This window comes from Rousettus aegyptiacus, unplaced genomic scaffold, assembly GCF_014176215.1.
Source record: "Rousettus aegyptiacus isolate mRouAeg1 unplaced genomic scaffold, mRouAeg1.p scaffold_m13_p_7, whole genome shotgun sequence".
Lineage (NCBI taxonomy): Eukaryota > Metazoa > Chordata > Mammalia > Chiroptera > Pteropodidae > Rousettus > Rousettus aegyptiacus.
Window position 1 is genome coordinate 60,119,074 of NW_023416310.1, and position 288,358 is coordinate 60,407,431.

Sequence of the window (288,358 nt, forward strand, 5' to 3'; positions counted from 1 at the left end):
ATTGAGAGGCAATTTACATTTTGAAACACTTATAAGTGAGAAAAATTAGTGATTAGCACATAAGAATCTAAATAGAAAAATAAAGGGTCAAACAAGAAAGAAACTGTAGTTAATTATAGTACACCACATGGCTAAGCTTTGTAATATTTCCACAGTCATAGCAATATAGATACTGGATACTGATTTATACTGGATACAAAAGTAGGATATATTTATATTAGGAGGAAAAGTGTGATGTATGAGACCTAATTTTTTCTTCTACAGATGGGAGACAAAAGAAAATATAGAAAGAAAATAAATAGCAGCATGAACAAGTTATTTTTTAAAGAAACATGGGGGCAAAAATCAAAATAAACAGTAAATTAATTGAAACTGTGAACTTTTGAAAGTGGGATCAGGCAGTGGAGGCTGGCACGAAGGCCATTGCTTCTACTACAAGCTTAAATGATTTCACTTTTAATGCATACGTATAACTCTACAAACTAGAATTTTCTAAAGAAAAGAAAAAAAAGGTGGGCTTCTGGACATCTTTAGGTGCTTAAGGACTTGAGCACGTTGAGAAATGCACAGGATCCGACTCATTTCGAAACCCCCATCCTACTGGACACTGCCAGCCACAGGTCCCCAAGATGGCCTCTAGCCTCCTCAGGGACGCTGGCCTGCCTCTGGTCCCGATTTTCAAGTTGTTTTGCAGGTTACTAAAAGCAGATTGATTTCTTTTTGGCCGTTTGTATCCAATGACCAGAATTCAGAATGTAGCTACGCTTCGATGTTTTTTAGCATGTGAAAGAAATGCATAGGTTGCCAGGCGAATGAACTAAATGTTATATTTAGCTGGGAAGATAACATATCCGTAATGTTTGGATTTATCAAAACAAATTCCAGATGGCAGGCAAGCCATAGAGAGAGGCACCATCTGGTAAGTCAGAGCAGGGCTCACTTTTTTTTTTAAAGGCGAAAGGTAGTAAATGTCAAAACTTCCTATGGTGACAATATATCTATCTGTCGCCAGTCTCGAAGGAGCGGTCCTGAGCTGCACATCCTGTATGTGCTAATTTAAATATCTGTAGCATTATGCTCTTTCAAATACCCAAGTGATTGACTATGTTTTTAAAAACAGTGACTGTAGTAAGGTTTCGATGTCTACCTGCTAAACAGGTATTGTAAGGAGTCAGCTGTAGGCATTAATAAAACCATTCAACAACTGACTATAATACACAAATTATTTGAGAGTAAAAACCAATAGAAACTGGCACAATTTTTTTTCAAAATGATTTAAGATGTTGCTGCCATTTTTGATTTAGCTCAGCAGTGGTATTTTTAGCGCATTTTCGGTTTGACAGGATGTTTCTTACACATATTTTCTTCTCTCCCCATTCCCACTACTCCCTCTGAAACTAATCATTACATGACTGTATTTATTCACCAATTTCCCACACCCCCTCCCCTGGCCCCTGCTTACACACAACTGCCAGCTTAATCTTCTTTAAATATTGCTCTGTTTATATAACTTCCTGGCTCAAAAGACAGTCCATACCTCTCCAATATCCAGAGGATGATATATAGGCTTCTGCTCACAGACGCCCCCACTTCTTCCCCCATCTCCTCTCATTGCCTCAGGATGCAGCAGGCTATTATCTTTAAGAACTGGGCCCCTGTCTCCAACCTCAACACATTTGGCAGGGACCCTGATGCTCTCTGTTGAGCCTAATAGCCTGTCCCCGAGGAGTTTGGACTGGGATCCCCCTACAACAAGCTGAATCCCACATGCCATGTCTAGCATGAAGGCAAGAACTGCTCCATCAGAGACTTCTTACGGCGGAACCCACCTCCAGGTTAGCATCCAGGGTTGATGGCATGAACCCAGACCTTACGTCATGGAAGATGTCAGTCACCCTCTGTGGCAGGCTCAGTAATGGCCCCCAAAGATGTCTATGTTCTAATTCTTGTAAACCGTAAATGCTATCTTACATGGCAAAAGAAACTTTGGAGATAAGATTAAATTAAGGGATTAAAAGTTTTTTTATCTTTCCATTATAGTTGACATTCAATATTATATTAGTTTTAGGTATACAGTGTAGTAGTTAGACATTTATATAACTTATGAAGTGATCCCCCCAATAAGGCCTGCACCCACCTGGCATCATGTATAATTATTACAATATTATTGACTATATTCCTAAACTCTACTTTACTTCCCCATAATTGTAACTGAAAATTTGTATTTCTTCATCCCTTCATCTTTTTCACCTAGGCCCCAACCTCCCTCCTATCTGGCAACCAGCAATTTGTTTTCTGAATCTATGAGTTCGCTTCTGTCTTATTTGTTCATTTATTTTGTTTTTTATATTCCACATAGAAGTGAGATCATCTGGTTTTTATGTTTGACCTATTTCGCTTAGCACGATACCCTCTAGGTCCATCCATGTTGTTGCAAATGTTAAGACTTTATTCATTTTTATGGGCTGAATAATTTTCATTGTGTACATGTACTACCTCTTCTTTGTCCAGTTGTCTTTTGGCTAGAGTATTTAATCCATTTAAATTTAAAGTAATTATTGATAGGTATATAGTTAGTGCCATTTTATTGTTTTCTGATAGTTTTCGTAGTTCTCTATTCTTATCCTCTTGCACATTTCTGTTGTATGTTGTTGACTCTCTGTAGTGTTTGGATTCCTTTTTCTTTAATTCTTACATATCTCTTGTATATTTTTGGTGTGTGGTTACCATGTGATTCATATGTACTAAGCTATGTTTACAGCAGTCTATTTTAAGTTGATGGTTGCTTAAGTCTGAACACATTCTATAATCACTGCCAGTTTTACTCTCCCCCTTCATGTTTATATTTTTGTCATTATTTTTATTTCTTTTATATGTGTGTTTTTGTGTTTCTCTTGATTTACTGTTGTAATTATACATGACCATCCTACTTTTGCCTTTTGACTTTTATACTTGCTTTAATGTTGGTTGACCTACTGCTTTTATTATGCGTTTGCCTTAGTGAGAATTTTTTCTTTGCAATATTTTCTTATTCAAACTTTTGATGGTTTTTCTACTTCATCTTAAGTCCCTTTAATAGTTCTTGTAATACTGGTTTAGTGGTAATGAGCTCCTTCAACTTTTTCTTATCTGGGAAGCTCTTTATCTCTCTTTTGAGTCTAAATGATAGCTTTGCTGGGTAGAGTAGTCTTGGTTGTAGGTCCTTACTTTTCATCACTGTGAATATTTTATGCTAATCCCTTTAGGCCTGCAAAGTTTCTATTGAGAAATCAGATGACAGTCTTATGGGAGCTTTCTTGTAGGTAACTACTTGCTTTTCTCTTGCTGATTTTAAGATTCTCTCTTTGTCTTTAATCTTTGGCATTTTCATTATGATGTGTCTTGGGCATGGGCCTCTTTCAGTTCATCTTGTTTGGAAATCTCTGTACTTCCAAGTCTTATATGTCTATTTCCTTCACCAGGTTAGAGAAGCTTTCCATCATTATTTCTTCTAATAGGTATTTAATACCTGCCTTTTCTCTTCTCTTTTTGGTAACCCAATGATGCAAATGTTGGTACACTTGATGTTCCACAGGTGCCTTACACTATCTTTGTTTTAAAAAATTTTTATCTTTTTGCTGTTCTAATTGGGTGTTTTCTGCTACCTTGTTTTCAAAATCACTGATTCAGTCCTCTACTTCATCTAACCTGTTTTTGATTCCCTCTAATGTATTCTTCATTTCAGTTATTGTATTCTTAATCTCTGACTGGTTTCTTTTTTGTTTATTTTCTATCTCCTTTTTTGTTTTATATCTCTTTGTTGACGTACTTACTAAGAACATCTATTCTTCCCCTAAGTTAATTGAGCATCCTTATAACCAGTGTTTTGAACTCTGCATCTGGTAGATGACTTGCCTCCATTTTGTTTAGTTTCTTTTTTTTTTTTTCTGAAGTTTTGTCCTTTTCTTTCATTTAGGACATGTTTTTTTGTCTCTTCATTTTGGCTGCATTTTTATGTATTTTGCTTGTTTGTGTTTGTTTCTATGTATTAGGCAGATCTGCTATGTTTGTTTCTATGTATTAGGTAGGTCTTCTATGTCTCTAAATCTTATCAAGGTGGCCTTATGTGGTAGGTGTCCTGTGGGGCCAAGTGGCGCAGTTTCCCTGGTCACCTGAGGCAGGTGCTCCAGGTATGTCCCTTGCATGGATTGTTTGTGCTCTTCTATTGCAGTTGAGCTTGATTGTTGATGTCACTTTAGTAGGTGGGATTGATCTGCAGGCTGACTGGCTGTGAGGACCGGCCATGACTTTAGAGGACAAACTGCTGTATGGGGGTTGACCTCATGGAGCAAGATTTTCTTCAGCAGGGCTCAGGGGCCTGCCAAGTCCACCCTTTGGATGTATGGTTTGTGATGCTAATTGAATGGTACTCTGGTGAGGTCTGAAGCCGGCCACCAGGTGTATTGGTTCTGGCGCCTCTTAGGAAGGGCTCTGTTGCAGGCCAAGGTCAGCTGCTGCCTGTGTCTGGCTTGGGGACACCTGGTAGGCACTACAAAGCGATAGGTGTTTGGTAGCTGCCTGTTCTGGCTGTTTATGCTGTGAACTGAGGCCCATTGCCACTAGTGCTAGGTTTAACAAGAGGCACAAGGCATGCAAGGCCAGCATCTGCTTGTTTGGGGTTTGTGGACCTTTGAGAGATTTTAGGAAAGTCCACAGCTCAGGCTCAGGCTGGCTCCTTGTGTGGGTTAGCCTCTGGGAGAGGTTCTGATCATCTTGTGACTTGGGTGGGGGTGGAGTCTCTGAGAATCATGAGGGTGGGGTGAGAGTGCTGTTAGCTGGGTTGAGAGAGACTCAGACTTGGCACACCTAAGCCAGCATGCTGTATGAGAGGAGGGTTCAACGAAGAAAAAATGGCATCGGGGTTACCCCTCCAGCCTTCGCCCTGAAGCCAGAAAATTCAGTTCCTCCACTTATGTTCCTGGTACTTTTTGAACTGCTGTCCCTTCTCTGGGGTTTAGGGTAAGTGAGTCCATCAGTGAGTAAGTCCATGAAGGGGCCCTTTAAGAGGAGCGCCTGAGGCTCCAGCTGCCCTCCATGTCACCTGGACTGAGACCCTACTGATTTTTACAGCTAGCTGTTGTGGGAACTTCTTTTCCCAGCATTGGTGCTCTGGGCTGGGGAGCCTGATGTGGGACTGGCTCCCCTTGCTCCTCAGGGTGGACTTCTGCAGCTGAGATAGCTCTTGCAATTCTTAACCACCACACGTGTCATTGTAAATCAATTATAAGGCATTTGTGATTGCTAATGCGAAAGAATTTTTTACCCCATGGATTTTTAAATTGCTTAACATTTGTCTATAGAAAACTACTGATTTTTGTGTATGGCTCTCTTCCTGGGCCCTCTTTCTGTTATAATAGTTTTTCATTGATTCTCTGGGATTTTCTAGATAGACTATCATACCGTCTAAAACTAAGACAGTTTTTCCTTTTTTGTTCCCAGTATCTTTATCTCTCATTTATTTTCTTGGCTTAACTCATTGGACTATTGAATTTTACTATTGAATTTTACTGGTAACAGCTACTGTTCCTGTATCTTCCTGACTTTTTAATTGAATATTTCTATTATCACCATTAAGCATAATTTTTAATAAAAGAAATTTCTTTTTCTAATTTGCTGAAAAAGAGATGTTGAAATTTCATCAAAATATTATTTTACATTTGAGATAATTCTATTGTTTTTTCTTCTTTAAATTATAAATGTTGAATTACAATAACAGGTTTCTTAATATTGAATTAGCCTTATATTTCTGGAATAAAACCTACTTGACCAATCATATTAAAATTGGCCTTTAAATACACTCATAAATTTCATTTTCTGGTATTTTATTTGTATTCCATTTTAGAATTTTTGCATCTATACTTTTAGATGACATTCTTTTATGGTTTGTTTATGATTTATTATGAGTTTCATCCAGTTAGATTTTCGTTAGCCTTGATGAATAACTTGGTAAAATTTTCATCTTTTTCTAGCTTCTAGAAATTTTATATGTCCTAAAGGTCTGGGAGAACTTTGCCGTAGCTATGTGGGATAAATATTTTTTAAAAGATCAATCTTGTACTGACTTGAACTTCTGTAGAGATTGATCTATTCTGCTTTCGACCTCTTTAAAAGTCACTTTGGCTCCCATGTTCATTGTAATATAATTCAATATACTCAAATGTGAGAATAACCCAAGTGTCCATCAACAGATGAATGGATAAAGAAAATGTGGTACAGGCATACAATGGGATGTTATTCACCCAGAAAAAGGAATGAAGTCGCAATACATGCTACAACAGGGATGAGCCTTGAAAACATGCTGTGTGAAATAAGACCGTTACATAAAGACAAACATTGTCTGGTTGTACCTATATGAAATGCTTAGAATAGGCAAATTTACAGAGACAAAAGTAGGTTAGAGGTTACCAGAAACTGGGAGAAGAGAGAAATGGGAAGTAATTAATTGCTTAATGGTTTTGGAGTTTTCGTTTGGGGTGATAAAAAGATTTGGGATCAGAGAGTGATGATTGCATAACAATGTGAATGTAATTAATGCCACTGAATTTTATAGTTAAAGTGGTCAAAATGACATTTATGTTATATATGTAGTTTATAACAATAAAAAAATTTTAACCCACATAAAACGATTTTTGTTTTAAAATGCTATTTTTAGTAATTTATGTTTCCCATTTCCTTTAGATTCTTAAATTTATTGATATGACTTTATAGTTTTGTCCCTTTCCTTAATTTTGTTTATTTACATGTCTTTCCTTTTTTGTTGCACAGGCTTGCCAAAAGCCATTTTTTATCATATTATATATTTTACATAATATATATTATATATTTTATATATATTACACATTTTTAAATTTTCAATTAATTCTTCCTAGTATTTTTATACATCTTTTTTTTTTCAGGAGTTATTTCATTGCCTTTTTTAGCTTCCTTTTTTTGTTCTGTAGTCCCCTCTCCCACTGTCCTTTATTTCAAAATAACTCACAGTTTAAGATTTTTTTTTACCCTAGAGAATAAACATTTTTTAAAAAAATTGCAAGCAAATTGATTGTTTTTTGCTGCTCTATTGTTTTTGCTCATTTCTAATTTTATTGCCTTATGGCCAGAGACTGTATCCTATATGTACGATTTGGGTTTTTTGAACTATTCAGAGTTTTTATGTGGTTTTTATGAGTATTCTGAGGTCAGTGGAAAATAATGTAGGTAAATATATATGTTTGTTTTTGTACATATATGCTTATAATGTGTGCATATGTGATTCAGTAGTTGTATTATTCAATTCTTCCACATATATACAGAATCAAGTTTTTGTTTAATCTTTTAATTTCTGAGAGAGGTACGTTAAGATGTCCCATTAAGATTTTTGATTATCAGTTGACTTTTGCATATTTGAATATGTATATTAAAGCTATGTTATTAAGAGGGCAAATGTTCATGACAATATGTTTTCTTGGCAGAGAGTATCTTCATTATTATGAAATATCTTTTCTCATTTTAACACTTTAGCCTTAAGTCCTATATTGTCTGATATTAATATTACCATAGTTACTGTCTTTAAATTATTTTTTTAATCTTCCTAAATTTTAATTTATATAGGTATATGGTTTTAAGAACAATAATTTTGCAAGACATAACAAAATGAACTCCTTGTCTCACTCCTCCCACTGATTTTCCTCTCCCTCAAGGCAACTACTTTTCATTGTTTCTTCCAATAATTGCTTCCACATTTCTAAGTCATAACCTTCTGTCTCTCGATTTTTCAGTTTTGGATCATATCTATTTCCTGTTGTGGAACATTATTATTTATGTCCTTTACGTGATTCTATCACTTTCTCATTTCCCACATCCTCCCCAAAGAGTGATAATTTTTGGTCAGATCAATATTCAATATTCATTATTCTACAAAAATATGATTTGTAGCCAAGTTACTTAGTATATTATGATTAAATATCCTTTTAGGTATAAGTTTCTATTTTCCCTGGAGTTCATAAATTTCCCCCTTTGCTTGGCTGTTTACATACCTAGCACAAATTCATGCACAACTGCCCACCAGAAGTATTAATCTCACATCCACATCACACAGTCTCCTGTCTGCCCTCTTGTGCCATTGGTGGATGTAATGGCCTTGTGCATGGCTGCCCTCCTTAGGCTTCTCTGCACCCTCGTCCAAGCCATCCCCTCGACCATGCTTGTGGCCTTCGTTCCCTATTTAACCCAGTCTTTCTTTCTTGTGTTGGCTGACCAAAGCTTCTTAGAACAAGGTACATGAGGGCGGCCTTTCTGAAACTGTCTTTATTCTGCTCTTGCATTTGATTGATAGTTTGAGGGTATGTGTAGAATTTTAGGTTGGAAATGATTTTCCCTCAAGATTTGGAAAGTTTGCTAGTTTGCGGGCTTGTTGTTGATACAGTTGATGCCCATCTGATTCCCGTTCCTTTATCTGTGGCCTGTTTTGTTTCCTGGAAGCTTGTAGGATCTATCCTTTGTCCTGAGAGCTCTGAAATTTCACAATGTGTTGCCTTACTACGGATCTCTTTTCATCCACTGTGCCTGGCATTGGTTGGTGTTCTCCGCCTAGAAACACGTGTCTTTTATTTCTGGAAGATCTCTTAAATTGATGACTTGATAATTTCTTCTCCTTTTATCTCTGAACTTCCATTTCTCAGGATAACAAGCCTGCTAAACTAATGCACTGATCCTTCATCATTTCCAGTCCATTTTCATCCTCTTTCTTACTCACACTCTTTATGTCTTCCACTTCTTGGGAGACTTTCTCAAATTTACTTTCTTACCTTTTCATGGAATATTTTGTATGTGCTATTTTTAATTTCCAAGACAACTTTTGATCATTCTTTTGTTCATAGTCTGCTGGTCTTTCTTCTCTTTTTTTGTAAGTACAATTAGCTTCTTTTACTTTTCAAAAAATATTGCTTTCTTGTACTTCTCCATTGTTTCTGTCTCCCCTAAATTTTTTTTTCTGATTTTATGAGGAGACTTTCTGAAAAACATCTGGCAATCCCTAGTAATCTCTCATAGTCAGGAGTGAGTCACTTAAAGGCTTACTGGAAACTCTCTATGAGTGGGTATGACTTGTTTCCTAGGGGCTTCACTATAAGGAGATCTGCCTGGGCAGTATGGTTGAGGTATTCCCCAACCATCACTACTTGAAGGTCTTTTCTCCTGGGTGAGTCAGATTCCCAGCAGAGATCCTCTGCAATGCCATGGACTTACAGTGTAGACTACCAGCACTCTTGGAACCTAATTGAGGAAGGAGCCCTGGATCTTGCTCTTCATACTGAGTTGCATTTCCCTTAATTCTACTTTGTTCAGCCTGGCCCCTCATTCCTCACTTAAATCCTGAGTCCAGTCTAGTTCATTCTTTCTGTAGTCAACTATGGAGGTGGGAAGATGGTAGGTGATTTAACTATATCATATATGGACTTCAATCAATAATCCCATCTTTAGTGTCGTATACACCCCACCATTTCTACTCAGAGTGGTACCTCCTGATCGCAAGCCTTTCTAGTGGTTTGCGGTACAAACTTGCATACTTCTGGGTTTCCCCCACTGCCAAACAGGCATTAGTTTTTGTTTTTGTTTTTTAAAATAATTTACCAGTTCTTTGTCTAACTGCTTTCCTTTTCCCAAGATGTTGCATTTTTTGTCATTATGGGTCCATCCCTATTTCTAAAAATCCCCTTATCATATTTTTAGTGGTTTTTTTTTTTTTGGTACAAGTGAGAGCATCTTCAATTCATCATGTTTAACTCAATGCTCCCTGTTTATTTTCATTAGTATTTGTTTGCTCCATCTTTGCATATTCCTGTATTTTTAAACTTTAAACCTGTTGTTTTGTTTCAGGTGTCTCTTATTGCAATAATAAGAGTTAACATTTATTGAACACTATTTGCTAGGTACTTTACATGTATCTTACAGGTATCAGGTACAGGTGCTACACGTATATTATCTCATTTATTACTCATGACAATACTGTTCAAAACACAATGGACTCAAATCTAAAAATTCATGTTTTTCATCAGCTCTAGGAAATTGTTTTTAATAACTTATTTGAATGTCTTCCTTTCTTTTGTCTTTTTTACCTTTAGAACTCCTGTAGAAAAAAAAATGTTCAATTCACTGTCTTTCATGTCTTGTACTTTCTATCTCATAACTAATCATTGCCATTACTTTATCCTTTAATGTTATATTGAGAAGAAATTTCTTAGGTTGATCTTACACTGTCAGCTTCTATTAAGTTCAATTATTTGTTTTTATTTCATAAATCATTAATAGGTATGAAAGCCAGGATTCAAATTCCAAGCCTGTCCTATTAACTGTTACACTACTAGTAAAGAGTATAAAGACTTTTTTCTTTAACCTAATTAGTCTTTATCTTTTAATAAAGAAAATTTAACCCAAATATATTTATTGGGATAATTGATGTGTATGAATGTACTCTTACTATTGTGATATGAGGACATGAAAACTGTTAAATTTTCTCTAAAGTTATCACTTCTAAAATATTTTTTCCTTTTCTTTATTAAGGCTATTTACTCAGAGTTTTTTTTCAATTTGATGATTTTGATGTCTTTCTTTTCTCAATATTGCTTTTCTACAAATACTAGGCTAATCTTGGCTTCTTGTGTTCACATTTGAGATTCCTCTTCAACCATCATTGAATGTTTTGATTAGTCAGCTTCCTTATGATTATAGAGAAGAATCAGGATTTGGGAATAGGTTCATGTGGGAAGCTCATCTTCTGGGTCTCCCTCCCTCCTGGAGCCCCACCCCCACTCCCTATTCTATGTGCCTGCTGTGCTTAAATCTCACTTAGAGGAAGTATTCATATACTTTAGAATCAAATCCCAAATCAGCTCTTTTCACCTCTTTCTTCTGCTGTCTAATGTTCCTGAGAGGGTCTGGAGGCACTTCAGAGTCAACTCAGGATCTTTAACCCCAGCACAGTGAATATTTCTTGTTTTAAAACAGTTCTAAGGTTTTTAACCTGGGGACACATGCCGCTGTCACCATTGGAGATTGACAGTGAAAAAAAAAAAAGAAGAAGGGGAAGGATAGCTCCAAATATCATTATTTAACTAATTGCCCTGGCAATTGCTAAAATTCTAGACCTGTTCTTTGTAGTCATTAACGTCAAGTGTGGAGATTTTTTAGAATTGCCCTTGTGGCCCTGAATTTTAAACAGGTTTTTTTCCTGTTCTCGTTTTGCCATCAATGCAGTCCTATTCATTCTTCATCTTCTAGAAATTTCTAAATTTCTGGACCATGAAAATTTTCTTTCCTGTGTTTTTTTGTGGCATTGTTATGTTTTAGTTATTTCTTTAATGAAGAGAGGCATAAAATGTCTTCGGTTCTGAAATTAGCCCACTTGATTCAGTACCCTCTACTTCATTTCAAAAACACATTCTTTATCTCTAAAACAAGATAGGGAAAAGGGAAGAGGGTACATTTGTGGGTAAGTTACTTCCTCACAGCCACTCCCAGCAGGCTTCACTGAGGGTTCTATGTCATCAATCTCACAGCCCACACCCAATGGAGACTATCACACTTGGCCAAACCAGTTAACTATCTTTTGTTATTTCTTGGTACAGCCTCCCTTTTATTTTGACCTGCTCCAACCCACCTTTCAGTGAATTTGATTGTTTAGAGTTGTCTAGTGGTCTACTTTTTTCCATATAGAAAATCACCTAAATCACTAGTTTGCATTAAAATGTTAAGAATTCACTATACTTTCCCTATCAGTAATGTGCACGTTGAAAGTGATGAATGAAGGAAAGCAATGCTCACCCCAGGGTTTGCTATGGACTGGATGTTTGTGCCTTCCCCACATTCAAATGTCGAAATTCTAACCCATGTGCTGGTATTAGGAGGTGGGGCCTTTGGAAGACACTTAGGTCATGAGGGTGGAGCCTTCATGAAACGGATTAGTGCCCTTATAAAAAAGCGTAAGGGAGTCGGCTTCTGTACTCTCTCTCTTTCTGCTTTGAGAATGCAATGAGAAGTCAGCAGTCTGTAACCTGGAGGAGGCCCTCACCAGAACCTGACCACACTGGCATCTTGATCTGACTTCCAGTCCGCAGAATGTGAGAAAGAAATTTCCATTGTTCACAAGCTGCTCAGTTTATGGTATTTTGTTATAGCAGCCCAAGCTAAGACAGGGGTAAATAGGTAACAGTGGCACCTTAGATATTTCAGAAGGAGAGGTCTTCAGTGAACAGTTTTCAGACCACTGCCACTTTGCTCATCCATAAAGATAGCCATGCCTTTTACAAATGGCAGCTCTGATCAAGTGTGCAACGTGACCTGCTGACGGTCATTTATTTTCTCTCCTTAGTTCTTCATGGTCAAAGATAATAATGCTTACAATTACAATTTTGAGCAAAATTCAGTGTAACCCCTGGATATTTGCTAGGCCTGTTGGGTAGTTATAAATGGGTACCTTTGGGAGGGTGGAGGGCATGGTGGGTGGGTGTGCAAGGGAGGGATTTCACTTTTATTTCAATGTCTTTAGACTTTTCTCTAGAAATGGAATGGTGAACATTTAAGTTTCCAAAAGCTCTACTCCCTGCTTAGTGATGTCATCGTAAAAATTTTTACATTTGTATATAGCCCACCAGCCAGATCAAGCTTAGCTTTGACTGGCTAACCTAACAGTTTTACTACTATTAAGCTCACCATGACCAAAAACTAATTTTAATGTTAATGAAACGTGTTTTATTATATGCAGATTAAAACATAAAATATTAAAGCACCTGCGTTAGCCACTTTATCACTCATCCTCCCACCCAGTCAGAGTCAGCTGCAGGGTTCATTCAATGTGCTAATCTCTTCTCCTTGCAGATCATGCTTACTTCAAATGCACAGAGGAACCAAAACCCCAATACCAGCCAAGTCCCTGCAGAGCTGCAGCTACAGCTCACTTTTTAATTTTTTTTACAAACTGTCTTATGCTTCCTATTCCTGCCTCACTGTAATACTGTGTAACAGAAGCAGGTAGTTAGTAAAGATTAAATTGTGTGTGTGTGTGTGTGTGTATGCGTGACATATTAAATATATCCAAAATGAATAGGCAAATCTGGGAATACCCTCTAAGGCTTTGTTGACTGCTGGCTTTCTTGTTTCAACATTCCAAAATGGCATAAAAACTCATACTTAGGGTTGAGCCTGTTTGCCTTTGTTCAAACCAGCAAACTGGTCATTGGTCTTTGCATCGTCAGTCAGAGCACTAAGTAGTTGTCAACAATGTATAACTAGACATGGAATTACCCAAAGTGCCCTTTTTCAGACTCCATTTTAACTAAGTGAATTCCCCTCATGTCTCCCATTTGCCAGGCTTGTTGGCTCCTCAAGATCATAAGCCCAAAGGCTCAGAACCATCTGCATCTAGGACAGCATCTATTGTGTGTCTGAATTTGGCAAATGTTGAAAAACAACAGTAATTACTTGTGGAGCATCTTTGACATAGATGCAATTTTCTTGAGAGGAGGCACCCTGATGCAGGGGCGGACAAGCCAGATGTGGTCTGGGCTTCTCTGTGTAGAGTAGTGTGATCATAAGTCACTCACCTCCCCTAATTCTGACCATTATTGTCTGCAAAAGGCCGATGGATTGGTGGTAGAACTGCATCATTCCATGGTGGTGATAGGGCTCAGAGGACACAGTGGGCAGGGAAACCCTTGGTAAACTAGTAAATGTCCCACCATCTTTACTACTGCTGTACTCACTGAGAAGCAGTAGTTCCATGCTTCTCAGAGATCATGAACTCACAGCCTTGAGCTAGGAATGCAGTGCATAACCCTAATGGAGCCTCCTCTGTCCCAGCCCTTCTCTGGTGAACCAAGTGTCCTTGGATCCCACAGAAAGATATCAAGTGGCTATCCATTTGTCTCTAGAAGTGACAGGTGATCTACATTCCCCATGATAACTCCCTTGAAAGCTTGCATTAACACTTGAAATATCCACCTTTAAACCTCCCCCTCTCACAACCTGGTGGAGACTTTGCCGGTGGGTGGTTAACAAAATGTACCAAGAACCTTACAGAAGTTCGGAGTCTCTGATTTGGCAATTCTGCTTCTAGAAATTTATCTTAAGGAAATTACTAGCATACGTGGTAATTAAAACAGTGACTGATTAGAAACAACCTAACTACCCAAGACCACAGGATTGGTTAAATCTATTACATTGCAGTTAGCACAGCCATTAAAAATTAGGTCATAACAGTATTCAATGATGTGGAAATGTTCATAACATATGAAGTGAAATGAAGCAGGTCACCAAACAGCACAATTCTGGTTACCGTTGTCTCTCGGTGTCTGTGGAGGATTGATTTCAGACCCCCAGTGAATACCTAAATCCACATATGCTCAAGTATCTTATATAAATTGACTTAGTATTTGCCTATAACCTATGCACATCCTCTTATACATCTCTAGATTACTTATGATACTTAGTACAATGTAAATGCTATGTAAATAGTTACACTGTCTTATTTAGGGAATAATGACAACAAAAAAAAGCCTGTACATGTTCATCACCGACTGAATCATCAACCACTGTATGCCTAACTACATAGTACATGTCAGCAAAAACATAATTTTTAAAAAATATTTTTGATCCTTGGTTGGTTGAATCCATGTATATACAACCCATGGATATGAAGGGCCCACTATACATTAAACACACACACACACACATATGCACATATGCATGCATACTTAGGAAAAAATACAAAGGAAATATATGAACTGTGAATGATATTGGTAAGGATTATTGGTAAATTTTATTTTTTATTTTATACTTCTCTGTATTTTCTTCAATTAATATGTGTTACTTTTATAATTAGAACTTTTTTTTTTAAGTCCCTTTTTGTGTTAGGAAATTGGATCTTCCAAGACTTGGTTAAAATGCGTAAGTCACCCAAAACTTGTTGGTCAAAAACATGGGCCGTGCAAATGACTGTGGTTTTTAATCCTGGATCTGCTACTTTCTAAAGGTGTGATCATGGTAGGTTATTTAGTGCATTGTCTTAGTTCTCCTGCCTATGAAACAGATAACAGAAAGTACTTGCCATACAGGCTTGTGCGTGAGGACTAAATGAAATAATGCAGGTAAAGTGCTGAGTACAGTGTCTGGCACATGGTTAATACCCAGTAAATAGGGCTACTACTCGTGTATGTCTGTTCAACTGCAGCTGCCTTCTTGTAGAGAAGAGGGGTGGGAGTGGACGAGGATGAGTACCCAGAGACGCAGAGCTGGTCGGGCCTGCCCTGTGCATAGTTCTGTGTACCCAGCTAGAGTGGGAAAACGTGATATTCTTTTGTATCTCAAAGAAATTTCTATAAGGAAAAACGGCTCCACTTCAACTTTCCTGATACAATGTTCAGAGTAGCCAGATAGCAGCTGCTGGGAGAATAACACATTCTAATTTCCTGACTTCTATGTGGTGAAGTTCCATTGTACTGACGTAGCTTTGCATTAATTTCCTTAGCTTTTAAAACACAAAGCATTCTAACAAGAAAATGGAAATAAAGGGGAATAACCACACAATGGAACACATACTGATTCAAAGTTGTCACTGGGAGTCTCATAATTACCCGTTAAAATAAACGTGCGCAAGTAATGAGCGAAATATTTTTGCTTCCAAAGGCATGCGGCAGCAATACGATTATATTTAGAGAATACAGAACAAGTCATACTTGCTTTATCCGTATCACACCATATTCCTTGATTTATATTTTTATGTCAAGCAGTTTTGTCATACTTAGCAAAAGACAGCATTCTTTCGAAAAATTAAATAAACATGCTTAAATTTGCATTTAAAAAGTGAAACTATTTCTAGTAATGCAATGAGAGAAAGTCACGAAGAATAGTTCAAAGCTGGTAAGACACTATTTTAAAACATTTCTAGTTCACAAATATTCCAACCAATCAGGAGGTTACTCGGTGCTGAAAAACATTCTTTCTGGCTTTACGACAAGCAAAATTCATTTCTATTTGGACCTATTTCTACTTTAGTTTTCTTCTTTTTTCTCCCTATCATCTGTTTTATATTTATAAAAATGTCTAAGGAGGTTTTTTTTTACAGTCTAACTTAAAGATAACTCTTTACAACAATTTGCAAAGCGAAGTCATTCATTTTAAAGTCATTATTTGAAAATTACAGTGTAAATAAACAAAAACAACTACTAGTTGAAGCTACTGGTGAAAAGAGAGTTTCGTGTGATGTTTTTGATAGATTAACTTAGTGCTACGAACTCAGTACCTGCCTAATAAATATATGTTAGATAATGAGAGGGGTGGCAAGAGAAGTGAGGAAGTCATAGCAAAAATACCCAAAGCCACCACTTTCCTAAACTATCCGTGCACTGAAATGTGGAAACCACTACATTAGAGTAAGAAAAAAGAATGGTCTTCAACTTCTATAAGAAACATCAAAATTGTTAAATTACTATAATAAGTTGAATTATGTCCCCCAAAAATGACATGTCGAATTCTTAACCCCAGGTACTTCTGAATGTTTTTATTTAGAAATAGGGTTGTAGCACATATAGTTAGTTAAGAAATAGTCGTATTGGAGTAGGATGGTCCCTGAATTCAATATGACTGGAGTACTTATAAGACGATGGCATTGTGATGACACAGATACACAGGGTGAATGCCATGTGATTGCAGAAACCACAGAAGCTAGGGAAAGAGAAGCAAGGAAGGACTGACTACTCTACAGATTTCAGAGGGACCATGGTCTGTCAGCACCTTGACTTCAGACTTCCAGCCTCCAGACCTATGAGATGAAATATTTCTGTTTAAGCCGCCCACTTAGTGGTACTTTGTTAGGGCAGCCCAAGGAAACTCACACCATTACTTTATTTCATTTTAAAATTTAAGTTTCATATTTTTATGTCATAAAATAAGACAATGCTCATAGAGAAAATTTGTAGAACCACGTGTCTTGAAGAAAGGAAAAAAAATCACTCACAGTTTTGTCAGCCCAAAACTAAAATTTGATCTACTTCTTCCCAACTTTTCCTATGAATAGTTTTTTTTTTAATTTGATGTAGCTTTTACTAAAATCTCATACCAATTTTGTATGGTGATATTTTCAATTAACATTGCAACATACATTTCTGTATTATTACGAACTTTTTGTAAACATCCTTTAAAAATTTCAATATAAACATTGTTGCCCAGATTATTGTTGGGCAACTCTATAATTCTACTATTTTCATTATTTCAGTCAGTCTTTTGGGTGTGGTTCTGAAGAATTAAAAATGTTTGTGATTATCTCATCAATTCTAAAATATGTTGTGTAAGAAATAGGAGGTATTTAATAAAACCAGCCATCAGGTAGACCCTAATAAACTATGGTCACACTTAAATAGATAGGAGTGGGGACACAATTCATCTTCAAATCCGTGTATGAGGAGGAAGCACTTAATAATGACTCAGCAGTTAGTGAATACTTGGTCCCATGATACCAAGCTGGGTGATCTAACCACTGAAAGTGTCGATTCTGGGAGAGCTGAATCGAGACCCCAGTGTCCTGGTCCCAACTCCTGTGTCATTTCTACTTCCCTACTTAGGTCATGGCAATGATTTTGAAAAGTACCTGTAGTGCTGGTTACTTTTGAACTCAGCAGACCTATATCTATTAGACATCTCTGTCACGTGATCACAGAAACCTTAGTTCTAAGTATAGTTCAGCCTGTGGTTTGCAAACTTTACTTAGCAGTGAAAATCTTGTCTTAATAAACAGTTACTCATATTCTCAATTATAAAACATATAAAAGAAATTGTGTCTAGCTCTCTAGACTTCCCTAGGAAATCCAGGGAACCCTAAGGATCACAAACTATGTGAGACAGAATACATATACTAGTTCTTCATCCACTCTGTGTATAGAACAGGCATGCACAAAGGGACTCTGAAGGTCTGATGTGTATAAAGAATTAATAGCTATGAAAAATACCTTCTCATTTTTTCCTAGGCCTCTCTTCTCTTTTCTGAGTGATTACCTTGTTCCCAGTTCCTGGAAATTTCAAAATGGGTGGTGACATTATAAGTGGGCTCATGTTGAGTCCACACCCAGGTCACCCCCTCTTCAATTCCTCTCGCCACCTACTGGCATCCCACTTCCTCTGAATTTTCTCTCTGTATAACTACAGAACTAAGTTGTAATTTGAAAGATTATGTTCTGTTTAGCACTTCCCCATTAGTACTGTTTTAAATCTCAACACATTTTTATGTAGTTTGTGTAAAGGCAGCTAATAGTCATAAGTTCTAATGCAAAAAAGATGCCAATTTGTGAGTTAGTGGTTTTCCCTTGTGACTCTGAGTTGTGTTCCCAGCACACTTTCTTGTCCTACTCTTCCCCTCCCCCAACATTTGCCTCCCGCCCTTCAACTCCCAGCCAATCTCTAGGGGTTGTATGTAACCAAGAATTAGGATAAATCCAGGTGATCTATGTCAGTCATGCTGGCCCCTTGACCTGGGCCAAGCTATATTTTCTAAATTAGTCAGCTACCGAGTATAGAATATTGATGTGGGCAAAAGGGTGAAGATGCCAATTATGTTTATTCAAAAGAACAGAAAAGTACTCAAATTTTGTAATTCATAAATATGGCATTTACAGTTTATAGTTTATTGTTGCTATGTCACCACTCAATCTTTTATTGTGGAGTTTATTTTAGAAGATTTTGAGAATGGAATCAACATAATTAACCGAGAAGTACAAATCAATAGGACTGGCCAGCTTGCAGTATCACTAATGGAACACTGTGGTTCATTCATTTTTAAAGTGATAAACTTGATTATAATTGAACTGCTCTTCAGTGGGGGTTCCAATGCATATTGGCTGGGATTGGATGCATCTTATTCAAACTCATGATTCCATTTCAGTTGTGACATATTAAATGGCTGAGCATAAGAGAGGCCTACTGGTCTGGTCTCTTCCTGAGGTCACTTCCTGCACAGGCTTTAGGATATAAATATGTGATTAAGTATATCTAAAAGTCTGTTATCTCTTTATCTAGTAGGCCTACCTTGGCCTTCCCTTGGCAGAGTGCCTTATTCCCCTCCTCCAACCAATCACCTATCAGACACATCTGATAATTACTTAACATCCGCATTCATCTACTCTCAACCACTTGGTATGGCCTCAATCTTGATTTCTAAAGCTAGGCCTATTTTTGACCTCATTTTTGAGGTCCCTTGAGGATTTTGCTGGTAAAAGGCTTTTCATAGCTGAAGTTGATTTTGGCCATCCCGATATATAAAATATACATTTGTAAAAAAGGTAAGTTAAGGGACAGTAATTCCCTCATAAAAAATTTCAAATAGGTTTTCTATAAATAGCCAAGTTCCTCTGCATTAAAAATACATTTAAAAAAAAACTTTACAAAAACCTTGTCCATGTACATAGGTCCCCATAAAGTAAGGTAAATCTACATTTTCTCTTTCTCTAGCTAGCTAGGTCCATCCAGCCTAGCTGCCCACAGTGATAACATCCTTGTCAACATGTTCCTCCTGGCTCATCATTCTGTGTTTCACTTTCCTGTCTTCTTCACTCTTGCATCATGGGATCATTTTCCAAATAAACTCCCTGCACCCAATCCTTGTCTCAGGATCTCCTTTTGGTAGATCCGAACTAAGATAACATCCTCATCACAGAAGTGACAACAACTCCAGTAGCTAGGGTAGGATGTCTCTCTTGCCTTTGGTCAGCTTCTTCCTTTGTCGCCCTTAGATCTGCTTCTGTATCCCACACCTTCCACCCTGTAGTTGCTTCCTTTCAATTCAACTGATACACTAGTCTGAGAAGGGTCTGACTCTTTCTATGGCCTTTAAAGGGCTGGGCTCTGCTGCCAAATCTATAGCGTCCCATATTTTCCATCAACTCTCACTCCTCAAGTCAACCCTCTCCCACTCTGGCTAAGAGGAAGGAGCAGTTGCAGGGCTGAGGCCAGGGTTGCATAAATCACAGTCTCTAAAGCTCAAGGGATCTTTTGATCATTTCCACCCAATCCTCTGATCTCACATGTTAGAGAACTGAGGGTTAGAGACAGTAAGCATTTGCCAACACCTTGTCCATCAGAGAATGAGAACTCGGCTCTTTGGCCCCTAAACCTAGGCTTTTCTTTTCTGAACTTTTCTTGTACACAGCCCACCCTTGTTTCCTCTGACTCAATTCTCCTTGCTCACCACTACTTACGTCATTTATTTCCAGTTGACCTAAGCCCTCTAAGACCCCAACCTCTTAAGTTATATTCAGGCTCAGTTTCACAGCTCTGCTGCCCCCCCTTGCTCTGCCCCATTCGGAAGTTGAAAATCAATTTCCACCAAGATTTTAACAAGAAAGAAAAAAAACTAGGAAATATGTAAAGTGATGTACAGGGGCTTATCATTTTTGACCTCTTGCATAGGTAAGGCCTCCCTGGAATTTCAGTGACTGGGTATGAGTTGATTCTACCCCGGGAGGATGCACATTTATATCCCTTGGCCTGCTGACCTCACACCACGGGCTCTTACCTGCCATCAGAGCCCTTGAAAGCCAAGGCTGGACCGTTTCAACCTTGACTTGATTGATAATCTTGGTTCTATTTTAATCCCACATCACCCATGCCTCGGTTTTGTCTTCTAGTTTCACTTAACCTATCATTTAGCTTTATCTCTCAGGGTTCTCTAAACTGAGTCTCCCGGCCCAGAGTGACCAGTTTCCACATTCTTTCAACTTCTTATTCTTTGTCCAAGTTAGCTACTTTTCCTTCAGCCTAAAATGCCAAATCAGTATTTATTTTTCAAATTGTTATTTTGATTATCTTTTCGGATGGATCCATTTTGTGTTTGCAAATAGATTCTTGAGGACAAGGGCCATGACTTCTGTCTACTTCCTGGTATTGCATATTGCATATGGCTTGCTATGAACTGAATGTTTGTGTCCCCCATATGTTGAAGCCCTCAGCCCCAGTGTGGCTGTATTTGGAGATGGAGCCTATAAGTAAACAAAATTAAGTTTAAATTCATAAGGTCATAAGTGTGGGCCCTGATCCAATAGGATAAATGTCCTTATAAGATGAAACACCAGAGAGCTTGTCCTTTCTCTCTGTATATTAGCACTCAGGAAAGCTCATGTGAAGACAGTGAGAAGGTGGCCATCTGCCAGCCAGGAAGAGAGCTCTCATCAGAAACCCAATCATCTGGGACCTTGATCTACTAGCCTCCAGAACTGCGAGAAAATACATTTCTGTTATTTAAGTCACCCAGTCTGTGGTATTTCATGGTGGCAGCCTGAACTAACATGTGCCTGTTGATTGAGCAGAATTGCATGCTGGGCAGGGGATGCTGCTTCTGTATGAAAAGTTAACTCTGCACAGAGTCCAAAACCCAAACTTCCTTTGCCACCGCGACACAGCAACTCCAAGCCTTTCCTCTGTTCATGATCATATCCTCCCCAGTGTGGACAAGGCTCCAACCACAAGCAAATGTTTTACCTCTCTCCATTGCCTCTGGCATCCCATCAGATGCCAATTCTTGAGAGAGTCTACTGGCCTAACACCTCTCATACCTCCTGTCCTCAGATATTACTACCTGCCTGTGCCCTAGAGATGGCCTCTTAACTGTCCTCTTACCTCCAGTCTTCATCTAGGACACAGAATAGGAAATGGAGGCTCAGAAGTTAAGCAACATGTGCAAGGCTGCACAACTGATAAGAGAACTAGGGTTAAATCCAGTTCATTTTTGCATCTGATGCAGCATACTTTCTACTGGAACTCTTTCCATCCAGCCAGAATTTATTATGTTCTGCCATTAACTATAGCTATTTATGAAACTCTTTTACATCCATTATCAGACTGTAAGCTCTGAGGGTAGGCTGTCTTCATCTTCCTTGCATCTTGGGCAATGGCAGGGTTGGTGCCTTGCACTGGGTAGGCACTTCAAGAAAAGGTACTTAATTTGAAAGTGGGAAATATGTCACAGTGGTGATAATGACAAATTGCAGCTTAGGGGAGGGATTTAGAGCAAGCTTGTAGAAGGAAGAGATGGTTTCTGAGTTGAGTTTGAAGTGATGGAGAATTTGACTGGCAGAGAAGAAAGGGGTGCTCTGAGGCAGGCCTCAGGGTCATGAGTTTGGAGCTGAGGCTGTGAGCCTGCAGAGGGAGAGTGTCTTGGGAACCCTTTCCATGTCTGGACACAAAGCCAGTCACTTAACTTCTTTAGACACTGGCTTCCTAATGTGTTAAGTGGGAAAAATAAAAGTACCCACCATTTGGAGTTTATGTGAAGAATAATGAGATAGTATCTGTAAGGGACTCAGCACATTGTCTGGACCCAATACATGTTATCTATTATTGATAATAAACACTAATAACACATTATTATAATAGGATCTGAAAGTTCACATGTGTACCAGTTTAGCTGAGTAAATTATTTAATTTACATTCACAGATAATGCTATTGCTGTTGATAGTTTAAAAAACAAAATCATTGAAAAGCACTACTAAATTTACAAGAACACTTTGGTTACTATCATTTTCCTAATCAATGGATTCCAGGAGTCCTTGAATATATCTTAGCCTTAAAAGGAATTTTCATGATGGAAAATCATGGAAACCAACCTGTTGGGGAAGCAGGACAGTGCTAAACATATTCTGGGTGGAAGACTAACTTAGCTGAGTCAAAGATTGGATTTTGGGGACCAGGCTGACCTAGTGAGAATCCCAGCTCTGCTTTCAGAATATGCTTTAAGGAATTTAGGCACATTCCTTACTTATCTTTTAGTAATTTGGTTTCCTCATCACCCTCCAGCTACAGGAGGGATTAAATTGGGTACCATATGTAAAGTAAGAATGGGTGGATGATGATGGTGCTGTCTGTGAAGCCTAGTTACCAAGGGTCTTGGATTTTTATCATGTGAGGCTCCTGCTCTCAAAGGAGATCGTTGTAACCGAGATGTTAGTATCATCAGAGGACTCCTTAGAAATGCAAGTTTTAGGCCTATCCCAGATCAACTGAATCAGAAACTCTGGAGGTGGTGCTGGTGGTAGTGTTGGTAGGGGAGGGAGAGGAGGGCAATCAGAGCTTTTACTGTCCCTCCTGGTGACTCCCTGCACTTAGGTTTGAGAAACTGCTGTGAGGTTAAGAGGGAGCCATTGAAAGATTTTGTACAGCAGAGTGATGTGGTAGAAATGATGGCTGTGCATAGGCCGTATATTCTTGGTTAACGGGATTAAATTGTCTGACCACTGACAAACATCCAAAGTTGCTGGAAGATGCCTGTCTATTGATCCTTAATGATCTCTAGGCACGGAACTTGGCTGAGTACTTACGACCCCAAACACAGTGTTCATCTGAGTGGCAAACTCAGCACAAGGCAATTAGAGGAGCTGTTTTGGAATCTGTTTCCATCCAAAGACTTGGGACCGGGCAGCCAAGGAATACTCAGCGAGTCCCGCAAGTATAACCGAGTGACAAATTTAGCCTGGAAAAAAAGAGAAAGGGCAAGAAAGCCATGCAGGGAGATCGGGCATGAAGGTCTTGAGGGTCGAGAATCTGGTGGCGGGGGCAGGGGATAGGGATAAGTGGGAGTGAGGGGCAAGGGAGCACCGTCCTCTGCGTGGGTACTGCTCCTTCGCGTCCCTTTAGAGGGACAGGCGGGACACAGTCTCTCTCTGGGCGAAGGGTCCCGCCGCCTCGTGGCCTCTGGGTGCAGGTCAGGGCTCCTCGCTTATTGTTGGCGCGAGGCAGGGGCGTCTCCTTGGCCCCGGCACCCCGCCGGGCCGCCCCCCAGTCTCCTGCCCCCGGGAGAGCAGCGCGCGCGCCGCCGGCCATTGTTGGGCCCCACCCCGATGCACGTTCGCGCCGCGCGGGCGGCTCGCCCCGCGCCCTCCCCGGCGGGGCTTCGGTGGGAATGCGTTTCCGCCCGCTTTTCCTGCCGGAGCAGGAAAGGGGGAGCTGTTTTCTCTCTCCTCGGAATATATTTTCGGTGTCCCGTGTCCCCTCCTCCCTCGCCGCCCGCCTGCCTCCGCCTCCCTCCCGCTCCGCCCCCGCCGCCCGGGCAGCTTTGTCTCGCGGCCTCGCGCTCACTCGCCCGACTCTCGGCGGCGCCGCGGCCCCAGCTCCCGGCCGGTCTGCAGGCGCGCGGCGCGGGCGCGGGGCCTGAGGCGCGGGCGACGCCCGGGGCTGCCGCGGGCCGCGCCATGGACTGAGCGCCGCCGCCGCCCGCGCACGCTCCGTCCGCCCCGCGCGCCCGGCCGCCCAGCCGCCGCCCCGGCCTCGCCAGGCGGAGTCCGGGCCGCCGGCTCCCGTGCCTGCGACGGAAATCATCCAGAAATCGATAGCCCCATCCCTGCTCTTGGTTTGGGTGGCAAAAAGGGAAGATGGCGAACGACTCCCCTGCAAAAAGTCTGGTGGACATCGACCTCTCCTCCCTGCGGGTGAGTGGCCGCACGGGCCGGCCGCGGGGCGCGCGGCGCGGGGAGCCGGGAGCCGGGGCCGCGCCCTGGGCCGCCGGGCGCTCGGGCGCCGCCGCGGGCAGAACCGCGGGCGCGGCAGCCCCTTTGTCTGCCTGTGTTGGCATGTGCGGGGACCCGGCGCGACCCCCTGCCGCCGCCCCCCCCGGCGCCCGGACCTTGCACCCGCGACCCTCGGGCGCTGGGGGACCGCGCTGGGCGAAACCCTCGTCTTTGTCACCGCCCTTTCTCTTCACTGCCCCGCTTTATTGATTCATTGTTGTGCAGCTTTCAAATGATAACCCCTCCCCTCCTCCTTGTCTAGGATCCTGCTGGGATTTTCGAGCTGGTGGAAGTGGTTGGAAATGGCACCTACGGACAAGTCTATAAGGTCGGTGCGCGGCGCCTTCTTTGTTTCCCGTGGCATGCTGAAACTTCTGGTGGGGGAGGACCAGCAGGGTGATGAACATGCTGCTGACCGGCGGCCACGCCACTTGGGCAAAGTTGGGAAAGGGGTTTCTCCTTGCAAGCCCTCTGTTTTTGAACAGAGTTGATATCCAGGCTGGCCTTAACAGACCTCATTTCCTGGCTTTGAGATAAGGAAATAAGCTACACTCTTAGGCATGCACTATAATAAAATGGGAAAGCATTTGTTTCATAAGACAACCTTCATTTTTTTTTTTTTTTTTGCTATTTTGTTTTTCCTCCAAATCTAGCCTTCTGACTTTGTGTGTTAATTAAAATTCAGGATAGGCAGGCCTTGCCTATGATTATCCTAAACCACTGCCGTGGCCTTCTTGAAAATTGTCATCATGTTTCCTCTTTTGAATGCTTGCCAAAGTGCTCAAGGTGAGGAGTTTGGTGTTACTTGGGACACTTTATAATTCAGTCATACACATTCCACTGGTGGAAACATATTTTGGAGAAGCAGGGAGGGACGTGTGTTTGGGCAACAGGAGCAGGAAGAATCGCAGTGTGTGGATTATAAAATCTGAATTCCAGGAATAACCTGTTTGACAGGTGTGTAATTGAAACACACATGAGGGAGAGTTGAGAGGAGTCAAGAGGATGCCCAGCTTTCACACCCACCCCAGGTCTTTCTCTCTTTTTTGACACCCCCCCTCCCCACCCCAGTGGCAGATGAACTAATAAATCTGGAGACTCTGAGTCTGCCCTGAGTAGCTGACACCTGATGGGACTTACAGTGCTGTTTATTTTATCCAGTGCACGTTCTAAGGTTTATGAAAGAGCTGTAGGTAATGGAGGCACAGGCCTTGAACGTTTGAAACAGAATGCCAAATTTTCCCTGCCCCAATTCATTTCCTATACTAAATGTTTTCTGAAAGTTATCTGCATGGGGTATATTTTTAGGTATTATAGTGGGTATAAGGTTGAGAGAAAAAATATCTTATGAAGCAGGGCTTTGCGGCTCCGCATGAAGAATTGTCATTGTCTCATTAAAAAAGAAGGGGGCACTTGGAAGCTGACTGTCAACATTTTCTTAGTGCAAATTAAGTGTGGATCCTATTGTCTCTTCTGCTTTAGGAATAAGGTTTATCTTTCACTTAACGCCTCTCCCCAGCCCCAACATCCCCTGGCCTGGGCTGTGTACTGGCCTGTGGTCTGAACTTGAGTCAGTATTCTTAGGTGATCTCAAGTGAATTAGCCTGTGTTTTGTTGGTTAACTGTTGGGGCCTCGGCCAGATTTTTGAATTTGAAAGGGAGCCCTGTTAACTCAGCCTGCTGGTCTCAACTGAATTTTGAAGCCTTTGGAAAATTTTGGGAAAGATTGTGTTGCAACTTACTGAGTGGCCTGGTAACTGACTTAAAGACATTCACTCTAGCCCCTTTGTTTGTTTTAAGTACCAGTGGGTTTTTTTCTAAGCCTTTCCCCCCTCACCCCCCCAAGTCTAAGTGGTGAGTGTACCCTTCCAAGTGAGTTAGTCAAAACTTTTGACCTGGTTACACAGTAGTTGGATTGTATCTTCTTGGGTCAGCAGGGATGTGAGGGTGGGTGAAATAAACTAGAAGCCAGCAGTCTGTTTTTAAACCATAAGAGAAAACAAAGTGTATTAATTGGTTTTAAGGAGTGGGAGTTCTTTATAGTAGCAGGTTCATTGTTAAGTTTTTGCCCCTTCCTCATTTCCTCTTGGGTTCCATCTCCTCTTTCACCCAAGCTTTTGAAATAGGTTTGCTGAGCTCTACATTTGAGAAATATTTACTACAGAGTCTGTACAGTTGAAGAGAAATTCTGAAATGCAAATCTAAGGAATTAAGAAATCTGTGTAAAAGTGGCATACAGTCACAAACAAAACAGTGTCTGAGATTTTGCTCACCAGTACTATTTTATTGTTTTGGAAAACTTCAGTATATACAAGGAGAAAGAGAAGATCACACAGTTTAACTGTTACCAGAGCACATGACTAATCTGCTATCTGTGGCCTTTGCCTCCCCTCCATTATCTTAACCATTTCACCCATAAATACTTCAGTATGTATCTTTTTTGTTTTTTAGATAATTACAATGCCATCCTCCTAAAAACTTAATTCCTTGGTATCAGACATTCAATGTTAACATTTTCCTGATTGTTTCTTACATGTTTTCTTACTATCACCAGTTTTTAATATTTATGAACTGGTACTACTGGGAAGTTCTTTAGTTTTAGAGATGGTCGAGGTAGCAGAAAACATCTCTGTTCTCCCTTCAGATGTGTAATTTTTAGAACCATTTACATTATGCATAGAAGTTTATTTAGGATTTTTGTTGGCATGATTTACATATGGTTTTTGAATTAGATTATTAACACTAGCAGTTTATTGCTGCTAAACATTCATTAGTGTGAACAGCATCAGAGTTTGGAAAATATTTGTGACTGTTCATAAAGAATTTTTTTTTTAAAGCAACTTCAAGGTAAAATACCTCTAAGCTGAACAACTTGTGGCCCTAATTTATTTCATTGTTATAGTGTCTATTTTTCACTTTTCCTGTGGACTTTTCATTTTTTAGCAATAGTGGTTTGCTTATTTTGAGAATACTGCATGTGAGTGAGTGGAAAGAGGGAGGTTTTTGTCAGTTTTGATATGTTTTGTGGAAATGGCTTGTTTGGAGGATAGTTTATAATCTCTGTATCTGAGAAAAGTAGTAAATGGTATAGTTGAACAGTATATAGCTATATTTTAAAAAAAGTTGAAAAGCAGGATGTATTTCATATAGAGAGATTTATTTTTAGCCTTGGGTTTTTGAGGGATCATAGGGAAGGGTACATATAAATTAAAACTTAAAAAAATATGAATATCTGTTCACAGAGTTTTATTCAGAATACCATATATTTGTAAAAGAAGTGACTATAGGATAATCTGCATGTTGAGTAAATGTAGTGAAATTTAATTATTTTCATCAAAGGGGAAATGTGTAGCGTGAAAACTTAAAACTGGAAATAAATCAAAATTTGTTTTGTATTGAATTTTTTTAGTTTTAGTATTTAACCATTTTTCTTTTTTCTTGGGGTAACTACTCTTATTTAGTATTTCATGAGCATACCGTGTTCCAGAATGACTTGGAGAAGGAAAGTCCTGTGTCTGCAAAGGTGCTGTAGGGAGTGAGAGGGGACTTTGGGGAGTTTAGAATTCAGTGGGTGTGGTGTCTGGAGTCAGGGCTTCCTCCCACGAGGGACTGAGTGGCTTGACTCTGTCTGACCCTGACCTTGGAGGTCGATGAGGAGAGTACTCTAGGCCCAAAGATGGTAAGCAGAACCAGTACTCAGTTTGTGCCCCCCCACCCCCAATCAGGCACTGTGCTAACACTGTTCCCCTCATTTTTTGAAGAAAGATAGGGAGGGAGGGTGTGTGTGTGGCAGAAGGCCCGGGGTGACCTCTGACAATGGCAGGAGGTTTAGAGAACGGCGGGCATCTGGAAGAGAGGTTATTTGCCTAAGATTTGAGGAGGGGCTCATTTTTTGAGAATTGAGGAGCCATTGTAAGTTGTGTTGAGATTGGAAGTAGATTTGATCAGATAATGCTTTGGGAGGGAGCAGGAGTGATGGGTGGCCTTAGGCCACTGTCCAGAAGAGAGTTGGTGAAGAGTGGTAGCAGTGGCAGTGGCAGGAGAGGGCAAGTTTTGGGTGGATTCTTGGGCTCCGCTGAACCTGCTGAATTCACTCATTCTCTGTTGGCTTTGGTGCAGCCTTTAGAATGGGTGCACTGCATGACCACTGGGTTCCGAGGAGCCATGGGATTTGCGAAAGTGCTGAAATTCCTTTCCTTTACTCTCCAATAAAGTGCTGCATAAATTGTGTAGCTTTTAAAATCATCAGTCTTAACGTTTTGAAGCAAGCACTTAAACTGTTATGCGGGATTCTCTAAATCAGGAGTCCCAAGCCCTGGGCCACGCAGCAGGAGGTGAGTGGTGGGTGAGTGAGACAAGCTTCATGTGTATTTGCAGCTATTCCCCAGCGCTAACATCACTGCCATTGTCAGGCAGTAGATTCTCACAGGAGCATCGGTCCCCGGTCCCAGAATGGTTGGGGACTGCTGCTCTAAATGTTATCTTGTGAGTGTAGCATCTCTTGTTCCTAATGAGAGGCAAAGACATCCAGCGAGGCAAAGCAAATTTGGTAGAACCGGAAGTTTCCTTTAGGAGCAAGGGCTGATCTGCCGCTAAGTGGCATGTACGGACTTGTTCTGACACTGAGTTCCTTCGTGCTGGACTGGGGAAGGTGGAAGGAAGCCAGCCCTGTTGAAAACGTGTTAGTGAGTGTGTAGCTCTCTTAAGAAATCAACCCAAACTTCCCAAAAGTGTTTTGGAACTAAACTAAATCAGGACATCAAAAGCCTTACAGAACATCTCATCAACAGATGACACACTGCTGATGATGGCTTTTTAATTACTTAATGCTTCAAATTTTGTAATAAGTAAATGTTAATTTGCATAGCTGCAAACTTGTAGTTTGCTCTTTTAAACCAATTTTGGATATATGAATATTTCTATATATTGACATAATCCAAAAATAATATCTGGGGGCGTTTTTGGTATAGTGTGTGTTTGTGGAGTTTTGTAGACTGATCCTGGAAGAGGAAAGATGTTTTTTGAAATAATACTACTTTTGAAGTAACACATCTGAAGTCGGTGTGCTAAGCCAAGGGATGATCATCTGAGGAGTTTATTCCCAGGGAACTAAAAATATTATAAACTAGGTACGTGTTAACTTGGAGATGGATGCCTTGACACATGAATTTCGTACACAGTCTTTTATTTTTATTCTTTGATTTATTAGTAAATTCTTGGTTATTTGGTGTGAACAGCTGCTTGACCTGAAGGAATTGCCTAAACTAAAGTGTCAGATGGTTCCCATCTCTCAGTTGTGTTAAGTTTATGTCTGTGCTTCTTATCATTAATACCAGTACTTTCATTTTTCTGCATTCCAGTCATTAAAAATATTCGGCAGACAGGTACTGCTTTCAGACCCAGGTCGTCCAGGTTCTGAAGCAGAGCTTTTGCCCAGAGGGTAGCACTAATGTGTGGCGCCCTGGACAGCCTACTCCCCATTACATTTACAGGTCTGTTGTGGACGTTGGAAGTGAAGAGTATAGAAGTACAGAGTGTGTGACAGTTGACTGTATTAAGAGTCAAGGACTTACACCGTAGGAAGTTCTCAAAATCAAAACTACTTATTTAGAATTTGTAATTTAAACAGTTGAAACAATTTTAGGTTACCACCTTACCTTTTAAAATTAGTGTTTTAAAAACTTGTTTGTCTCACAAGTAGATACCTAGTTAGTGGATTGGGGGGTCATTCCATAAAGTACTTGCAAGTAATTGCTTTAAATATTTACTATGAACAGATTTTTCATGAATTGAAGTCAGTTTCTCATACTACTCAAGAATTACCAGTGTTAAAATATTAAGACACATTTAGTTTGGTGCCAATTATTTGATTTTCACGGGGTAGAGATTCCTAAGTACTAATTTAATTTTTGGAGAATTGGTCGGCAGGTGTTTTTTTCTAATTATATAATAACACAAAAATTGAATCAAGATACGTTTTTGGATGTAAGAGGTATCGACTAGGAAGAGAATGGGCAAGGCCAGGGTGATGCTCTACTATCAATGAGTGACCAGCGAGGCAGCCATGCATTCTTAGGTTTTATAATGTTTTGTGACTGTTCACCAAACAATGTGATATTCTGTAATGAGGCTGGCAATAGCATTACCCAGATGGGAAGTGGTGTGCGAGGAGTCACTGACTTGGAAGGCACTTTCTTTTGTAAGAATTTCAAAAGGAAAGACAGAATGATAAGTTTTAGGATGTCCTAAGCTTTTAAAACTAGGTATCTTAGAAACTCTGACAATCTGTAGTGTTATGAAGAACTTAGAGCTAAGTTAAGGAGATGAGAAGCAAAAGGATTAACCACGTGGAGTGGTTTCTTGCCACACTGACAGCCCTCACTGCACTGTTGCCTGGTGGTGTGGATGTTAGGTGTATGTGTGGTGGAGAAGGATGCAGGGATGGACTGGATGCAAAATGCCAAATATATACCATCACCTATACATCATGTGATATCTCTGTTTCCTCAGGTTCCCCACACCGCACACTGCACTCAGACACAACACATGCACCAGTGTGTGGAACCTGCTCAGGCTTCAGTGTGCTTTTTCAGCCTCGGCAGGGCATCTCTGTGCTGTAAAACAGTACAGATAACTAGAAAAGGGAAATGAAAAAGTAGGCATATAAAAATACCAGCCTAAATCTTTTTATTATTAGAATCAAAGGACATAATGTTACCCTGTCAAATAGCTGTAAAAATTTTTACAGTTATTCTCAACTTCTGAAATTGCCCTGCTGTGTGTGTCCCACAGCCTGCAGACTGTCCCTGGAGGGGCACGGAACTGCCAGAACTGATTCTACCCCAGGCTCCTTGTGTACACTCAGGTCGATTTGCTGCATTGGCATGCTGCAGATTGGGGGGCCACCATCCACGCCCAGCAGGTGCCTCCCCCACCCTTGGGACACAGGGAGCCAGAGCTCTTGCCACTTGCAGTTTTGTACCTAATTTGCCTCTGATCCTTGGGACATTGCTGTTTTCTCAAATATGGCAGAATATTGACAGATTATCCTGTTAAATTTAAATAACTTAAAAAAACCACTTTTATGTTATGAATTAAAAACTTCGTTTTTATTATATGATAAGTAAGGCCTTAAAAAACTTATCAAAGTTATGAATGTACAATCAAGTGATTCTAAAATTCTCATATCAAAACTATTCCTAGAAGGCATCTATTTTTAATGCTTTTAGGTGCTACAGCTGAAATTTACTGCCAGATTTCTAAATGACGTGCTTCTGTGGCTGTTTCTTGATTTATCAGTTTTATGCATTTATTGACTTCTATTAACAGTGGTTTCAGTTGTTGGACTACTTCGCGTAGTTCTATAGGAGTTGAAGATTTAGCTCTTGTACTCATCTTCTTAAGTGAGCACATCATAACTTTGGGTTAAAATGAAATCGTATTATCGTGACTATATAAATATCTCTGAGCCAAGCAGTCTAATATGACTGCATATCCTTTTTTAAATACTCCTCTCTTGTGTTGTCTTACTTTTTCATTAGCTTAGTTTTCTATGTACCCGTTATTCCTTTCCTCCTCAGATGCTCTAAAGAAGGATACATGAAATGCTCGACTAACTTAAACCTTTGTCGACAATTTTTTCAAATACGTAAATATGTCAGGTAATTGATTGTTTCAGATAATCCGTTGATGCCACTTTTTTTTTTTCCTCCCTAGAGGTACCTCACAACTGGTCAGGTATGGTTGCCGCTTAACTGTTTACCTGAATGTCTCTGTTTCCTGGGTATCACAGTCTTCTTTTTCAATTTACCTCTATTTTCCTGAGGCACAATCCTCTAGTGGCTTTATAAGAAACGGTGCATGGGGTGTAAAGGTTTCAAGTCCTCAGGTGGCTGAAAATGTCTTTATTCTTCTTTCTGTAGGATTTGTATATTAGCTGGTGGACAACATTCTAGGTTGAGTGTCTTTTTCCTGTGGAACTTTGAATACATTGCTTTGGTGAACTTTTAGGATATTCTCTTTATTTTTGGTATTAGATATTATGAGTGTCTTTTGTTGTTACTCACTGTTCTAAGTATTTGGTTAATTTTTTTTTTTAATCTGGAGATGCCTTTTTTCCCTGGGAAATTTTTTGTCTTTCCCTCCAACTTTGCTGCTTTCTCTTTCTAGAAGTCCTATTAAATTACTTCTTTGATTTTTATTATCTTTTCCTGCTATTGTTATTTTTTTTTTTTAGGTCTTTTTGCTCTATTATGAGATGTCTGTGATTTTACATTTCATTATTTTTATTGAATTTTTAACTATCATTTTTAATTCAGAGCAGCACTCACTTTTTTTTTTTTTTTTTAAATGCATTTGTTCTTTTATGGATCTCTCTCTCATCGCTGAGGATATTGAATATAGGTTTTTTGGGGGTTGGTTTTCTTGTGCTCCTGCATTTTTCCATTTTCCCTAGATTTCATTATTTCTGTTTATTTTGGTCTTTGTCTTTTATGCTGAAGATTTCTTCTTAAATGCTTGGGGGTTCATGACTGTTCATATTTAGGAGTAAAGCACTAGCAATGAACTGGAGCCTCAGTGTACATGGGCAGGAGGTTCTTCAGCATAGGGAGGACAGAGCAGTACATTCTCATGCATGGGGAATCCCATTTCTAAATACTTGTAGATATTTTCTTTGGGGCCAGTTTCTCTAACAAGAACACTTGGAGGCTTTTCTTGCCTACGGGTTCTGGAATTAAGGGCAGAGACCAGAGCCTAGAGATCCCACAGTCTGGTATGTTACTTTTCAACCCTGTGTCCTTCCCCTTTGCTTTGTCCTCTCATCTGAGCGTTTCTCCCTCAGTTCCTTCAGGGACTAAAGCTCTGGTTTCCCACAGGTGTGGAATGGTTGGGTAGCCATCGTACTGCATGAGGTAGAGGTGGGTCTGGGGTACCAGTTCTCCTGATTTTAACCTTATACTTCACGTGGTATCAGTTGCTTCTAAATGGTGGTCTTCTCACGGTTCTGAGGGGCAAAATGCCTCACTCTCGATGTCCTTCTCCGTAGGCACTTAGGTTGTCCTGTTTCCCTCTTAGTGAATTACTGCTCCATCCATTTTTTTAGTTGTCAAAACCTGATAGAAATGATCTCTGCTTCACCTATCTCTTCCCCTTTATTTCTTTATTCTTCTGTATACGTTATTGTCATTTTTATGGGCTTTAACCACTATGTCTGTTGTGATCAGTCCACCAGCCTAGAAGTTAACCAGTAATTTTATCTCTGATTTTAAACTTTTTGGGGTTTGCTCAGGTGTTTGCTACTCTTTATCTAGAACAATAACTAACAAAAACAACAATAGCAACAACAGAAGTGAAAACAGGAATAAAGCAGTGCTGGCGCTTGACCTCTGTGCTGATACTTAGTTTGGGTGCTGCAGGCCCGCGAGATGAGGAGGAGCAGGGGCAGTGCGGCAAGACACAGACCAGTGAGCAGGCTCGCTGTTGCTCTCAACAAGCCTCCAAGAGATTGAGAAGCTTCTTCAGGTTTTTTTAAAAATAGCTCTATGGAGGTATAGTGTATGTATTGCGAGAGTCACCCACTTCAAGCTTAACATTTCAGTGATGTGTAGTAAATTTATGGAGTGACGCAGCCATCACCACAAGTCAGTGTTAGAACTCTTTCGTCACCTTAGCCAGATCCCTCATCCTCGTTTACAGTTAATCCCTGTTTCAGCCTAGAGCTCCAGACAACCACAAATCTATTTCTGTCTCTCTAAATTTGACTTTTTTGAACATTGCACTTAAATGGCATCATATAGTGTGTGGTCTCTGGTTTCTTTCACTTCATATCATGTTTATGAGGTTCATCTACACTCAGTGTGGTAGCTCGTTTCTTTTAATTGTGGAATAGTTTTCCAAAGTGTGGATACGATGCCGTGTTCTGTCTATCTGTTCACCAGTTGGTGGATGTTGCAGTTTTTGGTTTTTGGCTGCTGTGAAAAATGCATTCATCAGGTGGCATGGCCTGGCAGAACAAGAAGTGCTGCCTGATGGGACTGTACTTTGGAGTCTTACAAAGAGGGGAGCAGGAGCGGAAATTTATCTGCCTGAGTCCTCCCGTATCTCATCAGTATAACCAAAGGCTTCCTGGTTTGTGACCCTGCGTGCCTTTCTCTACTTCCCTGAAGTCTTTCCCTTACCCACTCTCATTATTAGTCATCTCTGTGAGTTTAAGTTGTTTTCTTTAAACGTGAATATAGTTTCTTATTGCTGTGCAGACTTGATGGTTCACTGCCAGTGAGGTCATTGGTATCAGGAACTAGGCCAAACATGTAGTACCTTCTCACTTTTGGGGGGATTCCATTGTGTAATAGCCAGCCACTTGCCATGTGATGCTCAAGACTGGAATTTTCCTTTATCACAGGTAGAAGCTGTTGACTCATTGGGATTTAAAAAAACGAAAGAAAACAAAATCTATTCTCTTTGATCAGAAGGATGTATACCAAACTAAATAAATGATTTGTTAGGTTATATGTAGGGAAGACGTTTACTCATTTGATTCTTTTCAAGCATACCTTTCAGAGTATTTTTATCATCTTTTATTCTAAAATACTTTTATGATGGCTTTTATTAGGTATTTACTGCATTCAGATTAAATCCATTTAACTTTAATAATAGTAAACTTTTTGAAAATTCTCATACTTAGAACTTCCGTTCTTACCTCCTATCATAACAACAGAGTACTGTTGGTGAGCAGAGCCCTTGGCCCATTGCTTTTTCTGTGACTCTCTAATTGCTATGTAGTTTTATTACTACTCAGTTTTGAGATCTCAAGTCAAAGACTGATATTACCTGAATTAGGTACATCCAAGGGATATACAGTGTTTTTGGAATCCCAAGGTTGGCACTGAGTATTGCCTGAGGTTGAGGATGTGCATTCAAGTGATGTACACTTCATTGAGTGTAGTCATTCACCTGCTGGGGCACGCTTTAAAATCTGGGGCCTTTCCTGTTTGAACTTGGCGTATTAGAGGATCTCTGTTCTCTGTATGTTGTACATATGTTCTCTCATTCATTCTTGTTGCTCCTTCCATTAGTTACCAGAAAAAACTTTGCAGATGTTCAGCTCTTTACACTTCAGTGAGTTGAGAGCTTAGTATATGTTCTCTGTTCCTCTGTAGACATTTTGATCCTGCTCAGCTAGGCAAGCTTCCTTTCAATCATATTACTTAAGTATTTAATGCGTACTTGATACGTGCCAGGCACCATGTAAGGCTTGCTTGCTGGTGACAATGAATAGCAAGAACAGTCAGCCCATACCCTTGTGGAACTCAGATTTTGAGAGGGTGATACTGAAGGTGGGGAAGAGCAGGGCTTATGGAGTGTATAGCTATGTTGGATCTGATATAGTAGATGAGGTGGCATACACAGTGAAGCTTTGTGATTTAAATTCAAATTCTCTGGATGAGGCATAGATGGGTGAGGAGCAAGGAGCAGTCAGCTTGTAGTTAGAACAAGCCTTGAGCTGATGACTCCTCATCTTGGTTCTTAGAACTTGTAACAAAGATAGGAAAGTGTGTTCATTGATTACGGTAATTGCTGGCCCCTTTCAGTTTGCCTGGAGCCAGCTGTCCTTGGGAGGCCTCCTGTCCTGTATCTGCTGTTTAGGTGTGCATTGCTGTTTTGAATCTCCCGCTTCAGTTAAGAGTTATCAGTTTATCCATTTAGCACCCTCAGCATCCCCAGAGAAGGAGGGTGGCTGTCACAGCTGCGAGTGTCCTCTGAGCAACACCTGGAACCCTATCTGGAGTATTTGGTGGCCGGATGGCCCAGAGTAGGCCACATTGTGCCCTGTTGCACACACAGAGACTGTCTTACTTGTGTCTGCTGCTCCCCTTGACCTTAGGGCTGAACGCAGTCTCTGTAAAACGGGAACAGTGGGACCGTGTTGTGGTATTCATATAGTTTTTAATAAGTTTCTGGAGTTCAGGCTATACAAGGAAGTGATTTAAAAGGTGAAGTTTTGCATTTATATTCAGGTGCTGTATATTTGCTTTTTGATACTATAGGATTTTCTTAAGCCTACTGAGTAAAATGGTTTTGTGGATTTATTTGAAAAAAATTTAATATCATGTGAAATATTTCTCACCTTTCTCTGATCATGCTAGGAAAAAGGCCTTTACTAGCCATCAAAGTGTGAAATTCTTTTTGTTTTATTTTGTTTAAACAAGGCCTCTGTCAGTCATCAACCCCAAGGCAAATTAGACATTTCATTTGTTTGCTACTCAATTAGCTGAAAAAATATATATTCTTTTTACTTATTATATGTAAAAAAGTGATTGAAATATTAAATGTAGGATGTCGATTTTTTTCCCCTTGACCTTTAATACTGTTTTATTTCGTTTTGGCTATTTCTGCTGTGGACTTGGTCTCATTGATAGTTTGTCTTCCCCACCCTTTTCTGCTTTCTTTTGGATTAATTAAGTGGTTTTATGATTCCATTTTCTACCTTATTAGCCATAACTTCTGCTTGTATTGTTTTACAGGTTGCTTTAGGGTTTATAAGACACACTTTTAACTGATCACAGTTTACTTTCAAACGATATATACCTCATGTACAATATAAGAATGTTACAACAGTATCACTTTCATCCCTATTCGCCCTTACAGTATTTTATTTTTATATGTTATAAATTTCAAAATATATTGGTGTTATTTGTGTTTAAACGGTCTTTTTTTTTTTTTTCCCCTCAAAGCTATTTTTTAAAAAGATATAAATAGTAAGGGGAGAGCCCTAATATATACATGCATGTGGCCAGCATCTTTGGTGCTTTAGTCCTTGCATAGATCTGTATTTCTGTCTGATACCATCTTCCTTTTGCCTAAAGGACTTACTTTATTATTTTTTTGTAATACAGGTCTGCTGGTGATGAATTCTTTCAGTTTATATTATGTCTGAAAACTTTTTTTGTATGCTTTCACTTTTGACAGATAGTTTTGGTGAGTATAGTATTCTAGGTTGCTGGTTTTTTCTTCCAGTATTTTAGAGATGTTATAACACTCCACTGTCTTCTTACTTGCCTTATTTCTTTTGAGAAATCTACTGTCCTTATTTCATTCCTGTATATATACATGGCTTTTTTTTTTTTTCCCTGACTACTTTTAAGATTTTCCCTTTGCCTCTGTTTTTGAGCAATTTGATTGTTATGTATCTTGGTGTATGTACATTGCTTGATGTTTTTATGCTTGGGGTTTGTGAGCTTTTGGATCTCTGGGTTTCATCAAATTTGGAACAATTTTGGTCACTGTTTTTTCTTCACTTCCCTTCCCTCTTTTGTGTTTGGGCACTCCCTTTACATGTGTAGTAGGTCACCTGAAGTTGTCTCAGTTTACTGATGCATCTTTCCTTCTCCTGCCCTTTGGGCTTTATTTTGGCTTGTTTCTTTTGCCATACCTTATGTTAATTTATCTTTTCTTTAGTGTTGACTCTGCCATTAATCCCATTCAGTGTATTTTTTATCTCGGATATTGTGTTTTTCATCTGTAGAAGATTTGGGTCTTTTAAAATATTTTCTAAGTCTCTACTTAACTTTTTGAACATATAGAATACAGTTATAATAGCTGTTTTAATGTCCTTGTCTGTAATTCTAACATCTGTGTTGGTATTGGGTTGGATTTGATAGACTATTCACATTATTGGTTATATTTTCCTGTCTGGTAATTTCTGAGCGAATGCCAGACATTATGAATTTTTATCTTGTTGTGTGCTGAGTTTTACTTTATTCCTTTAGGAATCCTTGGACTTTGTTCTGGGGTACAGCTAAGTTACATGAAACTAATTTGATCCTTTTTTGTCTTTTATGATTTTTGTCATGGAGGTCTTGAGTGATGGTCATTCTAGTGCTCCTCATGCTCCACTGCCACGATTTATTTTTTTTTTTACGTTTGGTGTGAACAGACACTGTTCCCATCCCTTTGTGAGCACCTGCCCTGGTCCTGTTGATCATTTGAATAGTAGTACCCTTTTTCCCTCAGCCTTGAGTGGTCTCCTTATGTGCATGTGGCCATCATTACTTGGCTGACTACAAAGAGTCCCTCTGCGCAGCAGAGGAGCTGTTCTCTCTGTGCAGCTCACGTCTTTGGTACTCTCAACTGGAACTCTAGCTACCGTGGTCTACCTGCACTCTCAGGACGTCCTTCTCAACTAAGGGTGTCTCTTAGGCTCTGCTTGGGCTTCTTGTCCCTGCGTCATGCCCAAAAATTGTAAAGGAAGTAAGTCCAGGCAGTTGTGTGACTCACTTCATTTGTTTCCTATCTCTCAGAGATTTATTGTTTGATGTCAAGTTTCTTGAAAACCTTTGTTTCATAAATTTTGTATGGGTTTGTTTTGGTTTACAAAAGGAGAGGTAAAACCAGTCCCTGTTAATTCTATCTTGGACAGAAGTAAGTCCAGTGGTAAGTCCAGTCTGCCTCTTTGTTCACTGACATCCATTCATTATGAGATATCAGCAAAATGAAAAATGGTGAAGAAAACCCCCCATCCCCTTTTGATGAGAGTAGTGGGGAATAGAACAACCTTTTGATTTTAAAAATACCATTTAAAAAAATGGTTTATTGATAAATAATTCAAATATCACACTATTCACCCATTTAAATTGTACAATTCAATGGCTTTTAGTCTATTTGCTGAGTCGTGTAATCATAGCTGCATTTTAGAATACATTCATCACTCTAAAAAAGAAACCCTGTACTCCAGTCTTCCTGCGACTATTTCTCCACTTCCCCACCTCAGCCCTAGGCTACCACTAACTTACTTTCTGTTTCTATATATTTACCTGTTCTGGACATTTCATATAAATGGAATCAAACAATATGTGTTTTGTGATTGGCTTATATCACTTGTATGTTTTCAGGGTTCACTCGTGTCATATTATGTATTGGTACTTCACTTGTTTTTATTGCAGAATAATATTCCATTGTACGGGTACACCACATTTTGCCTGTTAGTTGGTTGATAGGCCATGTGAGTTATTCCTCCTTTTGGGCTATTAGGAATAATGCTGCTGTGAACATTTGTGTACAGGTTTTTGTATGGACTATATTTTCGTTTCCCTTGGGTCTGTATCTAGGATTGGAGTTGCTTGGTCATATGGTAATGCTACGCCTAACTTTTTGAGGAACTGTCAGACAGTTTTCCAAAGCAACTATATACCATTTTACATTTGCATCTGCAGTATATAAAGGTTTTAGTTTCTTGGAACCCTTGCCAATAGTTATTGTTATCTATCTTTTTGATTGTAGCCATCCTAGCAGTATCCCATCTTAGTGGTTTTGATTTGCATTTCTTTGATGATCAGTGATGTTGAGGGTATTTTCATATGGTCGTTGGTTATTTGAGTGACTTCTTTGGAAAAATGATTATTCAAATCCTTAGCCCATTTTTAAATTTAATTTAATTTATTTTATTTTATTTAAAAAATGTTTGAGTTGTACAGTTTCTTTATGTATTCTAGATACAAGTCCTTTGCCAGATATATGACTTGCAATTTTTTTCTCCCACTCTTTGGTTTGACACTCTATTTTCTCGATGGTGTGCTTTGAAGCACAAAGACATTTTAATTTCGATGAAGTCCATTTTATCCATTACTTTTGCTGCTTGTGCTTTAGGTGTCATAGCTAAGAAACCACAGCCTAAGCCAAAGTTATGAAGATTTACTCATGTTTTAAGTTTTATAGTTTTAGCTCCTATATTTAAGTCTTCGATCCATTTCAAATTAATTTTTGTGTGTGGTGTGAGGTAGTGGTGCAGCTTCATTCATTTGTATGTGGACTTACAGTTGTCTCAGAGTCATATGTTGAAAGCACTATTCTTTTTCCATTTAGTTATTTTGGAACACTTGTCAAAACTGCTTGACGTTAAATGTGAAGGTTTCTGAACTCTTTTTTTTTTTTCTTATTAAAGTATATAGACTCTTAATTCTATTCCATTGGTCTCTATATTTATCCTATGCCAATATCACACTGTCCTGATTACTGTAGCTTTGTAATACATTTTGAATTTGGAAAACTTGGAAGTGTGAACCCTCCAAGTTTGATTTTCACAAGAACCTTTTTTTCCCTTCACCTTTTTTCTAATGACTGACCTTAGCACATAGGTTCAAGAAACCATTTTTTTGCAATTGCCAAAAGTTTTGTTAATTGGGACTTATTCTTCTCATGATTAAAAGCTTTACGGTTTTGCAGACTAATGTCTATTCGTACATATGTCTGTATCACCTAGATGTAACCTTCTCCCTACCAAATACATATTTGTGAGAGAGCAACTAGAGATATTTTCGAATCCTCTTTCTCCTGCAAATATATTAAGGAATAATTTGATAATGTCACACTGGTTCTTTCAGAATCTTAGTGGCTGTAAATTCCATATAGCACAGAAGAGGAAAAAATTAAAGATCTAAGGAAATAGAACCATTTGGAAGTCAAGATATCTAGATACTCTACCTAGATTAGTTTCTCATTTATTATAAAAACTTAACTGTAAAAACTCTATTCCAGAATATGTACAAATTACATACCTAGATATCAAACCTATCATGATCTGAATGGTACAGAGAGATGTGTTTCTTAAAGAAGATTAAAGACTCTGGCCCTGAGCTACTAAGACATAGTTTTCTGTGGACTTCAAGGGTTGATTAATCAACAGTTTTTGTTAAACCAAATCTTTATTATGATTAAAATATTTCATCTAAGAGGAAAAAATGTGCTTTCCTAACCCAGTATTCCATTTTGGCAGTGATAAATGAAAACGTTTGTCATCTCCCATCACCCTGACCCCACAAGAAGTAACAGATACCCAATGAGCTTTCTTTCCATTTCACTTACAGCCCTGAAACTCAGCTGGCCTGTGACAAGAGCAAGTTGTTTGATATCTTTAAGAACCTCACTCATACAAAACAGATAAATCTCAAATCCAGTTCAGAGCATTGCTTCCAGAAACAGTGTTCACTTTAAAGCCCTTTGGAAATGCGATGGTGCTACATAGACACTAATGACGTTTTGTCAGGTTTAGTTTAACTTTTATTATTATTATACTCCCAAAACATAGTTTTCATTTAGCTTTTACAATGACTTGTTTATGTTAGCAAAAGAGGAAGTACCCTGAACACAGATTTCATTCTAGCAACCTGTTCAGACTAAATTACAAGGAAGGAAGGTTTTGCTAAAGAGCATTTCCTCTGCTTGTAAAGGAACCTTTGTTGAGAAATGAACTTTAACTCTGAGATGATTATGCCATCTCTATGCTATGTACTTAAGAGACATAATTATCTTAGATTTCAAAAGAGGTTCTTTGAAGAAAGCAGCAAGGCAACCCCTCTTCTCCTAAAAGAGAATAAGAAATGTGTTCTATGACTGTCTGACAGAACTAACCATGAGAAGTGTCTTCCCTTTCATTAACTATGGGAAAGCATCCACACTAACATCAGCCAACCCTGAATAACAGTGGAAATGAAAACTCCTTTTTGAGTCCCTCGCAGAGCTCATTTGAATGTTCTGGTAATTATTCCCATGTTTGCCCATTGAATGTTAGGGGTGGGAGGAGGCTTGCAGATGATCTAGTTCACACTTAGGTAAAATAATGGGTCTAAGATTTGTTTGAAAGAGGCAGTAGACCCCTTTTAAAAATCAGAGTTCATTAGTCACAGATATGGGACTTAAACCTACCTCCTAGTTAAAAAACAATTCAAAAATTACTTGCCACCTAACATTTCTTCTGTGGATCCCTTGATAATGTTTAAGTTTTCAGAGAATATAATAAAGGTATCAGACCACAAGAACAAATGTATGTGAACTCCATACCTGTTGTTAGTTTTCTGGAGCTACTATACCCAAAACCACAGACTGAGTGGCTTAAACAACAGATAGTAATTTTCTCACAGTTCCAGTGGCTGGAAGTCCCAAGAACAAGGTGTCGGTGGGTTTAGTGTCTCCCGAGGCCTCCCGTTGGCTGCCGCCTCGCTGTGCCCACATGGCCTTCCCTCTGGGCATGAGCATCCCTTGTGTCTCTGTGTGCATTCCACATTCCCTCTTGGACACCAGTCAGCAGTCACAACCTCATTTCAACCTAATTGTCTCTTCAGAGGTTCTGATCTCCAAGTACAGTCACATTCAGAGGTACTGAGAGGTTAGGCCTTTGATATATCAATTTGGGGGCAGTAATGACACAATTCAGTTTTTCATAATACCATAAAGACACAGAATAAAGACCATAAAGACACAGAAAATAACTTTGTGCTCTAAAGTACCAAAGCTTTATTAAGTACTGAAGCTTTATTAAGAATTTCATTTTTTAAAACTAAGAAGCATATATGGCCTTCTGTTCAGACATCTAGCATATTTATTCAACACAAAAATACTACAGACTCTGCTCTAGATGATGGAGATACAGAATTGGCAAAAAAGATAGTCCATGTTTTCATGGAGATTTAAGAAGACAGAAAGTATGTTTTCAGGTGGTGATAAATGCCTCTTTCGGGTGGCCTTTGCTGGGTAACAAACCACCCCCAGAATTAACGGCTTAAAACTACCATCGATTTATTTGCTCATGATTCTTTGGGTCAGCAGATTGGCCTGGGGCCAGGCTCAGCATGGTGATTCTGCTGGTCTCTCTTAGGGCCCCTCGGGCAGCCAGCGGCAGTCACCTGTCAGGCGGTGATTCTGCTGGTCTCTCCTAGGGGCCCCCTCAGGCAGCGGCAGTCACCTGTCAGCTCCCCAGGAGCCGCACACTGTAAGACAGGGGCTGGCAAACTTTGTAAGCACCCTGTGGGTTTCTTTGTGATAGTTCAGTGTTCTCTTTCTCTTCCTTTCGTTCATCATTAAGGAATATTGAAAATGTTGTGGACATTGTATCAAATCCTATTTCAGGGGATTGAGATGGAGATATAATGCTGACCTTTTTTAATAGTCTACAAAACAGCCTGATAACCATTAATTGCAGTGTTAGCATATGTCCTGTTTTACAGCTAGGAGTTACTAGTTTTCATCCCATTTATTTGGATAGGATGATAATAGCAAAGTGACGAAAGGCATAAATTGCTTTGGCTTTAGGTGCTTGAATACCTCAGATCATGTGTGGCAACACTACCTGCTTTTCTTAGCTCCACAGGAAATGAGAATAGGGCTTGGGCTGTAGGAAGTCCTGCACACCCAGCTTTTAGTATGCAGGCTTCTCATTGGTTGTATAGGAGAGTAAGTAGAGTTTATTTCCTTCCCCAAAATGTTGATTATGAAGGGGAAATGAGATGTATTGACAGGTGAATTAACCAGATTGTATCTGAAATTTCTGTGTCGGAAGATGAAGTTTGAAGATGAGTTTCAATTCTTAGGAAGAATAAAGCAAATGGCGGGGTTTGAGGCTTTGGTGCCTGAAGCTAAGACTGTCATATGATAACTCTTGGTATCTTTACTTTACATGCAGGGAAAAGAACAAACTCTTGAGCTGAGCTATTTTTAAAATTCATAGCCTTCTCTTATTAGTGGAAAACTTGGCATGGGCTCTATTACTGGGTGGTTTTCAGTTTCAGTGGGTTAGGCACGTGGGGGCGCCTGGGGTGTGCCATCTGCTGTGCGCAAGCCATTTGTTTGAGAGTCAAGGGTGTTTCACAAACAGTGATTTTGGTGGGTTCAGAAGAGTCAGGATGTGCTCAGCTTAGTGAAGACTCATTAGCCTTGATAATGTGATTACTTAAATTGATGGAAATGAAGAGATGTGAAGACAAAATAGAAAAATGCTGACATTGGAGGCTGGATGGATTTGTGGGAGATTTGGAACCAAAATGCTTTATTTGAATTAGTAAAGAGAGGGGATACCTTGACAGTGTGTTCAAAAAATAATAACTATCTTGAGTGCTGACTCCATGAGATCTTTTATAGACAGTCCCTCTTTGTCCTTATCTTACATGTGCGTAGAGAGGTTAAGTAATTTGCTTATAGTCACATAGCTCGTAAGCTTTGGAGAAACCAGATTTTAAGGACTTTCTGTCCTCGCTTTTAAGTTTAGCTCTTAACCATTTGCCAGACTGACTCTGAGGGTATCCACAGGCAAGAGTTGATAGGCAAGATGTGACTAGGCTGAGAGAAGGCCAGAGAGCTTGGGGCCCTCGGTGACCAGGGGAGAGGAAGCAGGTGGAGTGAGGGTGGGGTCCAGAGGCTAAGGAGGGCTGAAGTTGCTAGCCCTGAAGGTTTTCTTTTTCCCTAGTTTTCTGTGCCTTGTTGAGTGCTTCTCATCCTTTACTGGGTGCTTGACTCAGCTGGGGAGCTTGTTAAAAATGGAGACTGTAGATTCAGTAGGTCTGGGGTAGGGCCTGAGGTTCTGCATCTCTACTGTTTCCAGTTAATGCTAAAGTAATTTTACACTTTGAATATCGAGGACCTAGGCAGAGAAAGGATTTAGGGCAGGGTGTGCTGGTGGTTAGCAGCAAATTTAGAGATTTTAGTGGAACACAGTTGTTAGGTGACTAATTTGGGCTGGGGTTATGTCTTGTCTGTGTGGCATGAAGTGTCTCATGTATTGGTGATTCCACGGACGGACCGTACCTTTTAGCTGGGACTCCAGTCTCTCTGAGACTCACAGGATGTGTATGTAGGGCAGGCTGTTAACGATGGTACAGCCGGCCGCTTAGGTTACAGGTGAGCAGTGAGGGGCTCTGTGGCCTGGTCAGGACTAGGGTCCCAGAGGTCACTCTGGGGTCTCCCCAGCCTCCGCTATGAATGCTTTTTCTCCCTCTGGGCTGAGGGCAGTGCAGCAAAGTGCTTCCCCTTCCACCCAGTTTGGTGATTTGGTGAAACAAGAGTCAGAATAAGAAACTGGTTATGATTCTGCTATTCTGTTGCAGTTTGTAGTACATTTCCTGGCACAGAGTGTGTCAGAGAGTGAATTAATACAGGTCTGGGTGAGGCAGTCATAGCTGGTCAGGCCAGCGATGGTCTCTGAGCAATAACCACGAGTTTCTGGTGAAAATAGGGGACTACACTGTGGTGTTGCAGACCCAAACAGTGGCAGGTCTTTCACACAACAGCTGTGTTTTGAGTCGAGAGAGGGGGAAAATGGGCAGGTGTAAATATAGCAAGTGGATAACTCAGGGAAGACTTGGAGGAATGCTTTTTTAGTTATTGATTCCATGCGTTCTCTTGCATCTGGGAAAATAGGCAGTAAAAGTATCATTGTTGGAGTAGAAAATTCAAAAGCCTGATGATGAGAATGAGGAAGCTCTAAAAGGGGGCTGATGGATATAGGTAGAAGGAACTTGAAGATTTAAAGTACTGTTGAGAAAGAAGCAAGGAAAATATTGGTGCGGGCAGAGATATGCATGTGACAGTGGTACCTAAGTGTGTGTCTTTTGCGGGGATGGCGGGTAAGGTCATTGGTTTTATGTTGAAGTCCTGGAGTCCTAGAATGATAGTTCTGGTAAGATCTTCAGAGAGCCTTGAGTTCACCCTCCCACTTTTTGCCCAGAGAAAATCTCATGGATGTAGAGAGCTCAGATGGCTGAAGATACTTACCGGCTGTACAGTAGACTGCCAAATGGACTTTTACATTTTGCCTACACTGACTTGTTGACACGCTGCCTTTCTCTCATCTCAAAAAAGTATACTTTTACTGAGTGCCTGTTATGTGCGGTCACTGTAATAAACATTGTCCTTACTATTATTTCCTTTTGATTTTTAGAATGTGCCTCCTGAAAATTCAGAGATTCAAGCTAATTCAGTAATCTTTTGTTATTGTTTTCTTAATGTGGGAATAATTACTAGGTTTGTGTGTCTTAGGCTTCAATTTGGAAAGCAAGTGGAATTATTGCTGAATTTCTGGTTTTGGTAGAATTGTATAATATTTTGCAGTTTATTGCATCAGGCTAGTCTTTAGAGAATGGCATTTTTATACTTGAGTTTTCTATGGGACATATTAATAAAAACCACATTTAAAAATTTGTCCTTTGAAGGCGCTATGCTCTAGCTGAATTGCCTTTAGCTCACCGCTAGCCGGTGCTTTACTGATGTGAATTCATACATATCTCTTATCTAAGTAGTGCAGAAATAACATTCCCATTTTACAAGCAGACCATTGCAATTTAATTTCCATTGTAGAACATGTCAGTAGGCTCTGAGGTTAAAGAAAGAGAATAAAACCTAGAAATTGTCAACACTTCATGGGAGACATTGATATAAAGGTAATCCCTTAAAGCGACCTTAAGAATCCAAAATCCACTCTGAATGCCTTTAGAGAGGTTCATGGTCATCCTTCCCTTCCCTTCCCTTCCCTTCCCTTCACTTCCCTTCCCTTCCCTTTTCCCTTCCCTTTTCCCTTCCCTTTTCCCTTCCCTTTTCCCTTCCCTTTTCCCTTCCCTTTTCCCTTCCCTTTTCCCTTCCCTTTTCCCTTCCCTTCCCTTCCCTTCCCTTCCCTTCCCTTCCCTTCCCTTCCCTTCCCTTCCCTTCTCTTCTCTTTTCTTTTTTCTTTTCTTTTGTATATAATACAAAAACATCTTGTCTAAACTCATCCACGAGTAAGATTTTCTTGTAAATACTTGCAGTAAATATAGGAGAGTGTTGCCAAAGATGTTTAGTTGTATATAGTAAAGGCAAGAAAAATAGGCTTTGGATAAGCACAGAATGTGGATAAAACATTTGTACAACCTCTGGAAAACTCTTAGAATCACTGTTTTTGTTCTATGAGGAAAGTTTCTACCTTTGCGCCACTGTGTGCCTTTGATAGCTGAGACCCTGGGCCAGAAACCTGGTGGATAGAGGTTGTGGGTTTCACATTAAGAAACTTCATAACGACCTTTCGTAGATTTGAAGCGTTTACTACTTATTTTTAAATTCTTTGTTGCCAGTCTTTATTGAGATTGATAAGAAATTGTAGTTGGCCTGCTGGAGTTAAGTGACCTGTTGACTGTGGAGTGAGTGGAGAAGGAGTGTATAGGGTACCTGGTCTATGCTTCTTCCTGCCCACACTCAGGATGCCCTTCCACAGCCCAGCCTCTCCAACCAGTCCTTTGTCCTTGTCCCTTGCAAACTTGTAGGGACAGGAGCTCATGGCCACCAGTATTTACATCATTCACAGTTAGAAACGTCAGTTGACGTTTTTCTCTCTCTGCAGTATCTGCCCTCCTGGCTGGTGATTAGCCAGGCTGTGAAGACCCCACTTATGTTTCCTCAGGGCTTCGCAGCTTTAGCCTGAGCACCTGTCAGTGTTTTTTTTTTTTTATGTTTGACACCTCTCTTCTCAAGGGACCAGGGGGATTTCCTTCAGTGCTGTAGTGGTAGAGGACCAGTTACCCCGAACTGGTCATTTCATCTCTGGGTCTCAGATTCCTTTTCTAGAAGAAGAGGGGGCGGGCCAGCGTGGGCCCCATATGTCGCAGAAGGCAGGCCCTTGGAAACCTCCAGGACAGGGATTCGTTAGAAGATTGAAATCTAAAGGACATCAGGTTCTACCCGGAGGATGTCTCGAGAGAGTGTTTTGGGTCTAAATTGGTTTTTTGGTTTGGTATCTTCGCCACATTTTCTACATTCACAGGATTCTTTCTTTGGAGGGAATCAAACAAAAATTAGCTTTGGGTCTAGAACTTAAGGAATAGTTCTCTACTAGCTGTGGGAGATTTACGCTGAGAAATTACAAACTGATCCCAGCACCTACCCAAACCTCTTGGTGCAGAAATCGATATTTTTTTCTAAAGCTCTTCCAGTGACCACGCAGCCAGGTTTGAGAAATACTAGTTTCAAAATTACTTACTTCTTATAAATAGTGAAGCATTTGCATATTAAGTAATAAATGTCTGGTGTTTACTTCAGAATATCCCTGTGCAAGGAGGGCCGTGGGTAGGAGGAAAGAGGGAACAAGATTTCTGATTGACCATGCATTGATAATAAAACTGGTGATGGATGCACAGGCCTTCACTCTACAACTGTCTCTGCTTTTCTGGTGTTTGACGTTTTCCATGCTAAAAAGGCAAGCAAAGAAGTTTCGGATTTGAAACCTTTTCCTCTTGCCTATTGTCTTTATTATGTAGTCACAAAAGAGAGAAGGTCAGTGTGTACCATGTTCCTCTCATCTGGGACTTACCTGGATAATGATCATCCCTGGCCTGAGCTTCTGCGAGCTCACTGGAACTGCTGGATGTGTTAACCAACGTAGTGATGAATACAGAACTTATCCCCTTTTTGGCTTCAGGTCTACAGAAAACATGAAAAGAGCCATTGTCTCATACAGTGGTCTTGTGCCAAAATCAGCACCTCGACACTGTTGGGTGTGAAAGGAAAGTTTTGGTGGGCGGCGTTTGTGGTCGATGACTGGGGAGGAGCCAGGACCCCTATGGCAAGTGGCATTCTGCAGGACTTGTTCATACTGTCTTGTCTTCCAGTAGCCTGGATAAAAGCAGTGCATCTTGATGAGTTCATTGGAAGTCCGCTGACCTGTGTAGGGAATCCTTGGCCTACTATGTTTTAGCTTCACATCTTCTTCAGGTTTGGGTTTTGCTGCTAGAATTAACTTGGACTCTGGGTTGGAATAACTCATTTAGCCACTTCATCTGTTAGACTTTTGAGGGTAAACCAATTGGATTGGTTTATTTGTTAGAAAATTGTAATTTTAAGAGTTTTGAAACTGCTTTGTTAGTGTGAGGATTTAGAATTATGTAGGATCTTTGGGGCTTGTGTATATTTCTAGTGACCCAAGGATTTTGGAGGGGTTATGAAAACTGCTTTTGAATAACTGGGATTTAAAACTTAATTTTAACCACCACTTTAGGATCACATGTTACATGGTCTGTTGTAGGTTAGTAGGTAGATATGGATGCTATGCCACAGAGAAATACTAGTAATTGGCTAATTTATGAATCATTCTTCTGTAGTATTTTAGTTTTGATTTTGTTGTTGACTGGAAATACATTCATTTTTAGCTAACTATCAGCTCATATCAGCTAATCATTGTGGAGTTAATTGTGGGCCTTCAGTGGTTGGTAGTGAAAAGTCTTTGGTTTGGTTTCCACTTGCGGTTGGCCTAGGTGACACTTTCATGTACCATCATCAAGGCTTCAAGTTTTACTTAGAACATAAATGACTTCATTTTGGAGTTAAAGGGTCCTAGCGGACAGTTTCCTTAAACTGTGTAGAAAAGAGCAAAGTGTTCTTGGTATTCATGTGGCCTGATGGTTTTACAATGAGATGGAGGAGGAAAGCAGTTCTGCCCTGTCATAACTTTCTAATGATATATATTTGAATGATCTGCAGGTGATCTGTAGAAACAAACAGAACCTTTAGCATTTACTCACGTAGCTACCATTTTCAAAAAGGATTTTTCTGTCAAACTCAGAGGATTGTATTTTAAAGGTCCTGTGAGAGTTTATATTAAAAGAATATTTCAACAAGTAGTATTACCTCAAAATACCTAGAAGTATAAGGAACCTTTAGTCAGTGTGGCTGTAGAATTCCTTAAAGATAAAAGCCAGTTTTTATCTGAAATAAAACTGTCTTTGTCAGATATAGCTTACCAAAAATGACCTGTGTGTTTGATTATACTTTTTTCCCCTGCAAGCACAGATTAATATAAAATGAAGGAGAAATAAGAGGCATTTATTTGTCGATTTGGTAGTTAGCTTTTACATTAAAAATTGTGAAGCAAAAAGATGGTGTTGAGACCGAGTAAGGAGCACATTTAGGATTCCAGGCCGGTGATATGTGGAGCAGAGAGCTGGAAGATGGCCAAGTTTGGCTCGGTGTCTGGGAGTAACTGAGGAAACTCCAGAGTTGGTAACCTTATAATTGCATCCCATACAACCTCCTGCTCCTCAGCTGGGGACATTGCTGGGATTTGGATCCAGAAGCCCAGACTGTAGTCGCATCATCTTTGTGGGGACTGGCAAAGTCTCCACCCCTGGTCTCCACCCCTAGGCACTTATCAAACAGGTTGCCAGTCTCACAGCATCTGGTCCAGTAGGTCTGGCCTGAGAATCTGCATTTCTCACAAGTTATTGGGCGCCGAGGAGGCTGCTGGTTTGGCACCACAGTTTGAGGTAATATCTGTATATTATAGTTGCCTGGGGAGTTTTTCTCCCAACATTTTATTATAAAAAAATTTACTCCTACAGAAAAGTTAGATGTACAAAATGAATACTCATATAAATCTACCTCCTAGATTTTATAATTAACATTTTGTTACATTTGCTTTCTCACATAATGATCCATCTGTCCATCTATCAGTCCATCCTATTATTTTTTTGAGTTAATTTTCTTATAGCAATATTAGGTTTGCATATACACCCTGTCCCACACATGCTCAGGTCCCTACTACCAGCACCCCCACTGGAGTGGAACGCTTGTTACAATTGATGAACCTACAGTGACACATCAGTATCACTGGGGGTCGTAGTTCAGTGCTGTGCATTCCATGGGTTTGGACAACTGTATTAATGACATGTGTCCACCATGACAGTGTCATACAGAGTAGTTTCATTGCCGAAAAAATCTTCTGTGCCCTCCGCCTCTTCTCTCCTTGCCCACGTGCCCCTCCTCCCCCCCCCCCCCCCCATCAACCACTGGTCTTTTCACTTTGTAAAACTTTTGCCTTTCCAGACTGTAATAGTTGGAATCGCACGGTATGGGCAGATCTCAGAGATGATGTAGGTCTTGTTCCAGACCACCACAGTAAGATGAATCACATGATTTTTTGGGTTTCCAAGAGCATAAAAAGTTATGTTTACACTATACCATAGTCTGTTAAGTGCACAGTAGCATTGTGTCTAAACAGTGCACACACCTTCATTAAAAATACTTTATTGCTAAAAAAATGCTAACCATTCTTTGAACCTTCAGCGAGTCTCAAGTCTTTTTGCTGGTAGAGGGTCCTGACTGGATGCTGTTGACCATGCAGTCAGGAACTGCAAAGAGCAGTGAAGCAGGGTGTGCCTATATGCAGCTGTTTTTTTTTAGGGCCTTTCAAAATAAGTTGCTGAAGTCAAGTACCTCTTATCCTGAAATGCTTCAGCTTGTAGATCATTAATTGGAATGCAGGGTTTATTTACACTGTTTTTAAAGGGAAATTTACATGTAATGAAATGCACAAATCTTAATGCCTTTTGACTTTGTAGAAGACACTGCAAACACTGTTTTAACCCAAACCCTCTATCAAGTTAGAGGCCTTCGCCATCACACTTGGCGGGGAGCTTTTAAAGTTTAGTTCTTTCCAAGGCCCTTCTTATTCATCTGGGAAGAGGCCAGGCGCAACATGTTAAAAGCATATCCACCAGTTGATGTTAATGTGCAGCCGTGTTTGCAGACAACTGCTCTAGATTTAAAATTTTTCTGTAGTATGTGAAATTGATTTATATTTGTAAATCTGGCAAAATTAAATAAATCAACCTGTGACATAAAGAAGACTGGTGAGTGTTGCACAAATGTTCAGCATTCAGGAATCTGTGAAGATGCTAAAAAGGAAACAACAGATGAAAGTAGAAGTAACTCAGAATTATGGCTCAGAGAACGATCTGATTGTGATTTTCTGTCCTTTCCTCCCTGTCCTTTGTTTTTCTTCAGGATCTTCTCTGAAAAAATGTACTCAATAATTGTGGGAGATATCGTATCCAGAAAATGTAACTTTTATTCAGTGTTAGGTTTATTTTCTCTTGTCGTCAGTTTTTGCTTGCTTTTCGTAAAACGACAAAGTAGAACTGTTTCCCAAGTTGTGGAGTCTAGTCCATTAGTGGGTAGTGCAGCTAGTTTGGTTGGTCAAGATTATTATCTTTCTTTTAATTGAATAGAAAATAGAAGGTATCATGTGTACTTATGGTGAGTGTTTTGTGGAAGTTTTAGAAACATTTACTTTGAATAAAAATGTATGTTATGTGTGTATTGAATAGTAGTTTTACGTGTATTTTTCATTATAGGTTGCAGTCAAAATGGATTGAAAGCTAATGAACTGGGAAATTCTAAGTTCCTTTTAGTAAAAGTGAGGGACAGTTAAACAAATAAACCTTTAATTGAATAGACATTTCTATTGAAACGAAATCCAGCCACTGATCTCTGCACTGTGACCCTCATTTTGTTCTGTTCTTCTTTGGCCCAGGGCTTCCCACAACCACACCTCCCAGGATCATTCCTTCTTCCCCACCTTTGTTCAGATGCTTGTCCCCACTGAAGACCCAGCACCACTTCCTCTGTAGTGTGTTCCTGTCACACAAGTCACACGGCTTTTCCTCTCGTGAAATCCTGTCGTGTCTCTGCCTCCTGCTGTATCCCTTACTCTCTTTAGGTGCCCACGGTGTTCCCTGGCCCAAGGGTTACCTGAGCTGGTGTTGTAGGCATTTCCTGTAGCACTTAGCTGGACTTAGATGACTAGCAGAAGAGGAGTGATTGAGGTGGCAGGACCTGTCCTGATTCCTCCTCCTGTTGCTCCACGGGCCTTTGTGGATGTCCCAGCAGGAGGCACCATAACTTCCTGGGGAGACGCACGGGGAGCTAGAGCAGGACCAAGGGACCTGCCCTTGAAAATGTGTTCGTGGACCTGGATAGGAAAAAGGAAAGGCTGATTTGGTTTGGATTCTACTTTCTTCATGTACTTCGTGTCTGAAACAATTTTTCATGTTTCTTATTTGTCTTCCTTATCATTGGAAATGGCCGCATATCACTCTGAAGCTTTCTTCGGTTTTGTTGTTATAGGACAGTTCGATAGGTGCTTTATTTGGAGATTATGCTCAGTCTTCTTTTCCTGTTTTCCTCTGATTGGGAGTGGTTTGCAATGATGTAATTTTGAGCTGGAGCAGAGAGGGGTGTGTCAACTTAACTGGAGGGCTCTCTCTCCCCTGGCTGAATAGCCCACCCTTCTCACCTCCAACCCTGCCCCTTTGGTGGGAGTGGGGACAGTTTTTCAGAAGTTCAAATCGCAAAAAGTTCGTAGCACCGTAGAGAAGTCCTTGTTTAAGGTCAGGTGTGGGGACAGGAGCTGGCTTTGCTGGCTCATCCGTCCCTGGTTGTCCCGGAGGGTCACTGTTGCATGTCACAGACACCAGATCACTGGACATATCTTCTGTAGGGCTTCCTCCAGTCATATCCAGAACGAATTGGCATGGTTTGGTATGGTCGAGGGTACGTTTTTCCCCTTGAGGGTGTCGTTACTTCTTAAAACCTATTTCTCGTTGATTCACTTCAACTCAGAAACATGTCGAAGAGTACATTTACATTAATTTGAATGGACAGGTTTTTAAAATTGTAAAGCTGAGAGCAGAAAATCATCTTTTTTACAGGCAAAGGAAAGGATTTGAACATGAATTTGAGGTTGCACCCTGTTCCTGTTGTTCATTCGCTAGATTCCTTATAAATGAATTAAGTTTTGGTCCTTGTTGGTGGATTTCACCTTTCTTTCTTCCCTTCCTCCAGGAATGATGAGGAAAATCTTTAAAGTTCCATAATCTTGTGTGGACTTAACCAATAAAGTAAATCCGCCCTTTAATTTTGAATTATTTCTCAGACTTGGGGACCGGAAGCTGGATCTGCATATTTCTGCGGTAACATAGTAAGACCAGCATTGAAGGAGTAGGTATAGGTTTTAAATATAACTTACTATTATTTAAACTGAACTGGGCTGAGGAAGCTCACTGAAGTAGCTGATGTGTCTGTCATTTATCATGGCCCCGGGCTGAGGTAACCTGCACACCCTTCCTTCATAAACTTTCAGAACGCACTTATTTCACTGTTGCTTTTATTCCCTGGAGACCAGATTACAGTCAAGACAGGTTTGTGTGGGATAGGGCTGAAGGGAAAAATGGCAGGCAGTGCACTCAGAAAAAGTAGTTTTACCATCTTGAGATTAGCTGTGTTTAAAGTTTAGCTGCTCAGAAAATGGGACCTTACAAAATTCAGGGGACTTTTTCTTCCACTTCGTCTTCTCTCCCTCCCGGACCCTGGGTAGCTACAGTTCCCTCCTTCTCTGGCTTTGCTGAAACAAAGGAAACCACAGCTGCCCTTCCTGGGTCTGGAGAGCGATTTCAATCAGCTGTTAGTCACCACCCCTTGCTGACCACACTTAGGTGCTGGTAGACTTGCCTGATCTCAGAGCTGTTGTCCTTAGTATAGTTAGGATTTAGCAGCCAACCTCCTGGCCAGAGGCCCTGTGTCACTTGATCTCTGAGCCAGTGCCACAGCATCCCAGAGAACCTCTTTGAGTGACTTTTGGGACTGTTGGTTGAACTGATGGGATATCTGTGATTTGAAATATCCCACTCAGAGAGCCATGGTGATCTGAAAAGCCAGCCCTTGCCACTGGCAGGCTTTCAGGGTGCCTGGTCCTGGGGTCTCTGTCTTCAGGAGCACAGAAGCAGCAGAGCCCAGACCTGGAGGTTTTTCCTGACCATCTGTAATTGAGGAAGGAAGTGACTCTGTAGCCCAGTGATCCCCAACCCCCGTGCTGTGATCCGGTACCAGTCCCTGGCCTGTGAGGAACTGGGCCACACAGCAAGAGGTGAGTGGCAGGTGAGCAAGTGGAACTTCATCTGTATTTGCAGCTGCTCCCCAGTGTTAGTATCACTGCCTCAGCTCCACCTCAGATCATCAGGCATTAGATTCTCAAAGGAGAGTGGTGGCGGGCTGCTGCAGTAGCTGGTGATGGTCAGAGCTGGTCAGGAAAGGCCGAGATTCTTCAGGGGAATGATGAAATGGGTGTCCGTAAACCATTGTGTATAAGGCTTGGACGAGACCTGCATGGTCATCTGGTCCACTAGCCTCATGGGTCCAGAGAAGTTACACTTCTCTCGTGTGGTCACCCAGTATGTTGGTGTCAAGTCTCGCATTAGACCTTTGGGTTGCTTTGAAAGCTGGCAGTGGGCAGATGAGCAGTGGGCATTAGTGTGGCAGTTCAAGTAGCAGCAGCAACAGCAGCAGATTCTCTGATGTTAGCAGGGAAAAGAGGCTTCGGGGAGGCGAGGTGATGGGCTTTTCAGCTCCTCTGGCTCTCACCTTGTCAGGCCAAGGGGCAGAAAGTGGAGAGGGCATGTGGGACAGTGCGAAGAATGGGAGTTTTGGAGTCAGACAGAGACTTAACTATCCTTGCCACCACTTAATAGCTTGGAAACCTTGGAAAAATTACATATACTTTTCTTGAAGTTTAATTTTTCTTAACTGAAAAAAAGAGCCCATCAAGCTTTACTCTGAAGCTGAAATGCTCGGTGTGCAGCTGTTCTCGCACAGTGCCGGTCCATGGCAGGTGGTCAGCATGTAGTCCCCTTCTCAGGGCTCCCCAGCTCCAAGGCGTCCAGCCTCTTGGACTACTGCCGTGCTCTACATAGAAAGAGCACAGATTTGGAGTCTCATGTTTTTGAGCCAGTTCTATTTCTCCATGTGCTACAAGTGACCTTGAAAAAGTCACTTTATTTCCTGGAGTCTTTGCTCCTTGAACTACAACCTGAGAATTATAATACTGACCTCAGAATGTTGGAAGATTAGAGGACAGGTCTAGCAGTGTGTGACACATGAGGGCATTTGGTAAATTTTACTGAGCTTGCCTTCCAAAGGCACATGGTAAGAATTTATCCTTCCATTATTATTAAAACTATTAAGATATTCTATAAGTGAATGGATTCATTATCCATTACACAGGGAATTATACTATAGTTTCTTTTATAATTGAGAAGATTGAAGTTTTGAATTTACTTTTGCCTGATAATCTGTATGAAATCAAATACTGTGGAAAATATAAAGAAAACAATTACTTGGTGAAATGTCATGCCCACCACCCTCCCCCGTATTTTTTTCTTTAACAGTGTACCAGTTGATTGTTACATGAACAGAGTTTACTGTTGTGTTAAAAAGAAAGAAAGAAAAAGAAAAAAGAAACTACCAAAAAACTCACAAGATAAACCCAAGGCACATTATTACCTATCTATATGATGGCTATTGTGCTGAGCGGTAATTTACTACAGATAGTTTACCTAAAAAATTGTAATTAGCCTTACTACATAGCAATCCAAAATTTATATATATGTATACGAATATATGTATTTCTAGCTCCACTTTTTTTGTATCTGTAATAATGTACCAGTTCAGCCATCATTAGTTTGCCAGATGAACAAGGACCGCTTGTTGCCCATTCACCCAGGCACATTAACGTCGGCGAACTGAAGGGCCGGGCCTGGTTGGGCTGGCTGAGAACTGGCCTGTCTTCCTGCACTCTGTGGCCTGTGTGCAGGGTCTCAGCAGCTTTGACTCCTTGCGTGCCTTCCTGTGTTGCTTCACAGGAAGGGAGGTCCTGGGTCTGTGCACTGGCCATGCCATCCAGGGAATAGCATGGTCACTGTGCTGTGATCTGGCTGGAGCTGAAGCTGGGGCTGGTTGTGGAGGAGAGAAGGCTCCTGAGAAAATGTGCTCAGAGTTCCTCGGCATCCCAGACTCAGCACAGAGTGTTGTGGATGAGGCGAGTTCAGCCTCTGTGGGTCTGGAGGGAAGCGGGTGGGTATCAGGAGTAGCTAGGCCTAGTTAGCGAATGTTTTGGCTTATACTGGTAGGCAGGGTGTTGCTTAGAGACAAAAGGAAGGCACAGACTAAAATTATGCCACCTCCCCTCCCACTAGCCAGAACTTAGCATTTCTCAGTCCAGCACCAAAGCCCCTTTACCCCCTTTATATAAGATAAAAGGCTTACCATCCACATGTGAGTTTTAGAGACTAAGTTCTGTTTGCTGTATAAAAGATTCCTGTGAAGGTGTCAAGGAGGGGTCAGGCTGGAAAGCAGGAAGGTTCTGGGGAAGAAGGGGGAGTAGAGAGGATGTGGGGAGGGCTGTCCTGCAGGGGTGAATGGAGTTGCCCATGGCAAACTTCCAGACTAATCATTTTTGCTAAGTCTAGCTTTCTTTATCTTCATTTCTGTATCAGATCGGTGGCAGTGTCAGGGGCAAAGGCCTTTACTTCTTGGACGGTGTCTGAGCAGAAGGCTTCCAGAATGCCTGGCCAGACACCAACTAGGCACCACCTGCTTTATTTTTGTACTAAGGTTTCCTGCTGAGGTCAAATGAAAAAACTGTGGGTTTTGGAGGAAACCCTTCCTGGAATACCCTAAATCACTCTCCTTAGTCATTTGTTGGGGGTGGGGGAGAGCCGTGGCATAAAGGCAGGCGGGGAGCTGACCTCTAGGAGACATGGTGTTCCGGGCCAAGGAATTCAGGTTTTATCCTGAAGCTACAGGCCACAGGGTTTGTAGAAAAGACAGTCAGCTGTGGTGGAGGGGTGGCCAGGGCAGAGTGTGGCTGACAGCTCGGAGACTAGTTTGGATGCTGTGGAAGTAGGAGTCAGAAATGGGAGTGGAAATGGAGGTATGGTAGCCCCCCTTACCCACGGTCAGCTGTGGCCTGAAAATATTACATGGAAAATTCCAGAAACAATCATAAGTTTTAAATTGTGTACCATGCTTTGTAGTGTGATGGAATCTCTCACCATCCCGCTCCATCCCACCTGGGATGTGAATCGGCCCTTTGTCCAGCGTCTCCACACTGTGTGTGCTGCCTGCCGTTAGTCACTCAGTAGCCCTTTCGGTTTTCACATCCACTGTCATGGTATCAGTGCTTGTGTTCAGGTCACCCTTTTTTTATGTAATAATGTCCCCAAAGTGCAAGAGTAGTGACACCGGCAATTCCGATATACCAAAGAGAAGCTTTGAAGTGCTTCCTGGAAGTAAAAAGGTGAAAGTTCTTGACTTGATAAGTAAAGAAAAAAAAATCGAATGTGTTAAAAATTCACAGTAAGAATGAATGTTTTGTCTGTGAAATTGTGAAGAAGGAAGTAGATTTGTGCTAGAGTTGCTGTCACACCTCAGACTGCAAAAGTTATGGCCACAGTGTGTAGTAAGTTAAGATGAAAAAGACATTAAGTTTGTGGTGGAAGACAGGAGCAAAAACATGTTCCAGTGGACAGCAACTCATTGTGCTAGAAAGCATCGAGCCAGTAGGGAGACATCATCAGGGGACCCTGTGAAACAGATAACCACATTCATGAATTTACAGTTCCAGGATGATCCCTCCCCATACCAAAACCCTTGGGTGCTCATGTCCCTTCTGTAAATGCCGTAGAACAGCACACACAGCCCTCTGCAACTGCAGGTTCCCAGCTGCGGTTGGTTGAATCCGCGGATGAGAAACCTGGAGACACAAAGGGTTGACTGGATTTATTAAAAACTGTCCACATGTAAGCGGACCCACGTGGCTCAAACCTGTGTTGTTCAGGGGTCAGCTGTATGTTATCATTGTTCCATTGTATTATTAGTTATTCTTCTTAATCTCTTACTGCGCCTGATTTGTAAATTAAACTACCATAGGTGTGCATGTAGAGGAAAAAACAGTATTTGTAGGGTTTGGTGCTATCTGAGGTTTCAGGCATCCAGTGGGGGGTGTCTTGGAATGTATTCCCTGTGAATAAGGGGGAGACTACTGTAGACAGAAAGGTGTAAATTTGAGGGGAGGGCTGCATGAATGTAACGGGTGAGTTCTGGGTGACAGTTCACACAATAATAGTGACACTCTGAGGACAGCTTTGAATGGTTGCTGAGGTGCTTTCAGAGTGGGCAATGCTTTTTCCTCAGGGGAGAAATCCACTTCTCCAACTTTCTGTATACTACTGGTGTTTTCCCTGCTGTGTTTTCTAGAAGTCTCTTACAGATGTTTTATTCCACCAAAAGCAAGCTGATATACTTTCAAAGCTAAAAATTCTAGAGCTGCAGCTGCTGAGGTCAGAATGCCTTCCGACTTGTTTTCACACGGTCCTCAGCAAAAGCTTTCATTCTGACTGGCTTCTCTACATTTCATCTACTCCCTAAAGTTCAGCTCTAGGGAGCTGTTCATCATAATAGCCTGATCATGTCACCCTCCTTCAGGAGCTGCTATTTGCTCGTAGGAGTAAAGGCCATACTCTTTAATGTGACTCTAGGTCCAGGCTGGTCTAGGCCCCAGCCAGGCGCCATGGACCTCCTTCAGCTTTGTGCTCCCAGCTCATCGACCTTCTGTCATCCCCCACTTCTTGTCTTGCTCTTCCCTGCCAAGCACTTAAGATTTCTGCAGGTCCCTTTCCCTGATGTCCCCAGCTGGGTCTTGGTCATAAATAAATTCACTTTGAACACTGTCTGTTGCTGTCACAGCGCTCAGCACAGTTGCATTGTTATATTTGTATAATCTTGGATGAGTGTTAGAGAGGAGTCACCACCATGTGTCCCTTTGCTTATCACTGTGCCTGGCACATAACTGCTCATTATGTATTTTGAATTCAGCTTCAGTGAGGTATAGTAACACAGTCTGTTTTTGATCCTCAATCATTCAGAAAAGTTGTATTCAGTATGTTTTTTCTGATTGCCCTACACAAGATAAACTGTCCTTGCTGTGTGTCCCCTAGTACCCTGTTCTAACTGTGTAACACGCCTCACATTTCACTGTAATGATTGTTGATCCCTCCTGCCAGGATGTAAGTTCTGCAGAGTTAGTGGTCCTGACAATTACAGCTTGGCACCTGGTGGGTATGTACTTAGTAAAGGTTTGTTGACTGAAAGAACACTTAAGAAAGATATCTATTAAAATAAAAGCAATGAAAGCTCTGTCAAAGAAAGTTTAGTCCCTCTGTCTCTCTTCTTTCTCTCCACCTTTTCCTCCTCCCTCCCCTTTTCATTTCCTTCCTTTCTCTTCACAACTCATTTTTACTGTCAACAGTATTATGTGCTTGCTGCGTTATCATGAGCTGTCCATACATAGGAAAAAGGAGCAATTGGGCAACTTGGAGTTTGGATTATGAAAAGTTAGTCATTATGACAAATCTATGAAACACAGATGATAAAGCTGCTAATAACATGTAATCTTGTGAAATTATTTGTCACCTGGAAGAGCCGCCCTTCTGATATTGGAGTGTGCTTTCTCTCAGTTGGGGTGTGTGTTTCTGTTGGTCAGATGTCCTGAACGGGTGTGGTTTCGGGGAGATATGGGAGTGGGCCGAGGGCTGCAGGCTTACAGCAGTGACAAGCCTCCCTCCCCCCACTCCCCGTTATTTGAGTGATGAGGACTGTGTCCTACTCTTTAATTCTTGGGTTAAATTTAGTTGGTTACGTGGTTCCAAAGCATTTAGGAATGTACATTATTGTTCCAAATTACTTACTTAGGCCTTATCTAATGTGAGTTTTTTTCTTATTACTAATTGTTGTCTCTTTGATGGATCTGAGTGTACTATTGGGAAATGTTTAGTTGTACATCTGGAAAGAGACAGGCCTGGAGTAGTCTGGAGGGAGGGCTGCTTAGTGTTTTGTTAAACTCGCTGATGAATGCAAACATTAAAGGTAATGGATGTTTCTTTTCCTTTCTCTGCCACTCCTTTTGAATTGCTCAAGGCCTATAGCCTGTCTGGAACAGGTGACTCAGATGAAAGAAAGTTTGAAAAGGAAGAAAGCTGTCATTTTCTGTTTGTTCACTGTCGTTCAGGCCTACATTGTGTCTCTTCTCTCTACTCTCACTCTGTGCCTTCACTTAGGTTCCTGTGTCCTTTAACCTTCTCTACACTTTTTAAAAGTTTACCAGGAACAAATGGAAATGGACAGAAATTGCATTGATTAATATTGTTGATCTCCTGCTCTGTGGCAGCCTCTGGAGATCTGAAACTCAGAGAGGTAACCTCACATGGCACCATCATGCAGCTCGCGGGTGGCAGAGCTGTCCTGGCACCAGGCTCTGACCCAGCAGAGCTCCCCTCTGGACAGTGTGGCCTCTGCTACTTTCTCGTCACCCAGAAGGTCAGCTTCAATGTGGCAGCTGCCCTGCCTCTGCTAAGGAGAAGTTGGAGGAGACTCTTTTTTTATTCTTTCTGCTCTGAAGTCACTAAAAATAACAATCCCAGATAAAGACTGGGAAACTCCAAACACCAGAGATTGTCTGCATAAACCCGGGTCCTTTCTTAATCCACCGAACAAAGAAATTAGAAAACAGTTTCTGACCAGAGACTGACTTAGACTTGTAATGAAATGGGGACCAACGAAGGCATAATAGCGTGTTAGGGCACAGTATATTGTGAAAGAAATGCATTCCGACACTGCTAGAATAACTTATATGTAGATAAAAAAAAAAAGCAGTAGGATGTCTTTATATGGGGCAATTAGAGTCAGTTTCCTTGAATGAAATTGATAGTTGTTGCCCCCGGGAGGGGATTTGGTACTTGGCGATTTGTGAAGTGAAAGAAATAGGGTAATGATCTGCAGAGTATGTTTTTGGTTCGGTGATCTTTTTTCCTAGACATCTTGAACCTGTCTGTGTCCCCACCATCTCGTGTGCCTGGGGAGTGCTCTGGGAACCAGGTGCTCAGGTCCAGTCCTAGTTCTTTTGCACCATCTAATGACTTCTCTGGGTTCTCCTGTCCACGGGCCCCTGTAGTTTAAAGGAAGTACTAGTGGTGGAAAGATCACTGACTGCTTAGGATACCACCAAATAGGCAGTGACCTGGGGCGGTGACTGAGCCTGGGAACCATGTTTTCAGCTGTAAATTAGACCTCATCCTAGTTGTGCCTATTTGCATGGTGGTAGTGAGGATTGTTGGTGATGAACAAAGGGGGACATGAAAATGACAAGGACAGATTTCAATCTGTTATAACAGCTGCAAGAGGGAAGAGCCCAGCAGGAACTGGACTCGATATCAGTTTGTGCAGGGATGTCCAGCCGTGTGAGGGGACAGTGAAGGTGAAGGGAGGGGCGAGCGGGCCTCTGTACAATTGGAAGTGGGGTTTCGGCTGTGTAAAGTCCATCTAGACTTACTAAGTAGCCCTCATTGAAGTTAGGCTCCTACCCCCTACAAAGGCTGAGGGATAAGGGGCCTTATCTTCAGGCCTTGGCTGGAACAATCAATTCTTTTGCCAGCTTGAGTTTTCTCAGGCAAGAGCTTTAAGGGGGGCTAGGGCCATCTTAGGGATGTGACCTTGAGCTGTTGGAAACCGTGTGTGTGTGTGTGTGTGTGTGTGTGTGTGTGTGTGTGTTCAAATCTTTATAGGCCAAGACTGAGGCCTCTTTGAGAAGGGGGCATGGGGGAGCCTGGCTAGAGTTTGGCCAAGGAGTGAATCTGTCAGGATTAAATAAGGTTGTGTTTGTAAAGTGACATGTATTAAGTGTGGTTGCCGCTAGCCATCATGTTGTGATACCTTTGGTGGGGCAACTTGCCCATTGTGCTTTTTGTCGTGGTTGTCACCAGTGGGCCAGTGCCTGGGACTCTTTCCTGTGCTTGTCATTTGATTGGTGGGGAGAGGTGTGATTATTGTTGCCTTCTTTTAGAACATGGACAATCCTTGAAGCAAGAACATTTATGAAGACGTTTTATGTAGGGTATAAGTGAAAATAGTTATCTTTTCCCTGAAATATCATTTGATGCTACTGTTTGTTTGTTTGTGTTTTTGTTTTTGTTTTTGTTTTTTTTTGCTGTGTTACTTTTATAATAATTCAGTACAACTTAAGGAATACAGAGCAGGAGATACTTCTATAATAGCTGGTACATTGTGCTTTGGGTTCTTAGCATTGTGATTTGAGTTCTCTAGAGGTTGCCAGCTACATTCTCAGTCTGAGTACTCTGTGCCTTATTGAACTAGGGCTTATTCTGTAGATTTACTTCTCATAAACTCCGTTGACTCAGAAAAGGGTGAAGATAAACCTGACTCTGAAAACTTGTTTTCTTTATATAATGGCATATAGGAAATTTCCAGTGAATTTCTAAATTAAAATCCAGAAATGAGTTCAGGATTAATTCGGATAGATCAGAGCTGTTAAGCAGTTCTTGTTCGGCCCATGTTACTTGAGAAGTCAGCTTTTGGACAAATTGTGTTGAGGGGACCAGCCTTGGGATTTTCTGAGCTTCTGCCTTCACTGGTAAATGAAGAAGGCGTTATGCGTCTTGTCCTTTCTCCTCTCCTTTCTCCATATGTCTGCGGCTGGTCCTTGAGATGCTACTGGGGAGGCCACACACTATTTCTCTCCGAGAGGAGGAGATGCAGGAAGAGTCCTTGAAACCTATGGGTCCCCTGGCAGGTCCCCTAGAGGTGGCCGATGAGTATCCCCGGGAGGTGGCTGATGAGTATTCCCCGGAGGTGGCTGATGAGTACCTTGGGAGGATAGAAAATACTGTTGAGCCATCACTATCTGCCTGGGTCTTTGGCTTCAGGAGTGGTTTGTATCACCTAGATCGATTTCCCCCTAACCATCATAATCTACAGCTTACGCGATGGTCTGGTGAGGCTAATTCAAGGTCATTTCCCATCTCCAGCAGAATTGAGACTTGAGGCAGTGGTTTTTAACCTTGACATTTGCAGTAACTGTCTTTTCAGACTTGCTAGGAAGACAGGAATGTCGACATTCAAATGGGACAGTAAATGTTTGAAGATAGGTTTGTCTTCTCTCGATTTGCACTGTTTGCATAAGCAGAGCCCCTCCCTTATCGCTTTGAAAAGAGCCTTATTTTTAGAGTAAGGAAAGGAAACATGTCTGTTCAGAAAACCTTGCTAAGTTTTGTGGAAGTGGGAAATTTCTCCTCAGTCTTCTCTATAGCTAATAATAATAGCAATTACAGTCGGCGTTTGAGTGTGTAAGTGCCAGACGCCGTACTGAGTTTCTCTCTGGAAATACCCCTGTGAGCTGTTACTCCCACAGCTACAGGTGATGAGACCGAGGTGTAATTTATCTCATATCATGTAATTTATTTCATCTCAGGTCATAAAGAGTTTAAGAAAAGAAAAAACAGGACCTGAGAATCAAATCCAGCTTTGTGATGCCTGAGGATTCTTAACACCACTTTATTATAAACTATATAGTTTTGACTTCATTTTGCATGGGGTAGTGTGGTGGAAGTAGACTTTTCCCTTCCTTGGCTATATCACAGACTCCATGTCACGAGAGATTCCTTGCCCATTCGCTAAGTTAGATCAAAGGAGTTTTACTCTGTTTCTCTCCTTCTTCTCCTCCTTTAATTACACAGTTTTAATTTCAAGTGTAAATATTAATATAACTGACCTAAACAAAAGCTCTTTGGAGTTTTTAATTTTTTATGAGTATAAAGAGATCCCGAGACTAAAAAGTTTGAGAACTGGTGGCCTGATGGTTGAATGTGTAGGCTTTGGGGTCAGCTGGTCCTGTTCTAGCATTTACTAGCTATAGGCCATTGCGAAAGTCATTTTCCTGAATCTCAATGTTCTTTGTTGAAAAATAGGCCAATAAGAGTTATCTAATAGGGTTTTGAGGATTAAAATAACGATGCCAAGTATTTGTCTTAGGGTTGGACCCTCAATAAATGTTGCTACTACTGTGCTGGTGGTGGGGCCGTAGAGATGAGTATCAGCCTGCCAGCCTTCAAGGAGTTCAGTTATTTTCAAGGAGATTCAGTTATTTTGAAGGAGATACATGTGAACAGGTAAATAAATGTGTGTTCGCAGGTGGTATAGGAGGGCTACAGGTGAAGAGCATGCTGTCTGTCTTTGTCTTTGGCTTGGATGAGATCATGACCAGAGGCTTAGGAGAGTTGTGTGAAATGACCCCAGGGCCTCACATCCCCCAGTGGGTCTTGGAGCGGGGCAGTAGGATGGTTGTAGAAGACCTTCAAAGTCCTGTGCTCCTGGCTCACTCACCCTGACTCTAGAGTAAGTGTCCTGCCCACAGTGGATCTGAGCACTAACTTCTGGGCCCCTGGGATTTCAATGGGAGGCCTCCCTGGCAGGTACCGACAGGTTCTGACCTTGATTAGTTTGGGCACACTGGGGGGGCCACAGCCCTAGGCTGTGGAGCTGTAGCCTGGAAGCTGACAGTTTGTCGAGGGAGTGCCCGTTCTGTTCTCTTCAGGGACCTGGTTGGACTGGTGCTCTTTCCCTTAAGCCTTTAAAATCAGTTGCTTCTTTCCTAGACCCTGGTTTCCCACGCCTGCCCCCGCGCTTTCTCCTCTGTCTCGGTCTTCTCTCTCCCTCTAGGATGTTTATGGTAAGTAAGTGTGTGCCAGAGTGAAGCCTCCTTTAATTTAGTGCTAACTTTGGCCTGAGTAAAATGAGTGAGGACTAAAGCTATTTAGGATCACCCCCCTCCACCCCCACCCACCCCTGTTGTTTTTCAGCAGCTGGCACTGGCTCAGAGGCCTTGTCACTGACCTCCTTCCTGCAGTGGTTTTGTTGCACAAGTTTGATGAATGGTGGGACATTTGACGGATGGCGGCAGGTAACAGAAAGAGAATACTTACTGCTTAGGACACGCAGACATGTCACTCTCATTGTATTTTCTGAAATGGATGAAAGAAGACATGAATTACCACTGTCAGTGAATGGGTGATGACAAGTAGCTTCCATCTTTACCCTCATAGTATGTATAACTTAGAATCCTGGAAGAACAAACCTGTTTCTCTCCAGATTTTTAGTCTAAAGTGAAATGAGAGACTTTCATCCAGCCCAGCATACACCCTACTTGTTTAAAAAGAGGTTTCATTTAAATTTAAGTTTCTTAAAAGAGAAATTTGTCTACATTCAATTCTAACTTGCCTTCATATTTTCTGTTGAGGGTGCTGGTATAGAGCAAGGTAAATCCAAAATTTAGGAGCCTTAGGTGTTTGTGAGAATAATCTGTGTTAACCTGGTATTAAGGTATCTTGGGGACACTTATGAAAGCCTTAATATTTAGGGCTGTTAGGTCAGATGCTTCTAAAATATAGATGCAGATCTGAGAGGCTTTTTTTAGGGTTTACATTTGGTCAGCAATATTGCTAACATGGCGAAAGTAACAAAACAAAGAGTTCTTTATAGGAGAACTGTGGACCTTGTCTCAGTAAATGACTTGTAATAAGGAATAGCATTGATTGGGTCATTTGTGGATCAAGTGTTTATTAAGGCCCCAACTCTCCACAACAGTAGACCTTTTCAGTAAATGTGTGTCTGCTCCCTACCCATGTGACAGGATTGTACGTTGATCTCTTCACGGGGACTTGCATTTCTCCGACAAGATGCTCTTAGCCTTTATTTCTGCTCCACCCTCCCACCCAGACATGATAATCATTTTCACCAGGGATAAAAACAGGTCACGTGTTAAACCAGTCTCTGAAACAGACAGTACTCTAAGGAAGAAAACCATGATGAGGGTAAAGCGTCTGTTCGGTTTTTTAAAGGTGTTTCTAGCACATTTTTCTTTACCACTCCGCTGAGAATTGTGAGGAGTCTGGCCATGAAAGACTGTGTCGGGTTTCTGAGTGGAATTTGTGGGACCACATGGAAGTGAAAGAACGAACATGGAAGTCTCGTAGTGGCTCCTGGAATCGGACAGAGCAGATTTAGAGAATTTGACCTTTCTGTTATTTAATGAAATTTAGTTTTGTGTTTTTTTTTTTTTTTTTTTTCCCTGTTTACTGAATCATAGACATTAGATTTGTAGAGCCTACTGTTGGCTGGCACCAGAGGGTTCCAGTGCCTCCACACTTTCTGCAGGGGGGAGGGGACCTGAGCTGAGGATGCATGAGGGGCACGTGCCAGGGCGCCTCATGGTCAGGCCACAGCCAGGTGGGCTCCACCTTCCCTGCAGCTCTTGCCTCACTTGAAGACACGGTGGTTCAGATGCCATTTCCTGGCTGTTTGCTCTTTGTTGATCTCTTCTTTCTAAGAACAGAGTTGGCTGGCTTAAAACTACTGGGTAGTTAACATATGGTCTGAGCCTCTAAGACCTCAGTTATTTGAAAACACCAGGAAATGAATTATTTGAAGAGTTGATTTCCCCGAGAGCAACTCTTTGAGCAGCAGCAGTTTAGTTTAAGAGTTCTAGGTACTTTTGTCATCTAGAATAGGGTAGCAAATTTTAATTTCATTGCATTGATAGTGCAGTACTACCTTTCTGATATTCCATTGCAGCGGGTGAGTCGCAAACAGACTTCACTGTGTGAAACCAAGAGTTGAACATAGGTATAAGAGCAACATTGCACTAATCTGTTGAAAAGTGTTTGATGGCATGTTCCTTCGGTTTATTGGTACCTTTTTCAAAGATGACATATGGCATATGCAGCCTGTAAGATACATAGTTCAGATGAAGTATCACAAGATTATTTTCCATAATAAGATTTAATGTTATAAAATAGGTTGAATCAGAGAATACCAAAAGATGGAAAAAAGTGAAAGTATCCCCACTGCACACAACACTGCTCTCCTCTTCCCTCCCAGATCCTGCTACTTGAGTATAGCATTGCTCTTTGGTGGTTTCTCACACACAGTATCATTCACTCCAGCTAAAAAAAAGTAATAGAACACACATCTTCTGACTGTGCGTCCTGACTTTGTATAGTGTCACACAGCAGCCTTTGGGCCATGGCTCCTGAATTCTTTCTCATTGTATATATGACTCTCTGATGCGTCTGAATTTGAAATGCTAGACACATGTGCATGCATGCACACACAAACACATACACACAATCGGACCTTCCAGTGCTCTGGGTCTGAGGTACACCCCGGCTATGAGCGTAGACTATGTGCAGACACTTAGCATCCATGCTTCCTAAGTGCCCGGCTGGACTCCATGTGTGAAAGTGTGGTTAAAACTTCCTTTCTGGTTGCGCACTGCTAAATTGATTTCTGGAGCCATTAGCTTGGGAAACAGCCCCAGAGCAAATTAAACCCTTTGCCCACTTTCATTTTATTGCCTGCTTCCCCCCCCGCCCAGAGTAGGTCCACTCCTCAGGTTCTCACGTGTGTTGACTTGTCTTGGCCCCAGCTGGTGTCTCTGCTGTGGTTGCTGCTGGTCACCTACGCTCCTACCAGATTCCTAGAAACCCCACTTTCACATGTCCTTTGATTTGTTTTTTCTTTTTTAAATAAAAAGTATATGCCATTGTTACTGATACATGAGTATGGTTTTCAATGTTTTGGAGCATTTGTGAGAAACTTCGTATTTTCTAAGTTTAAGAAGTGGCTTAATTTGTTGATCCACCACAATAATATAATATATATTATATTCAGGAAAATTGATGTATCTCATGCTTGAATCACAGGCAGGGAGCTGATTTCTACATCCTATCCTCTGGAATTTTAATTTTGTGGGATTACTTTTCTAATGGCTGAATGAGAGCTTGCTATAAAAATGCTGTTTTGGGAATCTTGTACATTTTGGATTATGCCTTTAACTGTAAATATTCATTTAAGGAAATTTAAAGTCATATGAAAATTACATTTCACTTCTGAGAACAGTGCAGACCTTTGGGAAACATTTTATAGGTCAAATGTAGACCTGTTTCCTTTAGGTTTTTTCCCCTTTCTCCTACATAGTTTTGATTTTTAGGTCCATTCCATCTTTTCCCCTTTTCCCTAGTTATTTATAGAAACCTCAGATTTCTTGTCTAGGGTATATTGTTGCTTAAAACAAGCAGTATTGAAGAATACAGGTTTACAGAGTTATTAGCAACTACTTTAGGTAAACAACAAAAAAATTATGTTCTTATGTTTATACCCTTTCCCCCTCAAACACATTTCGAGGTTGGCATCCTAATTTGAGTTAACTCTGAGAGTTTAGGATGAGACCAGGAGAGAACACTTAAGGCTAGTCCTGGGGCTGCTTTTGTGTACGGATTCTTGGTCAGCGTTGGTGTATATTTCTGCTGGGTCGTGGGAGAAAAGAGGTTCTGGCTCCCAAAGGAGAGGTAGGCATTGCAGAAGTGATTTAATTAGAATTCTTTAAGGGGGCAGATATCCCCACCTTCTCATCAGAGATGGTCTGCACCTCAGGCAGCCACTGGTGAAAACAGCTCAGTTGGGACACAGGATTGGGTACTGTGTTCCAGTAGCCTTATCTAGCCCTCTTCCCTTGCAAGGAATTTTAGTTTTTTCTTCTAAGCCTTCAGAAGGGATTAGGAAAGTTGTCTGAGCCTGTGAACAAGCTAATCAACAAACAAAAAAGTCCCCAAATGACATTTCATTAAGCTTTGCTAGACAAGAAGTGGGCTTGATTGATCTTTGCAGCAGCCTTTGAAAATGGGGAAACACTGAGGAGGTGACTTGCTCACACCAGAAGCAGCACAACATGTGATTCGAGCGGAAGATGCTTGAGGAACCCAGGAACGGTGGTTGATAGCACAGGCAAAGCCAAGGGTGGAGTTCGTCCTGGGGAGAAGCAGAGGACTTTTCCCATCCTTTTGGCACCTATACTTTCTAGATTGAATAGTTAGAGGAACAACCACAACCCGAGTCTTTGGTGTACAACAGAGCATCTTCATATGTTAACGTGGGTGGGTACTGTGTGTGAACAATGATGTACTTTGATTTTTCGCTTTTGAAGAAAAGTCTGGAGTACTCTGAATGAAGCTGTTCAAGGCTGGGAAGCACCTAGAATAGTTCCATTTGCATACCTGAAACCTGTGTGTGTGGGTATGTGTCTCTGTGTGTGGTGGTAACAAACCCTTTTGGCATTTGCCTTTGAAAAATGTTTTCACTGTTCTGCTTTGGGATGGACGTCAGAGTCGATTACTACCAGACAGCGGATTAATGACGAGCCTTCAAGTGTCTACTTCATTTCTCGACCCTAAACTTGGAATGTACGAGACTGCTTTTAGCGATAGGGAATGAGGAGACGAATTCAGGGTCAGCAGGAGGATCTCACAAAGTGGGAGGGGTCCAGATGCTGCTGCCTTCTGCTGCAAGCCCTCCACCCTTGTATCCGTCTTTCCGTTTCACAGCCTCCCAGCCCCACAGCCTGGGACAGGCTCTGCGGGTTGGCAGTGGTACCCGCTGCTGGGAGGCGGGTTGGTTGCCTGTTGTGTTTTGTATGCCACTTCCATCTCCTTGTCGGTATGTTGGAAAGTCTGACTTTAAGAGCAGCTTTTCAGTATAAATGAGCGTTTCTGTGAAGAAGTCAGTGTTCCAGATTTGCGTGTATACATGTTCCTGTCAGGTGAAGGAACATGCAGGCAACTAAAAAAGGAAAGGAGAAAACACCAGAAATTGGTAAACTTTCAGTAGGATATATTAAAAAGGATACTAACTTAGTAGAAATGCTCTGTTTCTTCCCTTTTTATTTTTGTGCCACCCTCGGAGTAGTAGAATATTCTGGCGTGAGACTGATCTCTGGCTTCCCAGTGCCGCTTCCTAGTCCCAGCTTGATGATCTAGAAAACAGACAGCTTAACCCACGAGTGACGTGTTTTGTCTGCAAAGTGGGGCTCAGACCAAGGACCAGAGTAGGGAATTCCTTAAAGCCCCCTGAGTTGGTCAGCAGTTATTTATTGGGCACCTGCTGAGTGCAGGCACTGTGCTATCTCCGTGGAAAGAGATGGAGCAGGTAGTGTGGTAGGGAAAGTGCATATGAGACAGGCAACTCCCAGATCAGCGACTGTGTGACATGGCGTTCAAGGGACTGTTAGGAGGTCCTGAAACTGAAACCGGGACTAGCTTTATGTACAGACAAATGGGCTGTCTTTTGTTAGGGGCTTGGCTCCAGGCAGCTGTAGACAGCTGACTAGCAGTGGCCTCTGGAAGCTTTGAGGGCCATCGATACCCTGTGCGTGTTGTCCTGGTTGGGTGCCGGGGTTTGCGTGCATCCCAAGCTTCCATGTGAGCTACTGTTGAATGGAGGTGTTGCTGTCATTCTCAAGATTGGCCTGTCCTATTCAGTCTATCACTTCTATCCAGGTCACTTTCTCAAGTTCTTTTCCTGAGTGGCAGGCTGGTTAGCTTTTAGCTGATGGACCTTTTTTTTGTAGATTTTTTTTTTGTTGTTGTTGTTGTTGATCTGAGGCTTGATGGACAGCCTAGGGGAAAACATTCACAGCTTCAAGGATAATTTTGGTCAGAGATAGTTGTCTGGAGGTCATAAAAGTTGAGGTACTTATGTTGAAATGTGCTTTGGAGTGAAAAGTATGCAGTCTAGAGCTATAAATCCACATGGGTAGAAGGGTTTTCTTGTCACAAGTCTGCACGTGAAGTGTCTGCACAGGTGGTGGGCTGTGGCACGGCCCCATCAGCTGGAGGGGACTGAACTAGGCATCTGTAGGCCGGGTTCTCATCAGCAGAGTTGCTGAGTGAAAGACAACATCTTAAGACTCAGCTTTACATTGGAAACAGTGACCTGTGTGCCTCTCTGGGGGGGACGGGTTGGAGGAGCTTTGTAAGCAGCATTGATGTGTAAATGTGAGCATGGCTATCTGTGGCCAGCCTCTGGACTGCCCTGGAGTTTTTCTTTATGGTGGGCTGATAGTTCTCATCACAAGAGCCCAGTGATACCCTCCTAGTTTTGGGCCTTGCACTATCAGCAGCAGTTGATGTGGTTTGTGTTCATGTGTTCATTGTTTTTAAGTCTTTAAATAGACCAAGTTCAAGCATATTTCTGAGGAGCAACCATGGTTTGGTGGGGTTGTGGGGAGGATGCCCTTTGTCAGGCTTGAGGGGCCTGTGGTCAGGACATCACCCACAGCGCCCGTTGTTCTGACTCTGTCCTCCCTGAGCTCCCACCCCCTGGCCTGGCTCATTCGTGATGAGTCCTTTTCAAAGCACATTCCTTTCTTTTCATGTTCCTACTTGTAGGATGTGGGAGAAATGGTCAATGAAATAGGCAAGTCATCTCTTTTTTCCTTCATGCCTTTTTTTTTTTTTAAATGTTCTTTTATACCTAGCTTCCCCCAAAATGGGTTAGGAGGGAATTGGAGAAATTTGGGCAGTAAAAGGGTAGAGTAGGGTGGCGAGGAGGGGTGCGGGCAGGCCCACTCATAATTGATTCTAAAGTTCTCATTAAATTGCCCTTCATGCACTGAATTACTTGAACCTTTAACACCTCAGATGCATGAATCTTGACTTGGGTCTGGAGAGTCCACTTAAACATGTGGGCTATTTTCCTTTTACATGGGAGGTTTTGGTCCCAAAGGAGCCAGCATTGGGGGAAGTGTCAGCTGTTATGATCCCTTGTTGGTGCTGTATTAGTTGAGTGCCTGCTCATGCCCCTCACAGGACAGGTGACCTCAGGGTCTGGCACATGAGCCATGTGGAAGTTCCCTGTGGAGGCTGGAGGACAGCAGTTCTCAGACTTTGTGGTGTTCAGCTTCCTAGTTTTTGTTATCTTTTCCCCCTCTAACCTTACCTTCCTTCTAGGGTGGTAAAGTAGGTTAAAATTAATTTTGTGGTGAAGTCGAAAACTTTGTGACATGCCCAAGGATGGAAGAAGTCACCCCACAGTATTGGAAAACTGGTCTGTCAATGAAAGATTACTTGAAAGTCAATGAAAATAAAATAATGTTGGAAGCACATGGCCACATGAATTTAAATTTTTTAGGCTATGTCCATAGTGCACCAGCTTGTCTTTTATCAAATAGTTAGTTTCTTAGCAATTCCTGTTCTTATCTGCAAGGTGGCTTGATCTCAGTAGTCCAACTGCCTATTGGTTCATTCTTGGCTCAGAAGGGAAATGCCACTCCCTTTATCAACCTACGTTTCCTCATGTCCTTGTACATAAGACTCTCAGCCCACCTTCTGATGATGACAGGTAACAAGTTCACACCTTATGCCAAGGGCACTTTACATTAGGCAGTTTCAGGAAAAAGGGAGAGGAAAGGAAAAGAAGACATTTGTGGTGCACTCAGCTGTGCTAGTTCTTTCACATGCAAGGATTTAGATAATGTGGTGTTCCTACTTAGCTGAAGATGGAACTAACTTGAGGCTGAGTGAAGTTAACTTACCTGTCTTGAGGTCCTAGATGATGGTGCTGAATTGGGATTCAAGCTCATCCCACTAGGCCGCACCGAGTGTTACAAATCATATCCAGGTCATTGCTGCTGCCACCACTGCCCCACATCCGTTTATGAGACCATGTCAGTCTTTGGAGACCCAGTCCTACTGCTGTTGGTGCCAGGCTCCAACTGCAGGGAGCAGCGGCAGCCTTCCACTGAGTCATGGCATCGGAGGGCAGTAGCAGACAGTAGGACAATGGCAGTTCTGTGCTTGTTGCAGAGTGAATGATGGAAATAACAACAGCCAGCATTTATTGCATGCCACGAGTTACTTGGCTCCAGGAGCATACTTGTACAGACACTATCTCATTTAATTCTTCAAATTGATGCCATGAGGCAAGCACTGTTATTAGCTTCAGGTTTCAGATGATGGAACTGAGGTTAAGAGATGTTTTTGCTGTTTGCTAGAGGTTGTATAGAGCTAGTCAGTGGCAGACAGCTATGACTTGACTTCCTTGCTGAGTGTAAACATCTTTCCACATTTGCCTGTGATTGAAGTGGTTAACTCAGTTTCTGTAGTGCACCCTCCCCCATAACATACATTTTCAAAGAAAATCTTTATTTGAAATAAAAGTTTTGAAATGTGCCTTTGGCATTTAGAACACCAACATTCTCATGGTACTGCTTTCAGGAGACTGGAAACCGTTCATTCCCTGGAGGTCTTAGCAAAGGGAGGTAGATCTTCTTTTTGGTTGAGGTTGTCTGAGGAACCAAGTCAACTGGTACCCTAAGGTCCCCTGCAGCTCCGATTATGGAACAGCAATGTGGAGTTTAACAGATGTGTTCCACTTTTAGCCTTTATATATGTTATCCTTCCAGACATTTTTTTATCTGGAAGAATCCACTGAGTTTTTTTAATCCAAATGCATGACTATAGGACACTCAGTGAAAACATTACCAGGCTCCAGTCTAAAAGGTAATCCATTTGTTTCAAGCAATACTCATTATAGATTTTGGTGATTGATTTGGACTGGGTCAGTTATGTAACTTTTAGATAGTTACCTCAGCCTTTGGGGTTTAAAGAGTTAAGGGTCATTCACACCAAGGTGGCTTAAATCTTCAAACCACAGAAGGTTGAGGCAAAGGTTCCTGTGGGCATCCTGGTTCCTGCCGCTTGAAGATTTCTCCATGGGCCTTGCAGGAGCCACTGATGCACCCTTTGTGGGTGGGTGGGGGGCAGGGATGGGATGTCTTCATTATTCCTATTTCCAGGGACAGAAGAGGAGGGGATGATGGAGCAGCCAGCTGCACATGGCACTTGGTTTTCTTGTAGTTGGAAAGGCTCAAAAAATCAGTTACTTTTGTTTTGCAGTGTTACGTTAACATCTACCACTGCCTGCGTCTTCTGTACACGTGACTGTGACATACTTTCAAGGGGAGCGAGAATCCGCCGGCAGCCCTTAACACTAAATGTGTGTTCATGTTGCTGCCCAGTTCAGTGAGAGATCACTTTCAGGTGCTGTGGGTTGTGAGAGGTGGTTCTGGTCGCAGCGCGTTGGAGCCTCAGAGCAGGGGAAAGTTCCGCAGTTGTAAGTTTTCCCTGAGCAGCATGAACTCAGACAAAGCCCCAGAAGGAATGTGTGTGTTGGTACTAGCTGGTACTGAAAGTAGTAGCAAGTTCTCAGTCCTCAGCAGCAGTTATTGGAAAGGGAAAACCTGATGACTTTTTTGGTTTATGAATTTTTCTGAGGGAAAGATGTGGCGATAGAAGGGAGGGACGTGAGGGTATTGTTTATAATGGCCGTAGAAACCCAGTGCTTGTCTTCTGTCTCATGGTAGTGAACTAATATGCTCTGGTTAAATGCATCTGTTTTTATTACTTATGCCCTGCTCCAGAAAGCACTCACGGTGACTGTTTACTGTCCAGGTGAACCCACTGAGGCTGTGAAAGATATGGATATGAGCAGCTTTACATTATTAATTATATTAACTAAGAAAAATTAACAAAGAGTTGACTTTATTTGCCATATTCGAGAATCACTAATGACTGAGAGTGACAAGGTTTGTCAGATGCCTTTTAAACATTCCACTTGGCATTTCGATTTTTTTTTTTTAAGCAGAGTAAAAAATTCTTGTATCTTAGGCTGACATTTTTAAAGATTTTCTTGTGGGCTTCCTAGTTAAGGCCCTTTGTATGTTACGCTGACTCTGCATGCCCATGACCAAGTACTGGGGAACAAGTGACTGCTTAGCTTCAGCGGAGGGAGAGGCTGGCCCATCTTCTTGCGCCTGTCATACTTGTCTGTTCCCTCTCTTGTGCCCTGCGCACATCTCTCCAATTATTCCAACCCCCAAACGAAACTCTTCTGGAAGAAAAACTTACTCATGTTAGTTTGTAGCCCGAGACAACTGTTGAAACTCTGGAAAAATGATATTTCGAGTATCATCTATGTCTACACAGATTTAAGTTTTTGGTCACTCTGTCTTCCCACTCCATGTTTCTTTTGCATGAATCCCTCCTCCCCAGATTCCTTCTCCTCTGCCTCTTATATTTCACCAGTGGAGAACTCTGCCTTCTTGCAGAATACTACGGAGTATATGTCGCCCTTGAAATTGAGAACTTCACCTAGGCCTTGGGGTGCTGGACAGGGCATTTGGTCCAGACAAGTCGAGTTAGGCCTTGGACAGAGAGGGGATGAAGACTACTAACCCTATGCAGTCGAAAATCCGCAGGACTAGTTGGTCCCCTGCCTCCGGGCATTCGCAGCCGCAGCCTGGGTGATCATATCGTTCGCTACCTGCTTTGTTTTTCACTCGGTGACTTCAGTCAGTGCACGTCTATCTGTAGTGACTTGTGTCATATTTCTGTGCTTTGCAGGGAAACTTTGCAGGTGAGTTTCTTGTGTCACAGGTTCTCAGGTTTAGTTTCCTTTTTCTACTGGCCATTCCTCCCTCTGATCACTTTATCCAAGTCGTATATTAGCGAAGTCTGTTGCTCCCGGACCAGAATTTCAGCGTATGAATTTTCTAGACACATTTTCTTTAGACCTTCTTATCGATCAGTTAGCATTTTTTTGAGGGAGATTCTTTAAATTTGTGATGAGACTAGTATGAAAGGGCTTAACTTAATTCTTTGATTAGAGAGTGAATCTCTGAGCCTTGCCATTCGTCTTTGAGAAGGATTTGATTGTAGCACATTCTTAACTTGGGCCCTTTTTCTAGTAGGAAAGAGGTATTAAAATACAACTCAGCATTTTTGTCAGAAAGAAGTGTTATGAGCACTTTGCAGCTTTCGCCAGCATGCGTGTGAAGTCGTAATCCTTGACGCTTTTCCTTAGTGCGTTGACTGAGGTAGACACAAAGTGGTCCCAGATCAGTTACTCTCCTTGCCGCACCGTGACCTGGACTCCAGAGTGTGCCTTCCTGGTGTCAGTGCTGGCACTACACGTGACGAGGGCTGGGTGGGGGGAGATTTGCCGCCTTTTTACTGTGCTGAGCTGGGTGACCTGCCTAGGCTTTCTGGGCACATAAAAAAATAATTTCCTGGGCTTCGCTTGCCTTGAAGACTTTGCTTAGTTTTGTTTTTGGTTGGAAGGACGTAAGGGGCTTCATTCATGAGGTTGAGTGAGCTCATTAGAGTGAATAATTGGGAGTGGAAAGGCGTGCTCTTTTGCAGCCTAGGCTCCTAGCAGGATCACATTTGCCACCCCTCCCTCTCTCTGGGCCAGCCAGTATCAGGAAGTCACGACGACACTGTCCTTAATAAAATCGTGGCTCCCAAGTGCTGCTTCTTAGACTTGCTGTAAGATTTCAGCATGGGCCCTCATAAAAATCTCAGGAGCTAAGAGGGAACCTGGAAGCTGAAGGATGCTTCTGTGCCACGGCTGCATGTGTCAGCCCTTGCCTCATCACCATTGGAAAGTACGGTTAAATATTGCAAAGTCAGAGGTAAAGAGGTTGCTAGTGACATCACTGGAGTCTAGCCTGTGTCTTCTGGGTCCCAAGTCTTCTTCATCACAGGTGTGTTTCATTATTGAATGGCCTCTATCACGTATAGGTAGACTCCCCCCTCTGCTCTTAAAAAAGCTACTGGGTGGGCTGTGTTTGGATGTAGTCCTCAGCACCGTCACTATCTGTTCTTCCATCTGCTCCATGCAGAGGGCAGTGGTGCAGGGTGTGTTGGACTGTTAGGCTCGTGTTCACAAGCATCTGTGTGTCCCTTTGGGATAAGGAGGAGCAGAAGGGGAACATTTTTCATGTGGAAAGCTTAGGGCATAAAGAGCTTTGGGACTTAGTTTTATACCATTACAGTGCCATTAGAAACTCATTGAAATAATTACAGTTTGACAAGTGCTTTTGGAAATACGGATATGTTAACTTTTTAAGATCATCCTCTGTTGGTACCTTCAGAATACTTTGTACAAGTTTTTTAAAATACTGTACAGCATCTCTGTTTCCGTGTCAGATTTTGTTTCTGAGAGCACCTTCCTGGTAAATAATAAATAGTAAATGAATCGATTGGACCTACAAGAAGTAATCTGTACTTTGCAAGTGGTCAAAAATGAAGACTCGAACTCAGTCCAGGAATTTTTTTTTTTCAGTTGAAATCAGATACCTAGTGTTGCAATGACCCATTAACACAGACTCCATAGCGAAATAAACTTAAAATAGTTTTTATAGTAACGAGTATAGTCATGGAACCCTCCAGGAAGATGACAAATTAGATATCTGTGCCTCAAAAGTGTGGTGACTGGCTGTTTTACATTCTTCATTTGAAAAAGGGTGCTAATGGAGGAATTTAAGGACACATGGAACGTTGTCAGGGACAGCTTACTCTGCCTTAATTTATGCGTAGGTTAGGTCAGTGATCAAGGGCAGTAAAGTTCATCATTTCCTAAAATTCCACCAGGATTTAGGTGTCCTTGCCACTCTCCCTTGACAGTCTTAGCCCTGCCTGAGCCCATAGCTTTGCTCTGGATGCTCACTCATCCTTTTGGGACAAAACAATATGATGTGAAGAAAAGAAAGCAGACTCTTGGGCAGTTTGGCAGAGGCCTGGAGAGTGGGTCTTAAGAATGTCACACACCTCAGGTGGCATGTTCTCTTGGTGTTAAATTGATCTCTCTTGGGAGTTTGACACTGTGAAGACGGATTGCCATTCTACTTGAGATATTTCAGAGTTCCTGGGTTCACATTTCATTAGACCATAAAGGTTAGACTTCTCTCTATTTGAATGACGTTTGCTTGCTTGGGAATTTTCTCCTGGAAAATAGTCGTACCTGTTTTTCTTTTCTTAAAAGAAATTTCATATGGCACCATCTTCGTGCAGTTTCCTCTCTGTGCTGTTCCAAATTCTCCAACCAGGAGGAAGGCTTTGTGTTTTGGAGGGGAGCTGCAATATAAGCGAAAATTAACTGAGCCTTTTCTTCAGTTCCTTTAAAAAAATTTAGACTCCATTTCACTTAAGCCTTTAAAATATTTTGGACTTTCATACTACGTAGGCTCTTAGCTGGCTCTCAGACTTACTGAAACATCTGTATACAAACTAGATAAGATGTTATTAAAAAATAAAGTGTTGGAGAGGCAAAGGAAAAGTATTGTTTGTTAGAATAATATTTTTTTATTTTTTGTAGCTCATAACTGAGTATTAACTCGTTGGCTGTTACGTAATGAAGACTAGATTGAATGCAAAGCATCAGCTTTTTATCTTTGAAATCATAGGTCCCTGGGGAACAGAACAGTGTTTAAGTGGTAATAACTAGAACTTTGAGCGAAGTATTTGTGTTTCATGAACTCGCTCTGTAAGTTAAAGGCACTTTTGTGGCAGTTGATATAGATGAAGTACTTCATGTTTAAGATTGTATAAACTTGGGTTTTGGGGTTCTTTCTTACTATTAGACACACTTTTTTTCTTCGTGGTAGACTTTGGGACAGTGTGGCTTGACCTGAGGTTTGCTTGGGCCCTGGCATCCAGCAAACGCTGATCCCGTGTGCTGTGTGTGTCTGACATCATGGTGGGTGCTGGGGATGTGAGGCAAGCGAGAAAGCCAGCCCTTACCCTCAAGATCCTCTCAGTTTGCAGGCAGGTAATTGAAGTACAGTGAGAACTGGGGCTCTGAGAAGAAAGTGACACTTCGGTCCTCTCTTCAGCTGTAACTCCCCACTGAGCAGTTACAGGCAACTGGGGTCACAGTTAGGGCCTCCACACACCACCGCGATTGTTAAAGATAGGTGACAAGGAGGACACGTGACTGGGGAGCAGAGTCTTGAAGGATAGACTGGTGGCAGAAGGCCGAGGCTGGCTCTCAGGCCTGGGCTTGGTAGGACTGTAAGCTCGGGTGAGTTAACAACCTATGTTAGTCTGTTTCCTTGTCTGAAAAAATGGGCCAGGAGTCCCTGCCAGGCAGGGCTGTCATCAAGACTAAAAAGCACATGGAAAGTGAGCCGACTTCTGGTTAAGCTTCAGCAGATGGTGGTGTTAGGGTTCTGGGGATGGCCTTTGTCATCGGGCATCATGTGTCCACGAAGGTACCCACTTTAAATGTCTGGGAGAAGTTCTCATGAAGAGAATATGAAATCTGGCAAATTGCCACCGCTTGATATGATGCTACGTCTACCCTAGTGTCCCTGTGCTGATGGATCCTTGCCTGGCGCAGGTAGCACAGTTGGTCACGTCTCTGCCCTGCCCCCACTGGGCTGGTTTTCTCTTGCAGTAACTTGAATTTCTGGGATTCAGAATGCCTGAGGAGTTTTCAAAGGAGTTCCTTCTGAATAGGACCTCTGTCCGGCCCAGGCCCTCATGCTCCGGTTCAGGCCTGAGTACAGAAGTACTTTTGATGCATCTGCTGAGTTGTCAGCCCTTGTGGAGGTGACACACTGAAGTGGCACAGGGGCAGATTATTAAGGGCACAGCCATCTAAATGGGAGCTCTTTAACAGAAGTCTGGCAGCAGCCGGAGCTTCCTCATTCTAAATTGCTGAGAAGAACCCCCCAAGCATGTGTTGCACAAAGCTTTACTGTTGTCTCTCCGGGGGCTAGCAGAGGGCTGCGAGGCTCTTTGGCTTGCTGAAGCCCCTTCCTCCTCCACCCCTCAGTGCCTGGCCTCCCCGTGTGGGCGTACTTGGAGCTGGGAGAAGGAAGAGTTATGGAAGGCAGTGGCCAGCTCTCTGCTAGTCTCCAACAGCTGTGTGGGGCTGGTGGAGCCTGGGGTGTTGTACCGAATTCGAGTGGCTGCTATTTGTGGAAATGTGATTTCTGATCAACAACTGGGAGGTGGCTAGGTGGGTTCCTCATGGCAGCCTTTCCATCCGTGTCCTGGGGCTATAAACCTACAAAAACCAAGTGGCCGAGGGCCCCAAGTCTGCAGCCCCAGGGGCTGGTGTGGAGCCTTGCTGTGCCACTTACTGGCTGTGTGAGCCAAGGTGAGTCACCTGGCTTTATCAGTAAGGGCACTTTATCTGTTACCTCAGGGTTCTGTTATTGCTTATTCTGACCAAACATGCACCGTGGATGAAGGCTCCATTCTCAGGGCTGCTGCAAAGTTGGGCAAGAGCCGTTCATGGCAGAACCACTTAGCAGAGTATAAAGCACAACTCCGTTAATAGTGTTACTTTTGTGAGTCATGCCCAGGTCGGATGACCTTGTAAATGTGCGTGCACTCTCATTTTCTTTTGATTTTATCTTGATGGTTGTGATTTTTCTAGGGTTCTACTGGCCAAGTTGGCGGGCTCATGAAATAAATTTTCAATCACTTGCCTTTTGATTGAAGAATGACCATAGTTTTTATGAGAATATGCAAAAAAGTGCACAGTCCTTTGCATCTTCTAGGTAAAGGCAAAGTGAGTAAAGTAACAATTTTCAGATTTTTAAGTCTGTCAGTATTTCTGGCAAAGTAGGCTATAGGGTTCATGGATTCTAGACTGCATAGCAGCTTCGTGAGATGAACTAACTTGAAGTCTCATCAGACTTTCTATGAGAAGCAAACAAGAGGAATTGATAGAATTCTGATATTCTGTGAGGTAGGGTTGTTTTCTGATTTTTGAAATCTCCTTTAACTTAAAAAGAACTCTTCTGGTGTATTTGAAACACAATCTGACTTAAAAAAAATTGACGCCAGACACAGTGTGCTAGCACAAGGTAGATGGGAGGAGCGCTGGGTGACCTGGATCCAGAGAGTTCTGCACACAGTATGGCTTTAAATGCCCTTTGCTTGAGCAAATGGGAATTGCTGACAGCAGTGCTGTCATCTTCTGCCGGGCGATAGCGACACAGCTTTACTTATTTGGGAAGTCTATGTAGGATTGGTGTCTCTTAAGGAAGATTTAATGTACTTATAAATATTGTTTCTCAAATACAGGAACACAGGTTAAAAACTATATACTGTGTATGTATATATGTATATGTGTAAAACTCTACCTTATATGTATAAGTGTGGATGCTGCACTGCGGAGCATTGCATGGCAGTATCACATAGAAAGGTGTTTCTGAAGAAGGCACCCAAATTGAACCTTGCTGTTAAATCATAACACATTTATTAGAAAGGTCCCTATACTGCGTGTCAGGTGACTTGGAATTTAATCTTAGTTTTGACACTTAGTTCGACACTGTGATCTTGGCTGAATCTTTGCCTTCGAGCTCAAATTCCCATTGGTAAAGTGAGGATGAGAACGTTTCTTGGGCTGTTTACATCTCTGTGCTGTTACGATGGTCCGTGTGAATGAACCATTACAGCGAGTCCTCACTAAACATTGTCCACAGGTTCTCGGAAACTGCGACTAAGAATAATGGAACGGTTTTACCCCAGGCCAGTGGATTAAAACAAGAGTTAGGTTCCTATGGAATATTTCTGGTCACAAAAACGTCACCAAACTTCAAAAGACTGAAAACACTTCCAATATTAAACACTGAAATATATGTCAGTTAGGGAGATGAAGAAAAACAAGATCATTGTCCCTCCCAACCCCCCCATTCCAGCCCTGGGTCCTGGTGGCCCAGGGCACAGTGGGGACTCACCCTGGATGAGACGCCCTTCCATCGCAGGGCCACTCACACTCCTGCTCACCCAGACGGGGACAGTGCAGACACGCTGAGTCTCCTCACGTGCACGTCTGTGGGATGTGGGAGGAAGCCGGCGTCCCCGGAGGAAACCCATGCAGACCCGGGGAGGATGTGCCAGCTCCTTACAGATGGTGGCCCTGGCCAGGAATTGATGACTTTTTTTTTCCCCTGGGAGGCTCTGGAGGCCCAGAGCGGCCCCTGGCTGGCGGTCTTTGGGGTGTGGTCCAGCTCTTTTTTAAAGTTACTTCTCAGTGTTTAAACCTACATGCAGTTAGAGTTGATGGAGCAGTTTTGAAGGAAATTAACCTTAAGCCTCCAATTTCCAGCCATAATTGGATTGAGAATGTTACTGTCAAACAGTTGGGGTTTCTATTTGTTTGTTTGTTTTTTCACTTTAAAGTTTTCTTTAAAAAATAAATTAAGCATTGCTGTTTTTTCCTAGCTTGTTTCCGGCTTTAGGCTCTATAGGCTCATTTCCCTTTACGTTTCCTGTACTAGGAAATCCTTCTTTGACACTCTGCCTGGTCGCATAGGTTGAGGCAACTTCTTTCCACCTGAGAGATTTGTTGACAATAAAAATGGAGTGGCTAAGTGGAACAAAGGGTAAGTGACCCAGGCTGGTAAGAAAAAGCCACAGTGACATACATGTTTGGGATACTCTTTTCCGAGGAGGAGTGAACTGGCAGCCAGGTGTACTTTGCAAACTGTTACCTCACTGGAGGTTGGCTGCAGAGGTTCTGTAACTCAGCTGGGCTTCTATTAGAACATTTTTAAAATTTATAATGGTCAGGAAGGAGCACATCTCTCCTCCCCCAGGCTTGGTTTTTCAAAAGCTCTTCATTTGGAATTCAGAGAGAAGTAGAGCTGTGTTTTCCTTGCAGCAGCTTCTGGCTGGGTCTGTTGTCTCCGGAGTGTCTTTGTCCTTTAACTCATGAGACCTTGGGAGATGACTCAAAACGAAGCATTTGGTGCGAACAAACTCCTCACTGTTGGAGCTGCTTCTTTCTCTGTTTTCATCCAAACCAGAGTCCTCACTGGGCACAGTTCTGGGGCTGCTGGTCTCCCAGACTGAGATGGTCCCCTCTAAGTGGCCCTGCACGTGGGGTATATGACAGGTTGTCTTAGCCTTTAATTAGGCAGGAAATTTGCTTTAATAATTGCTATGACAGCTTGGCTTGCTAATAATTGGCTTAGAACGAGCTGTAATATCCTGTTGCTTGTACTCAAACCTGTTATTTTTTTCCTTTTTCTTACTTTCCCACAAATAAAACTGCCTTTTGGATTTGGTGGCTTACTATGAAGTGGTACTTTTGTTCCAATAAAAGACTGGATTTCAGACTTTTTTGGAGGAGCTAATTTGAACACAGATTTTTTTCATTTTTTTTTGTTACTTACTCGTGTGCTTCCTCTTTACACGTGGCTTACTACTGCAGTTAACTGAAGCAGCCTCTCTATGTGATTATTTTGCATCATAGTTATAGTAATACTGTAATGTCATAATGAGTTGGGGTACTAAAGTGACTTTCTATTTGGATTTCCACATCCAGTGAGAGGGTATACTTGTCCTTTTCAGTAAGATCTTGATCTCTTTCCTCTGTAGTTGACCAGTGGGCTGGGGAGACAAGAGAACATTACTACATTTAACTCATGCTGCTCATTCTTAGTAGTGACTGCTTTTACCAGAGAGTGCAGCATTGGGTTAGCAGAGATGAAGCAGCCCCTCAAGGAGCAAAAAGGGCTTCATTCAGCAATGAGACCACAATCTGGTCTTCAGGGTTCAGTTTTGGTTTAGATATTGTACACTTTGTTACAGTCCTGACCTTCAGAATTGCTAGCTTTCCCTTAACTTTAGTGTCTGTACAAACCACTCAGTTCGCTTTTTTCTATGTACACCTTTAAATAAGGCAGTAACCCCTCTGTCATCCTCTATCTGAACCCCTATAGTGTATGGCTCCGCTTCTGCTTCTTGCCTGTCATCGGCGGGCAGTGGACTGGGGTAGGTGAGCAGATTTGCTCACAGCAAAGGGTGTTTGCAGCCATATCATTGATGTTGGGACTTGGGCAATCGAGGTCCAAGAGTTTTAGAAGCTACTCAATTAAATGTCTGTTAAGAAAACATCCTTTTCTGGCTTTTGTGTTGCTTCTCCTCCTTTTTAGCAGAAAACACACGTACAGTATTTGCTCTGTGGTGAAAAGATGCTAGTTCTCAGTAGGCACAGGATGTCAGTGACCATGGTTGGTGGAAGCCTGTTCAAACCCTTCTAATTTGAAACCATAGTGGTATTTGGTTACAAAGCTAAAAGGAGAAGAATCTGTGACAGTCTGGGATTTTATTTATTAGATGTTAATGTAGTAATTTTAGATGAAAAGGAAAATCTTTGCCTTTTGTTTTTGCCAAAATCTCGTGCTTACTGTTGACATATGGCTTCTTGGAAGTAACTATAGTTTACCAAATCTTAAGTGGTGGTATGTGATGTGGCTTTTTTTAAATCGGAAAATGAAGTGTTTGATTAAAGTCTCTTTTGTTCTTGGGTTATCATTTAAACAAAATGTGGAGTGAGTTTCAGATCCTTTTAACAAATATTTACTGAGTGTCAGCTAGTTGCTAGAGTTGTAACAGTGAAAGGTCAGAAAGGTAGGGTCCCTGCCCTCCTTGTGCTTACAGACACACGAGTTTGTTCTTAGGAGGGAAAGATGATTGTGGTGGATAGAATTTTGAGAAGGAAGAAGGATAAGTTCATGGGAGTGGAGTAATGTAGGGTGGAAAAATCATTCAAGATTTGTGTGGTGTATACTTCTGCATTACATTAGAAATGGATTGAGTTATAATGTGTTTTTATATTAATAATAAGATTGTGGAATTATGATCATTATCAAGAAATGTGAGGTCTTGAGTCATGATTTTGAGCCATTTGTTGGGGATTGTATATTTAAAGGAATGTGTGGAAGGAAATGGGGGATGACTGACAACTGACAGGTGATTGATATCAGTGAGAGAAAGTTTTCTGGATTTTATTTGCTGTAGCTTTTTAAGAAAAATTACATTTCATAAACACATTTACTAGGAGGGTGACTAGCTTCATTCTCATCTCTTGGTGACTATTGGTCGATTGATCATATCACTTGTTCTCTTTCAGCAAATAAGGTCTGAACTTTAGAGTTGCTCATAGTTTCTTTCCTATTAACAAGATGTTAACATACCTGTAGTTGGAACCTCAGAGGTGACCATTTAAAAATATATCTTAGGTCTGAATTTCACAAAACATTTTAGTTCATTCTAATTTCTGTAGAATTAAAATACTATACTGTAAAACTCTGGAAATGCAAATTTATATTTAATGTGATTACTAACAGCTCACCTTCTGTCCAGCCTCATTTACTACACACAGGGTGGCTCTTCGAGTGTCTAGTGTCCTCCTTGCTTAATCTCCATTGCTTGGACTAAGACGTCTAACCTGGGATTCTTAGAATTGCTGCTGCTGTCTTGCGTGGCAGCCAACCACCAGACCCAGAATTGACCTGGTGGATACTTAGGCTGGAGCAGACAACAAGGTGGCACCATATTGTGGCAGGATCCAAAACTGATGTGGATTGCATAGATGGGTGCCCCCCCCCCGCCCCCGAGAAGACATGCTGATACTTGAGTGAGCAGAAATGAGGGAGGAACAAAAGCAAGCCTCCTTGCACCTTCCTGGAGACATGATTAACTTGGTGGGAGAACAATTGTTCTAGACCACTGGGATGTGCAGTGAGATGGGACGATGGCGTGGCTGTTTTAGTAAGTTACACCCCCCTTGCTGTATTGCTTATACTTAGGCCTGGGGCTTCTTTAAGTGTGCAGACCCCTCTCCTCTTGTCCTGTCCAGTTGTGTAAGCCCGTTTTCCTCTCTTGTCTTCCTCTGAGCCAGCTTCTCAGTCTCTCTCTGCTGGGTTTCAGGTGCCTGCCGAACAGGAGAAGGGGGAGCGTTTTCCCACCTAACATTGGTCCTAGCCCTTCTCTGGTTGAGTTTTGTTCCCATCACCGTCTTTGCAACTGCACAGGGGGCTGTGTGGATGGCAGCCCAGTAGTTTAGCTGCTCTGTGGTTCCAGTTGATGAGGCCAGACCCACCGTTGCTGTTCCCTCCTGGTGATTTGAGAGCAGTGCTCCAGGATGGATGCCATCATTTGAAAAATTGGACACCGTAATGAGAAGATGCCCAATTGACCCACTCACTGTCATTCTTTAAATAGAAGCAAAAACCCTACATAATTTACTGGAGTCCTAAGGGTGAAACACAATAGCTTGATGCCTTGTGATGGACAGTTTGGGAATCTCACTGCCGATGGTCTTGACACTGAGGTCCATGACATACAACTACAAAGCCCATGAGCAGGACGGCCTGCAGGCCTCTCAGGTCTCCCTGAGCATAGTCATACCGGGGCTCTGGCTAGACCTACTGTCCCCATGCTGCGTGACTGCTCTGCTAGGGCTCAGAATTCTGCCGGCTGAGTGTGTGCTGAAAGGACACCGCCTAGATGAGCGCACTTGCTCATCGCGCTGCTTGTGCGTGACCCCCAATAGGGGAGCGGGGGAGGAGGCCCACACATTTGTCCTCAGCATCTCACCCACTCGAAGTCATTCTGAAACAAATTCCTTTTTTTTTTTTTTTTTTAAATTCTCCAGGAGAGCAGACTCTCTCCCTAGGGCTTATGGTCAGATGTCCCTCATTTTAAACGGACCCTGTATCTGAAGTTGTAGTTCACACACATAAAAAACACGGAATAAGATTTCTTCAAATTTGGTGAACTCTAGTGAGTGTAACAAAAAATTCTTTGATTTGAGTACCAGCTTGAGGAACCACAGGTACTGCTTGAGAAGAGGCACAGCTATAGAAATTTTTATCTCTACATGAATTTTGTGGACTGTCGTGACCCCCTTTTCAGAAATCTGGATGAGATTATTTTGCATGTCATCATCCCAGGAAGAATGAGAAAGAAAGTGGCTGTCGAGTCTTCTCTATCCCCCGCCTCCCCTCTCCGAATCCGCTTCATGGTCAGCGCTTCGTAGAGCGGACAGCAGCACTTCTGAGCGAGTGGTCTCAGTGTTCGTGCCCAGCAGTTTAACATGCCTTTATCTGGGCTTTCCACACACATCTTTACTGAGTCCTTGTCTGAACGTTAAGGTTTGGGTGCTGGTGAGGGGACTGGGCTCCGGAAGTTGGTAACGATGCCCACTGATTTGTGTTAATTACTCTGCTTTATTTGGGTTGACAGGGTTCAGTTTCTTTGCACTGGGTTTTCTAAGAGTGAGTCCACCTGCATGTTGGTGTAGGGTGGTGCTTTGTAAATGCTGTGGAATCCGAGACCCCTTCCCTGTGCCCCTCCGTGCCGTAATGGGCCCTCGGGAGCTTGACTTATACCTGTCCTGGCTTCGATATTTCTGCGACTGGAGACTCTGAATTATAGCTTTGTTGCATGGCAGTGTCACAAGAACAGGAAATGTGAGGGCAGGAGGGGGAGGGAGGGAAGCCGGTGCCAACACAGCAAACCCATCAGCGGATGTGCCTGTCTGTCTAAGGGGCCCCTCACTGAGCAAACAGGAAAACGAGCCAAAGAGGTGTCTTGGGGTTTGAGTCATTCCTGCTTCCCTTCAGTACTTCAGTTTTATTTTTAAAATTGTCATTAAGTAAACTTGACTTCTATTTTCTTTTGGTGCACAAGTCTCCGAGTGTTAACACGTGCATAGATTTGGTAACCACAGTCAGAACACAGGAGTTCTATTGCCCCCAAACCCCTCATGCTGTCAGTTCAAATTTTGAGAAGCAGCTGGGTGCTGAAGGGACTCACATACTCCGTGGGCAGGCTCTTTGCTGGGATGGGGGAGGCTGAGGAGGAGCTCAGTGTGGCTGAATGGGGGCAGCCCCCAGGGCTTCTCCAGAGGCCCCATTCCAGGCCATTTGCTTGTAATTCTAATGAACTAGGGTTTCCTCCTCTCCTTTTTTAAGGTCTGGATGGTGGCTGTGGCGCTCGTGGACTTTGTAGTTGTATGCCAGGAGTCCCCACCAGGCTCAACCCTTTAGGCTCCCTGCATGTTATTGTTGAGTGGCTTTCCAGGGCTACTGCCAGGTGCAGTTTAGAAGGGTAAGTTGCTGGGGGCAGCTGGCCTGTAGCCAGACCTGAAAAGGGAAGAATGCCAACTGTCTTCCCCAGAGGCTGGTTGGGGGAGCTCTGTGCCCCGGGAGCAAGCCAGATCCCAGGTGTCTTTGGCCTTCATTCGGTTGTATTTCCTGTGAAGATTTTGTGTCGCACTGAGTTTGTTCTCGGATGGGGCTGTTGAAGCTGGGTCAGCTCTGGTGGACTTGCCAGAATGTCTCTGAGGAGAATGCCTGAGAGACTGAAGGCTGTCCTTCCTATCTGAGGTTGTGTGCAAAGGTTGTGTTTACAGGTCACTGAATAGGTTCATCGCACAAGCATCACACTCACAACTCAGCCTTCATTGGCCTCCTGATTGTTCTTTGAAACCCCATTTACAGAGGGCCTGCAGTGAGCAGGTGCAGGGCTGGGTGCTGGGGATGGGGCGCCTTCTGCCTCTACCCTAGAATCTAATAATTAGTAACTTGCCATCTGGGTGCTTTTTTTTTTTTTCCTTTCTTTTTTGTTTGTTTGTTTGTTTTCCCCTTTAAACCAAAAATTCTTGAAGCACAGTGAAGGGCCGGGTGACCATACCTTCTGTTTGCCCAAGGCAGCTCTGGTTTGCACCTGCTGTCCTGGCACCTGTCTTATTAGCGCCTCATTCATTCTCAGGTGTCCTGTTTGGATGATAAATTAATATGATCCCCCCAGAGAAAGGGGGAAGGAGGCAGGGCACGTCTTTGGTAGTTTACCAGTCGGTTTTTTTGTTGGAGGGTTTTGTGGCATCTGCTACTTGGGCTTCTCCCACACTGGCCACACCTGCTGTTTTACATATCTGGAGATAACAGCTGAGCGTTTATTAGCTACACTGTGATCTGGGAGGCAGTGTTTAGGGCGCTTTTCATTTTTTATTGGGAACATGGATTTTGGAGGTTCATACTGGAGTGTCTGACATTAGTCCTCGTGGGCCGTAGTTGCAGTTATTCTGAATTATTTAGTGGTGATTACAGAATACTCAAGCTCCAGTCCTAGGGATTTTGAGCCAATAGATGGGGTGAGGCCCAGTCATGTATAATTACCAACAAAATAAAAAACACCCAGCAACAACACAAATCTCTACCAGTGCCTGGTTGTCAGCCAGAGTTGAAGAGCCACTGAGACTGCCTCTGACACCTGGCTCATGTCAGTATTACAGAGGTGAGTATTCTGAGCAGTGAGGGCTGGAGAGCTCCTGTGTACCCTTCCCCCACCTCCCCGCCCCTCCGCGCAGCCTCTGCTCAGCTCTAGACTTTATTTTCTTGGGCCTCAGGATGCAGCTTTGACGAGTTGATTTTTCAAGATAAAGTAAAAATCTGGGTTTTAGAAATTTTGCAGACTCAATTTGGGGAATATTCAATGATAAAAGACAAAAAGCAACCCCTGCACAGACCACTATAGGAAATGTGATGTCCAGTTTAGTCAGTGCATTATCAGAGAAAAGAGTCTTGCTATTAGCATCTAGAGAGTGGTTTCTGGTCGCAGAACTCAGAAGAATTCCCTAAGTAAATGCTGGGTAATCTGAAATGGTAGAAGTGCAACCATAGCAAGACAACAACACACAGAGGCTGCTTGTAATATGGCTCTGTTAATAGATTTTTGTTACTATTCAGTATTTGAATTTTGTAGCCTCACAGCACAAGTAGCCACGTACCAAACATTAATTAATACGCAGTGATGTGCACTGTAAATTTTGGGATTTATTTTTCAATTAAAACCATTGATTTTCCCTCTATTGTACTTATAGAAAAAAAAGGAGAGACTTTGCTTTCAGTGTTTGGTAAAAAAATCATAGCCAGGCTTTGCCAGTAGAAGCCTCAGATCTCAACCCTGAGAATGAGTTTTTCTGGGGAAGCTGTGTAGTCAGGTGATAAATGGGGGAATCTGGAAGCTTTTTTGCCTCTGGTTTTGCCTCTTGCAGTCTTCTCTCCACAACCCAAGCTTGAGCTTTGCATGAGGAAGTAGTCGTGCTAAGAATGGCTTGGCTTGTCCAGAGAAGGGGTCCTTCTTTTGATGTGTGCTAGGGGGACCTGTTTTCAGAGATATGCTGCTGTGGGACATCCTGGGGGCACTGTGCTGCGTGTCACCATTGTCGAAGCCTGAATAGAACACCACGTCGCCTCCAAGCCACAGAGAATGACGCCCTGGCCTAGGTAGTGGGGCTGTGGCCACCAGGGCGCCTGTGAGTTTGTCTGTGAAGGTTAATTCTGGCTCACATGGTCCTTTGGGACAAGGCATTCCCCACCTCCTTCGGTGCTCTGCCCAAATGACAGGGTATCAGAGAAGCCTCCCTGACCACCCATGTAAAATAGCAACTGCCCCTTCCTGGCATGCCCTCTCCTCTTCACTCTGCTAGGTTTTTCCCTGTAGCTTTTTTTTTTTTTTAAATTATCACCATCGTATTCACAGCAGCAGCAAGTGTATTCATTGTGTATTGCTTATGTCTTCCTCTTAGGATGAGAGCACTGATTTTACCTACTGTGCTCACTGCTGTATCCCTGGTGTAAAGACCAGTGCCTAGTAAATCAAAATGCTGGCCTGGGGAGCAGACCTCAGAGCCATGGACATTTATAGTGAGGTGGTCACACTTCTGAGAAGTTAAATGACTCATTCAGGATCATAAACCTGCTCTGTGGCAAAGTTAGCAGTTGATTCAGATAATCAGAACTTATTTTTACTTTTAATATTATGGGTTTATCATAGGAAAGGAAATTTTGGTGTATTTGTGACTAGAGTTTCAGTTCAGAGCTGTCTTTCTACCTATGGTTCCCTCAGGTACTTTTGGATGCTAGCGGCTGCTGGTTGATGAGAATGCCTGCCTTCTCAGTAGTGGGTTGATAAAGACCAGAGGGTGGGTTTGGCCTGACCCACAAAGCAGACTCCATATCCTTGGGAATAAAGGGACCCCGGGCACTCCTGCCCTCCCAAGTTAAGGATGTTGGAGGCCAGAGCCCATTAGGCAACTGCATAGATTTGTGAGTGTCTTGTTTCCTTATCCCTAACTTGTGGGGTTTCTGATTCTCTCAGGCAATGGTAAAATCTTAGGACGTTTTTTGAGTCTTGCCCTTTCTGGCTGGCAGCCCTAGCCTTTGCCTGGAATCCAGTAATGTTCTCGGGAGTTCTGTAGGGTGGGTAGGAGGTATTTGTGGGGTAGCAGTGGGGCTTTGGGGTGATCACTTGACAACTGTCAGGCTTCTTAGGGTGCCTTGGTTGCAACACTGGGGGCTGTGGGACCAGGTAAGGGTTGACTAAAGAGTGGAGATTGAGTTAGGAGTTGGGAAGAGAGGGTGTTCATAAAACACTCTCACGGGAAGCGTCCCTCTGCCCGAGGACCTAAGCAGGAAAGTGCGCTTACTTGTGTGAAGGGACATACCAAGCCCTGACTGACCACAGGTGCTTCTTCCCCACCAGCTTTTGCATCCCGACTTCCACTTGCCCACCATTGTCACTGTGCTGAGGGGAATGGGAGTGGCTTCAGGAATGCTGACCCTTAGCTCTAAATTGCTGTGGCCTGTAAGGAAATGTGCTGATCCCAAGTTAGAATTCCGTCTCTACCATGTGGCTGTGGGCTAGTTTCTTAGTCTCATGGAGCTGCCACTTCCTTCCGTAAAATAGGGATGATTTCCTTCTTTGTGAGGTCATGCTGAGAGGACTGTCTTTATTATGTGTTAAAGTGTCTATGCACTTGTATGTGCCAGGCACAATAATAAATATATTTGTTGAAAGAATGGACATATAGTAGGTGCTTCTTTATCATTCTTTCCTTTGCGGGGTGGGAGAGGAGGCTTATTGGCAGGAAGGAGGAGACAGAAAAGTGGAAACACACTTTATCTATCACCACTACACTTTGCCTACTCCTTTAGTTTCGTAATGTGATCAGTGCCTGGCCTCGTCTTGAGTGGTCAGGGAGGGGTCAGAACACTCACTTTATTGGCCCATTAGGTTTACTCTAGTCTTCATGAAGTTATAACACTGTTCTTCTATTTACTCATTCACAGAGTCTCTCATTATGCTTCTTATTCTTAGAAAGCTGTAATGGGCGGGTACAACTCAGAAACGGTATGTAACACTGAGGAAAACTATTTTTATAATATGGTTCTGTGTAGTAGGTTGTGATGTTTAGCAAAAGATGCTTTGAGGGGAGAAATTTCATTTTCAAATCTGAGGCAGGAACTCTCTCTGTTTTCTGTGGAAATCTCTCTTAAGACATCAGCGATCTGTTTTCATTTGACTGAGGTCAGTTTTGCGGGACTTGGTATGAGTTGGCCTGAGGAAGCTTTGACTTTGGAAACTTGAGCTGACCGCGTGGATGCGTCGTTCTGGTAAACACTGTCAAGCAGGGCCTCAAAGAGAGACTCCTAGGTGGGACTTCTCTTGCACTTTTCTCTTAGGAGAAGTAGGAGGCTTGTGAGAAACAAAAGGAATACCCTGTGAATATTTGACAGAGGCAAGTGCAGAGTTGTGTACAGGCTTTGAAAGCTGGAAGCAAAACAAATACAGCGGGTCCTTGAGTGATGGATGTTTCCTCACAATGTTGATGAGGTGCATAGGTCTTACTTCTCATTTATATCAATTAGTCCGTGGTAAAATTAGTTTCATTACTCGCTTTGCTTAAAGCCATAGAATTCTTGATGGTGTTAAGCGAGGACTCATGTACTGCCTTTAGAGACCTCATTCCAAGGAGGAGCTATGTCCCTAAACTGTGCCAGCGCTGAAGACACAACAGCAGAAGTAGTCTAGGGTCAGAAACCAGATTCTGCTTGTATTTGGAAATCATTTGGGGAGACACATAGCTGCTTACAGTGTGACTTTATGTAAACACTGTAAATATATCCAGGTTCAAGGGCAGTGTTATTTTAGAATCGACTTCGTGAAATGCTAAGAAAAAGTAAGGAACAATTTGAAAACCGTAATTGAAGGTTGGGTTGGTGATGAGTCGGAAGGACCAGGGTTGGATCAGGAGCCCAGAATGGAATCAGAATCCTCTGTATCACTTAATCGCTTGGCCTTTTGATTTGTCTCTGAAGCTTTCAACTTTTTTCTCTTAGCCAGTGAGAAAGCTCAGTTCAAGTGCTTTAAGTGATGCTTGAAGTGATACTTTAATATCGAAATTACACCACGGGTATAATTCTAAAAAACCAAGCATACTGTGAAGTCACAAGGGACAAATGTAGGAAAACTTCTTGGTCTGGGATGGGGTTAGTGATGGGAGAAGGAAGAAGGGAACCCACAGAATATTGTGTTTCATCTTTTATACTGGGGAAATGGTTAGCTATTATAATAAATGAGCTTTCTGTTAAAAGTCACTGTTTTGTGTGTAATTGGACTCCTCAAGAGTCTTGTGGATTCATAGAACTCTGGGGTCCACAGTGGCTGGAGTGCTTCAGCGAACCCTGTGGGTTACGTTGTGCTTTGACACTGCCTTCACCTGCTGCTCTGTCTTGGGGCCTAGTTCCCTTTCCAGATTCTTTCTTAACTCAAAAGTTAAAACTTTAGATAATAAAAATGAAGATGGGACTGTTTGCTTTGGAGTAGGGACCTCTGGTCACCCTGCATGTTGCCATGGGAGAGCCAAAGACAGAGAGTTGTTCAGAGTGAGAATTATATTCCAGATAAACATGGGTTGTTGTAATTAAAATAATGAAATGTGGTATATGGCTTGGTTTTAGTAAGAAAATATATCAATATCTAATAGCAGTTACAGGTGTTATTCATGGTATGGGTCCTAGAGAAAAATTCTAGTTATGCATTTTGCTTGAAATACGAATAGACATTTATTATTTTGTGATAGAGTTTATATAACCGGGTTATATCTCACACCAGAGGGAAACACTTAGTGACCATGGTAGTTTTGAACTTTGGAAAGTTTGACCTCAGAAGACTCCCTGCTGCCTTTGTTCAAAGCTGATCTCAGACACTGTGATGGCTTTCGCAGATCCCTCACTATTTTTAGTAGATTCAGACAGTCAACAAATATGACACTGTTTTATGTGCAGCTCTTGCTGTGAGAGCGTTTAAGTCAAGAATGTGTGTTTTATGGGTTGTGTGTATGTGTTTGTCTCTATCGTTCAGTTATCTTTTATCCAATGCTGAATTAAATTACCTTCAGGAGTACAATATTTAATGTATCTTGACAGTCATATGATTGAATTTCAGGTCTTACATGACCAGCTTAATAATTTAGCTCTTCAACGTGGTATGCCTTATCTCATATTGGTAAGGTAGCAGAATAACTTTACACACACATTTGCCTGGTATAAATATGGATTTGGAACTTTTCATGCTATTACATACTCTTTTGTTATTTTAAACTGAAATTTCTGAATTTGAAGTTGGTAGGATTTTTTCAAGTGAGTAGAGGAAAAAGCAGGTGTAATGTGTATTAAATGTTGGTGATAGATCTGAAATCTCCATTGTTTTAGATATTCTGATATGAAGACTTGCCAGTGTCTTTTCTTTTACTATTAATGTAAGAACGGATATTCTAATTTTTGTCCTTTTTTTTTTTTTGGTATTTTCTGGACTCTTTACTGTAGGTGCTTTTTAATTTACCAGTCTCTCTGAAAGCATAATTCCTCAAACTTGATGCTAACAGTCTAGACACTGGCTCACGTGTGCATCATAGCGAGGGCTGCTGCCTCCCTTGGAAGGATGTCTTGAAAAAGCAGCCGCCCTCTCCTGCCACCTGCCCCACTGGCCACCCGCCTCGACCTTCCCCTTTGAAGAAATTACTTATAAACTCTCATGGCAGTATTTCCTCTCTTGCACCCTTTCATTTATGTGTTCATCCAGGTTGTCTCCACTTCTCAGCATAAAGGTGATTGTTGCCACAGCGATAGCACACCTAACTGGAGCTTACCTTGCTGTCTGGCCAGCCACCCTGCCCCTTCCCCCCATCCCCCTTCTAGAACGCAGCTAAAATGACAGGACACGCCTGTGGGGCTCGGTTGAGTGGGCCCTGTCTTCATAGGAGTCAGAATACCGCTGCCTGTCATCATGTTCCCTGAGGCTGTCACTTAATTTCTAGGACAGAATAGTAATTGATGTTCACGGTGATTCCCCTGAACCATTAAGAAAAGCATCTTTAACATACAGGGTTTACAAAGATTCCCACCCAGGTCGGTCTCTTAAGGAATAAAGATGTGATGCATAATTTCACCTTTTTAGCTGTCTGCTGACTCAGCTGTGCAGAATGACTCACTTAATGGAAGGTGGACACTAGCTCGTTGAAGTCTTAGCATGCTGTTTGACTGTTTCATTCTTAGACGTTAAGCGTACACATGCTCTGCTATTGAGACATAATTTTCCTTAAATGGAGTATTGTTCCAGATAAGGTAGTTCTGACCTAAGAAAGGCATAATTCTGAGTCGAAGCCTTTAATTTTAAACTTCAGGGAATAGAAGCACTGTATTCTAATTAACTCGCAAGTCTTGACTGATCTTGTAACACTTACATGTTCCTGTGCTTTCTCTGTCTTCCTGCTCATCCACAGCCCTGATCATGGGAGGAAAGAGGAGGCAGATAAACAGATGTTAATTATAATAAGAAATAGTAGTTGACAAGGATAAAATGTGCAAAAAATATGAGCCTGTTCACTTCACCTTTGGTGTGGGCTTCGGAGGAGCGTGATGAGAAAAGCACGTGTCCGTGGAGTCATGCTGCCGTTATTTCTGCTGTATTAAAAAAAGGTGTTTAGAAGACAGATGTTTCTTGAAGTGCTCTGAGCCATCTCTTTCCCAAGTTAATTACGTGGTTCCTTTTCTGGGATGGCTCACAGAGTGCTGTCTGGATACTATGCCTGCCCTCTTTGGTTGAATTTTGGATTTTTGCAGAAAAGAACACTCATGAGTGGGCCTTGATTTTGGGGTTTACAGTGCAGAACCAGTTAAGCCATTTTTTGATTTGGGGTTGGATGGATGTAAAATCTCAACAAGAGTGGTCACTGAACTCATGCCATTCACCACTGTTCATGTATGTCCTGTATTTGCTGTTAAAAGTAAAATGTAAGGGGAAGTAGATTGGATTTTTAAAAAGTTTTTAAAAGACTATTCTTTTGAGAAATTTTAGGTTAAACAGCAAAGTTTGTAACCACAGAACTAGCTAACGAGATAGCTAGCGAGTTGCTTCTCAGAGACAGCAGAGCAATATCACAACTCCTGCAGCAAAGCATGTGCAGAGGAGAAAACTTTGACCTCCAGCTGCACCTGGGACGAGAGTCCCCCACTTCCTCCCCACACAACCAGAGGACCAGGACACTACTGGAACTTGAACACCAGAACCCTTTCAGAAACCAAGGGTCTGTTGATGTCCCTTTACCATAAATGACCAAGTTCCAAGGTCCTTCACAGTTAAAACTTGCCCTCCCAGCACTTCCGCACACCTGTTCCCCAACCCCTTAAAAACCGTTTGTTTGCCTGATCCAGCGAGCAAGCTGGACTCGAGGCACCACTAGGGCTCCCATCTTTTTGGTTGGCACCTTCTTTCCTTACTTCATACTCTGACGTTTTGAGTTTTGGCCTTTTCAAAGCATTGGGCACATGGACTTTGGTCCGGTAACAAATTGAGAGGGAGGTGCAGAGATTTCCCATACCCCCCTGCTACCACACTTGCATAACCTCCCCCGTTGTCAGCATCCCCCACCAGACTGTACATTTGTGACAATCAATGAACCTGCGCCGACACATCATCATCACTCAAAGTCCATAGTTTACATTAGGGTTCACTGCTGTACATTCTCTGACTTTAGAAAAATGTGTAATGACATCCATTGTTCTATTATGGTGCAGAATATTTTCACTGCCCTGAGGAAATATTCACTGCACAGAGGACATATTCACAGAATATGTCCTCTGTGCTTTGCCGGTTCTTCCCCAGTTGGAATTTTTAAGTTAAACTATGAGTGATGAGAGTGAGAAATCCTGGGGAGGGAATTGGCAAACCATGTTTGGCTTCGCCACTAGACGTGCGTCTTCCTTCTAGCTCTGGGTTTCTCTCATCAGTAAAATCAGCTATTTTGTTGAACTAGGCTTGCCTGTTCATTTCAGAATATAAGTTACATGATTTTTAGGATCAACATAATTGATGTTTGTTAGAATTTGCTTATGATGAGTCTAAACTTCTTAGACCAAAACTCCCACCTAAGACAACGAGTGTATGTATTATTGTAATAAATACTATATAGTCCAAAAAGGATATGAGAACTTGAATTTGAGCTTTTTCATACAAGCTCAGAGAAGTAATTTCCAAACCTCAGAATGCATAAGAATCACTAGAGAATGGATGAAAAAGTCATGGATGCCTGTACTTCACTTACAAAATTCTCATATTTGGGCCTGGAAGACTGCATATCATGGGTGAAAGTGAGAAACTGAACTTGACTTCTTTAATGGAACACTAAAAATCATTTAGATCGAGGAACAAAGCTTCCAAGTTGGATGGCATGGAGCCAGCCAGGTTGTCGCCCCTCCTGCTGCAGGTGCACCTGTCACATCATGGTGGAAGCCCCTCTTGCAATTAAGAGGAAGACTGGTCGGGTGCAGTGTCTGACACACTCCTTTTGTCTTTACATGTCTGGAGGGGGGTGACGCAATTTTGTGAGCCAGCGTCTAGTCCCGGGTGAATCATTACATTCTCTTCCTTTCTCCTGGACTGTGGATAGCTGCATACCCGTCCCTTTCTGGAATTTGATAAGGATTATTTGCAGCTCAAATCTCAGGGGATGTACATCCTGACCTTTGATGACCTTCAGGGCCATGAGGGCAGTCCTTGAAGGTGCACTGTAGCTTGCACGGTGGGTCTTTTTTACTGCTTCATAGTGGAGGACACTTCTGGTCAAAGCAGAGCAGTTTTCATGCTGTCCTGTTTCCTAAGTGTTTCTGCTACAGAGCGCAGTGTTTTTCTGTCACTATGTTATGTTTCTTGTGGATTTTTTTTACACTCCTCTAAAATATAAGCTCCTTGAAGGCAGGCATGATGTTTTATCCCTAGGCAGTGGTCGGGGGTGGTGCGGGGGGGGGGCGGGGGGAGGTTGTGCATGTCCTGGGCGCTGGTTAAATGTAGTCGATCTTCAGCTCACTGAGATTTGCATTGGCAGGCTTTGCTGTTGGGCAAACAGGAAGCCAGTTTCAGGCAGTTAACTCTCTAAAGTTTTTGTTTCAGATTAAACTCAACAGAAAGAAAAAATTTGATCTCCAATGTTTGTTGAAAGAAAATTTATGATGAGATGAAAGAAGGAACAAACAAAAACCCATTATCAGTTTCAGAAAGCCAGTGGTTCTGAATGTACTCACACCTGCTGTCAGATATCCAAAGGTGTCCTTCTGAGTGCTCTTTCATTGACTTTTCCTGATTTCTTATAGGAGGAGAGCAAAGGCCAAGGATTGAAAATAAGTGTTATTGGTTACTATGTTGCCATGTTTGATCACTTAAGTATGATCACTTAAAATATTTATATTGCAGAATGATATAATTGGCAGTCACTTTGATAGGATGTTTGTGGTCATTTCTATTTTAAAGTTCACCCCTGGGTACAGGGCAAAGACTGGGTGTGAATCTTGAGCTAGTTGACCCTTCTCAGTGCTTCAGTTTCTCATCATCTGGGGATAATGACATATGTTGGGATATATGAGGGATAAATAATATAATGCATACAAAGTGCCGTGTTCACTAAATGTCCCAAGAGGGAGGATATCATGGTGCCTTGTGGCTTGTCACAGCTCTGTCTCCAGGATTGGAATGCTTCCCAGGTGTCTCACAGGCCATGCTTGCTGGAGGTCAGGCTGTAAGTGTGCACACATCCCTCAGGGTTGTCAAGGGGGAAAAAAATATTTGTTAATCCTAAATTGTGTTTGCTCACCTTACACAGTGTCATAAACTTAATAGAATTTCCTTCTCTAATATTTGGTCCACTCTCTCTCACTTCAAGTACAAAAGCTTTTATGATTCTGTGAAGAGAGGTGAGATTAAGTAGAAAGCAGGAACAGGAAAGGTGCTAAATTGCAGTGCACCTCCTTGTTAAGGTATGAGGTGGTGGTGCCATGTAGTAACAAGGATATGCTAGGGAGGGTTGGAAAAGAAGTGGTAAATGTTTCAGTCAGATGATTGGTGTTGAACAGCGAGTGGCATGAGGTTGCTTTACTGAAGGGGACAATTCTTGTTAGTGTGAAACAATCTAATTTGCCTAAAGTAGCATTGATTAGAGTAACAGTTTTAATTCAAAATCTTGCTGTGTTTACTAATCTGAGAGAATTTGCTTTTCTTTAAAAGCGTATGACTTCAGTAGCAGGAATTTGACAAGTTGGCAGAAACTAGGAGTCTGTCTCTTGTGTTTTATATAGTCTTTGTGAAAAGGGGTCCCGCTGCCATCATACTTCGTGCAGGTAACTTAGTGATGAAATTCGGGCAAAGCCCTTCATCTGGAACCGGGTGACGCCCTGTTTCATTGTACTCATAGGATTTTTCCGGTTCTGTTGGGAAAGTAGTGGTGAATAGTATTGGGCTTTTCATCATCAGATGTCTCACAAGTACATTAACAGTTATGTGTTGTCTCATCAGTAAAGCAAGCCATGGGCCTTGAACCTCTTACCATGTCCAAGAAGTGCAGACCAAGTTCGTACGTGGATATTAAGTATGCACATTTAGTACTGACCGAATCATTTATGGGTGTATTTTAAGAACAGGTGTAGTGATGGAAAGAAAGGTCCTGTTAATGTTAAGATCCTGATCTCCCTGAACAAGCCAGGAGTGTCAGCGACACAGCATGCTGGCTGCAGTCTGGTGAAGGAGGGGTGGTCATAGTATTCGTCTGTAGTGAGCACATTATATGAAACAACCTTTAAGAGATGGAATAGAGGGTGAAATGGGATGATATGATATATTATAACCTCAAACTTCAAAACACCCTTCATGTAACTTCCTCATTAGGACACAATTACATGCAAAGTGTAACATTCAGTACCTTCAATGCAAGCTTTAGTTTTTCTCAGGCAATTTTGCTGGCCATTATGGTTCATTTGTGTGATGGTGGACCATCTCAGCAGATAGATTATTATTTCTTTTTGTTTCAAATTTAGAGGTTTTATTTTTTCTGTTTTTTTTTTTTTTTTCCCCCATAGAGAAGTACATTACTTTAGCATCCTACTGCCTCCCCACATATTGGCTGTGCCTTTTGAAGAAGAGAAATGGGTGTAAACAGACCAGGCTTAAGGTAGTTGCAAGCTGAGTTAGTGAGCGAGGGTCAGGAATCTGCATGGGCATCTGGAGAGAGTGAAGAGAGGAGGACTCATCTTAGTGCCCATTAGCGTGGCGGTGTCTGCCAGTAGATGAGAGCTGGAATGAGGGTCTTGGCTGGTGCATTGTATTTGTCCTAGTGTCCTACTGTAGGATAAGCTGTTAAGCAGTCCCTGTTTGTGAACTGCTGGGCCATTGCTGGGCTCCATCCTACTGTGACCGCATACAGTTGAGACATAATTGTAACAGTGTCATTTTCATGGAGTTGTTTTGTTTAGTTGTAACTTGAGTTCCTGCATAAACTTTCCAGAACACAGAGAGAGCTTTCCTTGGGTTTCAAGTTTTAAAGTTTGCAGTGCTCCATCATGAGACCACAGAAGGGGCAGGCTCTTGGAAAACAGGGAGTCATTCTTCCTGTACCCTGGATGGTGCTCAGGGTACCTGGGTAGCTCTTTGTTACTCATCTGGGAAATAGCCAGCAGAATGTTCATGGCAAAGAATAGATAGAGGAGAACCAGATGGGAAAGAATTAAATCCAAGCATCCTCTCTGCGTGAGGGGAGCATGATCTCCGATTTGTTTGAAATACCTGCTAGTGTAAATGGAAAACAAAGTTTTAGGTTCTAGGTCAGGAATTATATAGTACAGCTGTAAAAGAGCTCTCTCCCTTTCTTTCCTCCCCTCTCCCCCTCCCCCTCTCTCCACTACTCCCTTTCTCCCCTCTATGTCCTCCCTGCCATCTCTTCGTACACTCCCTTTATTCTAGATAATTATTCTCCAACCTCCCTACACTGGAACTACAAGAAAGTGTCAAAGAAGACTTTAGTATGACTCTTGTAAAATCAGGTAATGGGTATAGGGATGTCTGCTAGGGAAAAATGACTATTACCCATCTTAACAATAAACATCTAGAGGTGTGTGTGTGTGTGTGTGTGTGTGTGTGTGTGTGTGTGTGTGTGTGTTTGTCATTTTCTTCATATGGAATATTAGGAAAGAGTGGTCAGCCTGATGTAGAGAAGAAAACATTTAAGTTGCTTGGATTGAGAAGTAATGATATGTGAATTAAACCCTGGAAAGAAAGAGGAAATGAAACTCATTTGTTCTGCGAATTGTTTTGTTTATCAAGTGTGGTTCATTGGTGTTACAAACCATACTGTTCTATTGGAAAGCATGGGACTATTTCATATCACTGGGAAAAAGTACGAAAGAGATGATATATTGAAACTTCGAGAGTTCTGTTCTAGTGATTGTGCAAAAACTGTTGTACCAATTATCTTTCTTTTCTGTTTTTCAGGGTCGACATGTTAAAACAGGTCAGCTGGCAGCCATCAAAGTCATGGATGTTACCGAGGTAAGGTTGGGCCACAAATATATTTGAAGAAATTATTAGATAAAAGACAAGGATCCCCCTGTCCCTCCAGCCCCTAGTATAAAAGTGTTGTTCTGTTTGGAGACTCGATCTTGAACAAATCGCTCTCCTGTGACATTGTGAGTTCATGAGGTTCAGCACAATAGTTGGCTTAAATCGTTGCAGATGGTCCCCAAGTAACTAACAATCAGTAGCATTTTCTTTAAAAAAACACATCTGAGTGATGTCATCCTTGGCAACAAAATGGACCGTAATTGGAAACATCTTCTCTAATGGAAAAGCAGAGATTTGAGAAGGGACCATGGAGGTCACATGAATAGGGAGATTGAGGGATGCGGGGTGGGGAAAAACTTCTCTAGGGTATTAGGCCACATTTGGGCCATTTCTTTTATTTTTAACATGGGGAAAGAAAACATATCCAGCCAAGTTCCCAGAGGTTTGAAAACAGAAACATCTGCTAGAATGCTGAGCAGATTGTTGGCAAAATTTAGTAGCAAAAATAGTTCTTGAAATGGTCACATGAGGATTTACTGTGTAGCTTTAGATGGGAAAAAGGAGAAATGAACTCAGACAAAAAGTAAGCGCATATGTATATATGTGCATGCTTATACATATATTTGTGTGTGTGTGTGTATGTGTGTGTGTCTGTATGCATGAGTCCATATTTAAGTTTTTAAAAAATACCCATAGATTATAATGAACTAAATTCATGCAATTTTAAATTACGGTTGATCCTTGAACAACATGGGTTTGAACTGTGTGGTTCCATTTCTATGCAGATTTTTCCAATATTGTAAATATATTTTTTCATCATTCTTTCTCTAGCTTACTTTACTGTATAAACACAGCATGTAGTACACATAATATGTATTATATGTTTTATGTTCGTATATGTATTATATACGTAAGGCCTCCAGTCAACAGTAGGTGATTAGTACATAAGTTATTGGGGAGTTAGAAGTTATGCAGGGGTCAGTGTCCCTAACCCTCATGTTGTTCAAGGGTCAACTGTTTTCATCAGAAATTTCGTTTTACGTTCTCAGGATTGCTTCTGATTTGCCTGATTATGAATGAGGTTTACTGCTATGTATCACAGATTGTATAGAGAGTTAACCAGTGGCCTTGGAGATTTGAGATATCTTTAAATCAAGCCAGAACATCCCCAAGTCTGAGGGAGAGAAAAGAAGGCTGAGCTGATCTCAGAGAGCAGTTGAGTAATCTAGAGAGGGCCCTTCTGCTGCCCTACTCTCCCCTCAGTCTCTGATAACACACTCATCTCCAGTGTCCACATTAGTTAGTAAGAATTAGAAAATGTTGTTTTCTCTGACCACAGGACAACTGATAGATCTTCATACAAATATTTGAAGATGTGACATTTTATGAGATGACTGCTCTCTTTTGTCTGTCAAAGAGGGTATGGAGAGTTTGTAATGGAAACGCACCATTGCTGCTGGTGACGTGCTGTGATACGGACTATCATGTGATATTACAGTGATCCTGTTGCAGTATGCAGCACAGTGGGAAATTGGATACTTTCCAGTTAGATGTTATTTTAAAGATTATTTTAAAGAGAGGTGTAGGAGCAGCAAATTCTGACTTACCGTAATTTAAATACGAAAGTCCAGTCATTTACCATGTGCATCCTGTGAGTGGAATGACCGGGGACACCTTCCTGCTGGCCTCCGCTCACCCACCGTGCATGCTGCCGGTGCTGGCTGCGCTGGGCAGTGGTGGAGCTGGAGCCTCTGTTCTTGGTATTTGTCAGCACACTTCCTGACTTGTTGACTGGTAGACTCATGGGAGCCACTTTAAAAGTAGTGTTTTGGAATTTTAGGAAGCATTTGGAAGTCCTGGGAGTTAAAATTTTTCACCCACTTCATTCAGCCTGTGCTGCCCTGGCTGACTGCCGCTGTGGCCACCAGGCCATGCTCCCTGTCCCATCTTGGGTGGGATCTAATGAGGGTTGCCTGCTCCGCAGGTCTTCTTCCTGTAAGCCTGGCTCTGACAAGTGTGTGGTATAGGATCACTGTCTAAAAAAAGTGTAAAATGTAGGAAAATATAAGAAAGGTAAGTCCTTATGCTTCCACCACCTACAACACGTGTTGGTGCTTTGGTGTATTTCCTTCCTTTCAGGCGTCTCTCTGTGAGCATTGCTGTAAAATACATAACTGTGTATAGTGGACACTTCTGTATTCCACTTCTCTTGGGTTGTATACAGAAGGTATTTCCTTGCCTAAAAAATCAGGCAGTGTTGGAAAAATGCATTTTCAGGACTCCTTTAAAAATTATTACGCAAAACCCATGTGTTCAGGTGGAATGAAAACCAGATGGTGAGTCTTCAGAACGAATTAGAAACCCAATCAGCCATTTGACCATATTGGCCTCTCAGCGATGTTTCTTCTGTGCAGTTTCCATTCAGTGACCTCTGTGCCGTAGCTTGGGGCACAAGCCAGCACCATGAGAAACATGCTCTTGCTGACCCGCCCCCAACACACACACCAAGTGTCTTGCAAGCCTTCTCAAGTTGTAGACATTGACCTGGGTGGGACCTGGCAGCTGGCTGATGTGAGGGAGAATTTTTAACTGATGTTTCTGGTTTCAACTTCAGTAGGAGGGGCTATTGGAGAGAGTTCTATCCATGAGAGTAGGATTCTGCATGGCTTCTAACTTATACTCAATTTTACCTCAGGAGCCAAAAGATGTGAATGCTCTTTCTTATCACAGACTCATCCAGACTTTTGAGCCAGTTCCTTTGGTGAAGTTGAGAGGCAGTTACCAGGCTACCCCTCAGTCCTCAGGCTCAGAAGGCCAGAGGAACAGCAAATGTGGGAAAGTGACCTGCTCCTCTCCCTCACTGTCCACTGGGCAGCTGTGAATGACTGTGCCCTAGGCCAGCTGCACTGCGTCCACCTCACCCGTTTTACTTGACTGTGACCTGAAAAACAAAGCAACTGAGAATTCACATCTTACCCTGCGGCGATGTGGCAGGAACTGTGTAGGAAACTGGGCGGGGGGGGGGGCGCGTCTAGAGGGGAGGCATATATTTGCAAGAGATGTAAAGATCTCTTTATATTTCTTCTTGGACTTTAATAGTTTTAAGGTTGATAATCTTTCGGATTTTGAAGGTCTCATTTTGAAGAAAGCTTGTCATTTATCCGATTAGTTGTAGGAAGGGTTTAGGGAACAGGTTAATGATATTTCAAACTAGACAAGACCAGGACATGAGATCTATAATGTGTTTTGTTTTTGTTTTTGAAAAATTATAGAGGACTTTGCAGAAGCATGTATAGTGAGGTCCCATGTACCCTGCACCCGGTTCTCCTGTTATAACATCTTGCAAAACTATCATACAATATCAAATTGAAGTCCATGCACAAAACAAGGCATGGCAGATGATTGCTTTTATAAGCTAAGAATTCGATCTGGACCCTGATGTCAGATTATAGCAGATGAGGCCACAGGGCTCAGAACCAAGGTAGGCCCTGGCATTGATTCCGCTCACTGAGCTTGTCCAGACTTCGCAGCTTGAGAGTGCATTCATTTGTATGTGATGTGTTTTGAGGAATACTTGAATTGGTTGTTTGAATTCTTGATAGCCTGCCCCTTCATTGCAATCTTCTTGCCTTGATGTCAGTTTGTATTCCTGCTGTTACACATGGTGAGTCTTTAGGGTCTCTCATTATTTTGAGGTGACACTCTGGATGGTAAAAAGATAAATTAGTTGATCAGTGATGCACCATGTGGGGTCCATAAACTCTTTGAGTTAAGGTTTGTCTCTGAGAATTAAATTTTATGTTTTCCAGTTTCATAATTTCCTCCAAACTTTTTATTATGAAGATGTTCATAACTACAGAGCTGTTGAAAGAATGAACTCCCTACTCTTCGCTTAGATTCAATAGTTAACGTTCTGTGTGCGCATTGCTGCGGCACCACGAGTGCCCTTCACTTGGAAATACTTGAGCGGGCTTCTCCGAACATAAAACATCATCTGCATCATCATAATACCACCTCAGAGAGTTACTAATCCCAGAGTTTCATACATACGTGTGTGTCTAGTCTATATTCAGATATACGCAACTGTGCCAAGGATTTTTTTCATATCACATAGTCCATTTGAGGTTTGTGCATTACATTTGGTGATCTTATCTATCAACTCAACTGTTAAATCTAGATTCCTTCTTCTCCTGCCCGCTCTGCCCCTTGCACTATTTATTTTTTATAAAGAAACTGACTTTTAGAGGACTCCAGCCAACTGTTTCATAAAATATCTCACATTCTAAATTTGTCTGATAGTTTCCTCATGTTGTGCTTTAACTCGTTCCTCCTGCCTGCATTTCCTGTAACCTGGAAATTAGGTTGAGAGGCTTGATTAGACACAGATTAAATGTTTTTTGGCAAGAACACCTCATTGGTGGTATCCGTTACTTCACATTGCATCACATCGGGAGGTACATTCATTCTGGGTTTCTCGCTGTTAGTGAAGCCAGGTTTGATCACTTGATTGGAGAGGTGACAGCCACAGCTCTGCACTGTGCAGGTGATTATTGGCTTTGCACTTCATAAATAACCTCCAGGGTGATATCTTGTCACTGAATTTTATGTTCACCCACAACTTTTTCACTCTTGGTTTTGGCATTCATTTGATTTTATTATTATTGGGAAATAATGATTTTCAGATTTCATCTTTTTCATTTATTAGTTCACATCTGTCTATAAAGAAGAGTTTCCTCTCCTACCTACTCCCACTCTTCCTTGTTCGCTCTCTTTTTTTGGATATTGCTGTAGACATCAGCAGTTTTATTGATTCAATATGTTTCCATCAATTAAATCTGCTATTATTATATTAAGATTATTTAATCCAGTTGTGCCAAGTTTGGCCACAGGAGCTCATTGACTGGCTTCTTGTAGCCCTGTGACTTGGCCCCGTCCGTTTTTGAGTCCTTCCTTGTTTTTTGGCACAAGTAGGTATTTAAGTCTTACCTGCCAAAATGCAGAATCCCTTCCTCTGAGGACCCGTAACTCCTTTCGGTCCGAGTGCTGAGCATGTTCATTGCTGCCAAGGTGTTGCCGCGTCTGGACCCTTTCAGTAGACAGAGAGTGGAAACACATTTTTCAAAGTCAGTGTCTACTTAATTTTTTTAATTCTTGTATAGTTTATATGTCTTTCTCTTTTCTCCGAAACTGAAAAATCTTTGTCTTTAGTAAAGTAGTACATTTATTTAAGTTATAATTAAGTGAAAATAAGAATCATTTCAGAATTTTAATAAGTATTACTGCTTACAGTAGACACAGAGTGAAGTTTAAAGTTTCTCTGAAGTTCGTTTTCTCCTTATTATAGATCTGTTAAGCACAGTCATAGTGCTGTGCTCAGAAGTTATGTGAAATAATTCTTTCCTTTGTATGGTTCATTTATGGGATTTGCTTTTTCTCCTGATTTAATTTTTGAGTGCGTAAATGATTTACATGCTTCACAAAGCTATGTTAAAAAGGTATGCATTTCGATAAACAGTTTTTAAAAGCATAGGCTGGATCATCTGGATGACAGGACCACCTTATGCCCAAGTGTTGCCGTGCAGTGTTGGTGCTCCTGTTTGTCATTGCTTTGGACAACAACATTGCCGGGGTGGTGCAGAGTGAGCAGAGTCAAACATGTTGGTGTTTTACATCAGATGGAGTTGTGATGGTGCTGTATGGACGATGTTTCACTGCACTTTATTGCCGCTGAGTGGGAGAGCTGCATCTAGCCAGTCTTTTTTCCTTCTCTCAGCCTGGAACAGGATGGGGTTAACGCAGTGAGTTCTCAGAATATGGTCTCTGGATGGGCATTTGTAGAAATGGCAGGGGTTAGAGCCCAGCTTTGGTTCTCAATTTATTGAACCTTTGAAACTGTCAACAGTTTCAGACATCAGGTTCTTGACTGGTGTTCTCCTTTCTAAAGTGTGGGTTTAGCAGATCAGCCAGAACAGCCTTCTCATTAGTCTTATGACCAAAGTATGTGATAAGCAAATGTGGCAATAACCTTGGAGGACAGGAAGATGCTGGGTGTGAAGCCCGTCGGTTGCAGGGAGCCAGCCAGCAGATTTTACTGAGTTCCCTTTATGTTTCTCGCACTGTACTCCTTGAGATGTGAGCATGAAGGCTATGCATAAACCTGGCACTGCCTGGAACAGCCTGTAAAGCCCCAGCCTCTGCCTGTCATTAGATTGGAGAGGCAAGAGCCACAGCAGAAGTGGCCAGATGCTGAGGACTGCATATTACCTCTGGAGGACAGATAGCTGAGCGCCATCTGAGCTAGGTCCACAGAGGAGGAGGACAGCTTTCTTACTCTCTGGTGGTCCATCCTCTGTCCGGAGGGAACAAAACAAGCTTACTCTAGTGACAAAGCAAGGCCTGTGAGGCTTAACAATTCCACCACTTGTCAGTTGCTGGAGAGCACAGTGTAATAGATGTGCTGTTCTTGTCTAGACTGAAAGTAAGAACAGAAGGAAAGGGGAGAGATCTCTCTGGACCGTGTGACCTATTGTTCCATCCTTTGTTCCTCAGAAGCAAGTTAAATGCTGCGAGCCTTACAGCTTGGTACTGTCTTTCCATTTCAGGCCGCAGGTGGCACCTCCTCCTTCAGTGGTGCTTCTGGCAGACTTGCCATAGGATCATTCAGGGTTGTCTTGGAGAGTGGTCGGTACGGCAGTGTGTGCCCCTCCCCAACATATTCTTTCTTGCCTCATCTGCCCCTGCTTTGTACCTTGCTTAACTACCTTCCTTCTCTTTCTTACCTCCTGAGAGAGAAACTGATGTGCGAAATTTGGTGAATTGTTTTCCTAGCTCAGCCTTTCTGTAAGTGGAGCAAAGGTCACAAATTGTGCCTCTTTATTTATTTTTAATATTAGTACAAGACACATCCTTGAAGAAAAGTTCTTAAAATCAGTTAAAAATTGATTAAATGTTGATTTATCTTCATTAAAAAATGTGACAGCGATGTTGAGAATAGTTCTGCTGTATCCTCATAGGCTACAGCAGTGCTTCTTAACCTAATTTTCATTATCACCTCCCTAAGAAACCTCTTAAGATACTTTTTTCCTGATCACTGCACGTGAAATTTTAAACTCTGTATATCTGTTCATGTACTGCGTGTATATCTTTATGCTTTACATACGAAAGTGGTAAGTTTTTTCTTCCACCTCCAAGAAGCACTTCTCATCCCTTTGGGGGTGATGATAGCACCCATTGAGATGACAACACCCTGTATAGAGTAAGATAAACCTATGATCTTTACAAATGAGCCTGAGTAAACTTTGTGTTACTTCTAATATTTTCCTTTTTAAAACAACTTACTAGATATTAGAATTAGTATTCAGTGATAAAGAAGGTCTACTGGCTGCAAAGTGTACAATGGCTGAAGTGAGCTAGTGTTTTTTCAAGGCCTTGTGCCAGGCATCGCCTTGGGGGTGGTGGCACGGGCACCAGTATGAGCGCAGACAGGCAGACTCCCTCACCTGCTCTATCTAGGTGGCAGACCACAGGCTGGGACTTGGATCCAAGCTTTTCCCATAATAACGCTTGCTTCTCCTTCCTCTGAGTCCCTCTGTCCTTCTTTCCCCCAAAGTACTATAAAGTTAAGTTAGAATTAGTGTTGGCCTGCTCAACAAGTAGGGACCTGTTGAATTGTTTTTAAAAATAACTATGCTGGTGATGATATGATAGCGACACTTTTTACAGGATTCTTTTTTTGGGGGCGTGGTGGAGTTGGTTTGGCAGGGTTAGAATGTGTTTCTATTTTGGATTAATTCATTCTAATTTAAGAATATAACTGGAAATTCACAAAATAATAAAATTCTGTTCTTGTCTAGTTTATAAGTAAATAAGCAGAGGAGGGTTAAGACTAACTTAGCTGAATACCTCAGGCGTTTTGTCGAAGTCTTCATTTAATCCCTGGATGACAACAGTCGATGCTTAAGAAGGTGACTACCTGCCGGGAGTTCCACAGCTCGTTGCCAGAGTAGCACCTCGCTGTGCAGCACACCTGTTTCCCCACGGGGTTTCTTTGACCACTTCAACCACTTCAGGAGCACAGCTGTGGTGTTCCTTAGTTGAATTCCAGCACAGTGGCAGTTAACACATGGCAATGCTCTGTACTTGTAGGCGCTGGGATCTTTGGTAGAGTGAACAGGATGTCCTGTTTTTGGTGGGCACTTGGATAAACATATAGTAGATACACATTATTGGTTACGTTGTCTCAACAAGTGGTAGTGATATATTGTTGCAGTAGAGGAATCTAGAAGATGATTGTATTTTGTAGCATTCTCACTTACTGTCATCAAAAATATTACAGCCAATCCTAGATGTTATACACTAATCATAAATAACAATAAAATGATCACACTTAAACTTCATTCCTCTGGGAAAGGAAGTAGAGGAGCCATTTAAAATTTTAGTGGTTAGAAAGAGTGAGTATGTTTCTGGGTCTTGTTTTTAGAATTGTCGCTGAACTAATAAAGATGATTTATCTTTTTTTCTCCTCTTTCCTATGGAAATAAACTTGAGGCCTGTGAATATTTTTCAAGGTGAATTTATAGTTTATGAGCCTCATAGGAGTTGGCCTCGTTATTTAATAGACATTTCCTGGCTCGGACCCCAGTTAGTGTTAACACACTGTGTTAGAACAGAGCCTAGAATTAATAAAGCTTCAGTTTCCTCATCTGTAAAATGGAATAGTAAGTCCTACCTCATAGACTTTTCAGAGTTAAAATTATATAATGGATGTATAGCATATTTTTACATGGTAAATGAGGATTTCTTTGTTCCTTCTTCAATTAAAGATATTAAAATAAAAGAACTCGTCGCTTTTGCAGAAGACTTTTTAACATACCCAGCTGGCCTCCTCCTGCAGGCTCCTGCATCAGGTGGCTTCCTTGTCCCCTCTGGTATAGTAATCACTGTGTGGGCCTTGGAACCACTTTTCTCTGCCCTGTGAGCTAACTCCTGGTACTGTTTGAGTGACTACCCAGAGAACAGTTTGCATGTGTTCATGCCATATATACGTTATTCCGTACTAGATTGTAAACGCGTTAGGGTGCTCTCAGTGTTTTCATAGCCCTTGCAGGGCAGTCTTCGTCTTATATTCACTGTTTCTGAGGAAAGTCCTGGCAGTTTTAAAGGAGAATTTCCAAAAATTAGCATTAGCAAAAGAATATATATGGCATCTTTTTTTAATAAAATTAGAGACAGTCCTTATTTTAATAATCTATGTGCTAGTATATTTCTTGTTAAATTATTATCATACATTTATTGTTTTGTGGGATAGTTTTGACTATTAAGAAGGAACCAAGAAAAATATTGTTTGTTCTTACTAAAAATATGACAGAATACTAATTGCATTGGTTAGATGCAGTTTTGGTTCATTGGGCCTGGAAATGGCAAATATCAGCCATGTTTTCAGGTTGGTTTTGTGTGTGCATGCATGTGTGTGTGTGCGCGCGTGCACATTTCAAGAAGTTGCACTAATTCATTCATTTAAACAATAACACTTAGTCTTTTGTATACATACTGTTCTCAGATCTGGGGTTGAATAGAAAGATTAATTATGCTCTAGAAGGAGCTCTTCTCAATCTCTTGGTGAAACAAAACTTGCCTTGAAAGGATCTTCTTTGTAATTGTTGATGCATATTCTCCAAGCAGAGAGAGCTTCCACAGTTCCTTAGTTTAATTCTATTGCTCCATGAATGAAAGACATTTTTTCTAAGTAAAACAAATACTTGATTAAAAAAAAAAAAACCAGCAAATTTTGAATGATCTAGATTGCTATTTTTAAAAATATGGACACTGTTCTTTAGCCATTCCCTCTTCCCTCACCACCAACTTTATTTTTTTTTAACTTTTGGGCTATAAATGCAAAATTTGTTTTCCGTCTTGACACCTCTCTTGCTTCCATTCCCAGTGAATTTACTGACAGGGATATGTATTGCAGGTCCCCACAATGGTCCTCTGTCTGATGATTCACTAGGGAGTCCCAGAGGACTCAGCATAGCTGCAGTCTGCAGTGCAGCGGAAGGACCTGAGCTAACTCTGCCGCGGTTGAAGTGGTGGTGGTGGTGGGGTGCTTGGGGCAAAGTCCGAAGGAGCCCAGGCACACACTTCCAGAGGCCTTGTCCCAGCGGAGTCTCACAGGACATGCTTACTTCCTCCAGCAGTGAGTTGTTACAACACACGTGAAGTTAACACAACCGAAGGAGCCACTCTCATCACTTCTATGAGCTGAAACCCTCCCAAAGCCCAGGCCTCAGGGGCCAACCTTGCAAGCAGGTCAGGTGTGGGCGCAGACTCTTCTGCACTCAGCAGTTGTCACCTGCCTATTCAGCATGTCCGACAGCCCAGACTCAGCATGGCTCACCTGAGTCCCCAGTCTTCTCCTTGAGCCTGCCCCATCTGCCATTTTGTCCTTTCTCTTTTGGCATCTCCAGCCTTATGTTTGCTTGGGCCACAGATGCCTTGGAGCCCTCTGGTTACCCTCTTCCTGCAACATATCACTCATCTGGTCTGTTAGGAAATCCTGTTGGTGCTGTCTTCAAACAATATCCAGTTCGTGTCAAAATGGTCTTGACCTCTGGTGGTCCATGAGGTAGAAACTGTGGCATCTGGATTATATGCAAGAGTTTGTTACACTGTTTTCTCTACCTTTGTGGGTCTGTAAGAAAATACACTGACCCCTTCCCTCCACTGCCTCTACTACAAGGACCACCTGGTTTCAACTGCCATCATCTCTTGCCTAGATTTCTGCAGTCTCTGCTACACATCTCCTGGTTCCAGGCTCATTCACTAGCCTTTCCTCAGTCTAGCAGCCTCGTGTTCTTTTGTGGACAGAGTCAGATCAGAATCTTTCACTGGCTCCTTGACTCAGAGTAAAAGCCCAGATTCTTACAGTGGCCTGCAGCACCCTACTTAATCATCGGCCCCCCCACACTATTCTTCCTCAACTCTCCTGTCCTACTCACTCCCACCCTCACTCCAGCCACATGGGCCTGCTCTCTGTTCCTCCAGCCTACCACGGTGCTCCCTCCTGGAGATCTGTGCCCACCTGGAATGCTGTTCCCCCACGATGGCATGGCTCTCCCTCACCTTCTTCACATCTTGACACAGTGAGTGGCAGCTTCCTGTGCCTGGTGCCTTGTCTCATTCTGCTTTCCATTTCCATAGCACAGTGTCTAACTGGTTCCTTGATCATACACAGTACATAGCACCTGCTTCCACCATCACTTCACTCATCCCCTTACCCCCAAGAATATAAGCTCCTTGGTAACAGGGATCTTTCTATATTCTTTTCAGAATGTGCCGTCCCAAGCACCAGTCCAGTGCCTGGCCTGTAGTAGGCATTTCATGAATGTTTGTTGAATGAATGACTACTACCAGTGCAGGAAGGCGTCCTGGAGGGCTGTGAGAGTGCCCTTTCTTCCTCGCTACACATGAAAAATCCAAAGCTCAGAGAAGTTAAACATAGTTGGTTAATAGTTTTGTGTTTGTATGTGCACATACTTTTCTTCATGAGCTATTTGAAAATTAAATTTTTAATATTTTAATTATGTGATGAGATACCCTTTGAGATGTCATAAAATGGTGAAGCAGTGTCGGTGGAAAGAAAAGGTTTCAACTCATGTGCCCATTCCACTGAAATGCTTCACCTTTTTAAGTGGTAAAGCCATTTAAAAGGGGACCCCCTTAGCACCCCAACACACATTTTTCTAAATTTAATTCCAATTTAACCTTTCTAGGTAAAATTCTCTTTATAGGACCTGAGTATAATTTATATAATAATCTTCCTGGAATTCTCTTTTAGTCGGTCAATGTCCAGTGACAATCTGTGGTAAGAACATTCACAGCGTCTTAAGTGTATACATCAGTCAAAGAGTTTTTAGAATAAAAGCTTCAGTTGTTTAATTGGAGAAATCGTACTCACCTGCCCCATCAGCACCACACCCTGAGAGGAGGAAAGTGGGACATGGCTAGTGACAGAATTGCTATCCAATAACTATTCTGTTTGTCCTAACCCTGTAGAAAGGAGGGATGATTTAGTGGGCTTGATCTAAAACAAGGTTAGTGAGCCAGCCATTTGGTTGGCTAGTTTCTAGCTTCCACATGGGTGACATTGTGGGATCGCTGTTTACCCTCAGATGGCCCTCACGCAGCTGGAAGCTAGGCTTCCCCAGCGTGAGAAGCCGCCTGTGGGGTGCGGCAGGTGCCGCAGAGCAGCCTCTTTTTCTGTCGTTCTCCATTGTACCCTCCATCTCAGCTATGCCACAGGTCACACTCTGTCGCTAGACTTAGCTCTACATGCTACTATGGCACCACAAAGCCCAAATGATATTATGACTGGATCCTGTCCCAAAGCTCCCATTTGTCTTAATTGTTCACTTTTACAGATTCGCACTTGTCCTTTTGAGCCCCTGCATTACATGTAGTTCAGTATGTGTTAGAGGTTTCAAATGAACTTTCTAGTCATTACAATTATCAAATTGTAATTTAAAACCATGGTGAGGTGAGGGAAGTCTGTCACCTTGCTCCTGTCCCTGGGCCCCAGCTCTGCTGATTGATCTTCAGCTCTGATGCAGAGTGCAAGCCCTGACCAGGTGGGACCCTGCCTCTGGACACAGGCTGCTGCTGTGATCTGTGATCTGATGGGGCTCAGAGGTCCAGGCGGCTGGCTCTTCTTCTTTACCCCTGTTTCTTTTATGTCTAAACATTCTTAGACACTTTTTCTCTTTCCTTAACATACCCGTGCTGTCGCAACATAGCTGACACATCTGGAAGAAGCCACTTCTGAAGGGTGGCTGTGTCTACTTGCCTTATTCTGTATGTGAAGTCTATGCATACAGAAAAGTGCACAAATTATGTTTAGTAAATTCCCCCCCAAAACCATCCTCACCCCCCACTGATGAACCAGATCAAGAAACAGAACGTTGCCAGCTCCCAAGAGCCCCTGCGGCCCCCTTCCAGTCACTAACTCATCCCCCAGGAGTCAGTCACCACTAACCCTGACTTGTAACACGGTGGATTGTTTTCGCTTGTGTTTGTACTTGATGTAAATGGAACCACACGGACCTCATCTGTAGGCTTCTCTCACTTCACACATTTGTGATATCCGTTCATATTGCCGCCTGTGGAGATAATTTATGTATTCTCAAGGCTTTTAGTATTTTATTGTATCCTACAGCTTCTCCAAGGGCACATCTCCCTGCTGGGTGCAGAGCTGGCCACACAGCCCAGCACTTTCTTGCATGTAGTAGGTGCTGAGCTGAATCGATGTAGAAATAGAAAGGAATGTGCCTGGTGTAGGAACTTTTACTTTAATGGGTAAGAGATGCTGACGTGCAAGTTATAGGTGAAACTTCACTTTTTTATTTTCACAGTTTGAACATCGTTGAATATTTACGTCTTTACTGACTTAATTTTATTTGCTCAACTGCAAGAGTCATGAAAAAGAGTAGGTAATGCTGCTAACTTTCATTGACTAGAAATAAAGTATTACTTTGGAACTGCTTTCAGATCTCTCTTCCTCTGTTGCGGGTCTTCAGCAAAGAGTTTACAAGGCACCCCTGGGGATTCTTGTTCGCCACGTGTCTTAGCAGGGATGTCATACTGCTGCCGATTGTCATCCTGTTCATGAAGCTGGTTCCGTTTTCTGTGGACCCTGCTGGTTCTCCTTCAAGGTGGTGGGAGTTCAGGGTGAAAGAAAGATAGGGAGATGAACCAAACAAACAAAATTCCGAGCAAGCCTGTGTTCTTGCCCCTCTTACCCCACAGGTCCCTCACACATCCTCAAGTGAAAAATCTCTTGGGGACTGCTCATTCTCATTTCAGTGACGAGGATGTTTGTAAAACAGCATTCTGTCATACCTAAAAGAGCAGCAGTAACAGTGGTACTGTTAGGTTCAAGGAATGTTTCCTTATGTATTTGCTGATGGTTACTCACCTTCCGGTGAGCACCTCTGTGAGAGAGAGAAGGTGCTTATAGAGGAAAAGAGCGGACACCTCTGTCACTGTTTCATTTTAATGTGCCTGTGAACACGGCAGTGGGGAATCCTCTCTCACTTTTCTTCACTTACTGAAGTTGCTGGGGTTTTGTCCCCCTGAGGCTAGAACTGAAGAAGGCACCCAGGTTATTTGTTCCTCAAGTTGTTTCGAAAGAAGACAATTTATTTAAAAAATGCACAGATGTTTTTGTTCAGAATGGAAAGGACGAGAAGGCCATCGAGATGGGAGAGAATAAAATTTCTAACTACAGGGTGAACAGCAGTGTCTCTGGTCTTTGTGCGAACAGTGTCTGGTTGGGCCTGATTGTTCTGTGTGGTTTGGGACATAGCAGGTGACATTACTCACGCAGTGCCAGCAGCCTTTTCCCATCATCTGCCCTTAGCCTGTTGCCCTAACGTGGCGCTTCCTTGTGTGAATTTGAGCAGCCCAACTTGTGTCCGGCTGTGTTTGTGTAAGTGCTTCATCATGAATGACACCATGGTTCACAGGGTGTGTGTGTGGCGGGGTGAGGGAGGATAGTGTGGTCAGTCCAGAGACAAAGGGGCAAGAGGGCATTTGTGATTCAAGATCCAACAGAGCGAGTTACTTTCCTCAGGATAAACCCCCTTTCTTCCTGGTGACCACCTCTACCTATTTTTCTTTTCCCTACTAGAAGAGTGGGCAGCAGGGGCCCATTTCCAGGGAGGGTCAGAGATAACCAAGGAGAGTGCCCTGTGGGTGGGTGCAGATGGGTGTGGGGAGTGGGCGGTACGCCCTGGGGCCGGGGAGAGGGACTGCTGCACGCACAGGGGAGGAGTCTGCATCTTCCTCTTGACTCCTGCAGCCATGTTGCGGCCCTGCGCCTGGTTCTGACTGGGCAGAATCCACAGCCGACCCGGCTTCAAGTGAAGCTGACACCGTCACAGATGGTGTTTTCTTACCCACTCTCTTCACATTAGCTTGGAAGTTCAAGATCTTTCGGGCCTTTGAATTTTACTGGTTGGTTCTGCTTATGTCAATAGTAAGAAAATTAAAATTTATCCCCACCTTCCCCCAAGAAAAGTTCAGTACCCTCAATAAAGCAATTGGAACAAAATGTTGAAATGACTTCTGGAGTATTTTTTTTTTTTTTAAATGAAAGGTAGATATTTTAGGGAGAAAATACAGAGAAATCAAAAGATGAAAAACTTCATAATTCTGTCATCTTGGTTTAATTACTATTAGTATATAAATGTATATTTTTCTAGTATCATGTGTAGAGATATATATGTATGTACATATATATATATAAATATTTTTAAAATGATAAAGTAGCCTTTTCTCTAACATTAAAAGTAATGTACTCATCTAGAAAATGGGAAAATGGAAAAATATTTTTCCTTATAGTGTCCCCTCCCAGGATCAATGTAATTGAATTTTTGGTGTGTTTTCAGTCTTTTGTGGATTGAAACTATTTATTATTGTAGTTAATCACTCAAGGAACTCCCAGCTGAACATGTATGTTTATCTGTATGGCTACATTTAGTTTTAAAATAATGTGTATTCTAGGAAGAGTTCCCCTAAATAATTTAGAAGGTAAATTCTTTGGCCTCATCTAATCTAAAGCATACACTTCATGTAACCTTTTTTAGTCACCATCTTACAACACACTTCTAGCTTTAAGCTTGTTAATAGTGCGATATATTTTTTATATTCATGTAGTGGTGCTTTTGTCTGTATGCAGTATGTCCTTTGGACAGTGTGGCCCTTAGATCGTAAACTATTGCTGAACAGGTCAGTTTAAATAACTTTATAGTGCTGGGTGACTAGTAGCACTTTTTTTTTTTAGTTTTTCTAGTTGGCCTGTAGGGTCCCCAAAAGGTAGGCACTAATCTCCACTGAACGTAATGGTGACTTAGTCAGTTTATTTTCCTTAAATAACAAAGTATTTGTCCTTATTTTTATTATTTTAAGCCATCTACATATAAAGAAAACTGAAGTTGGGAAAAGGAAGCAGTATGTATATGACTTAGAAAAAGCCCGGTGACTAAAACTTCTGTACTATTTGAAACCACTTTGATTTATTCTGTGTATTTCTTCTGATATGTGACTTCAGTCTTTCATCAGTTGCTTAATCGAAGTGGTTTCATCCCAGTATTTGTTTATGTATCATCGTCATCTGTCGTTTTGTTTGTGTGGGAGGGAAGGTAGCCGGCAGCCAGCCTGCCTCTCAGCTGGAGTATGCCATCATGTTTGTGATTGATGGGCACAGCTGTCAGGTTTCCGGGTGTGCCTGGCAGCACTGACACCAAAGACGTCCGGTCCGAGGGTAAAGTTCTCTCCTCCTACCACCGTGTGAAGTGACTCATGCATAATGGAATTGCCAGGTGCACGTACTTGATGTGGACCATCCAAGGGATCTAAGGGCCCAAGGTAGTTTTTTGTGCAGACTCGACGCTTTCAGTGAATTGAAAATGTTGTGGTCTTACCTAGTGTACCTGTGAATCACCTAGTGCTGACGGATATGTGCTGATTTTCTTTATGCTAAGTTTAAGAAACGGCTGTTTTGATATAACAGGTAGTGAAAATAGCAGTGAAGGCTGGCCAGTTTAGTTTTGATTGAAATCTCACAAGGATTGCAGTAGCTGAGATGCATTTTTTCATGGTTCTTGTACATTTTTTGAGAGAGTGTTTAGGAAAGATTCTATAGTAGCACTGTAGGTTTTTTCTTTATATAGATATTTAATGTGCACATATTAATGTAATTATGTTATATTTTGAATTTATACATGCTGTGATCTATACACATAATATGTAATCATTGAACCTTGTTAGCACTTGCATTGGTGCTTATGGGGAAGTCTTTTCTCTGGATAGACACTTGCTTTTATAATATCTGAATAAGTTCAAAACACAAAAGTCTTCAGAATTTTTACTTACTATACCTGGATTTTATGACGCCCCCCCCTCCCCAAGTAATTAAGGGTGTCATTGTCTTCAGTTAAAATTAACTACTGAGGGGATCTTAGCTCCCAATAGCAAGCTCCGTATTAACCCTTTATTTACTCCAGATTCTCACTCGAGGCATTTCTTTTCTTTTCCTTTGATTTTAAGGTTTTCCTTGTAAAGATGGTTTGTCTTAGAGAACCTTACATATTTTAAACACAGTCTTTACTCCATTCTCTATCTTTGTTTAGTCAGATACAACAGTCTGCCTAATTAGTTCTGTAAACAGAGTCCGCAGTACTCTTGTATACCAGTTTTTAGCCCAAGGCTTAGTATTTGATAGACTAGCTATTATTGAGTGTACACAAATGTGCAAACAGCCATGCACAGTGAGCGGGCACCATTGACATATTCAGATGTGAGGTTCCCAGTTACTGAGCCTGGCAGGAAGGAGGGGCTTGTCTTGATTTCTCTTACAAATTTGTTTTGTCTCATTGATAACTCACACAGTCCAGGCTTGGAGAATGTGCACATGGTTTTGCCGGGCTGAGTGTTCTTGCTCCATCCGCACACACTGTGCTGCCTCTTGTGTGGGTTTCTTTTCTGCTGGCTCTTCCCAGCTCCCTTATCTCTGCCAGGTCTGCCTTGGGAGGCCTTCCTCACCCTCCAGGACAGCCAGTTGTGAATGTCACTAGTTGTTGATGTTCGAGTCCTGTTTCTGCTCTTTTAATGCTGGCAGTGTCTGTTAAGTGGGTCGATCCAGTGCATTTATTTGTACCAATGTATGAGCATATGCAGGCACATGGCTCTTATTTAAAGGTTGTCAAGAAAAGTGACATAGCAACTTCTTAGCCTTCATTTTTAGGTCACGGCAGATGGTAAAGATGGTGGTTTGTATTGCTGGGTAGAGGTGGATGAGTTCAGCAGGTTCCAACACAGTAATGCCTTTTTATTTGTGCTTGTGAGTTTGAGTTGGTGAATGGCCTTTCAGGGTCTACTCTGGAGAGAGTGATGTGGACATGAACTGGTTTGCATTTTGGTCTCTATTTACCTCTTGGAGGAGGAGGTGCCATTTGAGGGAGTTACCTGGCATGTGTGTTCATGTTGGTGGTGGTTTGCTTTCCTTTGGTCCTTTACCTTTCCTCCTGTGCAGAAATCCAGCCCCTGATACCCCGAGGATTGGCCTGTGGTAATTTGTGGTTCTTTTTCTTGCTCTCTGTGAGAGGTCTGGTTTCAGAACAGTTACTTCTAGGTGGCCAGCCCGACTCAGGAGGCCCCGCACCAACTCACCATGTGTTTTGCTTCAGATGCTGGGAGAGGGTGCGCCTGAGAAAGGGAGGCCTGCGTTGTCCTTTAGGGAGTGTCACTGTTTGTTGTCAGAGAGCACCGGTGGAGTGTCCCCAGGCCTTCCAGCTCTCTCCTCCAGTGACGGTAGCCTGCAGTTCCCTTTCTCACAGTGCACGCACCAGCACGTCTGTCTGCATTTGGAAGGAGGAAAAATGGATTAAGGAACATGATCCTTAATGAGCTGTTTTTAGACAGAATGACTTCCTGCCGTTTTGTGAAGTACGTGTATAGTAGACTACCCTAAAAGTTTTACATGAAGTGATTAGTAACAAAAAGTTTGCTAATCACTTGTCTTTCTGATGATCTAAAAAAGGAGTCTGCACCTGTCCTTTTTTTCTGTAATTGCTGTACAGCTGGCTCACCGCTGGTTGTATGCAGGAACTCTTTGAGGTAAAAGAAGCAAGGTTAAGGTAGGATATGAACGTATATCTTCAAGATTTGTGGAAACTTTATTCTTGGTTGCCTGTTTAAACCGGAGTACTTTAACCCTGCATTACCGTAGCCTTCCACTCTAAAATTAAAGATTTATTTTTTGGAAAACACTTTGTTTTGGAAAACACTCTTGTATATAATAAAACTTACATTTTGAACAGTAATCCTGGATAGCTTTTAAAATCACATTCAAAAGAAAAATTACTTTCTGATAAACTACAAATAGTACTCAATATCAGCAGTGATACGTATTGTGTTCAGAATGTGTCTCACAATGGCAACGCTAGAATGAAGCATAGCAGACCCAGTGCGCATGGTTGAAACATGGGAATACCATTTACAGTTGTGGAGTACAGCTGATTAATACCATTCTCAGCAACGACTGTGGCAAATTTCTCTTTCCTAACAAGCACCATCACATTTGAAAGATAAGTTTCCCAAAGGCAGATGTTATTACCTTTCTCTAGGTGATCATTGTTCAATTTATTCTTTTTCTTTTTTTTTTTTTTTTTACTCACCTACTGTGGGGTATCATGTAACATATCAGGATAATATAAGCAAGAATTAGGGTAGTTTAGGAAGATGGAAGAATGAGGGAAAGATTAAGGTAAAACTATTAGACATACCATACCAAAAATCTTGGCTTGGCTACTAATGTCCTTAAGAACTGGAAAATCACTGAACTGTATAAATACTGGACCTTAGATACCCTCCCTCCCCAGCCGCCACCTCCTCCCTTCCCTGGTACTTCTCCATGCATGGTCCATCTGCTGGGTTAACTTGCTTCATTTTGGCAATTTCTGTACTTTTGATTTAGACATAAACTAATAGCTTGCTTTTAGCAATTATGATCAAACAAAAATTATTTTAATGATCTTATCAAAAGGAGGGTGATTTACACACATTAATTTTGTTCAGGTTTTTCCTATGTGTGATTTAAATTTTTAAAAATTATGATTATATTAGTGGTGGGAGAGTGGGAACTGATGATCTATATGATGTGTGGGGTTTATACTCTTTGACCCTGGCTGAGGGATTGAAACATCGCTAAGCCCAAGTTGTTGCTTCCTGGATACACTGGGTTCTAATTGAATGGATCATATAAAACAAATTGAGTCATTTCTTCATGGTCAGATACCCGGAAGGCATAATGGTTATTACCTACAGGAGTGTAGGTTGTAGGCAGTTTAGTGTTTTTTTTATCTGCTAATTCTGTCATCTGTGTCACTTCTGGGGTCTTTTTAGTTGATCCTCCACCCCAGTGGGTATTTGTTCCTGCTTCTCTGCATGCCTAATAACTTTTAATGGGATGCCAGACATGTGATTTTTATCTTATTGGATATTGGATGTTTTATATTCTCGTAACATTCTTGAACTTTACTCTGGGATGGATTTAGGCACTTGAAAACAGTTTGATTCATTTGTCCATATCAGATCAGCGTTTAGTCTAGGGTTAATTTTGCTCCACAGTCGAGCAAGAACCTCCTGGATGCTCTACCCAGCTTCCTGAGAATGATGAGTTTTTTCTCCTGGTCACTGGGTGCGGGCACTGTTTCCCCTCCTTGTGAGCGCCGGGTGTCATTGCCCCCTCCTTTTGGGGTTTTCTCCCTGGTAGTTTTGTCACGAAGATACGTTGAGCAGGGCTCTGCTGAATACTCCAGGGGCACCTCAGAGCCCCAGAACTTGCTCTGCACAGCTGTCCGGTCTCTGTCCTGCACACCCAGCTGTCATGGCCTGTGCAGCCTCTCATTCTGTCTCCTTAACATGGAATCCTCTGGGCTCCAATGGGGTTTCCTGTCCCTTTGCTGTAGTCCGGACTCTCTCTCTTGGCAGTAAGCCGGGGAGTCAAAGGGCTTCCCTCATGTCTCCCATCTCTCAGGGGTCACTGTGCTCACTGCCTGATGTCCACTGTTTTTTTCATGTGTTTTGTCTAATTTTAGTTAAAGTGGGAGGGTAAATCTGGTCCTTGACACACCATCTTGGCCAGGAACAGAAGTTCCCTCCATTTTTTTTAATTGAAGACTCTTTTTGGAGCTCATCCCACCTGTGTCTGACTCGCCACATCACATATGTACGAGGAACTCCTGTATGTGTGAGCACACAGGTGGATCCAGCAGGAAATGCAGACACATACTCTGCTGTCACATCCCTACCTTCTAAGAGCTGTGCCCTTGTTGCCATTCCTTACTGGGGCCTGTTTTCAGGGTTTAAAGCAAGACACTTAGAGCATGCAGTGTTCTTTTCCTGCTCGCACTGTGGGAGCTTCATGGAATTTGCCACTGGCTTAAGGGAAGGACTGAGGCCAGAGTCTGTGGCAGGTCGGGAAGGTGACACCGCATGATGGGTGACCCCAGGCTCTGTTTACCTCCTCTTTTGCTTCAGGAAAGACGTACACTTGGAAATCACTAATCTCAGGAAGTTATGGGTCTGGATTCGTAGCATCAAAGCATGCAGAGAGAAATGACCATGAAGTCAAGGGCCAGCTCCATGGTGCCATTGACCCAAGAGGAGGCAGAGTAGCCAGTACGGCTCTAGTTCTTGAGGTTCCCGTCAGCCCCCTGCATAACTGACCGCTGGTGGGAGAGCTGCAGCAGGAGGTGGGCAGTGACTCTAGAACAGCCGAGAAGGGGCTGGGGGACCCTTAGTCCAGGGGATGGAGGACCGTATGGATGCCAGAAAGAAACGATCTTGAATTCTTCCAGAGCTAACTTTTCTACTCTAAATTTTTTTTTTCTAATTAGGAAAATAACATATGTCAATTGAAGAAAATTAGGTATTTTAAAGAAGAAAATATCTATAATTCAGAGATGATCATTGGAACATTCTTTTTCTTTTCTGTAGACTTGTGAATGGCAAAATGCTGATGTCAAGAACATAGAATGTAATCTTCTGAGCCTTTTGGATTACTGCTCCTTTTCTTGCCTCATAATACAATTACAAGTTTTATTAAGTAGGAGAGGGAAAAAATCTTTACCCTTTTAGGTTCTTCACCAGGGTCCCTGTAATGAAAGAGATTAGCAAGAGAAAAAAAACGGAAGTTTATTAATCTTGTATATGTCATGTATAAGTGGGGAGTCTTCCCAAGAAAAATGAAGACTCAAAGAATTGGTAAAACCCAACTGCTTTTATAGTTGGTTGAACTAAAAGACGCAATTTTGGAAAAGTAACTAAAATATGTGGAAAGACTAAAGAAGATAAGAGTTATTTTAACAAGGTTTGCTTGTACAGAATTCTCTCAGCCTCAGCTCTCTATCTCTGGTGATAAGTTTTTTCTAGTTGGGAAAGAAGGCATTCTTCACATCAGAGTTTTGTTTCCTGCTTTCAGAAAGAAAAGGGGAGGCCAGAGTGCTTGGCTTGCACCTAATGTTTTTAAAACACCTTTAGCTCAAAATAATCCTTATGTGAAAGAAGCATGTTTCGGGGCGGCATTTTGGTTTCATTCCATTACAATCAAGTGTTTTATGGAGGGCTTGGTTTCGTTGCACTGGGCCTTACCTGGTAGATCTGCTTTCTATTATAGTCAAGATCTAGCTTTCAGGTCCCCCTTTCGGTTGCCATACTTTAGGGTCCCTAGTAGCAGTTGCAGACACAACTTGGAGACCTTGTGGGCTCGGTTTCAGACCACCTCATTAAAGTGAATATTGCCTTAGAGAGAGTAACATGATTTTTTTTGGTTTCCCAGTGCATATAAAAGTTATGTTTATACTGTACTGTGCACTATTAATTGTGCACTAGCATATGCCTTAAAAAATGTATATACTTTAATTAAAAAAATACTTTATTGCCAAGAAATGCTAACTAACCATCCTCTGAACCTTCAGTGAATTGTCATCTTTTTGCTGGTGGAGGGTTTTGTCCCTACGTTGATGGCTGCTGACTGGTCAAGCTGGCAGCTGCTAAAGGTTGGGGCGGCCGTGGCAACATCTTAAGATAAGAGTGAACTTTGCCTCATGGATCGACTCCCACTTTCACAATTTTTCTGTAGTATGTGGTGCTGTTTGGTAGCATCTTACTCACAGTAGAACTTTAAAGTTGGAGTCAGCCCTCTCAAACCCTGCTTCTGCTTTATCAATCGAGTTTATGTAATATTCGAAATCCCTTGTTTTCATTTCAACGATCTTAATAGCATCTTCGCCAGGAGTAGATTCCGTCTCAAGAAACCACTTGTTTTGCTCATCCATAAGAAGTAACCCCTCATCCGTTAGAGTTTTATCTAGTGTCTTCAGGCTCCACTTCTAATTCTAGTTCTCTTGCTCTTTCTACCACATCTGCAGTTATTTCCTCCACTAAAGTTGTGAACCTCTCAAAGTCATCCATGGAGGTTGGAACCCACTTCTCCAAAACTCCTGTTAATGTTGATATTTTGACCTCTTCCCATGAATCACAAATGTTCCTAATGGCATTTAGAGGGATAAATCTTTTCCAGAAGGTTTTCAGTTTACTTTGCCCAGAACTGTCAGAAGAATCACTATCTGTGGCAGCTACAGCCTTATTAATTGTGTTTCTTAAATAGGAAGACTTGAAAGTTGAAATCACTCCTTGATCTGCGGGCTGCAGACTGGTGGTTGTGTTAGCTGGCATGAAAACTGCATTAGTCTCATTGCCCATCTCCATCAGAGCTCTCGGGTGACCAGGTACATTGTTGGTGGCAGTGATATTTTGAAAGGAACCTTTTTTTCTAAGCAGTAGTTCTTAACAATGGATTTAAAATATTTTATAAACCATGTTATAAACAGATGTGCTGTCATCCAAGCTTTGTTGTTTTATTTATAGAGCTCAGACAAGAGTAGATCCACCATAATTCTCAAGGGCCCTAGGATTTTCTGAATGATAAATGACCATTGCATTCAACTTAAAGACATCAGCCACATTAGCTCCTAACGAGAGAATCAGCCTGTGCTTTGAAGCCAGGCATTGACTTCTCTGTAGCTATGAAAGTTTTGCATGGCATTCCCATTGAAAATTTGTTGCTAGTGTACCTATCTTCATTAATTACCTTAGATCTAGCTATGTCATGGAGATGGCTTCTTTCCCTAAACCTCTTGATCCAACCTCTGCTAGCCTCAAACTTTTCTTCTGTAGCTTCCTCACTTCTCAGTTTCATAGAATTGAAGGGAGTTAGGGCTTTGCTCTGCATTGGGCTTTGGCTTAAGGGACTATTATGGCAGGTTTTATCTTCTATACAGACCATTAAAACTTTCTCCATATCAGCAATAAGTCTGTTTTCCTTTTCTATCATTTATGTGTTCACTGGAGTAGCACTTATAATTTCTTTTAAGAACTTTTCCTTTGCATTTATAGCTTGGCTAAGTGTTTAGCACAGAGGCTGAGCTTTTGGCCTGTCTCAGCTTTCGACGTGCTTTCCTCACTGAGCTTAATCATTTTTAGCTTTTGATTTAGGGTGAGAGATGTGCGACTCTTCTTTACTTGAACACTTTAGAGGCCATTGTAGGGTTAATAACTGGCTTGATTTCAATAAAAGCTGCTTTTGAGAATTCCCCCCATCATTAGCAGCCAGGGAATGGATGGAACTCCTGGCCTAGACATCTCCAAGCAGAGACAAAGGGCTTTTCTGTGAGTGTTCGCTGCCACTGGTTAGAGACCTAAATGCTAACTGGCATCAGCTGCCTTAAATCACGGAGGGGGCTGTCAGCTGCCTGGAGTTTTCTAGTTTCCTGGAGAAAACTAGAACGGGCTTCACGTTTCTCTCCAAAAGGTCCTCTTTCAAGTTGCCGTTAATTTTTTTTCTTCATTTGTCTATATGATTGTGGCCTTCTAAAGAAAATGAAGAGCAAAGTCAATTGGACTTGGCCTTGACACATGAGCTGCATGAACTTCTGTCATATCGTTTTGCCCATTCCTCTTTCTTTTCCTATGTGGGATTTGTTGTTTTAAATTTTCAATTCTTACCTCCCCTGAGTGTTTTCTGCTGTATCTTCTCAGGCCAAATGAGTTTGTTTTTGGTACCAGTGATGGTGCTGTGGTATTTAAATATTGGAATGAGACTACCAAACTTGTTTTTAACTAATGGCCAAAGGAAGGTTTAAGCTCCGAAGTTGGTTCATTATGACTCTAAAGACAACATGAAACACTCTACTATAAGCATTAGTCATAATTAGGATTCCATTTGTAGTTGGCTCAAAGCCACTAGCAGAGATTCTGCATTCCCAATGCTTTCTCTCCAAGGTGGGCACTCGTTAGTAAATGACAATAACTGGTACTAAATGCCTTTTAAATGTGTAATAGTCATCAATTCTATAACCATAGAAGCAAGAGAAGGGATGTCACGGGTCATGGTTTTGTTACATAAAGTTGTGTATCTGTCCAGCAGCATCTTAGATTCAGGGACATACATAATGCCGTGACTACATGCTAGCAGCATTTACTGATATGTGCGTTGTGTTTTTTACACTAGTGGGCAGTACTGAATTTAAGCCTATAAGAATTTTTAATTGCATAAAATGTGTAAGATTTTAACTCTGTTGGCTATGAAAACATCAAGCGCCTGTGGAAACTCTTGATTTTAAAATAAAGTATGGTAAACAAGTTAGATCCTAGAAGTTATTAGTTCATGTCACTAAAGAAATAAGAAGCATATAGTGAAGCAGTAAGTCTTGATCTTTATTGCTCAGGAAGTGTCTCATAGGGGAAGTGTAGGTAGCATTTGCTTCTGTAGAAGTGAAAGCTACTGGCAGAGTGCTGTAAGTAATAATGACTCTTGGGTAATTCAGCTGGTCCTGGGGAGTAGCAAGAGGTGGGGTCAGGGGTGGATCGATAAAGCGGTCTGTAGCAACCCAGGAAGATGCTCAAAGCTGCATGAAGTGATTAGCTTTTCTTACCACAAAAGCAAAAGTACAATCAATGTTTTGATTTTTTTTCTCTATTCTAATTCAACATGGTTCTTTCGGGTTGTATGTGGTCTTTATACCCCAGATTCTTGTAGGTTTACTGATTATCAATAAAAAGGAAAAACAATCAAACCTTTAGTTCACTTTCTAAGCCCGGAAGTGGCCCAGTAGAAGGGAAGGTGAGACATTGGACTCCTTAGGGCCCAGCATGCTTGACTGTGGGCCTGGCCCCACGTGTAACACCAGACGCCTCTCTAGCAGGACAGTGTGTTGATGGCCATAGTCATGTGCAGAGTTTCGTTCAGAATCTGTCAGTCTCGATGAGCCCCAGACTGGTTGTCCTGGGCTGCTCAGGAATGCCTGGGTCCCGTCAGGGACTCAGGAGAGGTCAGGATACATGTGCCAACAGGTCATGGTCACCGAAACCTATGTGTTTGAATGAGCATGTGGAAAGAGCATAAGATAAAGCTTTTGAAGAACCAGGCTTTCTAGTTCTGTTTGGGGCATGCTTCCTTGTGCCTTATGTTAATAAAGATTGTTATTCTTTTATGTTATAGTATAGAGTTCCTTTGAAGAAAAGTTCCAAATCAAAACGTGTCATTCTGTAATAATAGCTTGGCTAACACTGGTTTCGTTTAGAATTAAGGTACTTATCCTAGTTATTCAGTATCACATTTTTCATTGCTATGTTAAATATGGCCATGTTGAAATTACAGATTGAAATGTTATGTATTTGGTGCAATTTTCATATATAGGATTTGAATGAGAATTATTACACAGACTGTTATACGGACTGTACTTGACCATGGAACTCTGCTTCATATTTGCAGTTATCACCCATCAGTCATATGACAGTTGTTCCTGTAATATTGTAAAATATGCTGTAATATTCTAATTCTGATGGCTCGGAACCAAGCTAGAAGACAGCATTGTGAGAGTCTTGTTCTAAGATGATTACATGTTTTGTTAGTGTATTTGGTTTCTAAAGCAGTAATGTACAACTGAAAGTTGTATTTTAAAAGGTATTCTCTTTTTCATTTGACCTCATCATTAATATCTGATTAGTGATGTCGCAGCTTTTATCTGAAAGAACAGTATTTGCAAACCAAACTTATTTTAGATCTGTGAGGCCTCATGAATGGTTTTTGGAGATGCGAGGCTGCAATAGCAGGTTTCTTCAGAGTGTGTGTGTGTGTGTGCGCGCGCGCACATGCGTGCCCACGCAAGCGCATACACTGTCTTCTCTTTTTCCCTGTACCTGCACACACATGCATCTGGACTGCTCAGAACCCCTAGTCTTCCCTGGAGAGGGAAGAACATCAGCTGTAAGTGGGATAAGTGTGTCAGTATAGAAAAGTAAGTGGGATAAGTGTGTCAGTATAGAGAACCAGCTACTATGTCCTTTTGAAAACAGATGCACTGAGGGGAATCTAGTTATCAGGTTTTTCTCAAAGATGTTGGTTTTCCCTCAAACACTGCTTTTCTAGCTCACCAAGGCTGATTTTCTCTTTTCCTATGCCTTCTCCTTTCTTTCTCACTTTAATTCTGCTTTCCTTTCATTCTCATGCTACCTGTCAGTCCTTTTAGCAGGTGGTTTGGCAGAACCCTCACTCTGTGTCATGTGTCCTTAGCAAGGGGCAGAATACACAGGCTGGTGCTGTTTCTTCCCCAGGGGTGTAACTGAAAGGTGGACACTGGCGGCCCTCAGCATCCACAAGGGTGACTTGTTTTTGTTTTTTCGGACCTGCATGTGTCACCCTCTGCTCCCTTTCATTCCTCCTGTGATCTCACACAAACTCTGCATTTCTTTCCCTGCTCATCTTATTTTAATAAAGCAAGAGGCTAGAACTACCTACTGTCACTGAGTGGCGTTTTGTTACTTGTTGCTCAGGCTTGTTGGACGCGCCTGGCTCCCTTGGGCGTGGTGGGTTCTCAGTGAGCGCATCGTCCACTCTGGGCCTGCAGTGCTGCTCTGTGTTCAGTCATCTGCATGTAGCCTTGCCGGAGGGTGAGGCTATCGTGTGAGGTAACCCTTCTCTGCCTAACTGTGCTGGGTGATTTATGTTTGCAGGTAGTTTCTAGAAAAGAAACAGCCTTTCCGAGTAATTAGTTGGAATGCTATCAGTCAGTTCCCTTTTTTTCCCTCCCATTTTTACAAATGAGCAAACCGAGGCCCAGAAAAGTGGGGTCAGCTCCCTGAGGTCATATAGTTAGTGGAAGAGCTGAGACCCCATGTGCCCTCTGCTCCACACTGCCTCCCATATTATATTCATCATTATGTTTTACGCATTGTGTTTTTCTTGCATAGCTTATAACCACATTTCAGAGGGACAATTCTTAAAGCCCCCAGTTCTTGGCCTGAGAATGGATCTCTCTCCCTTGCTGGAGGGGCTGGGGGCTTCTATTATTGCCTGTAGGAGATGAAAATCAAATCATGTACGTCATTCGGAAGTTGAACATTTATTTTTATTTTTTCTTAAGGATGAAGAGGAAGAAATCAAACTGGAGATAAATATGCTGAAGAAATATTCTCATCATAGAAATATCGCGACATATTACGGTGCTTTCATTAAAAAGAGCCCTCCGGGACATGATGACCAGCTCTGGGTAGGCACCTGTTTCCTTAGCATTTCAGTGGGACGTCCTCCTGGGTTGTATTGAAAGGTCCTTAAGGACTTTCCAGAGGGAGGGAAGGAAAAACAAAGAAAAAGGGGTAGTGGCTGGTATCTTTCTTGACTTTCTTGGTTGGCATTACACTGAATGTTTATTTTGATGTTGATTTCACATTGCCTGGAAAACAGTTAACTTTGTGTTTCAGAGATAACATGGCATGTTTTAAAAGGAACATAACAAAATAGCAAGGAAATTTGGAGCTTGAAAATAAAAGCAATACAATAAAATCTTTATGGATATTAATTAATACAGAAGCCAAGTAAATGTGTCTTTCTGTATCACCTGGAAGTGAGAGACAAATCGCAAGAAAACGAACTTACATCAATAATTTATTAATAATATTAATGATAAAAGTTTATAAAAAACAGCTCATTCCAGGAAATTCTAGAATTGATACATTCAACCTTATCTCTTATTAAACATATTTATATTCAAGAAGATGGAACTGGGATACTGGACTAAGAAAAGCAGGAAGATAGATACTTCACCGAACTTTTAAAAAAGCTATTGTAGAAAATTTGTGAAATTAAAAAAAGAGAAACAGTTACTTTCATTTCCATTGCCCAAATCCCATCATAGTTAAAATTTTAGAATAAGTCAATTCAATTCATTTTCTAGGTACTTTAAAAATATACTCATGTTCTTATTGTTCAGACATTTAGGTATACTAAAGAAAGTATTTTTTAAAAAATTATTTATTGTTTAAAAATAGCAGTTTCATACGAAACTCAGTAAATATAGTTGAAAATCACAGTGTGTTTTTAACTCATCTTTGACTCTAGTGGATGAGAAGTAATGTTAGTGAGTGTTTGTATTAGATTTCTGATCACTGGGCACTGCTTAAGGACAGAATGGCTCTCCCATGTGCTTCGGAGTGAGAAGCACTTCCCTGCATTGGGGGGTGTGCCGTAGAATACGGGAAACTCCTGGACCAAAGATACGAATGTGAAATGAGTAGGCTAGTGAAATGCTTTCAATGATTTGGATGCCTCCAAAATGACCATGTGCCCAGATCTCTAGGAAAGGCAAGAGGGAGTCAGCCTGTGGATTCCTAGCTTCTCTCGAGTGTGTATGATATCCTCGATGCTTCACAGTGTGTCTTGTCTGCCCTGCAGCTGGTCATGGAGTTCTGTGGGGCTGGCTCCATCACAGACCTTGTGAAGAACACCAAAGGGAACACACTGAAAGAAGACTGGATAGCTTACATCTCCAGAGAGATCCTGCGGGTAAGGCTTGGGCACAGCTCCCGTGCCCTGCACATGGCCTTGTGTTTCCGTTCTCATTCTTCTAGCCTGAAGTGTTTCTTTTCATCTGTCATAACTGTACAGGTTATTCTTTTGGGGACCACTAAGGGCTCTGTGTCACTGGCTGCCTTTGGTAGTTTAAGCTGCCTCATGGTTTTGACTCTAGCAAGTATCTGGAGAAAATACACTAAAACAAAAAATAGGATTTTGTTTTTGTTTTTGTTATTTGTATTTCCCTGAATTCATCTCCAGGTGTTAAAAAGAAAATCAGTAGACAGGAAGAGAAATAATTGTTTACTATTGTGTTTGTAGGAATCCTGTGTCTAAGTTTATGAATCAGTATTAATGGTGCTGAAGCTGGCTTTCAAAATCCCTTTGTGGACTTTGCCATTAACTGTCCAGATCCGTTGCACTGTTTATGAGGAGAAAAGTGTAATGTTATTTACAGTCAATTGTAAAGCTGGCTTATGATCTTAGAGTAAGTTTCTGAACTACTGTTTTAGCACCTTCCAAGTTATTCCTTTCATAGTAGAGCGATCCTAACAGCAGGTTCTTAATCCAGGCAGAAGGTTCTTAATATTTCATATTTGAGAAGTGCATGTGACTTGCCAGTGTGCCTCTTTGCTTTGGTCAGCCAGCATGGGTTTTCTCTTCACTTTATTTACCCCTCTACGTTACATACTTAAATGACTTGGCTGGATTTCATTTACCCACCCCATTTTACAAAGAAAGACTATAGGGTTAAACTGGAATAATTCTTATGCCTCTCTCACTAATACACAATTGGTACTTTATTTTTTGATTATAGGTAAATTTACCCCACTTTATATTTCAGTTTCATAGAGGAGTGCAGGTTTAAAAATGCCATCGAGAATTCATAAAGATAAGTCCTAACTTCTTTTTATTTAGATATTTTACAGAGCCCTTGGAACTAGACCATTCTCTTAAGAAAACTGGTTGTTGGGGTGAGGTGGCAGAACCAACTTTTTATAATCACACTCAAACTTCATTATTAAAACACCAGGGTTCTGTCTTTTATGATTATTCTAGGGAGCAGAGCCAGAGGTGGGAAGCTAAACACCAGCCCGCCTTGCTGTGAGGGAGTTCACTGAAAAGCCATTCATGCTCATTGAGTTAATCAGCACCCACCCCAGTAGGCAGGAGTGGGCGCTGGTGACGCTAGAGTCGACAGGCTTGGGTTCGAGTCCTGCCTGTGCCGCTCATCCACTGCCCGCTCCCGGCAAAGTCCCTCAGCCTCAGGACTCATTTTCCTCAAATGTAAGTTTAGATACCAGGCCTTATGAAGGGAGGACATCATGTGAACTAGATGAGTTAGCATACATGAGTCATTTAATGTAACATGTGAGTACACAACTAGTTATCAGTAAATGTCAGTCGGCCTTAACCTGTTAGAAGCACACATGTACGCGTACCACTCCTGTATGTCATGGCAGTGTTGGATTTCTAGGTTTTAGTATAAAGATCTGAGGCTCAAATGCATTTCAGTTATCAAAGACAGTTTTACATGTTTTTATACACACAGGCAAGCATTGTTTACTGTTGTATGTAATAAATATTTTTAGCTGTTTTAGCACCATTGATCTCAGGCAACATTTGAAAGAAACCCAGGTTATTTGACGCCCCTTTTGGACTTCAGTGCAGGAGCTTAATGGATATCTTTGAGATGCAGCTAGTGTTTTCCATCTCAGTGGAACACATTTCCTCAATCTATATTTCATCTAGAATGGGAGTTTTTCTTAGGGCAAAAGTTGAAACGAAGTAAAAACAAACAAAAAAAGCCTCCAGAAGAGTCAGTGTAGCAAACCAGGGTGTGTTTATGACAGCAGTTACTGGAATCGGTTTCGGTGAAGAGTGCCGTCTGGCGGGAAGGAGGCAGGGGCGTGCATGGGGAAGGAGGGAGCCGCCCGAGTGAGTCCCCTGGGTCCTTGAAAACATGGTTGGAGCAGTTAAGGTCGATAGTGGCAAACTGGTCCTCACTCTTTAGGGTATTAGATTCAGCTGCTGCTATGTTAAATCCCTCAAAAGGTTGAGTCTTGAGCATGCAGGCCGCAGACGTCAAGTGGGAAAGCTCTCCAGGGCCAGCCCACTGAAACCCCGAGACTATAAGGTTTACCAGCAAAGCCAGCATACTCATCTCACCCACTTAACAGCCACAGTCTGCACGGTGCCTACAGGTTCTGGTAGAAGCCACCGTTTCCTATCAAGTACAGGCACTTGACGGCCTTACGTAGCTGAGAGAAAGGCAGCCTTTGACTGCTCCTCATTCTGTGTCCATGATGAGAAAGCTACAGGAATGATGTTTCTTATGTGGACTGCTTGTAAGGAGCAAGAGGCACACAGGCCATATTTGTTTGAGAAGATGTGGGTACTTGTGTTTGTTGCTAAGATAATCCCATAAAAGTGTAAGAAGGGGGTCTATGAAAGTTATTGAATAAAAATTTAACTGAAGTAGTAAAAGTAGGAATTATGAAAGAATTAGGGAAGCTGCATTTTCTTTTTTGGTCTCTGTTCAAAGTTATTTCGTGCTGAAAGGAGGGGCTTTCTTCTTAACTATAGCACTAAGATACCATATATTTTTAGAGCTTTTTTCCGAAGTCAGTGCTTTGTGGTATAACACTGCACATCCTGTGTGGTAGAAACATAAACAGAGCCATCAAATCAGCTCCGTTCTGTTTCACCGGCAGACTAGTAACCGATTGACTAGTAACCCTCGAGCTAGAAAACTTAGTGTTCAGAGCTTTGTTGTCGTTAACACATAGCCTACAAAGTCATGATAACAGTAAAACTCACAAAAAAAGTAAATGGGGAAAACCAAACCCTTATGTCTAACCTACCCTTTTTGAATTGCAAATTTCAGAGTAAATAGGTTGCTTGTGTCCTGAGGAGGTGAGCTATAGATTTGGCTTCTTTAGCTAAAACGGAATAAATGAGCTGTGAGAACGGAGCATTTTTGTCTTTTAGACCATCTGCATGCTAAATTTGGTTTTCTTCTTGTACCACCTCTTGTAAGAGACGTGCTTCTGGGCTTCCTTCCAGCTACAAGGTCATCAAGTAGCACCATGTGCCAGCAGGGTTTATCTTCTTGGGAAAGAAATGCTTTGAACTCAAAGCTCTGGTGATGGCAGAATTGGTTTATACTTGGGGTGGAGGTGGGATTTATCAACAGTTAGCAGTTTGTCACTGTGCGCTGGGAAAAGTAGGCAGTGTCCCAGGGCCAGACTTTAAACCCCACTCCTGCCCTTCGCTTTTCCCCTGGGATGTGTTTAGTTCAAATATACTATGGGATCTCCCACTGAAAGATAGATGTGTAGCGTGGGAAAGGAACCACCCTGCACGCAAATAGCACAAATTATAGCAGAGAAAGTGCAGATGGTCATCCACAGCGTATCTTCAAGGGGCAGCTAGAAAGAGTTGATGTTGCTCACGGGGATGGAGACTCGTTGGGACTGCGGGTGGGTACGCCTCTCTCCAGTGTCGCGGCTGATGTCTGCCTAGGGACGTGCACTGAGACGGACTCGTGTGTTCTAAATGCGGCACACAGAACCTTTCAGCACGTGTGCTTTCCCCTGAGGGCTGTGCTCTTGGTTATTCACTTACAGCAACACAGGACCTAAAATTCAAATCTGTCTTCTTATTCAGGGGCTGGCACATCTTCACATCCATCATGTGATTCACCGGGACATCAAGGGCCAGAATGTGTTGCTGACTGAGAATGCAGAGGTGAAACTTGGTATGTGATGGCTGTGCCACATGATCTCACACTTGTATTTGGCACAGACCAGCAACATTGCCCGCCTCATTTGTATTTAGCTAAAAGTTCAGTCTGTTACCAGTATTTTCTATTTAACATGTGAGAAATGGGCTTATTGCTTAGCCGGCTCCACCTCCCTTCCCCAGTGCTTCTCCCCTCTGCTCTATTCTCCATGTGGTAGACAGAATAATGTCTAAATCAGATCATGTCACTTTACTGCTTAAAGACCATTAACAGCTTCCTATTTCACTACATTTTTACTGTGGCCTATAAAAAGCCATAGCCCCTGCCACTTTCCAACCTCATTTTACGACCCTTCTATCTTCTTTTTCAGTCACTCATTCTTTGACGTCCTTGAGACTTGCCTGGGGCCTTCCTGCATACTCTTCCCCAGTTTTAAGGTTGCATTTTTTCCTCATCCTCAGAGGCCTTCCCTGACCCCTGGTCTGTGCTGAGTCCCACTGCTTGTTTCCTCTGTAATACTAATCACAATCTGTAATTCTCTTGCTATTTGTTTACTTATATTTCTGACTCCTTTACCAGAATATAAGTTCTAGGAGTGCAGCGGCTAAGATTGTTTTATTTGCAAAAAGATTCTTATCTAGCGTCCAGCACACTGCCTTGAATGTAGTAGGTACTCAATAAACGTATTTATAGGTGGATGGATGAAGCCTGGAGTGTCTTCCTGGAGAAGACTTTATAGTGATTCTTCTGTATTTCTGGTTTCCCATACCTGGATCTGAACTTGTTACCATTCTACTTTCATATCATGGTTCTGTCAGGTTTTAAAACAGAATTAGCATTGTTTCCTTCCACTAAAGCACCACACACACAAAAATTCTTTATGATTATAAGAATCTAATCCACCTTTCAAAAATCTTAGGCCTAGTAGTTAAGCTTTAAAAATAAGATCATTATGACTGCTGTCTTGCATAGTCTTGCATAGTGCCTGCATTCACTGGTCATCTGTGGAGGAACAGTCTGCCCAATCGGAAGATCCCCTCAAAGCTAAGATAGGAGGCCCTCATATTGTTCTCATTCCAAACCACTCAGCAAGTTTCGTGTGCTCCCTGCATTGGCTCCTTGGTGCTAGGCCTGTGACAGTCCCTCGGTACTCGCTTGCTGGTATATTACAGCTGTCCAGGTAGTAGTAACCTGCACCGACTGCCCGGCCTGTGTCTGTTTCAGGGGCATTGGGCATGTGTTTCTGCACCCTGACCAGGTGATTTTCTGAGGGTGTTCTGCAGACAGAAGTAATTTTAGCCCTCCATAGGCCCTCTGCACTCCTGCCAGTTGGAGGTAATGACAGTGTATCTAAGTGGCAGTGTCATTGAGCACCCCATTGCAGAACGTGGTCTTGCTGCCAGTTCTGCCTCCTATCCTTGAACTTCTCTGTAAACCGCCATCATCATTCACTTGGGTGGGATGTAGGAGTGAAGAGTCCACAGAAGTCCTGGGGACTGTGGGGGTATTTCCTAGTGCATGTGTGATTTAGCTTGACTCCATTTATTTAATTCAGTACTGTATTCTTTCCAGAAAACCTTTGTGGGTTTCTTCTCTTTCTGTGGTTAATGCTGCTTAAGATGCTAAGTCACATAGGCTCTCGGTCAGTTCTCCTGAAGTTGGGGCTTTCTGTGACCCGATCTTGATCTTGTTTATGCCGGCATGTTCCCTGAACCCACCGGAGGTCCGATTCATCCAGAAGTCCCCCTGGTGGTCGCTGTCAGGGAAGCTTGGGTTGGTGGCTGGGTCCAGGCCTCCCAGGAACCTCAGACTGGTAGAGGATGGTGCTGGCTTTGCACTAGAGAGTTGCTCTTTGTAGTTGTCACCTTGAGGAGGTTGCATGTCAACAAAGTATCACAGTTTTTGTTTACTCTGCAGACATCTCCTCCTCACATTTCTTGGTCTTGTACTGTACTTGTCTGTTAATCGTGTTCCACTTTCCTTCCCTCTCTCCCCCTCCCAGTGGATTTTGGTGTGAGCGCTCAGCTTGACAGGACGGTCGGCAGGAGAAATACGTTCATAGGCACGCCCTACTGGATGGCTCCTGAGGTCATCGCCTGTGATGAGAACCCAGATGCCACCTATGATTACAGAGTAAGAGGCGCCTGCTTGCTCAGCCTTCACTGGGTCCTTGCTGTTCCTGGGGGTGAGGGCTCTGCTTACAAATCCTGCACCCCTTGCCCCTTCCTGCCTCCTCAGTGGGAATGACATGGGCACCCTGGTGCAGGTACAGATTTGCCAGGATGGTATTTAGATGCTATCATCTTTCTGTTCGTTCTGCATCACCTGTCTTCTCCTTACTGAGTAAGTACTTTGTTGTGCATAGAACTTTTTGTCATGAGAAAATTCACTGCTTCTGCCCTGTTTGCTGTCCTCTTTAACTTGAGGACTATATTATAACCAGATATTTATTTTTTAAAAACAGTGTCAGAATGTATAGAAATAGTTTCATCTATGTGAAGTTTTAGTCCGGTTCTAGAGCATCCTGGCTTTGAGTTGGTACACAGTTATTAGAGTGACCTCTAGGGACTTGTATCAGTAATGCACTTTTTGATCCTGATGGAAAACCCATATTTGAGCATCAGGCTCAAGTTGAATATGTTAACGAAACTGTTAAAAAAAAATTTTCATTGACTTATTTAATGAGTCAGGGTAGTTAATGTACCTGATAATAATGTTGATAATTGAGTTTATAGCTTAATATTCTGCAGTGCATTTCAATATTTATTACAAACACCCAGTTAATGAAGCTCAATTTAAGCCCAGGGTACAGAGGGATTTTTATTTTGTGTTTTTATTTGCTAAAGTATTTTAAAATATGTTAGAAACTTTATGACTTTTCACTCTTTAACACATCCTTCTATATCTCCAAAATTTGAAAATGTTTTTCAACATACCAAAATTATCTTTGAACATAAGTAAATTAAAAATAATTTTAAAATACAAAATCCATACTTAGTCCTAGCTGGTTTACACCTGCTTTGTCCAAACTGGTATTCAATATAGGACAACACGTTGTATTTACTTGTTTGGCCGTTGAGTATCTTTTAATTGAGAGTAGTCCCCTGCCCCCTGCCCTTTTTTTTTTTTTATGACACTGACTTGCTGAAGAGGCAGTGTTCTACCCTCTGGGTTTGTCTTACCATTTCTCAATCTTAGCTTTACAATCTTTGTAACGTCAGTTAGCTTATTCCTGTGCACTGGACAGGCTCAGTTAGTATCAGGAAAAACCTTATCAAGATCACCTCAGAGGAGATGTGTGGTCGGCATTCACCACACAGGGAGCATGGAACATCTCTGCTTACCCTATCACCGATGCTGCTAAGATCAGTCAGTCACTAAGTTAAGGTGGTAAACCCCAACTTTGTACCCCTGTAGTAGAGAAAACTCCATAAAAATAAGGGGGACATTTGCGGGTCTACCCTTATTCTTGTAATCCAACATGTGTTTGAACTGGGTAACATAATTATAGGTTATTTAGAAAAACCTTAAACTGAGCAACTTTAAGTCATTCCTTTGTTAGGATAGCATATAAACAAAAGAACACTAATGATAGTAATCTTCCATTATCTACTTTTTAAAGGGCTCGTTTGGATCTTAAGAATTAGCTGGTAAACTTTTATTTATCACCCAGTGTTTTTTGAGAGCCCACCACATGTGAGTTGAAATTCCTGGGGTTCAAAGGTGAATCAAACAAAGATGCCTGCACTCATGGAACTTGTACTTGAGTGGGGAATAAAGTTAAAATTTGAATTTTAAAATTAATGCTTCAAAGGAATCAGAAGGAAAAGATTCTGCACGTGGAAAGGCACTTTACTTACCATTCATCCCTTTAAGTTTGAGGGGGTGTGAAAGAGACTTGGCAGCATGATGTGGATCAGCTTACTGTGGAAGATTTTACTAAACGAGTGCTTTCTAGCCTTTAAACTTTTAACATCTTAATTAGGTTTGAGATGTTAACGTAAAACATAAAAATAAGCATATATCTGGTCCAGGAATCTAAATTATTGAATGCGTCTCAAGGATGAAGAAGCATACTGAGCAGCAGAGCTTGCAGTAGGCAGTCCGAAGCTTTTACATGGACTAGCTCTAATTCTAATTAGCAAATTATCTTTATTTTATTATTCTTTTTGGTTTTTACTTCCTGAAACTTCCTTTCAGTTTATACGCCAAACAATGCATTTATATCATTTGCATGAATAACTAGCAATGGTAAACTAGTGGCCTAATAGCTGACATACTGCCCATGACATACTGTTCTGTTTTTGCAGAGTGACCTTTGGTCTTGTGGCATCACAGCCATTGAGATGGCAGAGGGCGCACCCCGTAAGTAACGTTCTTTCCTTTATAGCCCAGTTGTTATATATAACTTAAACTTAGTCTCAAGATTTCAAAAAGAACAGCTTCGTGGATAAAGCTGTTTCTGGTGGAGAAATCATAAATACAATGAAGTTTTAGATGTAAAAGAAACCCTGACATCTACTATTCCTTTTAGAGAGCTCTCTGAGGTCCGTAGGATACATTATTCTTTATTAAAGTTGTATTCTCGTGTAGATCTGAAATTATGGTGACATAAAATAATAGGCAGTGATTTTTCTTTTTACCATTTGAACTTTTTACCATATAGTGAAACCAGTCCTAACACAGGAAATTTTAAGTATCACTTGTGTTTTGACTTGACAAATAGAGGCAAATGTTTTTATCTTTAGAATCTTTTTTTGTATTAATTATGAAATTTGGCTTTGGCTTTGGATCAAATTAATGACAACTCCATAAAATTGATTTTTCGTTAGGGACAAGGTAGAATTGCATACAACAAAGGGAAAAACAGCATTTTCTGCTAGGCACCCCCCCCCCCCCAAATGCTATACACAAAGAATATAAAACTGGTACATAGTTGTCGCTGAATAAATTTTTGTTGAATGAATGGAAAAAAAAATTACCAACAGCTAAGAATTAGTTGCAACCCAGAAATGGACGTCTGTCTTGACCACCATATGTTCCCTCGTGGTAAACGCCGAGCAGCTGAGACGGGGAAGTGTTGCCCGATCCTTTATCTCAGTTTCCTTTCACAGTGGGAATAGTATTATCTTTTTCTTTGGCTCCTGTTTCTCAGCTGCCTTGTAAGATGCTTGTGAAGGTAAATAAACACACGAAAATGCACATCACCTATTGTACCATAACATTGTGTACTTGTGTACCTAACATGCCTTTGTTGGGCAAGTGATAAGAGTACAAACAGTAATTGCACAGAATTGAACGTTTCTGTTTTACTCTTAACAGTTTTGCTGTTTTTTTTAGTAATATCTATAACAATGAACAGTTGACACTCGCGGAGGGTTTAACCATGCTTACTGCCTTCCAAGCATTGTGCGAGGGCCTTTACAAGCGATGTCTCATTTAATCCTCACAACAACCCTGTGAAGTAACATTATTTTCATTGTAATCATAGAGATGGTTTAGAAGCCTAGGCTGTTCACTCTTTGAAGACTTTGAATCAGTATTTATCTTTGACCATGAAAACTCTCCAGTGTCTATCTAAAATTATATATTCTTCTTGTTGCTCCCATTCTCCTTTTTTTTTTTTTTTTTTTTTTTTTGCTGTGTTTAAATGGGGGAATTTAAGGTGTGCCTTAGGGCTCACGACTAGATGTTTAGACTGCTTGACATAAAGGATATCAACCAGATGATGGGACAGAGCATTTGATATTGCAAGTGAACCCTAGAGATCAAGAATGAGTAAAATAAGTGCCATACTGACACGACCGTCTCCTCTCCCCAGCTCTCTGTGACATGCATCCAATGAGAGCACTGTTTCTCATTCCCAGAAACCCTCCTCCCCGGCTGAAGTCAAAAAAATGGTAAGCTATGTATGGTTTTTGTTGTTGTTCTTTTCCTTTAAAAAAATATTGTTCTTTTTTTAGTTCTACTCTGAGACACAGTTCTGGCCATTCTAATTCACAAAGAACACAAGAGCCAGGGCCCCCACACCACCAGTTAAAAAGTGTATTGATTTTTTTTGTTTTGTTTTTACATGATAAATTCTCTTTGAATTACAAAATAGTGGTCAGCGGCTATGTGAAACATCGTAACATGGTTAAAGAAAACTTTTCTGTTTTACTATTTCAACACACTTTCACGTGTATATATTTCTAAACATTTTCACACTAAAAAACGAAGCTATATTGACTTACACTTCCTTAGGTGAAACAGGCTTTTAAAATTATGATGGCATTTACTGTAATTATTGCAAAGCTTTGAAGCTAGGTGTATCCTCTTTCATTCCAGAACACATTAAAGGGAGGGTCTGCTATCTGTGGGCCGCCATCTTTCTCCCTGCAGCTCCCATTTGTTTGCTAAACAAAAATCAGTCATGGAGGGGGTGATGATGACTTTCATTGACAAACGCTCTGAGACTTGCAGCAATGTGAGGAAAGGCTGGTTTGATTCAATTTCAGAATCTATAAGGGGGTAGGACAGTTGCTGTGTTTTCAGGCTGAGAAATTTGCCCACCTGTCTCTCTTGAGCTCTGAATCCTTTCCCATCAGTCTGGTAGCACTGAGTCTTCTCCAGCACATGGGAGAAGCTTTTCTTCTTTTCTGTTCCTGTTTCCCTGGACTCATCATCTTTCTTACTCATGCCAACCTGCCATGGTTTTCTTTTTCTTTTTCTTTCTGAAATTATTCTCACTCTAGTTTCCCAGATAGTGTTGTCTCTTCTCAGGTTCTTGACTCAAACTCTGAAATAGGCAGCAGCCCTCAAGTTTGAGCCTTCTCCTTTTCTGGGTTTTGTCCCCTCGCTGTTCTGTCTGATTTTTCCTCTTAGTTGCTCATCTTCTGATGTTCTGTACTTTTCTTTTCCCATCTGTGGGTATATATTCACACACACGTTTTCACTCTTGTTTCTCTCACACTTCTCCCTGTCCCTTACCGTCCTTTCCCCCAACACACTTCACTGTATTTTCCTTACCTTTCGTCTGCTGACAGGCTTTTTCTCATTATTTTTATATTGCCTTTAACCACATTCAAATCCAGATTACTGTGGTTGTCTCCAGTTTTGGAAGAGGCTTTTTAAGGCCATGCCATTGCAAAGATGTTAGCCCCAGTGGTGTCCTGCATTAAAACATGACAGCTGTGGGCATCCATGGGTGGCCAGCCCTAGGGGAACTAATGTATGTAGTAGACATCACCAGGGAGTGAGCCCTGGGGTAACACTTTATCTGGCTCAGGCCAAACTAAATACTTATTTTTCTCCATCAGATATTATTAAAAGGAGTTTATGCTCTGTTTTTAGAGTGCTTCCCAGTTTACGAGTCTTGTCAGCTGGCCCCACTCCGATGATTCTGCGCACTGCTTGCAGTTTGGGGTTAATCGCTGTGTGTGTAATACAGTGGTGTCACGAGACAGGTGCAGATAACAACGAGCTCTTCCTGTGTTCTCACACCGAAATTTCTCTGACTAAACCTGATTAGGTGCACTTTCATCTGTTCACACCGTTGCTGTCATTTTACCCAAGTTTTCTAAAGGGACAGGATGCTTACAGACATAAAGGCCTTCTTCCTGTGTGGATGCTATCTCCTGTCTGCCACGTGTGAGCTCCTGCTACTGCTTCTGCATCTTCAAAAGCTGATTGGTGACTGGTCACCTCATCTAGCAGAACACGATAATTGATTGTAAAGCATGTAATATCGTAGACCCTTGATTCCCAGTTCTTCATTTGTAGATATGGGATGTGAGAATCCCTTTGGCATCTTTTTAATTTAGGACTCCAGCCTCAAAGTTCCTGGTTTGTTACGTTCGAGGAGTGACCCAGGTATTTGTATTTTTAAGGAACTCCCGGAATAATCTTTGCAGGCATTGGAGATTGGGTGTCTCTGTGTTAGATGCAACTGCCTGGATTCCCCCAGGTTCCTCATTAACCATTGAATAATGTAACAGCCTCCCTAAATGATTTTGGGGCTCTTTCGTGAGCTGACCCTAACCTATATTTGTTCTTTTCCACTTTTCATACTAGCATCAGAAAACAATTCATTATTCCAAACACTAGTCTGGTTTGTTCATGTTGCCTTGTTCACTCTGGAATGATGGCCTGTCTCCATCTTTGGGATGTCCGAGGCCCTCCTTGTTCTCTGTGTGTCTCCCATTGTAGCAGCAGCAGCTCTTTTTCTTCCTCTGTAAGTTTTATGACATATCTGCTATTGTGTGTACATAAGTTTTCTCCACTTTATCTCCTGTATATATTTCTTATAGAACCTAGGATAAGCAAATGTAAATCATCGATCCATAAATATTTGTTGAATTGAAAAAAATAGTGTGTTTGAACAGAAATATAGGATAATGGATGTAATACTTAAAAGCAGTGATGTGATTGGAAACAACCGAACTAGTTTTCTAAATCACATTTTTAAAGATCAAATAACTCATTCATTCAACAAAAATTTATTACCTACCTTTTGTGGTCTGCCAGTGGCTAGTGTTGGGCATTACCGAAAAATTACTGACAAATGAAAAATAGGAACCAGTTTCTGACCTGTGTGCAGTCTGTTCTGTGCAGAAAGCCCTGGAAGAAAGGCTCCCCATTTGGGGTGCAGTGTTGCCGGGAAAGGCTTAGCAAAAGAGATGATGCCTGAGCTGGGTCTCAAAATATGCGATAGGCGAGAGTGTCTGAGCCAGTGCTGAGAGTAGAGGTCATCATGAGCCAGACACTGAGAAGCAGGCAAAAATCTAAGTGGGTGGTCAGGCAGTGACAGAGTCATTGCCCCCTCAGAGCTCTTTCCACCTGCGATAATAAGAGAAAAGTCGTCAGGTCATATGTGTGGTCCAGGCAGAGAACTGATAAATGAGCCAGTTGGAGACTCTGATTAAAATGTCACATTAATAAGTTCAAGAGCCCCAGCATTTGGTTTCTAACTCGGCTCCTTATTTCTGTGTCTGTCAATGTCTCCTGGCTTCCAGACATCTATCTGTCTGCCTTTGTTTTAGCAAAACCTGCCCTTCACCCCCTTACCTCCTCCACCCCTATGATTAAATGATTAATAAGCAACATTAGATTTAAGCCCAGTTCATTTATCCCGGACTCCTTCATGGCTGTCTGTGGTGTGTAGTTGGTGATACAGCGCGACTCTTAAACCGCGTGTGAGCCGTGCCCCTGGCCCCGCGCCCCGGACTCCTGTCTCTGCCCACATCACTGCCGTGCCCTCGCGGGGCATGCATGGCAGCCCAGAGCCCCTTCTTCATTTTCAGGCTCATACGTTACTGATGTTTTGGAGCCTTGCTCTTAGTGGTAGAAGTTTGATGATCTCTTTTACTTCCTCTTACAGGTCAAAGAAATTTTTTAGTTTTATAGAAGGATGCCTAGTGAAGAATTACATGCAACGGCCCTCCACCGAGCAGCTTTTGAAACACCCGTTTATAAGGGATCAGCCAAACGAAAGGCAAGTTAGAATCCAGCTCAAGGACCACATAGACCGAACCAGAAAGAAGCGGGGAGAGAAAGGTATTCAGCCTGTTTTCATTTTCACCTTTAAAACATTTTTGTGGGGGAGGGGTTTACCAACTAGAACAGGCCATTGCTTTCCCACCCGCAAGTGTGCGCTCACTCGGCTAGTGCCTCTGCCCTGCACAGCAGCAAGCAGCCTAGGCTCTGGCCTGGCTTCAGGCAGTGTCAACGAGCTGCATGGGTACTGCCGAGCTGACACCCCGCTTTACACAGGCATCGTGGCTGGTCGCCATGGCGGGACACTTGTTTTTTCTGTGCGTTTTCCTTCATTAGGGATGTTGTTTTCTGCATCTGTCACTCAGGGTTTATTCAGGATCGGCTGTGAACATTGTCCTCAGTGTGTTCACATGTTACTGTCCTGCTCCAGAATCCCCAGGGTTTCTTCCTGCTGTGCTCCACCTGACGACTCTTAACTGCTGCGCAGCATTAGCATGCGCTTAGGCTTGCGGACGGAGGTTGCTTTCTGTTCCCAGAATCTTGGTTTGATAGCTTTACATGTTCTGCGTCCACCTGCCTGGCGCGTCCTCTGTTTCCTTCCATCCCCCAAGGTGCAGATCCAGCTTCATCACCAGCTTCAGAAAAGCATCTTCTCTGAGGCCTCTAACCCTCATTAATCTTTCTGTTCTATGAATTCTTACAGTAACTTTACAGAACAACATCTGGATAACTGGGATCTCGTTAATGAATTTTTTTTTACACTAAAATTTCAAGGCTAAGGAAGAAATAAAAAAGAGCCGAATTCAAGGCAGTAGAAGGGTGGGTCACAGCCCTCTCTGGAGGTCTGCACTGAGCTTTGCATGTTCTTTCAGTCTTCACAGCTTTGGTTTTCCGAGTTAAGTCCCCATTGATGCTCATGATGGTTTTTTTTTTTTTGCCCTCTGATATAGTCAGTCATAAAAGTAACCTTTGTACACTGAGCTATACAGTTGTAGCAGAGTGAACTAAAGTTTGCAACAAAATAAAGCTCTTTTGGGAAAAGGTTATTTGCGTATTGATGAGACCAGTGGGGCACTTCACTTTCATTTCTTCAAGTCATGCAACCTCTTTTTTTCTCTTTGCATTTATTTATCTTCCAAACATCCTCAGCCTCTCGTCAGTAATTGATAGTACATCATATAAAAATTTAAACCTAACAGTGCCTATTTAAAAGATTCCAGAGATTATCTCAGTTGGAATCTCCTTTGGAAGCTAGCGCATTTTATGTTGTTCAATATTATGTGGTTTTGATTATCTAGCATAGAACTAATATTTTATATATAAGGACTGATGAATTTGTAGATATGTAAATATATATTTATATTTGTACATGATACAGATTAAACCATAATTTAAGTTCTCAGTCTCGTTTTTTCTGATCAGGAAACTAATTTTAAGCTTACATAATTCTGAAAAAAGTTAAAAGTGTACTTTTTGTTTATGAACAGACTTCTGTAAATCTCTTCAGCCTTTCCAGTTTTTATTGCTCTGTGGAGTGAAATTGCTCACTGAAAGCCAGGCACTGACATTAAGTACAAGGTCTAATAAAGTGGAGTGTTACTTTTGGGAAAATGGTATAAAACCTATTAAAGTGAAAATAAGTTATTCATGTTGAAACTTTTGCTTAGTCTGATCAAAGTAGAGTAGTTTTTGTTTTCTTTGCTGTTTCATCAGTTTTTCCCTGGTTTCAACTTTATAATTTGGGGGAACATTTGATTTTGTTTTTTTCTGCTCTAAGTACCTAATGCTTCACTTTTTTTTTCAGCCCAGCAGACTTTTCTCTTTGCTTCACTCTTATGTGGATGTCTGAATGTTAAAAATAACCAAATACTTTTAGTTGCTTTAGTTTGGGCAGTTAAATCTCTTCCTTTGAATTTTAGCTTCAAAGTGGACTTTCTGGATTTGCTGATGTGCTCAAGCCGCTTGTATGTCCAGGGTGCTCTGGAGCCCGTCTCCTCAGCCCCTTCGCACACCTCTCACACAGGGTTGTCTTGAATACAACAAATCTACTCTTCTCCAGCCAGGAAGGCTAGCCTGGGGAATTGTCACCACTCACTGTGGGAACTTGGTGTTGTGCTCTACCTTCCCCCAGGGTCTCCATACCCACTGTTATTTTCACAGAGAACATACTGTTTATTTTCCGCATCACGCTCTTGGAGGTACCTGCCTGTACATGCACGTGTCATGATTTGTGAGCTGTCATATTTATCTTGTCCTTTTTTAATAGATGAAACTGAATATGAGTACAGTGGGAGCGAGGAGGAAGAGGAGGAGGTGCCTGAGCAGGAAGGAGAGCCGAGGTAACGGTGCCACTTGCCCCGCCTTGCGAAGAGCTGTGCTGGCGTCAGAAGCCTCCTGTAGTGTGAAGGAGTCTTAAGTTACTGCGGAAGGGCCCTGATGGCCTCCCATCTCTTTCTTTTGAAAGATCCCTCTAAACATTTTTCACCTCTGGGTCTTCTTACCCAAATGGTCCTCTACCAAGATTGCATCACAGCCCCTTCGCAGTCACTTAGAAATGTGGGGTTGCTTTTGGTCCTGGGGGAAGGATGGGAGCTGGCCATGGGTATTTATTAGTCCAGGAGGTGCAGATGGCAAATCTCGGAGTGTGTAGGACATCTCTGCACACAAAGAATTGTCCTCAAGGGCCAGTAGGATGTGTCCTGAAAAACAGTGCAGTCTTTCCCAATACTCATTTGTTTTCCTCTTCCCATAAGTGTGGTGACCAGCATTTCATTTCTTCTTTTAGGATATGTTCTGTCCCGATCCATTTCATAGTCTGTGTTTAGGTTGTCTCTGGCTTCCCAAGGTTCAGTGAAGCAGAAGGTTGAAGAGTTGGTAGCACGAACCTCATACTAACTAATTAATCAGGGAATAGATGATTTTAAAATGCTAACATTGTACCTTCTGCAGCTACACATAACTAGCTAATTGGACACGAGGAGGGTGGAAGGGCGCTTTGGAAGACTTGTAGGGACCAATGTATAGAGATTGGGAGTTTAAAGAGAGCAGATCAGGAGATGTGAGAATTTCTTGTAAAAACTCTATGATATCTGTTATTCTTACATAGGAGAAGATTTGAATCCACTTGAGGCTAAAACTTTGACTAATTTGAACTGATTTCATGAGCAGTGCAGTTCTATTTGGATAGGAGCATGGTTTCATGAAAGAGACTGTTTAAGGGGGCTCATTTGCCATGTTCCTCTGGCTATTTTGGAAGTGGAGAGGTGACTCTGGTAGGGAGACCAGCTGGGAACAAAGCTATTTACTCTCATCAGTGGCTAATTCTTGGGACATGCTTGGGGCCAACTACTGACCCTGGAAGTGAGGAAAGTGTGGGAGCACATGGCAAAGCTTTATGGCCCAGAGGGAGACGGTGAAGGTCATGCTGCTGTTTCTGTCCTGGCAGACCCAGACCATGACATTGCTTTTCCTAATAGGAAATGAGGCTCAGAAAGGGACCGACTGTAGAAGAGGATGATTTCAGTGATCATTTTAGCGTCTGAATTGATGTGAGAGTCTTAAGAGGGAGAAATCTTGTCAAGCAGATGTCCAGGGAAGTTTAAGATAGTCCTGAAACAGATGAAAGAAGACAGATACTATTGGATGGAGATATAGTTGTTTCCACGGATTTCTTAGTTGAATTTTGAGTGGGAGGAACTCACTGAGGGAACGAGTGTGGAGATGGTGCAGCACATGGGGCTGCCATGCCACCCAGAGCATGCCTCTGACAGCGCCGCTTCCTCCCGCAGCTCCATCGTCAACGTGCCCGGCGAGTCCACCCTTCGCCGGGATTTCTTGAGACTGCAACAGGAGAACAAGGAGCGCTCCGAGGCCCTTCGGAGACAGCAGCTCTTGCAGGAGCAGCAGCTCCGGGAGCAGGAGGAGTATAAAAGGCAGCTGCTGGCAGAGAGGCAGAAACGGATTGAGCAGCAGAAGGAGCAGAGGCGGCGGCTGGAAGAGGTAGAACAGGGAGGATGCCCAGCTGGTTTTCTCCTCTTTCATCCCTGCTGGTAGCCAGATCGCCACAGGACTGTTTCCTGTGGACTCCTGAGCTGGTACCTCCCCGACTCAGCTCTCTAGTTGCTCCCAAAGGAGAGTGAGTGCTGTTGGGTGGGCAGGCCCACTCAGCCCTCGAGGGCAAGGTTGTCCTTGCTTGGAAAAATGTCAAGGACCTGCCCACAGTGACTCATGCAGAGGGGCAGGTCCCAGTGATGGCTTTATATGGTTCTGGGAAGGCCATGTCCACTGTGGTTTCATTTTGCCAGCTCAAGCTTGATCTGGTTTCTTTTTACTCCTGACCTCAGCATTCAAGTTCATGGATACACGTTTTTATGCCAATATATCCACCTTAACTTCAGGTACATTCAGGAGTAAGGGAGGAAGAGAAGAAATCTATTGGGTGTCGCACAAATGCTGCTCGGTAATCTAGCTGCTGATGTGGCCAGCCTGTCCGTGGCGGGAATGCCTCTGTGTTGCCTGCCCACTCAGCTCGATACTGTAAACGCCCACAACGCGGTTATCTACTACTTTCTCGTTCTTAGTTCACAAAAATGTTATTTCACTTTGTTTCACTAGGGGCTTAAAACAGTTTTTTTTTTTTTTTTTTAAATTTTCTTTTCTGACTGCATTTTGTTATAAATTACACAACTTCAAATTTCTCATTCATAATAGTTTTCTGTTTCCCTTTTACTCATATAACTTTTAAGTTCACCTTTGTCTTTCACACTAGAGAAAGAACCTGAAACAACAATGAAGGCCTGTATTTATATTGATACTATATCGTGGTGTTTGATTTAGTAACATGCTGTTACCCAAATTATTTAAGTTACGTTTTGTGGGGGAAGTCTTTTTTTGCTTTCTGTATTTATAGACTGAATTCTGAAAACTATACTTTGCCCTTACTTCAGAGGAATAATAGTTCCTGTCTTACAAGGAGGCTGGAAATATTTAGCCAGGGTTTATGGAAGAAAACATAGGACATAACCTTCCTCTGTAGTAGGGACAAATTTGCTATTTATGTGACTCTTTTTTGCATTTTATTTGTAGACTCTTCTGTACTATTTCTAAGACAGTTTTCAGTGCTCTTTGCACATGACAGAGTGGGTTCCGAGGTTTGTTCAGTTGCATGTTGACCATTTGGACTTATACATGGGAATGCTTGTGTTTTGAGGCTCTGGCCATTTCTTGACGTTAATGTATTCTTTACTGTCCTTGGTCACCCTGGTGGGCTCTACTTCCTTAAGCATATGATACAGGTTAGTTGGGCGGTTTAGAACTTGAAGTGACAAGGACCAGGTCAGCTAGAGCTTATTTGTAACACAGGCCACAGAAACTGCTTTCAGTCCTGGCTGTAGTGATGTAAGTATCCACTGTTCAGCCTCTGTACTCAGTAGGGAGTGAGGATTTCAGAGCGAAGGCTGGCATTGGCTCAAGGAGAGGGTCTGAAAATTAAAGCCGTTTTGTTTTATTAGCTAGTAGTGGCTAGAAAATGAGGGACATCTGCCAGATGCCCACTTGGGTCGATCAGCCCCTTCACGTCAGCTTCTCAGCAGAAGTTCAGACTCAAGAGTTACCTGCTTACACCTCTTGATCAGGAAGGAGGGAGCTGGTGCTGGAGCGGGGAATGCTTGTGTGAGTAAACCTGCAGGTTGGGACTCTGGGTGATTTTGCTCCTCTTTATCACCTGGGTCATTGAGCATTGTCTGTGCTGTAGGCTCAGAAGGTGCTTTGAGGCTTTTCGGATCGCAAATGGTTTGGTTTCTAGCCCTTTATCAGTGTTAAAGCCTCCAGCAGAGCTATCTGGAGACGAAGGGTTCAGTTGAAAGAAGTTAACTTTCTATTGGCAACTGACCAAAAAATGGTCCAAAAGTTGAGGTTGTGGGGAAGCACAGTGCAGATGTCCTTTCTTTGCAAGTGCCACAAAAATCAGACCCCCTGGGGTGTGAAGACTTCTACCACCCTGCTCCTGTTTCTGAACCCTCTTTGCAGGTGAGAGTTACTGCTTTTGCTTGCACAGGTCCTGTATCTTTAAGAAATCTATCTGTACATATGTGCCCTGCTCTTCGTATGATGCTCTTCAGAATTTGCTGCTGCTGGCATCTCTCCCCTCTGTTTTTCTTTGTTTCCTCCTTCTTGGCTCCTGTGTGGATTGGAGATCTTGGAAGTTCTTGTAGATATTTTCAAATACATCTCCTAGTTTTTGCTGAAAATGAGGCTTTCGTTTATGTTTTCCATTTTCTTTGTTGCTTTTGGATGGGCCCAAGAGGAAAAGGGGGGAATGCTGAGCTTATGCAGCCAAGTTCATCCTGTAGCTTCATCCTCTCCCTCCCTGTCCCCCACAGCTCTTCAGGCGCTTGACTGTTCGCCTCCGTCTGTCTTCTGTTCTGGATATACTCAGTGCCTCAGCTTGGTCTAACTGTGTTATCCAGATTCAGAACATCATATGATAAAGATCTTCCTTCATCAGGATGTTTTGTTACTGTATTACCTTTCATATTTAGATATCTCATCACAGCTTGGACTCATATAGAAGTTTATCTGCAGCTAATTTATTTTTCATAAAAATTGTTAACAGACCAGCTTTTTCTTATGTTCACTTTTTCTCCCCTTTTTGCGCAAAAACGAATTTAAATTTAATTGTATTATCTTTCTCTTTTAATGGATTTGTGCTCTTTTTTTCACTGAACCAGGATTTGGTGCCGGTTAATTCTTCCTCCCCACTCCATGACACTCACACACTTGATTAGCATGTTCTCTCATTCTTTGTCTAAATTTAACACAAACGTTAGACGAGACGTAGTCTTTGAGAAAACCCAGTCAGTAATCTAAGTCAGGATAGCTGCCTTAGTTGGTGGGCTTTGGATATGTTTTTGATCCTGTTACATATTTACCTAAGTTTCCTGTCTCCTACTCTCTACTTCTTCTATTTGGCCTCATGGAAACTGTCAAATTATTGGTAGAAGCAAGATTCATTTGTCTGTGGTTTGGTGTGCTACTTTTCATAAGTTTCAAAAAAAGAAAAGAAAACTTCTTAAGGGAATATTTGTTTTTAAAAAGCCAGTGGCGCCATCATGACACACACATTCTTCTTCTTTTTTTCTAAATAAATTGTGTGTAAGTGATTTTAATATAGATAGGAGTCAAAATCAAACTTTTCATTTGAGGTTAGAACTTATTCTTTTCTTAAAAACCTAACCATAGAAGGGAAAAAACCAATTCCGTATCTCTTCCCAACCTTACCTTTTTGCGGAGTTGGCCCCATTGCCTGTGCTTTGAAGACTCCAACACTTACTGTGAAATCCTGAACTCCAGCCAAGGGCTTCCTTCACTGAGGGGTCACGCCATGTTTTTCTGCTGTTTTGTTTCTCCGTTTCTTATTTTTGATAGCCTCTGATGGGATGTTCAGGACTCGCCTATCTCAGAATCTTTCTGCAGGCATTTAAGAAAGTAATCTCCTTTCATTATGATCTTTCGGGGTTTTTAGTCCTGGCATTGCTATCGTCAGTGTGTAATCTTGGGGAACCCAGTTCCCTCCTGTGAGGGGTAGGTGTTAGTGTGAGCCTCAGCACTTTGTTTGTTTTTTTCTTCCATTATAGAACACACGATTACATTCATTTCTATCATTTCTGCGAATTCCAAGTGACAAAAATTTTAGACAGGTGGGTGGAAGTGGAAGAAATTTATAAAAAAAGGAAAGCCAGAGAAAAAAATTTTTTCTCTGTGCAGTGATATTCGTACTAAAGCTAAATTGTAACTGAAGGAAAATATAGACATTTCTAGGGGGAAAAAAATTAAACTCTGCCGTGTGCTCGTTGTGTGTTTCTTGGCTGTGAGATCTTGGAAGGAAGACACAGTGAATTCATTCACCCCAGCAGTGTTTCCATGCATTTGGAAGAAATAGGAACTATTTCCTCACCCTCTTTGGTCTGCACGAAGGCCTCCGTTTGGCTGGTTAGTGGTATCTGACATCCGGAGTACACGTTAGCACAGTTCCCGCCTTACTCCCTGCAGCCAGCCACAGCTGTGGGCATACAGGTACCCCTCTGACCCAGGCCTTGCCCTCTGTCAAGTTAGCACCACTGCTTTTATGCAGAGGGCAGCTGTCTTGTCTTTCAGAACCTCCTGTAAGTTCTTAAATATTCTTTTGACACCCCGGTGCAGTGTCGGCTATATTTACAGTTAAATTTTGTAAGAGTTAGTTTAATTCAGCAAACATTATTTGTTGCATAAAGAGGGGATAGAATTGCCTTTGGGGAGAAACAAATAGTTTCTCTACTAAGGCTTTGTCAGAATTTATCAGAATTTACACTTAAAAAACTCAAGTATTGGTGGTATGTGTACACAGTAACATAACCTCAGAAGTTCTTGGAAATAGCCGAATCTAAAGAATAGACTGGTTTATTAAAGTCACTTAGTTTCTCCTAAAGCCAACAAGTCTAGTGGAGTAAATTAAAAATGGACGTCACTATTCTCACTATAACCTGCTTAGCAAAGTTTTTAGATATGTGAGATGAAAGCATTGCTTTTAAATGCCTAAATAGAAAGGGAACTTAAAGATAATTGAAGCATAGTTGGAAAAGTACATGTTTACTCAGGCATGCTTGGGAAAATTTAAGCAATAAGGAAATCTCTTTGCAGTTCAAGAGATTTGGAAATCACTTCACAACTTCATGCAGTTTCTCAGTTTGTTTGACTTTAAAGAAAGAATGACTTAAGAAAGTAATAATGATACCAATTTGCAGATGCTTCAGAGGATTATATTATGTTTATCATTCTTAGCAGAATAAACCTGAAAAGGCACATTCTTTAGAATCTCCTGAGTTTTGTCATTTGAAATCACAGGCATAAGGTTAACCCAGTACAGATTGATGTTACTAGTCAATGGTATATGTGTTTTATTTTTGGCATTTTCTTTTGAGGTTGTATTGCCGCAGGCCAGCTTTTCACATTAATCACCTAATAAGATGTGTTTACTGAGGGCTTTAACTTTTGATGACCACCCCCACCCTCAAATTGAGGGCCAGTTCTGACTGTAGTGATTTTTATGGATGAGCAGTTTAAGTTCTTGTTCTTGGTCCAGTAACCAGTCCCAGACATTAGAGCATGACATGGAGGAGGAATTGGACACTGCACGGTCCTTTGCTTCGGCTCAAGCGGGACTTGCCTACTGGGCTAGTCTTAGGAAGCTGACCAGCTTCCACACTGTGTGAATTTTTTAAAGGGATATGATTATCTTACCTACATACCTTAGAGGAGAGGGGCTGTATCTGACTCAACTTTGTGTACCCATGGCGCTTAATAAATGTTTCTCAAATGGATAAACTAGCCATTTCTAGTCCTAGACATACCTCTGGAAAGAAAGGTCTTGTTCTTGAAATTTGTGCTCATTCTTTATTGGGCCTTTGGGCTTGCAGTCTCTAATTTGAGTTCCAGAGTCACCTTCAAGTACTTTAAAGGGCTTTGTAGAATATCCTGAGGCATAAAAGGTGTGTTGTGTAAAGTATGATGCACTGTCCACATCTAACAGTCATTCAAGCCTTTATGTCTTTACTAGGTGATCTTGGAAAGATGGCTTTATGATTTGAGTGGATTTTGTAGGACCTAAAGATGGGAGTATCTGGATTCTTCAGTCTTTCCTTACTCAAATGCTAAATGTTGGAGAGAAAATCATAGCCAATTTTGTCTTGGATGTCATGAGTTGGGTGTGAGGGTTAGATTTACAATAAAAAACACTGTCGTGATATTTACTGCAAGAGAGAAAAGATGAGTGAAACAGGATTCCTGCTCTCAGGGAGCTTGTGGTCTTTAGTGTGCATTGATCCTGGAACCAAGAGTCTGGTACTCTTCATGGGAAACAGAGGAAAGAGTCTTTCAGAGTTTTCCATTTAACAGCTGAGATCATCTGTTGTGGCCTGTCCCTGTTTGTAAGATGTTTCCTTACTGTTGTTTTATGATGTGCATTTAAAATTAAACTTATAATAATTTTAATAATAATTTAATCACTGACTTTGGAAAAACAGTTGAACAAAAACAACTTGAAGCTTACTGACTTTCATTGAGAAATCCCAGTGAAATGACTGAAAAATCAAAAATAATATAAATAGCAAGGACAGCGAGAATAAGAGAGGAAATCAGGTTGTGTTAATCAGTACTGAAAAGGCAAAGACAACGCTGAGGCTGAGCTGACACTGCACACCCTGGAAGAGAGTCAGAAATGGGTAACAGGTACCCGCCCACGTGGAGATGCAGTGGCTCACCCCAAGCTGCACGGCCAGGAGCCAGGTGTGTGCCACCTAGAGAGGTGAGCAGTGGAGACTGAGTGGGGAGGAGTCAGGCACAGCAGGTGTATGGAGCGAGATGCCAAGATCGAGGGCACTGAGTGAGAATAAATATAATCAGTACAACCTCACTCTGAAGCTCAGTAGTTTCCAAGTGCTCTGCACAGCCCTTGTGGTTTGCTTTTTACTGCCTTAAGTGTGAGTGCACAGCTAAAATTGGGGACACTGAGGAAGATCTTTAACATGAAGATTCTGAGACAAATAGAAAAAGGAACTCGAAGGAAATAGAGACAATATAGAGGACAGAGAAAACATGTCACATATTTACATGAACATACACATAATCTCAATGTTTGTAGAAGAGAGTGAATATCATAAAACAAGAATATGCAGAAAATGAGAATTTTAGAAAATTTTTTTATAAACTAAAACTTTTAAAAAGTAGGGTCCAAAAGCAAGTTTGTGAGAAATGGAAGAAAAACAGAATAAATCTCAGCAATTTAAGTTCTATTTAATAGATGATGGTCCAAAAAGTGAATACTATAGAGAGAACCTGCAGGTGTAATTCAAGAAAAGTTTCCAGAACTAAGAAATATGGACTTCTTGATGGAAAGGCTTACTGAGGGCACAGTGAATTCCAGCACAATGAATCAAAAAGAAAAAGACCCGTGGAAGGGTACATACATCAGCTTGAAGTTTTAGAACTTCAAGGGCGAAACGAGGATCCTAAAAGCTGCAGTGGGGAAGGCAGGCTGAGGGGCTGTGGATGGGTCTGTATTAAGTATTGAGCATCTGAATAGCCTCACATTCTTCAGGAGCAACATCAGAAAACAAGATGACCGAGCAGTGCTTTTGAAACGCGGCCAAAATTACCTGAACATTGTGAGAGTGGCGATTTTATGACATGCAAAGCCCCTAAAGTCTTTACCTTCTTTTCACTCTTCCCCAAGAAGCTACTGGAGGATATGTTCCAGCAAATAATAAAGAAGATGACAGTGGCGCTGGGGAACAGAAATCATATACAGGAGAGTCCAGAAGGATTCCTAGGGAGGTGGTGTATGGAAGTCTGCAAGTATAGGATCCAGGAGAGTGATCAGTCTTGATTAGCATAGAAGAGAGGGCTGTGAGCTGGTTAATCGCTAAGAATAAAGCAAGAAAACTTTATTTATTTATTTTACCATATCGTAAGGAGTTTAACGGCAGTGCAATAGACTTTACAGATGATTTTGTGATAGGCCTGTAGGAAACTTTAGTCAGATGAACAAACAAAAAAATGAAGCAATGCGTAACTCCTCAAAAAACTAAAAAGAAAGTTATTTGTATATGGACGAACTTTGAATATGGTTTTCATTTAACCAGAAATTGCCACATGACTAGGTTGGGATGGTATGACATGTGGGATGGTATGGTACAGTGGGTTTTCTTTGGGAAAAGTTGGCAGATGCTATTTAAAACGGAAGAAAAAAAATTTTTTTAAATAGCTCCACAAGCACGTTACTGAAAAGTAAGGGTGGGAAAAGCTAAAAAGCATTGAAAGTAGGTTATACTTTGGAATTTAGAATTGGAAGTAAGCAATGGAACAGCTCGTTTTTGACATAAGCTTTATATTCTTTTTGACTTTTTAAAGTACTTAGCACTTAGATTTAAAAAAAAAAAATTTAACAAAGTGGAAAAAGCTCCTTGTAAGAGCTTTTAAAATTAACCTCTTAGTAGCATTTAGTTAGATGAGGTCATGATTCCCCACCAGGCTTGGGAGCCTGGCTGGCCCTCTGCACTCAAGGTGGCAATGAGCCGGCCCTGAGACCCATTCACTTCTCTCTGCCTTTGTTCCCAAACTGCCTTTTCTTCCCTGGAGATGTAGCAGAAGTTCGAATCTTAAGGCTAGCCTGAGCTGGGTGCTGGCCAGCATCTGGACTCGCAGCTGTGGCAGCCAGTCACAGAATCAGTGTGGCAACATCAGGACTCTGCATGAAGTGTTTTTTCCTCATCTGGTTCTTTCTGACAGCAGCCACCATCACATCAGCAGAGACAAGTTTCCTTTCATTTTTTAAACTAGAGAGGAAAAGCAAGAACAACCTATGGTTTACCTTCTGGTATAATAACCATGGAGCTAAACAGTATCTTTTCTTCAACAGCATTCCTAAAAACTAAACACCTGTGCCCTGCAGCACAGGGCGTAAGGAAGTGGCATCAGATGCATCTCTGAGACCGTTGTGGGCGAGTCTGTGGTTGTGTAGTGTTGTTTAGAGTAATGGCTGGAATAGGTTTTAATCATGCATCTCTCCCATCAGTAAAAACACCGGTCATGCACTTCTGATGGGGGCATTTCCACTCGTACACTGTTGTGCCAACTGTACATTCTAAAGCATGCAAAAATAGCTGTGTTAAAAGAGTGAACTACACATATAAATAAAGTTTTCAAGTTTTTTTTTTTTTTTCCTCTGTACTCTGGTTGACTGTTTTGTTCACTTACAGAGACGGCCGATATAAAGACACACCATCTTGTTCTTCCTTCCCCTCCTCTTGACCTTTTCATCTTACCTTATCCAGGCACATTCCTCAGGGTCCTTCCAAATAGAATGGTCCTCTGACCGTTCACTGCTTATGTGACCTTTCAAAACTTTATTCCCACTTTAGACACCAACTATTGACTTCCAAATAGTATCCAATGCAAACTCCATGCCATGATGGTTTCTACTACAGATTGCCTCTTCCCACCTTTCCACATACTTTTGCACGTCAGGAGACTGCGACTCAAGGGGCCATGTGTCTTGTACCAGGGCAGCTGAGTCAGGAGCAGAAGCACCCACCCTTGAGTCATTTCTGTCCTCTTTCTAGGACTCCATGCTGGGACTAAAATGTCTCAGAGAACCCCTTTGACCCATCTTTGACTACTTCGTTATCTGAAAGTTATAAAATTCGTGTATAAGATCTCTGCCTCTTTTGGCCTGTCACGTTAGCCTGATTGGCATGAAACTTAAATTCTTTGAAGCTAAGGGGGAATTTTAAGGGTGTAGATGCTGGTCGCCATTCTTCTGTTTTTCTTTTGTCCCACTTAATTTTCCTCCATGTAGGAAGCTCTCTGCCTGCCTTTGTTGTGACTGAGTTCTTTCTTTCATCCAGAAGTGGCCCCTTCTTACCCAGCCTCCCTGGTGTTTGCCAAACATAAGAGTGTTCTAGCAGCTAATTTCCCTCTTACAAACCTAAGTGTCTCGATTGCTGCCCACTTCACCCATGATTGTTCCTGAGAATTAAACAGCACTGAGTCTCTCAGTAAAAATGGTTGGGTGTGTAACACTGTTCTCGCTCCTCAGGACCGATGCTTCCAGAAGGCTTACATGTTCACTTCTTCAAGGAAAACGATCCTATGGTTAAGCTTTAGAGTTTAGTAAATGAGAGTCTTCTTTGCATTACAGCTTCAGGTTTATCAGAAGATCTTTTGTTTTGTCCTATTTTTAATGTACTTTTACTCAACAAAATCGTTCAAAGGATGTTTTTCTTTAGAAAGTGTGGCTAGCTAGGAATATCTAAAGGAACGAAGTAATTTCTGTTTAAAGCAAAGAAACCTATGTTTCCCAGTTGACAACGTATAATGATTTTTTTTTTTTTTGCCAGTGTCAGAAAAATGGCAGTGTTCTCAGCTACTATACCTTTATTGTAAGTGATGCGCTGATGAAAACCAGTCTGATTTTCTGCTCCTGTGTAGAAAAAGCAATAGATATAAAATAAACCATCTTTGCTTCACTTGCTTTGAAGAGGAAAGGCTATGGGAACACTGCGTGGCTGTGAATCTCGGATTTCTTCTGGTTTCTTTGTCCTTGGAGTCCTGCCGCAGGGGAAGTGCTTTTGTTTGTTTCGTGTTCTGGTGTCAAGGTCTTATAAAGGAAGCCCCCTCCAAGGGTGCAGGGCAATGCCGGCCTGGCCTGTGCGCTCTCCCTCCTGGCCCTGAGCACGAACCACACAGAAAGTGGCGTGGGTGCAAAAAGCCCAGCTTTCAGGCCTTTGACACATAAGTGGTTGCTGTCCGTTGTCTTCCCTAGATACGGTTTTGAGCAGACTCTAGTGTCTTATTTTTCTCTTTTTCTAAGACTTAAAACAAAAGTATAATGGCATTAGGCTAGCAGTGACAGGCAGCAAGCGCATTGTTTGGGGGCAGTACAGTTGTTAGTTTAACAAAGATGCCGCAGCCACTGAAGTTGTAGATTCTACACACGGGGACTGAAGTCAGTTCTTTTCAGGATCCCACCCCCACCCACAGGAAAGTGGCGAGTTTTGTGCATTGAATTCTAAAAGCGGACAGTGGGGAAAAAACACAAAACAAAATGTGTGGAATATGAGAGGCGGTGGGGCCAAAAGCTGACTTGGAATTCCACTGAGAAAACAACGTTATGTAGTTGGCAGGTCCCAGACAGCCCTTCTGTCCAGTTGTTCCTCACGTAGGCCATTGCTTTACAGTTCTCAGGAAATCACTTTTTAGTGTCTGCTTTCAGATCAAAGGCTTGTTGAGGGTCGAGGAAAAACCCAGAAGGAATACTTTGACTATAATAAATACGTAACTTTGTTTACTCACATGAACATGTGTGTCTAATATCTCCACACTTTACCCCAAACTTTATTGTTTATTTATTGTTAATCTCAGAGTCACATTTAAGTTCATGGTGATAATACCAGCTTCCTGTAACTTGATGGCTTGATTATTCTCTAGAGCTGTGCTGTCTGGCACAGTAGCCACTAGTCATGTTTGACTGTTTAAATTAACTTTAATGAAATAAAATTAAAAACTCAGTTTCTCATTGTGCTAGTCACATTTCAGGTGTTGAATAGCAGCATGTGGCCAGTGGCTGCTGTAAAGAACATCATTTTCATCATCCAGAGAGACTACTGGACAATGCCCATGTTGAAGCTGGCATTTTTTTCACATTCTGAGAATAATTGGTTAATTTTATTCTTTACACTGTGGAAATGCTTTATTGACAGACAGATGTGTGGAGCTGGGTGAAGCAAGCAGCCAGACAAGTGCCTGGTGTGTCACATTGCTTTATGCTGTGTGGTTGCATATAACAGCTTGGATGACGGAGGGCTGTCAGACTGAGTCTGCTGATGCAGTAGCACCTTTTGGGATACAGGATAGTGTCTGTTAATAGGATAGGCTTTAAGGGAGAGTGACCATTCCAGCTCGGGCCTGGCCAGCCGGTGACACTGAGCAAGCCCATTAGTTTTTCTGAACCTGTTTTCTCATCATATCTACTTCCTAGGTTTGTTAGGAGAATATTAGGTAGAGTAGGTGGAATGTTATCTTTTATTCCTTTCTCTTCCTTTTCTTCTTACTGAAGGGCCTTGGATAACTGTGTTAGTGATACTAAAGGATTAAGAATTCCTTGTCACCTAATTACATAGTACTGTGTAGAATAATGGGGAATAATCAATATAAAAATGAGACCAAACCCTATAAGGATTCAAAGAAACACAGCACCTTTAACCACCATTTGCAAGGAAGCCGGTACATGTGGGCTCTGGGGCCGTAGAGATAGGCCCATGACACCCCCTCATTTGCATCACCCTGTGCTGGGTCAGCACCCTGTCCTGAGAGCCACACCGGATGCCTGCTGACTGTCTCTCTCTACTTACCAGCAACAAAGGAGAGAGCGCGAAGCTAGAAGGCAGCAGGAACGTGAGCAGCGAAGGAGGGAACAAGAAGAGAAGAGGCGTCTAGAGGAACTGGAGAGAAGGCGGAAAGAGGAAGAGGAAAGGAGACGGGCCGAAGAAGAAAAGAGGAGAGTGGAGCGAGAACAGGTCAGTTCACAAAGCCTGCTGCGGCCGCGAGTGCATGCGGTCCATGGATTTGGGGTATTTGGGGCAAAGAGTACACACACATATGCATCACACACATGTGTGCACACGCGCACACACACATTCAGGACATTAGGGGTTTAAAAATACTGAAAAGCAATTGGAATTACCCTAGTCAATTGAGTCTCTTGTCTCTAAAAAAGACATAAATTATTATGCTTTTTACACCTCTTGAAACCAGCTTAGTGGTCTCCCATAGTATAATGGCAAAAGATTGCTGAATATATCTTCTTGGGTTTGGCTTAAATGCTTCAAACTGCACTTATCTGAATGATAATTAACCCTTTTTAAAAAGTGAAGTAAAAAGCGTGCTTGCAAGAAATTTTGTATGAGAAATGTTTGAAGTAGCCACTGGCTAACCGATTACTTAATATACGTTTGCATATATTTCGGCACATACCTACATAGCATTAGAAAAACGAAGAGTGTTGTTGTATTTAACCAAAACGTCAGGTTTTAGTAACAGTACAGCATCTTATTAATGCCAGATAATAGTTGTCTTTAGAAATCTGTTTCCTGAACCACCTGTGCAAACAAAAACTTGTGCACACTTTCAGTTGTCTATGTCTTCGTGGGGGTGCCATCCCAAGCCACACTGCCTTTCATGTCTTTATGGATCACTCTGTTATGAGCTTTGAGTAAAGAAAAAAAGATAGGAATGGGGACCGATTTGAATAATACTTGAAATACAAACTTAAAAACAATGGTATTAACTTTTAAATTTGGTTATTCACCCATAATCCTTTATACTAATTACATGCCTCAGGTTTCCTGAGAGGAGTCTGTGTGCTTACCTGTTTTTCCTAGGAATTTAAGTTCTGTTCTTTATCTGTTCCCTTACTGATGTTATTGGCTAGTTAACTATGCTGTGTTTTGTTTTGCATTCTTATTTATACTTGGGGACCGGAAAGAGAAAACGTACTGTCTTTTAAAAAAGTTAAATCACCTATGGGTAGTTCTCACAATTTGATTGTAAGAGGATAGTATGAAAATAATATTTAATTTCTGTTGTTCTAATGGCAATCCTTAGCTTTTGTGGATAGCAAGTATTCTTTCCTTCTTCCGTTAAAAAAAAATGGCATTAAAAATCAGTTTTATTCTGTTTTCCTTATTCTTTTGCAAAATAATTATTCCCACACTGACAGTGTTGTATGAAACTTGTCATTTCTGCATAAACGTGTGTTTATGTACATGTGTAATTGTATTCTGTATGTTCATGTACTAGATGCTAGGACCTTGGTGATTTGGATAGTTAGGAATTTTCTAGTTGTCGCTGTTTTTTGAAGGCAGAAAACAAATGAGTGTACTAGCTTGATCTTTTAAATTATGGTTTAATTCTGTCTGGGTCAAAAAACAAGTGACTTGGGAATCAGATTCCACTCCCAGTCATGGCTGGGGATGGCTGCACACCACACTAGGGCAGTTCTGGGCATAGCATTTGTTGTGGAGGGTCAGGCTCAAATAAATGCTTGGGGCTCAGAGCCCAGGTCTAATCAGGCTGTGCTTTCCACCAGACTGGCTGTTGTTTTTCTCATCTAAATTTTTCTAAGGAAATTTGGATGTCATAATATATGTTATCCAGCATTTTCTCAACCAGGATTATTAACCAAAACTTCTGTTCGGCCCAGATATACGGTTATTTTTATCTTAAGGTGTGCACTTTGGTGTAAGTGAATGGTCAGCAGGAGATACTATAAAGAAATAATCTGAATTTCAGAAAAAAATTTGCCCCCTTGTACCCCTCAGGGTACTACTCCCACCTAGAGTAGTTAGCTTTCTTCCCTGATGAAAAGGAAGGGAACTTCTGTCTGTAAAACCTCCTTTCTTTTCAAAGTTATTTTATGTCTGTCTCATATTCAAGCCTCATATGAGAGTTGGGAGGAAATACTCATGATGCTCATTTCTTAAAAGAGGAGACTGAGAAAATGGGAGGTTGGGGGCTTAGAGGTCATAGATTAAGGTCTCTTAATTTCCTAGTCCATTGTATGCACATGCAGCTGCAAGGTTGGATTTTTCCTGTTCACATGACATATTTTGGATGTGCTTACCTGTTTCCATTATTTATCATTCTCTTCCCATTGAGAACGAGTCCTGCCCATCTCCTTTCTCTTCCTCATAGACACACACACACAGACATACCCCTGTTCATTGGGGAAAAGTCACCCGAGCCTGGTGTTCCCAGAATGTAGTCATTCTAGGTACCTTCTGTCATCAGAGAAAACATAAATCGTGTTTGTTTTACTTTAATATTAAACAAGTTTGGGTTTGAGGTCTTAAAAATTGGCAGCCTATGCTTGCTCTAAATAATGACTGATAAGCAGACATTTATTGATGAGAACCCTCTGGTTTCTCACCTAATTAAACTCTTTCATTTCTCTGGAGTCTACTGTCCTGAGAGGGACAGCACAGTCCTTTAAAGCCCAGCATTTGTGTATGACTCTGTGTCTTAACAGACCAACATTCAAATACCTTCATGTATACCACTGAAGTGCATATCATCATTTACCAGACTCTTGATCTCTCAGCAGCCAATTTGAAGTCACTGGGAAAATCCTTAGCAATAAATTTCATCAGCTATTCATCCCCACTCACTAGAGACGGCTGGGGCAGCTGGTTCTTGGCGCTCCCCGCAGGTGGTTCTGATGCTTTCCTTTTGGGTGAATTGATTGCTGGGTGATTTCTGTGTGGCAGGAGTATATCAGGCGACAGCTGGAAGAGGAGCAGCGGCACTTGGAAGTCCTTCAGCAGCAGCTGCTCCAGGAGCAGGCCATGTTACTGGTAACGCCCGCATCCACCCTGTCCTCTAGTGTCAGGGCCCGGATGCGCCCCCCTTCCCTGAGCTGGGCATGGCTGCGGCCATCACGAGACCATTTGGTCAGTGCCCTGGGCCGACAGGGTCCAGTGGAGACATCCTCTATGGTCTTACCATAGAGGGGCACATTTCCAGGTGGCATTTATTATTTATTTATCTATCTATCTATCTATCTATCCCATTAATAACTCTTCTTGTTTGGTAGATAGACAAGGTTTTGAACACAAGTTGGCATTCCATGAACAAACCAGAATGCCAAGGGCTGAAGGTTCAAAACACTTGCTGTGGGATTTTTACCTAGTTTACTCTTAAGTGCCTTTTGAAACCACCAAAACTGACATTTAATTGATTCTCTCTCACTCTGTCCAGAGATATTATGGTTAGCAACAAGCTGTCAGATTTTTGCACAGGTAATATGCTATTTAAAACCCCAGCCATTTTGTTTTGTTATAAAACAAGGGGGAGGGGAAAAAAGCATGGTCTTTAAAAAAATGCTGAGAAAGGATGAACCTGGAGACGAGGCGTGCCTCTTGGTGTCCCATAGCCTCAGTGTTCTCTTCCTCTCCAAGGAGTGCCGATGGCGGGAGATGGAGGAGCACCGGCAGGCAGAGAGGCTCCAGAGGCAGTTGCAACAAGAACAAGCCTATCTCCTGTCTCTACAGCATGACCACAGGAGGCCGCACCCGCAGCACCCGCAGCCACCGCCGGAAAGGAGCAAGCCCGGCTTCCACGCTGCAGACCCCAAGCCCCACTACGAGCCCGCCGACCGAGCTCGCGAGGTACCACTTCCTGTGCCACTTAGGCAGCGAGCCCGTCTCTTAGGATGTGAATACTAGGACAGGGTGCAGACATCAGCTGGTGATTTCATCCGCCCTCTTGATTTTCTAGCTGAGAAATTGGGGTTCAGAGCAGGGAAGAGACTTGCCCAGTCTCTCATCCAGTTAAGAGATTTTTCCAGAGAGGACCAGAGCACCTCTGTTAGCAAATCTCAGGCGAATTGAACAGGAAACCAAACAGGAGGGAAGACAGTATAGGAGAATCATTTTTTAAAATGTAAACAAGGGATTTGGTGGCCTGGGTATTTTTCCAGAACTGCCACAATGACACAGTGTGCCTATAGCCCCATTTACTGACTTTTTGTAATGACGATTTGTCATTGAATTGGTGCTGTGGGTCACCTAGAGCCTCCCACTAAGGAGATGGCAAAGCAGTCACTGTTAGGGGTCCTAGAGAGACCGGGAGGGGGCGGAGCTAGCTATTCGGCCTCCAGAGGACACTGAGTGCTAGCCTGTAGGTGGCGCCATCCCCCCGCATCTGGCCCTCAGTGGCTTCCTGGAGCCAGCATTCTGCTTGCCCTGGAATGCTTTTATTTTCCGTGGAATGAAATTATTTGAGGAATCTTGATGATAGTCTTTTAATCTCTGGATTTAGCTAGTCATGACAGGTTTAACCGTTTTTCTAGTTTATCATCATGTACAACCCTAAAATTCCTGCCAGGAGATTTTAAAGGCTGCCTCTCTTGATTTTTATCTTCATAAGTGTTACTGTATCCTGAATTGAATCCTAGTCCTGCTTTATTTGCTTCTTCCTTTTTTAAGCTGCCCCTCTCTTTTTTTCAAAGTGTCCACTTCCAGGCTTTCTTCGGCATCTCTGCTCTTCCCTCACTAACATTGAGTTATGTCTCCTAATTCTCTGATGCAGGTGGAAGATAGATTTAGGGAAACTAACCACAGCTCCCCTGAAGGCCAGTCTAAGCAGACAGGCAGAGTATTGGAGCCGCCAGTGCCTTCCAGATCAGAGTCTTTTTCCAATGGCAACTCCGAGTCTGTGCGTCCCGCCCTGCAGAGACCAGCCGAGCCACAGGTAGCGACAGCCACTTGGCTGTGGGTCGAGGAGACGCACGTGACGGCTCGCTGAGCCACGGGCCTGCTTGTGGTGGTCTTGTCTCAGTGTGTCACCACATTTGGGAAGAGAAGGGGTTAGCAGGGCTGAGTCTAGACTGACTTAAAGAGTTGATTGGGAAAAGAAGATTTCTCTTAAAGATTTTTGTTGGACTCATGAAGGCTATCTAGATTTATTGATTTCTTATTTTAGTCTAACTTTTTGCCTTCCCTAATAAATGCTTCCTTATTCTAATACCAAGATTTTTCAATTTAATTTTTAAAAAGTTAGCATCATAAATACCCAGAGTAAGAACCAGAACCTTTTCTCGACCTGTAACCCTTAGCTCCTGGACACTTCCATGAGTGGGCTTCAGATAGGAGTTTTTGGTTTTGTCCAACTGTACATATTTTTTGGGAGAAGGGCCTTTTTTTAACAGATCCTTAAAAGATTCAAGATTCAAAAAGGTTATGACTCAGTGGGTTAGGTGTGGCTTTACCTGAAGTAGGTTAGGGTAAAGGTCATAGGCTCTCACTGTCCAGGTGAAGGAGAGACCCTCTCTACCATCTGGAGAAGAAGGCAGACCCAGAGATTACCACATCAGAGATCTCCGAGATCCTCAAAGCATGACTCCTACTGTCTCACTGAAGATAAATGACTCATAGACATTTTGCCCCCAGAGTATTGGGAATAAGTCTTTAGGCCTGAGTTTGTCACTGCTATTCTCATGTGTGAGGAGACAGAAGTTCACATTTTGTGATAGAAGTAGTTGCGTTGTTCTGAAAAACAAATTTGAATGAAAATTTGAATGTGCTTTACAAAAAATAATTCCAGTATGGAGGAGTTAAAAAAAAAAAAACCATGACATAAGCAAAAGGTGTGTGAGCTGGGGTGTGAGGGGGGCTCAGGAAGTGGGGTTATTTACATGGGATCAATAGCTTCTTGATTCATGGAAGAGCTGACTGTAAGCCAGCTGGCAACTCCATAGAGTGAGGAACAGAAAGAAAAGAAGAAGCAGGACAGGACAAACAGGGAAAAGGGAGGAGGAGAGACCCGGTGGAGTTGGTTTGATGATACTCTTATGAAGAGTTCAATATTAAAAGTTTTTATTCTGGAAGTCAAACTTACCATAAATCAAAAATCTTTATCTGTTTGGCCACTAACAGTTTAGAAAATAGGAGTACCTGAATTATATAGACTACTTTTTTATATTAATGATTAGCTAACAAGGCCTGGAAACAGTCTCCATTTTCCTCTTTCTATATAAAGTTACTTTGGGCTAAAACATACACTTATGAAAACATTCTTTGGGGGAACTTTTTTTCATGTAGGACTACTTTAAAACCCATTTTTAAAATTATAGTTACAGATAATACTTTGAATTCAGTGATTTTCCCTCTGAAAATTTTAAACATTTTAGGCATCTGGGATTATGCCAATAACTGGAATTATGTGACTGTCACCTACAAATCATAGAAATCATAAATATGCAACTAATTTTAAATCTTGCTTTTGGAAAGTTTGCATCAACTGTAATTTGGTATTTCCAGTTTTCATTAAATGCATTCAATTAATAGATATGTAGCTGGAATTACTTAGATTGCAATATCGAACATATTTTAAAACAATAAAATAGAATTTAAAGACAATACAGATTATTTCAGAGACTGTTTTCACAATTTAAAAGCAACCAGATAAACTCAGCTGTCAAGTAATTGTCAAGTAGAAGGTCAGTTTGGGGAATCATAGTAATGAATATTTATAAAGAAATCAAAGTTCCTTTTTTTATAACTGGTAGAAAGATGTGTAGATATACCTAGGGTTTGAGTATTTTAAGACTTGGGAGAAGAAAGAAGGAAAATTGCTAGTATATTTTGAAAAGTTATGCTCTTATATCCTGTCAGAACCTGAGGGATTTGTCCTTGCTCATTAAATGTGTTGTGTTGCCATTACTTAGTCAGAAATCTTACACTGCTAGGCATCTTGCGGAAGGATAGACAGGTTTGCATGTATGGCAGCGCCCATCCTGTGACCCCGTGCCCTCTCTCTGCCCGTCCAGTCCCTGCTTTGACATGGATTTGCATGCAGCACGTTGCCCCTCCTTTCAGGATAGGAGGGGTATAAGCATTTTTTTTTTAATCTTCATGTTTATCTGTAATGTTTGTCCAGCTAGCAAAAGAATTTTTCTTATAAGTGTACATTTATTCTTTTCTGCATATTTTGTTCCCCAGACCACTTCTTCACTGAAAAACATAACTGTTTGGCTGCTTGATTTACCTAATACTAATACCATAGCACCCTGGTTTGCATTCCCCCAGTTCCTGCTTTGGATTGGGTATTGACCAGAAAAGCGTTTTCTGCAGAACGCATTGAATGTTTTGTGTTTTGTTTTCTTGTAAGGTACAGTGGTCCCACCTGGCATCTCTCAAGAACAATGTTTCCCCTGTCTCGCGATCCCATTCCTTCAGTGACCCTTCTCCTCCCAAATTTGCACACCACCATCTTCGCTCTCAGGACCCATGCCCACCTCCCCGCAGTGAGGCGCTAAGTCAGACTTGTGAGTCGGAGGTACCTGACCCCACCCAAAAGGCGTGGTCTAGATCAGGCAGTGACGAGGTGCCTCCAAGGGTAAGAAGCAGAAAGACCAGACGTGCGCTTCTTTTTCCTTTTTGTTATTTTAAAAAAATTATTTTTATTAAGAGTATGGTGACTTCACCAGAATTAAGGGGCAATGAAATTTCAAAGGAACTTTTTACAGTGGGGAGAAAGTCCCGGTTACTCAGCTACACTCAGCCAGCATCCAGTCAGCTTTTTTTGTTATTAATACTGTGCGTAAACACAAGGTAACACAGTGACTGAAGAAGTCTATACAGAATATGCTTCTAGAGCAAACAGAATCATATATTAGCAGTTGTCTTATAAGTTTATGCAGAAGCTGCAAATTATTTTGCAACATTAACCAGCATCAAAATTTTTTTTAAAATTCTCACAAAGAAAAAAATTTAAAATGTCAAAGAGAATGATTTTTTTTTTCTTTTTAAATTGAGGGATTTAGGGTTTTGTTCTGAGTTTTTAGGGTTTGTTTGGTTTTTTTTCGTAATTACTGAATGGAAAAATTAAACAAAAAAGGCTCATTTTAGTTTATTTTTCCTCCACTTGGAATTTGCTTCCTCTGAATAATTTCTTGCTTCCTACCAGTCTTTGTTTCCTACTGATCCATTTGTAGACGTTTGGTATCTTTGAGCTTATTTTCCTTATTCTTACATTATCTCAGTAAAATGCTTTGTATGTCCCCTGCCACCAAACTTTAGTCCAAACATTGTTTACATGTTACAAAAGCATAGAAGGGCTGCTTGTCCTGGCTCCTTTGATGGCTTCGACTGAATTTTTTCTCTCTGTTGTATAGTGGAGAACAGAGAAGGGTCTGGGGTGGGGGCGGAGGGTCGGTCGGTGATAGCAAGGCTGATGAAATTGGGACTGCTGTAAAAATATGATTGGGTAGGGAAATCTGTTTTCTACTCATATTTTCAAGAATTTAATTGCTGTCTTTTCCACTCGAAGGTTCCTGTGAGAACAACGTCTCGCTCCCCCGTTCTGTCCCGTCGGGACTCCCCGCTACAGGGTGGCGGGCAGCAGAACAGCCAAGCAGGTCAAAGAAACTCCACCAGGTAACACAAGAGAGAAGCCAGAGGTTTCTTCACAGTGTCCTGCAGTGTGTGTCATCTCTTTTCATTAAAATGCTCATAGACAGAGGTGTTCTGAAGCAAAGAGATAATCAGTTTATAAAAGAAAGACTGCCTTCCCATCCATTAATGTAAATATCATTAAACTCATCTGTCATGAAGAGTGTAAGTCCAGCTGTGTCCTATGGCAGCTTTAATGTGAAAGCTAGCACCTGTCTGTGTTCCAGTCAGTGGAAGGAACTGGCCCAGGGGGTGGTGGTTCTAGAAGATTGTAACCTGAGGGACCTTGCTGTCTATATGGTGTCTTAAGGCCTTGGGAGTGGTACAGAGTCACAGACAGGCTGCTGAAGATAGCCAGGGCCTGACGGACAGCCAGAAGTTAGTCTTCTGTACACAGAACCTCAGTATAACACTAAACCACCTCGAAGTGGTCAGGGCGGACAGTGAGATTGTTCTGTGCCTGAGTCTGTGCTGCTTCTCACCTAAGCAAACAAATGCCCTGGGCGTGTGCCTGGCAGGGACACATCAGAGCCTGTGCTGTCTGTCCCATTTCCAGCACAGTGCCTGCAGAGGAGTGTACTGCACGAGTGTCAGTTCAGGAGAGCAGTGATGGGTGGCTGGGAGCTGCATCCTGGAAACAGTATAATTTTGTGTATGAATATATAAAAGTGGATTTTTTTTTTTTTTTTAATAAAAAGAGACTGTGTTTGTAGCCGTAACAGAAATAGTAATACTTCTAGACCAAACAGTAACATTTCCTCTCATACCCGAAGAAGATTTTGGGTCTGCTAACAGTAGACTAGCATTTAGCATTTTTGGTTTGTTAATGTATCTGAGATAAAACCCATGAATCATAATGTTGTTAGAACTTTTGGTATGTTTAATGTTAAATGCTGTTTGTCAGCTCTTTTTCTCATCACACTTGCACTTCTGCACGTGCCTGTGATTTGTTTGGATGATGCATTAGCTCTTCTCTGCTTTCCCAACAGCGGTATTGAGCCAAGGCTGCTATGGGAGAGAGTGGAGAAGCTGGTGCCCAGGCCTGGCAGTGGCAGCTCCTCGGGGTCCAGCAACTCAGGGTCGCAGCCTGGCTCCCACCCTGGGTCTCAGAGTGGCTCTGGAGAGCGCTTCAGAGTGAGATGTAGGATGCCTTTCCTGTCGCCTTTTCCTGTAAATGATACTGGGCTATGAGAGTGTATTGGAGAGCCTTTTCAGTCCTTTGCAATCTTATAAACAGACCTGGGATTTTTACCCAGCTACATATCACAGAATGATATTTTAATACAGGTTGTGAATGACACTAATACCATAATTTTAATAATAGTCAACTTTTGAGAGCTTATACACGCCTACCTCTGTGAACACTTTATATGCTTTATCTCATTTAATCCTTATAGTAACCCCATGAGATATATTTATTGTGTCTCCATTTTACAGATTCCGGTCACTGCAATTTAGTGGCTAAATGACCAAGCTGAAATTTGAACCCACTTCTTTTAGTATAGACTTCATTAATATGTTATCAGTATTGGTTATTTGAACCTACCCATAATAATAGATTAGTGAAAAGTCCCTCTACAGTATTATTGACATGAGAGTATAGAGTGTGGGGATGGAGGGGTCTAAGTATGGAGCCAGAAGCCCTGGGGTGCAGACCCATGTGGAGACCCCGCTATGAGTGGGGGGTGGCCAGTGGTGGGCAGGGGGTAAGGGGAGAAACCAGACAGGCTAGGTCTGCTTTGTAGCATGTACCTGGATGCTCACACGTGTCTGTCTTTCTTGTCTTTGAACTTCACAGCATCATCCAAATCTGAAGGCTCTCCATCTCAGCGCCTTGAAAATGCAGTGAAAAAAACAGAAGATAAAAAAGAAGTGTTTAGACCTCTCAAGCCTGCTGTAAGAATTGCGCAAAATCAGTTTTACTTATTTCAAGCTTGAGTGAGATCTTTCTATTAATAATATGTAGTTGGGAGAAACAGTCCTTTCTATGAGGCCCCCCCTCACAGATTTGGGAAATTATAAGGAATGCCATAAACCTCAGACACATTCGTGCCCCACCCACCTTGATCATTAAAACAAATACAGAAAGAGTAGTAGCCTTTTAATCTCTTTGCTTAGCATTAACCATTATGCATTCTGGATATATTAGGCATTTGTAATACTGGCTATAAGAAAACCTTTTTTTTACATTACCTTCTTAAATTCACCTGTTATTTAAATTCTGCCTTCTGGTACCTGGAGTGGCAATTGTGACTGTTCCTCATACTTCTTTAATCTTTGCTGCATTAACTGACCATATAACTGCACACACTGTGGAATTTTAACACCTGCTGCTGGAATTTTGATTTCCTACTTGAATTGATTTCTGTACTTCCCTCTGCCCCCTCCTTTCTGCCATGCTTCCTTGTGCTGTGCATTCATCATTGATGGCTTCTCCGGCTCAATGGAACTGTTGCTGGACTGCAGGGTGAAGTGGTAAGCCTCGTCTCTGGAAAATTCGACATCAGAGCAATGATCTGACTGCATTGTAAACTGAACTTGTATTCAATCTACATTACTTCTCTTTCCTCAACTTGCCTTTCTGTTCTTTTCTAGAATAGAAAACTAACTTAAACTTTTGCTTTTTTTTTTTTTTAACACATAAAGTTTGCTGCATGCATTTTTTTTATTATTAAATATAGCTTTTTAGAATAACTTCTTAAAAAGCCAGTGCTGTAGCCATAAAATGGTTAGTAAGACTCAAGGTCCAGTACTTGATCATTGCTATTTCATAGGCTCAAGCTCAAGAAAAACATGTTCTTTCCTGTGGAGAAGAAGACTCTGTTGGGACTGCTAAAAAGGAAAAGGAAAAATGGCATAGCGTACTTTGTAAAAAGTCATTATTTTTGAATAAAATTCCCAAGTAGAAAGATAAACTTTAGACTTCTATATGCAAGTATAGAATATAAATAATAATCACACTTGGAAATTATATTTGGATAATTGAGTCTTAAAATACCTCAGTATAGAAGAGTAAAGAGAAATGAATCCTTTTTTGAATATCTTTTACTGTGGATTTCTTTGTTCTCTGATGCTCATAGTCATTGGCATTATTATGGGGACATGGGACCATTTGGGTGAGGTGGGGCCTGGGGAGCCTCCCCGCCCCCCGCCGCCTCTATCCACATCAGTGCACACTGCTACCACTTTCTCACTTAACATGTCATGAACCTTTTTTACAAATGTGGCCAATTGTTAACAAATTTTGAAGCAAGATATGAATGGTGTACTCCTTTCACTTTCACATTTCCGTAGGTTCAAAATTTTTAAAAATAAAAGTAGAAGTTAAATATAAAACCACCACATACATACTTTAAATCAGCCCTTTTTAACTAGAATCGTGCTTTATGGACAGTTTCCTAAAAGAAGACTTTGTCTCAGAGGCAGATATCTTTATAACAAACTCCAAGGATCTGTCTACACTCATTTATTGACCTAGAATTTTATCTTATGGTTCAGAAAAAATCCTATCAACTTATAAGCAGACTATTATGTTTTTTTATTGTTGTAACATTTGAATTGTATAGAACATCTTTTTGTCTTTTCTGTTTTTTTGTCTATCTTTTGACTTTTTTGGTCTTTTCTATCAAAAGCTTTAAGACCGTACCTTCATATGATACTAGTAAATACTCTCCAAAACAGGTTTACAGAACTGATGTTGTGGCAGTTGTATCGATAGTTAAAATGAGGAACTTCACATTCTTGGATACTTTTTTCCTGCTCCCTCCTACTCCCTTTGCCTCACTCTCTTTTCTGTCCCGTGTGTTAGGATTTGACTGCACTGGCCAAAGAGCTTCGGGCAGTGGAAGATGTGCGACCACCGCACAAAGTGACAGACTACTCCTCATCCAGTGAGGAGTCGGGGACGACAGATGAGGAAGACGATGACGCAGAACAAGAGGGACCCGAGGAACCCTCGTCTGGACCAGAGGACGCCAGAGCAGCGTCAGTCCTTGGTGTATTTAGAGAGGATGAGAGTGTCCCGTCCCCACTGAGCCTTCTTTCTACTTGGAACCAGTGTTTTCTAAACTGGTCATAGGAGTCTGTTAATGTGCAACGAGCAGTTGCCACAGACTTGGCAGCAGGCAGCCTTACGTTTCCCCTTTGGTCCATTGGGGTGCGTGCGCATGTCAGCGCCGCTCCCCAGTGCCCGAGCGTGTATTGATTTTTGTTTTTAATTTGAGAATACGATAAATGGGAAACTTAAGTTCAGTTTAACTACTTTAATTAAGTATAAGTTATTCATTCTAATTTTTTTGCTCAAAAACAAACTATAGTGGCAGGAAATTCTTTGTTGAAGGGAAAACACTAAGCATTGGTTTTCCTTGAGGAAACTCTCTGCCTGTAACTGATCTCATCTAATGACTTTGAAGAGGTGAAATCAAAACAATATCCTTAGCTAATGGGGTTCATGGCCCTTCGCCTCTGGATTTTATCTCAATAGGTCATCTCTGAATTTGAGCAATGGTGAGACAGAATCTGTGAAAACCATGATTGTCCATGACGATGTGGAGAGTGAACCAGCCATGACCCCATCCAAGGAGGGCACCCTGATCGTCCGCCAGGTACCCGTGTGTTCGCTTCGTTGTTAGAGGCTGAGCTTCTGTCATCATTAACCCACGTGCTCATTCACTCACTCATGCTGTTTCTACATCATCATCTATTTCCATGGTAACGAGACCCAAGGGTAGTGTTGGGGCTGGGGCGGCAGGACGCGCTGCATGCCCACACGGTAGCTGGCAGTCTCCACCGCACATTGCTGCCCCCTGCATGTTTTGCGGCGGCCCTCACCCAGCACTGTGCTGCGTCTCCGTCTGTGTCTTGACAGTGGAAAAACCACAGGGCAGCGACCTTCAGCAGGCTTGGGCCGGGGGCAGGCCGGTCTGTAGCAGGGCAGCCTTGAGGGTCCTGCAGAGCGCACTCAGCTCGGCAGTCTGCGCAGTCAGGTGGTCACTGGGAGGGCCTTGGTCAGCCGCAGGGCTGGGAGGGCTCTCTGCTATGTTCCCAAATGTTAGTTTTCTTGTTCGTTGACTCTTAAATGTGTACCACCCAGTTGTGCTCAGTTTGGATGACTAAGTTTTACAACTGTCTGTTCATTTCTCAGCCTGGCTGTGAGGAAAGTGATCTGCTTCTTATTTAAACAGAGCAGGGCACCTGTCTAGCATTCCGGACTTCTCCCTGAGTGTGTCGCATGCTGTGCCAATGCATTCGGGTGGAAAGTGGGAAGAATATGGAAAAGACCAGGATTCAGAGAAGCGATGGGTACTTTCTAGAACTTTAGACAGAGAGATTTAAAAAGAGAAAAAAAACTGCTAGCAGTTTTGGTAATAGTGATTAGTGTGGCAGATAAACCAGATTAAACACCCTCTGCATGTGTCCTGTGGCCACCAGAGGAGGTACTTGTAATTCTGTTGGCCCCACTTAGGCATTCAGCAAGGAAGTGTGAGCAATTCAGGCCTCTAGTCTTTCCTCGATAATTTAACTGTATGAAAAGTCACACAGCACCTAAGCAAAGTCAGCTGTCAGCAGGGTCATAGGCGATTCCAGCAGCGCCCAAGCGAGACAAGTGTGCCTGTTTTTTCTGCAGAGTACAGTTGACCAAAAGCGTGCCAGCCATCACGAGAGCAATGGCTTTGCCGGTCGTATTCACCTCTTGCCAGATCTCTTACAGCAAAGCCATTCCTCCTCCACCTCTTCCACTTCCTCCTCCCCATCTTCCAGCCAGCCGACACCCACCATGTCCCCACAGGCACCCCAGGACAAGCTCACTACTAATGAGGTATGTCTTGCACCACAGCTGGCTGCTTTCCTAGGGTTAGACCAGCACCGCCTAGTCGCTTGTTCGCGGAGGAGACTTTCCCAGTGCCCCCCACCCTTCCCTGCCCGCCCGCTTTCTTCTGTCACCCACCCTTCTCCCCACCCCCAAGTAACATGTTTCAGACCTGTGTACAAATCCCTTAACCTAGATCAATTTCCCATCAAACTTGCCAGTTCACTATTTCCTTGTTCTCTAGATCAGTGTAGTTGCATGGCTTTGTGTATTTTTTTTTTAAGTCTGAAACTCTTGCAGTTGTTTGTGCAACCTGCCTTTTTCATTCTTTTTATCCGATAAATAAAATATGGAAAAAGTTGGTTAAGCAGACTTGGCCTTGTATGAACAGACCTATTATCTATCCCAAACAGGAATTTCCTTCAAACAGGGCTGGATTGTATTTTGTATTTTTTTTTGGGGGGGTGGGGGGGAGGTGGGGAGGTGGGTTGCAGGTTGGTTACTCTAATTTGTTTTCACCAACCCTGTTGAAAAGGATTTCTTTTCTTGAAATTCACAGTCACGCATGGTTTAAGAAGAGGGTAAATGCTTTTTGGGGAAACTTAGAAAAGTAGGATGTTAAGCAAGAAAAGCAGAGGTCCAGGCATGCTTTCAATTTAAAATTTGAGAGGGAGATCCTGTGTGCTCATTCAAAGGCTTGGCTGTGGTGCTCCGTCTGAGTGCTAGTAGGGTGACTCTTTGCTCTTTGGAAGAGGGTTGTCCTCCTCGCCCCTAGCAGTTACAGAGTGTACCTGGAGCACCCTGTACTGAGTAAAACCAGTGGTTTGATTTCATGGGAGGTTTGGTTTAAATGCATTTGTCTAACTGTTGAAGGAGTTTGAAAGTGGCACGTAGCTTTAAGCCAGTCTTGTCGATGTAAATGTTTAATTGCCAGCCTGCCGCCGGATCCTATTTTGGTTTCCTTGTTAGAAAGAATCAGAATAATCCTCTCCCTCTGAAGAGTAGGGACAAGTGGTTTACTTCTAAGGCAGGCTTGGCATCAGATTGTCCATCGACTGGACTGGCTGCTGATTGTGGGGTAAGGGCAGGAAGCCTGCTAGCAGGCAGCCATGTCAGCTGGGAGCAGAAGGCCTGGGAGCCTAGTAAGGGCATAGGCCATAGGACATGGTGACTTCAGCTGCCCATGGTGGGAGAAACGGTGCAGGACGAAAGCACTTGAGCAGACATGTTCTCTTTCTTCCAGTGATGAATCCCACCTGCACTCACATTCTTCCTTACATTTACATTTAAACTTGGCTCCATTTTGCTCTAATATACAGTATTTACTATAACCCTTAACTCACTAAACTGGCAAGTTTATTTTTCTGTTTGTTTTGTTTTTAATTATCATTACATTTCCACTTAACAATTTGTTTCACTTTCTTTGTGTTTTTTTTTTTTTTTGTCTTAAGTTACATCGTTAACCAAAACAGTGGTGCTCCTAAAAGAGCAAAAAAAGGATTCGCCTTACTGTTGTTAACACCTTTCACTGATGAGCCTATCTGATGTGGGTTTAATGATGCCGCATCTAGCATCTAAAATGCTGGCAGCCAAAGCTTCTGTAGTGTTCTGGCAAGAGGCTCACTTTAAAACAAATAATATAAAATTGAGATTTGCCAATATTCCAACATAGATTAATGTTGGACTTCTGGGGACAGGAGAGTAAATTCAGAATTGATGAATTGAGGTCAAGACATTTCAAATCTAATTTAGGAGTTATTATAATTATTTACTTAAAAAAAAACAAACAAACTAGGAGTGTGAAGTGTAGATTTTATTGGTAGCGTGCAGCGTTCCTCTCCTGGGTGGGCAATATTCCTGAAGAGAAAAGCAGCTCTCTCCATAGGTCCAGGTGAAGCAGCCTGTTGCTGGGGTGTGCTGTGCACACACACAGGTGCTCTCGAGCATTTGGGGCCAATGCAGGAATGTGAGGGCTTTGTGTTGCGGACAGTATAGCACAGAAGTGGGTTATAATGCTGTAATGTTCACCGTTCTAATGCCATCTGTATTAATGAAATTGAAATTTGCATTGCAGACTCAGTCCGCTAGTAGCACACTCCAGAAACACAAATCCTGCTCCTCCTTCACACCTTTTATAGACCCCAGGTTACTACAGATCTCTTCTCCATCTAGCGGGACCACAGTGACTTCCGTGGGTAAGTGAAGCGGCGACAGGAAAGCAGCTGACAGACAGGACCCGTCACTTGGCGTCGCTCTTTCTGGTGGCTTAGGCGTGGCTTGGCAGTGGTTGCAGGTGCAGACCTCGGGCGCACACGCGCCCATCCCGCTTGCACTGCCTTATTTGCAATGAGCTGCATAGTCAAGTTCCTCTTTTCCATGTACATTTCCTATAAATTTCATTTCTTCAACAAAAGTCGTTATGACATGAATATGTCCTCGAGGTGTATAGTGTGTGTGTGTGGCGGGGGTAGGCACCAGGTTGGCATTTACAGGAAATAACTTCATGCGTACTGCATTGTAGTGGGATTTTCCTGTGATGGAATGAGACCAGAAGCTGTAAGGCAGGACCCCACCCGGAAGGGCTCAGTGGTCAACGTGAACCCCACCAACACGCGGCCTCACAGTGACACCCCGGAGATCCGTAAATACAAGAAGAGATTTAACTCCGAGATTCTGTGTGCTGCCTTATGGGGTAGGTATCTTATTGCTGCTCCGCCCTTTTATTTTTATTCTGAACAGGGGACTGGTCTTTTAGAGAAGTACTGTTTTGGATAGTTTGGAGATGTTTTGAAAAGCTGTTGATGTATGAGATCGCAGACATCTGTAACGGGCCACCACTATGCCTTTTGTAGGATCAGGGCAGATACACGTGCGGGCTAGCACTGGTCCAGCCATTCTGTATTGGAAAGAATGACATCTCCGTTCCTTCACATAAAGAAGAAAAGTAAAAGGATGAGAGGAGCATTTGATTCGGTCCATATTTGTTGGGAGACTGAAGAAGTTTGTTGAATTGTTTTTCTTTAAATGTTTCAGTTTAACTATTGTGGTTTATTTATTTATTTATTTATTTATTTATTATTTTTGTTTTCTGTAACTTGGGGCTAACATGTAAATGAGGCTTTTAAAAGCATTCTGCCACTGGCCAAGTTTGGGAACCATTGAACTGACTTTACCTATGGAATACCTGTAGTGTTTGGGAAATGTCTTCAAAACTAAGACACCACAAAAGGATACTCGTAGAGAGTCTGCCACACACGGGACTCTGCCATTCACTTTCTAAAGCTTCATTTCTGTCACCCCTGGCCTGTCACCTTCTTCACTCCTATGGATGTCTTGCTCTTGGCCTCACTTTGTCTTCCAGCCCCACACTTTGTTTTAGTTATGTTCCTTGAACCCCAAATTGGCAGTTTTTAAGAGACCCTGCTTCTGCTCAGAAGTCTCCTACTTCCTTGACGTTGCAGTGCAGATGGTAGGAGACACGTGGTGCTGCTCTCCTTGGTTTGAGTTCGATGCCACCCTCCTCCGCGTATGTATTCCTGGAGTGTCCTCGAAGGCCTCCATCTTCCCCACGGGGACTGAGCCAGCCCTCCTTCCCCATGCCCACCTCAGCCCAACTCAGGTCCGCACCACCCCCCGCCCCGCCCTGAAACAGTGAGGTGACATGAGCCTCAAGATGTTTCATCATCCACCCTCTAGATTTTATCTGTCTGCTGACCTCCCTCTGGGCCCTTGGAAGCTCCTGCTCAGCCTAGCTCCCAAGGGCTTGCAAGGTCGTCCCCAGCCATTGTAGACACACCTGCATTCTCTTTCATTCCTTCAGATCTGAATTTCCGTCCCTGTCACTGCTGAGTATTTTAAATCCCCCCGTGATCATAAGGCCTTTTCTTTACTAACCCTCTAGGTCAAGGTAACAGTAGCCATTGGGATAATTGGGAGCACGTGAAAGCAGCTAGCACAACACTGTCATCGCGCACTGCTGCTGCTACGGCTCAGTAAATGTCAACCGTGACCATTTCAGAGACCTGAGTTCCATCGTTTTGTTCATTTTAAAGGCCTGTTACGGGGGTGTTTATGTCATCGAAACTATATTCTCTTCGGTGTGGAAGTGTTAATTATATCGATTTTTTTAGAAATTGAAGTGATTTTTATCCAGAGTATTTACACTGTTAGTAGTCTGACACACATATTTCTCTGATGTCCTGCTAAGTGCTGGGCTCCCTTCTGTTGGCCATTAACTAATATTTTTAACAAAAATTCTTCTTTTTCCTAATTAACTTCTTTAAAACCTCGGAGAAATGGAGTATCTGAACTTGCATTATTAAAAATTAAGTGGAGTCTACAGCTATGCTACCTTAAACAAGCCCTATCCTGTCTTATCTCTGGAGCTAAGCAGGGTTGGACCTGGTTAGTACTTGGATGGGAGACCACCTAGGAAGGCCGGGTGTTGAAGATGTAAAAAAAAATTTAAAAATGAGGGATTGTAAGCTGACAAGGTCCTTAAAATCTGTGAGGTCAACCAAGGGTTGTCTCCCCTAAAAAATAAATAAGTAAATAAAAAGTAAAAAAAATGAAGTGGAACTCTCTATTTGTCACTGTTAGAAGAAGAGATTGGAAATGACTTAAAAGTTGAACTGGGTTTTCTGTAACTCAGTGTATTTGTGTTGCTTGTTGTCTGCAGGCACGTCAAGTGGTGACTTTCCCTAAACTGCTTGTGAAAGCTGTCATAAGTTACCTGTTAGGTTAAAAATAAGCCTCCTAAGGTCTAGATCCAGGAAAGTTAAAACATGAACTGTGAGAAATGTCGACCGACAGGGGGAGAAAACTCAGAGTTATTTTGAAATTATAAAATCGACACACTGACATTCTGCTACCAGTGTTAGATACATATGTTTTTTGTATACCTTCCTAAAAAATGCTTGCAGCAAGCATTCCTGTTTAATCACTTCATGTAACTTTTGTTTTATAGGTTGCTGCATATTTATTTTTCTTTTTAATAAGGCAGTTTTCTCATGTTTGCAGCTAGGATTGTTTTAACACATCTTTTGAACATGATTTTTTTATGCTGATGTTCATAATGAATTGTCTGCAGTTAATGACAATGCTTTGCCTTTGATATCATAATTTATCATAGAATTAAAAGGAAATTTTAAATCCCCCATGTTACACAGCTCTTAGCCATTTTACCCATCAGCCTACACCAGATCTCTGTGAGTACAGTTGCAGTTCCCAGTACAGCTTTGGATGATCAGCGTTATAAAGTTTAATTATTTCTAACAGTTGGAAGGTTTTAAAAGTGTATTTATAAGAAAATTATTGCAGCATGCAACTTAATCTTTTTTGAAGGCCCATAATTTCCAAGGTTGTTATTTTCCAGTAACTGTCTATATTCCTTTGACTGCTAGCACTCAGTACTTTACAAAATTACACGTTCTTGGAACTATATGATGGAGAATTAGAAGTAGGCTGTAAGTGTCAGAATATCTGAAGTTTTTGTGTATTTGAAAAGATTTTGTCAGCTGTATCTTTTATTCTTTCTCACTGTAAAATCTTGATTGATATTTGAATGCTCTTTATTTTTGGAAACCACAAATAATAGAAAGATTTCATGATGCTCATGCTTTGGGTAGTTATTACCAGATTCTTAACATAGAGTTTTTTTTTAGCTACTTGATATTGAAGATAGACCAGGAAAAAATTGAAATATTATATGAAATGAAACCTTTCAAATGGACTCTGTGTCTGGTGGCAGCTTATCAGTTAACATTTTAGCTGCAGAAATCAGGCGATAGGCTCGCTCTCTAGCTTTTCCCCCTTATGTGCCTTTTCATATTTAGGTAGCTATTTCACCATCACTTTCCAATGGTGATTTGTCGCAGTTTGTTACATTAACCTGTGATTGTTCTAATCATTTTTTTTTTTTTTTGTGGATAAGGTAAAGAACTTTAAAGCTATTTAGAAATACCTCACATAGGTCTGTGAAGGGAAAACACCAAAAGTAATGACCAAATAAATTCCGCATTTGTGGGGAGGTGGGCACGGTGAAACAGCAACCTCAAATGTAAAACCGAAAATGAGCAAGCATTGTGTAAGCATTCACTGCTCTTACCTTGGTAATCTGTTTTTAATTAGACAATAGTTTTTTTCTTTAAGTCATTATCTCATGGGTATATTTCTATTAAATAACTTTTAAATAGAAATATACCCAAAAAACATAATGGCTTGTTGTAACCCATTACATTATAAAGTGCAATACCATGTGCTTTAATTCAAAGCCATCATGTTACCTGATTAATAAAATATCAGTATCATCCATAGCTACACTGGGTGTTATGGTGGCGACTAGCCTTATGTGGCTGTTTAAATGAATTAACATAGAAAGTTCTGTTCCCCAGTCGCACTAGCCACATTTCAAGTGTGCAGTAGCCACAAGTGACCATTGGCTGACGTATTGGATATCACAGTAGAAAGTTCTGTTGGACAGAGCTGGTCTAGAATGTACTTTCCAAAACCTTAATGGTAGATAATAGAAGAAGCCTTATGCGTTTGTAAGCTTTTTTCCTTATGCTGTACATATGATTGTTTTTTGAGGATTTTGATTACCTTTAACGATCATTCTAGAAGGGTAGTAAATACTCAGATTTTCCCCTTTTTCTCAAAATTCTAGAGGCTTCCCCAAATTTTCTGAAGATTTTTTGTAGCATTTCAGGCTGTAACAAACTGTCTTATAAAAATAATAGTACTAGAGGGAATACTCCTGTGATTTGGTGGAGGTGTACATCGGGCTGTGTGTATAGAAAACGCACTGTTTCTGCAGGGGCAGAATGAAACCTGCAATGTATGCCTAATAGATTTTTAATGGGGAGACTTTATCAGGTCACATTATTATCAGAGACTGTAAATGTCTGGCTCTACATGTTTTAGAGTTTTTCAGAATTCCAGGGATGTGCTATGTTCATTTAGAGCCTACAGTGCTTCAGCATAGTTTGTAGCTGTCATCCACATGTGTCTGGCGCTCTGTCGGCTGCTGAAGTTCTTATTTGCGTTTCAGTAGCAGTGATAGTAAGGACATATGTACATGCTAGGTCTTCCGCTTTCCCCCAGGACCCCAGCAGATGCTTCCAGTTTCCTCACATGGCTTGCTGGGTGGACACTGCTCTCCCCAAGTGTTGGGGTTTCACCGCTCATTGCGGAACAGGCCCAGGGCTGAGCAAGTGCTGGGAGGTCGTTTTCTTGTTGCCTTCACAATTGTTCATTTGAAATTTTCTGGCAATGGTGTGTGTGTATGTGAAATAAAACATGGGTCACGTGGTTCAAGAAATTCCTGCTTTTGTTCCTTGTCATTCTATCTACCCGAAAATACTGATTGAGCAATTACTTTGTAAAGGCACAGATATTTCATTCCTTGTCTCAGTCAGTTTATTACCCAGTTTAGGGAATGTAGACATCTGTTCCAGTCCTCTAGGAATATAAGACGATCTCCGCTATATATTACAAAGTTGGTTTAGACCAAGGAAACAAGTGCATTTGGGGAAATAAGTGCGTGATAAAGAAGGAGAAAACTTCTCCCTTGGCTCAAGGGGCAAAGGGTTTGAATGGCAGATCAGGGCTCTTATACCCTCTCCTATAAAGAGTTTGTACCTCTGAGGATACTGCAGGACTCAGGACTGGAAAAACTAGGATTATTTTGATGTGCAGCCATGAGAAGGGGCAGGGGTGTTATAACAACCTCAGTTAAGATCTCTGTCCATCGATTGTAGGGTGTCCAGTGCCTGACTTCAAGTGAGAGCACAGGAACGGGAAAGGAAGGGGATCTTCTCTGGTTTTGGTGGCCAGTTTGGCTGGCTTTATGGAGTGCTTGTGGGAAAAGGTGGTTCTGTTTACAGAAGTGGCAAAGGTGAGAAGCTCATTTCAGCAGAAATGTGCAGTAAAACAGGGGAGGGCTAGTGTGGAATTAGGAGTTAATGGTTTGGAGGTGCTACTCCAGGAGGCAGAGAGGATATCAGTGCTTAAGAAGCAGAGAAGGCATGTGGAGATGGGGAAGGAGACTGGACGCAGCTGGGAGAGTGGGAAGATGCTCAGCACTGAGAGCCAGGACAAGTCCACCAGGAGGTCACAGTGTTTTTATGTTCTTAAGAAACTGAGGGACAGAGAATTAATGCAGTTTTTTTCTTGAAGATGATGGGGGAATAGTCTTTAAGAAAACCTTAAACTGGGTAATAGAAGCCAGATCAATCATAAACCGTCGAGGATTCAAGGGGTATATATAGCCATTCTGGAAGTTTACCAGTGAAAGTAATGACAGATAAAGGAAGTACAAAGGGACCAAGAGGTCATGTCAGACGAAGGTTTGTTCAGTTGTCTGACATGGCAAATGAGATGTAACACCAAGGAGACAGTGCGGAACTTCCTGAGGGCAACGAGGAGCCCGGAAACTGGTGGGGTTGTGAAGGAAATTGGGGATGAGGCTTGCTCGCTTTTTCTCTTACATCCTTTTTTGTGTTCAGGTAAATATTTCACCATCACTTCCCCATGGCAATTTGTTGCAGTTTGGTTATTTTAGCCTGTGACTGTTCTTATCATATCTTTTTGTGGGTGAGCTAAGGAAACTACTTTTTGCCAGGTAAATGGTATTATCCTTCCCATACCACATGCAGTATAAATTTGACCTTTCTGTCTCCTTGAAACAGGAGTGAATTTGTTAGTGGGTACAGAGAGTGGCCTGATGCTGCTGGACAGAAGTGGCCAAGGGAAGGTATATCCTCTGATCAACCGAAGACGATTTCAACAAATGGATGTCCTTGAAGGCCTGAATGTCTTGGTGACAATATCTGGTAAGTGTCTGTTGAGCGAAGGAGGATTATAGCGCCATTTAAGCAATTGCTTCCCAGCTCTGCATGGCTGGCTTATCTCCTGAAGTAATGAGGTTTACAGTCACGTGGTCAGAAGATGTGACCACGTGTGCTCACTTGACCTCGTCGCCTCTAAAGAGCGGTGTGGAAAAGCTGCTTGCTGCCTACCGGGCTGAGTTCGCCTCACCCAGTTCCTGGGCCTGTGCTCAGGTCCTGTCACGGGCCCTTCGTGCCAAGCAACTGTTTGTTGCCATGATGGTGAAAGCATTGTATTATTTTTTTTCTTTGGCCTATTAACACTGTAAGTTTCTTTTCAGTAAGAGCACTTTTTTTTTTTTTTAATATGAGGTATATATGTTCTCTGTAGAAAGTAAGACAACACTACAGAAAACCAAGTAAGAGGAATAAAAAGTAAAATCCAGAAATGGCGTGTATTAACTCTTCATTTTTTAACTTCTAATATTGTAAGCATACACAAACTCAAGATACACACTTAAGAGAAAAATCTGCATGAAAATGGTTATGCAGTATTTCAGACATCCAGAGGATAATAATGAGAGAATAATATGACACCCATGTACTAGTTTTAACTGATGTTAAAACACACCTTTGCACATACACGTAGCATCCCCCTCCCGTCCACCTGCTCATGCTAACCACTGTCCTGTAGTTAGGATGCATCCTGTCCACTCTTGGTCCAAACCATGTAGCCTGCTCTTTCCATATCTTTAAACTTTCCTCTGTGATACATATTTTACATGGCTACAAAATGTTCCTTTGCACAGATGCACTAAAATTCATTTATTCATCTTCTATTGTAAGTCTTTTGGCTTATCGCTTTTTTCTCTCTCATATAAATATTTTTCACAAATATCTTCGTGACTTACATAACTTTGGCACACAACACGTTTCATAGATCATAATTTTTTAATAATTTATATTATTGCTGGGATCAAAGAACATGCAAAATTATAAGACTTTAAATTGTCTTATAATAACTAGCAGTGATTCTGATTTAGTTATCTGCCAACTGAAGCTTGTTTGTTTATATGTAACAAATTTTTTGCAGTTATTTTAATTTTCAAGTAGACTTTCGGTTGTAAGTAAAGACGTTTATTGAAATCCAAAAATTTTACCATCACACTTAAATGAGAAAACAGCCATTTAAAACTTGTTTGTTGATGGAGAATAAGTTGTAAAGTAGGAGAAAAAATAAATCTGCAGCTAAAAATGGTTTGAACTTCATTTTGTTACACAGCGAACAAGATGATTCCTGAGGATCAATAATCAGCTGATAACATTGATAATTTTTTGGTCTAATTTTCTATATTCTTCTCTAGTAGCTTTTAGTGGTTTTCACAATCATAAAAGTAATACCTGTCAACTGTAGGAAGCTTCAAAACTACAAAATGTTACCCTTATCTCAGATAACTCTTGCTAACATTTTATTTTACTTTTTTATTATGCTTGTAGTTTGTCTCTCTCTATTCCTATTATGACCACACCTCAGTTTATTCACTCATCTTACTATTGATAGATACTTGTGTTGTTTCCTGTTGTGTGGACTGTTAGGGACAATGCTGCTGTCTGCATTCCTGTTCCTGTATTTGGGGGCTCACACACACATTTATATTAGGAGAGAAATCGCTGGATTATAGCAGGGTACACATATATCCTGCTTGAATAGATAATGTCAAGCTTTTCGAAGTGATTCTAACAGTTTTCATCACTAGTTTTTGAATTTTCTAGTTACTTCATATCTTTCCTATTCTCAGTATTATCGCTCTTTTAAATTCTGGACACTAAGTGTGAAATTATATCTCAGTATGTAATTATGTCTCAGTATGGTTTTAATATGCATTCACTATTGACTTAGGCGAGCAAGTACCATTTTATGTATACCCGTGAGATAACTTCCTTGGCCTGTTCTAGTTGCTTGCCCAGTTTTTCTCTTGGGTTATCCCTCTTCTAATTGATTGGTTAAGCATTCTTTACATATTCTGGATGTGAGTCCTTGGTCAGCTATGTAAGTTGTACACATCTCCAATTTATGGCTTGTCTTTTGCTGGATTCAAGTCCCTGCATTTGGTGACTTCTTTACCCCTTTGTGCTGTCAAATGAGAAATAATAGCTATCCTGGAGGGTTTTGAAAATCAGATGACTTAGTGCATGTGAAATATTGGTGGTGTATTGATACTTTTCGTCTACAGAAGTGTGAGCTCTTTATTCTTTTAAAATCTTTTAACTCAGGCTATTCCTGGTGATAAATCTGAGGTTTTGAAAGTCTATCTGAATAGCTTGAATTGAGTTTCTATAAAAACTGGTACAGAATGGTTCCCTTAGGGGGCGATGTTTATTGTTTATTGACGTTTCTTGTGGTTAGTATTGTTATTGATAATATTTATTGTTGAATATGTATGTAAAATACTTATATTTGTGTTTTGCTAGGCAAAAAGGATAAGTTACGTGTCTACTATTTGTCCTGGTTAAGAAATAAAATCCTTCACAATGACCCAGAGGTCGAGAAGAAGCAGGGGTGGACAACCGTCGGGGATTTGGAAGGATGTGTGCACTATAAAGTTGGTGAGTTCCAGGAGACTGGTATTTTTCCACTATTTAATTAGCATTTAATTCTTTGCAGCTTTTAATAATAAACTTGTTTCCGAAGTATGTAGACTTTTTCTGCTATTGTGTTTCTAAGGCGTCTTCTAATCCAGGTCTCGTCTAGGTTCGGGTGCCCCTTAAGCACAGCGCAGTTCATCCCTGCTGCTCATGCGCCACCGTCTCATCCGCACGGTTCGACTTGTGAGACTCTTTACCCTTTGACCTTGACAGTCCACATTCTTCTCTGTAAGATGTGCTTTGGGGTGACCTCTTTAAGGAAGCTTTGCCAAGGAAAGCCAGACAGTTTGGACTCCTCCTTTGTGTTCCAGGCTTACTCTCCATTTAGAAGACTATGGATAGTCTGTGGCAGTTGCTGATAGAATGTTTGAGTTTGCCTAAAGAGCTATGACTTGTCGTGTTGAACTCAGTGCTCTGTGTAAAGCTCCATTGCTCTTTACTAGTAAATGAATCTGGCTGGCCAATCAGTCTTTGATGGCAAAGGTGTTTTTTGATTGTTCATTTGTTGTTTGTTTTGGCACATATGCCGTGGTTCTCATGAACAAAACCACAACAAGTTTTTCTTGTGTATTCAATTTTTTTTAATGGTACTAATGTTGAAAATAAAGGGGGAAATAATGGAGCTTAGTCAAATTAAAGTTTTATGGGAGAGATGACACATTCTAATGCGTCATTTGAAATATTGAGAAGGTCAACAAATGGCCTTACTGGCATAAGGGGCCTACTGAGTGTGGATTTCTGTCTACAGGTTTTTGTTATTGTTTTTGTTTTCTGTTTGTGAAAGAATATACTGTATTCAGTTTCTTTGCTCCCAGGGATCTTACAGGTCTTGACATTGTCTTGTTTATGTAATCTGTCCACAGCCCTCAGTTCATTGGTTAAAAATGATTGCAGGAGCCACCCCAGCCCTGGGACAATTCCAAGTGCATTGGAAAGTACTGCTGTCTCCTTTGGTATAGATTATGGCATTAGGATTTTCTGTGTTGTGTTTATATGAAACACTGTTATTTGTTGAGGTGTGACTAAATCATAGAACTAAAATCACCTAAGGCTAAATTGGGTGAAACAGCTCTTAACAGCTACAGTGTTCACGAATCTCCCTGTAGGGGGAGCTGGGACAGATGTATTAGATGGAAATGGGCTTTTCATCAAAACAAAACGGCAGTCCTCAAGCCTGTCATTCTTACAGAGAAGAAAATCACAAGAATTTTCTGGAGATAAGAGTGTGTAATACCATTCACTTAAATTTACCTTTAAATTAATTAACATGAGATAAACTTTAGAATTTAGTTCCTTTGTGGCACTAGTACCTTCCAAGTGCCCAAAAGCCATATGTAAACCACCGATAAAAAACCTTTCTATTATCACAGAAAATTCTGTTAAACAGCACTGGTTTGGACAACCTCTTAAAATCCTTTGTAACTTCATATTGATGTCGATGACCTATCTGAATAGTGACGGTATGTGGAGAGGTGTCTAACGAGTACCTCTCACTTGCAGAGAAAGAGTCAAATGGCAGCGCAGTCTTAGGTGACTTACAGAGGAGCTGGTGGGTCCATACCAGGCCAGTTAGATGTGCTCAGGCCCCACAGGGTGTCTGTTTTCAAGCAGAGTTGTCTGGCTATAAGAGAGTGGAGGCAGCGTGCGGAGGAGGACACACGTATAGTTGGAGAGCGACTTCCTTTACCGCCGCCCTTTCGGTGTGGCACTCTGGGTAGAGCCCTGGCGGTTAGTTACTACTTCTGTAGATGAGGAGGAGGTTTGAGGTGACACTTGGTCTTATACACAGAAGTAGACAGAGTTCAAACTCAGTCAGTTTGGTACAGCCTTTTGTGTTCCTTGGTCTGTAAGGTCCAGGCAGGGCTCGGAAAAAGCCACATGGAAGATTTGACCCCCTGCTGTGATTCCAGGCTGATTAATCCCAATATTGTCCTTTCAAGGTGATACTGAGGCCTTGAGACCTGAGGGTGGTGTGCCTGGCATCACCCTTGATTATTAAATCTTTGCCATCTAAGAAGTTTGAGAATATTAGGGGAGGTACTCGTTAGTAGTAACCAGAGCGTTGGTTGAGTCCAGCACAGCATCAAGAACTATGGGAACACCTGAGTGATATAGGAAAGAACTTGGAAAGGAGAACGTGAGGCTTGGTCTCGTGCAGCATTGTCTCCTGTTAGGGTGAATAAATCAGTAGAAGGCATATTTATAAAGTTTGAAGAAGACCCAAAAGAATTTAAGAGTTCCATCTTGATACTGACCTACATTTTTTTTTCATGTTTGTTTTCAGTAAAATATGAAAGAATCAAATTTCTGGTCATTGCTTTGAAGAGTTCTGTGGAAGTCTATGCATGGGCACCCAAGCCATATCACAAATTTATGGCCTTTAAGGTAATAATGTCAAGTGCACTTAGAAGTAGCATGAGCCATGCCACTGTGACCAAAAACCATGAACAGTTGAAATTGACCATTTAAAAGCTGAGTACTGGTAGAGTGTGTAGCTTAATCATAAGAGAGGCCATCCCCAGTATAATCAGCCTAGCTACCTGCTTCCCAAGCCCTTGCAATATGAGACGGAGAGAGCTGGGTGTCCGGCAGACACCTTGACCAATGCGCCAACATGGGAATGGAGGGAGACAAAATAACACCACCCCCATTTGAAAGGCAACCCATGACTTTCCTCCTAAAGCCATGTATGTGTATAAACATTTAAATATGGTTTTGATAATGAAAAAGTGTCCTCCAATAGGCAGCTTTAAGGTATATATCTATTCAGTGGAGTACTAATTTAAAATTAAATTACAGAAATTCTTAATGACACAGGAATGTGTATTATATAGTAAATAGGAAAAGTTAAAAATATGTACAGTATACCATTTTTGCTTAAAGAAAAAGTTGCAGAAAAATATCAATTATTTTATATGGGTATTTTTATTATTTTTTATAATTTTAGAGTTTGTGCTAGATATAAATTTGTGAAATTCTTAGTTAAAAATGGTATTGTGATATTAGATATTATAAATAACTTAATAACATTATTCCTAATATTAGACACAAAACCTTAAGTATAGCACCATAGGACTATTTAGTGCAAGGCAAGAAATTGAGAATTTTTCATCTACAATGATTCTCTTTATTTTTTAAAATAGTTTTGATTTATTAAGGGTAAGCTTCAATTATTTGGAAAGTTTACACATGTAGATTGCTTATTGCTGACTCCCAGTAAAGCAAGCTAAAGGAGGTTACCATATTTGCTTTAAAAAGTCAATCTACATATTATTGACTGAGAAATAATTAGTTATAAAATTATAATGATCTTCTGAGGTCTGCTCTTAATATCCTTTATGTTACAGGTACTGTACTAGTCACTTTTAATGTCTTATTTCAATCTAGCTTGTGAGCTGTAGGCATTGATATTTATGAAGAACTAAGGCCATCCAGGCCCGTACGTGTCAGCTTTTTGTCACCCTATCGCTCTAGTTAGAAAATGGAAGTAGAAGTCTAAAGTATCAGATAGAAGTCAGGCAGTGACTGTGATGATCATATGATAAAATTCTCAGTATGTGACTCCGACAAGCACCACCCCCCTCCCCCACCCCACCCCCCATATACTGTCTGCATTTGAGTAGTTGAACAGTATGCTGTCGAAGGGCCTGATTACCCTACTTTGGGTGTTTTTCTCACCAAAACGACAGAATAGTAAGTGATGGAATAGTGTTCTTGGGAAATATCTCTAGATGCTCCTTAACAGACAAAAGCATAGTAAAGTAAAGCCTTATTTTGTGTATTTTGCTTTTGTTTGTTGCCAGGGCGGCTCAGTAATTAAATAACCAGGCCTTGCTTATCTACTGTGATCTGTTAGAAGTATGTTCTGCTTCGTCTCATGGCTTCTCTCTTGGTTACCCATTTGTAGTCATTTGGAGAATTGTTACATAAGCCGTTGCTGGTGGATCTCACCGTTGAGGAAGGCCAGAGGTTGAAAGTGATCTATGGGTCCTGTGCTGGATTCCACGCTGTTGATGTGGATTCAGGATCAGTCTATGACATTTATCTACCAACACACGTAAGAAAGAACCCACACTCTATGGTTGGTTGACTGGCTTCATTTTGTTTTGACTTTTTCTTTACTCTGCTTAGTGAACTAACACAAGCAGGGATCCCTTACGTCCCCTGGTATGGGGGTGAGTATTTAAATGATGCGCCGTTCTCAGTAGCTCTATGCTCTGAGACAAGTGGACATAGTCTCTCCTGGCTCTGTGAAGCCCCCGGAAGCTCCCTTGCCCTGGCTTTGACTAACATGGGCTGGGTGGGGCCAGTTGCTGGCAGGTCCGAATGCCCCTGGGTTGGAGGTGGTTCGAGGAACATAATTTCTTAAATAGAATCCACAATCGAAACATATCCCAGGGACCTCAGAAAATGTGAGCTGGTAGAGCATATGGCCTGTAAAAGGTCGACTTTGGCATGTAGGTCGCATGGGTTTTCCAAAACGCCATTCCTTCACTGTGTTTGTCACCAGGAATATGAACCAGTGCATTCGCCATGACAGTCTTACTGAGCACTTTCGTGTGGACAGAAATAACCACAAACCTACTCCCTGTACTGTGTCCCTCTTCTCTAGATCCAGTGTAGCATCAAACCCCACGCAATCATCATCCTTCCCAATACAGACGGAATGGAGCTTCTGGTGTGCTACGAAGATGAGGGCGTTTACGTGAATACCTATGGGCGGATCACCAAGGACGTGGTCCTGCAGTGGGGAGAGATGCCCACATCTGTAGGTGCGCATCGTGCCGAGCACAAGGCAGCGTTTATGAAAGTGGGGCCTTCTCTAACCTGCGCGGTTTTGTCATCTTTGTCTTGCATATTGTTCACACCTTTTGGCCATTTCACATAGTGCTTGGCAGAGATGGTAGAATGTTAGCTTGTAGACATGGGACTGGTCACAGTCTATTTCAGAACAAAGTCCAAGTAATGATTTAGTACTCTTAGAAACTCTCGTCATCCTGGTCCTTCATTTAAGACATCCAGGGAAAACAGGACAGATGTGATTGTTGACTGATTGTGGAAAGTAAAGGAAGACAGGCGAGTGGCAGAGCCGCACCAGCAACACGGCCTCTTGGGCTCCTGGGGCCACATAGGCAGATCAGTGGGAAGGAAGGTGGAGATGTGAAATTTTTATGACTTTAAGTTCATATTCCTAAACTATTTTGGTTTCATTACACTTAAGCTTCTGCCTCTGTCTACTGTCATTTCCTTTTCCTGCTGTCTCTCATGACTGGTTAGATGAAAAGAGAAGCACTAATCTCTGAACTCTGTAGGTCAGCGCTCAAGATAAGTACAAAAGGGCTCAGGGAGATCAACATATTCAACCATTGAGTCAAATTACCACTTCCCAGGCTAGACCATAAGGCTACAAAGGCAGAGTTTCTTTAAAAAAAAAAGTCTTTAAATGCTAGACAGTTGGGCATGTGGTTGTGTGTGGGGGGGGGACATGAGCAGCATATTTCCATGGCTGTTTCCTTGTCTTTAACATTAGGTGTTTTTCCTTTTCTAAAAGCATATATTCGATCCAATCAGACGATGGGCTGGGGAGAAAAGGCCATAGAGATCCGGTCTGTGGAAACTGGTCACCTGGATGGTGTGTTTATGCACAAAAGGGCTCAAAGACTGAAATTCTTATGTGAACGCAATGACAAGGTAACGGTGTCCTTATAGGTTCTTTTTAGTTGCTTCTCTCTTTTACTAGTGGTTTATTTTCCATGGAGTTTAGTGAAGCTTTTTCCTGGGGTTTTGATAGATTCTAAAATAATTCAAGGAGCTTTTTAGTAGTAACTTTTTAGATCTGTTTATGGGGTTTGAGGTGTGTGTATGTATATATGTGTGTGTGTGTGTGTGTGTGTGTGTGTGTGTGTGTGTGTGTTTGCTATGAGGGGATAGATTTATCTCTGCAGAAATCATCAAATATTGGTTTGTTTGTTTTTTTTAAACCCCATTAGGTGACCTGTCTAAACTGTGTTTGGCTTAGGAACAAGGAAGGTTAAAGCTGCCAGTCTAGATGAATGGCTTCTTTTGTGATTAGAAGCAACCAGACATACAGATTCGGGTAGAAGGCTCCTCTCCCTTAACCTATATCAGAAAGACACACTTGTTTGTCTGCCTTTTGAGTAGTCAGGTAATTTCCCAGTTTGCCTGTCAAATGTCTAACGGTATAAATCATTTAATGGAGAATCACCAGTGTCTCTCTTGCAGCCAAGACCCTAGGGTAGTCAAGCTCCAGGATAAAAACTGTTGTTTTTCTGAATTGACCATGTCCTTGTGGTCTTCTTGTGCTACTCACTCCCAGGGAGTCCCTCCCAAAACCAGCCTTGGAGTAGAGCAGACAGACAGACAGACAGATGGCCTGTCCCAGTCTGCTTTAGGAAGGACGTGGAAGGGAGCTGATCTTTCCTCAACTTTCCTCTCCTGTCCACTTGGACAGAAGCATGTCTGACTGCCTGAGGCAGCCTGCTCCCCTTATGTTCCCATTTCTTGCTTTATGTTCAAATACTGGAAACATCCAGCAACCAGGCTTCAGGTTGACTTCTCAGATTAGATTTTAAATTTTGACGTGACAGCAAAGGGCTGTAGATCTCTCTGGCAGCTGGTCGTCCTGCCTGCCCACCGCCATGCTCAGCACAAAAGCCACGTCACCACGGACCCACTTTACCCTGCAGTCCAAAAGGTCACTCGCTCTAATGGAGTTGACATTCGTTTCCTACATAATCTCTCCCAAATCTTTTATCTTGAAAATCCATACAACCTCAAACCTAATCCAGGATTTTACCAGCTTTTTGGCATATATTTTCTTAAGTATATTTAATGTAGCCATAGCCATAATATTCTTTGAACTTTAGGTATTTAAGTAATTTTATCATTCATGATGTCATATCCCTTAAGGTTTACTAATAAAAGGTACAAAATTAAATTACTTTACAGAATCATGTGAAATAAGTAATACATTTTAGCCTTATTTTTTAAAAGAGAAAACATTAGGTTGCTGAGGAGCCTTCCCCATTGCGTATGGAATTTTATAAACACACTTTTGTTTAGAAGGCGTCCACAGTGGAGGTAACAGAAGTAGCCCAGTTTTAGAACCGTCATTTCTTTTTTTGTTTTGAGTTCTCACAATATGGCAGTACAAGGAGTTAGTTGTTATAAACATTGGCTACAGAAGATCACTCCTTATAAATGAGAAATTGACTCCCCTCTACCCCAGATTTTCTTTTGCAAAGAGCCTCAGCTTGCCGAACGCGGAGGTGTGGTGGAGGTGTGGCGGTCGCTTGTGTCCCGGGGGACCTGCTTGAGAACCTCAGGGCGCCTTGCCCCGCTCACGGCACACCTTTCTTTTCTCTTGCCATTGCAGGTGTTCTTTGCCTCTGTTCGGTCTGGTGGCAGCAGTCAGGTTTACTTCATGACATTGGGCAGGACTTCCCTTCTGAGCTGGTAGAAGACGGTGGTGAGGATCGCCGGCCCCCAGAGCCCTTGAGGTCCTGAGAACTCGGAATTCCTTGCAACTGGAGCTCGGCACTGCAGCGGGGCCGCCCAGGACAGCTGTGCGCACAGACCCGCGTGTGGGCTTCTTTCCTCCCCTCCTTCCCGCTCCGCTCTCACCAGTTTACCCCCATTCTTTTCTTTTCCTTACTCACAAATAAATCAAGGCTGCAATGCAGCTGGTGCTGTTCAGATTCTACCATCAGGTGCTATGTTTGGGATCAAGCATCAGACCAGAAAGCAAACGCCTTTCCTCAGCTCCAGAATTCCCTGTCTCTGAGTGACTCTGTCGTGTGGGTGTCTGAAGGTGCAGACTGTGACCATGCCATTGGTTTGTTGGAAGTGGGCACGAGGAGGTGTAAAGTGGTCTTGACGAGTGGTTTGCTGAAGCAAAGAGCAGATTTAATATAGTAACATTAACAATGTATTTAATTGACATTTCTTTTTTGTAATGTGACAATATGTGGACAAAGAAGAAGGTGCAGGTTTAAGAAGTTAATATTTATAAAATGTGAAAGACACAGTTCCTAGGATAACTTTTTTTGTGGGTAGGGCTTGGGAGGCGGGTGGGTTGGTTAAGGGGGTCCCGTTTTGTTTCTTTGGATGTTTTTTCTTTGGCTTGGCCAAGAACTCAGTCATTTTTCTGTGTACCAGGTTTTGCCTAAATCACGTGCAGATGGTTCTTCAAGGAAAAAAAAGAAAAAAGAAAATGCGTGCATTTGTATAACGGCCAGAACTTTGTTGTGTGACAGTATTAGCGCTGCCTCAGTTAAAGGTTTAATTTTTGTTTAAACCTAGAAGTGTGACAACAGTTTTACCACAGTCTGCACTTGCAGAGGAAAAAAAATTTTTTTCAACCACATTTATTTTTTTTGCCTACCTCATTGTTTTTAATGCATTAAGAGGTGGTTTAGTTTATGTGTTCGGGGAGGAAAACATTAATGTTTAATCTTAATACCAAAACTATCAGATTGAAGATTGACTTTTTTGTCACAGGTCTCAGTAGACACAAGAGAAATTGTCCTCGAGGATGGGGAATAGCCACATGGTCGTATCATGCTGACTGATGCAGTCTGCTTTCTCAGTGTAGAGAGCAGGGCGTTTCATTTTCACCACAGTCACCATTAGTGGTTGGTGGGCGGCTGCAGACTCCGACGCAAGAGGCCACACTCAGTTCGGGGTTTGGTAGCAGACAGGCGGTCGCGTTAGAGTAGCCACACAAACTGTTCAGTGTTGCAGGAGCCCTGCAAGGGTGGGGGTCGGGGTAGTTCCCTTTTCTAAAAATGCAATGCACTAAAAGTATTTTAAGAATGTGTAAGCTGGCATCTCCCTGTGTTCAGGTGTAGCTCAAAGCCCTGGCTTTGCCTGTTCTCTTGTTCTCTCTGTTTTAAAACCAGTTTTGCTTTATGAATATGTTCACGACATTTGTAATAAATGTCTTGGGTAATAATTTGTTTCATGGCTCCATGGTCACTCAGCTCCTCTGAGGTTATCCATCTCTTCTTGGTAAAGGAACAACACTCAGTGACACAGTTCTGCCATCCTGCTCTCCTCTTGTTGGGTTCCGAGGGGGCAGTGTTCTGATGGCCGCTTTAAATTTGTTCAGCAGAAGCTTGGTGTTCCATAGGCTTAATCCTCCTTGTGGTTAATCTTCTTTGATAACATGAAAAGGGGTGGGGGCGGGCGGGAATCTTGCCTCCCAAAAATATAACAATCATTTTCATCCATTTGCCAAGGCTTTGCCCAGCATTCCCATCTCATTTGACATCCATTTTTACTGCTTATTCACTTCCTCCGGGCTCAGCATTTTTGCCAAAGGCTCTCCTTTATTACAAAACCCTAGTGAAAACCATATGCACTCAACAGATGCAGGAACAACAGCTGGTACACACCCACAGAGGCAAGATGCGCTGAGAAAGCCTTTCTTTCGGGAGGACAAGGAGAGGGGAGTGGTCTGTCCATCAGCGTGACTCTGGCTTTGTGCTGATGTCCAAAGCGGAAAGACCTAGCTCTGTTCAACAAATCTGTAGTTACCGTGGCAAAGACCGAACAGGTAATCCCACCTTGGAAAAGACTTTTGAGATAAGCCAGATTCCATCACCGCAGGACTTCAGACAGAATCAGATTATTGCTGGCGATTTCCAACGTACATTTTGGCTTTTCAAGTAAAATGAAATGTACCAACAGTGAACACGTGTGCATGGCAAGAGGCAAGAAAACTATGGCTGGGTCTGTTCTAGTCCTTCCTGTGGCTTTAGAGAGGTAGAAGTTGGGCAGATATCTTTGAAAGAATACTAACCTTCAGATTTCAATATGAAAGAAATAAGGGAAGAGGTATTATAGTCTTGATTATCCATAGATTTGAAGCGCAGTATGTATAACTCAAGGGGCGTCACACAGAGAACACAGAGGGTGTTTCATTGGAATTACTGAGTGGTTAGAACTTGACAAAAACTGGATTCTGCTTCAGATGTGCTGGGGTCTGAGCTCAAGTTGGAATTGTGCCTGTCCTGCCCACAGCCAGCCCAGGCACCCACCTGGCCCTCTCTTGGTGTTTTGAGTTGAAGGGGATTGAGCTCATCAGAGGGCCTAACCTACTGGCAGCCTGTCCGTGAGGGGTGGGCGCCTGGTGTGTGCCTGCCTTGGCTGTGGTGTCCTTCCCTTCTTGGCCTCGCCGCCTTGTTGGCCAGATTGTGTTGCTACAGCTTCAAGCAGGTGCCCAATTAGGTCTCTACGTAAAAAATGGTGAGCTGTTGAAGTCTCGTTCTTCCAGAGAAGGGATGATTTTCCTTTAACAGGGTAGTAATTTCACAGTAGTGCCAAGATGGCAAAATTACGGTAGAAAACAGTGTTACGACAACACCATTAAATACGGAACACTGAAAACTATCACAGCAGTGCTCTTCAAAATAAAACATAAATATGTCTCTGGGTTTAGTCAAGGCTTTAATAAATAATGCCTTTCTGTATTTAAATCTGAGTAACTATTGAGTGCAGTGTTTTTACTTTTTTCTCATGCACGTGATATGTTGGAGAAAATGTTTACAAACATGGTTTTGTTATACTAATGTGCATCACATATTTATGGTTTACTTTTAAGTGACTTATTTAATGGGTTATTTAGGTCTTAGTTGTAGTCCACTTACCATGATTCTTAATCCCTAATTTGCCAATTATAAATTTGCTGAACAGCAATACAGATGACAAACTGCATAAAATTTACTAATCACAGAGTTGCAAAACAGACTGATGGCAAGTACGTGGCCTTTTTTTTTCCAGTGCTAACTTGTCTTCTGTGTATTATGAAAATTACTGTTGTTCCTACCCTGCCCCCCCCTTCTTTTTTCCTTAAATAAAGTAAAAATGACACCTATTTTCTGTGGCATGAGTTTCAAATATCCTGATCCTCCAGAATGTTTTCTTCCTATAAAGATCCGTATTTTATGCACACCCCGTTCCCAGGGCCACCCCTGGCTGAGTGGCTCCCGTATCCTGCCATCTCCCATGACAGGGATTGCCCAAGGGGTCACCAGGCATGAGTATGAAAGTGGTGAACAGTTGTTCAAAGATCTCAGTGAAATTGGGGGTGAGCTTGCATCACCATGTTCCTACAGCCAAAAAGGAGAAAAGCTGAAGAAAGACCGTTTTAGTTTTGCAAGTCTAAGGTGGGTCAAAAGTAATAGCATCATTTCTGTACCTAATAGGACAGTGAAAGTGCCCCTTTCTCAAGATGGTGTATAGATACTAGCATAGGTCTGATTGGAGCTCCTTCAGTATCGGGTCTGTGTGGCTGAGCTTCTGGGCTGTGCCCCATCGATGCCCCACAGGTTTTGCAGGAGGGGTGGCCGTGGACAAGTCGGGCCACGTCATCAGGGTCAGCCCCTTGCCCAGCCTCCAGGGTTGCAGAGAGGTGGCCATGCTTCGTTTTCACCAATTGTGTTAATCAACTAGCTCCTTTGTGTTTCATACTAGAAACTTGTCATTTCTCTTAAGGTGAAAATAAAACGGTAAATACCTACATCACCAAATGAGTGCAGTTTTTCTTTTTCTGCTAGATGCTTGTTGCAGCTTGTGGGTGGTTGGGAGCAAAGACCTGGCGGAGCGCTTGTCCAGGGCTGCCGGCCAGTGTCCCTGTTCAGCGCCTTCACTAGTCGAGAGTTCGCTTCCGCAGAGCCACCGAGCCAGCCCTGGGACTGTTGCCAGCTCTGCTTTGGCGTCACATTCAAGAGTTGTATTTACAACTTTAAAAATAAAACTATGCTTTACTGTAGAAGTAGGAGCTATATTTTATGAAATAAAACAGTTAAACATTGGAATTAAATGTTAGGAAAAGTAATTACATTTTTTATGGGGAAGTAACGTGTTCAGATACTAGGTTCTCATACCTGGTGTACCTCTGCCTTCATCTTTAGGTGAATCATGTTATATCCGTGTTTCAAAATCTTCTGAAGCTGCCACTCTGTTTCTGCCTCACCTAACTTCCCTGTGCTTCCAGCCCCAATCCCTGATATCTGCGAATGGTATTGCTTTATTCACTATTTGGCTCTGTCTGAATACAGAGCCTGCACTGAGATCAACTCTCGGATTCATCCATGTAGTAAATCCTAACTGTTCTCAGTAACCACCTGACATGTAGCTGGCACGGAGCAGATGCACTTGGAAGTTCCTGACGGTTTGCTGAAATAACATGAAACTCAAAAGCCTAATGTTAATCCAAGGGAAAGCCAGCCCTCCCTGGGCAGTGTGGGAAGTGCACTGGTGCAGCCAGGCCCCCAAGGGGGAGGGGTGTGGAACTTGTCTCAAGAGCTCTGTTCCCCCCCAGGCACTGGTCCTCGGCAGTCCTTGTGGCTGCAGCCCAGCTTGCTGTCAGTCATAGTGCAGGACCCCTGATTCCTATGTCATGTCTCCTAGTTTGCTGGGTTGTAGCACATTTGAACTTGATGATCCAGCTCGAAATGATAGAAAATTCTTATTTTTAGTTTGGTCTACACCACTGAATTCCCTCCATAAGTTCTGCGGTGGGATGTGGTTAGAGTGGGAGCGAGGCAACTGTACCCCTTCCTTAAATGTTTTGGAAGTTGGACCTAACTACAAACATAAGGAACCAATATTAAACAACTTTGTTATGATGAACGGTACCAAATACTTCTTCAATTCCTTTTTTAAACAAGTTTGTTGAGATGTAATTCATATACCATAAAGTAACCCGCTTATAGACACAGTTTAGTGCCCTTTAGTTTATTCAGGACTGTGCAAAACATTGCTACCACATTTGTAAACATTTCATTACCCCAAGAAGACACCTCCCACCTCTTCATCATTATCTCTTCATCCTTCCACTTCTCCATCCTGCTAAGCTTTGGGCAACCACTCATCTGCTTTCTCTGCATAGGGATTTCCCACTTGGGATGTTGTGTATTAATAGAATCATACAATGTGTATCCTTTGTAACCGGCTGCGGTGATTTGCGTAGCTTTAGCAGAATGCTTTGAGATTCATCCATGCTGTAGTGGGGATCAATAGTTTCTTTTTATTGGTGTCCTTGGTTCTTAACCATTGTCACTAGTGCCTTCCTTCAGCTTTAGGCCCAACCCCCCACCTCAGTGACAGCAAACTAGGTCCCAGCCTCAAATGAAAGTTGCCCAGTTAACCTTTCACTGTGTTTTAAGTACTCCGGGAAATGGATCTCTGCTGAGATGTAGTTTTAGTTTGAGCTCTTAGAAATCCAGCGACACCACCTCCCACGAGATACTGATGCTAAATCTCAGGCTCATCACAGGTCATATGCAGGGTGGTCAAGTTTTGGAATGGGGACTGTTCTGAAAGCACAGTGGCAGTGTCTGCAAACACAGGTCCTGCTCGCCCACAGGGAACAGGCCTCCGGCCCTTGGGAGTTGGAAGTTGGTGGGCATTCTCACTGATGTCCAAGGCCTGCATCAGGGTACTCAGGTTGCTGCTCTAATTTAAGTGTGCTCAACCCTAGGAAGAGGCATAAAAGCTGGTTCTGCTGAGCCAGACCAAGCAAATAAATACATAGAACCATTAGGTTTCGAAAGCGCCTTGTCTTGTTAGCACCTCTGTGTATCTATCTTACTGGCACCATGGATATTTCTTCAGTGCTGCCTCCTGGAAGGCCACCTAATTGTCCCTCAACCTTCTCTTGTAGGGTACATCGTTGAGTAAGTGTAGACGCCAGTAAACTTCTGGGAACTCAGTGGCATTTTGGTCAATCTCATGAGTTGAGCAACCGCTGTGTGCTGAGCAGTCTTGAGGTACAGTGCTCCTTTGCGGAAATACAGGGGGTCATCTAAAGGGGCAACTTTGAAAATGGTGCTTAAAGATGTGAAAGCAGAACTTTTAGTAATGGTGCCTAGAAAGAGATGGATACTTTTTAGCTAAAACAGCCATGTGGCTGCCAAAACAGGTGGTGTGAGTTTGGACTGGACAAAACAGAAGAGAGGTGACACCCCCACCTGGTTAGGTCACACTTGCCTGGATACACTCGCAGGGGCCAGACCAATGGCCCCCTCGGCACAGGCCAGGGACCTGGCTGGAGAGGGCTCCAAACTAGTTCCCATGAGATTGGTTTAAAGAAAAGGTAATAACAATTCAAATTGTGTAAAGTTCTAGAGAACGTTCAACTAATCCATCCTAGATTGGGGTTATTAACAGTCATGGAGGTTGCAGATACTTGATGTGGTATGCATGCTGGGCATCATCCCAGTCTAAGGGCTTTTATACATACCCTCTCAGCCTGTAGGAGCAGACTCGGGGAACCCTTGTTGGATAAATATGTCTGGAGGGAGAGCAAATGCAGGAGGTATTTCCCTGCAAGGTGCCTGAGTGCTAGAGACAGGGAAAGTGGGTTGAATCCACAGAGACAGAGTTGCCTCCTGCAGTCCAAATTGTCCTGGAGGAAAAAATGGGTAACTTGACTGGCTGGCCAGCTCCATGCCCTTGAGGTTACCTTTGCTGGGATGTGGAGGTCTCTTGAGGTGTAATGGGACTAGGTCTATACACGGCTGGTAAATAGTCCAAGCATTGTTTGAAGACGTTTTTGAACCCATGTATAAAATGACGTTGGAATTCCTTGTTAGCACAGACGGATTTTTGAGCAAATAGGTATTTAGGCAATAATCTGAATGAAGGGTTCCTCTGCAGCAGCAATGGGACAAGCAATGACATACAGGGGAACTTTCTGCAGGACACATTTTTCTCAGTAATATGACTGACTCCCTAGTGAACCCGGCAGCTAGGAATCCTGCCGACTCTCCCACCACAGGAAATGGACAGGCCCTGCTGGGCCTGAGACCAGGTGAAGTGGTTCTGTTTGGTCCTGGAGAGCTTTCTCCATGTAGTCAGCCCTCTGGGTTGCAAAGGAGAAATGATTGCATGTTCCCCGATTCTAGTCTGTCTCAGATTTCCAACCTCATTTAAACAGTGGAATGTCAATCTATAAAGCAGACAAAAGAGGTATTGGTGTGGATTTTAAGTTCAAATTTGTAACAATGAACACCAATACTACTTTACCATTGGGGCTTGTGGATAACAGCTGTTGATGTCTGTATCAGATTTATTTTTCTTTTTTAGTTCTCTCATGTGGAGATAATTCTGATGCCAACAGGTGTACAATTGCAATTTTCAATAGTTAACTTTGCAAAAAAGGAGCCTAAAAAGTGTATGAAGTCAACAATTTGGGGACACTTTCTAACGACTCATGAGTAGCAGGAGAAACTTTTAGGTGAGCACAGAATTAAGTTAACCTGATAATATACTATCATTTCGTTGTCTCTAGTATTAAATATAGATTTGACTGTGCAACATTAAAATTTTCAAACATATTTAAGTCAGTATATTCCAAAATATAATTTCAACATGTAATCAGTATTTTAATAGGATGGTTTACATTTTTTTTCCTTCTAAGACTTTGAAATCTGGTGTGTATTTCACACAGTACATCTGCATTCTGACGAGCCACGTTTTAAGTTCTCAATAGCCACACGTGGCTTGTGGCTATCGTTTTGGACAGTGCAGTGCCACAGGCTTCACATACCTTATCACAGTGCATCCCCTCTGGAATCTTCTGCAGTAAATATTGTTGCTGTATTTTACTGAAGATACCGAAGCTTCTAAAATTTTGTAACCTGGATGTGGTTCCATAGTGTAGCAGTTAGCACATCTGCTTTACGTGCAGAAGGTTCTGGGTTCACACCCCAGTAGAGCCATGGTCCAAGGTCTATGGCCATGCCACCCTGAACAAGCCCAATGTCTGATCTCAGAAGCTAAGCAGGCTCGGTTAGTACGTGGTTAGTACGTGGTTGGGAGACCACCTAGGAAGACCAAGTGCTGTAGGCATAAATAATAATAAAAATAAAATAAAATTTTAATAACCTGCCGTGGATCATCCTAGAGGGGATGAATGGAGCAGCAAGGATTAGGATGTGGTCTGTTAATCTCCAAATTCTGTTTTTTCTACATGTCAGTGCATGTCATTACAATTTTTTTAAATTTTTTAAAAACTTTTTTTTAAGACAAATTTCCAGTAGAATGTTATCTAAAGTGGGGAAGGAGGTGGGGAGGTGAGAATCTGATCTATTTCATTCATTCATATTTTCATTAAGAAACCTAGATTCTAAAAAATGGATTTTTTGTTTGTTTGTTTACAACCTCTTCCTTCCCTGGCTTTATTAAAACAAATGCGAGAGGGTCAAAGATTAGCATGCCACGTAACTCGCAAATAATCGAGGGGCCAGGCTGGTGCTGCCTGATGCGTACAGTCTTGTTCTGTCCACGGAGACTGACGGTGCTGTAATATCACACATCTCCCTGCCTGGGGGTTTCCTTCATTTCCTTGAGGCCTCCAGGAAGAGGGAGGTTGCAGAGGTTTTTCCCGTACCCCCAAGAGGTCATAAGTGCAGCTGGATGGCTGCTTTTCTTGAGGGAGGTCGGCATTTCAGACAGATACCCTGTTGGGACCGGGCAGCATGCTGGTTAGGAGCAGGCCTCATCCTGCTGAGTTTCTCACAGTTGCAGGGAAACCCATCCTGCCTCTATGTCCAGATGCAGGTCCTGCCATTATGTGATCCATAAAAGAATGGGCCCATGCGGTAGAAACTGGGATACGTGATGGTGGCTCTCTAATGTGGTACATTCAATGTCATATTCATACATGACCTCGTCACGGGCAAGATTTTGAGTTTCTACTCTTGAATTTCTCTGCACTGTTGCAGAAATCCAGGACACCTAAGTGTCTTCTAAGAGTCCAGGTCATAACCTTTTTTTATTTTATACACTTCATGCTTGGAGACCCTTCTAAAGAAGTAGAAACAGGTATGTCTACCATGTTTGTTTGTTGGTTTGTGTTGAAGCCATCATGATGTGAATTGGATGTCACATGAGAGAGTGCTCATTCTGGAATCTACCAGAAGTAAGGCTGTATCAGGTAGGACCAAAACTTAGATAATGTTCTCCAACAACAGATAATCTAGTTTGGCCATCGGAGAGCAGAATTTTTATCTACATACAACTGAATGTGAAGTGTCTGCATCCAAAAGAGTGTTTTATAGTTTTATGCACTGCATAGTTTACTCATTCAATACATATTTCTCAAGTACCATAATTTGCATAAGCTACTATGTTACATGCTGAGATTATTGTGAAGCGTGAAGGAAGAGGGTCTAATTGTAGCTCAGATTCCACAAAGAAGTATGTTATAAAGGACTTAAGAAGACATGACAGACTCCTCTCCATGCATGGAGGACCCTGAGGCACAGGACAGCATAGCGTGGGCTCAGAGGAGAGTGAAAGGAACCCTTCCAGGTGTGGACACATAAGTCAGCCCAAGTAGCGGTTCCAAACCTTGAGCTTTGCATTGGGTCATCCAGAGTGCTGAGCTTGGTCCCCCAAGCTTCTGATGCAAGGTCTGGGTGGGGCCAGAGAACTTGCTTCTCTCACAAATGTTCAGGTGATGCTGATGCTGCTGGTCTGGGCGCCATACTTTGAGAGCCACTGCTCTATAGAAATTTTTGATCAAAATATGAAAATTAAGATTACTGAAGAATGCATAAGGTTAGCACAGGAATTTGAGCCAAATTCCAAGATCAGATAGAAGCACAGAGAACTCCCAGAGGCTGTCACTTGCCCATACTTCTTAAGCGTCATTAGAAAGTTCCTTCATAAGAAGGAATCAGAGGCTGACACCTGAGTCTGTTGTCATCTCTGTGGTTTAGTTTGTAGATAGACATCTATTGATAGGATGTACACTTTGCTCTTGCAGTTGTGGGAGATACCAGAAGGGTTTGTATTGTTCTTCTCACGGCAAGGCAGCCCGGGCGGGCAGCAGGAAGACAAATCTCCCACCACGACTTCTGTGTAAGAGCCCAGGCCCCCTGGGGAAGTTTGGGGCAGGGGATAAAAGGAGTTCATTAGGGACTGAACTTTGTTCCCTCAAATTCATATGTTGAACTCCTAACCCTAAGTGGGACTGTATTTGGAGATATGATCTTTTTAGAGGCGCGTGAGGCCCTAATCCAATAGGACTGGTGTCCTTATAAAAGGAAGAAACACCAAGAATGCCCACAGAGAGAGGAAAGGCCATGTGAGGACACTAGGAGAAGGTGGCCATCTTCAAGCTGAGGGGAGAGGTCTCAGGAACGACCCAATTCGCCAATACCTTGATTGTGGACTTTTAGCCTCCAGAACTATGAGAAAATCAGTTTCTGTTACTGTATCGAAGTCACTCAGTCTGTGGTCTTTGCATATGGCAGCCCGAGCAGAATAACACAGGATGAAGCCAAGATGAGAGGTGAAGCTGGGGAAGGGGAAGGGTTTAGAAGGGGATTCTAAGTGGAGACTCGTTCAGCTCCCACCAGGTGACTCCCACCAGGTGACATGAACTACGAAGAGGTGACATGTCATGAGAAATGAACATGAAAAGCCAAGGACACAGAAGGCAGAATCAGAGATCCCCAAGTGACAGACAGGCTCCACAGGTTGGCCAGCCCATGGTTCCATGGGCAAAGGCTCAAGACCTAGCTCCTGTTTTCAGATGACATAAAAGCTCTGACATTGCTGGCACAAGTCTACAGAGAAGACACTTGAAACTTCTCAACTTTTAACCAGTGGTGGTTTGGAGAGGATTGGATCTGATTTTAAATAATAATGTGCCATTTCTTGCCCTGAATGTTGTGGAGTAAATTCAATCTATGTAATATATAAATAAATAACAGGTCAAGCCTTAACACTTAAGAAAATTTTATTATGAAAAAAATTTTAATATATAAAAATGATAAAAGAAATGGACTCCTATGTATTTGTCACCCTGCTTCAATTATCAGCCATTTATAGCTGTCTCTTTAATCCAGTCTCCCACCCCACTTTGTTCATGGATTATTTTGAAACAGTCCCCAGACATTCTGCTTTTTATCCATAAGTATTTCAGTATCCATTTCCAAATCCACCAAACCATCATCACACCCAAAAAAGTAACATTTTTTTAAATTTCTTTAAATATCATCCAGTATTCAAATTCCTTTATTGCCTTATAAGCAATTTTAATAGTATGTTTGAATTAGTATCTCTTTTAGTTTAACACGTTGTAATTGGTTGATACACTTCTTTTTAAAGTTAGGTTTATTGATACTCAAATGGCCAGTGGAGTCTCTGTAAGTTGGCTTCTGGGTGTTTTAGACATGGCTCTCATGATCTTTGATGGTTTTACTTTCTCGTATTACAAGTTCTAGGCTCATTCTGTTTGTTCTCTGAACCTCTGGATTCCTTCAGTGGAAAGTGGTATTTTGTAACTATAATCTGGTTTCAATGGCATTTTCCCAATGAGTAATGATGTTGGGCATCGTTTCATATGCTTTTTGGCCATTCGTATACCTTCTTTGGAGAATGTCCATTTAAGTCCTTTGCCCATTTTTTAATTGCTTTTTTGTTGTTGAGTTTTAAGAGTTCTTTTCATACACACACACACACACACACACATATACACACATATATATTCTTTATAATATATTCAGAATAATATATCTGGATATCATATTCTGGATATTATATTCCAGATAATATATCTTTTTCAGTTAGATGACTTGCGAATATTTTCTCCTTTTCTGCAGATTGTCTTTTCACATTTTTGATGCCCACAAATTTTTTATTTTGATGATGCCCAAATTATCTAATTTTTTTTCTGTTACTGTTGCTTTTGGTGTCATATCTAAGAATCTGTTGCCAAATTCAACGTTATGAAGCTTTACCTTTATATTTTTTCCTTAGAATTTTATAGTTTTAGTTCAAAGCAAACCTTAAATTGCTACAATGGGTTTTGGTCTTTTTCAATGAAAAAATGGTTTTTTGTAATGAGGGAAAATCCATCATGAATTTATACTGCAATTCAAGATGAAAGGATTTTTTTTTAACCCCTTTGGTCTTATCATCTCTATTTCCTTTCTCCCATCCTGAAAGTCCTCACTCCAGATAGCACCAAAAGTGCCTACGCGTAATGATGTCAACACTTTCATCAACGAGTGCTCACTGAAAACAATTTAAGGTTTATTTGGAGGTTGTTTTTGTTTTTGTCCTTAGAGTGGTTATGCTGCCACCTTGATTTTTCATTTTGCTTTGCATTTTTAGTGATTGCTTTTTGAATTTAACTTTGTTTTCCAATTATATAAAATATTACATTGTTCTTAAGTCAAGTCTACAAAATAAAGTCTATTTAGAGAATTCAAGCTCCCTTCCCTCCTCTACCCAATTTCCTTCTTTCCTTTATAAGTAACTATTTTTATATTTTATAAAAACTATTTTAGTTTTTGGTTTATTCTTCCATTTAAAAAAATGTGTGTGTGTGTACACACACACACACACACACATATGCAGATGTGTTTGTGTATTTGTATTTGCCTCTTGTCCACCTCACTTTTCTCTACCTGGCTTTTTTCATTTAATAATTTATCCCAGCATTTCCTCTATAGCTACATATAAAGATATTTTGCATTCCTTTCCCAATAGCTTTATTGAGATGTACTTTACATAGCATAAAAATCACCCATCTGAAAGTTGCAGTTTGGTAAGTTTTAGCATATTTATACAATCATGCAACCACCACAGTCCAGTTTTAGGCACGTCCATCACCCCAGAAAGCCCCTGCCAATCCCCTGGCTCCACATTACCATTAGCAGCTGCATCATAGTTTATTCAGCCAGCCCCAGAGTCAGTGAATAACCTTGTGCACGTCTTGCTCGAATTTTTGCCAGATTCCCAGAAAAGTTTCTGAGTCAGATGGTCAGTGAATAGGTAATTTCTGTAAATAATGCCCAGTGTCCCCTCGGAAGAGCTTGTGCCCTTTTGCACTCCCACCAATAACATATGAGAAAGTGTCTCTCCTCCACGGCCTCACCAACACAGTAGATGGCAAAACTTAGAAATTGTCTCTCAATATAATTTCTAATTTGAGTTCTTCTTACCAAGAGATGTCTGCTTCTATCTCTTGCCCATTTCTCTCTCTTTTACTATTTTTAGAATCTGTTTGTATAGTTGTGTGTGTGTGTATGTGTGTGTGTGTGTTATAAGTTGCAAACATTTTTCTCAGTGAGTTATACTTTTCCTTTTCTAAAATTATATTTTCACACCAGGTAAGATATTTTTTTTTTATGGGGTCAACAATCAATCTTTTCCCTTATTTCACCTGGACTTCGAGTTAGGAAAAGCTTTCCAATCCTGGTTATAGAGTAATTTGCTCATATTTGTTTTTTGTATTGGTATGTTTCTTTTCTTTTTTTAATATTTCACTTTCTGATTTGTCTGGATTTATTCTGATGTGAAACGTGAGGAACATGTCTGCTTTTTATCTTTTTCCATGTGGCTATCTTGATACCCCCAAATACATTTAAAACCCTAACTTATCCCCACAGATTTAAGTTGACAACTTTATTATATACTGAATTTGTATATATAATTGGAAATATTTATAGATTTTATGTTCTGTTTCATTCATCTGACTACTCATATATAAATGCCACATTATTTTAATGATGCAGACTTTATAATTTGTTAAAATGTGATTTTTTTCTTGATTTATCAACTTTATTAATTCTTTGTTAAGGAAAACAAGTCTTTGTCAAATTTACCCCTTGTTTCTGTTCTCCTCCACAGGGGTACTCAGTCCTCTTTAGGCAAGAAAAGTGATTAGGCTTCAGAACCTTCACCAAAAATTGTGAACTCACCTACTGGCTTATCATGTCTCTTGGTCTATCTCGCTGCCTTTGTCCAGCTGTATAGAAAAGCAGAACCATGGGTTCCCCTCAGACAACGTGATCTTAACCTGTCAGCTGTGCAACTCTGGTCAAAATCCAGGCTAAGGAAAAATAATCTTAAGGAAAATCATCTTAAACAGCGTTTTCCAAACACTGCTCTGTGGAACACTAGTTCCTCCAGATTTTGACGAGTCTTCATGGACAGAAGTTCCATGATTAACCAAATGCTCAACTGCATACTAAAGGGTTTGGCATAGAAAGTTTCCTAGAAACCAACTTGTTTAACTTGCTTTAAACCAGCCTTTCCCCACAGTCATCGACTCCGGAATCTTTACTGATGGTTTTTTACCAGAAGCACATGCAGGAAATTCACTTCTCCATTTGTCATCCAACGCTATTGGAAAAATATCATCTCTTATGATGCTTATTATCCTAAACACTCCACAAAGCAAGTGTCTTTCCGAGTTTTGCGGGGTGAGTGGGAACTTGGGTGCTTTCCCTTTCTGATGAGCAGAGCCATGTAACTTGTTCCCTTTTTTGCTCAGGGAAACTCTGAGTCAAACTTGATATTCAGTCTTCGTGAAGATACCAGTCTCTTTACGATTAGCATATTTGCTTCCTTCCTCTTTCCATATTCTTATTGTTTTGATTTTATTTAACCTTCTGTTACTACATCTTTGGCAAACGTTTTAAGTTTCTTTCTGTAGCTACATATTTGACCCCTTTTACTTCATCTACCTACGGACAGTGAACACACAATGCAATATATGTATGCTTTACTATTGAAATGTATACCTGAAACTTACTGGATTTTGTTAACCAATGTCACCATAATAAAAATAAATTAATTAAAAAAAAAAAAAAACAGTCAAGGCCAAAACGGGTTTCAAAGGGAAAACATGGTTAAGAACACCTGACCAAACTATGATGTTTGATGTTGACAGATGATAATGTGATATCTATGATCACATAGAGTCACAACATAATCATAGTCTAATCACACATTGTGACAAGTCCCCCCAACTTCAAATGATTTTTATATGGGTTTCAATCTTAAGAAAATATTTGGCTTTAAGAATAATCATTACCATGTTCTTGTGTCCTGGTGATATATTTGATGGCAAAAAGAAAAATGGGGGAATGTGGACTGTATTTAACTAAAAGAAAAGTTTAGATGTATTTTATTTCAAAATGCGAACTCATCATCAGAGTGGGCTGGCTGTTTCCCTGGGCTCTTCTTGAGCATATTACCACATACAACAGATCCTGTGCTGTTCTTAAGAAACAACCTCATTTGGCATTTTAAAGTGACAGCACACAATCCCAGCTAACGAAGAAAGGGAAGCCAGGGGTGAGGGGGAGGATTCAGAGCTGAGGTCCTCCATAACAGCATTGGCGGTCCTTCCTCTTGAACTTTTCATTGACGTATAATTGAACCCCTTTCCCTAGAACGTGGAATCACAGAAAGTGGAGGAGGGACCTGAACGTCTGCTAATATAATACTAGTTAAATAAATCATGGGGGAATACTACAAAACCAGTAAAACTGAATTACACAAAAATGTTTAACAACGGTGTTAATGCTACATTAAGCACTTATTAACTTGTAATAATATGTAATCTTTGGATTTTTATTTTAGTCAACATTGCTATTTCAGAGATACTAAAACAAGAAAGCTAAAATTTGTTACTCTGAAAAAAAAAAAACAAATTTAAGCCCCAAAGAAATTTAAATAAATGACGCTAATTTGTAGATTTATACCTCTATTTTTATTAAAGCCTAAAACAGCCCTAAGAATTTGGGGCACCCAGTAGTATTTATTGAACAGTGCAGCCTACCAATGCTGTATACAGTATGTTTCAAATTTTGTCAAGCATAACCTACATGTCTATATATTCATAGAAAAAATGTCTAGAGAATTATAACTACGCATATTTACAAAGCTACTTTCTCTATTGTGGGATTCCCCCTTCTTTCATTATTTTCTATGTTTTCCCCACTTTTTATAGTCAACAAACATATAATTTTTTATTTGTAAGGAATAGAAAAACCTTAAAAATGTCCACAGTTACCTGGTTACCTGCCCTTTGTTCTTCCAAACTGAATTGATTTCTCCCAGCGCCCCCACACTGCCCATGCCACTCTGGCTTGGGCTTGATTGGGGGGAGGGCACCCCCTCGCCCACAGGTGAGTGATCATGAATGGGTGTGTGGCTGACTCTGACAACAAGATCTGTGGGCAGATTTTCTGGAAATTTCTGAGTGAAGTGTCTTCGTTTATGAGCAAGAGCTGCAGGAAGAGACAACTACTTTCTGTTCCTCTGAAGTGTTGGCAGCAGGTTGAGAGGGCTGGACCTGCTGCTGTCACGGAGAGGTGACCTGGGCCTCAGGGTCAGCCAGCATGGGGCTGCCAGACTGCTGGCCACCCAGGTGGGAGACCCCACACCTGTCTTCCTGTTCAAGCCCATTCGAAGTAGGATTTCTGTCTCATCCTCAAGCATCTCGACAGATGCAGGCTCCTTCTAAAATCCTTGCTGCTGTTGTCCGTTGGACAAAGTTCTCTTTCTTCAGTCCAGCCTGTCAGCTCCTGCAAGCAAGCAAGGTTCAGTTGGTGTAAGGCCAGTAAGCAGATGTGGCTCCCATTTTCCCTGGAAAATAGATTCTCTATCTGGAGCTTAACCTTTTTCATGTGTTTTCTAAAGAAGGGTATTTATTTTTAAAACACTGAGGGGAGGAGTAAGCTGGCCCAGAATCACTTTCTTCAAGTGAAACTTCACTCTCTGAGCTTTCTCCTTTACACTGACATCAGGCAGTGGGTGCCATGGAACAGCAAACTCACATGTCCCCAGAGCCGGCAGGGGAGCATCATAGCAAGAAGGAGCTGGGGCAGACGTGCAGGGGACCGCGGCACACCAGGAGGTGGACTGTGACAGCACTGCCTTGCAAGGTGGTGCCTGGCCAGCCATTCTGGGCTGCCCCAGACCTGCTCAGATTTGGACACCACACCCCAGACACAGCCCAGCCAGTGAAGAGCCCAATGAGTTTCTTCCTTCGCTCCATCTGGCCACCATGCTGTTAATGACGCCACCTATGCTTTCACCATCGGCTGGCTCTGAAGTTGGGTCGCCCCGAGTCCCTGAGGCTTTATTCCTTTGACTCCCTTCAAGCTCAACTTTCTCAGCCTGTAGATGAAAAACAATTGTCCTTCGAACGCCTAGCAGAACATAGACCTGTGTCATAGTAAATCATTGATTATCCAAACAATAAATTATTTTTATGCGTATATTTGATTTCTTGTTTTGAATGTGTTGCATAAATGACCGAGAGAGAGGCTCTTCGGTTAATGGCAATGATATTTCGTAATTCTCAGTATGGGTACAGGCATGAGGTTTTTGTGTTTGCTTGCCTGTTTAGTCTTAAATGCAGGATTTGGTAAATTCTGTCTTGTTAGTTTAGGCCCATAATCCAAATTTATTAGAAATTTTCTTACCTCTGAGCCTGTCGTCCCCTAAATTAACTACTGCTTTGTGTCATTTGCATGTTTGAGAAATAATTTTTTTTTTTTTTGAGACAGACCCCTGAACAAGCTTGCTTGGGGAGGAGTCAAGAATAGAGCTCAGTGATATGCCCGCAGAAGCCCCTTCCTCACTGTTCAGGTGATAAAAATTCAGCTGAGGGGCCTGTCAGCAGGTCTACATCTCTTCCATTTGTCCAAAAAGAAGAAACAAATAACTTAATACAATACCACATGGACAGAACATGTGACAAATCCTGGAGCCCAATCACAAGGCTAAGAGGTCAGTAGGTGCCCAGGCTGGGATACAAGCATTTAATCTGTGTCAACTCCATCTAACTCCAGCTGCCAGTTTAGAAGGAAGGTGTTCTTGCTTATAGAGGTGACCTAAATCTTTACAATGGAAATAAAATTTCCTAAATAATGTTTTGCCTATCTACAGTTTTTTTTTAATATTTAATATTTAATTAATTAGGAGTTTATTTTTGTACAATGTGAGATGGGGAGGTCAGCTTACTTTTTTCTCAAGTTATGGGGGTTGTGCCTGTACCTTCCTAAATATTTGGATAATGTTTTAAATAGCAACTTAAAAATATTTCCATTTATATTCATAAAAAAACATTAGTCTATCCTTTCCCTTTTGTCATTGTTATTATTATTATAAAGTTGTATGTTAAAGTAATGCTAGTTTTGTAAAATATATTGAGGCTATTGCCACCTTTTATATTTTGACATAGGTTATATGACCGTAGAATTAACTGAGACCTGGGACCCACTTGTGAAACCATGTGGTCCCACGTACCCTTTTCAGTGATATAGTTTTAATTGCCTCTTCCAGGTCATCTGTGGTCATCGATTTAGTTGCAGTTTCCATTTCTTGGTTTACTTCTGGTAGTTTGGTGTTTTGCAAGAAACCCCTGGGGTTATTGGTAGTATTCTTTTACACCAGTCTCACCTGTCCCTGTGTTTGTGATTATCTGACTTTTCATTCTATTCATGCATGCTTTTGCTGTGTTTCTTTTTACATTTATCAGTCTCACAAAAAATTCATATTATTAGTCTAGTCAACATTGTACTGGAATTTCTAGCCAGAGCAACCAGGCAAGAAAAGGAAATAAAAGAAATCAAAACCGAAAAAGAAAAAAAGAAGTAAAAGTATCTATGCTTGTAGATGATATAATCTCAGATGTAGAAGAAGCCACAAAAAAGTATTATAGCTAATAAACAAATTCAGCAGAGTAGCAGGATACAAGATTAACGTGTAAAAATCAATTGTATTTCTGTACATTAAAAGTGAATAGTATAAATATGACATTAGAAGGAAATTGCACTTATAATAGCATTAAAAAGAATAAAATATTTAGAAATATTTTTAACTAAGGAGATGTAAGACTTGCACACTGGAAGTGACAAAACTTTGCTGAAAGAAGTTAATGCATACTTAAATAAATAAAAGATACCCTGTACGCATATTTTTAAGATGACAATATGACCCAAATTGGTCTAAGGATTCAATGCTATACCTACCAAAACCCCAGTGGCCTTTTTTTCTACAGGAATGGAAAAGCTAATCGTAAAATTGATATGGAAAATCACCAAAACAACCTTGAAAAGATAAACAAAATAAAAGGACTCATACTTCCTGATTTTAAATCTTACTACAAAGCTACAATAATCAAAACAGTGTGGTGATGGGATAAAGGTAGACATAGAGAACATTAGACTAGAGTTGAGAGTCCAAGAATAAATTCATAGATCTTGGCCAATTGATTTTTTTATTTCCCCACAAGGCTGCCAATACCATTCAATGGTAAGAGAATCATCTCTTCAACAAATGGTGCTGAGACAAGTGGATCTGCATTTACAAAAGAATGAAGTTGGAACGTTCTCTACCCCATACCATATCCAAAAAAATTAACTCAAAATAAATCAAAGACCTAAATTTAAGAGCTAAAACTACGACATTCTTAGGAAAAAATAGAAGGGTAAATCTTTATGACCTTGGATTTGGCAACTTAGATATGACACAAAAAGCAACAGCAACAGAAAAAAATTAGATAATTTGGGCATCATCAAAACAAAACAAAAAAAATTGTGGGCATCAGGAATGTGAAAAGACAACCTGCAGAAAAGGAGAAAATATTTGCAAGTCATTTAACTGAAAAGGGTATATTGTCTAGAATATATTATTCAGAATATATCATGAAGAATTTATATCCAGAACATATGAAAAGAACTCTTAAAACTCAACAATAGAAAAAAAAAAAGAAATTGAAAAATGGGCAAAGGACTTGAATAGACATTTCTCCTAAGAAGGTATACAAATGGCCAAAAAGCACATGAAAAGATGTCCAGCATCATTAGTCATGAGGGAAGGCCATCAAAATCACAATGTAATGCCTTCCTTTAGCCATGCTTTGAAGGTAATTCTCCTAATGACAAACTCTTAATTTTCCTTAGTCTGAGGATTTGCTCGGGCATGTCTCTTTCCAGAGGAGTCTTCCCTGTGACTCACTGAATCGTCTCATTCCACATACTCAAATCTTTTATCCGGTCAGGGAAGTGACCTTCCACTGTCTGTGCAGCGTCTCGCTCCCAACCGCTTCTTTTTCTCCTTCAGGAACTTCCTGCGTCAATTTGTTTCCCTTCATGATTTCCTTCCGTGTTTGGGTTCCACAGTTTGACCTGCTCCTTCCATTGAATTTTCCACAGAACCATCGGTAGCCAGCTCTCCTCCTCCAGGTCTCAACAATGACTGCAATGGTGACTCACTCAAATTGTGTACTGAATTGAAAAAAAAATTTTTAAGTTCCAAGATATCTTTTTTGCACTGTTCTTGAAGACCTTGAAGTGCTCTTATTTCTTTTTCATCCAAGAGGTAGGGCAGTGTAGTGTGGATTCTGGAGTCAGACACACTGCCTGGGTTCAAATCCTAGCTCAGCCTCTTATCAGCCACATAACCTTTGGCAAGTTGCTTAACCTCTCTGTGCCTCCATTCACCTGTCTGTAAAATCGGTAGAAGAATAATGGAGTTGTTATGCCAAAAGCTATACATTCTTCACAAGTTCAATGTCAGGCATCTTACTCACTGACCAGATTCCATCATTCCAGCTGACCCCCTCTGCTCTTGCAGCCCTGACTACCTTTGACCTCACTTGTCTTCACTCCACCTGAAGTTCCTACCCAGGCTTCAGGATTCTCGTAAGAAATGAACCCCTCCTTGCATGCGCCTTTCCTTCTTCTGTTCCCTCTTACTTTTACCTTGCTTTGCAGAATCACTAGCCTAGCTAATACGAAATACACCCCCCCTCCACCCCGCACCTGTGCATTTGACCAGAAAAAGAGACATTCGAGCTGAGTGCTGTCCCTCTAGATTCTATCCCCAGACCTTATGGGCCCTTTGCTGTACCTGGCATTCATTTGCACTATGTTTTCCCAACTCTCTCCTGCCCTCCCTCTCACTTCCACTGTAATAGTCCCCAGTGGGGATGCTTCCGGTTCAGCGGAAGCTGGTGAATGAGGTAGCGTGATTTGTCAGAGTTCAACTCTGGAGCTCTTCCAGCATCTTGTGCAGTTTGATTTTGCCGCAAAATCCTGAAAGGGCTCAAGATTAGCAGAGTGCTAAATCTCTCTTTGGACTTAGTTGTTTAATTTGAACAAGAAAAAATATTTTGAAAATTTCTGTGCTAAGACAATAATCCAGACCAGACTCATCCTTGTGACAGACCACAGTGTCAGCCTCTGGGTTGCATTTGAGGATTTCGGGGAAAGGTTTCAAGGGACCTACGTGGATAGTAAAATTGACAAGTGGTGGGGCACCCAGCCCTACCAGGAAGAACAACCAGAAGTTCAAGTGAAATGAGCTACTCCATGCAAATTCTCCAGTGCGTGGAATGTGTCTGTGAGTACGGGAAATAGAGTTTGGGGCTAAAATATTTCTCCTGCTCTCTCTGGGAGAGGAAAGTCAAGTCTTGAAATATCTAGACTTCTCAAAACTATTAGGTCATGCTCATTGCTAAATGCATTTTTATGGTGGAATTTTTTTCTTTGTATTCCTTACTGCTTCCTAGAATTCCTCCAGTAGCCAGGCCGCTCCCTGTTGGAAGGGGATTCCCTGTGTATTCACAGCCTTCGGTGTCGGGGAAGTGGTGCCTGAGTAGGAAATAACAGCTGGACCACCTCGGGCAGAACTTTCCAGGGGGTTATGAGAAGCAGGATTCCAGGGGCAATCCCACCCAGCCTGAGAGTTACTCACGAGAGGTGTCATACCAGACCTTGGCACTACTTCTGCTCGGCGAACACTTGGAGTGTGCAAAAGCCCCTAGCTCAGCACGGCAGAGTGCAAGGAGAACCTGGGTTGGCTTGGCAAGGGGAGGCAAGTGTAGTGTCATGGGCGGAGCCCTCTCCCATTTTTGCCATTGCCATCAATGGGGTCACCTCATAGGAAACTGTTTACCTGGGCAGTTAAGGAGGCAGAATCATGTGTGTGTCCATGGGCAGCTGTGAACAAGTGTGTCCTTTCTCTGTTGAGCCATGCCAGGATCTCTCAGGCATGAGTCCAAACTCAGCGACCAGGAAGCAAACACAGAGAGGATCAGAGGGTCATTGTCTCTCAACAACTGCCAGCAGCCAGATCCCAATGTGCCCAGGAGGCAGAGGTGAGAACCTGCAGCAGAGCATCAGGAGGGGTGTGGGAAGAAATTCTTCTCTTCGGATATTCTCTGGAAGAAAGCAATGATATTCTGGGCTGTTTGAGAAATGAACACTTAGGAGGGCTTTCTCATCCCCAGGCTTAAAAAAAATTTGCTTGCCTGACTCCAAGGCAGTTGTTAAGGTAATTTTTGCTATGGTCAGAGATGAGGACAGCCAGGCTCCCTCCGTGCTTGTGAGGCACAGCGACAGAGGGGACGTCTTTCCAGCCTTCGAGGCACCGTGAGTGGGAAGACAGAATGGAGGCAGGAGATGGACACGCCAGGGCCCTTCCCCTCAGTTGCTCCTTTGATCCTCCAACTCTGACAGATAACACGGCTCTGAGGACAGTAACACTGTCCCCTCATCTTAATCTTCCTGCCCCAGATTCCTGTGAAGAAGTTAGAATCTACGGAGTGGACACAAATACCCAGGATAACCTTCTGGCCCCAATCTAGGCTGAAAAGATAGAAACATAGATATTGGGTGTTTGAAGCCATTTCTTAGATTCTCTCTACCCAACGAGGCCTATGTGCCAGTGGATGGGGCGGTGCTGGGAAGAGAATGAATAGAGCTTCTTGACTGGTGGGCTAGGGGTCCATGCTCGCATGCGAGGTCCTTTATGGTGCTGGACAGAGCCTGGGGTTAGAGGAGGAGAGGGTGGGCTAGGGGCTGACTCTTCTCACGTCTCCACTTTCTGCCCAGATCTCCAAGGACGAGTCCAGTGTCTCCCTCCTTCCAGGCTGGTGTGCTGGTGAACTTGCTTAGGTAGGAGTGTACATATTTCATTGAACTCTTTGTTGCTCGAGACATAGCTTTTTAAATGTTTAGGTTTAAAGGATGTAGGCCTCCATTTGTAATCTTGCCCAAGGCCCTGCCATGTTAAGAGTTGACCAAAATGTCAATTCTTTTCTTTGCGGCTTTCTTGAGCTAAGGTCTCTCTTTGCTAGATCACTTGTTTCCCCATTAGCTTTCACTGGGTAACAAGCTACCTCAAAACTAAGTGACTCAAACAACAAAGATTTTAATTATTTCTTATAATTTCATGGGTTAAGCAGGTGGTTCTTCTGGTCTGGGCTGGCTCAGCTGAGGCTCTGGTCACAATAACCGTGGTGGCCATGGTCTCTACATGCTCCTCCCCCCAGGAGGCCAGCTCGGACTCATGCACGCAGTACTGGCAGAGCTCCCAGCGTGGGAGCAGACACTGCTGGGTTTCTCGAGAACCACATTTGGATAGTGTTCGGCACTTCTGCCACATTCTACTGGCCAGAACCAGGCACGAGGCGGCCTGGTTTCGAGAGTAGGGAACAAGCAGAAGGAACTGCAAAGGATTTGTGGCTTTTTTTTTTTTTTTTAATTTGTCACAACATACCCTCTTCCTTTTTGGTCTATTTCCTAATTCTGCAGGAGCACAAAATCCAGTAGTTTTCTTCAGAGGGGTGCGTAGGAAGTAAATGTTCTGAGTCCCTTCATATCTAAAACCAACAATGTGATTTAATGCGGGGGCTGGTCACACTAGAAAGAGGACTGAGGCTTTGTGTCCTGCCTGAAGGGGCAGGAGAATAGAGCCTGATATCAGCTGTGTGAACTGATGTGCCTCTGTAGTGGAGCCCCAATAAAAACTCTGGACAGCGAGGCTCCGGTGAGCCTTCCTCGTTAGCAGTAGTTCACAGGTGTCATCACATACCATCACCAGGAAAATAGTGTGCCCTGACTGATGCCACAGGGAGAGAACACCAGAAGTTCTGTGTTTTGTACTTTTCCTGGATGGTACCCAACGTGCTTCTTCCCCTGGCTGATATTAATCTGTAGATGTTCCCTGTAATAAACTGTACCTGTGAGTATAAGAGCTTTCAGTTAGTTTGCAGTCTTTCTAATGAATTGCAAAACCTGAGAAAAGTTTGGAGAATTCCTCAAACTTGCAGTTGGTATCAGAAGTGAGAAAGGTCCTTTGTGGACTGTGTCTGCTGATTTGGAAGTTGGATAAATTCTTACAGTTCCCCTAGAAATCTTTCTTGTTCTCTGACTATGCCTTTGTCTTAATGTTTTATTTTTATAATATGTACGTGCAAGGTGGGTGCAATATCTTCTCTTATTTCCCCGAGAACACTCTAAAGTTTTAATTTCCTGTTCCTTATTTCTTCTTCCTTCAATTTCCTGTGAATTTGTTTGTCTCTTTTGGTTTCTCTCCGTCATGTTGGACACCTTCCTGAAATGTCTGCTGATTCATCACTATTCATTCATGTTTAAGAATGAGGTGTGAAGTGGCAATTGTAGCCTTGTGTCCTGTGTAGGCCTTGTCGACTGGGGGTTATTTAGCATGAACAGACGATTGGTTGGTCTTTCCATAGGAGAATCCCCCATCTGGATCCTCCTTTTCTCTGGCAATTTGAGATGTATCGTATTTCTCACAAACCCTCTGATTTCTTGTGGTGGAGGTGAGATAGACCTGGCCAAGGGAGTCCTGGAAACAGAACTTTGTCTGGATCAGATTAAAATCTATTTCTTCTGTCTTTGGCCCTGAGTTCTTACTGATCTCAGTATCCTGGAGTCTGGCACTTCCATGGTCCAATTTGCTCAAAGAGTATACACCTCTTTCTGTGTGTTGTGTTGGGGGTGGGGATCGGAGTGTGGAGTAAGAGCAGTCACCTTGCTTTCTGAAGTGGAGCTTGGTAGCACTCAACTCAACCCTTACATGTACTGCCATGGACTGTTCTCAAGTGCTTTTGTCCATGTCTCATCACCTCAATCAATATCATTCAGTCATAGCATTTATTGGGATTATTCTAGGTATCAAACATTAGGCCAATTGTTGGGAGAGACCAAAAAGAAAAAAGTCCCTGCCCTCAAGGAAATTAGCATTTAAAAGAAGAAATAGCTATATGTGAATAGCTACAATACTGCTTTAGAAGATAAACAAATAGGACAGTGTAATCACAGAGAGACAGTGCTTCCAGCATGCTACTGGGGAAGGTTTCCTGGAAGAAGTAAGATCCGGATGGGTTTTGAAAGGAGAGTTGGCTTTTAACAGGCAGAGATGGGCATGGGGCCGAGTAGGGAGTGGGGAGTGGAGAGAGAAGGGGGCTCGTCAGTCTCTTTCTGTGTGTTTCTCCACCTGGATCATTAGATTCTTTTTTTGTTGTCATGGTACGTAGCTCCATCCTTGGCACATGCTGAGTGCTTATATTAGGAGGACCATGTGGGGCTGGTCAAGGAGAGCCCTCTAAGCCTGACTCCCACAATAATTCCACAGAACTGGCCCATCAGGGGAGATGCTCCCTCTGCCACAGTCAGGCAAGTGGGAAATCAGAATGCCACACCTGAAACCCTTGAGTTGATGGCTTGTCACATAGCTTGGCCTGGAAATTAGGAAGCTGCCCTGCCCCTACCTACCTGTAACTGGCTCTCAATACCCACAAAACTGGTGAGCAGCCCCAGGAATGATTTTTAGAAACACCCAGTGTCTCTGTGGTCACACTTGCTAGTGGCAATATCAGAAGCTGCTAGACAATGGCTGTACTGCCTTTTGGCTGCTGGAACTCTGAGGAAATGTATCTAAATGATGGGACTTAGTTTGCTTCTGGAAACCCAGCAGCAAGGGCTTTTAGATCTGCAGACTTTCCGTGTATGAGCTCAGTCATGGGCCCCTGGGAGTCTACTAACAGTGTTTCTTACAATATCCCCTTCAGCTTATGAAGCATATTTATGATGACAACCTAGGTGGTAATAGATGATTATCTGGACTCATTCCCCAAGCAGAATGCCAAGGCGCTTCGTCTTCCTTCTGGTGTTGCAAGGGTCTTGGACAATGCATGCTTTTGTTGTTGCTCATAGAGAGTAAAAATCCTGTCTGCAAGTTTTGCTCAGGAACAGGGAGATGGTGCCTTTAGAATCTGTGGCAACCCTATTGGGGACCAACTCTGGGGTGGGAGGGCAGTACATGTTGGTAATGTGCTTGCAATACTTATTCAGGAGAAGGAACCAACCACTGTCACGTCAGAGGTTCCTCTAACATGCCACGCACTCCTGCTGCCGAGGACAGCATCTCTCTCCCCTTTCTACCCAACTCCTCACTCTTTAAAGCTCAACATCTCTGGGAAGCAGGAGCATCCCACTGGGAAGCGAGTCTTGGAGAATCAAACAGGAATAGTAGTTTGCTTGGTCCAGGGACCCCTTTCTACATGGTGATATTTTCCCCCTTTGTCCACATGGAGAGCTGAAGATTGATGTTATCAGGGTCAGTGATGGGTTCCTGTGGAGGGGGATGTTCTTTCTGAGAGAGTCCCCCGTGGGCTTAACCACTAGGGAAAGGACAAGTGGGCGCTCTGGCTGACCCCTCTGGCACCAGTCTAGCTGGGCTGGAAATTGCCTGAGGGCTGGCTTCCCCAGGCAGGAGGGCCAGCAGGGTAGTTGAGGATTCGGGAGAAACTGAGGCACAGAGAGGTCGTGACTTATGTCCAAAGTTGTTCATTGAATTCTGCAGAGCAAGCCTCTCATTCTTCATGTTTTCTCCCTGACACAAGGACTAAAGGCACCTTGCTTTTTTAGATGATGAAGTTGTATGGGAGATGGCTTTTTTTTTTTTTTTTTTGTTTTTAAAGCCAATGTGTAAAAGCAAATGCTGTGATCTTGAGCTTTGTATGCCTCGAGGTAGCATACAGGTCTCAAACGTCCTGGCACCCTGGTATCCCGGGAGGTGGGGGTCACTGGCTGTGCCTTTTGCATGTGAGGAACTGAGAACCCAGGGAGGCTAAGTGACTCGCCCCGGGACACGTAGTGAAATCAGGACTAGACAGTGCAGTCTCTGAGCTGTCACCTCCTTTTGCCTACTCATTCATCCTCTGAGTGCAAAGTTTCTCGAAAAATAGCCAATATTTTCTTTGTAAATCTTAGGCCCTGAGCGTTCGTCTGTGTCCTGGGGGGCCTGAGAGCTTACCACAGAGACTAAGAAAGTTAGGAGTCTTTGGCCAGTGGCCATGCAATGACTTGGTCTAATGTGATGTCTCCCAGGTTCTGCTCCTGCAGCCTCTTCCCTTGGACTGAGAACAAATCGTGGCCACCTGGGCTTTTGGTCAGTGGCATTTCATAATGCGTGTCTGTTTTGCAGAGGGTAAACCGCATGTTGTTTCTCAACCAGGCACAGAAATTCTGGCCATGCTTCTTTGCAAGCACAATACTGTTAGGCAACCCCTGTGTTGAAACATGGCGCAGCTTCTAAAACAAACCTGGGGGTTCTGCCTTTTGTCTTGAAGACTCAGCTCTTCCCATGTGGTTGGTGCAACAAGAGAGATGTCAGCATGGTGAAAACAGACCTGGGTAAAATCGCCTCACGCCCTGAGTCTCAGTTCCCACATCTTTAAAATGAGATTGTAAGTACACAACATGATAGGGGTTAGAAAATGAAATGAAATAGTATCTCCAAAGCACTGAACTCTGCCTGCTCCCTTTCCAACTTCCCCAACCAAATTTCCTGGTCCCCACCCCAAGGGACCCCTGGAGAGGTTGAGGGAGTCACGGCAAAGCATATTAGCCAAGGTGTCTGGTACGGGGGAGATGGGGAGGGGAGACTGTACCACACAACCAAGTCACCGTAAACCGAAGCGAATAGTCTGCACTGCTGCTGCTTCTACCTGCTGCGAACAGTTCTAGAATGAACCACTCACCTGGGCACATCAGGGCCTTGCAGCGAAATGGCAAAGCTGGGTCTGGAAGGTGAGAGAGGGTTATTTCTAGTTTTGTGGCTTGGTCAGACCCCTTGTATCAGCCAGGGTCCCAGCAGGAAGCATATTTACCCCTTGTGTTTCTACAGGAGGACAAAGTGGGGGGACCAAAGGGATGTTGGGGCAGCAGAGAGCAGCCATGGTGGGCATCGATCTCACCCTCAGGAGGGCAAGAAGAGAAAGGGGAGTTTCCTGAGCCAGGAGCGTGCATGCCCTCCTGCCTCCTCTCACCTTCCGGTCTTCTACTGGGGCCTCCTGACGGCTGAAGAAAGCCTACATGGCACCTGACAGGGCTCAGCTTCTGGCCCAGAGCAGGGTGGTGTGTGTGCACGTGTGTGTGTGCGTGCACGTGTGTGTGCATGCATGTATGAGCATGCATGAAGGAAAATACCTGGCTCATCCTCGAGCCACTCTGAGCCTCACCCATAAAAATGGCAAGACAATCCCTGCCCTGCTCACCTTGCTGGCTGTCCTGTCAGCACACGAGCAGAGCTTCTCAATTTGCCAGCGCAGGTACATCTGCCAGGTGTCAGGCGGGTGAGGTGGCTGAGGGCAGAGGTAGCTCTAAGGATGAAGCATGAAATATATTTGTCTTCCTCCAAGTGAACTTAGAAATAGATGTGAAATTTTGAACTGCATAATATAATCCCCATTTGTTTTCATTACAAATAATATTTTAAATTACTTATCCAATTTGCTTAGATTACTTAAAATATTTTAAATACCAAATGTTGAGTGCATTTGGCATGGTGGGAACAGAAAGCATGAGTTGCTTGTAATTTCACGCGTCCCCCGCCCCCCACCGAGGGCATCTCTAGATGTAGCAGCCTAACCTAACAAGAGCACAGTCCTCAAGCCCTGCTCCTAGTTCCCTTGGAGCCACCACCTGTGTCCTTGGCTGGGTCACACTGGTGGGCATGCAGCAAGGGCTCATATTCTGTGCCAAGCAAGGTTAGAAGGTGTGTGACAGCTCTCAGGGGCCTGTGCTGTCAACTTCAAGAACTTCTCAGAGGTGAGAAGCTGTGAGGGAGCCATAGCTGGACTAATATCAGATGGTCCAAGGTTTGGGGGTCCCTCGTTCCACTTGGAGAAGATGGAAGTGAGACTGGTTTGCCCTACCGGGAAAATAGAATTAAAAACATACTCTCTCAACCCAGAAAAAGCTCTTCACAAAGGCAGAAGAGAAAGAAAAACAATTCTGTTATCAAATAGGCATTAAAGCCAAGTGTGGCACTCACTACTGAGAGGTTGCCAAGGCAGAAGGAAATCTGACTGCTGATACACCCAGCCCTGCAGGTAACCCATTGCTCACAAGAAAAACGAAAACTAGCCTCACATCTGAGGACTGGTCAGCACTATTCGTCACACACAGTTCATCGTAATTTACCTGGTAAGTGGAGTCACCATCTGTGTTAGTCCATTGATTTTATACCAAAAAAGAGAGGCAAACCTCTCATCTTTATGACAAGAAGTAGTTTTGCCACTCGGAGCCAGGCTCTTGTCCTGCTACAGAAGTTAGGAGCTTGACTAGCTCCTGTGACATTTCCATTTCAAAGAAATGGCTCCCGGTTCTTTGAGAAAGACAGGCCTGAATCACAAAGCTGGCAAGAGGCTAACTTAGGTTCTAAAACAGATTTCTGTACGCTTTAAAGAGGAAAAGAGCTTAGACATTTTCTAGAGTCAGCGCTCCAAGAAAAGGGAGGGGGAGAAAAGTCACTTTCCTTATTTTCAACAAGGAGAATTTGGCCTCTCATTTCTAATTTCTGTCTATCCTCAGTCCCTAAGCAGGGAAACACACAGCAAATTCCAGTGTGATGGTCACCATCATCCAGCTAGCTAGTCTTCTCTCTTGCACACTGAGAGACATGCAGGGTCTGATTTAGACTAGAGTGAGAGGATGGACAGCCAGGGTAAGGCTGGCTGTGCAGAGGAGCGGCTAGGCTGGACTCAATTTTCCATGGGAATCCTTGTGGCTATTGAAATTGAGCTTGGGAGACAGGGGGCTGAGAATGGCCTGGACAGCCAACTTGGGTTTCTGAAAATGCAGAATTAACATTTTCATAGTCAGAGAGGAAGCTCAGTGTTGCTCAGACGGCCCTGCTTTCCATTTTAAACCCACATGTCACAGATTGGAGTCAGTCACCAACAGGGCTTTGGACAAAGCTGATGTTTGTCCTAGGTGCATGGGGGGGATGGGCAATATTTTGAGACTTCTGTGGGAGACAGTGTGCACAGTCTAGTGGGAAGCGGGGAGCCGGAGAACCAGGATCCTACCAACCTGGGTTCTTCACTGAAAGCGAGCAGCAGGCACTGGACCTGGCTAGGTCCCAGCTCAGTGGCCTCGAGCCGTCTTCTCCAGCCATCTGGTTTTCTCCTGCCTCTGAATGTTGCAGGTGCTGTGGGCCTGGCTGGAATCTGGGCGAGGCAGAAGGAGGGTTTGCCCTGGGAGGAAGGAAGGCTGCTTTAAGTTTTTTATCCTCTCTTTCTCTGTTCTCTACCTCTGCCCTCAGGCAACATCTCTGCTTTCCTTTAGAAAAGACACACTCAGCATTTTGGTTGTTTTTCCCAGCTCCTGCTCTTTTCACATGGGTTTCTTTGTTCTTTCTCCTCAGAAATGAGAGAAAGAAAAAGCATGGACTGCACACTGATGGAGAGAAAAGAGGAGGAGGAGGAGGAGGAGGAGGCGGAGGAGGAGGAGGAGGAGGAGGAGGAGGAGGAGGAGGAGGAGGAGGAGGAGAGTGAGTGATGGACTCATTGAATGGTTTTCCTTGAGATACAGAGCAGTGCTAAATAATAAAAGTTCAACTACATAAAATGTAAAGATGCAATCAGCTTTATTAAATGATTTGTGACTCAGGCAGCACCCATCCAGCAAGAAGAAAGGAACTCCATTTAGCTGTAGAAAAGGAAAGGCTTATTAAAGGAAACTTACCAAAGAATGCCTTGTTTCAGAGGAGGTCTCGTTCCATAGGGGAGGGGAGGGGTCCATCGGCAGACACCTCACTGGGGCTGACCAGGCAATTTCGCCTTGACTGGTTAAAGGTCACATTCCTAGGGAAGGTGGAATCAGGTTGGTGTATCTTGGTTGCTGACGTGGGGCCGGGTAGAAGTGACTCTGTTCTGGCCCTGTTGTACAATTTTTTTTTTTTTTTAACAACAGTCATATTTTTTCTCACACATGGCCCAAGATCTACATCAGACTCACGTAGGCAAGTTAAAAATGCCGGTTCTTGGGCCCTGCGCACTTCCAGAACTAGAAACTCTGTGGGTGGGGATGAATCCAGGATTCTGCATTCCTAAACAACTTCCCCTATGCTTCTTACACTGGCAGGAGCTTGAGAAAGGGGCTCCTCCAGAGACAACCTGTCTAGGAAAGGGTGTTGCTCTCTAAATCAGAAAGCCAGGACCACCACTTACTGAGGGGGTGACCTTAGGCAAACCATCTGACCTCCCTCTGTTTCTCTCTGAGAAAGAACACCGCAGGGCAGTTTGGGGAGGGTTACGTGAGAAAGTGTGAGCATAAAAGGCCTTGAAGCTGCTTAGGGCCAGGAATAGAAGGAGTGTGGTACTGTCACGGCTTGGGAATCATCCGGGCCTTTAAACATTCTCATTTTGGGAAAATACTCTGAGTCCACTAAAGCATCAAGCTCTCTTGTACCACTGGCTGGGTCCACTGCCAGGCCTTCCTTTTAAAAATGTTCAGATGAGACTCTGAATTCCAGGACCAACCCGCTCTGCCTGGGGAAGGACCTCGCCTCCCATTCTGGTCTTTGAGGGCCCGCTGTGTGCTGAGGCCACCTACACCTTGTCCAGGTGGGAAGGAGCTACGTCCTCTTCCTCCACTAGGGGCACCATCGAGGTCCCAGTGCCTTGGCTCCTCATCTTCCTCCCGCGTCTCATTTAGTGTCCAAATGAGCAAGGAGGAAAAACTGCAGAAATAAAATGGAGTCACTATGGTCAAGCTGCTAAATCATAACAATCATGGAGGCTCAGGCCTGAGGAAACACTTCCAATCTTGCTTTAAGTGGCCCAGATCCTGGAACTTTCGGACTTTTCAGTTGTGCATCAGTGCCTGGATGTACCTAAGTTCCATGGATAAGCCTCTGAAGGATATTTCTTCATCCAGACTGCTGGACATCTGGAAGGCTATCATTTGGAGCCAATCAGTGGGCTGAGAATGCAGGACTGACTTTTCTCAAACGTGTGCATTTTACTACAAAATGAACTTTTCTTTCTCTTTTCGAAAGGCACTGGGTGTTACCTGGTAGTGTTTTTAATTTGCAGGTCCTAAGATCCTTGAATAAATCATTGTCATGTGTTTCTCTCCAAAGCCTTCTGATCCATTTATTGTCAGCAACTTATTCTGCATGAGGAAGTAAAACACACAACCAGGGACTCATGGGTCCTGATTTCAGGAACATGCGGATCTGGACCACTGGGATTCTAGACTTGCCGAGGGTGGTGGGCTGGGTAGAACAGCCTCATTAGTACGTAATGCTTGGTACTATGCTAAGTTGACACTCGGTTAAATTCTTGTTGAATTGAAGAGTTTTTAGCGCCCTGGTTTTCTCACATCTGGTCCTGTGGAGATCTAATAAAATAAATTTTTAAAATAATAATAAGTTATTAAGAACTTACTTTAAGTACTTACTACAGTTAAACACCAAAGCTAAGTGGATAATCTATGAATTATCTCTTTTAACCCTCCCGATAATTTATAAGCGGGTCCTATCACCTCTTAATCCATGAATAAGGAGTTAGAAGCCCATAGCTCAAAGTCATACAACTATTGGTAATGGGGCCGGGATCAAACCCAAGTTAGTCTCCACCACCACAATTCTTTTTCCCTGAAATTAATGAACAGCCCTTTATAAAATGCAAGGGGTGTAGTAATGACTGCTTCCCTTACTCCCAACCCCTTCCAGAAAAATGGTGGCAAGAAGAAATGTGGCATTTCACAGGAAACAGTGTTTTCTATGCATATGGCTTTGGTTTTATTTGTTTGTTTGTTGATTTATGTGTTTTAGGGTTTATTTTTTCTGACCATTTTTCCAGAGCATTTGCAAAGTCCATGTGATTGAACCCCGACTTCAGCTTGGCTGAGCCATTGCTGCATTATCCTTGAGGAAGGAGACTCAGAGAGGAGGCAGATTGCTCAAGGACCGACGAGGGCTGGAAGGTGACAGGGTTGGGCCCGGGACAGGAGACTGCTCACTACCATCCCAGTAAAGGCAAAGGAAGCTAGAGCCCAGAGGGCACTTGCAGGAGCCAGCGTGGGAGTAGGGTGGGGGGCTTAGTTGAATCTGCAGTCTCCAGGTCTTGAGTGGGGGCTCAGATGCTGGTAGTGGTGATAAGTGAGTCAAAAAAGCTTTGGTCTTCTACCTGCTGACAGTAATGGTGTTTAGAGTATTTAGAGTATTGTTAACTGGTAAAATATACTAATACAAACAACAGAAGCTCCATGCCATTTGTAAATGGTAACGTATGAACATGAGAATATAATTCATTTACTGTCCTCACTCCTGGGGGTGGAGTTAGAATTTCAGGACCTCTGCAATCCCGTTTTCCCCATTCTCCATGCCTCCCTACCTCTCCCCCCGCCCACCCCACACCCCAGGTTTGTAAGGAAAGCTTCAGAAAAACACTCATTTCAGGGCCACCTGCCACAGTGTTGGGAATGAGGACCTCCAGCAGTCTGGAATGGAAAGGTGGACCATCAAAAGACCTCTCAGAATAGAGCCCAATCGCTGTTATGACCTAAGGACAAGCTCAGCAATGGGTCCGCATCTGATATAACTGCAGGGACCTAGAGGATGGGCTTTGAGTGGTGGCCTTGTGCTCATGAATACACAAGGAAGAGACGAGACTGAGATTTCGTGTGGGGTCCAGGTAGGTGAGGGAGGGCTGAGGTGTTCAAATGCTTTTCATAGCAGAGTTGTATCAGTTCTTCCCTTCCACAGCCTTCAGAGACCAGGGAGGGGTGGGGGCTCCTAATGCTGATCACCCGTGTACCACACATGCTTCCTGTGTGACAAGATGATGGGCGAGTGTAACTGTTTTAGTCTCACTGCTGTAGAGAATGAACGGGTAAGCCTTCTCTTCTTTCCAGTACACGTGGGTAAGCTGAGCCTTCAGATTTTGAATTTTGGCCTCTCCTATCATAGGAAATAAACAAAAATTTTATATTCCATTGTACATAACATGCCCTGTGAAATAAATAACTACCTAAAGGAGAAAAGCAAAGCCTATTTATCCAGAGCTGGCTATAGCGAGGGAGTCGGCCACCATCACTTGGTTTGTACAGAGACTCAAAGGCAGGCAGAGGACTGGGACAGCTTGATAATGGAAAAAGAGAAGGCTCAGGTGTGCCCTGATGGGGGGCGGTTGGCTTGGGGAGGCTGGAGGTGCTAACTAGATGCTGGGCGTCCTATGTGTTTGGTTAGGGGGCATATTTGGCTTTTTCTGGTTAGTCCTAAGTTAGAAGTGCATGGAAGAGCAGTTGTCAGTTACTAATCACATCCTGGCCATTAGGGGCCCATTGTTACAGGCATTGTTGTTTCGTTTCCTAGAGTGTTTGCTGGAGAAGCTAGAGAATGCTGAATTGGTTGCCACAGATTGTGGGTCAGAATTCTATTTTTATATCTGGTCTGGCCATTGTCCATTCATATATTTAGTCTCTCACCCCGTCCCCACTCCAGGGGGTCTGGGTACATTGCAGGGGATTGGCCTGGATTGACTCAGATGAGGAAGAGGTCAGAGAGCAAGGGCGAGCTCTGTTGATTTGTGTTGAAATAAAAAATGTCATGTTTGTGTTTTAACAGATAACTGCACCATCTATCATATACCTTTCGGGGTGGGATTTCAGAATCTACCCTCATTCATTACTTTGGAGCTATTCTACAACTCTTTGTAAGTTGTAGGAAAACTGATAGGCATGTAAATTGTGTCCTTTCTGGTAGAGATTTAATTGGTTTCTGTTGGAAAAACCAGTTTTGTCTCCATTTGCAAGTGCCAACCATTTTTTCTCTACGTAAATCTCTAGTGTTTTGACTGTTTCTTTGATCTGCTTGCATCCTTCCTGTCTTTTCAATACATATTTATTTTTATATTTGTATGTGGGTCATGATAATACCTCTTTCTAAAAAGTATTTTTTAGTGTTGTGTCTTTCTGTGTGTGTATGTATGTGTATGAGAGAGAGAGAAAGAGAGAGAGAGAGAGATGGGTAGTGGCAGGTGTCCTTGGAGACCAAGTACAAAACAGGGTGACCTTGGGAGAGAGTAGGGTCTTATGGGGTGGGCTCGTCTGTGGAGAGAGTTTTTCATGTGGCTCCTGGGCAGACAGTGAAGATAATGGTACTCAGTGAGGATCGTCCTGTAGGTTCTCGTTTGACCCTGGACTAATTGAGATTGAATTTCTCACCAGCTCTGACTAAAGTATGTGTGTCTGTGGTGGTGGTGGTAGTGGGAGGGACTCAAGCCAGTTTTAATTTGGTTTGCAAAAATTAAGAAATGTGAATTTTTTGCATGAAAATTGGCTGCCCAATCTTGGAGTTTGGTCTGGGCTTGCTAAGAACATTTGTGTGGCATGTATCTGTACCATAGACTCTACAATTCCAGTTGATTTGGAAACGAGGCACGTTTGGAAGAACTGGTGTGAAAATTACTGCTGAGAAAAGGAAGACATGAAAGGTGATTTTAAGGATCCTATTTCAGTCTCAGAATGACTAAAAACAACAGCCATGACAATCACAACAAAGAGATTTCCCAAAATAAAACAGAGTCAAACTCTACATATCAGAAACACTTCCTAGTGTTGAAAATTCAAAAATAGTTTGGAAGCTTTGCAATACATCAATGATAACAATTTATCCAAGGGTCTTAGAGTTTGCAAACTGGAAACACAGCTAGGCCAAGCCCCCAAAGTGTTCCTAAATATGTTATGATATTTTTCCTGAAGACAAGGAATTTTCTTATGTAACCATAGCATGGCGGTCAAATTAGGGGCAGTCGCATGATGCTATCATCTATTCTAACGGGCAGAACTTCTACAGATTTTTCCATTGTCCTTTTAGAGCAAAAGAGAAGCCAATGTTATTCATTGCATTTGTCTGTCATTGCTCCTTAGTCTCCCGTAATCTGAAGCTGGCTATAGTTTTTCTTTGCATTTCATGACACTGACACTTTTGAAGACTGCAGGTCCAGTCGGGGATTCTGTAAAAGGTCCCTGCTTTCTGTCTGGTGTTTGCTCCTGGTTAATTTCAGGTTTTGAGTCTTTGGCAGGAACTCCATTGGTGAGGCTGAACCTACTCAGTGCCTCAGGTAGCTGACTTCGATGTCCCGATGTCAGTGATGTCATGTAGCCCATCTAGGTGTGACTTCCTTTGTGACTAAGCTTTGCCCCAGGTGCTGCAGACATTCCAGTTAAGACACCTTAGGGCAAAAGTCAGCCCATACTGAGGAGGCTCTCATCTCAATCAACAACCAACTGAAGGTCAGAGTGGTTTATTTTTTGGTGAAAACTATGACCCACTAATGTGCATGGTGCAATTTAGAAATGGACTCTCATCGCTGAGATTAAAGGTATTCGAGATGTGTGCCTCAAATAGTTGAGAAAGCATTTTTCATTCTTGCATAAACAGGATGTAAGAACACCCCCACGTCCCCCTTAGAGTCATCCTATATCCAGCCCAGGCCACTGGTGGATTCTAGTGGCCTCATGATGGCTTAGCTTTTGGCTTGAATGAATATTTCATGCCAAATGATAGAGTACCCACAAGAATGGAGAACTGGAAATTTCTTAGGCCTGCAAAATAAGAAAAGCAAACATTTTTGTTTTTGTCCTGGCTTACTAATAAATGAATTTATTTAGAACTTCTACATGTGTATGAAGCAAAAGTTGGTCTTAGACTCACTCTCCTGGTAAGCTTGTGGCAAGATTGTGGTGTGGAGTTACCTGCTTTCACCATCTTCAGACTTCTTCCCCAGCTAATATTATCTATCAGGTTCATTTGCAACTGAGGCCAATTCTTTCATATTGTCACTGAGTGTCTAAGAAAGCCCAAGAGCCCCACCTGTAACTTTGCAAGAGGGAAAGTTGGATGTGTCACTGCATCCTGCATTTGCAAACAGAATGCACAGTGATACAGAAGCAAGTTCTGCTCAGAGCGTAAAGCTATGAATCTTAAACTCAGTTAAACACTGAAATTCCCCTGGGAATCTAAAAAATCCAGATGTCCAGGCCACATGTCAGACCAGTGAAATCAGAACATACATGGGTGGGGCCTGGGCATCAGGATTTTTTAAAGCTCTCCAGGTGATGGTCAGGTGTGGCTTGGGCTGAGAACCACAGCAGATGAGACAGCTGGGATCACCCTCCTGCCACCTTAGAGAGCAGGACCCACGAGGGGGCCAGGAAGATACTGGAATGTCCTTCTTGGGGTGGATGCCAGGCGGGCTAGGAAGCTGGTTGTGCCATGGATGCCAACCGTCAGCCCATCTCTTTTGGGCATTTCCTCCTTCCCTCTTCTCAACATCTTAGAAAGGTCCAGGGATGAACAATGGAGGGACAAATAGCGCAGACAAAGAAGATCTGGCTGGAGATTGGTGCCCAGTGCTGGACAAGTTCTGTCCTCACACACCTGCCTTAAAGGCTGACAGCAGCTGCCCACGTGGGAGGAGATGATCACGTGCAGATGACCACATTTAAGGGTTTCTGGAAACTCCTTCCATAGGGCTTTGGTCTCAGGCTCAGTTTGCGAGCCCTCTCCTCCCTTCCCACCATAGGTGCTGACTGGCAATAGGGTTGGGGTGGCCCAGAGCTCCATCACCATGTGGCCCTCCTCCCTTGGGGGCTCCGGGGGAGGGAACATCTTTGTGCTGGGCCAGCTCTTTTCCAAGGAAATGCTATTGAGACATGACTTCCTCCTGGTTCTCAGGGCAGGATGAGGCCCTGAAAGGACACAGTGAGGTCTCTCTCGCTTATTTAGAGGCGGCCAGCAGGCCTGGGGTTGATGTCCTGGCTCCCATGCTCCCATGTTTATGACTTTGGCATCACAGGGAGAAAAGCCAACTGTGACTTGTTTGGGAGGGCAGGCCCACTGAGAGTGGTTACTTAGAGAGGAAGCAAGGGTGACAACCCCGCTGTGGGTAGCAGGTTTCTTAGAATTGGTCGGGCAGGCCCGAGTGTCTGCAGGAAGAGGGCCTTGAGTGAGCGTCTGGGCCTGTGGTCAAAGGGCAGGATGATTCAGGCCAGCAGGCTGATGGCAGAGAGTGGCGGCCATGTCCCGATGTCGTACACTAAAGAGATCACCGTGAACATTTCTCACCACTGGACTGTGGCCAAGTTCTCTGTGACTCTGGTCACTGTGCCATGTCGAAGGGGCTTTGAGTGGCCAAGAGCTTCCCTGGAAGATGAGAAGCATTGTCAGCTCAGTGGGGGCTGCTCTGGGCCCCTAACCACATCCGGAGCAGAGATCCAGAACTGTTGAGGTGTCAGAGCCTTCTGATGGACTCATTGCCCCTTCTCCTAGCTGTCACCCCAAAACCAGGAAGTCTCAGACTTCCCAGCTCTATTTATCTGATCTGAATGTCCAGTTATTTAAAGTTCACCACTGTGAGACCAGGGCTCGGAGGAATGAAGCCTGACCAGCTGCAGGGGCAGGGGTGGCATTCAGAGTTGGGCCTGCAGTTTCCTGGCAGCTGGGAGAGGCTCCAGAAACTGTCAGGAGACAGAGGCCAAGCAAGAGGCCTCCACTCTGCTCCATAACAGGGGTGGAGCCAGTGGCCAGGGGACATGTCTGGCAGGAGAGGGGCACATGCTGTCGCCAGGATCTGGGAGCAGGGAGTAGGATTTAGAGTTCAGAGGTCCTCCTGAGGTGGAAGCCTAGCCTTCTTCCTTGTCAACTGTATCACCTAGGTTCATTGTCCCCCCACCCTCAGTTTTCTTCTCACCTCAGTAGAGTGAGCTGTGTGTGGTGGCTGGGCCTGTAATGGGGAGATACGTGCTGAATAAGACCCAGGGCCTGGGACATAGGACGGACTTTCTAAGCACAGGGTCCCTTGTCCCCTTTCGTGAGACTGGGGTGCATGGTGGGGCTGTGAGGAGGAGTCAAGAGCTCAGTCATCAGAACCAGGGGTTTGTGGGTGTGGGGACTGCCTGCTTCCTTGCTGGTCCATCCCCCAAGTCCAGGCCAGGCACAAGGGCCGCCCTAGCAGATGCCCAAGGCTGTCTCTGGAAGGGGAAATGGAGCTCATTTTACCAACTTGAACTTCCCTCCTGTTCCCCACCCACCTTCTTGCCACCTTGCCCACCTCATTTCCATAGATGTCACTACTTTCCAAATACCTGGACCAGAGTCCTGGCCTCTGACCTCTCATCGCCAGGTCCCTGGCCCTAGATGTCCACGCACAGCCAGGAAGCAGCTTCTGCAGGTCCCAGCCTGACTTGGGAGAGGGGCTGGGCAGGGACAAGGTCAGAGGCTGGGTGAGGCTGACTCAAAACCGAGCCAGTAGCCTGGGGCTCCCTAAATCCTGTCTAACTGCAGGAGGTTGGTCCAGCACCCAGGGTGGGGCTCTGCACATAGGGTGCGGGGTAGGAGCCCTGGCAGCAGGGGCTGGGAGCAGGGCAGGCCTTCACTTGGCCCTCGAATAAACAGAGAGCTGTGTGTAGGTGGATTTCTCACGCTAGCGGTCCTTCTTGGTAGTTTCACATCCTTCCACTTCGGGCTGCTTCTTCATGTCCAGTGCTTTAATGAGTTAGTGGTGTAGTTAGTAGCTGACATTGACAAAGCGCTTCATTTTGTGCACAGAACTTTCTTAAATGGTGGTAAAACAAACTCTATTATGGTCTCCACTGTACAGAGGAGAAAACGGAGGCACAGAGGGGTTAGAATTGTGCCCAAGGCCACAAACTAGTAGAGTTGTATTCATTCACCATTGCAGTTCAACTCCCTGAACCCAGCAGGTGCTTAATAAATGTTTCTCAGGCTTTACCGAATAGTGACTGATATTGCTTGCATGTTTCCCCCCCAGGCCTCGCTCATGGGCTCCCCGTTTTGGGGATGACTGTTCAAGTTCAGTGGTACAGTGTCTAGTCCTGGGGCAAGGTGAGGGCTATGCTTCTGTCCAGCACCTACACCCTGAGTTGGGGCCTCTCTGTGCCTGGTCTGAGACCCAGCACCAACCCGGGCTGTGACCTGGCTTGAGTGGGGCAGGCTGGAAGAGGGCTCCTCACCTGCCTTACCTGGGAAGGCATTTGACTTCTGGCCTCTTTCCAGTTGGCAACGATAGCAAAGCAATTAACTTCTTGGTAGAATGTGATGGGCTCAGTTGCCCCAGAGCGAAATATCGGTAGAGTAAAAAAATGATCAACATGCCCATCCCTTCTCTGCAGAGTACATGGCATTCTGGATTAGACTGTTGTGTTGCTACAAGTTGGGGAGTTAGGGGATGGTTTTGGTATTGTTAGAGATGTTTGCCATCTTTCTTTGTATATTTTAATCTTCTGAGAACATGGATGGCCAAGACATAAATGGTGCCAATTCTATCTTTGTGGAGTTCTTAGCTAACCACCTCTGCTACCACTGCATGTGAGCTGCACTGTGTCCTGGCACTGAGCGGGCCACTGTCCCCCTGACAGCCACCTTGTGGCACAGTGATGAGTAGCATGGCCTCTGGGACCAGAAGGCCTAAGTTGAAATCTCAGGTCCAGCACAAACTCCGTGTGTGTGTTAGTTACCACATAGTGGGGGGTTTGGGATAACAGCCATCTGTCTTAAATTCTGGAGCCGTCGGCAGGCTCATCTCTCTCTGACAGCCCCAGAGGACGGTCCTCCTTTGCCTTTTCTGTATCCTGGTGTTGCCAGTAGTTCTTGGTGTCCCACGGCTTGTGAATGCATCACACCACTCACAAAGCTATCTTCTCCTTGTGTGTCTTCACATCGTCTTCCCTTTGTGCATGTCTGTCTTGGTCCATATGTTTCCTTTTTTATAAGGACACCAATCATATTGAGTCAGGGCCCACCCCAAGGATCACATTTTAACTTGATTGTCTCTGTAAAGACTCGATTTCCAACTCCAGTCACATTCTAAGACACCGGGGATCAGGACTCCAACTCGTCTTTTTTTTTTTTTTTTTTTTTTTTTTTGGTGGTAGGGGGTGTGGGGAGAGAGACTTAGGTTTCTAATTCAGCTTCAAACCCTTAGAAAATATATTAACTCCCTCGGTCTGCATTTCTACAGCTGTGAGAAGGGGGTCATGGTAGGAGCTGCTCTCACCCATAGAGCGTTTACTAAGTGCCTGACTGTATTCCAAGCACATTATTCACATATTGACTTATATTATCATCCCAGCAGCCCTATGAGGTAAGTATTCTGATGTATCAGCAGCCTGTTTAGCAGATAGAAAAACTGAGGTGTGCAGACATTCGGCAAGTTGTCAAAGGTACCAAAACATATGGGCTGGATTGTGTCTCTCTCCCCACACCCCCTACCACCAAAAAAAAAAAAAAAAGATGAGTTGGAGTCCTCCACTGAGAGGCCACCACTGAGAGGTCACATGGCCTGGCCATGTACAGAATTTTTGTCAAAGCCAGTGAGGCTCAAATACTCCTCAGGGAGTAGGGGATGACTTCAGCCCTTGGTCTTGAACTTGGGTGAAATCTCACCACCCACGGCTTCCTCAACTACAGAGGGAAAAGTGTGCCCGGGGGTGGCCCAGACCTCTTTCCACCCTGACAATCTGGGTCTACACATCTCCAAGTCCAGGGACGAAACACATGACGGTCCCACTAAAGCAGAAGTCCCTAACCTCTGGGCTGCGGACCAATACCAGTTCATGGTCTATTAGGAACCGGACTGCACAGCAGGAGGTCAGCGGTGGGCGAGTACATGAAGCTTCATCTGTATTAATAGCCGCTTATCATCACCTCAGCTGCGCCTCAGGTCACCAGACATTAGATTCTCACAGGAGCACTGACTCGTGGCACCAAAGATTTGGGGACAGCTGTAGTGAAGCAGCCCTAGCTGCTGTTTTGCTTGGTTCTACTAGTATTTGGCCCAAGGCAGCCAAAAAGCTCAGCCAGCTGCTTGGGGCTTGTTAGAGTGGGCCTGGATGGCTTCCTCTGCCTTTCAGCATCCAGCAGAGCCGCAGCGTGGGGCTAGGGAGCTCATGAGGTTCAAAGATCCCCAGGGGACTGACTGAAACCTAGAGAACTGGTGGATTCCTCCCCACCTCAGCAAGAACCACAATAACATGGACTGGAATCCCTCAGCACCCCTACCCGGGGCCGATTCCTCTGGTACAGGCCCAGGGGGGTGAGTCAGGTGGGCCTGTCTGCCTGCATGTGATCCTAACCTCATCTTCGTGGTCGCCTTGGTCACTGGAGAGTGGCCAGGATGACCATTGGGTTATTCATCCTCCTGAGGCATTAATGGAGTGAAGAGGAAGAAAAGCATGAACCCATGATTCAGGTAAGAAAAGCAGGGATCTATGATTCAGGTAAGAAAGACATGAACCGATGATTCAGTGAAGAACCTATTTATTCTCAGCAATTGTTTGGAGAATCGGATCCGCTTGAATTAGTGAGGGAATGGGAATATTACTCAGAAATTATAAGAAAAGATGAAATATTGCCATTTGTGACAACATCGATGGATCTTGAGATTATCATGCTAAGTGAAATGAGTCAGACAGAAAATGCTGAGAACCATATGATTTCACTCATATGTGACACAGACAACAGCTCAGTGGTTACCAGAGGGAAAGGTGAGCGGGGGGTGGAGGGGGAGGTAGATAAGGGTAGAGGGGGTCAAATATATGGCGACAGAAGGAGATTAACTTTGGATGGCGAACACATAATACAATATAAACGTGAAGTATTATTGAACTGCATACTTGAAACTTACATAATTTTATTAACCAACGTCATCCCAATAAATTTAACTAAAAAAAGTGTTAAAAAAAAAAAAAAGCAACTGTAAGTAGGTCAAGTACACTCTGGAAATGAATCCAGACTAACAGAGTGTTCTGAGCAGACACACCTGGAGCTAATAAGTATGACTTGTTATCGATGTATCATCACTTTATAGTATGTGACTATGTTTCATAAATGTTTAATGTGTATTTGCTACAAATTATTTGTTTGTTACTTAGCAACCCTTTATAATACAAGTGGACTCAATAAATTTCACCCTTGTCCTATTCCAAAAGTGTCAGCATTATTGACACCCCGACTTTTACTGGATTAGTAGAGGCAGGTCAAGGCTTAGATGTCTCAAAGGTAACGGGGTGACATGCTGCAGACTCTTGCGGGAGGACAGGTAATGGTGGTTGTTGAGACCAAATCCAGTGAGAATTGTCATTTGAATGGCTTGATCACGTGGAGGGGACTGTCCTGTACAGGAGACCTTAATATTGGTTATTGGTTAACCAGCATCTTGTTTGCTATGAATTGACATTCATTTGTTCACATCATTATTGTCATCATTTTCCTCCAGTTCTATTTCCTTCATTAGACTGTGAGAATTTAGGGCCTAGAATACTGCCAAGCTTGGAACAGGCGCTCAAAAACTTTTAATAAAATGAATGAATGAATGAAAATGAATGAATGAACAGGGGTGCGAACCTAGCCCTGGGTCTTTGTGATCCAGTTAGTGGGGACCGGAGTCTCATTCCCTGCTTGAGCTGAGAAGAGGCTGGGGGTTAGCCCCTGGATACTCCGCTGTTTCATGAGGCCCCTTCTGATCAGCCCAGCAACCTTAGCTTCACCTCTGTTTTCAGCTCTGGAATTTCTTTCACTCAGTTGCTTTTTCTGCTTGCAGAAGCCAAAGACACAGCCCTGAAGAATGTGAGAGGCATGACGCCTCAGGCTGTTGCTCTCAGCCCTGGTGGGTAACACATTTACAATCTTGGGGGTGCTTCAAAAGTGTTGGCTGCCAGCCCACTCCTCTCAAGGTCTACTTGGTGTGGGAGTGGCCTGGGCATCAGCATTTGTCAAAAGCTTCTCACGTGCAACCAGAGTGCAGGACCACTGCGATAGCACCTCTCAGAGTCTTGTCCACATCAGAACCATCTGGCGGGCTTGCTAAACTCCTGTTGGTTGGCCCTTTCCCTGTTTCTGATCCAGAGTCTGGGGTGGGGGCTTGGAGTGGGCACTTTCACAGGTACCCTGGATTTGTGTGTCTGCTGCTACGGACCTGGGCAAAGCTTGAACTGTATCCTTGGGACTTGGTCTCGGCTGACCCTCCCCTACCCAGGGTGTTTCCCACTCCCCGCCTCTATCAACCTGGCTCTCCCCTTTCTACAGGTGGGACACTCGCTTTGCCCTCTGCACTGGTCTGTCCTTTGCTGAATCTTGGGATATCCCTGCTAAGGTGTAGAAAAAAATTGTTCATATCTACTTTTCTCAACCCAAAGGCGATTAGAATGCTTCAGAAAGCATTCTATGTGAGGGGAAAATGGACTCCCAAATGGGGAACTAAACTTGTAGAAGAGGACATACTTGGAGGGGTTGGGGTCTGGGCTCAGGTTGGTCGGTTTGAACTTGAGAGGTCCTCCTTTTGGTGACTGATGGGCTTGGCGAGCCTCTGAAAAGGTCAGCAAGGCCCCCGATGTCAAAGCATTGGAGTATTGACATGGTTAATAAAAACTGTGGTTAAAACAGGGTGGTTCGCAGAGAAGAGGGGAGCGGATGGCTCTGAGCCAGGCATCGCTATTCACTGCTGGTCCATTTTAAAGTCTCTCTCTTCGCCACACTGTTTAGTTCATAAAATCTGCAGTGGTGTGTCACCCCCCTTGTCTTCTAAGCTCAGTCAGCCTCTCCCATGCCAGGTCACGGCTTGCGGATTGAGGCTGGCTGCCACAGCATGCAGTCAAGGGGGCAGAGGGCGGGAGTTTCCGTGGGATGACGTGGGAACCACATGGAATATCATTTCCTGCGAAGGCTGGTGTGCCAGCTCGTGACAGGACACTGAGGAACGTGGGTTTCCTTTTGTCCCTTTGTGATTACCTTCAGCCGAGGTCCTCGTTCCAGCTGCTACAGCCTGCTGAGCCCAGCGCTGAGCCTGCCCTGAAGGCTGGCCCAGGGCCCATGGATGCTTTGAAAATAGTGAACCAAAGCCAGGGCTCTGCGTGAGGTTTGGGTGCCTGTCAGGAGGACTAGGCTGTGTTTTATAAAACGTGATACATGGAGGAGAAGGCAGAGGGTGCATATGGGGCCCTGCAGAGTGACTTGGGCACCATCGCATCCCTGCTTTCCAGAAGCATGGAGCTCAGGTGTCAGCTGGGCAAAATGTTCTATATGTTACTGAGAGATTATTATAAAGCATGGAAAGTTCATGTGACTTGAGCAAAGAACTGCCTGGGAACTAGAAAGTGCTGTGAAAACCAGGGATATATTAGGGTGGGAGGTGGTGGCACTGTGGGTGAGGGCGATGGCCAGAAAGGCCATGTGACCCAAGACTCACAGTCACAAAAGGCTGTGGATGGTGACTTTGGAGTTTTATCTCTAAGTGAGTTAGGCACAGAGTCAGCGAAGTTTGGGTGAGTCCAAAAACATTTATTTTGAAATGTAACCAGTTACAATGCAACCTAATGCTTGTCTCTCAGTTTTGATATCTGTCTTTAATTTTTAATATCCTGAAAGCACCTTTTGAATTTATTCAAATATTTTTGCAATGGCTGGGGTCTCTCTCCTGACCTGCTGGGACCTTGCCAGGTGCTGGCTGGAAGCAGTAGTTACTGATTAAGCAGTGGTACTGGTGGCCTGGCATGCCTCTGAGGGAGCTAGAATGAAGGGTAGCACTTTAGTAAGAAAAAACCCCAAACCCAACACACACACACACACACACACACACACACACACGCGCACGCACACACACACACGCACGCACATGCACACCCCTAAGAATCTGAGGGCAGAGACCACGTCTTTAAAAACCACCTTTATTATCAGTCTAAAGTCATAATTAAGTATTAAGTATTAAAGTCACAGGGAACCAATGCACTATTGACCAGAACAGCTGGTGGGATTGGTGGGCAGTGGGAGGCTGAGAGGCGGGGAATGCGCTGGGGTGGCTGCTGGGAGGTGGGTGGACGTTGAAGGTTGGCTCCGGTCGTAGGGCCTGGTGGAGATCCACAAGATACTGTCTGATGGTTGGTTATTCTACCACCTCTTTCAGCCAAGCCTGGTAGGAGTAAACCTAGCATTGGCTCTCGTCACAACAAGGCCTGAAGATCTTACCTCTCCAGTGTCAGTCTGGATCTGTGCTTTGGCATGGGGCAGTGTGAGCACAAACTTATCAGCCACACATGACCGCATCTCTCAGCTCCAGGTGCATAATAAAGACATGGGACCTAAGAGAGACCTGACTGTGTGTGTGAGAACACCATGACTTGGGTTCTTCTCTTTCATTCTGGACCAGATCTGGAAGCAACTGAGACTAGTGGCGAGCCATGTCCCTCTGCCCACCCTTGGTGTGTGGACGCCGGAGCAGGTGCTCAGCAGCAGAATAATAGCAGGGTGAATAATCTCACGATAGAGAGCGAATCTCTATTGTGAAGAAAACTTTCCCCTTTCTGTTCTAAGGAAAGGAATCTGCTTCATCTCTCCCACTGAGCAGAGCGGCCCGTCGGTGTCCTGTGAGGTCGGCTGCTAGGGTTTTTCTCCTGGACAGGCCGCATCCCCAGCACTGACATGTCCCAAGCCCAGAAAGTGGGGGGCAAGACTGAGGGAGGCAGGCTGTCCCTTCCATGCAAGGGAGAGAGTGAGCCTTAAATCAGAGTAGGTGGGCTTGCCTGGAGCCTCCTGGGCCCCACATGGAGGGGAGCCTAGGGTGCGTGGATGGAGGAGCAGAAGAGCAGAGGACTCCGCGTGGGTCCCAGGTTGGGCCAGAATGCCCTGGGGAGGGAGAAGAAGCATGAAATGGACAAGCTTCCTCCTCCCCTCCCACCCATCCTCCTCCCCTCCCACCCATGTGCTGGGTTCTGTGGAGGCTGGAGGGAAAGGGTGAGCAGCAGCCATTAGTGTCAGGGTCACCCTGGAAACTCATTTGGTATCTTTCACTGAAAATTAAGGTGGGAAGAAGGAAGCAAAAGGAAAGCCTGAAAAGAAAAAGCCTTACCATAACAAAGATAGGATTTTCTCTGAATCCGATGGCAAAATAAAATCTCTTCTGTGGCTCTGTGCGTACTCTGCCTATACTCACTCGACAAGCTTATCCTTTAGGTAGGAAGGGAATCATGTTCCAATCCAGAGTAAGCTAGAGCCACTGTCTATGCTTCTGCTTACAATCATAAAGAACAAACTGTGTGAACTGGAAGACACCGTGGAGCTTGTGGGAGGCTGAATGATAGTACCCTAAGCACGCCCACACCCTAAGCCCCACCGCCTATGATTACGCTACCTTCTATGGCAAAGGGATTTTGCAGATGTGGTTAAATTAAGGATTTTCAGGGGGCAGATTATCCTGGATTATTTGATTGTGCCCCAAATATACTCGTGAGGGTCCTTATTAGAGGGAGGCAAGAGGGCCAGAGGAGGAAGGCCACATGATGATGGAAGCAGGAGGAGAAACAGCCATGTGCTGAGGACAGCAGTCCAGGAATGACAACCACTAGAGGCCGGAAAAGATAAGAAAATGATTTTCCCTTGGACCTTCCAGAAGGAATCAGCCTTGCCAACACCTTGATCTTAGCTCGTCGAGACTCGTGTGGGACTTTCGATCCCCATAACTGGAAGAGAGTTAATTCGTATTGTATTAAAGCCACCGTTTGTGGGGATTTGTTACAGCAACAATAGGAAGCTAATACAGACCTCAGCCCTGTTTTGACAGATAAGGAGACTGAAGTCCATGTGCAGTCAATATTTAATTTTAACTCTGTTAATTCATAAGTTATTTATGGAAAGGGAATGACTTTTCCCCGGTTTTTATAAGACACAGAGGGGATCTTTTGATTTTGTTTTTGTTTTTCCTGTTATTGTCCAGCTGACCAGAGCTGGACACCTTAGAAGTTTTACTTTTATGGGGTCTGATTGCTAAATTGACGCTATCAGTTCAATGAGCACATGCTACTGCACACAGACCCAGGGAAAGGCCCTCACGACCGAAAATCCATCTTCGTAAGGGGAGAGCAGGGAAAGCTGGAGGAAAGAGGCCGTCTACCCAAGTCTGGTGATTAACAGAGTTTATTAAGGGACATTCACATGCAAGGCACATCTTGGGCAGCTGCAAGATGAACTAGATCCCCATGCTGCTTGGCAGGTGCCAAAGAATTATCTAGGGCAAAAAGGGGGTTGTCACAGGTTCTAGCAGGTGAATGCTGCCAGGTATGGAAGTTTACTTTACATGCATGACCAGGTCAGGACAACCAGGAACCAGCATGTAGTGGGAGGCAGGGGATAGGTGCTGACTTATGTCACAATAAACATCAATTACAACCAGATGGTCTCGAAGAGGAATATGTGGTAAGTAACCTTCCTTCTGGCCTGGGTCCAGCTTGTTGGCCAGGCAGCAGTCACGTCACGGAAGTGTCTCCTCCACACCATATTTTCTTGAATCAAATGGAGGATCCGATCTGATGCAAGTAAGTGAATTTATGAAGATAATATGACAGGATGTTCCATGAAACCAGGGACAATCCCCATTATAATACCTGACATACTGGCCAACACATGCTCTCCCCCTTTCCTCCAAGCTCCCTCTTCACCTTCTCAACCCTCTGGGCTCCACGTTAAGGAAGGAGAAATGGTCGGAATCTTGCCACGAAGGTTTTCAGTAGGTGTTGTTGATTTCTGAACCAGAACAGACTTTGGAAAGGCCTTCTGGGTCTAAAAAGTGAAGACTCATTGCTTCAATCCTTGCGGTAAACATCCTGGGTGACTTTCACCTCAAACCTCAGAGGATTTCGAGATCCTTTGGCACATTCTGTGCCTTGTCTATTTCCCATCAGTTGGTGGAGAAACTGAACCAAATGTGCTGGTGATAGTGAGGGCAGGACTGTGTAGGCCGTGGGGAGCAGAGTGGTATCGGCAGGTAGCCATTGTCTTGTGAGTACAACCGCAGACTTGGGGATTTTCGGCTGACCGTTGGGCGTGAGGCATTCTGTCCTGAAAGGACTATTCAAGCAATTCTTGTAGCTCTGTGATGGAGTTTTCCAATAGCAAGATGCAAGGTTATGTAAATTCCTCTTTATGGATCACAAGATCAGCAGTTACGCTTCAGCACGGCCAAAGGCAGATTGCATGATTTCACTTCCTCTCTGACTATATTAAGTTGTGGGCTGCCCTGTGCTGTTTAATAGCTAGGATCCCAAGTGAGGCAGGTCAGTTGAGACTGATGTGTTTGATGTCTTCGACCACAGGGAGGGTGATTGATTATTCTCATGCCCTTCATCCTGGGATGATGATGGCATTTGGTGGAGTTTTTCTCCTGGGGCGAATTCGCACCTTTGAAACTGACTTGGCTTGACCCCAAATTTACAGCTCACTCTTTACTCTTACCATGTCAATGTTATGGGACAAAAACAAACATTGCCCCTCAACTGGTCCTCAGAAAAAGAATAAACATGGATAATGTAATGTTTACCCCTTGCCCAATGAACTCCGTTTTGGGGGTATTTCCAGCTCCCATGAGAACACTATTGATGTTTAATTGTTAGATACATCATTAAATTAATACACCTTCCTCATGCATGGTCCCCTTAGGTGCCTGTACCTCGGTTTGCTCTTTCTTAACTAGATGATGGATTTGACCATCTCTAAGTTCCCATCTAGCTTCAACACTGGATTTTTCTCAGATTTCATTTACCCAATCTGAGCTGTGACCTCTGAGAGTTGCCTTTCTTGTTAGCAAAAGGATAAAACTAGGGCCGGCGGGTCCTTTTGAATTGGAGCCATCTGTTCTGGATATGAAATTCCTAAGATTTCTCTAACAGAGTTTTTGTATCTGACTTTTCATCTGGAAGAATCTTAATATTTGAATAAATCAGATAGGAAGTCTCATTAATGTTAGTAACATGGATTTTTAGAGGACATTTTGAAAAGCGTTCTTTCCTTCTATCCACCAACAGGGGGATCTCTACTACACCTCTGCCTAAACTACGTCACACGTCCCAACGTGTAGGCAAGAGAACTCGGGGACCCACAGGGTTGAAGTCCTGGCCCCATGCCTCCTTGGAGCTGGCCAAGCCCTTCCCTGGCCCTTTTGGCTTCCTGTCCATGTCAAGGAGGGCACTAAATTATGAGCTTTTTAAAGCCCCATCTAGGCTGGACAGCAGAACTTTGAATCAGTGATGTGGGGAAGCAGGGCTGGAGTTGACCCTGTGTGTCTGTGGGACAAACTCCTGTGGCCCTCTCTAACCTGATAGGGGTGGCTTGTGACAGGAAGAGAGGTGCCATTCATGTTACCTTTGGGTCTGTTAGGGGCAGTTAGGCGACATATGTTTGTACAGACATGACATAAGACCAAATTTTCATTTCATAGTGCAAACTATTCAGTTAGGTACATTCCACAAACTCTAATAAAGGTTTGGAAAATCACCCCTTTCTTTCACTTAACAAATAAATATCGTTTAAGACTGGGAGCTGGGGACTCATGAGCTTAACCTTCCTTTGATCCCAGAAAGGTCCCAAAGAGGGAAAACAGCCACTATCCCACTGAATAAAAACCGACAGGCCCCCTTCCCTTATGGTGGGGCAAAGTCCACACCATTTATAACCATCTCTCAGCTGAAAGGATGTAAATCTTAGCAAGTCACAAAAAAATAGGGAAACTTACACAGAGTTTCCTTGGCCACTTCCCCATCTGAAAGATCACATACCCAGCACTATAGCCGGGGGTGCTCCCCTGTGAGAGGGAAAAGGTGTGTCCATCGCCACCCAGTTGGAGAGAGTGACACAAGCCAGATTAGGAAATCCCTAGAGATCGAGGATATAAATTCCTGCCCCAACACGGAGCTTCCACAGAGGTGAAAGTCAGGCCTGGCAGCCCTCCCCAGAGAAAAGCAACAAGGTGAAAAAATGCACGGCTGCAGGTAAGAGGCACGTGAGAGGGAGGGAGAGGGATAGGGGGAGAGAAGGAGAAAGAGGGAAGTGAGAGTCATAACCCTCGGGTTCCATTTCTGGATGGGACCTCAGGCAGCTGTCCGGATGTCTCTGGACCTCAGGTGCCTCCTCTGGGTGACCATGCTCATCACTGTGACCTTCTTCACCTGCGTGAAGGTGACCTTGACTTTTTAGGCCTTCAGTTTCCCTACGTGTCACAAAAGGGGCTGGATCAGAGGGTTTCTGAGGACCTTCTGTGAGTCAAAGCAGCAGGTAGAAATGCTGAGGAATGCAGTGAGAGCCCGGGAATGCTGCCGACAAGGCTCCACCTTTGAGGGGCTGTGCCTGTGAGACACACCATTGGAGGCTTTTGCCCTGGAGGAGTCCTGCGGTTTTCTCTTGAGGCATGCAATGCTTTCTTTTGTAAAGTGAATGTACTTTTCTAACGCTGAGCTTCTGGTGCTGGCCACGCACCAGCACTCACTATGATCTTGGAGAAGTGGTAAGCAGAGCGGGGGTGGGGAGTGGGGGAGAGCGTGAGCCTGAGGTCAAAGGGACTGGTTACTTCTTCCTAGCTGTATGAAGTCACTTAAAGACGGTTAGCCTAACTGTCTTTCAAATATTCTGTACTCCACTGAATAAGGAGTACTGTTTGAGCAGAGGTCATCTGCCCAGTGGCCATGAGCTTGTCTGTAACAAACAACCAGGACATGTTAAGCTTATCTTTATCCCTTGCTTCATTCTCTTTTTAAAAAAATTCTTTTAAAGAATTTTTTCTTTAAAAGAAAAAATTAGTTTTACCCTCATTTATAATTAAGTAAGATGAACAATTTATTTTTACTGGCTTGGTGCCTCAATTTCCCCATCTGCACACAGTGACCTTGACAAGGGGAGGGCCACAGGGTGGTGGGGAGCATACGTGAAGCTGCATCAAGAAAAGCACTTAGAGCACAGCCTGACACGCGGTGGTGAGTGCTGCCTGCACGTTCGCTCTCACCGCTAGCCATTCTCCCTCTTGAACCCCGCTTTCCTCTTCTTGCCCCAGCTCCCTCAGGAGTCCCCTTCCCCCTGGTGCCAGCTCTGCCTTTACTGTGGTGCAAGCTGGGCCGAGTTTCCTCACCTCTGAGATTCCTCTTCTGTAAACTGAGGCAGTCGAGTGGCTCCAGTCCCTCCTAGCAGCTCTGAGTATGAGGTGCGACGCCACGGGCCCCCTTCCCACCGCCACCAAGCTCGCCCTTTCCCTGGTCCATTTCAGCGCTGTCCTCCCATGAGTGCAGCGGGCTCCTTTCCACCAGCATGGGGTGGTATTATAGAGGGAGCCCTTCCCTCAAACCGGAACAGTCTCGTCCATTCTGTTTTTCACTTTTTTTTAGCCTCTTTGGTTATCCTAAAAATCAAGAAAGATGTCTCTGCCCCATTTGTTCCCTGTTGGCCTGGGAGCATCTTCGCTGCTCTGACAGCAGGTCTTGCCCTCAATACGGTCCCTCCGCCCTGGCCCTGGGACAGTAGAGTTGCTTCTAGCCACATGACAGCTAAAGTATGTCAAGATTCCAGATTCCAGCTGTTTTTTTATGTTATCGACACATGCCTTCTACATGGGGACACTTGATTGTGACAGTGTCTTCAGCCAGTAGTTCTTAAACTTGAACCTGCCATAGTACCCATCAGCCGAAAGCTTTCCTAAAGCCCTCTTGGAATTTCTGATTCAGTAGATGGGTGTGGGGGGTGGGGGAACTCGCATTTCTGATAAGTTTCAGGTGATGCTTCTGCTGCTGATCCAGGGACCACAATTTGGGAATCATTTCCTTAGGAGATAAGAGGAGGTATCATGTCCAGTGGCAAAACTACGAGTGAGTTATTTCAAGACAAGAATCTTTGGGGGCCGCTTTCAAAATAGAACTCACAGAGACCTTCTGGGCTGCACCAGTGCTAGAGGAGAAGAGGTCTTAGAGCAGGTTATTCTATCTAACCAATGGAGACATAGGCACAGGAGGAATGAGTGAGTCCATCCATGTCGGAAACTTGACCTCAGTCTCCCACTGATTTTGTTCTCTGCCCAAGAAGGAGTGTTGCTTACAGGAGGAGGGAAGAGGTAGCAAAAACATGAAAGTAACATGGGAGTTTCTGTGGCCAGCTGACGGGTCGAAGCCAGTGGGGCCACGAGAAAAGTTGTCATGTGTCAATGTCGATTCTCTAGCATCTCAGAGTCCCTACTCCAGGGGTTCTCAGCCCTGGCTGAGCATTAGAATTGGGGCAAAAGGGGGCGGGGGGAGAGTTTTTAAAAATCTTAGTACCTGGGACCAATTACATCAGCTCAGGGTTGGAGCCCAGGCATCAGCTGTTTTTAAAGCTTCTCAGAATATTCCAATGGATAACCAAGGCTGAGATCCACTGGCCTATTCCACCTCTTGCCCTCCTCACTGTCTTGCCCTTCATAAACTACTCAGAGACTTACTTCTCCTTTCAAAACCTGTGTTTCAATGATTCTCATCAGATAAATGGTATTTGACTCACCAACTAGCACAATCAGGAAAGAAGTCTGAGTAACTTCATTAAACTCAGTCCAAATGTTTCTGAAGCAAGCTTTAATTTAGTTCGAACCTCTGTAGCATAAATAATTTCTTAAACAAGGGGAAGCGAATGATGATGGCACTTGATTTGGGGGCAAAGAGCCCAGTTTAAAACCTGAGTACTATCTTGGTGCGTGACTTAGGAACATAACTTCATGTTCTGGATGTTAGTTTCATTCATCTGATGAAATGGGATGGATTAGAGAGTTCGTTTCTTTGCTATTTTTAAGACTCTCTGGCAAGTATTTATGCCATCTGAATTTTTCATTAAATGTCAAGAGGAAATTTACGAACACTTGAAATTAATTGGAGATTGCAAACCTAAGTGCATTCAGTAAGTCAAGGGTTGGGAACTGCCGGGCCATGGACCGGTACCAGTCCATGGCCTGTTAGGAACCAGATCGCACAGTGGGAGGTGAGCAGCAGGTGAATGAGTGAAGCTTCATCCATATTTGCAGTCGCTCCCCAGTGCTAGCATCACCACCTCAGCTCCACCTCAGATTCTCAGGCATTAAATTCTCTCATAGGAGCACCGGTCCCTGGAGCCAAAAAGGTCGAGAACCACTGCAGTAAGTCACATCAGTGAGGCTGAAAGTGAGAGGGCCTGTGGCCAACTGGGATGAGCTTGTCCCTGGAAAAAGATGTTCAGTGAAAAATAACACCAACACTTTGGTTGAATGGTGCACATTCACAAGTTGAGTTGGCCTGTGATTCTCATTTTGTGAGCTTTGACAGCTTGTGACAATATGATTCTATAACCCTAAGTTAAAGGGACAAAGACCAAATCCTGGCCCCACCATTCCTATCTGTGTTTCCATAGAGGAGTTATTTAACTTCTGTAAGCATCAAAAACAAAAATAATAGTATGTAGTTCATAAAATGTTGGGAAAATTAAAAGAAATAATACACTTCAAACCTTTGCCTACTGCCTGGTACATGGTGGATGTTCAGTAAGTATTAGCTATTATCATTATCTTCAGTATCCTTGTCATTGTCATCACTGTCTTTGATATCACCACCATTGTCATCAGACTATGAGGTTCTGACAGCAAAATTTCAGAGACCACTCTGAGAGGGCTGGGGTGATCAGAGCACATGGATTTAGTATTGTGTATGCTCTTACTCCATGCAGGTACTAGCCTACTTTACTGAAGAAGAAGCTAGTTTTAGTGATCAGTGCTTCTCAAATCTCCTGAGAGTCTTGTTAATATGCAGATGATTCTGACGCCCTAGGTCTGAGGAGGGGCCTGAGAATTTGCATTTCCTACAAGCTAAGTCAACACTGGTGGTCCACAGGCTGTACTTTGAGTAGCAATGCTTTAGAATATTTGGGCAAAGGTTTTCTTGTTTGGGAGCAAGGAAGATGTTAATTGAGGCTTTGGAGGGAGCCTGCATTTTTTAGCTCTGATGTTCATCAGGACGTTTTCTTAAAGGCCTGTGATAGGCAAAATTCTAAGATGATCACCACCCATTCATACTCTTGTCCAAGCCCCTCTCCTCAAATGAGGGTGGGGTAGATGAATATGATGGGATGTCATTCCCACGATAGGTTACCTTATATGAAAGGCAAAGGCGAAGGAATTTTGCAGATGTAATCTAGGTTCCCAACGGTTTGATTTGAAGTTTATCAAAAGGAAGACCATTCTGGGTATATCTGACACAACCAGTGAGCTCTTTAAAAGAAGGTCTACGGGCCAGAGAGATGTACACCTGATGTCTTCTATCAGCCTCGAGGATACAAACTGTCATGTTGTGGAGAGGGCTGCGGGGCAGGAAATGCTGGGTGGCGTCTGGTTGCTGACAGTGGCCTCAGCTGACAGCCAGCAAGAAAGTGGAGACCTCAGTTGTATGGTCATAAATAACTGAATTCTGCTAACAGCCACTTGCACTTTGCTAGCTATCTGTGAGACCCTGAGCAGAGACTTCATCTAAGCCGAGGCCAGATGTGAAACCCACAGCAGACAAGCTAATAAATGGGTGTTGTGGCAGTTTGCTACATAGCATAGAACATGAACATAATGTCCTAATTCTTTTTGACTGCTGTGCATGCCAGTCCAAGTTATAGTGCAACTAAAACCTCGTAGTAGCTTAGTATAACACAAGCATATTTTGCTCATGTTGCATCATCATCATTGGTCAGCCTACATCAGACTGGGATGGCTCGTCACAGCCATTTGAGGTCATTTTCAAAAGAGAATTTACGGAGACCATCTATTAGGCTCAGACTGTTTTTGAACAAGTGCGTGGGTGGGAAATAGGTGTTTCTTCTGCTTAATGGTAGGAGAAACAGACATTCAGGAACTCGTGAGTGGATCCCCAGATAGAATTAGGATGTCTTGACCATCCTAAGTGGCCACCATTGATAAACAAGGGCTCAGGAGAAGAAAGGGCTGGAGAGGTAGGGCCCCAGAAGAGAAATGGGTAGCCCGAGAGTGACCCATGTTCTTCCTGCTTCTTTTTCACGGCTATGACCAGTCATGTGGCCATGCCTAACTTTAAGGGTGCAGAGAAGTGAAATCTTGTGTGAATCACAAAGTAGAAAAGTTCCAGATATTGCTGGACACGAGTCTCTCTACTATATCGCGTTGCTCAGTAGGTCAGTCGAAATGGCAGAGAGAGAAAGCAGGATTCTCACCACCAGGCAACAAGCTGGCTGAGCATTGAGAAGCTGAGCGAAGCTACAGAGGATGAATGAGTGAACCCAAAAGTTTCCCCCAGCCCCAGGGTAGAGGAAAGGGTTTCCTGGCAGGACTTTTTGGGAAACCCAATAAGTCTAGGCTGTCTTCTGTTTTTTTTTTTTTTTTTTTTTCCCCAGCAAGGGATTTTCCCACATAGTATAGGTGAAAATCACATAGGTTTTCTTTTTCTTTTTCTTTTTTCTTTTCTCTTTTTCTTTTCTTTTCTTTTCTTTTCTTTTCTTTTCTTTTCTTTTCTTTTCCTTTCTTTTCTTTTCTTTTCTTTTTTTATGCTTGACTTTTATCTGCTGTTGTGGCCATGCTGGACACAAGACTGGAAAAAGCTGCCACCTTCAGTGGCCTTCAGAGGTCGGGCCATCTCAGGTGGGCACACTTTTCCGGAAAGTGGAAGATGATCTTCTAGCATAAAAACAAAATCCCATCTGTTTTAACAATGGAACAATTTTGGAAAGAAACATTTCAGAACTCTTTGTAGCATGGTGAAAATTTATAATCACTGCAGGTCAATGCCACAGAAAAGCACCCTTAATAACTCTTCTAAAGAGAGCCTCATCTATCTCCTGAGGGCACTTTTCATTAGGAAAAAGGAATTAAACCAACCGGTATGTGTCATCCCATTTCAGCGGGCTCAACTCTGCCTCTCGGTTTTAGTCATCCTATTTTGGGTAGATGCTCAGAGTTTCTCACCTCACCACCTTCCTGGCTAGAAGGAAGGGAAGCTGTGTCCCCAGGGCATGTGATGTGGAGGATAGCTAGTCCATACCTAGTAGTGTGCGGGTCTTCCCTGGCTTCCGTGAGCTGTCCCTGGACCTGGCTGATGTGGTGTCCCGCTGAATCTGCTAATGAGGTCTGTGGCCTGGAAAACCCACAGTTTTGTCGTTCAGCTGAATCAGAGTTGCTGCTGTGGCTGCTGTGGCTGATGTGGCCCTGATGTACCTCTTGCTGACTCCACAGGTCTTCTGTGTCCTCTGTGTCTTGGCTGTGTCCTCATTTCTACCCCAGCTTTGGTTGGCTACCTGTGCAGGTGACATCAAAATATTTATTGACCAGCAGGGCATGAGCACCAACTAGTCAGCGCTGTTGCTGCAGTATCTGTTGCTGGACCATGGGGATCTTGGGGGAGCATCAGGAAAGCCAAGGTCAAGAGGGTGGAGGGCTCGGGCCTTTAGTAAGTGGTTATTCACCAGCTGGTAAGGACATGTTCTCACAGCTGGCCACACTGACCCTTAGGGGCCGAGTATCCTGCAGTCTCAGCCCTAGGTCACCTTGCCCTTCTTCATGGCCGCCCCACATTGGCCCAGATATCAGTTTACCTCCCATTCTCCACTGGCAGCACAGGGGGTCATTTGGCTCTTTTCCCCACTGGCAAAGAACTGAGGTGAGCGGGAAACCATCACTAGTTCCCTCTATCGAAGAACAAGAGCCTAGAGGCTACTCTCAAAACAGAACTCACAGAGACCTTCTACGACCTACAGTCTCTACCTAAATACACCATGCCATTGTTTCCATCCTTTTCTAGCACCTCATCTGGGTTGGGGCTCCTTATTTTTTACTGCACTGGAATTCTTGGAGGGACCCTCTTTGAAAGCAGAGCAAAAATGCCTCTGCTGTCAGCTCCTCTCTTCTATCTTTCATCTCTTGGCACTGAGTTTTTGAACCCAGAAGAGGGAGCAGAATCCGCCTGCTTTTGTCTGCAGCTGTCCTCCCTTCGCCCTGGAGCCCCCAAAGCCTTTTCTTCTACTTCCCTTTCATCCCAGGTAGGAACTTCCCCAATGTCATATCCACTTCCTTCCCTCCTTTCTAAGGGTGCCTTTGCTTTCCCCCTCCCCTGGGGCCATGGTGGCAGAAGCACCAGAGATAACAAGAAGGGAAACAGATGGGAAGGTAATTATAATATTATCTTCATTACATATGCTATGCACGATCCTCTTCGAGGGAAGGAGGGCTCTCAACAAAATTTAAACTGTTCTTCGTGGTTCAGGGGACTCATAAACATCAACTGTTTCCTGCTGCGATACCCTGATATCTTCAGTAGGCCACAGTGAGGTGGAGGGGACCATCTGTGACTGCTCTGAAGTCCCCGATTGCTGTAGTTTTTGGTTCTTGCATCTGCTTTAGTAGTTTCTCTGTCTCTCTTGTTACTGGGTGATCAGACACCACCTCTTTCTCTATCTTCCACCAGCCCTCCCTCTTTCTAATTTGCTACCTCAAATCTGCTTTGGATTGAGCATTTCTAGTCACCCACTGTTGCCTAACAAATTTCCCCAGAAGTTAGTGGCTTAAAACGAACATTTTATTCTAACTCACATATTCTGTAGCCATGAATATGAGAGGGGCTCAGCTGGGTGATTCTTCTGCTCCATGGAGTTCAATTGAATTCAAACCGTGGTTCATAGCTGGCAAGTCTCAGAAGGCTTTACTCACATGGCTGGTGACTTTGAGGGGATTCCTCTGAGGATGTGCACAACCTGCTCCCTTTCACGTGACCTCCCTGGCAAAGTGGTCTCAGGGCAGTTGGACCATTTACATGGTGGCTGGCTTCTCCCCAACCAAGCCTCCCATGGAAACCAGGCAGAAGCTGCATGGAACTTTCTGACTTAGCCTTAAAGTTCACCCAACATCATTCTGTTGTTGGACTCGATTCACAGGCCAGCCCACATTCAAGGGAGGTGAGCTGGACTCCACCTTTTGATGATGGAGTGTCGTGGTCACACAATTGAGAACCCTGTGGGATGAGAGATGTTGTTGTGGCATCTTTAGAAGAGTCTTGAGCTCTGACTCTGCCATTTGATGGCTGGGGCACTTAAGCAAGCGAGTAGACCCAATTAAGTGGTTATCTGATTAAGCCTCTGGCTTGGTGCTTTAGAAATGGAAGCTGTGCCCAGGACTGCAGCCTAAGTTCAAATCCATACTAACTTAGAACCCTAGGGCTGTACATCTGGGAGATGTATTAGAGCCCTCAGCAACCCAATCCTTGCATTTCAGAGATGAAGAAACTGTAACCTAAAATACGCAAATGGCTTAGTGGCTTGCCCAAGATCACATAGCTACTTAATAGAGTGAAGTGGGCTTTGGATATGCGTGTGTGTGCACACATGTGTGTATATGTGTGTGTACACCCATGTGTGCATTTATGATTGTGTATGTTTCTGTGTTAACATCCTTCCATTACATAGACGTGCACAGAGCCTTATTTGTTTCCGTTAAATGAAGTTGCACACCTTTCTGGTATGGTAACTGGTGTTAGCAAAATTGTTGACCGATCCCAGAAAGTTCTTGTGCCATGTGCTGGACCTTTAACAGGAGTTAGTCGGAATGCAGACAGGGAAGTTCTGACTGCTCACTTAGGTCTGCCAGCTGTGTGTTCCTAAGAGAGTTACTTACCTCCCTGAGTTTTTGAGTCTGTTTCTGTAAACTACTGACGAGAGTGACCACTTGTGGAGTGCTTTCCCTTTGCTGCCTGACTCTCTGTTAACTTTTTATATAGCATTCCATCTGACCCTCTTGTGATGCATGCCAGGCCACAGCCATTTTATCGATCAGCAGACTGAGCCTCACAGAGGCTGTGTCTACAGCTCATGTGTTTTCCACAGTGCTCTCCTGTGTGGGCTCCCTATATCTGAGGACTGTTGGGAAGTGCAGATAGATTTCTTCTCAGCTGCCTCCTGGGGTGGAATCTGACCAATAGAGTGGAGCTTGTGGGAGGACACATTTGCATTAGAAGTTTCTGATCATGAGCGCTTCTCAAGACTGGAAGTGTCCATCTTATGAGGGGTAGTTTGGCCAGCTATGGAGAATGCTGGGTTTGGGAAGACTATTTAGATGGGCTGCCAAGCTTAATGATCCAGATCTGGTGATTCCACAGAACACAGAATCAATATCAAGACTGAGGATAATGTAGAAGCAGGTTTACGCCCTACTTTGTAATTCCAATGGCTCTATGGCCTTGGGGTAAATTGCTTAATCTGTCTGAGTCTATTTATATTGTTTCATGTTTATAATAGGGATGAGTTTTGCTCTTTGGAGTTGTTCAGAGCAGTGTGAGTTGTCTTCCATGAATGTCAGGTTGGGAGATTGAAGCTTAGTGGATGGATTAGTACTCTGGGTACCGAAGGCCTCTTGGGTACTGCTTCTATGTCAGTCACTCTGGAGAAAGACAGCAACGGTTCTGAGCTAGCAGAATGGTTTCATGAGGGGTGGGGTGGGGTGGGGTGGGGGTGGTTAGCCTTGGAGGGCCTGATGCAGGAGGAAGGTGAAGGAAGTGTCTTTGATTGATGGTCTAGCCTGCTGAATGACTCAGGCTTACTGGGAATGAAGTATAAACAGAATATTTGAGTAAGTGGGAAGATGAGTTGGGTTAATTTACTGAAACTCTAAGTCAATGGTTTTTGGGGAAGAAGTTAGTCAAGTTCAAAAGGTTCGATAGGGCAGGAGTGGTTTTAGAGGAATGAGACATGTGTTGGCAGAAAGTAAAATTGTAAAGAAAGTATGTAGCCCTCGATAGAGCCAAGTCTTTGCCTCTGTAGCTCTTCTCCTTTGACAGTGAGCCCAGTGTGGCCCAATGCCCAGTTCTGCCAAAGATGAGTCTTCCTACACCACGGCTTCCAGTAAGTGATCTGTCTCCCCAGGCTGCACCAAGGACATTGAGGTGCTCTCATTCTGACATAACCATTGGCCATGCAGACCAGAAACTGTCCCATCATGCTGCTCTGAACTCTTTTAATTCTGGAGAGGGGGTGGTGAACTAGCTTCTCTCTTTTCTAAAGAAGAGAACTAATTTGTGGCCAACCCACCAAGGGTTCTGCATTGAACTAGGACAATTTTCAACAAAAGCTGCCTCAAACCTGGTCAGATATTTCACTAGAGGGTCTACCTGCCAAACTCTTACCCTTCTGTGCTTTCTACACATTGAGTTCAAGTTACTTTTAATTTTGCTGTAACTTTGAATTTTAAAAAATTCCCAAGTTTAATTTTCATGTAAATACTTATTTTCCCCATGGCTTTCCCAAGGTTTTGTACCACGTGCCCAAAGCATGTTTGGGTTTTTAGGAATTTATTTCACAAGCTAGAGGTGACTAAGTAATATGCTTAAGGCCCAACAGATGTTTGACTTTGTTAATATTCAGGATCTGTCACCTTGCTTTTGTCTGTGGATGGCTATACCACGTGACTCAGAGTTTGGAGACTCAGTTGCCTGAAAACTTCCAGAAATGAGGATAGAAATAAAGAAAAGTTTCTAGGTAAATTAAGACACACACACACACACACACACACACACACACACACACACACGGGAGAGAATTTTTCAAAACTAAATTAAAAGTTTAGGCAATTTGTACCATCCATGAGCAGGAGGTAGACACCTGGGCATCAAAGGCAGGTAAGGGGTTACCTGGGCCTTAGTGAGGCTGCCAGGGAGGATGGGGCCCACTCCCTGTCTGGCTCAGTGCTGTGTCATCAACTCTTTCTACCTTACTATGTTCTTCTCCTTCCTTTAACTCTTCGCACATTTTTTTGTCCCCCTCCCTATTTTTTTTTTTTAAATTTATAGCCCTGCTTTTTCATCTTGTTCCTCTGTTCTTACATTGAGTGTGGTGAAACATGGTTATTTGACACACACAAAGAATGATAGACTTGTAACTCAAATACTTGGAATCAACTGCCCTTAAAATTCCTTTCTTCCAGCAGAAATGTCAAATTATCTGTAATTCTAAGAAAATAGGGCAGGAGAAGAGAGTTTTGCTGCAAAACTCTGCAAGATCAATTCTTTTTCCTCTGGACCTGCTAAAGGAAGACTTACCGTTTCCCGTATGCTGGCAATTTCGGTTCCAACCTTTGATTATTGAAAATGGTCACTGCTGTGTGTTTGTGCTTGAATTGTCTGAAGCCACTTCCTGGAAAGGTCACAGCAAAGCAGCTATTTTGCCAAAGTCCACAGGAAGAAGCCAGGACAATTTTCTTGGCTGGAGAGCCTGGGGGCATGCAGGAGTGGGTGGCGGGGGGAGTGGCCGTTACTTGAGGGGGGCAACATTTTAGAATTTTGTTTTACTGGAACAGGGTCCTTGTTGAAATATCTCTACTTCTCACCCTGAGCAGATGTGCGATTTAGAGAAGAGCGTAAACGTCCAACTCACTTTGATCACTTGAAAAAGGACTAGATTTCCCTCAGATTCCTCCAGCTCTGTAGCTCCGTGAAGCTTCAGCTATAACCGCCCCTGGATGGATGCAGCCTGACTTTCTGGTTTAAAAAGAATTTCAAATGTGATTAAAACCTTCACACAATCTGAGGCTAAGCCTGAACCTGAGTCTTGGGGGGTGGGGGTGGGGGAGGAGTAGGGGAGTCCTTTCATTCAAGGGGAGGCTGCACAGCCCCTCCTGCCTTTCCAATAACCTTTTAGTGTTAATCAGCAGAAATGATTGAGTACCAGAAAGAAGACCAGTGGGAACACAACACCTGGCAGTACCTGGCAGGAGTCCTTCCCCATCTTGGGCCCTCTTCATAGACTCTGGAAAGCTAACATATTGGGGTTAAGTTTGGCTATGCATGACGGGAAGCCTGGACATGTAAAAGAAGGTAGTCTGGGGTTGGGGCAGCTCCACAAAACCACCAAGGACTCATGCTCCTATCCTATGTCCCCACCACTTTCAACAAGTGTTCTGCACTCTGTGGCCTAAGATGGTGGCTGCAATCCAGCCATCAGATTCACACTGAGCCAGTAGAAAGGAAGACTAGTGGAGACTTTTAAGTAGACTTCCCAGGAAGATCAAACATTTCCACTTACATTTTGTTGGCCCAAATTTTGTCATGTTGCCACTCCTGGTTGCAAGAGAAGATGGGAAATATAGTCTTTGTGTGGAGTGCTGATACACTTAGTTAAGAGTCGGGAGTTCTATTATTGGATAAGTGGAAAGAACAGATATTGGAGGTAAAAACTAGCAGCATCTGTCACAGAAACTATATTTTTAAAGACTAAGGGCTATGGAATCACTGGTCTTGGGGTTCCATCCCCTGCTTACTAGCTGTAAGAAATTAGCCTCTTTAATCTCTTCTATTATATCATCTGTGAAACTGGCATGATAGTCACATCATGGGGGTAAAATGAAAGAACAAATGTTCAGTATTTAGCAAAGTAGCTGTCACTATTACATTAGTTCCTATATCAGCATCTTTGACTTCATTAATTTGATTATACCTGATGTATCTAACGCCTACTTCTTTTGTAACCTTACTGGGGAAGTACAGTTGGGGACGTGATAAGCTAAGTGTGTATCCAAAGGGGACAAAGCAACTTGGTCAATGTTGATTTGACTTTTATACTAACAAGTGGCCTTGTAACCCTGCAGGTGGGAATAGAGATGAAATTACAGGAAACATTTGCATTTCAGAAACATGTGAAGGGTAGGACCAAGCAGATGCAGAACAAGCTTAGGGGAGGCAGCCCTGGGAAAGACACCCAGCTCCTGGGAGAGTCTCAGGTTCTTCACTGCTCAGCTCTGGCCTTACACCACTACAGGGGGAGTTCAGACTGATGAGGGAAGGTTCCTGGAGTGCGAGGATCACTTCCTCAGTTTGCCAACCCTGGCCTAGCCAGTTAAGAGCCACCTGGCTTTACTGTGAGCCATTCAGAATGATATGTGTTCCAGGAAGAAGGAACAAGCCAAACTCCTTCAAGGAAGTAGGGGAAGGATAGAGGTTGGGATTTTTTTTTTTCTAAATTTACTCATCATTCCCAAATTTTAATCATAAATACTTTTTAAAATCATAAATACTTTAAATCATAAATATTCCCTAGTACCTTCTGTGACTGGGCACTGTGTAGACCATGAGGGCTGTGAATAAGACTGGTCCTCTGTCCTCAAGGCTGTTCCCATCCATGGAGAGCCAGACAAAAATAGGCGTGGTAGATAGCATGATTGCTCCCGTTTCTTCCCCCTCCTTGTGTAACTTCATAGCTCCTAGAGGTGGGGGCACTTCCCCACCCCACTGATGGCAGGTTAGGCCACATGACTTGCTTTGGCCAATGGAATGTAGGCTGACAAGAGTGAGCTAGTTCTGAGCAAGGCCTTGAGTACTTTTGCTCACGTTGCTTGCATTTTGCCATTACATGAAAAGATCATCTCCCAAGAAGTCACTGGTCCAAAGAGGGCAAGAGACACATGGAGCTGACTTCATCCCAGCTGAAGCTTAGAACCAAGCCTAACCCAGCCTAAGCTAGGTCAGCCAACTTCCTTCTGACCCACAGACTCGTGAGCAAGAATAAAAGATTGTTGTTTTATGCCGTTTGGTTTGGGGGTGGTTTCTTTGCAGTATTATTATGACAATGGCTCGCCCATATAACAGGCGATTTTGATACAGTATGAGAGGGACTGGTGGGAGATACAGAGGTACTTGACCAGCTTGGGGAAGAATGCTTCATAAACTTGTATATGTTATGCACTTTTTGGACCCTATTTTGCTTTTTTCCTGGGATGCTCTAGACCAGAGAGTTAGCAGTCTGTAGAATCCCTCAGCATACGTCGGAATTGTATGTAAAGTAAGAGTTAATCCATAGGTACTATAGGAACAGATATCTGACAAAGAAAATATGAAGATCTTTTGACTTCTAGTGCTTTATTTACTCATTCATTCATTTATTCAACAAATAGGAGTTAGGGATGTAACTGAATAAAATAAAGTAGGATGTTAGTGCACATGAAGCTTACGCTCTAGAGAGGAGACATGGCCGATGGTGAATGCCACAGAGATCAAAGGAGAAAGAGAGGAAAATATGGAGTATTGGGGCAGGAGGGTGGCGCAATTTTGCACCGGAAGGTCAGGGAAGACCTCACCAAGAGTGATGTTTGAGGAAGTACCTGAAGAAAGAGAGGATAGACCAGTGGCCTTAGCTGGGGAAAGGACATCTCAGGCCGAGGGGCAGGGAGCGTCGGGGTACACTTCAGGAGGGAGAGACACTCAGGATATGGAACTCCTATTGCAAGGCAGTTAGCAAGTGCTGTTACTAATGATGTAAGGCACATTCAGTGAATATAACCATAGAAGAGCAAATCCAACAATTTTGAGTTTTCTTACTAAACAAAAAGGCTTCCATCATCAGGTAAAGCCTGCAGAACCAACCCCTGGGACAATATTCAAGAAATCCTCTCTTGGGGTGTCTGTGGTTCCTGGTGACCCTTTCTTGTCCCCCTCTAGGTTACAGGGTGCTAGGCCTGAGATCTCCACTTCCTCAGTCCTCTGGAAGTTGTCAGGAACAATGTTCTTCATGTACCTGTTGATAGTGGGTGTCTCTGCCTTCACCATTCAGCCCGAGGAACGCACAGGTGAGAAGGGACTCTTTCATATGGAAGGGCTTGCTTGCAGCTTCTCTGGGGAAAGTGAGTGTTTACCTAGGGAGGTTTTGTTTTTATCAAAAACAAGGTGTGGTTACCAGAGAGGAAGAAGGTGTGGGAGAGGGCAAATAGGTGATGAAGGGAAACTAGACTTTGGGTGGTGAGCACTCAATAGAGCATGCATGTGTTGAATGATAATGCTGCACACCTGAAATTTATATAATGTTACCTCAATAAAATAATTAAAAAGATGAGATGCAAATACAAAGTCAAAGAATTTTTAAAAAGCAAGATATGACTATTCGTGCCTTGGTGAGTGACAACTGCTTCTGCTGGCCCATGTCCTCTATTGCCTGGTTTCTGCTCTGGCATCCGCCATCCCTGCCAAAGGAGTGGACCAAAGAAGTGGTGATTTTGCCCTTGATAAAAGGTGCCTTTGGATTTTAACTACATGTCCCATCAACTAAGCTTTTTTCTTTTTTGTATCTGAACTTAGTCAGATATACTTTAATGATAAAGAAGTGAAAAATAGGGCCAAAATTTTTAATTATTTTTTTTTTATCACTGGGTGAACCTGATATAACTTTTCCAACAAAACAAATTGTAATTGATAGCAGCCCTAAGCTTGTTATTTGAGAATTTTGAAACCATTATATCAGGAAGGGATAATAGGGTCCCTAGGGTACAGGACACTTTGTTAGGGGCCACATTGTATTCTCAGATGTGCCCATCAAAGGGAGGTTTTAGACCCGAAGCCTGACTGTGTTCTCTCTGTCCTTCAGTGGCTTCAGGAAACTGCCAATTTCGTGGCAAGCATTTCAAAACTATCTTCGGGGTAGAAGGGGAGCCAGCGGTCCTGAGATGCCCCCAGGTGCGGTATTGGTTGGGGGCCTCGGCTAGCTTCCACGTCAACATGACATGGCGGAAAAATGATTCTGCTGGGATGGCCCCAGGAGGAGAAGAGACACAAGTATGGGTCAAGGATGGTGCTCTCTGGATTGTGCCAGCCTTGCAGGGGAACTCTGGCACCTACATTTGCACCGTCAGGTAAGCCCTTCTGGGATGAGGGTGGGGCATAGGGCTCCTTGAAGAACAGACTCTCTCACAGTTCTTTGGTGACAACCTGGATTTCAAAATCCATTGTACAGGTGAGAACCTATCTTCTGTCCTCTTCTTCACTGCTCCTGAAATACCTCCCACCAACAGCCTTTCCCCAGAAGTCCTCAGGGCTCCCTCTTCCTTCATTCAAGCCTGTGCTCAAATGTCAACTCTTTAATAGCTTTCTCTAAAGCAGCACTCCTGTCACCGATCTCTTTGCCCCACTGTTATTTTTCCTCATCTGATTTTACAATAGCTATAAATGCATAGTTTTTCTTTCCTTTCTAGTTCAAAAACATCCTATTTTTTCCCCCTAAGGTACACTACTAGAAAAATTAATAAATTAATAATGTGGTAGAAAAAGAGTGGAATTTGGAGTCAGGAGGATGTAGACGTGAATCTGAACCCTCTCATTTTTCATTTGACAATTGTAATCCTATGTTTTCTCCTCTGTAAAGAGGTTTGTGTGGAGGGTTCTGTGAAACCATAGCATGAGGAACATCCAGTGTGGGGAGCACCATAGCAGGTGGTCAATATATGCAAAGAAATTCCCTTTCTTTCCCAAAGGCAGTTCTTATTGATTACTGAAAATCAGGGGGATGAGGGCTGAGTCATGTACAAACTTAAAGTTTGTTTTTATACTTGAATTAAAAGAAAGGTACTTAATACCCTTTTTTAAATGTTCTATTCTTATAGAACGGATCTGGAATTGAGGGGCTGTGGAAATCCAACCGTGGGTCAAGCCTTTGGAGCATGTGGGACAGTTTACTGGACTGAGCTCTAAAACTCTCTTCCAGTCTGAGACTGGAGTTCAGATCCCTTGAGAATCACCAGCAGTCACCACAATACCCTTTGGCATTTACAGTCGTAGGACATGAAACTGCTGTGTTCCTGTGATTTCTATAATCTCATGATCTAGAACCCACATGGCTCTTCTGTCAGTCTGGGTGGAAAAGGTTATGAGCCCGAATCAAACACCCCCAGATCTCAGTGGCTCCAAACAACAAAGGCTTATTTATCACACACGCAACGAGCCCAAGATGGCTGGGCAGACGCTCAGGGACCCAAGCTGAAGGATTAATTGTTATCTCAAATGTCGGTCACTGTGCCAAAAGGACGCACTTGGGAGTGGGGCGGGGTCCCCCTCCTGACTATTAAGACTTTGGTGTAGCAGTGACACACAGGCAGCTCACTGACTAGTGTCATGTAACTCCACCCACCCACAGTGGGGCCACCGTGTGCTCAGGATGGGAGAACTGGGCTGACTTGGTGAACAGCACTGACAACTACACCCTTTTGTGGTGGGGAATATGCATGGTCTTCAAATTACTCCTCACTCCTCTTTCTTTTGGGTTATTTTTTTGTGGAGTACCTTCCTCGCAGGGAAGACCAGCTCAATAATGTGAACAGGTCTGTAACTCTCAGTATGTCTAGTAAGTTTGGTTTCTGAGTTCTGGAGATTTTGCCCCGATTTGAGGGTCTTCCCAGAACCTTAAAGGGCTTCCAACCTCGGTTTGATCTCTTAGTAGCTACACAGCCTTAGGAAATCACTTAATTTCTGTATACCTAATTTTCCTCATTTAAAAATGATACACTAGTAATTTCTAAGTCGTAGTGTTGGAGAGTAAATGAAATAACGTGTGCTGAGCACCCAGCACATGCCTGGCAGGCCCCTCCTCAGTACGAGGACCTGCCGGGAGTACTACTGTCAGGTGTGTACTGTTCTTTCGATTTGTCCTCATTCTCATCTCCGCGACTTGCAGCGAGATTATGCATTTTTCAGGGTTATGGTTGACTTTTTTGCATTTCTTTGTGCATAAAATGTTTGTTCATCTCCTTTTTCTGTCTGTCAACCAGATATAGATATTGACTTATATATTCGAATTAATTCTTTTAATACTCAGGTAGAACGCTTTTTTCTCTTCTTTCTTATTTATTTTTCACATTTCGTTTCTTCTTTGGATATAGACTGTTTTCCATTTTGCTATGCAAGTTCTTGCCCCCCTGTGCCCTCTTATATAACACACATTCTCATCGTCTTTGTTGATGTTCTGTGTTTCTTAGGTAGCCGGGAACTGAGTGAGATACTTATATTTTTGTCTTAAAAACTTAAAAAAACTTTTAAAAGTTTTAAATAATATCCTCCGTCCTTTTCTTTATATGGAGACAGTAGCTTTTAGAAAACAATTCCTTTATTTGGATACGGTTTCCTGGACCAGGAAGTTGGAACGTTTGCTTAAGGAGCCCCAGAATCTGGAAGGGTTTAGGCCTTTTCAAAGAGGATGTGGGGATTTTCTAGTGGCTCTCGATGGGGCTGAGATTCAGCTCATGAAGGGTTCTTTGGGAAAAATGCAAAATATGTCACCCTTTCTTTATAACAATTATGCTATCATGCTTTTATTTTTTTCTTCTAAGTATTCAAAAGGATCAGGAGCAGAAGTATTGCAATAGTAATAAAAAAAAATGCAGAACACAGAATTTAATAGGATTGGACAATTGTTCGTAATTTCATTTAGTTTTTCTCTTATTTTGCCTTGCCATTTATTATCTTTTTCCCCCCCCTTTTAAATCAGAAATGCCTCTTACTGTGACGAAATGTCCATTGAGCTCAGGGTTTTTAAGAAGACAGAAGCTTCCCTGACTTTCATCTCATACCCACAAATTCTTATCTTGTCAACCTCTGGGTCGTTAGTTTGCCCTGAACTGAGTGAATTCACCCGTAACAAAACTGACATGAAGATTCACTGGTACAAGGTACTTCTTTAAAAATTTCCATTTAATTAAAATGTGTTTTACCAGTCATAGGAAAGATATAAAATACCCATTCTGAAAATAACGTATTCGTTTATATAAATATATTTATATATTAAACCAGTTAATTAAAAAAGGGCCAGGATAAATATATTTTATAAATAAACATTAATTCTTATATTCTTTTTTCATATTTGAGCATTCATATTATAAAATGAATCCAGTAAGTAACAACTGAAGAAATTTGCTTTTTACTCTGTCATATGTTTATTAAAATTTAGAAAAAAATGTTGGTTTACTTAATAACTTTACACACGTTGTAACAGAGTTTTTAAAAAGCACATGATAACTAACCTTTGGGTTACATGGAAGGGGTACATGGAAACACAATTTGTTCTCTTGCCTGGTTGAATCATCAGGTCCTATATGCAGACCAGGACAGGGCAGACCATAGCCCGTGGCCAAACCCACCACCTGTTTTTGTACAGCTCGTAAACTAAGGATAGCTTTTACTTTTTAAAAATGGTTAACAAAATTAAAAGAAGAATAACATTTTATGATATGTGAAATGATGTAAAATTCAAATTTATGGGTCCATAAATAAAGTTTTACTGGGACATGGCCACGCTCATTTATTTTCATGCTTTCATATTGTAGTGGCAGAGTTGGGCAGCTAGACAGAAGCCATGTGTACTGTAAGCCTATAATACTTACCATCTGGCCCTTCACAGAAACAGCTGACCTGACATAGACCATAGATTGATATTGGAAATAACAGTCATTTTTTTCATCATTAATAAAAATTAATCTCTTGATCAAGAATTAGGTGCATTCAAAAAACTTAAGGGAAATAATAAGACAAATATGTAACACTATGTACTCACATGTTTACTGCAGCGTTGTTTATAAACAGATGGTAGAAACACAAAAATGTTCGCATTAGCGATTGGATAAACTAATTTTCTCTCATGGGCACAGTAGGAAGATGAGATAATTTAATATGTATTTACATGGAAAGAAAAATACAATATTGTTATAGTTTTTAAAAGGCTTTAAATGGTGTATGTTGTATTTTCCATTTATGTAAAATATGGTAATATGTATTTAAAAATCTGTATGAATATACATTGAAATGCTAAAAACATGTTTGAGGGACAAAGAAGAACTTATTTTCTACTTTTTATAAGTCAGTATTATATATTATATACATTTTTGACTTTATACTACTTTGCTGATTAGCAAAAGCAGTAAAGATATTTCCACTGTGTAAAAGAAAAAAATGAGGAACTTTCTTTCATTTAAGAAATATAAGTGTTATTCCTCAATCTATATAAACCTGATCTTTCAATATAATCTCAATGGACATTATCTATAATTTTGTCATAATTATTAAAATGTATCTCTTTAGAAAAAAAAGAATAAGTTAACCAGTTGACTGATACTGTAACTTCAAGATATAGTTAGAATATCAACTTAAGGTTGGAAACTTTTAAATGATTTTCTGAAAGCAGAGCAAAGTAACCAGCTCCTGTGAATCAGTCAGTTCAATTATGGAATGAATTCGCTCTTGGTTTAGGAAATCTGTAAAAGCACATGTGAGAGGTTGAACCCTTTGAGGAAAGAGCATGGGATCTGGAGTTGGCCAGTGTTGGTTTAAAACCCTGTTGCCTTACTGACCTGCTATGTGGCCTTGGCCAGGTTATTTCATCTCTTGGACCTGCTTCCTCCATAAAGTAATAAGTAGCTGTTCCTACTGGCTCGGATTGTTTGGAACATTAACTGGAGTACTGTGTACGAAGCACCTAGTGCAGGGCCTGACACATAAATGGGATTCAATAAATACGGGTGAACGGGGATATCGTGGTGGCATTTTAATAAAGTCTTTTCCCCTCCTAAGAATGCCAATAATTACCAAGTACGTATTATGTACAAGTCTATTCTAAACTGGCTGACATGTAGCCCAATGAAGCAAGAACTGTTACTATCTCTACAGGTTAGGAAATGGAGATACACAAATGTAAGGAACTCACCTAAGGCCATGCAGCTGGTCGGTGGTGAAGCCAAAACCCTAACCCAGGAGGGCCCGCACCACTGCCAAGCGGGGCAATCCTGGTGGCTCTCGGGCCTCAGGAGAACTGTGTGGTGCTGAGTCTTATTTGTTTTTTTTTTTTTTTTTCATATTTGACCACTCACGTTAGGAACAATAAAATCTCTCCTTTTAATGAAATATATTGTAAAGTAATTCTTTATGAGCCATGTGGCAAGCAAACTCTTTCTGTTATGTCTGTGTTCCCATGTGGAGTAAGAATCTGAGATGACTCAAGGTTATATTTGACTATTGCAAGCTTTCAGTCATCATGGTTTTGAAAGAGATGCCTCTGAGAACATTTTGTGCTCATTAGGGTGTTTTCTTAAATCCCATTCAGCTTTTTCTGTGTTGTGGGGGGCCTTGATCTTGAGCATTCTATTCTGCAGAACCCACAGTATCTTTCTTTTGTCCATATGAAAGTGTGGCCTCATTTCTCACATTCGGATTTTTCTTACAATTTTTTCTCCATCTCTACTGAGTCCTAAATTTGAAATAATTTTTAAGGTAATTACAGCATTGTGTTCTAAGTCACCACGACTATATAACAGTACTCCTTCTGGCAAGTCTTCTAAGATCTATAGGAAGCTGTTAGGCCATAAATATATCTGTATTTTAAATGGCTTGCTTTGTCAAAGAAGAGAGTTCCTTCCCCTCTCCCTCACTGTGCTTAAGCAAATATGCTTTAAACACTGTGGTTAAACAAATCTAGCAATTTTGTTTCATAGGTTGACAAACTCCCTTTCCTAAAAATAGAGTTAAAAGTTTATCCAAAGTACAACATTCTCAAAGTAAGTAACATGGAAAATTAAACATTGATAAAACCGATGCCATTCATAGCTTTTGAGATAGAAATTAGTATATATCGTGTAACTTTGAACAACATTTTCCCTTAAGGATTCTGTCCTTTTGGATCAAGCCAACGAAAAGTTTCTAAGTGTGCAGGGGACGACGCGTTTACTCATAAACAATGTGTCTGTGGAGGACGAGGGCTATTACAGCTGTGTTGTGGCATTTGCCCACAACGGCACACCATACAACGTCACTAGGAACATCAAACTCCGCATCGACAGTAAGTGTTCTCGACCAAGGTACCCCTCCGTCCTGCCGTCAATAATAAGCACTTAAAGGACAAACTAGGGTCCGCATAGAATTTCTTGAATGTCTTTGGTAGGAGAGGAAAACAGATATGTCAGCTCTCTTAAAATAGCAGACTAATAAGACATGCGTGTGCCACCTTGAAATGTAGAAAGAAAGGTGTTACTTTGTGGAAAGGTGAACCAACCCCTGGGTGGTTGACAGGGGTCCAAGTCTTAGGCTAAATGTGCCACTAGAGGGAGCCAAACACCATAACACTCGGAGGCCTAGGCTACTAGGATTTTGGGGGGTTTTCAGTTAGAAGGCTGTGCATTGACATATCCAGGGAAACTGCCCTTTTTTGGTCCTCTCCAAGGCATGTCTAGTTGCCTTGAAACAAGGATTATAAGCAGTGAGTGCCCTTTTTGGTTTAAACAATTCCTACCTGAAAATAATGTTGTGAACAGTATTGATTAGTGCTTAATATTTGTTCAACACCCACTACGTACCTCCTACGTGCTGGATGTCAAGTTTGGTGCAAGGGCCATTAAAGTGTTTAAGCCCTGGACTTTGCCCTGGGGAGTAGGCCACTTTTTATTAAATGCTGAATAACTATATAATTGGAGTCTTTTAAGGGCATTCCAGAGAGCTTTGGAAATATGTTAAGATTAAATAATTGGTCCATGAGGAGAAAAGACTAACTTTTTTTCCTTGGAGAGTCCAGAGATGCAATTTTACTACAGGAAACATTGTGTCTGCACAAACTGAAATCTTTACATTATATTTCTTTTACTGTCTTGTGGCGATTCGTTTATCTCAACTCCCTGCTTCCCCTTAGCAGGTCACTGTGGCTCCCTATGACTTTGCAGGGGCCCATAATTATCTTGTTTATGTGATACTGCACAGGAGCACCAGGGGGCGGCCAACACACATATTACCCTACAGTGTGTTGTGATCACACTGTGTCTCAGGGGTCCTTGTACCAGCAGTAGCCGCATCACCAGGGTGCCAGTTAGACAGACAAAATCTCAGGCCCTGTCCCAGACCTACTAAATTAGAAACTGGGCGCAGGGCAGCAAAGCACTCTGTGTTTGACAGGCCTCCCAGGTGATGCTGAGTCCTCAAGTTCGAGACCGATTTGACACATCAAGTCCTCGAAGCGTCCATCTCCTCTCTCTGTGGCCCTGGCCTCTGAAATGCAGCTGTGTGAAGGAGAGGATCCTGGTCACAGTCTAGAAGCCACTTGCACTTTGGGCTCTACTGTGAGGCTGCCTAATGCTTATTCGTGTCAGGGTTTCGAATGCTCTTAGTGGAGGAAGTGAGAACAGAGCAAGCAGTTATGCAGCAAGCAACGCTTCGCCTATCCCCAACCTCTTTTTTGCTGTAATTCTTTAAGTTGATTGGGGAGCTGAGTTCTGATTCCTGGGACATCCGCCGTTGCCTCTCCCAAAGAGTTAGCTCCTCAATTAACAAGGCAGTGGCCATCCGGTCACGCTATCGCTCAGTGTAGGATGAGCATTACACACAGGTGATTCTCAAGCCCCCGTGATTCTTTTTTTTCTTTTTTTGAGGTAACTCGTCAGTATTCCGTGGCAAACACTTGGGGAGGTGAGGATGGAGTAGAGGGAAATATTTTAGGGCAAGCAGTGGGGTAAAACCTATTAAGAATTCACTGGGGAAGCCAGGGAGGGGAATGGTTAATTGTTAATCACAGAGCAAAGAACATCTATGAGTGGAATGTGTGTTAACTGTGGCTTCTTCCAGTAATCTCTCTTCTCGGAAAGGCATTGGCCCAGGACACTCAGTTTTGTGGAGAGCCTGTTTCCTTTGCCAGATAAAGGTCAAATCCCACAATGGCTGGCCATATTGTCAAAGATAACTCAGTTAATTAGTCAAACAATGGCTCTTGGACCTCAGCTTGAAATGCAGGCTTTCGTAATTCAATCTCTTTCCCACATCTTTCTCAGAAAAAGAAGAGGAGACGGTTCCTGTGATCATCTCCCCCCACCAGACCATTTTAGCTTCTCTGGGTAAGGCCTGTAAGGATGTGTAACCCACAGGGGGGGGGGGGGCTGAGACACCAAAGCCCCGGGGCCCCGGGACACCTTTGTCTGTAACTGAGCCTGGGCCTTTGGTTACCATGTTCCTGGGTGGGGAGCCTAGAACCCCAGCATGAGAGGCTGAAATAACAAATGCCAGGGAACACTTCCCTGTGTCAAATGTTGTTAGAAATGGCATCATTTGAAGCAGGTTTATCTTGTTTCATGAAAACTCTGCCTACAAAAATTTAGTGTAAGAATCTGAACATTTTGGGAGCCATTACTTACTGTGGGAAAGGCATAACGACATGATTCCCATACAGAGCCAGCACCTGGGGTATGTTTAGAAGAATTCACTTTATCAAGACTTGGCTGACACTCAGCATTTCCCTAAGACTCCATGTGAAAAGGAGGCCAACCCGGCCACTGCTAGCCCCTCAGAGACCATCTCTTGTTGCTAACATAGCTGGTCAGCTGGTGGGGCAATTGAAATGATTGACAAGGCTTTCTGTTTTTCTCCCCGTGGTGGCGCAAGCCATCAGGGCTAGCATGCACTTCTTGGTTGAACATTACTTTGTCTTGTGGGATGCCTTTGAGCCCGACAGCGAAGGTCTTCTTTCTCTCATTTTTCAGAAGGAAAAGCTGCCCGGGGGTCCTGGTGGCTCACAGAAGTGCAAAAAGCTGCCCGGGTCAGACTGGGCTTCAGACTCAAGCCCGTGTGTCTGCGAAGCCTGTACCATTTGGGGTTTATTTTTGTATAATGGTTTTTAGGCCTTATGCTCATTATTAAACTATGGCTGCCGAGTCCTATCTGTCTATCTATGTTCCCACCTGTCTATCTCTTAATTGCTTCTGTTTATGTTGTGCTTATTATTTTAAATTTTAATTGGTGGTCACAGAGAAGTTCTCGGCATTCCCCAGCTGAGTGGAGCTGAGTTTCCCACCCTGTTGCTTTGAAGGCACTGATGTGAGTGGCAGAGTCACATGAGGCAGGATTCAATGGGCTGCATTTGGCTGAGAAATCTTTCAGGTCCTTGGGGGTGATGAACGAAGGAGAAGAGCTGGCATTCTGAGCCAGGATGGGGCGAGGTGTGTTAAAAGACACACCACAGGGCAGCATAAGCACCTATGAGGAAGAAACAAATGGAAAGAATGTGTTCATTTTTCTTTCCTTCTCTTCTTTGGTGACTTAACATGCTCGTAGTGACTGAGGCAGGGACACCGACTACACCACGGTGCACAACTACAGAAGGAACCATTTATATACAATATATTGGCTTTTTAAAGGGTTAATTCTAAACCAGCATGATCTGGGAATGGGGAGTTGCCAGGGGAAACAGAGAGGTGAGACCAGCAATAGGCTACGAGCAAGAATCCACGTGTTAATCTGGATTTTTGGGGGCTTGAGTAGGATCAATTGTGGAAGAGGGCAGCTGCTGAATTCTGAATGCCTTGTAGGAGCTGAGGGGTCTTGGGGAAGCCATTTGGGTTTTCATCTACCATGAAGACCAATTGAAGGAACTGGAGACACTGGATAAATACTGATGCTCTATGTGAAGGGACTCGTTGGAGGGAACAAGTTTCCTTCAAAGAAAAGAAATGGCTGGTGAGGAGTGTTTGAGAAGATGGCTAAGGACTCCCTTACAAAATTCAGATTTTGACACAAGGGGCTGGGGTGACCCCCGTTCCCCAGCTTGTTCTGACATTCAGTGTGCTGTGTCTTGCCATCCACAGGGTCAAGACTGACAATCCCGTGCAAGGTGTTTCTGGGAGCTGGCACATGCTCGACCACTTTGCTGTGGTGGATGGCCAATAACACCAACATAAAGAGCGCTTACCAGGAAGGCCGTGTGACTGAGGGGCAGCGCCTGTAAGTGGATGAAGGTGTTTATCAGCTTAGAGGTGTCTTCCAGCAGAGCTGTCGTGAGACCTCCATAGGCATTTTTTTTTAGAGACCACATCATATCCAATCTGGGGATGTGAAACACATACCACTTTCAAAACAATTTTTCTATTCTAAACTATTAGAGTTTTAGAATTAAAAAAAAAAAACTGAAATTTGCTAAGAATTAGCAGTTATTCTTGAGAGTCAGATTTTCCATGTAAGAGTTGAGTTGTGGTCAGCTACTTGGCAATGAGGTTGCATTTCTGAGTGTTTGATTAAACATTTATTTCTTGATTGTTGCAGTTAAGAAAAATACTTTGGAGTTAATTTATTTCCATTTCGCACTCTACAACCTGAGTGTCAAACATTTTCACAAACCCTTAAATGTAGCCACAGTATCTGAGAGCCTGTGAAGTCTGGGCTGCCACAGGCTCTAAGGAAGGTTACTATAAAAACAGAAAGAATTCTGTTCTCATAAATATTCATCTCTGGAGAACGTTTTCTCAATCTTAATGTAGAACAATTGTACCTTGTCAATGGGAACCATTTGTGTATGAGGAAGGGAGACCAGTGTTCTAAATTATAAAGTACAGATTTTAAAAATTATAGTTTCAATACTCAGAATTTGCCTGAAATTTGACTTGCCAAAGTTTATCTTCTTTGAAAGGCCTATCAAAAAGATCTTTCTGGATGCAATTGGGTGGATAAAAATTATGTAGGATTAGCACAATTGTTTGCTTGCAAGTCCTCATTGCAAAACTAATGAGCCCATGTCAGCTTACTCATACCATCCATTTACTTAAAGGAGCCTATTTCCACCTCCCCCCCATAGATTAAAAAATATATAGTCCTAGAGGATCCATATCAATGACATTTTTATTCATGCTAATACATAGTAGTAAAGCATCTTCAGATTCCTATAGCATTATAAATAGCAGTTAGTCTACCTAGAGTTATTCTCCCTGGCCCATCTGCAGCCCTCTGCTCTGAATTTACTTCCAGAGTGAGAGTTAGCACTGGAGATGATAGGAGGACACTGTTGGAAGATGGATTTCTGGTAACTCCCTAGCCTTCAATATGCAAGTTTCCCCAAAGCATACATTTCTATTCCCACTATGGTTCTTTGTTCATCAAGGGCCTTAAAAAATGAAATTTTCTGTAGTCCAAAGTAGGTTCTCCTTGTAACGCGTGTCTTATTATGGTGACTAACAGGCTTAGAAATTCTCTCAAATAAGTAACAAATAAAACGGCAAGTGGTCGTAGCTTTCTGACTCTTGAAATCAATGTAAGTACAATGGATACTTCTAATTGAGAATTTTTGGATGTCTGCGATAGAAAGACAAGCTTGCATTTGATGCATCATGTTTAAATATTTCCTCACTCAGGGAATACTCAGAAAATAATGAGAACTACATTGAAGTGCCACTGATTTTCAATCCAGTCATAAGAGAGGATTTGAACGTGGATTTTAAATGTGTTGTTCGTAATACACTGAGTTTTCAGATGCTACATACCACAGTCAAAGAAGGTATGTATTTTGGGGACATTAAAAGGGAAAACAACATGTTGACTGTTCTGTGGATGCTGAACAAGGCTACTAGTTCTCCAGATGATTATTTAGCAAGTCCCTTGCATTTCCTATCAGTGGAGCACTGAGAGCATATTTTATGATTGTTTTGGTCGGGTGGTGGGCTGGCCTTGGGAGATTATATTCACACAGAAGTTTAAATAGCAAGTTGAGTTTTGGAAAAGAAAATAATTCCGAGGTAAACTCTAAGAAGCCCTGTGACCCTAGGTGTTTCTATGTGGATCAGCAGGACCGGCTGTCCTTTACGACCCTCCAGGAGGGTGGGAGTTCTTCACCCCCAAACTGAGAAACCTATCTTCCCAGAGCCAGAGACTGGGAGATACCCAGGGCTCAGGGCAGCTTTAGGCTTCAAGTCATCAGTTAACAGGAAATACAGTGCAAGACAAATCAACTCAGTGTTCATATAAAGACATTTAAAAAATGAAGGAAAGACAAACCTATGTTATCATTTTGACCAAATCAATGTCTTAATGTTTAAGCACTGAGCAGGAGAGGGAGACACAGGTCATGTGATCCGTTGGCAGCTCAAGAACCAAGCCAAAGTCATCGCCAGCTAGAATCCCATTGTACCTCCTGGGCAGTCTGCAGCAATCAAATAAACGCAAATTGCTCCATGTTCTCCATGTTTATTGGGGAGGCAGCTGCAGACATCTTTCTAATTGGAAAGCTGAGGATTTCGTGAGGCCTCAGGGCAGAGAATGACAACACTATACAACTTTTCTGCAAAAAGAAGTCTGCGCACTACCGGCATTACTCACTTGAGCCACTTGTTGAAAATACAAATCCCTGGGTACACTCTGGATCTACCCAGTCACATTCTTCTGGGGTGAGGCCAAGGATTGCAACTGAGCAGGCTCTTTTCATATTAAAGTTTGGGCACCTTGTCCTAGGACACATATGCAAAGGCTGATGGCTCAGATAGGTGGTAGTGGTTCAGTCTTGGAAATGACAGAGTCCACAGAAGACAGAATCCACCGCTGGGTTTCAGATTAGTGACCAAAAGGAACCTGCAGATTGTATGGGCCTGATACTGGGAACATTTAAACATTTTATAGCACGAGCTGTGTCTCTGCATGTCTTTGCTGGATTGGCCATGACAGAGTGTAGAAAGCACAGCTGAAAGGCTTTCACCGGGACCGACAGGTGCATTCAAATGACTGCTCAGAAAATTAAAGTTTCACTCATTTTAAGCCTCATGGGGTTGTGAGGTATAAGAATCACTTGGAGAAAATAGTCTGAGGTTGTGTTGATTCCTGGTGCCTAGACAGATTATGACGAGCTTAAACATGTGGCCTCATTATCAAGTTGTCTATTAGCACATATATTCTTGTGTTTGCTTGTTAATTTTTTATTCGTAGTCTCTTCCTATATTTTTATAACACAGAGAATCTGAGGAGTAGAATATAAAATAGTTGGGCCCATACAATAACCTTGTCACCTAAAGCTCCCTTTTTCAAAGTTTGTTTTCTTTTCCTTTGTTGCTTTATTGAACCTTGATGACATATCTCCTTGTTGGAAAAGGGAAAATGGTACCCTGGCCATGTCACAATTAGCTTGTTGAGACCTAAGCAGAAGACCTCGTACTGCACACTATTTCCTGGGTGGAATGAAGTTAGACCCTTGACGCCTGTCGCCTCCTCAACTCTATGTTGTTTGTTGCTGATGGATTTTTGGTCAATTTTGCTTGTTTCCCTAATGCCACAGATATCATTCTCAAATGTCCTTGATCTTAGTGTCAGGGACACAATTTCTAAAAATCAATGCACCTGTTTTAGGAAAAACAAACTCCAATGGCTTTTTTTCCTTTAAACCTGCGCCGCACTGTTCTATCTGCTGGCGAGAGTACATTTGATCCCTGACGTGTCTTTGTTTTTCTTACAGCCTCCACGTTCTCCTGGGAGATTGCACTGGCCCCCCTTTCACTGGTCCTCTTGGTTTTAGGGGGAATATGGATGCACAGACGGTATAAACACAGAACTGGAAAAACTTATGGTTTGACAGCATTAAAGACTGGCCATCAAGACTTTCGATTCTATCCAAGTAACATAAAGGAAATAAAATAATTCAAATACAAATGCTATTCTTACATACGGAGGTGGGTGAGGGACCCTGTTCTTTTCCTCAGTTGTTTAGCATAGCAGCTGTGTTTATCATGAGTTTGTAGGAAAAAACTGAAGAACTAATTAAAGTTTATTCTGAAACTGAATGACAGAAGCCAATATGGGTTGGGAAAGTAGCTCTCTGATACTTGCGACCTATTTAAAAGAGTGAGGCACCCTTAGACCTGAATAAGAGGTAAAATCTTCTAAACATTTATTCATCATTTAACAAAAAATATATTAAAAGTCTATTTGGCTACTATGCTCTATGGCAGGTATTAAAGATACAAAGATAGTTAAGACATAATTTGCCTTTCCGGGAATATGCAATTTCATTTTGAGACTGGTAAGAATGGTTTAGGAACGCAAAAGAAAAAGAATCAGCAAGAATTGGTGAATTTTTTTTTCAAAAGGAGGATCCTCCCAAATAGCAATGAAAATAGAGTAGACTTTCAGGAAAATACATGTTAGAACATATTAGTGAACTGAGAAATAGCTTCAACTCTATAAACAAAGTTTCTGAAAATAAAGAGAAAGGAAGGGAATTGAGATAATTGCATATGCATTGGGGTAAAATAACCAGAGCCTCTTATATCATACACCAAGAATAAAATCCAATTAAATTATTTTAAAAAATCAAATTGCAGGAAAACTAGCATGGCTCACTCCTTCTCCCACTCAAGGCTTTGCTCCAATGTGACCATCCCAGAGGCCCTTCTGAATAGCATCTCTTTCCATTTCTTCTACCCTATACTCTGCTTTGTGTCATTTCAGCACTTATCACCACCACACCTTCTATTATATGTATTTTTTGCTTATTTTCTTTCTGCTTTTTCCGTTGGAGTGGGAGCTTTATGAAGATAGAGATGTTATTTTGGTCACAGCTCTACCTCTGCTACCTTAAATCATGACTGCCCTACACTAAACATTTAGTAAATATTTATAGAATAGATGAAAATGGAATGAATTCTCTTATGTTCACTACCAACAGAAAAATCACCAGAATAAGAGATTGACAGACTTCACAATGTTACAATTTCACCATGACAAAATAATAAAAGCAAAATGTAAAGGAAATTGTGTCAGTCAAGTTCAAGGAATTAATAACTATGACATGATAACCTTGATAAATGAAAGAATGTGAGCAAGAAATTTGCAGAAGAAACACACATGAAAGAACCAGGGAAAATGATCTGTTGCAGTAATAATCAGAGATATAATAAATTAAAGCAACACCGAGTCACCAAATACTCACACACTATCAAGTTTTAAAAGGTGATGTTCAAGATCATTTTCAAAGAGTCACTTTTACACCATGTAATTTCATGTATAACTTTGTACTGGGAAATAAAAAGGGAATTTGTATCAAGCTAGTGGGTCCAGCTTGCACCTTCAAGCGTGGCATCTCATCCCAGGTCAGTTTTCATGTCGGTAGCTTAAAATCAGTTATTTTGGGAGTATTTACATGATAGAAATAGACAAATGCCACAAGTTAGCACTCCTCTCCCCAGCACACCACTAACGAGGGTTATAGAAATGCCGAGTAATGCTACTTCTGGGAATTAATCTCAGAAAATAATTCAATAAAGAAAATGATTAGACATATGAAACGGTTCGATGAAACTTCATGAATGCTATGATGAAAAATTACACATCAGTGATGAATTATAATTATCAGAATGTGAGACCAAAATATTTGTAATGTTTTATGCAATTTATATGGTGACAACAATAGTAAAATTTGTTTGCAGCTAGAAATGGAGAAAAAAAGCAAAGATTTTGAAGACAGATTTCTTGGGTTCAATTCCAGCTCTATTATGTGGTGACTCAGTGATCCTGGGCAAGTTCTTCAATTTCATAGTACATCAGTCTTCTCATCTGAAAAATGAGGATAATGCCACGAATGATCCCAGAGTGCTACCTTTGACCTAAGGTAGACAAACTACAGCTTTCTGCCCACATCCAGCCTGCCTTGTTTCTGTGAATTCAGTTTTATTAGAGCCCAGTCAGGCCTGTTTGTTTATGTACCATTCACACTGCTTTTGCTCTTAAGAAACAGAGCTGAGTAGTTGAGATAGCAAAGTCTAAATTCCTTACTATCTGGCTCTTTACAGAAAATGTTCACTGACTGATGGTTTAGACCAAAGAAATTATGGGCAGTTTTTGACTACTTTATAATTTCCCATTTAGTATATTCTCTCCCTTTTCTCATATGTTTTCTAACCATATAAAAATGGAAAGAGAAGTAAAAATGGGCAGGCAGAGGACTTTTAGCATTGAATCAAGAACTTAAACTGTGAAGGAGGTGGAAACAAGGTTTGAGAAAAAACAAGAGGTGAGGACTTTGCAAACAGTGGCTCTGAGTACTTGTGCCCTTTCTGGATCTCCTGGCTTGGGTGCCAAATAGCTTTCGTCTCTCTTCCTTCCTGGGGCTCCATCCTGCAGTGCCCCACCTGCAGATTTTGGCAGCTTCAGCAATGACCTAGAAAAGAAATTGACTGCCGCCAATGACTCTCTAGATGCCCCACTGACTTCACCCCTGATGCATTTCTTCCCCTGAGCAATTCAGAAGTGTGTGGTCATCCTCGTAGAAAAAGTAGGAGACACTGAGGAATTTTGGACACTGGATTTATGATAATATCAAGGAATACATGTGATATTGGGATTGTTACATTTCAAAAGAAGAGTTATTATCTTTCTAGGAGGCATACGGAAATATTTATGAATAATAGTTGAGATTTGCTCAAAGTAACCCCGGGCTGGGTGGGAGTATAGATGAAATAAGATTGGCCAGGTGTTGACACTGGTGACAGGTGATGGGAGTTTCTTATACCATTCTCTCTCTGTTGGTGTATGTTTAAAATTTCCATAATACAGAGGCAAGATACAACATAGAAACAACCCAACTACCACTAAGCAAGAGAATGAGTACATAAACCGAAGTGCAATAGCACAGTGGGATTGTATGCAGTGGCGGGAGTGAACAAACTACAGCTACATGCGATTCTGTGGATGAATCTCAGAGATATATTACTGAGTAAATAACACATCTCACAAATGCATGATACCCTTTTATATAAAGTGGAAAAAAACAAACTAAACCCTATCTACCTATCTATCTACATACATACGTTTATATATGTATATCTATATTTAAGAACACATATAAGATAAAACTATATTTTAACTATATACAGATGTATATATGTATATTTAAAAGGTACACATGTGATTGTAAGGGTTCAAAATTGTCTATATTTTAAGAAAGCAAGAGAATGAGAAACCCAAGATTCAAGAATGTGAATATATCAGGTGACAGGTAGGGAACCGGGATGGGTTAGGAATATGTAAGTTTCATTGAGTTCTAGATCTCATGTTGGTTAGTGGATTGTTATTGCTTATTATCAAAGAGGTTAAGAAACAGGGCACTTATGAGCCAATGAAGAGTGTATGTCTTGAACCAAGGATTCTGACTAATCTGATTCTGTGTACCTGAGTCCAAATTAAATAAATGAAAAGCAAAAAGGTGGTTTCTCTCCTTAATGTCACCGATCTCATCCATTTTATATTGGTTATATTGATTTAATCTTCTAAAGGTGATTTTTTTATGACTCTCCAATTCACGGAGGATGGGGCAATAAATGGTGTTTGACAGCTTCACACTATATGCACTGCCTATAGGAAAAACAAGCCCTGTGTTATCAAACACCACCTCCCCAAGAACTAACTGGAGATGACAGGGGACACGAGTGACAGGCACCAATAGTAACTTATGCACTAAAAAATAAACTTGATGTCTCAAGTATTTTGTATGCTATGGGAATATAAAGGGGCTATTCAGAGAGGGCAGGATTGTACCCCAATGGTAGGACCCTCCAGAGCAGAAGTATTCTTGCTTGTCATTGTATCCCCAGCACCTAGCATGATGCCCTAGAGGGTCTTAGGAGGGTCTCAGGAATCATTCACTCTGCTGAATGAATAGATAAACTGTGTGTTCCTTGAGTTTTCTCAGGACTCGCTAGCCTCTGTGGACAAACAGAAGCCCAACGGCGGCACTCTTCCAAGTTTACTTGCTACTCTCAAAATCGCACTGACTATTTTCATGACTCCTGCCAACAGTTCGCTTGGACGCATACATGGTCCTCGTGTTTTGGTTTTCTTGTTCTTGTCATCCCCACCCACTGGCATCTGCCACCCATGTCATCTCTTCAGTGCTCCTCATTGCTGCCACTGGCCTTCTGGAGAGCACTGTCACCCCATAGAGGGCACTGTTATGGGGGTGTCCACTTGCCACCCTGGGCTGCAGCCTCGGTCACCCGTGGAGCCAGGAGCTGCCTTGTACACTCACTGAGCTCCCCCTTCCATGGCTCCCGTGGTCACCCAGATGCCACAGTGGTGGTGGTGGGCCCGCAACCCCTTTTCCACAGGGCTCAGCCACAAAGCGTGTCTCTGTTCTGACGTGCCGACCGAAACCACTTCCTTGTTCTTCTTCAGGCAAAGCAAACTACAGCAAAGCAAAACAAAGCCTCCTGCAATGAAACTCCCCAAGGTGCTGCCCACTGGTTCTTAAGAAACGGCCCAACCCAGTTACCAGACCAAGGTCTTCGGCTACATGGGGTCAGAAGCTACCCAGCCAGCTGCAAGGACAGGGGAGAGGAAGCTTTCCATGTGGGAGGAGAAAGAAAGAAGATGAGGAAATCAACATTTAAACATCTGTGATATGCAAAAGTTCATATGTTTTACTCAATTTTTCCCTTAAAAAAGATGAAGAAATAGAGGGTCACTTACTTGGGGTATTACATCCTAGAGAGTGTGGCTTAGATGTGCAGCAGCATAGGGCTTTGTTACACCACGTCCCAGACCTCAGCACAGCTGGAGAACAGCTGGCCCTGCTGGGGTGAGGCCCTGGCCGAGAGCACAGGACAAGGCAGAGCATGTTGTCTACTTTCCCAGGAGCAGCCTGGCTGCCGAGGAGGCCAGCTGCATACGTCCAGTTCTTCTCCAGACTCACCAAAGTTGCTTCTGGAATCTGCGAGGAGACAAGGACTCTAATGAGGGTCCATCTACAGGGAAGGGAGCACTGAGGAGGGGACCCAAGTGTCCCTCTCCCTTACAGTATCTCCCAAGTTCTCATTCTCTCAGCTTGCAGGACCCCAACCAGCTGGTGGCCAGCCCAGGGTGGGTATGCGCAGTCAATCAGCACGATCCCTCTCACCTTCCTGAGGCTGCTCGCCCAGGAAACTCAGGACCACATTCCAGGATATTTCTGAATCTGCTGGTGGACAACAAAGACCTAGCCCCAGAAGGCTCAGAAATTATTCAGAACAGTATGCAAATTAATTCGCTGCAAATCTGTGTTATACTCAAGACTGAAAATTCACTCTATTGAATTTCTTGTCCCAGATGACTGTTTTAAAATGTGCATTTTATTATTATTCAGGTATGGTGAGGCCAACAGATCAGGAAATGACTGTCACTGAAAAGATGGTTCGTTACTTGTGGGTAATGAGGGAAGGGGCACGCCATGCCACGCCACACAGGGCCACATGGGGGAAACACCAGAGCGGGTTGAGAGGCAGAGGGACTGAGGGGAAAGTATGGGCCTTTATTGTGTTTTATGTGGACGAAATAGGCAAGGCAGTGAAATAGGATCGGGGATGGGAATTTGAATGATTTCGGCAAGCTGTGGGGCTCGAAGGCTGGTCCTCATTATCTGGTGCTTGGCTTAGGGCAGGTGGATAGTGGCTCAGAGGAGGTGGTTGAGGTATGGGCTCTGAATTAGTTGGTTTGTATCTGACAAGTGTGCTCTAGGAATTGGCTAGCTCTAGGGGAAGACAGCATGACAATCACTTTAGGGTCAGCAAGGCTTGGAGGTCCAAGTGTCAGAAACATCTGGTTAATACAATTATTGTCCAGCCTTGTCTGACACAGCTCATCAGAAATTCTGCAAGAAAATTAAATGAAGAATCAACAAAAGAGATATACTCTCAATTTTATTTTATTTTATTTTATTTTATTATTTTGCAAGGATAATCTCGAATATCCTTTAGCAAGCATAGTCATGATGGTCAGCCAGTCACCACAAATCTGGCAAGTGTTAGCAGGAGAAGGTGAGTGTTGCATAGAGACATGGCCTTGTATTTGTAGCCTTGGCAATATTCAAAAAGGATGTAAAAAGATATTCTGTAGTCTAAATTTAATTTTAAGCCCTTTCCCATTATCAAGTTCGTAAGGCAGACATTGAAGTTCAAGGATTAAATTACTTTCCCCTTATAAGTCCCAGTATAAAAAAAATGACCAAACTTTGAAATGTTGAAATTAAAGCCCGAGTTTCCTCCTTCACAATTCCTTCTTGCTCAGTCCCAGTGAGAAGGCTTCTCTGTCCAGAAGAGGGAACTACAGTGTCCAACATGGAAGGGCATGGCTCCTTAGGACTTGGACATAGAATCAATCTCTCATGTGTCCATTTTAAATAAGTCCCAGGTGTTGAGACAGGATTATCACAGTGCTCACCTAACTCACACTGAATTTTACATGTAAGCCTTTTCCTGGCCTCTGAAGTAGATTTCAAAGGCAAATGTTGCTCCTGGCACTCAGAAGCCTTGGAGTACCTTGGGAAAGAAGGGGAGATGTGCATTGGCGTAGGTCACCGGTTCTGAGTGCAGACCCCACATCAGCAGCATCAGCACTGTCAGGAGCTCACTGGAAATGACAAGAGCTGCTGATGAGACGGGGTGAACAGTGCCCGCGGCAAGCCCTCCATGGGATTCTGGTGTGTGCTCAGAGTTTGAGCTCCACCATGTCTGTGTAGAATCCGCCATCGGAGATTGTAAACTCTACTGGCCAATTTGTGACAGCACCATATTGACCATATCTGGGATATCCCACATGTGCATCTCATCTGAGTGCTAGGATCCCCGATGCCTCCTTAAGTAATGTGTGCATCCCCAGGGAGAGTCCCCCAGTCTCCCAGGTGCTGGGGTTTTTTTTTTTTTTTTTTTTTTTTTTTTTTGGTGTCTTTCTTCCTCACTCAGCATATTTGGAATTTCTTATTGAGTCTTTTCCTGGGCGTCTCGTGCTTTGGGTCTTGTCAGGTGACAGAGCTTCCTCAAAGTGTGGTCAGCAGGCATGTGGAGTCCTGGGCCAGAGAGCCAGCGACTGTGGCTTCCCGTTTCAAAAATTTCTAGGCCTCTGTCTCCTTCCCAAAGGAACAGCACACTTCAAACCCCCTACTTCAGCTGCTAAATCACCCTCAGCAGACCCCAGACCCTGGGGACTGTGAGGACGGCCCTGTCCACCATGTGCCCCTAGACACAGGGCCCTCCCTCAGCTTTTGAGCGATCAGGCCCTGTGTGGTGCTTCTCCCACATAAATACATTTCTGAAGTGAAGGGAGATGCTTCGAGTGTGTGTGGGCCAGGTAAGCGGGAGCCTTCCGGCCTGGGCTGTGTGCTGGGATCATCTGAGGACACTGAAGCAGTCATGACCGGCTTACGCCAGCCCCATCTGCACGGATTCCACTGCAGGTGATCCAGGTGCTGCTGCCTGGGCCCTGCAGATGATACCAGTGGCAGGCCAGGCTTTAACCTCTTCGTTTTCTGGTGCCTGTGGGTCTGAAAGCCTTCCTTCATTTCACATTGTTTCGCTTTCCAGACCAGGCGTTCATTCGTTCACTCATTTGTTCACCTAGCATACTCCCCTGGATTTTCATCTCATCTGAGTCTTCCATGTGAGAGCTACAAAATCAGTGAGTTTGGACTTGCCAGAGTAGCTCACTGACCTTCTCTCTCAGACTGGATAATCCTCCTATATGCTGTCAGGCCAACGTCTACCCCAGGGTGGCCTCAATATCACCATCTTAGTGACTCCTTTTTACTATGCCTTGTCTGTGTGTTCCTCCCTTTATTACTGTCCTGACTGCATATGGTTTTCAGTCACGTTCCTTAGACAAACAGTTCTGGCACCCCCGTTAACAAGAACTGTGTCACATTGAAACACCTAGCAATTCTTTGACCATTTCATGGCTCTTAGATTACAGACAAGCCACATCAATTTTTGATGCACCCCTCCCTAGCACTCTTTTTGGCCCAGACTAAGATGGAAATTGGGGCAGGTGATGTGGCTCCGCCAACGCAGGCCTGGGGTGACAATGCAGAGCTGGAAACACTCGGTGCCATGGGAACTCAGCAGCCTTGCATTTTAATCTCAGCACCTAAAAAGGCTTAATCTGGTTTCATTCAGCTTTGCCTGGAATTGAACCACATCTATATGCAGCTAAGACAGTTCAAAGTCAGGTCAGGCTGCAGCAGTCTGTTTCCAAAAGTCCTGCCTTGCCTTTACTTTGGTCACTCCACAGTCTGCTCAAGCCCTATCCTACTTTGAACATCCTCAGTAGAAAGCTATATGCTAAAGAATAAACAAAGAAACAAACAAAACAAACAAGCAAGCAAACCAGTCACTGATGAGCTGCAGTGGTCCCCACGGAAAGATTCCATGTGGCAGAGTACTAAACAGACTATTATGTCTGCATTATGGAAGTGGCCCACCACCCAGTGTAAAACAACCTAGACAGCCACAGGGCCCCACGTGGGCTGCTACAAGCCACCAAGGGAAGGGCCAGCTGGGCCACCACACCCAAAAGCCATTCCATTGGCCACGTCAAATGTTTCCGTCATTCTGTGTGTATTTCGCCCACAAATTTCGCTCCTTGTCACTCCTGTTTTCCCCAGCTGCTCTGCGGCAATTCAGAGAAAGGGCAGAAGAGCAGGGCAGAAGGGCTGCCCAAATATATATATCACTGACAGAGCTGGCGTTGGAAAGTATGTCATAGGTGAATGGAAAGGAGCTTCCTGATTGTGAATGTCTAAGCTGGCTAGGCTCCTTCAGGCCTCCCCTGTGTGGCCCTGGAGAATTTGGAACATGGAGGAGCCCCGCAGAAGATTGCTACCTGTCCATAGCCTGGCCACTAAGAGGCAGAACGGGAGCCCGTGATTGAGAAATGCACACTTGGCTCCTCTCTGAAACTCTTGGTAAGGTCACTCGCACTACCCCCAGGGATGGACCAGTGAGGGGATGAGGGTCCAGGAGTGTCCAAATGGAAGGAAACATCAGGAGTGATGACCAAATCTTACTTCCTAAAAATAAGCAATTCTTGGTGATTTCTAGTAACCATATTGCAACTTTTGTTGTCTCGTCCAATTATTCGTTACCAAGAATTTCTTCCCTGGAAAGAAGAGAGGTGAAGTAGTTTGGTCAGCGTTTGAGTCCCACGGGGCTATCTCCATGGAGGTCGGACCCAGAAAGCAGGACAGAGCCTTTCTAAGGACATTTACCAAGCCTTTATTTCTGGTGCGATATGGTCTCACCCTCTGTCTGCCAAAGACATTTGTACCAGCTACATAGAACAGTAGCTGTTTATAGAGATTCGGAAAAGAAGAGGACCTTACAGCCTGGTAACCAGTCAGTGATCGGTTAGTGCTTGTTAATTGAATAAATGAATGAGCGACTACTCATGCACCAAGAGGAAGGGGCAAGAGGAGGGGCGTCTCAGCTACTGTTGGCTTTCCTGCAGCTGGCTTTCCTCATGCTTCTCCTTCTTCTCCAAACTCTAATCCTACTTTATGGCTCTGCTTTAATGCCATCTCCACTACAAAGCCTTTTCCAAACTGGCATAATATCTCCCAGTCCTGAATTCTATTTGATCCTTTAGTAAAGCACTTAGCGCTTTCAACTTTCTGTGCCATTAATCACATTTTTCTTCCCTATGAGGCTGTGATTTGAGAGGGGTTTCAGGGTTTGACTTTATCTTTCCAAAGCAAAGCATCCTAGAGCAGAGAGCATGTGAAAGACAGGCACAGAGGCTCTGAAGAAGAAAGCTCACTCCTGAGTGGGCCCAGAAATGTTACAAGATAGGGGCAGAGGCCAGCTGAACCAATCAGGTTTTCTCCTGAAGTCTGAATGGGCTTCGCAAGAGAGTCAGCCACTAGGGGGCGTCAAAGTGGAGCATTCAGAAACCAGACAGCAAGTCTTATGTGCCAGTCTCACTGCTTCCTTAGGCCAGATCCATCCCGGGTTTACGTCTTTCTCCACTTCACGGTTTCCTAGTCTAGGACTGGATTGCACCCTTTGCCTCCAGGCTGCCCCGCACTCTGTGCTGGCCCTGGCCCACCTCACACAGGGCAGCCAGAACAATCTTTCTGAAGCCTAAACCTGATGGAGTCACTCCTCTGCCTCATACTTTTCAATGGCTGCCTATTGCCCCCATATTAGAGTCCAAACTAAGAGGCCTTTTCCAGTCTGCTTACTTATCTCATTTATTTCGTCTGCTTCTGTCTCCTTTATACTAAAAAGTGTGCTCCATGAAGCCAGGGGTTTGTATCTGTTTTGTTCACTGCTGTGTTTACAGCATCTGGTAGAGTACATGTGCTCAGCAAATATTTGCCAAGTGGATGCTTTGCTCTCCGGCTTCATTTCCTGCCAACACCTCACCCAGGGTTAACCATGCTGAACCAGGTGCCTTTCTACCCAAGTTACCATTCCCTCTTGTGTCAGGGCTTTGGCATGTGCTGTTTCCTGGGTCTGGAAACTCCTTTCCGTCTTGTTCAGTTGGCTGACTCCTACTTCCTGTTTATGTATTCCCTGGGAAGCCTTTCCTGACCGCTTCCAGACCAGGCAAAGACACCTCTCCTATGTGCCCCACAGCGCCAGGCAGCCACCACAGCTGAAATAGTTGTCACTTATTGAGACGACAGGCCAAGCTCTTTCTAAGTAATTTTTCAGACATCATCTCATTCATTCTCCCACACCTGTGACAGCTACTAATAAAACCCCTAATTTACATATAGGAAACTGAGGCTTGAATAGCTTGAGTAACTTGTCTTAGTTACAAAGGCAGTAAGGGGTAGAGGCGGGATTTTAACCCTATTACCTAGTTCAATTTTTAGCCCTGGCCTTGTTCTTCTGAGGGCACCAAAGTCGTCTGTGTCCTTGTCTGTCTTTTCTAATGAATTATAAGCTCCCCGGGGTAGAATCTTTACCTTACACACCTTGGCTTTGTCCTGCGGACTCATGCTTAGCATGCATTAACTGACTTAACACATATTAAGCATCCAGCAGATACTTGGTGAATGAATGAGTGAATGAATAAATGAGCCACAGGCAGTGTTAGGTTCTGGGCATATATAGACAAGGAAAGCCAAGTCCCTGTCTTCCACCTCCATCTCCATCCAGGAAGCTTGCCACTTAGTCCCAGAGTATCCCTATGGCCTTTTCCCCTAAGGGCCCATTAATCTATCCATGTGTGTAACTGGACCCTTCAAATGAATCCATCCTTATAAATATTATTTGGAAAGCAGAGGTCTACAGATTTCTCAATGTCAAGGGCATCAAATGAATGAATGAGCAAACTGTGCTGACTGCTTGGTATTCACAGGGGCTGGGATGTTCTCAGAGCCAACAAAGATGTTTTTCTCTGTAATCAACGCAGAAGGTTGGAGTCCTGTTCCAGGATCACTCCTTTTGACACTCAGCGATCAGTGTGTCCTCTTTCTCGAAGATTGAATGCTGCCAGGCTCTTCCAGCTCCATCTCAAGCCTTGACCTCCTTTGTTTCATTGTGAAAAAACCCTTAATTTTCCCCTTTACTTGTAGGTTTCACATCTCGTGCTTGCTTTGGCAGTACATACACCAAACTTAGATTTTACATCTTTTCCAATAAAGTAGGGAACACTGGAAGCTTGGTATGAGCAGGGAGTAACCTTATAATTATTGGCATGGTTCTGAATGTTTTCTGTTCTGCAGACTTAGAGTTTCCTGTTTAAAAGTTTTAGAGAATATCACTGTTGGACACAGGATACTTGCTGGATTCTGACTAACAGAACCTCTAATTAAATTATTTCAGACATTAAAAAAAATGTTTTTAGAGTAAAGTCCTTTGGGAATTATGTCAAGTGCTGAGTACACTTTTCTTGGTAAACATTCGATTCTACCATGTATTTTTGAGTCAGTTTTTACACAGCAGCGCGCATCTTGGGGAAATTCAGGAGACTTATCTTCAAAGTCAATGGCCTGGGTTGACTTCAGAAACCTGAAGATAAAGGGTCCTGATGAGATACTGCTTAGGTGGAGCTTTTTGTTTTAGCATGTTTTTCTCTAAATAAAAATTTCCTGGGACATGCTTGAAATTACAGTCTTTCAGGAGAGAAAATGTGTGAAGAGTTTGCCATCGGTCTCCCTTTCTCTATGTCCCCACCCCTTAAATCTTGAGCATCTGGTGACAGAGTAGGGGTGAGGAGGGCCTTGGGGGGACCACAAGTCTCTTAACCTCCCCATGCTCACTGAAAACAGACTTCAGTGTTTCTTAAATTAATATTTTTTTTCCCCAATAGCCCAAAGCAGAGTCTCTCTTTCTGCTTAGAAACAAACTATTTTTTTTAAAAAAAAATTATAAATGCCTCCCACAAGCAAGGTGCTGCTCTTGGTGAGGGTTTGGGAAGGGCCCCATTGGTGGATGCTACAGAGTCTCCTTGCTCCCTAGGAGTTTGTGGAATAGACTGGAAACTCCATCTCTGTAGCTTGTACGTGTCTCCCCAGCCACACTGCTCGTGGGTGCCGCTGATGTGGGGGCCACAGGAATGGCAGCTGAACATCATCTTAGCTCTAGATCTGGATCTGTTAGGGGTACATTTGGCTGCAAGGAATAGAAAACAGAGAGTGATTTAAAAAAAAATAGTTTTTTTTTTTTTCTCACATTACCAGAAGTATAGAGATTTGGTAGTTCAATGGTGTCAGGGTTAGTGACTCTTGAGTGTTTGGCTTTTTCTCAGGGTTACAAAGTAACTGTTGGGGTCCCAGGTGCAGTGCCAGGGAGATGGGGGAAGGGGGCTTCGGTCTCATCTATGCCTTTATCTGGAAACCCTTCCAGAGCTCCCTGCAGACTTCTGCAACATGGCTTTTCTGGCCCCAGGGAGTCTGGGCCTAAACGTGGTACAGAACCTACACATGACATGGGTCTGGCCTTGCTGGGTGGTAGTGAGGGATGACACTATGCAATCTACAGAGCAAACTAGCTGGCCTGTGAGAATGTAACCCAAGCACATAACAGTGAAAGGGGTCACAACAGGCTCTGTGGTAGATTCATTCTGGTTGCAAATTCTTGGCTCCTTCTCCGAAGTGGTATTTAAATTGCCTCTCTGTAAACCCGGTCTGGTCTTAGTGACTTGCTTGGTCAATGGGATGAAGCAGAAGACTTCCTGGACCTCCCAGGTTTTGCTCCAGTATAGCTTGATTGGATTACTCGTGCTTAGAGCTCCGAGCTGTCACAGATGTCCAGCTGCTCCATGGGTGCCATGATGGAGAAGACCCAGGTAAGCGCTCCAGGTGAGAGCAGCAGCTGAGCTCAGCCTTTCAACTGTCCCTGTCAAGGTGCCAGGCCATCTTCCAGCCGAGTGCCACCAAATAACCTCTGTTGATGCCATACGGAGCAGATGAATCACTTAGCTGCCTGTGTTCCTGACCTACAAAATTGTGTAATAAATTAACACATAAGTTATTTTAAGTTTCTAAGTTTTGGAGTAACTTGATGCTCAGCAATAGACAACTGGAACATGGCCACCACTTTCTGTTTCCTGTAGTCACTGAAATCTTCCCGCCTTAGAAGAATATAAACCGTATTTAAATTTAGGCCAAAATGTTGGGTTAAAATTCAGCCGTTTGGACTCAGCTCTAATATTTACACATTTGGACATCACCTGGACCTTTAGACTTCTCTGTCTCTCTCTGTGACCCATGTGTGGAATTTTGGATCAAGCATCTGAAGAACCCCAGGAAACAAAAGCACATTCCATTCTCAGTGTTAAATTTTAAGTGGTGGGCATGAGTCTTTAGAGTC

At 42.7% G+C, this 288,358-nt stretch overlaps 2 protein-coding genes across 43 annotated transcripts; both read left to right on the forward strand.

Annotated features, from left to right (window-relative positions):
* The first annotated feature begins 24,265 nt into the window (after window positions 1-24,265).
* Window positions 24,266-197,413, forward strand: MAP4K4 (mitogen-activated protein kinase kinase kinase kinase 4). 40 transcript variants are annotated; one of them, XM_036224517.1, is made up of 33 exons: window positions 24,267-24,477; window positions 24,818-24,883; window positions 101,940-101,996; window positions 130,049-130,174; window positions 131,356-131,466; window positions 135,145-135,235; window positions 137,223-137,353; window positions 139,531-139,585; window positions 141,042-141,120; window positions 144,579-144,754; window positions 146,961-147,033; window positions 148,483-148,693; window positions 160,642-160,803; window positions 163,552-163,638; window positions 164,242-164,451; window positions 165,374-165,535; window positions 167,954-168,181; window positions 169,115-169,221; window positions 170,226-170,377; window positions 171,035-171,132; window positions 171,703-171,711; window positions 173,045-173,220; window positions 173,720-173,840; window positions 174,863-175,054; window positions 177,120-177,240; window positions 177,567-177,737; window positions 183,733-183,876; window positions 186,343-186,477; window positions 188,801-188,901; window positions 190,424-190,597; window positions 191,129-191,288; window positions 192,068-192,207; window positions 193,913-197,413. In XM_036224517.1, the coding sequence occupies exons 1-33, from the start codon at window positions 24,421-24,423 to the stop codon at window positions 193,994-193,996; spliced, it is 4,167 nt and encodes a 1,388-aa protein (XP_036080410.1). In that variant the 5' UTR covers window positions 24,267-24,420; the 3' UTR covers window positions 193,997-197,413. The 40 variants fall into 40 exon arrangements, with proteins under 40 accessions (XP_036080421.1, XP_036080410.1, XP_036080411.1 ...); XM_036224518.1 differs by having other exon boundaries at window positions 167,960-168,181; XM_036224522.1 differs by having other exon boundaries at window positions 164,335-164,451.
* A 47,650-nt stretch (window positions 197,414-245,063) lies between these two features.
* Window positions 245,064-274,579, forward strand: IL1R2 (interleukin 1 receptor type 2). Of its 3 annotated transcripts, none has more exons than XM_016120793.2 (9): window positions 245,064-245,246; window positions 259,713-259,840; window positions 260,632-260,896; window positions 263,521-263,701; window positions 266,682-266,856; window positions 268,829-268,891; window positions 270,635-270,770; window positions 272,171-272,313; window positions 274,255-274,579. In XM_016120793.2, the coding sequence occupies exons 1-9, from the start codon at window positions 245,233-245,235 to the stop codon at window positions 274,434-274,436; spliced, it is 1,287 nt and encodes a 428-aa protein (XP_015976279.2). In that variant the 5' UTR covers window positions 245,064-245,232; the 3' UTR covers window positions 274,437-274,579. The 3 variants fall into 3 exon arrangements, with proteins under 3 accessions (XP_015976279.2, XP_036080754.1, XP_036080753.1); XM_036224860.1 differs by lacking the exon at window positions 245,064-245,246 and adding an exon at window positions 245,301-245,758; XM_036224861.1 differs by lacking the exons at window positions 245,064-245,246; window positions 274,255-274,579 and adding an exon at window positions 245,286-245,758 and having other exon boundaries at window positions 270,635-270,784; window positions 272,171-272,301.
* Window positions 274,580-288,358: the final 13,779 nt, after the last annotated feature.

Excerpts from the sequence above, each read along its gene's own strand:
- MAP4K4 (XM_036224517.1), top strand. The coding sequence starts at position 24,421 with ATGGCGAACGACTCCCCTGCAAAAAGTCTGGTGGACATCGACCTCTCC. Across the intron at positions 160,804-163,551 it reads GGAGAGTGGAGCGAGAACAG|GAGTATATCAGGCGACAGCT; the intron begins GTCAGTTCACAA and ends TCTGTGTGGCAG. Across the intron at positions 163,639-164,241 it reads AGGAGCAGGCCATGTTACTG|GAGTGCCGATGGCGGGAGAT; the intron begins GTAACGCCCGCA and ends TTCCTCTCCAAG.
- IL1R2 (XM_036224860.1), top strand. Across the intron at positions 259,841-260,631 it reads TCAGCCCGAGGAACGCACAG|TGGCTTCAGGAAACTGCCAA; the intron begins GTGAGAAGGGAC and ends TCTGTCCTTCAG. Across the intron at positions 272,314-274,254 it reads ACATACCACAGTCAAAGAAG|CCTCCACGTTCTCCTGGGAG; the intron begins GTATGTATTTTG and ends TTTTTCTTACAG.